Source organism: Loxodonta africana, chromosome 9, assembly GCF_030014295.1.
Source record: "Loxodonta africana isolate mLoxAfr1 chromosome 9, mLoxAfr1.hap2, whole genome shotgun sequence".
In the NCBI taxonomy this organism is placed as follows: domain Eukaryota; kingdom Metazoa; phylum Chordata; class Mammalia; order Proboscidea; family Elephantidae; genus Loxodonta; species Loxodonta africana.
This window is the reverse complement of record NC_087350.1, coordinates 97,694,510-97,961,981: the sequence shown is the minus strand read 5'-3', so window position 1 is coordinate 97,961,981 and position 267,472 is coordinate 97,694,510. Positions and strand designations below refer to the sequence as shown.

At 39.8% G+C, this 267,472-nt stretch overlaps 3 protein-coding genes and 1 pseudogene across 10 annotated transcripts in view; 3 read left to right on the top strand and 1 right to left on the bottom strand.

The window, feature by feature from the left end:
* Positions 1-16,821: 16,821 nt before the first annotated feature.
* On the top strand, positions 16,822-17,866 carry LOC100668055 (S-adenosylmethionine decarboxylase proenzyme-like; annotated as a pseudogene).
* A 66,693-nt stretch (positions 17,867-84,559) lies between these two features.
* DENND4C (DENN domain containing 4C) lies at positions 84,560-213,018 on the top strand. 5 transcript variants are annotated; one of them, XM_010587911.3, is made up of 33 exons: positions 84,560-84,711; positions 123,687-124,008; positions 132,894-133,020; positions 133,976-134,045; positions 135,770-135,939; positions 138,078-138,316; positions 139,896-139,962; positions 141,043-141,101; positions 142,479-142,623; positions 143,896-144,071; positions 146,848-146,948; positions 147,280-147,498; positions 158,021-158,166; positions 159,247-159,282; positions 159,371-159,501; positions 161,436-161,568; positions 165,925-166,131; positions 170,811-170,939; positions 171,119-171,263; positions 171,539-171,685; positions 176,297-176,419; positions 177,462-177,608; positions 180,049-181,217; positions 183,966-184,143; positions 184,810-184,919; positions 185,455-185,630; positions 192,892-193,074; positions 193,868-194,066; positions 196,094-196,339; positions 197,626-197,743; positions 209,223-209,373; positions 211,400-211,464; positions 211,674-213,018. In XM_010587911.3, the coding sequence occupies exons 2-33, from the start codon at positions 123,704-123,706 to the stop codon at positions 211,808-211,810; spliced, it is 5,754 nt and encodes a 1,917-aa protein (XP_010586213.1). In that variant the 5' UTR covers positions 84,560-84,711; positions 123,687-123,703; the 3' UTR covers positions 211,811-213,018. The 5 variants fall into 5 exon arrangements, with proteins under 5 accessions (XP_010586213.1, XP_003407389.1, XP_023401003.1 ...); XM_010587910.3 differs by having other exon boundaries at positions 84,561-84,711; positions 132,768-133,020; XM_003407341.4 differs by lacking the exon at positions 171,539-171,685 and having other exon boundaries at positions 132,768-133,020.
* Positions 213,019-215,429: 2,411 nt separating this feature from the next.
* On the bottom strand, positions 215,430-220,239 carry RPS6 (ribosomal protein S6). The gene is made up of 6 exons (XM_064290453.1): positions 220,021-220,239; positions 219,329-219,460; positions 218,574-218,784; positions 218,222-218,368; positions 216,259-216,416; positions 215,430-215,568 (listed from the first exon to the last, which is right to left on the bottom strand). Exons 1-6 carry the CDS (start codon positions 220,024-220,026, stop codon positions 215,473-215,475), a joined length of 750 nt encoding a protein of 249 aa, XP_064146523.1. The 5' UTR covers positions 220,027-220,239; the 3' UTR covers positions 215,430-215,472.
* A 24,536-nt stretch (positions 220,240-244,775) lies between these two features.
* The window catches only part of ACER2 (alkaline ceramidase 2), a 31,408-nt gene continuing 8,711 nt past the window's right edge, over positions 244,776-267,472 (top strand). Inside the window, exons 1-5 of one of the 4 annotated variants that reach the window (XM_064290452.1) lie at positions 244,844-244,955; positions 248,549-249,267; positions 254,739-254,853; positions 255,564-255,705; positions 262,950-263,087. In XM_064290452.1, the coding sequence (XP_064146522.1) occupies positions 249,166-249,267; positions 254,739-254,853; positions 255,564-255,705; positions 262,950-263,087 (497 nt within the window). In that variant the 5' untranslated portion in view covers positions 244,844-244,955; positions 248,549-249,165. Of the gene's footprint in view, positions 244,956-244,983; positions 249,268-254,397; positions 254,510-254,738; positions 254,854-255,563; positions 255,706-262,949; positions 263,088-267,472 lie in introns of those variants that run through there. The other 3 variants (XM_023545234.2, XM_003407340.4, XM_064290451.1) reach the window with 3 other exon arrangements.

The following is a 267,472-nucleotide window of genomic DNA, read 5'->3' as shown; positions in this document are numbered from 1 at the left end:
CATTCCTAGTCACCTGCTAGGCCTGCCTTCTCCAAGAAACTCCCAATCCCCAACTAGCTAACAATCATCTCTGGAACTTTCTGGTGGGTGGTGCATTCCCAAAGTTGTGTTATTTTCACCTCCATGTGGAGATCCAAGTTTAAATTGCAGTCTCCTGAGCAATCATTTATAGAAGGAATCTTCCTCAAACCACCACTCCAGGAAATCCTTGCTAGGCATTCAAGAGATGGTCCCTCTCTCACATAAAAGCACTTCAGGGATGCTTGGGCAGAAGCACACCTAGGCCACCATGTTCTTGACAGCTCTCCGACAAGTGAGCATATGTGGTTTATAATCAATCTTTTTTTTTTTTTTTTTTATAACTCTTAGTATGGTGCTCTATGTTCATGTTAAATAAATTATCTGGCTTGATGATTCATAACACATTTTCCTATGAAAGAGAGAAATCAAGAACTGAAGAGCATTTCCCAGAAAAGGAGTAGGGGTGATTTTATCATTCCTCACATTTTCTCTTCCTTCTCTGCCTCTCTCGGTCCCAGATACACAAACAAACACACACAAACACACACATGTGCACATACACACACAGAGCTTGGGACATATCTACCCCAAGCTACCAAGGAATCTGAGTTTGTGGTGGAATATTTTTTGGTCAAAGACATTGTACGTTAAGACACAATTTGCTTCAAACCACAAAGCGTGGCATCTGGAGAGGCATACAAAATAACTGACAGTGGTGATTTGGGTGGGAGTGGGAAGGCACCAGGATTACAAGTGCTTCCACTTTTCATATTATGTATTTCTTACAATGTTTGAAAATGTTTAATGAGCCTGTATTTCTACTTTTGTAGGCAGAAAGCGTAATAGAAATCTTAGAAAGAAAGACCAACATGCCAGATCTCTTAGCAATGGACCCTATATTACCATTATGAACTTCATTTGAGATTTCCTGCCGGTCTCTAGGATTTCTAGCCCACAACCAATCCCCTAAATGGGTAGGAAATCCTGCAGACTTAAATCTGAGAAAAAGCAGAAGCCCCTTGGGCATCCTTTTCTTGTGACTCCTTCCCTTGTGTCTGCAGGGACTATCTTCAGCCATCAGCAAGAGCAGTTTCCCTGACGGCCTTTTCCCCCCCACCTCACTCACCCCTGTACCTCGTGTTTACAGTTGATTCCCAGGCCTCTGAGGAAATAGCTAATTGCCATAGGGAGTTAATTTGGTATTAGCTGTTGCAACAACAAACCATGTGCTTAGTCAAAGACCTGTCTTAGAACTGGATTGTTAGGTAAAAACCATAAAAAACCAGTTGCCTTTGAATCAATGTTGACTCACTGTGACCCCATGTGTGTCAGAGTAGAACTATACTCCATAGGGTTTTCAACGGCTCACTTCTCAAAAGTAGATTGCTAGGCCTTTTTTCTGAGGTGCCACTAGGCAGACTGAAACCTCCAGCCTATCAGGTAGCAGCCAAGCTTGTTAATTGTTTGTACCACCCAGAGACTCTGGACTATTAGGTAGAGCCCTCAAAATGTGTGGAGAGGAAGGAAGACTGCTGGAGTTGAAGTAGAGATTGGTGGAGGGAAATTTTGTGCTCTTGGGCATGCAAATCAGTTAGTGAAGTGCACATTGCCAGGGTGCCCAAGAACCCATTTTCCATAACGCTCAAAGGAATAATTCAAGGAGGCTTTGCCATGCATGTAGCTCTGTGGTTGACACCACTGGGGGCACACACAAAGAAAACCGAATTCATATAAAGACCCTACAGAACAGAGTAGAACTGCCCCATAGGGTTTCCGAGGAGCGGCTGGTGGATTTGAACTGCCGACCTTTTGATTAGCAGCTGAGCTCTTAACCACGACACCACCAGGGCTCCAGGAAGTGAAATTCATGGCCCCTGCTCTCGAAGAGCCCACAATATAGTTAGTGTCTGGAGAGTCTGCTGAAAAGGGGCAAGGCAATAATGTGGGTGTGTGTGTAAGGTACTGATTCTTTAATACACACATGCACACTGAATGATCAAGACAAGCTACTCACAAGTCCTTGCATATACAGCTCCTTGAAGACATTCTTCACGAAGTCAAGTGCTGCTGCTCACTTTCCTTCCTGCTTTGGCACTCTTCTACTCTGTCTCCCCTGGAATATGAGCATAATTAAGCATTAGTCCTATAAGGTCGCTATGAGTCACAATCACTCATGACAACCGGTTTTTTTTTTTTAGTTCACTGCCTGTAAGGGTTACTTTCACACAACTTGGCTTATTCAGCGTTTCCAAGTTGCCTCAAAATCCTCCCCACCCTCCTTGGAAACCCTATGAGGCAGTTCTGCTCTGTCCTTTAGGGCTGCTTTGGGTCAGAATCGACTTGAAGGCAACAGGGTTTTTTACCCTTACTCTGCAACTCTTCTTCCGTGCATCACTTTAGGGAAAACCACTCTTAGAATACTGGCCGCCAAGGGATACTTGGTTTCTTTCTGATGAAACAGTCTATTCAGGCAGAGTAAACTCCCAGGATGGAATCCTGGGAACTGTTGCACACAGCCAGCCAAGTTGCTGCCAGGCAATTCCAGGAAGAGCCTAGAAGAATGAGCCTTCTGGTTCCTCCACACCATACATTATATGGTATTCTGATCACAGCTTACAATGTACCCATTCTCCTGGTGACACTATTTCCGTAGACTTAAACAGCCTCTTCCTTTAGACCAGCATATTCCATGCCAAAAAACAAGGCCTACCTGACAATGGTAGTTCTCTGGCCTGCACAAATTCTTAAGGACCCCAGGCTGGCCAGCACAATTACAAACCCCAACAGAAGGACACCAAAAGTGGAAATGAAGAATGGGAGGGGACAAATTATTAAGGAAACAAACAAAAAACCCATAGTCTGCATATATATTAAACAGAAACCTTTGTAAAACTGAACCTTATATGAGTTTATGTAATGTAATACGAAGCATATCTGTATATTTTGACAAGATAAAAGAATTTTCATTTCTATGTCTATGTTATATGCCAGACAGAATCACAGATTTTTTTTTATCATTAAGATGTTAAAAATGACAAGTGGATAGAAAAAAAGACGTGACCATCTAGTGACTCAAGTTGAAATGAACTTCATAAAAAGAAAGACAATACTGTGCATTGATGGAAAGCACAGTCTGGAATCACCCAGATCTATGCCTGATGCCAAAAGGAAATTAAACTTGCAGGAAATTCATTAGAGGAAATGAATGTAAGAGAAAATGAGAGGGAGCCAGGAGAGGCTGGGAGAACTATCATAAGACAAGGAGAAAAGTCCCTGAGATCGGAGGGTGCCTGTTTGAGAATAGCGAAGAGACTCGTGTGGTTAGAGGAGAAGCAAGTAAAAGAGAAACAAACTATATTGTAAGGGAGTTAATAGGGGGTTGAGTGTGGAACCTAGAGACTTAATAAGACAGAGAACAGAGGGACCCCAAAATCTGCAAAGTAACAAGAAACGGGCCAGGGCACAGAAACAAAGCCATTCCCCAGAAAAATGGGGCAGGGAATCTAAAAATAGACCACAAACTTTTTTAAAGTTGCCTTTCAGAAGCAGCTGGAGAAAACCAGGCCTGGGGACATGCACAGAACATCCACCTGTGATCGCTGTGTGACCTTCCACCAGGGGCAGTGGAGAAAACCAGGCCTGGGGACATGCACAGAACATCCACCTGTGATCGCTGTGTGACCTTCCACCAGGGGCAGTGAGGGGCTACAGCCCCAGCTGGGGAATTGAACCTGGAGAGCGGGAGACTCTCCAGACTAATAAGTCCTGCTACGAATCCCAGAGGCATCCGGGGCAAGAGCCATCTTGGAAAGCTGCTGCACGCGCACCTTACTTAATATATCCCCACCTGTGCGTATGAATAAACATGAATCTTTTCCCATCCAAGAACTTTTAAAACTCAGGCCTGACTACATCAGCCTGAGACCAGAAGACCTAGATGGTACCTAGCCACAACTGATGACTGTCCTGACAGGGAACTCAACAGAGAAAGCCCTGAGGGAGCAAGAGAGCAGTGAGATGCAGGCCCCAAAATCTCATAAAAAGACCAGACTTAATGGTCAGACTGGGACTGGAGGAACCCCGGAGGCCATGGACCCCAGACCTTCTGTTACCCCAGGGCAGAAATCATTCCCAAAGTCAACTCCTCAGACAGGGATTGGACTCGAATAGGGGATGGAAAATGAGACTGGTGAAGAACAAGCTTCTTGGATCAAGTAGACACATGAGACTATCTTGCCATCGCCTGTCTGGAGGAGAGATAAAAGGGCAGAGGTGTCCAGAAGCTACCTGAATGTACACGAGGAGAGAGAGGAGGGGGAAGTACTGTGCTATCTCATCAGAGGGTGAGCAATTAGGAGTGTACAGAAAGGTGCATGTTAATTTTTGTATGAGAGACTGACCGGATTTGTAAACTTTCAGTTAAAGCACAATAAAAAAAAAAAAACCCTTGGGCCCGTCTTTTGTCCTGTGAGATGAGAGTAAGCATTGTTCTAGGCCCTCCTCACCTCTGCTTGCAAGCCTCTTCAATAAAGCTTTGCTCGTGTGGAAAACTACGTGCCATACCTGCTCATTCTAGACCAGTGAAAGGCAAGAACCTTATTCTGGTAAAAATCAGACTGCAAAGCAGGCCTGATCCCAAATGTTGGAGAGAGACAAGGAAGGAAGGTTGAGTGGAAGCATCTTAACTTGCAGAGCACTTCCAAGAAAAGCTCAGCAACTCCACTGGGAAGCGTGCAAACCATGAGAGGGGTCCCGTGTCCCCCAGGAATGAGCCTACCTTAATATCCTTGCTGTTCTTGGTCACTGGCTAGGTGCAGCCCATGCAAAGCATGGCCTCAGCTCAGATGCTAGGATGGATTTCAGAAAACAGCAGGGTTTCCTCTTCAGCAAAGCAAGACAGTGTCCTAACCCCACTTACCTCCCAAATGTTTATCAACACTATGTAAACTGTAACGTTTATATATATGGAACACATAAAATATCAGTTACACAGGACTGTGCCTCGTCAAAGGAGCCCTGGGGGCACAGTGGTTAAGAGGTCAGCTGCTAACCAAAGGGTCAGCAGTTTGAAACCACCAACCACTCCCTGGAAACCTTATGGGGCTGTTCTACTTTGTCCTATAGGGTCGCTATGAGCCAGAATCTACTCAGTGGCAATGAGTTTGGTTTTTGGGTTTGGATACCCCATCAAGAAGAGCTCTGGTGGTACAGTGGTTAAGCACTTGGATGCTAACTGGAAGGTTGGTGGTTTGAGCCCACCTGGTGACTCCATCGGAGAAAAGACCTGGTGATCTTCTCCTATAAAGATTACAGCCTAGAAAATCCTATGGGCAGTTCTACTCTGTCATATTAGGTCAGTATGAGTTGGAATCAACTCATTGGCACCTAGCAATAAACAACGTCCCTCATCATGGGGTGTAGCTCTTCATTCCCTATCCCTGCATCTACCTCCTTTAATGCAAACCCAGCAGTGGGGCCTCCTAGACCTCCAGATTGCTTCTGAACATCTCTCCTTCTGAGATACCCAATCTAGTTACTTCCTGAGCCCAGGCTTGTCTGGAAAGCAGGAATGGAAAATGCAGTCCTTGGCCTACATCTAAAAAGCCCTTAGATAGAGCGAGCCAGCTGGATGCTGACCAGTTGGTCCAGCAGCACCATGTCGCACTACCTGAACCTGGACATTGGCTTCTTTGCTAACTAAGGGCCAGGCATGGCGCATTCCGCAACTTAACAAATATACTACCTGGAAAAGAAGGGAGAGACTATTAGATTTTGAGAGAGCTATGTTTGCTCTCATTAGATTTTGTTTATTTTGGAATAGGTAATACATACACATGATCTGATATTCAAAAGTTTCAAAAGTGAATACAGTGAAGAGTTCCCCTTCCATTCTTGTCATCTAGCCACAAAGTTCCTCCTCCCCAGGGGAAACCAATGTTATTTTCTTGGGCATCCTTCCAGAGATATTTTATGTGTATTTATGCTCATAAAATAATGTCTAAAACTGCTAAGAGAAAGTCCCTCAGAGAGTAAACACTGTTCAGACCATGCTCGTGTTATTCAGACACATCTAAACCCAGAAACCCAGTGCCGTCGAGTTGGTTCCGGCTCATAGCGACCCTATAGGACAGAGTAGAATGGCCCCATAGAGTTTCCAAGGAGCACCAGGCAGATTCGAACTGCCGATCCTTTGATTAGCAGCCGTAGCTCTTAACCAGTACAAGGTTTCCCAGACACATCTACTGTGTTCTAATTTATCTCATTTCAGCCTTATGGAAATTGAAAGGTAGGAAGCACTATTATTATTATTATTATTAAACATGTTATTCTGAAGATTTTCAAACATACAGGGACGCTGACAGAATTGTTTAGTGAACACCCACATACCTACCACATGAATTCTACAATTAATCATTTGCTGTATTTGTTTTAGGTATTGTTATTATTATTTGCATTTTATTGCTCAGAAAACTGAGTCAGATGGTTTGGGTAGGTTCACCCCACACAGCTGACACTGTGAGTTGCTGCTTTTTCTAGCTCATCACATTACTTTTGCTAAAGGAAAGAGGAGTTAATGATTTGTTGCAAAGTCCGCCATGATTTCCTGCCTCTTGTTTGATCTTTTTCTCATCTATTCCAGCATTTCAAGCAAGGTCCAAAGAGATTAAAGTTCCTTGAGAGGAACTGAAATCCACTTTCCTGTGTCTAAATATGTTCTGCAGGTAAGTCCCAAAGACCACAAGTTCTCTTTTTCACCTGTAATTTCCCTATCCTTTGACCCTTATCATCCCACTTGGTGCTGCTCTCCCAAATAGACTCTACCCTCCCTTGTTTTTATTGTTAAAGAGGCCTAGTGGCAGTGATTAAGTGCTTGACTGCTAACCAAAGGTCAGTGGTTTGAACCCCACCGGTCACTCCACAGGAGAAAGATGTGGCAGTGTGCTTCTGCAAAGATTTGTAGCTTTGGAAACCTTATGGTGGCAGTTCTACTCTGTCCTATAGGGTCGCTTTGAGTCAGAATTGATGGCAACAGGTTTGGTTTTTTGGGTTCGGTTGTTGTGTGCCATCGAGTCAATTCTGATTCATAGCAACCCTATATACAGAGAACTGCCCCATAGGGTTTCCTAGGCTGTAATCTTTACGGGAGCAGATTGCCAGGTCTTTTCTCCCATGGAGCCACTGGTTGGTTCAAACTGCCAACCTTTTGGTTAGCAGCCAAGCACTTAACCATTGTGGCACCAATTAAAAAATAAACCAGGTGCCACCGAGTCGATTCTGACTCTCACCAGCCCTTAGGACAGAGTAGAACTGCCTGATAGGGTTTCTAAGGAGCAGCTGGTGAATTTGAACTCCCAACCTTTTGGTCAGCAGCTGTAGCTCTTAGCCATTGTGCCACCAGGACTCTTTAATACTCCCCCTTAGTTGACTTCATTCTCCAAATCTCGGTAGTTTTTAGATGCATGAGAAAAACACACCAGGTAGCACAACAGACTCATCCACCTTTCTTTATCTCAACAGCCTGAGTTGACAATTCACAGTTTCTACACACAATTTTGTTCATGGGCCAGATGCATCATCAGCACCATTGAGGTCCAGCAGCGTTATGGCATTATAAATGCACAATCTCAGGCCCCACCCAAATCTACTGAGCCAGAATCTGCATTTTAATAAGAGCCCCAGGTGGTTCCTACAGCACATTAAAACTTAAGAAGGGCCCTACACTCTCCCTTAAGCCCTGGTGCAAGAGGAGGACAGTATGACTTGCTGATCCCAGATGGAGACAGCAATTAATGATATTTACAGTCTTCCCCCAGTATCCAATGAGGATTGGTTCCATGACACCTGCAGATACAGAAATCCGAGGCTACTCAAGTCCCTTATATAAAATGGCATAGTCTTTGCATATAGCCTACCTACATCCTCTGTATACTTTAAATCATCTCTAGGTTAATTATAATACCTAATACAATGTAAATGCTATGTAAATAGTTGTACTATATTGCTTAGGGGATTATGACAAGAAAAAAAATTTGTGTATATTCAGTATGGTTGCAACCATTGTAGGCATAACTACATAGTACATGTCAGATGTGAGGCGAGCAATGCTTAGATGATGATGAGTGCTGGAGACAGGCTGAGAATCTGTGAAGTGATGGGAGGCTACAGCAGGTACGCCTACACATCACTTCACTCACATGGATTCAGCATAGTGCTTGGCATGTGGCAAATTCCAGTTTTGCTTTTTGGAACTTTCTGGAATTTTTTTTTATTAAAAAAAATATTTTCAAACTGCTGTTGGTTGAATCCGGAGATGCAGAAGCCACGAATATGGAGGGCCAAGTATATATTAAGAGCTGGAGCCCTGAATGGTACAAAGGGTCAGTGTTCTCAGCTGCTACCCAAAAGGTTGAAAGTTTAAGTCCACCCAGAGGTGTCTCGTAAGAAAGGCTTGGTGATCTACTTCTGAAAAAATCAGCCATTGAAAACTTTATGGAGCACAGTTCTACTTGGAGTTCGACTCACGGGGTTGCCATGAGTCGGAATCTACTCCACAGCAACGGTTTTACCTAACAGTTATTCTCCAAGATGATGTTATTATCATTGTTATCCTCATGTGCTTACAAGAATAGTTTCTTAATGATATATAAAACTTTATTTTAACGCCATCTGTACCAAGGAAGTCCCTTAGTGGCACAAACAGTTAAGCATTCAACTACTAGCCAAAAGGTTAGCAGTTCAAACTCACCCAGAAGCCTTGCAAGACATGCCTGGCAATTGGCTTCCTAAAAGACACAGCCTTGAAAACCCTATGGAGCAGTTCCACTCTGCACACACGGGGTCACCACGAGTGAGAATAGACTCTACGTCAACTAACAACAACATCATTTATGCCAAAATGTTCCTAGGTTCCTAGGTAGTGCAAATGGTTTGCTCTCAATCACTAACCTAAAGGGTGGTGGTACCTCAGAAGATAGGCCTGGAGGTCTGCTTCCATTAGATTACAGCCAAGAAAACCCTGTAGAAGAGTTCTACTCTCTAATACATGGGGTTGCCGTGAGTCAGAATCTGCTCAACAGCAACTAACAACAACATCTGTACCAATGATCTTTCCAGGTCAGTACCGTCCAATAGAATTTTCTGCAGTGATGGAAATGTTCTATATCTACGCCGTCCAATATAGTAACCACTAGCTGCATGTGACTATTGACCATTTGAAATGTGGATAATGTAACTAAGGAGCTGAACTCTAAAGGTTATTTATTTTTAATTAATTTAAATTTAAATAGCCACATGTATAGCCACACGGCTACCATGTTGAACAGTGCCATCCTAGATTCTTTCAGCCATAACTTTCAGCATGACTGAAGATAGGGCATCTCATAAACAGATGATTTTTACCAAGTGTTGCCTACCACTGCTTTTATTCATAAGACTTAGGCTACCCAGTGCTCTTTTCTATAGCTGAGATGGAAAAGAATGGTTTTAAATGTGCTAATAACACTTATGAAGCATTTAGACATCTCAAATATCAATAGATTAAAAGAATATTAGGCCCGCATGCAGTACTATTAATATCTTAAGGGAATCAGGTATCTAGGGGAAAGTTCAGAGAGGAGTACATGTCATTGCCATATGAACTAGGCCAAAGTTCGGAGCGTGATAGAGTTACTCATCTGTTTTATCATAAGACAGCTTTTCGCACCACAAAGGGGATGTAACATTTTAACAGGAAATGATTGAAATCTAGGACAAAGTTAGTCCCATGTACAAGGGAAGGTTGTGTAAGACACAAGATGAACATGATCAATGTTAACTGTCACACGCAATAGGGTGATATATTGCTCAAGATACTTGTGTGCAATCACTCTTACTGAAATCAGACCATTGTTTCACCTTAGAAAAGGTTTTCCATTTGCCCTAGGTGGAAACTTTTACCCCTAAGCCTATGAGCAAAGAAAACCTGTCTCAGGTGTCCTGAGTCCATCATTTCCAATTCCGGACTCGGCCATCAGGGTCACTGAGGTGTGGACTACATTCTCAGGGAAGATCCTGTGAGGAGACTGAGTGCTTATGAATTTAAGAGGTGCTAGGATTGGCTGGGAGCTGAGGGACACATGGTTAAGGCATAAAGTATTCTCGTAAAGTAAAGAAGAACCATCTTTCTCAAATCAGTCAATATATTGAGAAGCAATGTGTTTTGGAGGTTAAGTGGCTTTAGGATTAGACACATCGGGGTTATAACACCAGTTTTTACCTCTGCAAAGTGAAATCTGTACAAAGCAATTCATTGCAGCACTGTTAATAATAACAAATGACTAGAAATATACTAAGTGTCCACCAATAGGGAACAAATCAAATAAATTATGGTACCATGTGGAAAGTCACCTAAGTGAAAAAGCAAGATTGGAGCAGTGTATAAAGTATGTTACCCTTTGTAGAAAAAAAAAAGGGAAATATTTTTTGTTTCATATTTGCTTGTTTATGGGCGTGTTATGCATGTCATCTTCACTATCGTTATGCTTGAGCCCATATTTTGCAGCCACTGTGTCAATCCATCTTCTTGAGGGTCTTCCTCTTTTTAGCTGATGCTCTATATATGCTTGTTTAGGCAGTAAAATATCTCTGGAAGGATACTCAAGCAACTAACAATTTCTTATTTCTGATTGTGGGAGGAGAACTGGATGGCTGAGAAAAAAGGTTAAAGGAGAAACTTCACGTTTTTTCAATTTTAGACTATGTGACTTTGTCTCCTAATCAAAAAATTAAAACAACTACTTTTTTTAAAGTAAAGAGCTACTTCTTGAGAAAATGTGCAAAAAAAAAAAAACAATCCCAGCTTTCCTCTTTACTGACAATGCAAACTTGAACAAGTTATTTAACCTCTCTAAGGCTTTTTTTTTTTTTTTAAGGCTCAGTTGGAAACCTTGGTGGCATAATGGTTAAGTGCTACAGCTGTTAACCAATAGGTTGGCAGTTCAAATCCGCCAGGTGCTTCTTGGAAACTCTATGGGGCAGTTCTGCTCTGTCCTATAGGGTCACTATGAGTCGGAATTGACTCGATGGCAGTGGGTTTTTTGGTTAGGGCTCAGTTGGAAACCCTGGTAGGGTAGTGGTTAAGTGCTTCAGCTGCTAGCCAAAAGGTCGGCAGTTTGAATCTGCCAGGTGCTCCTTGGGAACTCTATGGGGCAGTTCTGCTCTGTCCTATAGGGTCGCTATGAGTCGGAATGGACTCATCAGCATTGGGTTGGGCTGTATTAGGGCTCAGTTCCCCCTACATAAGTGGAAATAATAGGCTCTATCCTCTAAACGTACATTAAGGAATTAAATACAAAACATTAGTTGTACCATGCCTGGCACGTGAATTCATGAGGGTAAGTCAAACAGCATTGCTACTAGGGTTCCAACACTCAAAAAAAAACCGAACCCAGTGCTCTCGAGTCCATTCCGACTCATAGGACAGGGTAGAACTACCCCATAAAGTTTCCAAGGAGCGCCTGGCGGATTTGAACTGCTGACCCTTTGGTTTTAGCGGCCGTAGCACTTAAGCACTATGCCGCCAGGGTTTCCAGTTCATATATACATGGGTTTATTCCAAACAAAATGTGCTTAAACAGGTCTCTGTGATCAGTGGATGGCTGCAGACAAGTTCTCTCAGTAATACACTTCTCTCAGTCTCCTTAGGGTGCCTTCAAAAAAAAGTATATTTTCATGTCATGGAAAACAATGATTTTGAGGGCCAATATCAAATTTTTAACAAAACTCAAGCGGACATCCTCCCAAATCATTGAAGGTTTGCAACAAGTTTATGGGAATGCTGCCCCACATAAAACAATAGTTTTTATTTTGATGGATCAAGTGTTTTAAGGAAGGTCGGGAAGACCTCAAAGATGAGCCAAGAGAGGGAAGACCGCTCAGAAGGTTAATGCAATGGTTTTCTGGGTTTCCAAAGGGGTAATCTTGATAGATTTTCTGGAAGGTCACAGGACGATCACGGGGACTTATCATGAAGAAGTTTTAAGAGAATTGAAAACTGCATTGGTGAGAAAAAGCCCAGAAAATTTGCACTGAGGGTTTTTTTTTTCCATCACGACAACACACCTGCTCATTCTTCGAGGGCAGCAAGGCTGTTCTATAACAATTTTGTTGGGAAACCTTACCCCGTCCACTCTACAGCACTGATCCTGCCCCTTCAGACCTCTTTTTGTTTCCAAAACTTAAAGAACAATTAAAAGGAACACAATTTGAGTCCCTCGAGGTTGCCAAAACTGCCATTTTGATGTGGTGTTAATCAAAGCACCAAGGATTCTTTAAAAATTAGGGAAGGGTTAAAGAGGTGGAAACACTACCTTCAGAAGTGTATAGACTTAGACGGAGGGTATGTTGAGAAACAATAGCTTCACATTTTGATTTTTTTGTTTAAAAAAGGTTTCTATGATTTTCTAGCAATACTTTACATGTATTATCTGTACGTGTAATATATGTATTATCTTGTACTACGTATGTATTATCTATTACATTATTACATTTATTGGGATCATTTTTTTAAATAATGAAGGTATTATTGAGAAAATGCAAAGAATAGATGAAAAGTCAGGCCACACACTAGAGGAAAAATATAAACAAAGTATATATCAGATAAAGGGCTTGTATCCAGGATACAGAAGGAATTCCTAAACTCAATAATAAAAAGACAAACAATTCATGAAAATGGGAAAAAGATTTGAATAGACCAAAGAAGATTATGAGGGGCCAATGAACACATGAAAAGACGCTCAACACCACTGGTCATCGGGGAAATGCAAAGTACAACTACCAGGAGACACTTCTATACACCCATCAGAGGAGCTAAAATTTTAAGAATAGATGCCAAATATTGGTGAGGATGTGGAGCACTGAAAACTCATCAAAACGTGAGTTTAAATGTATTTTAAGAATTTAAACACATTTTAAGAAACATGTTTTAAGAAAACGTATTTGTGACTTTCCTCTGGATTTTCTTTGCATTGTTCAACACACACAGAACATAAGGAAATAAAAAAGATTTTCTGAGGAGAGAGTGGTGATACAGGGGGAAAAAATGGCAGAAGAGTAAATTAATAGTTCGAGGTGTGAAATCAACTTGCCTAGGGGGGCTGATGCTGACCAAGCCTCAGTATGCATGATATAATCTATCATAGTCATGTGGTGAGGCCAATTAGCACTCTGAGCCCGAAGGTTCATATGAGGCTTCCTGGCTGGTGACCACGCATGGAAGAGGGTAGCATGTCTCTCTTTGGGACACGGAAGCTGTGTGCTGGGGCTTCTCCCAGATCTCACCCTGTCTTAGTCATCTAGTGCTGCTATAACAGAAATACCACAAGCAGATGGCTTTAACAAAGAGAAGTTTATTTCCACACAGTAAAGTAGGCTAAAAGTCCAAATTCAAGGTGTCAGCTCCAGAGGAAGGCTTTCTCTCTCTGTTGGCTCTGGAAGAAGGTTCTTATCCTCAATCTTCTCCTGGTCGAGGAGCTTCTCAGGCGCAGGGACCCCAGGCCCAAAGAACGCGCTCTGCTCCTGGTGCTGCTTTCCTGGTGGTATGAAGCCCCCAACCCTCTGTTTGTTTCCCTTTCCTTTTTATCTCTTGAGAGATAAAAGGTGGTACAGGCTACACCCCAGGGAAACTCCTTTTTACCTTGGATCAAGGAGGTAACTTGAGTGAGAGTGGTGTTACAATCCCACCCTGATCCTCTCAACATAAAATTACAATCACAAAATGGAGGACAACCATATAATACTGGGAATCAAGACCTAACCAAGTTGATACACGCATTTTGGGGGGACATAATTCAATCCATGACACACTCTATGCATCTCTTCGTTTGTATCCTTTTTGGTTTTAATAAACATGTAGTAAGTATGGTATATTTCCATGGATTCTGTGAGTCAGTCCAGTGAATTAATGAACCCACTGGGACAGTGAGAGCTAGCAGGGGCTGGCGTCTGCCTATTTGGCAGCCTGAAAGACCGAGTCCATCTACTTGTGAGCTCTGACCCAGCTCTGGGTGTCTGGGGCTGAGAGAGAGAGTGCCACATCAGTGGCTGGTGACAAGAATGGAGAATGGGGAAGGTGAGGACTGGACCATATCCACATTTTAGGGATTCGATTCATGTAGTTAGCAGTGAAGGTGGGATGTACCCACTGTGCCCCTTGTTTAGTGCAAACAGAAACAAGAGAAAAGGAGTAGGAGTCAGAGGGTGAATGTGAACTACAAAAAGGAAGAAAGACAGTTACGAAGAGGAGGGGAGTAGAAGTGTGAAGCCAGAGGAAGACTTACAATGAGATAATATATGAAGTGCCTAAAATAGTGCCTGGCACACAGCAAATATCTGAATATGCATATTATCTGTATATCAGAAGAAAAATATTAAAATAAGAGTCAACAGACTTAATGGTCTGACTGAGACTGGAAGGACCCCAGAGGTCATGGTCCCCAGACCTTCTGTTAGCCCAAGACAGGAACTATTCCCAAAGCCAACTCTTCAGACAGGGATTGGACTGGACTATGGGATAGAAAATGATACTGGTGAAGAGAGGGCTTCTTGGATCAAGTAGACATATGAGACTATGGGGGCAGCTCCTGTCTGGAGAAGAGATGAGAGGGCAGAAGAGTCAGAAGCTGGCTGAATGGACACGAAAACAGAGAGTGGAGGGAAGGAGTGTGCTGTCTCATTAGAGGGAGAGCAACCAGGAGTAGATAGCAAGGTGTATATAAGTTTTTGTTTGAGAGACTGACTTGGTTTGTAAACTTTCACTTAAAGCACAATAAAAATTAAAAAAAAAAAAAAGAAGGGTCAAGCTTTCGATAAATGTTTATTGAATGAAAGCTGCCCTGGTGATGCACAAAATAAGTTGCTTGTAAGTGTTCTGTACTAAATTAGCATGAAATTTTTTTCATATTTCTATTTTAGCCTGCTATTGGTTTAGGTTTATTGTTGAGGCAGCCAGAATATTCAGGATATAATCAGGTTTCTCATGGCAACAACCATGTGAGATACAAGTGAGAGCCTTTTGCAGAAGGGTGTTTTGTAATCTATAAAAATGATAACAAGTATTAAGCAGCCCTTGGGGTCGTTATGAGTTGGAATTGACTCGACAGCACTGGGTTTGGTTTTGGTTTGGTTTAGGGTCGTTACGAATCGACTCGGTAGCAATGGGTTTTGATTTTTTTGTGTGTGGATAAATAAAGGTTAGCTTCAGTGCAATGCTGTAATCCAGCCCTCATCTGCTAAAACCAAAGTCCATCATGCAACTGTGATTACGCTCAGGATTCTGTATCTAAAGCACGGTGTTGTTAGATTAGAACACTTGCTGCATGAGAAAATCCAGATTGTGCCTCAGTTTCCCTGTGCAGGTTGTAAAATGAACAACTAATTACAAATTATTTTACGTATAGTAGCATTCTAAAGAATGATGGTGGTTGGGAGTGGTGAATGGCAAGACATTTTTTTCTCATGGGGAGAAAGAGATATGACAGAAGATGAGAATTCAATGATCAAAAAGACACCCGGAGTAGGGTGGGCTGGGGAAACAATCCACAGGTCTTTGGTGTTATGGGTGGGTCTTTGATCACACGCTTACCAGCTGTCATACTTAGCACCACCTCTCACCCTCAGGACCACTGAAGTCTGCCAAAAATGCGTTCATGCCACTGTTATTCTTTCTCATCCCAAATTGTATAGTTTACTAGCCTGGGACCTGTAATCGGTGACTTGGCATGAACTTTTCTTCTCCTGGGTTTCATTGTGTGTGTCCCATTTTCGCCCTTGGTAAAGCCTTCATAGGAGTTTTCTGGAAACCCATCTTTAGCTGTTAGATGTCAATAAAACAGAAAACAGAATCGTGACTAATGAACTTCAGTCATTTCTAAAAGTGTTTTATGTGTAAGTTGTTAACTTCTCTTAAAGAGTTATGAAATATTGGCTTTTTTGTAAAAGAGATTACAAAGATGCCTTTATGGGGTGATGATATGACAGAAGAGGGAGGAGTCTAAAAATAAAATATTTTAAAATCATTTTGTTGCCTACCATTTTAGACAAGAAACAGATACAACTAAAAAATCTATATTAAATCAAAGACATGGGTTAAGCCAAAAAAGCTTTTTATATCATTACGAGGAAATAGAATGAGCTCACACCAGGTCATGGGTAATTTGTCAACTGAAATAGATACATTAAGGATTTTTGACAAAAATATAAATGTTTTGTTTTAGCTAAATTAACCAATCCAATATGTCAGGTTCTAAAGAGAACTACTTTTTTTAGTCGGGTCAGTGGAAAAGAAGAAGACACTCAACAAGATGAATTGACACAGTGGCTGCAATAATGGCTTCAAGCGTAACAAGGATTGTGAGGATGGCGCAGGACCGGGCAGCGTTTCCTTCTGTGGTCGCTATGAGGCGGGACCTACTAGACTGCATCTAACAACAACAATAACAATTTTTTAGCACAATAAAGAAGTGTGTGGACCAGGGCTTGCAGAGCATGGCCGGCGACGTTAGCTACTCTTTGTAACGGGAAACAGCCGGCTCTAAGAGGCTGAATTCTATCTGTCTTTATCTCCAACAGACTCTCGTTCAACTTTCGCACACACACACACACACACACACACACACACACACACATACAAAAACAGCTGGAGAAATTTTATTAATCTTTTTTTTTAAAGTTAATATAAAATTATAGAAAGAGGGGGAACCTGAACTTTAGTAACAGCTGGAACAACCTGCGTAGGCGGCGGCAGCGGTGGGAGAAGAGATTTAATTGAGTCGACTTTCTGTGGTGGTTGATTGTTCACTAGTCTCACGGTGATGGAAGCTGCTTGTCTTTCCGAAGGGACCAAGAAGCTTGTGGAGGTTTGGTTCTCCTGGCAGCAGCCGGATGCAAACACAGTCTCTGGGGATTGTCGCACCACCCCAAGAACAGAAAGGGATATACTTTTGAAGGATGTGCAATGTTCAACCATAAGTGTGACAAAAATTGACAAGCAGGAAGCTTATGTGCTCAGTGAGAGTAGCGTGTTTGTCTCCAAGAGACATTTTATTTTGAAGACGTATGATACCACCCTCTTGCTGAAAGCCTTGATTCCCCTGTTGAAGCTTGCTAGGGATTACAGTAGGTTTGACTCAATGCAAATCTTTTATTCTTGGAAGAATTTGACGAAGCCTTCTCAGCAAGGGTACCCACACTGGAATTTCCAGGAAGAAACAGAGTTTCTTAATGCAATTTTCTCAATTGGAGCAGTATATTTTACGGGACATATGAATTCTGACTGTTGGTACTTCTATACTCTCGATTTTCAGAGAGGCGGGTAATCAGTCAGCCAGATGAAACCCTGGAAACTCTAATGGGTGAGCTTGACCCAGCAGTTATGGACCAGTTCCACACGAAAGATGGTGTTACTGCAAAGGATGTCACCCGTGAGAGTGGAATTCATGACCTGATGCCAGGTTCTGTTATTGATGCCACACTATTCAATCCTACGGTATTCAAGGAATGGAACAGAATTGGATGGCACTTATTGGACTATTCACATCACTTCAGAACCGGAATTTTCTTATGTGACCTTTGAAACAAACTTAAGTCAGACCTCCTATGATGACCTGATCAGGAAAGTTGTGGAAGTCTTTGAACCAGGAAAATTTTGACCACCCTGATTGTAAATCGGAGTTCTAAATGCCGCACAGTGCTTTCTCCACCCCAGAAGGCTGAAGGTTTTAAACGTGTCGATTGCCAAAGTGCTATGTTCAGTGATTACAACTTTGTTTTTACCAGCTTTGCTAAGCAGCAGCAACAACAGCAGAGCTGATTAAGAAAAATGAAGAAAAAATACAAAAAGGGGACACACATGAAAAAAGGTGTGGCTGCTCTCTAGACGTTGATACTGGAGGCCATGCTTTCCATAACCAGTCCCTTGTAGAAAACCCTAGATGTAATCATGGCGTAATCATTTTGAATGGTATGCGTTATTTTATCAAGGAGTTAGCTATCTTGCGTGAATGCTCTCTTCTGTGTTTAAGTATTCTCTGCCACTCTTGCTGTGAAATTCAAGTGCATGTAGAAAAAACCTTTCACTATATGAAGCTTTACAATGCTTGTGAAAATAATTCAATTTGGTTTATGCACAGTGTAATATTTCTCCAGGTGTCACCCAAAATTCCCCATGGACAAACTGTTCGTCCTCATTAGATGTTTGCCTCACCTGAACCATCTGGGACTGTTCTATTAAATTGCTGCCAGAATTTTACATCCAGTTACCTCCAGTTTCTAGAACATATTCTCTATGAATGTTATGAAAACCAATTTCTACTTCATACAGATGTTTTTCGCAACAGCAATTAAAGTTTTTCTTCCACACACACACAAAAAAGTGTGTCAATCAGAAAACTATGTTCTTCAGAAATCTGTTATAAGACACATTGTTCTCTTGTGAAATTCTTTTTAAAGTAACACTTGCTTTTTTTTTTTCTTTAAGTCCAAATGGTATGACAGGGTAAATAAAGTGGTTCCCGTAACAATCACCTGGGAAGCTTTGAAAAAAATACCAGTGCCTGGGTTCTACTTCCAGAGGGTCCCATTTAATTAATTTGAAGTAGTGCCCAGGCAACACTATTTTTTAAAGTTCCTTAGGTGATTCTAATATGTGATCAAGTTTGAGAACCACTGGCATAAAACAGAAAGAAATCCTCCCTTTCACTCCTGATCCATCAGTCCACAGTTCTCTTCCCAGACCCAGCCACTGTTACCGGGTTTTTCTGAATCCAGATATATATGCTGCATATACATCCCTGGCTCTCTCTCTATATCTATGTATAGTATACATACATATGTATAAATATACACACACATATATATGTGTGTGTATACATATATGTGTGTGTATATACATATACGTGTGTATATATGTATATATACATATACGTGTGTATATATGTATATATACAGATACGTGTGTATATATGTATATATACAGATACGTGTGTATATATATACACATGTGTGTGTGTATATATACATATACATATATATAGACATATATAGAGACATATATATGGTGCCCCTGCACTACTACACACAAATGTAGTGTAGCGATTAATAGCAACGGTCCTGAAGTTAAGACTACCTGGGTTTAAATATCAACTCCTCCAGTCACTAGCAGTCAAGTTTGAATAAATTAACTTCTCTCTGTCTCAGTTTCCTTGCTTGTAATGTGGTGATACTAAAGTACCTACTTTCAAGGGTTTTTATGAAGATTAAATGAGAAACTCCATATTAAAGTGCTCAATAAATGTTGAGTATTATGACTTCCCTCACTTTTCTGCACCTAGCAATTTTCTTATATTTTTCAGATAATTTTATATCAGTACCTATAAGTCTACCTCCTTCTTTTTACCGCTGTGTAGTAACGCACTGTAAAATGCACAATTTACCCTATTCTCCGTTGATGGACACTCAGGTCACTTCCAGTCATTTGCAATGAATATCTCCTTATACAGATAGGTCTTTGGACATGTGAGCAAGTACTATATATATCTTTAGGATAAATGTCTAGAAGAACTGCTGCATTTAAAATGTTGATGATCTCGCCAAATCAACCTCTGAAAAGCATAAACAAGTGTACCCTCCCACTAACAATGTATGAGAATGCCTGCTACTCTAAATGGAGAATATTATCAAAATTGTGGATATTTGTTTAGAGAAGAGTTAACACCACTACTACTGAAGGTATTTCAGAGCATAGGAAAAGATAGAACACTCCCAAACTCACCCTATGAAGCCAGCATAACCCTGATACCAAAATCAGGTAAAGACACCATGAAAAAAGAAAATTACAGACCAATAGCCCTCATGAACATAGACACAAAAATCCTCAATAAAATTCTAGCCAATAGAATTCAACAACATATCAAAAAAATAATTCACCATGACCAAGTGGGATTCATACCAGGTATGCAGGGATGGTTCAACATTAGAAAAACAATCAGTGTAATCCATCACGTAAATAAAACAAAAGACAAGAACCACATAATCTTATCAGTTGACACAGAAAAGGCATTTGACAAAGTCCAACATCCATTCATGATAAAAACTCTCAGCAAAATAGGAATAGACAGGAAATTCCTCAACATAATATAGGCCATTATACAAAGCTAACAGCCAACATCATCCTAAATGGAGAGACTCTGAAAGCATTCTGCTTGAGAACGAGGACCAGACAAGGATGTCCTTTATCATCACTCTTATTCAACAGTGTGCTGGAGGTCCTAGCCAGAGCAATTAGGCTAGAAAAAAAAATAAACGGCATCCAAACTGGTAATGAAGAAGTAAAAGTATCTCTATTTGTAGATAATATGGATCTTATACACAGAAAACCCCAAAGAATCCACAAGAAAACTACTGGAACTAATAGAAGAGTTAAGCAAAGTATCAGGATACAAGACAAACATATAAAAATCAGTTGGATTCCTCTACACCAACAAAGAGAACTTTGAAGAGGAAATCACCAAATCAACACCATTTACAATAGCCCTCAAGAAATACAAAATACTTAAGTATAAATCTAAACAGAGGTATAAAAGACCTATACAAAGAAAACTACAAGATACTACTGCAAGAAACCAAGAGGCCTACATAAGTGGAAAAACATACCTTGCTGATGAATAGGAAGACTCAACATTGTGAAAATGTCTATTCTACCAAAAGAGATCTACAGATAAAGCGCAATTTCAAATTTCAATGACATTTTTTAATGAGGTGGAGAAACAAATCACCAACTTCATATGCAAAAGAAAGAGACCCTGGATAAGTAAAGCATTACTGAAGAAGAAGAACAAAGTGGGAGGCCTCACACTACCTGATTTTAGAAACTATTATACCCCCATAGTAGTCAAAACAGCCTGGTACTGGTACAACAACAGGTACATAGACCAGTGGAACAGAATTGAGAATTCAGATGTAAATTCTTCTACCTATCAGCATCTGATATTTGACAAAGGCCCAAAGTCCATTAATTGAAAAAGGCAGTCTCTTTAACAAATGGTGTTAACATAATGAATATCCATCTGCAAAAAAAATGAAACCAGACCCATACCTCACACCATGAACAAAAACTAACTCAAAATGGATCAAAGACCTAAATGTAAAATCCAAAATGATAAGATCATGGAAGAAGAAATAGGGACAATGCTAGGAGCCCTATAACATGGCATAAACAGAATACAAAACATTACTAACAATGCACAAACACCAGAAGAGAAACTAGACAACTGGGAGCTCCTAAAAATCAAACACTTACGCTCATCAAAAGGCTTCAACAAAAGAGTAAAAAGACAACCTACAGACTGGGAAAAAAAAAACTTTGGCTACGACATATCTGATTAGGGTCTAATCTCTAAAATCTATAAGATACTGCAAAACCTCAACAACAAAAAGACAAATAACCCGATTAAAAAATGGGCAAAGTATATGATCAGGCACTTCACCAAAGAAGACATGCAGGCTGCTAAAAGATACATGAGGAAATGCTAATGCTCATTAGCCATTAAAACCAAAACCAAACCCAGTGCCATCGAGTCGATTCCGACTCATAGCAACCCTATAATGCAAATCAAAACTACAATGAGATACCATCTCACCCCAACAATGCCAGCATTAATCCAAAAAACACAAAAAAATAAATGTTCTAGAGGTTGTGGAGAGACTGGAACTGTTATACACTGCTGGGGGGAATGTAAAATGGTACAACCACTTTGGAAATTGATTTGGCACTTCCTTAAAAAGCTAGAAATAGAACTACCATACGATCCAGCAATCCCACTCCTTGAAATATATTCTAGAGAAATAAAAGCCTTTACAGGAACAGATATATGCACACTCATGTTCATTGCAGCACTGTTCACAATAGTAAAAAGATGGAAACAACCTAGGTGCCTATCAACAGACAAATGGAAAAACAAATTATGGTATATTCGCACAATGGAATACTATGCAACAGTAAAGAGCAATGATGAATCTGTGAAACATCTCATGACATGGATGAATCTGCAAGGCATTGTGCTGGGTGAAATTAGGCAGTCACAAAAGGACAAGTATTGTATGCGACCACTATCACAAGAACTCAAGAAAAGGTTTAAACACAGAAGAAAACATTCTTTGATGGTTTACGGGGTGGGGAGTGGGGGAGAGGGGTATTCACTAACTAGATAGTAGATAAGAATTATCTTAGGTGAAGGGAAGGACAACATACAATACAACTAAAGCTAAGAAGTTTCCTGAATACAACCAAACACAGAGTCTGGGGACCATGGTTTCTGGTGACATCTAGGCCAACTGGCATAACAAATTTTATTAACAAAATGTTCTGCATCCCACTTTGGTGAGTGGCGTCTGAGGTCTTAAAAACTAACAAGTGGCCATCTAAGAATCATCAGTTGGTCCCAACCCACCTGGAGCAAAGAAGAATGAAGAACAGCAAAGACACAAGAAAAATATGCGCCCATGAGACAGGAAGGGCCACATAAACCAGAGACTCCATTAGCCCAGAAGAACTAGATGGTGCCTGGCTACCACTAATGGTCGCCCCAACAGGGAACACACAGAGAGTCCCTGATAGAGCAGGAGAAAAGTGGTGTGCAGAACTCAAACTCTAGTAACAAGACCAGACTTAATGGTCTGACTGAGACTGGAGGTACCCAGGAAGACATGGTGTCTGGACTCTCTATTAGCCCAGAACTGAAACCATTCCTGAAGGCAATTCTTCAGACAAAGATTAGACTGGACTATATTTTTTTTATAAGACATAATATGATACTCATGAAGCAAGTGCTTCTTGGCTTAAGTAGATACATGAGACTAAATGGGCAGCTCCTGTCCAGAGGTGAGATGAGAAGGCAAAAAGGGACAGGAGCTGGCTGAATGCACATGGGAAATCCGAGGTGGAAAGGAGGAGTACGCTGTCACATTATAAGGAGAGCAACTATAGTCACATAACAGTATGTGTACAAATTTTTGTATGAAAAACTAACTTGAACTGTAAACTTTCACTGAAAGCACAATTAAAAAAAAAAAAGAGAAAGAAAAAAAATTGTGGACACTCGCCAATCTGATAAGTGAAAAATGACCACACCTTACAGTTCTAATGTTTACTATTTTTATTATGAAGGCGATTACAAACTTTTCCAGAATTTGGGGAGACAGACATGTACACAAACATAATCCAAAAAAATATTGTAACAAAGCTTTATCTAAAGGACCCTGGCTTTGAAAGTAAGGTCAGATAAAGGATCTCTGAGAAGGTGGCATTTGAATTCTTCAAGGATGAGTGGGAATTCTACCACGAACTGTATCCATCTTAATCCATAGTAAACCAAGTGCTCAATAACTGTTACGTTGAATTAAATGATAAAATTAATACACTTAGAGAATACGTTTCTGGAAGGCTGAGAGAACTGGTTACCTTCAGGAAGACTCTGACACACAAATACCGGTTACATTGCTAAGCAAACCACAGATTCAGACAGTGGGACAGGGCGGGCTGTGGAGGACCAACCAGAAGCTTGTAAAAACAGGTTGGTTTTCTTACACTTCCTGGCTGGTGAGCGACATCTAACGGCCACGTAGGGTGAAAACGTCTGTATTTTTAGTATAGTATTTCATTTTTTCAAGAATATGTCCATATAGTAACACATGCTCACTGGTGGCAGAGTGGTTAAAAAATGCTTGGCTGCTAACCAAAAGGTCAGTGGTTGGGGCCCACTAGCTACTTTGCATGAGAAAGATGTAGCAGGCAGTTTCTGTAGAGGTTTACAACCTTGGAAACCCTATGGGGCAGTTCTACTCTGTCCTTTAGGGTGGCTGTGAATTAAAATTGACTTGAGGGCAGTGGATTTGGTTTTGTTTTGTTTTTTAACATATGCATAATAAAAAAGAGTTTACATCCAGATTGATGAAAAGACTTAGAGTCATATTTTATCTCTGAAAACAGGGGGAATTGAACAGGATAAATACGATTAATGTGTTTGGTCTGGTGGACTGAATGAAACAGAAAAAGAGATGTTAAAATTGAAAGGGACCTTAGACCAGAATCCAAGCTCTTCATTTTACTAATGAGGAAATGCCCTTCCAGAGAGAACTGACTTGCTCAAAGCCACATGGCTAGCGAGTTATTAATGTCCTGGTATAGTTATGATTTTGGTACAACAAACAGAGGAACAGCGTACTCATCCATTTGCAAAGCTCAGAATGACACCGACATCAACATTTCTGATTACACTACTTGTTGCCCTTGAGTTGATTCCTACTCATGGTGACCCCATGTGTTACAGAGTAGAATTGCTCTGTATTGTTTTCTTGGCTGTCATCTTTGGAAGCAGGTCGCCAGACTTTTCCTCTGATTGCCAGACCTTTCTTCCACGGCACTGCTGGTGGGTTAGAACTACCAACCTTTAGGTTAGTAGTCAAGTGCAAACTGCTTGCACCAACCAGGGACCTTTGCTTATACTGCAGTTGTTAGGTACCATCAAGTCAATTCTGACTCATAATGACCTTATATGTAACAGAATGGAACATTACCCGGTTGTGCACCATCCTTCCGATCATTGCTATGTTTGAGCCCATTGTTGCAGCCACTGTGTCAATCTATTTTATTGAGAATTTTCTTCTTTTTCACTGACCCTCTACTTTGCCATGTGTCTTAGTTATCTAGTGCTGCTATAACACAAATACCACAAGTGGATGGCTTTAACAAAGAGAAATTATTTTCTCACAGTCTAGTAGACTAGAAGTCCAAATTCAGGGTGTCAGCTCCAGAGGAAGGCTTTCTCCCTCTGTTGGGTCTGGAGGAAGGTACTTGTCATCAGTCTTCCCCTGGACTAGGAGCTCCTCTGCACAGGAACCTGGGGTCTGAAGGATGCGCTCTTCTCCCGGTAGGTACTGCTTTCTTGGTGGTATGAGGTTCCTGTCTCTGCTTGCTTCCCTTCCCTTTTATCTCTTATAAGATAAAAGGTGGTCTACAACCAATGACTGCCCTGACAGGGAACACAACAGACAACCCCTGAGGAAGCAGGAGAGCAGTGGGATGCAGACCCCAATTCTCATAAAAAGACCAGACTTAATGGTCTGACTGAGACTAGAAGGACCCCGGTGGCCATGGCCCCCAGATGTTCTGTTAGCCCAGGACAGGAACCATTCCCGAAGCCAACTCTTCAGACATGGATTGGACTGGACAATGGGTTGGAGAAGGATGCTAGTGAGGAGTGAGCTTCTTGGATCAGGCGGACACATGAGACTATGTTGGCATCTCTGCCTGGAGGGTAGATGAGAGGGTAGAGAGGGTAAGAGGCTGGCGAAATGGACACGAAAAGAGAGAGTGGAGGGATAGAGCAGGCTGTCTCATGAGGGGGAGAGTAATTGGGAGTATGTAGCAAGGTGTATATAAGTTTTTATGTGAGAGACTGACCTGATTTGTAAACTTTCACTTAAAGCACAATAAAAATTATAAAAGAAAAAAAAGAAGATAAAAGGTGTTGCAGGCCATACCCCAGGGAAACTCCCTTTACATTGGATCAGGGATGACCAGGGTGTTATAGTCACACTCTAATCCTCTTTAACAAATTACAATCACAAAATGGAGGACAACTGCACGATACTGGAAATCATGGGCCAGCCAAATTGTCAACACACTTTTTTGGGGAACATAATTCAATCCATGACACCCGCTCTTGTCTGTTCGATGATATTCTTTGGACTCAAGCAGACATGGTTCAAGGAGCGTGGTTGTCGATTTTCTACTTTTGCCTTTTTGAATATATGACAAATAAAACTTTCTTTTTGCTTAAAAAAAGAAATTATCCAACAATATCATTAATATATACAAGCAAAATTTTGCAGAAGAGAATTTAAAACTGACTGCAGCAGTACATCAACAGGGAATTGCCAGAAATTCAAGCTAGATTCAAAAGAGTACATGCAACAAGGGATATGGTTGCTGATGTCATACGGATCTTGGCGAAGGCAGAGAACACCAGAAAGATATTTACCTGTGTTTTATTGACTATGCAAAGGCATTTGACTATGTGGATCATAACAAATTATGGATAATACTGTGAAGAATAGCAATTCCAGAACACTTAATAGTGCTCATGCAGAACCTGTGCATAGACCAAGAAGCAGTTGTTCAAACAGAACAAGGAGATACCGCGTGGTTTAAAATCAGGAAAGGTGTGCGTTAGGATTATATCCTTTCACCATACTTATTCAATCTGTACGCCGAGCAAATAATCTGAGAAGCTGGACTATATGAAGAAGAATGCAGCATCAGGACTGGAGGAAGACTCATTAACAACCTGCGTGATATGCAGATGATACGACCTTGCTTGCCGAGAGTGAAGAGGACTTGAAGCACTTACCGATGAAGATCAAAGACTATAGCCTTCAGTACGGATTACACCTCAGCGTAAAGAAGACAAAAATCCTCACAACTGGACCAATAAGCTACATCATGACAAATGGAGAGACTGCTTACACTATAAAAAAAAAAAAAAGAAAGAAAAACCATTGCTGCCAAGTCAATTTCAAGTCATAGCAACCCTACAGGACAGAGTAGAACTGCCCCACAGGGTTTCCAAGGAACAACTGGTGGAGTCAAACTGCTGACCTTTTGGTTAGCAGCCAAACACCTAACCACTGCACCACCAAGGCTCCGCTGCTTACGCTACCATTTTTCCCATTACCCGTTGCTGCTGAGTCATTTCCAACTCAGACTGACCCTATAGAACAGACTAGAACCACCCCATTGGGTTTCCAAGGAATGACTGGTGGATTCAAACCGCTGAACTTTTGGTTAGCAGCCAAGCTCTTAACCGCTGTGATTTCATATATGGGGCATGCGTGGGATTCCTCGCTACCTGCAATACTTGACATAATGTAGTCAGTTACTGACCATTAGGCTCTTGGCCTGGAGTATTTGATTTTTCAGATCACTAGTGGGCAAAAACAGGTTAAGTTCCTGTGGATGTCAGGCTGTATTTTTAAAAAACCCATATAAAGCTTTAACCTCTGTTACCTAAAAAGTTTCTTTCTTTCTTTTTTCTTTTTTGCCTCATACCTGATAACCAGAAAAATTGGGGCAGCAGATAAGAACTCATCCACATCAGCCAGTCAAGCAGCCCCTGGACACTTACTGACCTCTTGCATATATGTACCATCCTAGAAGCGCTGGGGTCACAAAGCTGTAGAAAGCAGAGAACAAGTCATGGGGCATTTGTTTTTCCGGCCTCTTGGAATAAGTTAAATCATGGAATAGAAAGGCTCAATAGGGCTTTGTTCGTTTGTTTGTTTTGTTTTTTGGCTGTAATCTTAACAAAAGCAGATTACCAAGCCTTTTCCTCTGGGTATAACTGTTTTTTTTTTTTTATAACTGGGTTGGAACCACCAGCCTAAAGGTTAGCAGTTGAGTGCAAACTGTTTGTACCACCCAGGGACCCACATATGACTTAGTATTGTAAAATTACTTTAGGTCTCTGTGCTGATAATATTTCTTCCTTTGAAACTGCTTGAGGGGTAGCTGTTAAAAGGTTTATAGCCCCAGACTTTAGTACAATAAACAGGTAATCTTAATGTGCCCTGGATCAACTTGTATCAGAATGACTGCACATGATTTTACAAATGCAGGTTCCCAGGCCCTGCACCATACCTATTGTCTCAGGCACCTAGTGCTTCTGTAACAGAAATACCACAAGTGCATGGCTTTAACAAAGAGAAATTTATTTCCTCACAGTAATGTAGGCTAAAAGTCCAAATTCAGGACGTCAGCTCCAGGGGAAGGCTTTCTCTCTCTGTTGGCTCATGGACTAGGAGCTTCTCTGTGTGGGAACCCCAGGTCCAAAGGACATGCTCTGCTCCTGGTACTGCTTTCTTGGCGGTATGCAGTCCCGCTGTGTCTCTGTTTGCCTTTCTCTTTTATATCCCAAAAGACTCAAGACACAATCTAACCCTGTAGGCTGAGTCCAGCCTCAACACAACTGCTGCCCATCCCCCCTCATTAACATCATAGAGGCAGGATTTACAACACATAAGAAAATCACATCAGAGGACAAAATGGTGGACAATCACACAATACCGGGAATCATGGCCTAGCCAAATTGATATACACATTTCTTGGGGGACACAGCTGAATCCATGACACCTACTTAATTAGAATGGGGAGAAGGGAGATTCATTTTTTAACAAGACTGTTAGTGATTCTTAAGTATGGTGCTCCACTGCTTTCTAAAACCATTTCTGTTTCCCATACCAATATAATAAAGAGAGAACATTGCTGTTTTCTTAGCTCCTACCTACCTTTCTCCCCCATTTCTTTCTAGGATGGCCATGCAACATTACCAGAAATAGGTTTTTATTTTGAGGGATGGAGCGTTGGGGTCAGGAGAGGCATAAACACCGCTCTTCTTCTGCCCCCAGACCCTCCCTATGGATCGCGTTAGTAATGAAAACTTAGCTCAGTCGAACTGTACAGCAGTGATTCTTAAATTTCCCGCGTAAAAACGAGTTGCAGCGCTTAAAGACACAGGTGACTGGGCCCTTTCCCAACTGACAGCTTCTATTTCCCATCTAATGAGAACTACCCCTTCTGGAAGGAATAGATTCATTTTGGAAAGACTGAATTCAGTAATCTCTGGAGCACTGAAACATTTTTTCCATTCTTGGTGTGCAAACAGATTGCTGGCCTTCTTCAGAGAGGCAGGCCCAGACAAAATCTCAGCAGGTCCTTCCAGACAGCATTTCTCCACAAATGAAATTAGGTCAAAGAGAAAATCCAGAGGAGTTTGAGGGGGAAAAAAAATCTGTCTAAAATACAACATAAAGCCAGAGCAAAAGGGGGTGGGAGGGCAAGGGGAAGTGTGCTGTCCCACCTGCTTTGCTTTGGTGAAGGCTGATGGTTTGTCACATGAATCTTAGGCTGTTCTGTTCTCTGCAGCTGCCTCTGAGTCACTGTGGGCCTCAGGGGAGGACCTTCTAACGTCAGGGAACATAACCAACATATGACTCTTCGGTGAGGCTATTGTGCCAGGCCAACTTAAAAACATTGTTGCTGATTCTCGTTGATTTTAAGAAGTTCTTTTTGTTTAAGATTGCAAGTTAGCAGGGGAAGGCACAAAAAACAAGCTGGTAAGTGGAATTCACATCTGGTAAGTGAGAACTGGTGCCAGTCCTATTAGTCACTAAGATCATTTAAGGGTGGAGTGCACTAGCTGAATAAACATTAAACCAAAAGCAGCACTTCCTTGAAACAGTTGGGGTTTCCTTAAAAACCTTTGCAATGAAAACCTAGAATGCCTAGGCAGGCAAATACTACGGATAGAAAAGTCAACCCTTTCTTTTCTTTGTCCTATTGTTGCAGAATGTTGGTTATATTATACTCTGGGAGTTAAAATGTATCTGTTAAACATGTTTCAATTATAAAAAAAATATAATAAAAGTCCCCCAAATTTTTAAAACTTTCAGTCTTATTTTTTACTGAGGCATTCAAGCACCACTCCAAGTAACAGAGACAGCATTGAGGTATAATGCATTTGGTCTTGTAGTTCTGGCTCTGCCCCTCAGCCCCATGCCTGGATGCAAGGATTGTTCAATAAAGACTTAACTGACTGTGTAATAAACTGATTAGTTGTAGAACAGGCTTATAATGATTAACTTCTCCGAGCCTCCATTTTCCTTATGTGAATAGGGAGGAAACCCGTTCTGCATTCTTTACAGGATTTTTTGTGAGGCTCAAATGAAATAATGTATGCGAAAGTTTTGCTTTTTTACATCAGAAAAATGCACTGTATATCTTTGAAAGGATATGTAAGAAGCTGGAACTAGTGGTCATCTTTGGCTAAGGGGAACCCCATTTTCATGGTATACACTTTTCACCATATGTGGAGAAAATAGAGCTGTAAGAATGTGTCATTTTAAACTTAGGTTTCAATAAAATTTTCGTGAAAACACAGAAGCATGTGTTTCATTTATATTCAGATATGTTATATTGACTGCAGTGTCTTGTAACAAACTCTCAACTAAGTGTGTTCTATATGAGGTTAAAATTATGCAATAGAAAGCTACATACTTAAGTTCACACTTCTTATCTGATGAAAGTTAATGCCCTTAAATTTTTTTTGTACAATAAAAACATTAGTTCAGAGACACTTGAAATGGCAAAATGGAAAGAACTAATATGGAATTCGTATACTAGACTCTGTCAAAGTATGCTAGGCATTTTTTATCCTGGGAATGTCTGAAATGCAGAGAAAACAAGATTATTGTACTTACCCAATAGAAAATATATCAATAAGCTTACTTTGTACCAACAAATTTCACTCATTTACTACTTTGACACAATTACAACCTCCTGTTTTATTAGAGCTTTGAAATACGGGTGAGTCTCTAAAAATTAGAAGTATATCAGAGAATTGCCATCTGACTTACAGGCAGTCTCCGAGTTACGACATCTGGACTTACGTACAACTTGTAGTTATGAACCAACCTCTGTAAACCCTGTTATATTAAATATTTGAGGTACATACAATGGTTCATAACAAGAAACAGGTGTATTCCTATTTAATATTGTGCTGGAAGTTCTAGCTAGAGTAATAAGGTACAAAAAAGAAATAAAGGACATCCAAATTGGTAAGGAAGAAGTAAAACTATCCGTATTTGTGGATGATATGATACTACAGGAAACCCTGGTGGCATAGTGGTTAAGTGCTACAGCTGCTAACCAAAGGGTCAGCAGTTCGAGTCCACCAGGCACTCCCTGGAAACTCTATGGGGCAGTTCTACTCTGTCCTATAGGGTTGCTATGAGTCAGAATCAACTCGATGGCACTGGGATTTTGGTATGATACTACACAAAGAACACCTAAAAGACTCCACAGGAAAACTACTGGAACTAATAGAAAGATTCAGCAGAATGGCAGGATACAAGATAAACAAAAAAATGAGTTGGATTCCCACACACCAATTAAGACACTTACAAAAAGGAAATCAGCAATACCATTTGTAATAGCCCCTAAACAATAAAATACTTAGGAATAAATCTAACCAGGGACATAAAAGACTATACAAAGAAAACTACAAAACAGTACTGCAACAAACCAAAAGAGACTGACATAAATGGAAGAACATACCATCCTCATGGATAGGTAGACTCAACATTGTGAAAATGTCAATTCTACCAAAATCAATCTACAAATACAATACAATCCCAATCCAAAACCAGCAGCATTCTTTATCGAGATAGAAAAACTAATCATTAACTTTATATGGAAAAGAAAGAGGGCCCGGATAAGTAAAGCACTATTGAAGAAAAAGAATCAAGTAGGAGGACTCTCACTACCTGACCTCAGAACCTACTATATAGGTACGGTAATCAAAACAGACTGGTACTGGTACAATGACAGATACATTGACCAATGGAACAGAATTGAGAACCAGATGTAAATCCATCTACCTATGGTCACCTGATCTTCAACAAAGGCCCAAAGTCTATTAACTGGGAAAAAGACAGTGTTTTTAACAAATGGTGCTGGCAAAACTGGATGTCCATTCATAAAAAAATGAAGCAGGGCCCATACCTCAGGCCATACACAATAACTAATTCAAAATGGATCAAAGACCTACACACAAAACCAAAAAACTATAAAGATCATAGAAGAAAAAATAGGGTCAATGCTAGAGGCCCTAATACATGGCATTAACAGTATACAAACCATAACTAACAATATACAAACACAAGAAGCTAAGCTAGATAACTGGGATCTTCTAAAAATTAAACACATATGCTCATCAAAAGACTTCACCAAATAAGTAAAAAGAGAACCTACAGACTGGGAAAATAAGTTTGGCTATGACAAATCCCACAAAGGTCTAAATCACTAAAATCTATAGTAAAATACAACAACTTTACAACAAAAAAACAAAAATAATCCAATTAAAAAATGGGCAAAGGGTATGAGCACACACTTCACCAAAGAAGACATTCAGGCAGCTGACAGACACATGAGGAAATGCTCACAATCAATATCAATTAGAGAAATGCAAATTAAAGCTACAGTGAGATCCCATCTCACCCAGACATTACTGAAATGAATTAAAAAAAAAACAAAACAGAAAAGAACAAATGCTTAAGAGGCTGTAGAGCGATTGGAACTCTTATGCACTACTGGTGGGAATGCAAAGTGGTAAAATCATTTGGAAAACAATATGGTGTTTCCTTAAAAAGCTAGAAATAGAAATACCGTAGGATCCAGCAGTCCTACTCCTAGTAATGTGTTGTTGTTGTTAGCTGCCATCGAGTCAGCTCCAACTCATAGCGGCCCTATGCACAACAGAACGAAACACTGCCTAGTCCTGTGCCATCCTTACAATCGTTGTTATGCTTGAGCCCATTGTTGCAGCCACTGAGTCAATCCACCTCGTTCAGGGTCTTCCTCTTTTCCGCTGACCCTGTACTTTGCCAAGCATGACATCCTTTTCCAGAGCATGATCCCTCCTGACAACATGTCCAAAGTATATAAGACACAGTCTCGCCATGCTCGCTTCTGAGGAGAACTCTGGCTGTACTTCTTCCAAGGCAGACTTGTTCCTCCTCTGGCAGTCCATGGCATATTCAATATTCTTCGCCAACACCACAATTCAAAGGCATCAACTCTTCTTCGGTCTTCCTTATTCATTGTCCAGCTTTCACATGCATATGATGCGATTGAAAATACCATGCCCTGGGTCAGGTACACCTTAGTCTTCAAGATGACATCTTTGCTCTTCAACACTTTAAAGAGGTCCTTTGCAGCAGATTTACCAAAAGCAATGCATCTTTTGATTTCTTGACTGCTGCTTCAATGGCTGTTGATTGTGGATACAAGTAAAATGAAACCCTTGACAACTTCAGTCTTTTCTCTGTTTATCATGATGTTGCTCATTGGTCCAGTTGTGAGGATTTTTGTTTTCTTTATGCTGAGGTGAAATCCGTACTGAAGGCTGTGGTCTTTGATTTTCATTAGTAAGGGCTTCAAGTCCTCTTCACCTTCAGCAAGTTAAGTTGTGTCATCTGCATAACGCAGGTTGTTAATGAGTCTTCCTCCAATCCTGATGCCCTGTTCTTCTTCGGATAGTCCAGCTTCTCGGATTTTTTGCTTAGCATACAGATTGAATAGGTAAGGTGAAAGAATACAACCCTGACGCACATCTTTCCTGACTTTAAACCCATCAGTATCCCCTTGTTCTGTCTGAACAACCACCTCTTGATTTATGTAAAGGTTCCTCATGAGCACAATTAAGTGTTCTGAAATTCCCATTCTTCGCAACGTTATCCATAGTTTGTTATGATCCACACAGTCGAATGCCTTTGCCTAGTGAATAAAACACAGATAAACATCCTTCTGGTATTCTCTGCTTTCAGCCAGGATCCATCTGACATCAGCAATGATATCCCTGGTTCCACGTCCTCTTCTGAAACCAGCCTGAATTTCTGGCAGTTCCCTGTCAATATACTGCTGCAGCCATTTTTGAATGACCTTCAGCAAAATTTTGCTTGCATGTGATATTAATGATATTGTTCTATAATTTCCACATTCAGTTGGATCACTTTTCTTGGGAATAGGCATAAATATGGATCTGTCCCAGTCAGTTGGCCAGGAAGCTGTCTTCCATATTTCTTGACATAGACGAGTGAGCACCTCCAGTGCTGCATCTGTTTGTTGAAACATCTCAATTGATATTCCATCAATTCCTGGAGCCTTTTCTTTCGTCAATGCCTTCAGAGCAGCTTGGACTTCTTCCTTCAGTACCATCGGTTCCTGATCATATGCTACTTCTTGAAATGGCTGAACATCGACTAATTCTTTTTGGTATAATGACTCTGTGTATTCCTTCCATCTTCTTTTGATGCTTCCTGCATCGTTTAATATTTTCCCCATAGAATCCTTCACTATTGCAACTCAAGGCTTGAATTTTTTCTTCAGTTCTTTCAGCTTGAGAAACACCGAGTGTGTTCTTCCCTTTTGGTTTTCCATTTCCAGCTCTTTGCACGTGTCATTATAACACTTTACTTTGTCTTCTTGAGCCGCCCTTTGAAATCTTCTGTTCAGTTCTTTTACTTCATCAATTCTTCCTTTTGCTTTAGCTGCTTGACGTTGGAGAGCAAGTTTCAGAGTCTCCTCCGACATCCATCTTGGTCTTTTCTTTCTTTCCTGTCTTTTCAATGACTTCTTGCTTTCTTCATGTATAATGTCTCTGATGTCATTCCACAACTCGTCTGGTCTTCAGTCACCAGTGTTCAGTGCGTCAATTCTATTCTTGAGATGGTCTCTAAATTCAGGTGAGATATACTCAAGGTCATATTTTGGCTCTCGTGGACTTGCTCTGATTTTCTTCATGTTCAGCTTGAACTTGCATATGAGCAATTGACGGTCTGTTCCACAGTCAGCCCCTGGCCTTGTTCTGACTGATGGTATTGAGCTTTTCTATTGTCTCTTTCCACAGATGTAGTCCATTTGATTTCTGTGTGTTCCATCTGGCGAGGTCTATGTGTATAGTTGCCGTTTATGTTGGTACAAGAAGGTATTTGCAATGAAGAAGTTGTTGGTCTTGCAAAATTCTATCATTTGATCTCCGGCATTGTTTCTATCACCAAGGCCATATTTTCCAACTACTGATCCTTCTTCTTTGTTTCCAAGTTTTACATTAAAATCACCAGTAATTATCAATGCATCTTGACTGCATGTCCGATCAATTTCAGACTGCAGCAGCTGATAAAAATCTTCTATTTCTTCATCTTTGGCCCTAGTGGTTGGTGCATGTTTGAATAATAGTCATATTAACTGGTGTTCCTTGTAGGAGTATGGATATTATCCTATCACTGACAGCATAGTACTTCAGGATAGATCTTGAAATGTTCTTTTCGATGATGAATGCAACACCGTTCCTTTCCAAGTTGTCATTCCCACCATAGTAGACTATATGATTGTCCAATTCAAAATGGCCAATACTAGTCCATTTCAGCTCACTAATGCCTAGGATAGCGATGTTTATGCATTCCATTTCATTTTTGATGATTTCTGGTTTTCCTAGATTCATACATTGTACATTCTAGGTTCCGATTGTTAATGGATATTTGCAGCTGTTTCTTCTCATTTTGAGTCACGACACATCAGAAATGAAGGTCCTGAAAGCTTTACTCCATCCACGTCATTAAGGTTGACTCTACTTTTGCTACTTTGAGGAGGCAGCTCTCCCGCAGTCATCTTTTGAGTGCCTTCCAACCTGGGGGGCTCATCTTCCAGCACTATATCAGACAATGTTCTGCTGCAATTCATGAGGTTTTCACTGGCTAATACTTTTCAGAAGTAGACTGCTGGATCCTTCTTCCTAGTCTGTCCTAGTCTGGAAGCTCAGCTGAAACTGTCCTCCATGGGTGACCCTGCTGGTATCTGAATACCGGTGGCATAGCTTCCAGCATCACAGTAACACGCAAGCCCCCACAGTATGACAAACGGACAGACACTTGGGGACCTAATAATATACCCTAGGGAAATAAGAGCCATCACACGAATAGCCATATGCACACCCATGTTCATTGCAGCATTATTCACAATAGTAAAAAGATGGAAACAACCTAAGTGCCCATCAACTGATGAATGGTTAAACAAATTATGGCACTGTCTTAGGCTGGATTCTCTAGAGAACCAAAACCAGTAAAGCATATATATATAGAGAGAGAGAGATTTATATCAAGAAAATTGCTCACACAGTTGTAGAAGCTGGAACATCCCAAGTCTGTGGATCAGGGTAGAGGCTTCTCCTAATTTATGTACCCACAGGGGCTGGTAAACCCACGATTGGCAGTTCAGAGAGCAGGGCTTTTGCTCACAGGCTGTGAAGACCAACGAATCCTGAAATTGGCAGGTAAGACTGCAGGTAAGCTGCTAGCTCAAGTCCCAAGAACCAGAGGTCAGACAAACAGAAGACAGGTATGGGATCCATTGCGAGCAAAAAACCAGTGCGCCTTGCCAAAATGTTCACTTATATTCAATGCAGGCCACTCGCCCAAGGAAACTCCCTTTCATCTGATTGGCTACTTACAGCAGATCCCATCGTGGGTATGATCATGATATCATATGACTGCCAAACCACTGAGAATCACGGCCCAGCCAAGTTGAAACACAACCTTAACCATCACAAGTAAATACACACAATGGGATACTACGCAACAATAATGAACAATGATGGATCTGCAAAACATCTCACAACACAGATGAATCTGGAGGGCATTATACTGAGTGAAATAAGTCAATCACAAATGGGCAAATACTATAATTAGACCACTATTTTAAAAACTCACAGAAAGGTTTACACACAGAAAGAAACACTCTTTGATGGTTACAACAGAGGAGAGCGATGGGGAGGGAAAAACACTAACTAGACAATAAAAACTCTAACCCATTGCTGACAAGTCGATTCCAACTCATAGCAAACCTATAGGATGGAGAAGAACTGCCTGATAGAATTTCCAAGGAGCAGCTGGTGGATTCGAACTGCCAACCTTTTGGTTAGCAGCCAAGCCCTTAACCACTGCACCACCAGGGTTCCATCTAGATAATAGGTAAGTGATAACTTTGGTGAAAGGTAAGACAATACACAATATTGGGGAAGTCAGCACAACTTCACAAAGGGAAGGTCATGGAAGCTTCATAGACATGTCCAATCTCCCTGAGGGACTGAATTTCTGGGCTGAGACCTGGGGACCATGGTCTTGGGGGACATCTAGCTCAACTGGCATAACATAGTTTATAAAGGAAATGTTCTACATTCTACTTTGATGAGTTGCATCTGGGGCCTTAAGAGCTTGTGAGTGGTGGCCTAACATACTCCACAGGCCCCATGCCATCTGGAGCAAGAGAGAATGAAGAAAACAAAAGACACAAGGGAAAGATTAGTCCAAAGGACTAATGGACCACAACTACCACAGCCTCCACCAGACTAAGTCTAGTACAATTAGATGGTGCCCAGCTACCACCACTGACTGCTCTAACAGGGATCACAATAGACAGTCCTGAACAGAGCTGGAGAAAAACATAGGACAAAATTCAAACTAACAAAAAAAGACCAGGCTTACTGATCTGACAGAGACTGGAGAAGCCCCAAGAGTATGGTCCCTGGACACCCTTTTAACTCAGTACTGAAGTCACTCCTGAGGTTCACCCTTCAGCCAAAGATTAGACAGGCCCATAAAACAAAACAAGACTAAATGGGCACACCAGCCCAGGGGCAAGAACCCAGGGGCAAGAACGAGAAGGCAGGAGAGGACAGGAAGCTGGTAACGGAGAACCCAAGGTAGAGAAGGGGAGACTATTGAGATGTCATGGGGTTGGCAACCAATGTCACAAAACAATATGTGCGTTAATTTAATGAGAAACAAATTTGATCTGAAAACCTTCATCTAAAGCACAATTAAAAAAAAAATAACAGGTGCTACTTTGCGATGCCTATCAAAACATTATTATTACTTTTGTATTACTATGTTAAAGATATTTTAGTGTATTCGGAAGTGTTTCTTCAATTTTTGTGTGCATAGAAAAGTACACTATACACAAAGATGAATGTTTGACTTTAACTAACTGATGTCAGATACCAACCTTACCTAACTGTTCCCATTTATGTACAAATTCGACTTAAAGACAGATTTAGGAACAAAACTTGTTTGTAATTCAGGGACTGCCTGTATACAAATAGTTATCTGGATGCTTCAATAGTATGCCAATAACCATCCTACAACCCTTAGAAAATAAAACAGTATAGAAGTGATGGCAAATCTTTCTTTAACATCCTCCTTCTTAATGAACATAATTCAGCAAACTTTTTTTTTAATTTTTATTGTGCTTTAAATGAAAGCTTACAAATCAAGTCAATCTCTCATATGAAAACTTATACACACCTTGCTATGTATTCGTAGTTGCTCTCGCCCTCTATTTTCCTGTGCATTCAGCCAGCTTCTGACCCCCTCTGCCTTCTCATCTCCCCTCTAGACAGGAGCTGCCCAAATAAGTCTCATGTGTCTACTTGATCCAAGAAGCTCACTCCTCACCAGTATCATTTTCTATCCTATAGTCTAGTCCAAGCCCTGTCTGAAAAGTTGGCTTTGGGAATGGTTCCTGTCTTGAGCTAACAGAAGGTGTGGGGACCATGACCTCTGGGGTCCTTCTAGTCTCAGTCAGACCATTAAGTCTGGTCTTTTTATGAGAATTTGAGGTCTGCATCCCACTGCTTTCCTGCTCCCTCAGGGGTTCTCTGCTGTGTTCCCTGTCAGGGCAGTCATCAGTTTTAACTGGGCACCATCTAGTTCATCTGGTCTCAGGCTGATGTGGTCTCTGCCTTATGTGGCCCTTTCTGTCTCTTGGGCTCATAATTACCTTGTGTCTTTGCTGTTCTTCATTCTCATTTGCTCCGGGCGGGTTGAGACCAATTGATGAATCTTAGATGGCTGCTTACTGGCATTTAAGACCCCAGATGCCACTCTCCAAAGTGGGAATGCAGAATGTTTTCTTAACCTATTTTATTATGCCAATTGACCTAGATGTCCCCTGAAACCATGGTTCCCAAACCTCTGCCCCTGCTACGCTGGCCTTCAGAGCATTCAGTTTACCTCAGGAAACTTCTTTGCTTTGTGTTCAGTCCAGTTGTGCCGACCTCTCCTCTATTGTGTGTTGTGTTTCCCTTCACCTAAAATAGTTCTTGTTTACTATCTCATTAGTGAATACTGCTCTCCCTCCCTCTCTCCCCACTCTCGTAACCATCAAAAAATATTTTCTTCCCTGTTTAAACTATTTCTCAAGTTTTTATAATAGTGGTCTCATACAATATTTGTCCTTTTGCAACTGACTAATTTCACTCAGCATAATGCCTTCCAGGTTCCTCCATGTTATGAAATGTTTCACAGATTCATCTTTCTTCTTTGCTGATGTGTAGTATTCCATAGTGTGAATATATTATAATTTATTTATCCATTCATCTGTTGATGAGCACCTTGGTTACTTCCATCTTTTTGCTATTGTAAACAGTTCTGCAATGAACATGGGTGTGCATATATCTGCTTGTGTAAAGGCTCTTATTTCCCTAGGATATATTCCAAGGAGTGGGATTGCTGGACTGTATGGTAGTTCTATTTCTAGCTTTTTTAAGGAAGCTCCAGATCGATTTCCAAAGTGGTTGTACCATTTTACATTCCCACCAGCGGTGTATAAGTGTTCCAGTCTCTCCACAACCTCTCCAACATTTATTATTTTGTCTTTTTTGGATTAATGCCAGCCTCGTTGGCATGAGATGGAATCTCATTGTAGTTTCTTTTTTTTGAGGTTTTTGTTGTTGTTGTAGTTTTTTTTTAAATAATTTTTATTGTGCTTTAAGGGAAAGTTTACAAATCAAGTCAGTCTCTCATACAAAAACCCATATACAGCTTGCTACACACTCCCAATTACTCTCCCCCTAATGAGACAGCCCGCTCTCTCCCTCCACTCTCTCTTTTCATGTCCATTTCGCCAGATTCTAACCCCCTCCACCCTCTCTTCTACCCTCCAGGCAGGAGATGCCAACATAGTCTCAAGTGTCCACCTGATCCAAGAAGCTCACTCCTCACCAGCATCCTTCTCCAACCCATTGTCCAGTCCAATCCATGTCTGAAGAGTTGGCTTCGGGAATGGTTCCTGTCCTGGGCCAACAGAAGGTTTGGGGGCCATGACCACTGGGGTCCTTCCAGTCTCAGTCAGACCTTTAAGCCTGGTCTTGTGAGAGTTTGGGGTCTGCATCCCACTGCTGCCCTGCTCCCTCAGGGGTTCTCTGTTGTTTTCCCTGTCAGGGCAGTCATTGGTTGTAGCTGGGCACCATCTAGTTCTTCTGGTCTCAGGATGATGTAGTCTCTGGTTCATGTGGCCCTTTCTGTCTCTCACTGTAGTTTTGATTTGTATTCCTCTAATGGCTAATGATCGTGAGCATTTCCTCAGGTATCTGTTAGCTATCTGAATGCCTTCTTTAGTGAAGTGCCTGTTCATATCCTTTGCCCATTTTTTAATTGGGTTATTTGTCTTTTTGCCATTGAAGTTTTGCAGTATCATGCAGATTTTAGAGATCAGATGCTGATCGGAAATGTCATAGCTAAAAATTTTTTCCCAGTCTGTAGGTAATCTTTTTACTTTTTTGGTGAAGTCTTTGGATGAGCATAGGTGTTTGATTTTTAGGAGCTCTCAGTTATCTGGTTGCTCTTCTGCATTGTTAGTAATGTTTTGTATAATGTTTATGCCATGCATTAAAGCTCCTAGCGTTGTCCCTATGTTTTCTTCCATGGTCTTTATAGTTTTAGAGTTTATATATAAGTCTTTGATCCATTTTGAGTTAGTTTTTGTTCATGGTGTGAGGTATGGGTCTTGTTTCATTTTTTTTGCAGATGGATAGCCAGTTATACCAGCACCTTTTGTTAAAAAGACTATCTTTTCCCCATTTAGCTGACTTTGGCCTTTGTCAAATATCAGTTGCTCATATGTGGATGGATTTATGTCTGGATTCTCAATTCTGTTCCATTTGTCTACGTATCTGTTGTTGTACCAGTACCAGGCTGTTTTAACTACTGTGGCATTATAATAGGTTCTAGAATCAGGTAGAGTGAGGCCTCCCACTTTGTTCTTCTTTTTCAGTAGTACTTTACTTATCCAGAGCCTCTTTCCCTTCCATATGAAGTTGGTGATTTGTTTCTCCATATCATTAAAAAATGTTGTTGGAAGTAGTCAGAGGCAAAAGGACAAATATTGTATAAGACCACTATTATAAGATCTTGAGAAATAGTATAAACTGAGAAGAACACATACTTTTGTGGCTATGAAGGGGGGAGGGAGGGAGGGTGGGAGAGGGTTTTTTACTGATTAATTAGTAGATAAGAACTGCTTTAGATGAAGGGATGGACAATACTCAATACATGGAAGGTCAGCTCAATTGGACTGGACCAAAAGCAAAGAAGTTTCTGGGATAAACTGAAGGCTTCAAAGGTCAGCGGAGCAAGGGCAGGGGTTTGGGGACCATGGTTTAAGGGGACTTCTAAGTCAATTGGCAAAATAATTATATTATGAAAACATTCTGCATCCCACTGTGAAATGTGGTGTCTGGGGTCTTAAATGCTAACAAGCGGCCATCTAAGATGCATCAATTGGTCTCAACCCACCTGGAGCAAAGGAGAGTGAAGAACACCAAGGTCACACGATAACTAAGAGCCCAAGAGACAGAAAGGGCCACGTGAACCACAGACCTACATCATCCTGAGACCAGAAGAACTAGCTGGTGCCCAGCCACAATCGATGACTGCCCTGACAGGGAGCACAACAGAGAACCCCTGAGGGAGCAGGAGATCAGTGGGATGCAGACCCCAAATTCGCACAAAAAGACCATACTTAATGATCTGACTGAGACTAGAGGAATCCCGGCGGTCATGGTCCCCAAACCTTCTGTTGGCACAGGACAGGAACCATTCCTGAAGACAACTCATCAGACATGAAAGGGACTGGACAGTGGGTAGGAGAGAGATGCTGATGAAGAATGAGCTAATTATATCAGGTGGACACTTGAGACTATGTTGGCATCTCCTGTCTGGAGGGGGGATGGGAGGATAGAGTGAGTTGGAAGCTGGCAAAATTGTCACGAAAGGAGAGACTGGAAGGGCTGACTCATTAGGGGGAGAGCAAGTGGGAGTACGGACTAAGGGGTATATAAACTTATATGTGACAGTCTGACTTGATTTGTAAACGTTCACTTGAAGCTCAATAAAAGTTAATTAAAAAAAAATGTTGTTGGAATTTGAATTGGAATTGCATTGAGTCTATAGATGGGTTTTGGTAGAATAGACATTTTTACAGTGTTAAGTCTTCCTATCCGTGAGCAAAGTATGTTTTTCCACTTATGTAGGTCTCTTTTGGTTTCTTGCAGTACTGTCTTGTAGTTTTCTTTGTATAGGTCTTTTACGTCTCCGGTAAGATTTATTCCTAAATGTTTAATTCAACAAACTTGAATGTTGAGTTACACAGGAAGCAATTGGGTAATTGATGTCATAATCAAAGACTGGATAGTTAGTAACATTATCCAAAAGAATACTCACCTCTTGAGCAATTAAAAAAGAAACTAATAAGCAAAAGTCCAGGATTTGTTTCCCTATAAGCGACACACAAGAATGTGCATAACCATTATTGAACATTAATCTTGAGGATCTCCTTCCTATTAACCTCAAGAGATTATCATGTCCTTATTTACTGTCAGAAGGCCTAGAATTCCACCCTGGCTCTGTTCCTATAGACATGAGTTGATCTTACCCTTAAAACTTAAAAAAACCTTGTCTTTATTTTGAAACCAGAATAACAGACACAGTGTGATCTTTGCAAAATCATAGAATCTTGAGCTGAAGGAACTTTTAAAGTTTATCTCATTAAGTAACTTTGTTTTATTTTTTTTAGCAGAACTCTTTCATTCAAACATATAAAAGGTAGAATGAAAGTTAAAAAGCTCTGGTTGAAGGAAGATGGATGTTTGGAGCACTGCCTGCCAGTCTACCCCTTCCCTGTAGTCCTCCAGGGGAGCCCTAGGGCTATACAGGGCAACTTGAACCGCTGATTTAGTCCAATTTTTCTTTTCACAGACGGTAAAACTGAGACCCAAAGATGTTAAGGGACTTTCTGAGTCAATTACAAATTGATAGCAGATTAAGGACCCCATGTTCATGGTTGTATTCATACTCGTAACAACAGACATTTATTGAATGATTTCTTTGGGCTACACTAAGCACTGCTCTCTCTGAGGGATTAGTGGTTCAGAGGTAGAATTCTAACCTCCCATGTAGGAGACCCAGATTCGATTCCTGGCCAAGGCATCTCATACACAGCTACCACCTGTCTGTCTGTGGAGACTTGGTTGTTGCTAGGATGCTGAACAAGGAGCCCTGGTGGTGCAATGATTAAGCAGTCAGCTTCTAACTGAAAGGTTGGCAATTTGAGCCCACCAGCTGCGCTGTGGGAGAAAAGACTTGCTGATCTACTCTCACAAAGAGTACAACCTAGGAAACCCTATGGGGCAGTTCTACACTGCCCTATAGGGTTGATGTGAATTGGAATCCACTCGAGGGTATACAACAAGAGCAACATGATGCTGAAAAGGTTTCAGTGGAACTTCCAGATTTTGACAGACTAGAACGAAAGGCCTGGTGATCTACTTCTGAGCACCCCATGGATCGCTACCCTTCCGTTGTCCATGAGTTGGGGCAACTCCATGGCAGATAGTTAGTATCTACTTCACTTGCATAGAATCTCATTTATTCCTTACAATAATCCTCTGAGGTGTAGGTACTACTAACATCAATTTTATACATAAAAAAAGGAGGCAAAGAGAAGATAACAAAATTGCCCAAGGTCACAGAGTTAGTGATAATGCTGGAATACAGCACCTTTTTGTCTACCTAAGCTTCAATTGCTTTATCTGTAAGAAGAATCTGGACAAGATCATTTCTGAAGTACACACTTAGTATGCACCTCTAAAATTTTATAATTTTATGATTCCAGGATGTGACACCGGTTCTTCCACTATTAATTGCTCCTTCAGAACCAATTACATGCCACTGAGATTCTTAACTATTTGAGGCCCACAGAGAGCATTTTAAGATGCAATTGTCTCAACTCACCAATTAGGTGAGTATGATAATCTTCCACCTGTGAAAAAGTTGAGTCCTTGGGTGGTACAAATGCCAGCTGCTAACCAAAAGTTGGTGGTTTGGTCTACCCAGAGGTGCCACGGAATTAGGTCCATCAATCTAGTTCTGAAAAATCGGCCATTAATAACCCTGTGGAGCACAGTTATGCTCTGACACACATAGGGTCACCATGAGTCAGCATAAACTCAACAGCAACTGATCTGGTTTGGTTTTGATTTATGAGCATTGACTCAATTTTTGTTGATGCAATAAATGGTATGATAGGGGAACACAGTCTTTGTCTTGGTCTTTGTGATCAGGCAATCATGAGGTGAGTGGTGGGAAGAGGTGGGACAAAAGGCTTCAGTTGAGAGGATTATGTAGCAGTAAAATTAGCCAAAGATGCAGCTTGTGATGGATAAACATGGAACTGTAAGAGAAGTTTAAGAACAGTCGAGTGGTAGCAATAGCAAGTAATGACTGAGGTATGTGTCAGCAGGTAATGGCAATGAAGTAGTGGTAAATTTGGAGCAATTTTTATTATGTAAATGGACATAAATGAATTAAAAATATGCAAAATTTTGTTTTACAATCGACTTGGCTAAAACCTAAACTATTTGCTTGGAAAACAAAACTCACTACCCAAATAATTCCAGAAACTTTGTGATGACTTTGCAAAGAAGAGAGCAATATTTTTATAAAGATAACCAGTTTCTGAACCTTGACCAGTGAATTATACACATAGACTATTTCTCCTGACATCAAAGTAGCATAACTTGTTAATCTTCCTTGTTTTATTGTTTCAAATAACATTTAAACTCAAGGATAATTCACTACTTCCCTTGGTTTGAATTAGCTGCACCCAGGGTTAGATTTCTTATCTCTCTGCACGTAACATGCCAACCTAAAGAATGTATTTTTCACTGAAAGAGTAAATTTATTGTGGTTTTAAAAATAGGCACTGTAATTCTGATCTGCCTCTGACCCTTTTCCTTCCAGCCTCATTCCTTGTTCCATTCACAGTATATCATGTGCTCCAAAAAGTCACAATTTCTTATGCAGTGAAAACTTTGGGAGCTGGAACTCAATGGGACTGCCTTGTTTTTACGGGTCTTGCAAGTTTTGCACCTTTGACAGTGCGATGGCTAAGACTGTGTGTCAATTTGGCTGGGCCATGATTCTCAGTGTCTTGGCAGTCCTGTAATGTTGTGGTCACCTCCCTGTTGAGATGTAATGTGTGATCAGACCCATGATGGGATCTGCTGTGAGTAGCCAATCAGCTGAAAGGGGGTTCCCTTGGGTGTGTGGCCTGCATCTGAATATAAGTGGACACTCTAGTTTTGCTTGCTTTGGATCCTGCAGCTAGATCCTGTTCATCTGACCTCCAGTTCTTAAAACTTGAGCTAGCAGCTTACCTGCTATCTTGCCTGCCAGTCTTGAGATTCATCGATCTTCACAGCCTGTGAGCAAGAGCCCTGCTCTCCGACCTGCTGACCTTGGGTTTGCCAGCCCCTGTGGCTATGTGAATTAGGAGAAGCCTCTATCTTGATCCACAGACTTGGGATGTTCCAGCTTCTACAACTGTGCAAGCCATTTCCTTGATAAAATCTCTCTCTATATATACTTTGGAAAACCCTGATGGCGTAGTGGTTAAGAGCTACAGCTACAACCAAAAGGTCAGCAGTTTGAATCCACCAGGCATTCCTTGGAAACTCTGTGGGGCAGTTCTACTCTGCCCTATAGGGTTGCTATGAGTTGGAATCGACTTGATGGCAACAGGATTGTTTGTTTGTTTTGGTTATATATATATTTATATGCTTTACTGGTTTTGCTCCTCTAGAGAACCTAGCCTAAGACAGAAAAGGTACAGTCTCACCACTTTTCTATCACTTGTTTTACTGGAAAATATTTGAGTTTTCCTTCTCTGACAGGTTTCAGCCTTATACAGGTTGTAGCTTTTGCAGGTTTTACTGTAGTTCCCAAGTACACCAGACTCTGTCACATTTTTGTGCCTTTGCACATACTGTCCTCTAATGGAACACTGTCCCCTCTTCCAATTCCCCACCTTTGTTGCTGTTGTTAGCTGTCATGGAGTCAGCCCCAAGTCATGCACAAGGGGATTGGGCTATTGTGATCCATAGGGTTTCATTGGTTGATTTTCAGAAGTAGATCACCAGGCCTTTCTTCCTAGTCCAAATCCAGAAGCTCTACTGAGATCTATTCAGCATCATAGCAACACACAAGCCTCCACTGACAGACACAGGTGGTGGCTGCACATGAGGTGCATGCATTGGCTGGGAATTGTACCCTGGTATCAAGCATGCAAGGTGAGAATTCTACCATTGAATCACCAATGCTTCATCCCCACCCTATGCTGTTGTTGTTATTAGGTGCCGTTGAGTCACTTTCGACTAATAGCGATCCTATGTACAAGAGAATGAAACACCGCCTGGTCCTGTGCTATCCTCATGATTGTTCTTATGCTTGAGGCCATTGTTGCAGCTACTGTGTCAGTCCATCTCATTGAGGGTCTTCCTCCTTTCTGCTGACCCTGTACTCTACCAAGCATGACGTCCTTCTCCAGGGACTGGTCCCTCCTGATAACATGTCCAAAGTGTGTGAGACGAAGTCTTGCCGTCCTTGCATCTAATGAGCATTCTGGCCATATTTCTTCCAAGACAGATTTGTTTGTTCTTCTAGCAGTCCATGGTGTATTCAATATCCTTCATCAACACCATAATCTGAAGTCATCCAACCTTATATGCTTGGCTAATTCCTAACCACCCTCTATGGCTCAGCTCAAGCATCACTTCCTCTTGAAGGTCTTTACTATTATAAAACTGCAGAGTATCCTTTTATATAACTTTGCACAAATCTGATTATGCCCTTAGTGGAAAATATTAGAAGTGGAATTACTGTGACAAAGATTATTCACATTTATAAGGTTCTTTTAATATACTCAAGAGTACTTTCTTTTAAAATAGTCAGGAAAGATAAAATGTTTATAAAAGTCAAACAGTTCCTGATTGGCACATGACAGCACAAACAAGTGGCCTTTGCTGCTTCACCCCTCCCGCTGCTGGTCACCTCTCCTTTCATAAATGTTCCTGTCCCCGTTCCTGAGAGAGCCTGAAAAGATCTGGCTTAGCTCCTGTTCTTGTGTTAGAAACTTCCCCCCTCTGTTGCCTCTGGAGCTGTCCACCTGCCTTATCCACCTCCCACCACTCATCACAGAGGGGAGCCAGTCTCAGGGCACTGGCCCCGTGAAGGCTCCAGGCTCCAGAATATAAGGCTAAACCAAACAACCTGTTGCCGTCAAGTCGATTCTGACTCAAAGCGACCCTATAGGACAGAGTAGAAGTGCCCCGTAGGGTTTCCAAAGAGTGGCTGGTGGATTGAAACTGCTGACCTTTTGGTTAGCAGCCAAGCTCTTAACCACTGCGCCATCAGGGCTCCAGAAACCAATCAGGCAAGTGCTATAAACCAGGTGCAAGAGGATCAATACCTAACTTAGAAAAAAAAAAAAAAGTGGGAATAAAAGGCAGAGGAGTGTTTGAGAGACATTCTGTGTAAATGACAAGACTGAGTAACCAATGAGAAGAAGGGAATATGAGAGAGGACACCCTCAAAGATAACTCCAATGTCCCCAGTTTGGCTGACTGATTGAAGATTCACCTGGCAAATCCAGGTAATCCTTCAAAGTCAGTTTAACTATCACCTCCTCACTGAAGACAAAAAAAAAAAAAACAAAAAAAAAACAGGTGTTCAAATGCAAAGTAGATACTGAGAGTAGAGGCTTAGATCAAAAGGGGTCAGAGATCCAAATTACTTGTGGAGCTTCTAAAAATACAGAGGCCAAAGCCAAACCCTGCTTAATCAGCATCGTTTAGGATAGCACTTGGGAATCTGTATTTTTATAAGTTCCCCAGGTAGCTCTGTATGGCCAGGGTGATGAACTACTGCTCTGAGAGCTCCTCTTAGTCTGTCCATTGATGGTTGATGTTTCCCTAAAGGTCTACTTCCAATCCTTTTCTCATTCTATGCACTCTACCTGAACTATCTCATTGTTGTTATGTGCTGTTGAGTCAGTTCTGACTCATTATGCCCATAATTTCAACTATCGTCCGGATATTAAGGGTTCCCAAATGAAGCCCAGCTCTCTCTCTATCTTTTAAACTCTATAATTTCCATCCTCAGCCCAAACATCTCTGCTGGGATATGTACTGGCATTATAAAAATAGCTAAAAACTCACAGCTAATCCCATACTTAATAGCGAAAGACCGAATGTTTTTCCCCCAAATCAGGAACAAGACAGTGAGTCCTATTCAACCCTGTACTGGTGGTTCTAGTCAGGGTGATTAGACAAGAAAAGCAATAAAAGGCATCCAAACTGGAAAGGAAGAAGTAGCACAATTTCTATTTGCAGATGACACGATCTTATTACAGAAAGTATGAAGGAATCTACTAAAAAACTATTAGAACTAATAAACAAGTCCAGCAAGGTTGCAAGGAACAAGATTAGAATTAAAAAAAATAGATTGTATGGGACAATCTTAGAATAAAATTAAGAAAACAATTTTGTTTATAATAGCATCAAAAATATTAAATGGTTTCTTAGACATGATATAAAAAACCAAAGGATAAAAATTCATAAATTGGACATCAGCAAAAATACTTTTTGCTTCAAAATATACCAATAAAAAAGTGAAAATACAACCTACAAAATGGGAGAAAATATTTTCAAATCTATATCTGATATGATCTTGTACCTAGAATATATAAATAACTCCTATGACTAAGTAATAAAAAGACAAATAACTGAAATAAATTGGGCAAAGTATCTGAATAGACATTTTCCCAAAGATACATGAATAACAAGCATATGAAAAGATGGTCAACATCATCAGTCACCGTTGTTGTTAGGTGCCATCAAGTTGGTGCTGACTCATAGTGATCCTATGTACGACAGAATGAAACACTGCCTGGTTCTGTGCCATCCTCACAATCGTTGCTATGCTTAAGTCCGTTGTTGCAGCCACTGTGTCAGTCCATCTCATTGATGGTCTTCCTGTTTTTCACCAACCCTCTACTTTAGCAAGCATGATGTCCTTCTCCAGGGACTGGTCCCTCCTGATAACATGACCAAAATATGTGAGACAAAGTCTCACCATCCTTGTTTCCAAGGAGCACTCCGCCTGTATTTCCTCCAAGATAGACTTGTTCGTTCTTCTGGCAGTCCATGGTATATTCAATATTCTTCACCACCACCATAATTCAAAGGCATCAGTTCTTTCGGAGTCTTCCTTATTCATTGTCCAGATTTTGAACGCATATAAGGCAACTGAAAATGGTTTGGGTCAGGTGCACCTTAGTCCTCGAAGTGACATCTTTAGTCATTAGAGAAATGCAAATGAAAAGCACGACGAGATAGCATTTCATGTCTTCCAAAATGGCTATAAATAAAAAGACATACAAGTAATGAGTTTTGGTGACAATGTGAGGAAATTGGAAGGAACCCTTATACACTGTTGGTGGGAATGCGAAATGGTGCAGCCACTTTGGAAAGGAGTCTATCAGTTCTTCTAAAAGTTAAATATAGATGTAAATAATGTGGAAATACTTTTGGAGACATAATATAAATTTTTATGGCGAAACAAAAATTTTAGATACAGTTACCATATGACCCAGGAATTCAACTATTATGTATATACCCATGTGGTGCAATGAATTGCTTAATATGGCCCTTCTAGCCTTGGTCTTTGTGACTCACACACAATGATTGAGTGGGACTATGCAAATAAGGTATATGGAACCTGTGATGGTTAGGGTTATGTGTCATGTTGGCTAGGTCATGAGTCCCAATATGGTTGTCCTCTATTTTATGTGTTGTGGATCCTGATCTCTACATTTTGATGAGGCAGGATTGGTATAGGGTGTGTCTTTGGTCACAGCCTTGCAGGAGGGCATGACTCAGGTCCCACCCTTACTGAAATTACACCCTTCCCTGGGGTGTAACCTGCATCTAAGATATATATGTGGATGACCTGGCAGGGTTCTCTTTCTGTGCATCTGGATCCTGTGTCCAGTTTGTGATCAACTGATCTCCAGTTCTTGGGACTTGAGCCAGAGGTCTGCTGTTCGACCTGCCAATTCTGAGATTTGCCGACCTCCACAGCCCCGTCCGCTGAAGGGAGAGTACTGAGTAGAGATAGGGTAGCTGAGGTTAGAGATGGTGGAGTAGTACAGCAGCTTGGAAAAGGTGGACATTTGGAACATCTTTAACCTCCACCTCGTACGAACCAGCTTTGTGCTGATCCTTATAAAAGAAGTTATTGTTTAACACAAGAAGAATGAAAGTACATCCACAAGAACACCTGTAGACAAATAGTTTTAGCAGCATTATCCACAATAGTTAAAAAAAAAAAGGAAACAATCCAAATGTCCATCAACTGATGAATAAATAAAATATGGTGTATCCATACAATGGAATGTTATTTGGTAATAAAAAGGCATGAAGTACTGATACATGCAAAACATAAATGAATCTTGAAAACATCATGCCAAGTAAAAGAAGCCAGTTACAAAAAACCACATATTATATGACTTCATATATACAAAATGTCTAGAATAGGCAAATCCATAGAGATAGAAAGTAGATTAGTGGTTGGTTAGGGATGAAGCGGATCTGGGAACCGAAGAGTGATGGCTAAAGGGTGTGGGGTTTCTTTTGGGGTAAAGAAAATGTTCTAAAATTGGTTACGGTGATGGATGAACAACTGAATGAATATACTAAAAGCCACTGAATTGTACGCTTTAAGTTCATGAGTTGTATATGAATTATATGTCAATAAAGCTGTTTAAAAAATTTACCAAGGTTCAGGTGAAAATCCATCAATGACAGTTATGGATTGAATTGTGTCCCCCCAAAATGTGTTTCAACTTGGTTAGGCCATGATTTCCAGTATTGTGTGGTTATCCACCATTTTGTGATCTGATATAATTATCCTATTTGTTGTAAATCCTAACCTCTATGATGTTAATGAGGCAGGACTCAATCTACAGGATTAGGTTGTATCTTGAGTCAATCTCTTTTGAGACATAAAAGAGAGAAGTGAGCAGAAAAGAGATGGACTTCCTACCACCAAGAAAGAAGAGCTGAGAGAGTAGCATGTCCTTTGGACTTGGGATTCCCGTGCTGTGAAAGCCCTAGACCCAGGGGAAGACTGATAACAAGGACTTTTCCCCAGAGCTGACAGAGACAGAAAGCCTTCCCCCAGAGCTGGTGCCCTGAATTTGGACTTCTAGCCTGGTAAAATTTTGCTGAAGATAATTCAAAAGCAGCTGCAGCAGTACATTGACAGGGAACTGCCAGAAATTCAAGCTGGATTCAGAAGAGGATGTGGAAGCAGGGATATCATTGCTGGTGTCAGATGGATCTTGGGTGAAAGTAGAGAATACTAGAAAAATGTTTACTTACGTTTTATTGACTACGCAAAGGCATTAGACTGTGTGGATCATAACAAACTACGGGTAACATTGCGAAGAATGAGAACTCCACACACTTAATTGTGCTCATGAGGAACCTCTACACAGACCAAGAGGCAGTCATTCAAAGAAAATAAGGGGATACTGCGTGGTTTAGAGTCAGGAAGGGTGTGTGTCAGGGTTGTATCCTTTCACCATACCTATTCAATGTGTATGCTGAGCAAATAATCTAAGAAGCTGGGCTATATGAAGAAGAATGGGGCATCAGGATTAGAGAAAGACTCATTAACAACCTGCTTTATGCAGATGACACAACCTTCCTTGCTTAAAGTGAAGAGAACTTGAAGCACTTACTGATGAAGATCAAAGAGTGTAGCAGTATGGATTACACCTCAATATAAAGAAAACAAAAATCCTCACAACTGGACCGATAAGCAACATCACGATAATCAGAGAAAAGACTGAAGTTGTCAAGGATTTCATTTTACTTGGATCCACAATCACCACCAATGAAAGCAGCAGTCAAGAAATCAAATGATGCATTGCACTGGGCAAATCTGTTGCAAAAGACCTCTTAAAAGTGTTAAAAAGCGAAGATGTCACTTTAAGTACTAAGGTGTACTTGGCCCAAGCCATGGTGTTTTCAATCACCTCGCATGCATGTTAAAGCTGGGCAATGAATAAGGAAAACTGAAGAAGAATGGATGCCTTTGAATTATGGTATTGGCGAAGAATATTGAATATACTATGAACTGCCAAAAGAACAAACAAATCTGTCTTGGAAGAAGTACAGCCAGAATGCTCCTTAGAGGCAAGTACGTATTTTGGACATGTTACCAGGAGGGACCAGTCCCTGGAGAAGGACATCATGCCTGGCAAAGTAGAAAGTCATCAAAAAAGAGGAAGACCTTCCACGAGATGGACGGATACAGCAGCTGCAACTATGGACTCAAGCACAGCAACGATCACGAGGATGGCGCAGGACTCGGCAGTGTTCCACTCTGTTGTGCATAGGGTTGCCGTGAGTCCGAAGTGACTTGATGGCAGCTAACAAGTGTCGGACTTCCTTTGTGAAATTTTCCACAAATGTAGAATTTTAGCTCTGGCATAAGCTCTGTAATTAAAATTAGGAAAGAAAAGTGTGACTTCATTAAACCATGTGTGAAATATATATTAATTTTCAGGCAGCATAATCAGGTGAAATGGTTTACATTTTTTTTTAAGAGATAAAACTGATTTTTCAAATAAAATTTACCGTAGAAGTCTAGCAAGAGAAAGAAATGAAAGTGTAATAAATGGAGCTGCTTTCATATAGAGCGAGACCTTTGCCTTCAACCTCCAAATGAAACAACTCAGCACAGCCCTTTGTAAGCACGTGTAGCACACATAGCGTTTCCTGGAGCACAGTTTAAACAGGTGTGGGGGACTCAGAGTCCCAGTCTGCCCTTAACTATGTAGGTGTTGGCAAAATACAGAAACTCCATGGGCCTGTTTCCTACCTGTCCAATGAAGGGGTTGAATTAAAACTCCTTGAAGGTTCTTTTCTGTTTTCAAAGTGTACACTTCTATGACCCTAAAACAGCTAAAAACAAATAAAGCTATTTGTTTCTAATATGGTTACTGGTCATCCCAGAGCTTAAGGAATTCTAACAAAGATCAAAACAAGCCCTGAGTAATAACCAAACCTAAAAAATAAACAGCAAACCTAGGATGAAAATAGAGAGTAAGGGAAAGGTTTATATCAAAGTGAATGAAATAGTCTGAACAAAGGGCAGCTGGTTTTCATTGATCTTTTATCATCTCTTAGATAAAGGTAGCTAATGAGCCATAAATATAAACAAACAATCTGGTTACCATGTATCCCAGGAAGACAGATCTCCCTGTACTGAGGGAGGAAAAAAGGGAGGTGGCCCAGCACTGTTGGCACGTCGAGGAGAGGCAGCAAAAGGTCCCTGCTGAGAAGGGAAACTGAGCCGGTGGCCAGGCAGACACAGCTGTGGTACTGGAGAACACCCTCAGTCCTCGTGACAAGAAATCCAGCTGAAGAGCTAGGTGGTGGGTGGAGCACCCCAGGAGCAGAGATCAAGCTTGCCAAGGTGCTGCCAGGGTGGGGAGAGGCTGTACTCAGTGAGGGACGTGGTGACCTCACATAGAAACACCCAAGGAGCTTGGAGATGCGGTTTAACTCCTTGGTCCTTGAAGTGGGGTCCGTGGATCAACATCATGGGAAGCATCTGTGAGCTTATTAGTAATGAGGACTCTCAGGTCTGACCCACACCTACTGAATCAGAATCTGGAGATTGTACATTAAAGCCTGAGAAGTGGGGTTTAGCTGGAACGTTAGCTTTACAAAGCCATCTACTGTGGCTGGCCAGGCCTAGTGATGGGGAAAACCCCTGAGCACTCAACGCTATTGTATCTCTAAGTTCCACCACTTTTAATAAAAAAAGAGGCTAAAAGTTCAAAAACACTTCATGCTAAAAAGATAGAAACTGTTCTTTAATCCTGGGAAAAATCAATAGAACCATAGATCAATCCCTACCAATGCTGTTATGTGATAGGTAAAGATGATGTAGAATAAACCAGTTTTCATGGGTTTAAGGAAGCTGAATTCCAATATTCTTACTTTCTAGTAAATCTTACTTGTTAGGTTCCTGAGGGTTGGGTCTATATCTGCTTCACTTGCCTAATACAGCGCCTTACACACAGCTCACAATAAATAGTTGACTAAATGAATGAAGACTCAATTGGTACTTAAAAAGCTGAATTTTATGGTATGTGGATTATATCTTAAGGGGAAAAACAGATGCAGTTGGTAAGGGTGGTGTGCCAAGTTCATACCAGACTGTAAACTCCGTAAGAGTAGGGACCATGTCTGGTCTGCCCACCAGAATATTCCCTGCGTAAGTTTAGCATTCTACCTAGCACGTTGCTCAAGAAATATTTGAGCGAATGACTGAGCGAGTGAATGGAAGATGCATCCACTCTCCAAGAATATACCTGAAAAATGGAATAGACCAGTAACTACGCATAGAGGAAGATGTCCTACTTTAACCCCTGTATTCTCATGAAATCACAGGTGAACTTATGTGACATTAAAAAGGGCAATGAATTTTATGTGAGTATTCATACAATGGAAACCCTGGTGGCATGGTGGTTAAGTGCTACGGCTGCTAACCAAACAGCTGGCAGTTCGAATCCACCAGGTGCTCCTTGGAAACTCTACGGGGCAGTTATAATCTGTCCTATAGGGTCGCTATGAGTTGGAATCGACTCGACGGCTACGGGTTTGGTTTTTTTTTTTTTCATACGATGCTTCACATCATAACTTGATTATTTTAAGTTGAGTTTCAATAGTTTAAACTTTACCGTAACATGGGGTAAACTCTAGTATCAGGTGGGTCTGTCTTAAATGTTCTAATTTCTGAAATATTTTTAGAAAAGCTACTTACATAGCAACATTAGCTATAAAGAAGTCCCTCTGCATGAATCCTGCCATGGTAGGTCTGGGCAATACAGGGAAATTAAGAAATTAATCTTTGGCTCTTCTTGGGTCCTTGTAAAAAATATTTTTATGTATTAGTTGATATATACAAAAGAAAATGTGTTATAAAGTATAATAAAAAACACAAGAACATTATCAATACCAAATTTTCTTTTGGGGGGATCTTATACCTATTTTTGATGGGTTCTGGCATCTAGTTACTTGGCATTAATGTAATGGGTTTGAAAAATATGTATTTCATAAAGTACTACATGATAATGGCTTTAGATTTTTACCATCCTTGGGTAGATAAATATTTTTATAGCACTTTTTTTCTGATAATAAAAGTGTATGTGGTTGTTGTAGAAAATAGGAAAATGTATGAAGAAAAATAAAAATCACCAATAATAATCCCACTATCTCCTGATAACTACTTTTAACATTCTGAAACTCATAGGAGTCTCACATTCCTTTCAAGATCTAAAGATAAGAGTCTCTAATAGGGGAATGTCAGGCATTGCAGCTGACTAGAATCCCTGGGTGGTAAAAACGGTTATCGTGCTTGGTTGCTAACAGAAAGGTTGGAAGTTTGAGTCCACTCAGAGGCACCTCAGAAGAAAGGCCTGGTGATCTACTTATGAAAAAGCCACCACTGAAAAGTCTGTAGAGCATAGTTCTACTCGGACACATACTGGGTTGTCAGGAGTCAGCATTAACTCAAGGGCAGCTGGTTTTCATCAGCAGTCTGGTGAGAACCTTATACAGGGTAAAGGTCTTCTCAAATTGTTGCAAACAAATCCTTGCATCTCTAAAAAAAAACAGCACTATGGTAATGTTTCCAGGTATCCAGTTTTTAAGTAACCTAAATAGCTCCCTGGGGGCCATGATATGGATGTTAATAATTCAAAAATCACAATTCTGACCAATTGGTATCAAATTCATATATTCATGATAAGATTTTACAAGAGTATTTAGCCAAATTCATGCTAAGTAAGCACATTCCTGAAGCCTCCCTCGTGTATTTGCATGTTCACAGGTATATAGGCACCTGGACTGGTAGGTGGTGACAGAATCAGAAGGGCAAACAGTGTAATCGGACACCAGAGTAGAGCCTTATTTCCTTCCAGTAAACTGGCTGTGAACCAGACAAAACTGTGCGGGCAAACGGGTCTGGCTCTAGAGAGCAAACAAGGAGATGAGCATTCACTGAAAGACAGGCAGGTTTCTAGTGTGTATCCCATGAATGCCTCTTCTTGATTCAGCCATGGCAACTAGTCTAGCAGGTTCTTCTTGTCCCCCCGCGGGGGCGGGGGGCTGTATAAACAGATAGCACTTGCACAATGTCTTTTGGATTAACAGCTTTAGGTTTTTATGTGAGGACCCACCACCTAAAAAGAGATGGAATCTAGAGATTAAGAAAGATGCTTTCCTAGCCGAGCTAATATAACCCCTGTTGTTTTAGTCTCTAGCACTTGGGAAATACCATCTCAATTTAAAAGGTGCATGGGTGGGGTGTGGGGAGAATTTGAATTGAGATATAAACCCATAACGGAACAAAAGTGAAGAAACATGTCAAAGGTAGGATCGAAATATGAGGAGCCAAGAAAACTAAAATCAGAATCCAAAACTAAGCTCACAAATCACATTGTCAAGGCAGAAAAGGCCACCATTAAGATTCAGAACACAAAGAGAGTACAGGAGGGCTGATGTCAAATAGTAAACTTCAGTGTATTCTTCTAAAGAGAGCTAGAAATGTACAGTCGCCTACATGAGTAGATCTAATAATCCTGGAAGTGAGATGAGGTCACTTCATCCTTCATTTGGCCACAGGTTCATATCTAGTAGTCAACCCTGATTCCTGACTACAACAGTATGTTATAGATTAAGTCAGTCACTATAGATGTTTAGCAAACAATGCTAAGCAAATAAATTAGTACACCTTACATTTGTTTAATGTTATACAGGACAGTGAAATCCGGGAGAGGTGGCACTTAATGGGACTGCCTTGTTTTTCTGAATCTTTCAGTGGAGTACAGTCTTACCACTTTCCTATCACTTCCTTTAGTGGAAAATATTTGAGTTTTCTTTCCTTGACAGGTTTCCACCATGCACAGGTTCTGGCTTTTACAGGTTTTACTGTATTGAGAAGTTTCAGAGAAATAATCTTCAGGTGTGAGGTCTACAGGTAATCACTTCTACTGGATTGGAAGAAGTACATTATCACATAGATTTACCACAGAATTAACATTTCCATGCTATAACAAGCTATTGCCAAAAATCTAAAAATAATAGCCTGACCTCGCAAAGGTGATTTACCGATCAATCATATAATTAATATGCTTTGCTGGGGTTGAAGTTTCTATCATAGCTTCAGCATTCTCGTGATCATTTCTGTTTACTGTTATCATTTGTGTTTGGTATTATCTTGACTGAGGCCACATGGTCCAGACAATTAAATTTAAGGAGCATCTTGTTGCTGTTGTTAGGTGCTGTTGAGTCGGTTCCAATTCATACCGACCTTATGTACAACAGAACAAAACCTGCCTGGTCCTGCGCCATCCTCAAAATCATTTTATGCTTCAGCCCGTTGTTGCAGTCAATGTGTGAATCCATCTTGTTGAGGGTCTTCCTCTTTTTCCTTGGCCTTCTACTTTACCAAGCATGATGTCCTTCTCCGGTGACTGATCCCTCCTGATAACATGTGCAAAGTATGTGAGACATAGTCTCGCCATCCCCACTTCTAAGGAGAGTTCTGGTTGTACTTCTTCCAAGACACATTTGTTCATTCTTTTGGCAATCCATGGTATATTCAATATTCTTCACCAACCCCACAATTCAAAGACATCAATTCTTCTTCAATCTTCCTTATTCATCATCCAGCTTTTGTATGCATATGATGCGACTGAAAACGCCATGGCTTGGGTCAGGCGTACCTTAGTTTTCAAGGTGACATCTTTGCTTTTCAACACGTTAAAGAGGTCTTTTACAACAGATTTGTCCATTGAAAAATTTAAGGAGTAGGAATGGTTAACTAAGAGGTAAAATAATACATTTTTACCTTCCTCTTCTCTCTAGGATGAAAATACATATAGGGCTATTATTAAACACTGTTTAGATGATACCCAGATCGTGCAAGATTTTCATGAAAACACATAGGCTAAATGTAATACCTTCACCACATTTAAAAATATGTATCACATCTTGATTTTATTGCCCAGACTGAGTACAAGGCTTCTCTCTAATTGACCCTGAATATAATTCTTATAAAAGCTCTCCTACCAATACAGTCCCCACACTTTGGGCCAATATAGCCTCGAAAACTCCTCTGGTAATGAGGTTTTTCTCCATCTTAATCAAAACCAAAAGCCAAACCAAACCCGTTGCTGTTGAGTTGATTTTGACTCATAGTGACCCTATAAAGACAGAGTAGAATTGCCCCATAGGGTTTCCTAGGCTGTATATATCTTCATGGAAGTCTTCAGACTGCCATATCTTTCTCCTTTGGAGCAGCGGGTGGGTTTGAACTGCTGAACTTTTGGTTAGCAGCCGAGCCCTTAACCACTGTGCCACCAGGGCTTCTTATTTTATAAGTCAATCCGTTATTTGGCTGAATGGTGACCTGCAGAAATAGCTTCAATTTTAAGTTCAAAGAGTATTTTAGGGTGATAATCTTGGGGTTCCTCTAGTCTCTATCAGTCCAGTAGGTTTGGCTTTTTTTTAGGAAATTGACTTTTCTTCTACATATTTTTCCCATTTTATGTGAGCTTCTATTGTGTCCCTGGTAGAACAGTAGGTAGTTGTAGACAGGCAACATCTAGTTCTTCTGGTCTCAGGTTTGAAGATGTTGTGCTTCGTGTGGGCTATTAGTCCCACGGACCAGTTTCTTCTCTGAGCTTTTGATTTCCTTCATTCTCTTTTGCTCCATACAAGAAGAGGCCAATAGCTGTATTTAAATGGCCACTCACAAGCTTTTAAGACCCCAGACACCACTTGCCAAACTCAGACGTAGAACATTGTCAACTTTGTTATGCCGATTGACCAAGCTGTCTCCCGAGTCTATGGTCTCGAGCCTTTTCACCAAGTAAACCAATCCCACAAGCTGTCTGGATGTGTCAAGGAAGCTTCTGTAACTGTGTCCCCTATGTGGTTTGTTACATATGTGGTTATATATGCAGCACACACAAACGTGTGCACGTATACCTACGGATACACCTATACATGCACGTGCATTTACTCGCATATGCCTTCCTATACACATATATGTATCTATATCTACCTATGTAACCACACATATATTTTGGTTATTTTTACTGTTGTTACAAAATTGCATATGTTACAGTATTTACTGAAATTGTAGGGCTCCTTATCTGGTGGTACAGTGGTTAAGCATTTGGCTGCTAACCAAAAGGCTGGCAGTTTGAATCCACCACTGGCTCCTTGGAAACCCTGTGGGGCAGTTCTTCTCTGTCCTATAGGGTCACTATGAGTTGGAATTGACTTGAAGCCAATGTCTTGTTAGTTTTTTTTTTAATCTTCATAAAGGCCAGACTATTCTCTTGCTAGACAAAACTACTCAAGAGCCTAACTTCAGTTTTTCCCCCCCATATCAGCTAAAGGTCCTTATCAGTTTCTTCTGACTGCTTTGTTCTCTTTCTGCTTGGCAGAAGAATAAAGAGATGATAGTCAGGAAGATGTATCCTTACACTGACAGAGTAAACTCCAAATCAGCAGGGAGTTATTTGCTGTTCTTCTCTTTAAAAGAGAGCAAATCTCCCCTATCAATAGAAATAGATCTCTATGTGCTGACAAGGAAAGATGTCTGTGATATACCCTTCAGGGAGAAAGGCTACATGCAAAATATCGATTAGAATACGACCCTAGTTTTTAAAAGGTTATGTATTTAGGTATACACGCTTTATGTGTATTGAGAAAGGTCTGGAAACGTATAACGCAAGGTATTAAAAGCAGTTACCTAGAGCGTGAGGGATTGAAGAAGGAAGGAGCACTAACTATACAAGTCTGTATTATTTGATGTTTTTACAGTGAATATGTATTACTTGCATAATTTAAAATGCTAATAAAGAAAAATGAAAGAGTATTTTAATTTTTGTGCAACCAAATGCTTTCCTGTTGGTTTTTTAGCTTTTACATCAAGCCTAGAAAGACCTTTCTTGTGCCAAGTTTACATAATTATGTTCTTATATTTTAGCATTTTTGTGGTTTTCCTTTTTGGCATTTATACCTTTAACCAATCACAGTTTATTCTGCTATGATATGAATCACAAAACCATAATATTATTCAATAAAAAAATCTTTCACCACCTTTATCTTATTGTAAATTAATTTTTATCCTTAAATCTGTCTCTGAGTTACGTGTTCTATTCCACTGATCTGTCTCTCTAGTTGAACACTGACACCACACTTGTTTTAATTTTTTATAACTTCAAGTATATTTTAATGTCTGATAGGTAAACAAAATTATAGGCAAGCTATGGTCTCAAAGGAAAATATTTACAATGTATATAATGGGAAAGTGGTAAGTATCCGTAATTATCAAGAATTTGGTACATTCCATCCCTAATATATTTTAGAATTTAGCAATGCCTTTAGCAAGACTTATCTCAAATGGTTTTAAAAATTAGGAATTTAACTGGCTCACAAAAATGAAAGTCAAAATGAGAGAAGGGCTTTAGGTTCAGTTTGATCAGGTTCTGGCTCCATTTCCCTGTGATTTTCTCTGCTCTGCCCTTTTGCAGGTTGGCTTCTCTTCAAAGACTGGCTTCCTTCATTGTGGCAAGGTGACTTCCAGTAGCCACTAGAGCACATTTTTCCTCACTTACGCTTACAGGAAAGAGCTTCTCTCCCAAGCCTGCCCCTGCAGTCTAAACCTGCCAGTTCGGATAATTTGCACAAAGGCTGCAAGAGAAAAGACAAGTGTTTTTATATACCAAAACATGGAGTGGTAGATAAATCTATGTGAAAGCAATTAGGATAGTGTTAACAAATGCCCTTTGGGTATAATAATCAAAACCTAACCAGTTGCTGCGGAGTCACCTCCAACTCATGGTGATCCCATGTGTGTCAGAGTAAAACTGTGCTCCACAGGGTTTTCAATGGCTGATTTTCAGAAGTAGATCCCTAGACCTTTCTTCCAGGGTGCCTCTGGGTGAATTAAAACCTCCAACCTGTTGGTTTGCAGCTGAAAACATTAACCTTTCGTGTCACCCAGGGACTCTTTGGATATAATACTCAGGAAATATTGTAAAGGCAAAATCTGTGTTATAATATGGTTTTCATTTTTTTCTGATAGCCGTTTGCATGTGCTGTCTGAATAGTCTTCTAGGGAATGAGCTTCCCTGATCAGAAGGATATATTGATATGCCTGTATATAAAAACAGAGCCCTGGTGGCACACTGGTTAAGAGTTCTGCTGCTAATCAAAAGGTCAGCGGTTCAAATCCACCAGCCACTCCTTGGAAACCATTTGGAAACCTCTGTCCTATAGGGTTGCTAAGAGTCTGACTTGATGGCAACAGGCTTTTGGTTTAGTATGTGAAAACACATGCCAACATTAATAAATATGTGTTATACTATTCCATTTTATATGAATTCCAACTAATATTTCTGATTAAAGGAAGGAGTGGTAGCTCTTGGGGTACAAACTTTAGGGTACATGGGTCATTGGAGGCATCTGCTCCAAAGCTCCCCTAACTCTTCCATGAATAAGGCAGTTTCTTCTGACAGTGTTTAGCCACTTCATTTTCATGTTCTTCCCAGGAGGGCAATATTGATAATGAGCCAGAGCTCCAGAGTCAGACAGACCTGTGGTCAAATTTAGGCTCAAGCTCTCTGTGGACTTGAGCAAGCTTTTCAATCTCTCTAAGTTCCAGATTCCTTATCTATAAAAGGGGGTTCTTATGAGTCTTAACTGAATTAGTGCATATATAATCCATTTATCAACCCTCCTGACTATTAGAACTAATTATTACTTACCAAGATTTTTATTCTTGTATAAAGCAACACAATGCTTTATAATAATTAATTTTAATATAGTTTGGTTTTCTAAAGCCATTCGAGTGCTAGTCAAAATGGATGTTAACTTGCGCAAATTACTTTAATATTTTATACGTTTTAAAATCCACTTTGATGTAAGATATAAATATATGCAAAGAATTTTATACATGTTCCTAATGAAAAGCATTCCTGGAGATGAAGGAGTCATGTAAATAATTCATAAGACCATATTCTGTTTAATTAAATACACAAAACCCAGTTTAATAATGTTAGCCACATGTATTTTTTTCCTGAAAGGAAAAAAATAAAAAGGCACCTTTATTTCTCCTCAGTCTACGTAATGACTTGAATTAATTTAAAAGAATCATAACATTTTAGAGTTTCTCATATGAGAACCTGAGGCCAGAGAGGTTGAATGACTTGTCCAAGTTTCATAGGCAGAGCTGGAGCCCAAAACCAAAGCCCTTGGCTCTTCTTTCCAGGACACTATGTTGTATCTCTTTGGAGCCCTGGTAGCACAGTGGTTGAGGGCTAGGGCTACTAATCAAAAGACAGGCAGTTCAAATCTACCAGATGCTCCTTGGAAACCCTATGGGGCAGTTCTACTCTGTCCTATAGGGTTGCTATGCATCAGAATAGACTCAACAGCAATGTTTTGTTGTTGTTGTTGTTATGCTGTCTCTCTAGTGGAAAGAACAACTCTAAAGTGGATTCAATGGTCAGTTGATTTGTAATAGCAAAAGCTATGGGAGCTTAGCTTTTATAAGATTTCCATTTCTAGAACTCACCGGAATTTTTAGTTTTAAAAGTACATTAAGTTCAAAATACATGTAAAAATGGTTTTAACATTTTTTCTTTTTTTTTTTTTCACTTTTATTTGTTAAATAAAAAGTAACTGGCAACCCCGGAGGCCATGGTCCCCAGACCTTCTGTTAGTCCAAGGCAGGAACCATTCCCAAAACCAACTCTTCAGACAGGGATTGGACTGGAATATGGGATGGAAAATGATACTGGTGAAGAATGATCTTCTTGGATCAAGTAGACACATGAGACTATGCTGGCATCTCCTGTCTGGAGGGGAGATGAGAGGGCAGAGGGGGCCAGAAGCTACCCTAATGGACACGAGGAGAGAGAGTGGAGAGAAGTACTGTGCTGTCTCATTAGAGGGAGCGCAATTTGGAGTGTATAGCAAGGTGTATGTAAATTTTTGTATGAGATACTGACCTGATTTGTAAACTTTCACTTAAAGCACAATAAAAATCAATTAAAAAAAAAAAAAAGTAAGTGGCAGGGGAGAAGTAGTTGTGGAGGTGGGGAAGACAGGGAAGCCTGGGGGTAAAATAATGCTGTGGCTATGCGTAAGGTCTTAAGTGATTAGACAACTGGGCAAGCTACCTCCTGTCCCAATTCCTGTCTCTTAGAACCCTCTTCAAGCTTTTAGCTGAGTGTCTTGTAGGGCCCAAAGTGTTCTCAAGAAATCAGAATGCTCAAGGCTGACTGGAGTCCCTATCCAGAATTGCAAACATCCCATCCCCAGGTCCTCCCTCTATCCCCTCCCCTGCATAATTTTTCTCCTTAGCATTTAGCACTTTTTTTATCATACTATATTTTTGCCTTGCTTATCTTGTTTATTGTCTATCTTCCCCACTAGAATGTAAGCTCCTCGAAGGCAAGAATTGTTGTTGGTTTTGTTCTTGCTATATCCCTACTGCCTAGTACAATCTAGGCATATAGTAAGTAGATGCTCAATAAGTACTTCTTGAATGAGTGAAAAATTAGTGGCCCTTTGGGGCCCTGGTGGTACAGTGGTTAAGAGTTAGGTTGCTAACCAAAAGGTTACCAGCTCAAATCCACCAATTGCTTCTTGGAGACTCGCTAGGACTGTTCTACTCTGTCCCATAGGGTCACTATGAGTCAGAATCGACTTGACGGCAATGTTTTTGTTTTTTTTTTTGCCTTTCCTTACTTAATATGAATGGTAACCCAGGCAGATTTTCTGACTGAATTATATAAGTATTTGCAGGCCTTTCCTAAAGGTAAAACCCTTTTTTAATATCTCAGCTCAAAAAACTTTTACTTTTATCACGCCAGGACATTACTAACAGTGCTTTGATTTTAGATGCCTCCTGAGCAAACCAGTCTATAAGTCCAGTTTTAAAATGACTTTCACATGCTTAAAAAATGAAAGAGTGGAGGAATATGAAGATCAAAGTTAAAGAGAAATATAAGCTGTCACTGAACTGAATCTAAACAGATAATATTCAAAATGCTTCTGAGTTTTGTCCAAAAACAGGATGGAGACTTTAGGAAAGTTACCCTAAGATCTCGACTCCATGAATATTAAACAAGTTAGCAGACTGCTAAAAAAAAAAAAATTCTGAAGAAGCCATGACATACCAAGTAAACAGCAAAAAAGGCTTACAAACACTGAATGACAAAAAAATCTAGCAAAGATGCAAGAAGAATATGTATTAATGAGAATATGTATAACTCCCCTGAAACAACACTGGAGATAGTTTTATTTATTTACTTATTTACACTTTCAGAAATCGCAGTCGTTTTACATAAATTTTGTACAATTAAGAAAGTATTTTAAAAGATGGGGCTACCTTAAAAGAAAGAAAGAAAAAACATATCAAATTACAGGATTAAGAACTGCCAGTATGGTTTCTTTTTCTTTTAACCACTGAAAGATTTCAAGTCCTCTTTCTGCAGTTTGGCATATTGATCACCATAATTCCAACAGGTTAAGATAAAAAATGAAAACAACTTGGTTAGTAAACATAGCTGGATGCCTACAGTCAAAAGCAGTCTTGTCAGGCCACTCAAATTCTGGCCTACAAAGCTTAGAGAGACCTCCAAACTTCGCCAGGCCACATATGCTGCGAGAACCTGAGCTTTTGCCCAAGCCAAAGCAACTATATGAGAATCCTTTCAAAACTGTGAAGCAAGATTATTCTACCATGTTTATCATTCCCGTTGTCTTTGATTACTGTTCAAAATATGTCCTTTCTGTTATGATTTTGTGCTGTTTTGCTTTTTGTTTCCTTTTCCCGTTCCCACTGTCCCATTAGTGGAGAGTGCCAATGGGACATTAAGGAAAGGATTCAGACCTCCCAGGGTTGGCTTCAGTCTCACCCATTCTTCGGGATAGGTAACTGACATTTCCTCAACCAGTGAGTGAGCCCTTCTATTACAGACATTCCAGAGTCACCACTGCTGTCACTCTTCCTTTACAAATCTTTCCATGCTTCCCGAGATTTTCAGTGATAAACAGGCTCCTTTGCATCCTTAACCTACTCCTGTACACTTTCCACCTGGCTCAGCCCTGAGGGCTCAGTAACTGAATTTTAATTCTTCTGCAGAGATATTGCTTATCACCCTCTGAAGTGGAGGCTACTCCCTCTGCATTATGCAACTGTGTCTGGAAGTCACAAGGTAGAGTCTCTCTTTACTGACACTTCTATTCTTCCTCCTTTTTTTTTTTTCTTTTGTTAAACTTTTTGCTCCCTTGGAACCCTATTCATTTGTGATCCACTCTCCACCCCTCCTTGTCTGCTTTACCTTTGGCCTCCTGTTTGGACAGAAAAGCAAATTAAACTAATTTATGTTGATCTCCTAGTACAGGAGTCAGCAAATTTTTTTTTTGTAACGGATCAGACAGTAAATATTTTGCCTTTGCGGTCATATGGTCTCTGTCACAACTCTTCAACTCTGCCATTACGGTGGAAAAGCAGCCATAGACAATAGCAGACAAAAGGCATGACTGTGTTCCAGTAAAACTTAATTCACAAAAACAGGCATCAGTCTGGATTCGGCTGAAGGGTTGTGGTATGCCAACACCTGTCCAAGTACATGCCAGTTACTATGAGAGAGGCTTTACATACGTTATCTCATGGGAAACCACATTTACAATTACATTATGGGGTTAGAGCAGTAGACAGTAAATGTTAAGCACTTAGTATAGTGATTGACCATATTAGGTGCTTGATAAATGGTTGCTGGAAAAGACGATAATAAATCTTAAATGATACTGCAAGATAGATATTTCATGGATGAGGAAATAGAAGCTCAAGGACATTAAAAAAACATGCCCAGCTAGTAAGTAAAATTACTGAGATTCAAAAGCCATAACTATCTGTTCTATTCTTTCCAATGAAGGCAGTTTTGACCGAGTTTAACAGTGGAAATCCAGGGGAAATGAGTAATAAGTCCCAGGAAATATCAATCTAGAGTTTAGCGGGTAGTGGAAATAGGTTTAGAATTTCTGCATAGACTAGCTTTTTCTTTTGTTTCTTAATTAATGACTTTCACTAGGAGTTATTAGCATATCAAAAGAGTATTAAAAATAGCAATTAGCCTTGGCGACTGAAGTAAACACAAATACAACTTTCCCTTTGACCAGCTCAAGAAACGCTCTAAGGATCTTTAATGAAGGCAGCAAGCATCAGTAAATAAACCAGTCAGCTGAGAATTAATACGTCATAAGTTAGTTAAAACAGAATTTGCTAACTTGCTGTTCTCTTCTAGGCATTAGTCAATTAATGGTTATTGCTCTTATAGAAGTGTTTGCAACTACATTTAATGCTCTGAACCCGACACAAAGAACTTGTTACAGAGATTGCACAGGGAAGAATATACGTAATAAGAGTACCAGAGATTTCAGACATGCTCAGGCATATCTGCAGGACTGGAGAGGTGGGGCCGTCCGCTGGGGTCTACTTGCTCTAGGGCTTCCGTAATGCCAGGGAAGGAACAATGACCAGAAGCATGGAGGCCATAGGTTGGTGGGGGAACAGATTCATAAGAATGCACCTTAATTATTTGACTGATTCACCAATAAATATTTATGGAGTATTACTACTGTACTAGGTACTGGGAACAGAGTAGTGGATAAAATAAAATTTCTGCCCTTATGAAGCTTACATGCTAGTAGGGGAGATAGAAATAAACACATAAATAAATAGGTAATAAATGTCAGTGATCATAGTATGGGGAAAATTTAAAACAGGGCCAGATGATACAGAGTGAAGTGAGTGCTCTTTTAGATAGGGTGGGCAGGGTAAGCCTCTTTGAGAAGTGACATTGAAGAAACTCAAGTAAAGTGAAAGTAGTGATGGAAACTCCCCAGAGAAAAGCATTCTGAGTGGAGGAATGAGAACAGAAAGGCAGCTGTGTAGGTGGCATGGACTGAGCAATTAAGAAGGGTAGAAAATTATGTCCTAAGCAGTGCACTAAACGGGGGAAGCACTCACCTGGAGGGGAGAGGGTTCATTATACTTTTGGCATAGCATTCATATCAGTGCATACCTTAATCCAGAGAAACTATCCCAGGTACCCTTCGAGAAAGGGACTATAAGAAAGAAACTGTAATAAACGGTCAGTAGAGGAATCACTGGAAATGGAGAGAATAAAGCAGCGGGGCACTCTAACCTAGTTTTACACAGCTCAATATAAATGGGGAAGAGGGTGTTTCCCCCTTGTCTTAGTTATCTAGTGCTGCTATAACAGAAATTTATTTTCTCAGAGTCTAGGAGGCTAGAAGTCCAAATTCAGGGCGCCAGCTCCAGAAGAAGGCTTTCTCTCTCTGTTGGTTCTGGAGGAAGGTCCTTGTCTTTGATCTTCCCCTCATCTAGAAGCTTCTTAGCACAGGGACTCCGAGTCCAAAAGACACGCTCCACTTCCGGTGCTTCTTTTTTGGCAGTATAAGGTCCTTGTCCTTCTGCTTGCTTCTGCCTCCTTTTATCTCCTGTAGATAAAAGGTGATGAAGGCCACACCCCAGAGAAACTACCCTTACATAGGATCAGGGCTGTGACCTGAGTAAAGGTGTTGCATCCCACCTGAATCCTTTCTGTTCTTGTTGTTGTTAGGTGTCATAGAGTCAGTTCCAACTCACAGCGACCCTATGTAGTACAGAACGAAACACTGCCAAGTCCTGTGCCGTGCTCACAATCGTAATGCTTGAGGCCATTATTGCAGGCATTGTGTCAATTGTCAATCCATCTTGTTGAGGGTCTTCCTCTTTTCCACTGACCCTGTACTTTGCCAAGTGTGATGTCCTTCTCCAGGGACTGATCCCTCCTGACAACATGTCCAAAGTATGTAAGATGCAGTCTTGCCATCTTTCCTTCTAAGGAGCATTCTGGTTGTACTTCTTCCAAGACAGATTTGTTCGTTCTTTTGGCAGTCCACAGTATATTCTATATTCTTCACCAACACCACCATTCAAAAGTGTCAGTTCTTCTGTCTTCATTATCCATTATCCAGCTTTTGCATGCATATGATGTGACTGAAAATACCATGGCTTGGGTCAGGCGCACTTTAGTTTTCAAGGTGACATCTTTGCTCTTCAACACTTTAAAAAGGTCCTTTGCAGCAGATTTGCCCAATGCGATGTGTCTTTTGATTTCTTGACTGTTGCTTCCATGGGTGTTGATTGTGGATCCAAGTAAAATGAAATCCTTGACAACTTCAATCTTTTCTCCATTTATGATGATGTCACTTATTAGTCCAGTTGTCAGGGTTTTTGTTTTCATTACGTTGATGTGTAATCCATACTGAAGGCTGTGGTCTTTAATCTTCATCAGTAAGTGCTTCAAGTCCTGAATCCTTTTTAACATAACCTAATCTTGCCCTGGTGGTGCAGTGGATAAAAGCCTGGCTGCTAACCAAAAGATCAGCAGTTCGAATCCAACAGCCACTCCTGGGAAACCCTATGGGGCATGCGGCAGTTCTACTCTGTCAGAATCGTTGGCAATTTTTTTTTTTTTAATCTTGCCTCATTCACCACAGGCAAAGATTAGGATTTATAACACGTATGAAAATTACATTAGATCACAGAATGGAGGACAACCATACAATACTGGGAATCATGGCCTAGCCAAACTGACACATATTTTAAGGGAACACAGATCAATCCATGACACCCCTTTTTAGCATGACAGCAGCTACAGTGAGACAGAAGAGCAATGATCACCATATAGTGACAATGGACAGCAGCAGTTTAGAGCTGAGGCAGGTGAAAACTACAGCAGAAGAAATAAAATGTTCCAAGCTAGAAGAAAAGATGGTCATTTTTATTTGAAAATACATGCGATACAACTTTGTAGGCTACATTAAATTGGAGGAAACTATCTATGGCTGAGATGACAGAGATCCTGCTGGTGGGTTGGGATGGAGAGTTCATATAGTCACTCATTCAGTAACTATCTATTGACTGCCTGTTGGCCATACGCTATGCTAGGTGCCAGAATAAAAATAACTAACATTGGGTTAGGCCCTATGCAGAGATTATGTCATTTAATCCTTACAGTAGCTCTATAAGGTAGGTACTACTATTGTTCTCATTTCACTGATGCAGAAACCGAGGCTTGAAGAGGTTACACAACAAATGGTGGGGCTATCTTGTTCTTGTTGTTGTGGCCCTGTTGTACTCCAAGATTGTTGTTGTTGTGTGCCATCGAGTCAATTCTGACTCATAGTGACCCTGTTTGACAGAGTAGAACTCCCCCTTAGGGTTTTCTTGGCTGAAACCTTTACAGAATCAGTTCACCAGGTCTTTCTCCCACACAGCAGCTAGGTGTTTTTGAACCACCAACCTTTCGGTTAGTAGCCCAGTGCTTAACTGTTGCACCACCAGGGCTCCTTACTCCAAGTTAGTGTTGTCTAATGAGTATGGGCTAAACATGGTTTGTTCCATTGACCTTGCATTTATTGTCATTAGACAAAAGACCCCACTCATCAGTGTCTTCTCTGCTTCTGCTTTTAGAGCAGTGATAGAAATAATCACTATAACATTCATTTGTTTGATATTTGTTATGTACTTTTTATGTATGTCATGAGGCCCTGGTGGAGTAGTGGTTAAAGAGCTTAGCTGCTAACCAAAAGCCGGCAGTTTGAATCCACCAACTGCTCCCTGGAAACCCTATGGGGCAGTTCTACTATGTCCTGTAGGGTCACTATGAGTTGGAACGAACTCAATGGCAATGGTTTTTTTTTTTTTTAATATATGTCATATTCTTGCCCCTCCCCTTTCACTCCAAGACCCCAATTGCAGGTAAGTCTGTACAGGAAGAGAAATGGCTTCTGGAGGAATCTGAATTGTAAGATAAAATATTTTATTGAAGATAGCAGCAACACGGGCAGGGAGGAATGGAAGGCAATGTTAGAATGGGAAGGAGGGGCAACGAGTTCACAATAAAAATGCCTAGTAAACGCCTATTCTGTTCCAGCCATTTTGTTTTTCATTTAATCTTTCAACAATACTGCAAGGTAAGTATTATAACAAGAGAGATTAAGTAAACTTGCCCAAGTCTACAGCTGTTGACAGAGCCAGGATACAGACACATGTCTGTTAGTCACATCATATGGTCTGATGTGACACAGAGGTTAAACTGTTGTAACTGGCACTATTTGGAAAGATAAAGTTATTTATGAATGATGTATATTGCCATTTTGCTAAATGCTACGTTGCAAGGCAGGAAAATTAGTTTTACAAAATGCACAGTAGCTTAATTCTAGTGGATGTCTAAAGCTTAATGCTTTAGCACAAAGGAAAAGTGACTAAATAAGCTTTAAGGCATTTGCCAAGAAAAATTTCATCTTAAATCCAAATTAGTCTCTATTATAGTTAAAACCATATTAGCAAGAAAAGTGTTTGAACAGGGCTGCTGCCAGCAGGACAAATACAGACTTCTTGAGAAACTGGTAATTGTTTTATTATTGAGTGATACTTGTTCTCATCCAAACCTTGTAATGCTTTTAGGACACAGTGTTACGTGGCAATAATTTCAAATTAAAGAACTTATTCTAGGAAGGATCCCCTCCCTAACAAAGAAGGGTAATAGTTTAGTTCTAGGAAATGTAACAATTTGATATATATCTGTGACATGGTAACAAGAACACATTTTTTAAAGCTCTTTGTTCAACCTCATTATAAGTACTGTGAAGGTTGATACGTGAAATGAAGAACACAAAATAAAGGAAAGGCTAGTCTTAGCATCACTGAAGTAAAAGCTGGAGCCCCTGACAGGTCTGTGATCTTGTGGGAGATATGTACTTTTCTCAGCAGAACAGCAGTTAAGACACTGAACTGTTAACCTAAACGTCAGCAGTTCAAAAACACCAGCTGCTTCTACTTTGGTGAGTAGCATCTGGGGTCTTAAAAGCCTGTGAGCAGCCATCTAGGTCACTGGCCTCACCCCTTCGGGATCGTGGAAGCATGAAGAAAACTAAAGATATAAAAGAAAGCTTAGTCCAAAGGACTAATGGACCACATCTACCATGGCCTCCTCCAGACTGAATCCAGTACAACTAGATGGTGCCCGGCTACCACCACTGACTGCGATCACAATAGAGGGTCCTGGACAGAGCTAGAGAAAAATGTAGAACAAAATTCTAACTCAAAGAGAAAGACCAGACTTGCTGGCCTAACAGAGACTGGGGAAATCCTGAGAGTATGGCTTCCGGACACCCTTTCAGCTCACACTAATGAAGTCACTCCTGAGGATCACCCTTCAGCCAAAGATTGGGCAGGCCCAGAAAACAAAAGGAAACTAAATGGTCACACCAGCCCAGGGGCAAGGACTAGAAGGCAGGAGGGAACAAGAAACCTTGTCATAGGGAACCCAAGGTTGAGAAGGGAGAGTGTTGACATGTTCTGTGGTTGTTAACCAATGTCATAAAACAATACGTGTACTGTTTAATGAGAAACTATTTTGTTCTGTAAACCTTCCTCTAAAGTACAAAGAAAGACAAAATACTAGCAGCTTCGCAGGAGAAATATGTGTCGGTCTGCCTTTATAAAGATTACAGCCTTGGAAACCCTATGGGGCAGTTCTGCTCTGTCCTATAAGGTCACTATGAGGCGGAATCAACTCAATGGCAATGGGTTGGTTTATAGGTCATAAAACTGCTAACTAATGTACAATTTCTGTATGTACAATTGGGGAGAGAATGTGGGTGTCACCTGCTGGCAAACATATATATGGTCAGTTGCTACATTCATTCACTTGCAAATATTTAGTGTCTTCTACCTGCCAGATCATTGTGGGAACCGGTGAATAAAACAGGCCAGGTTCTAGCCCTCAGGGAGATTATGTAAGGGGTGGTTATGGTGGTTTCACCTCTGCCCAGTCCCTCTCAAATGTTATTGCTAAGGCTTTCCCTTCTATACCATCGTTGCCCCTCTGGGTGTCAAGGTCAGCCCTGGCCTGTATCCTAGAAAACTAGAAAAAGGCAGTTATTCATATGGACAGTGCAGTTAGAAGTTCAGGTCTCAGGACACAGGCTGACGTTCTTCTGGCCAAGAGCCACAGCTCTGCTCTCAATGGAAGGACTATAGACCACACTGCTTGTATTAGTTTCCCAGGACAAACTGGGTGGCTTATAAGTACAGAAATGTATTATCTCACAGTTCTGAAAGTTAGAAGTACAAATCAACGTGTTGGCTGGACCGTGCTACCTCTGAAGTCTCTAGGGGTATTCTTTCTTGCCTCTCCCAGCTTCTGGTAGCCCCAGGCATTCCCTGGCTTGTACCTCCATCTTCACATGGCCACTCTTCGTCTATCTGTCTCTCTGTCTCTTCTCCTCTGTTCTAAGAACAGCACTGAGATTGGATGAGGACCCACCCACTTCAAGATGACCTCATGTTAATTTAAATGAAAAGGTCTTCAAAGACCTTACTTCTAAACAAGGTCACATTCACAGGTACCAGGGATTTAGATTTGAACGTTTGTTTTGGGGGGACACAATTCAATCCATAACACCCCTCAATGACCTAACACCCAGCTACAGTGACTCCTTTATTCAGCTGCATATTGTGTACCGCTAAATGTGATCGATGGTCTGCAGGCATTGGCCCCTATATGCTCACTGGTGCTGGCCTCTGAAAGTGCTGGACAGCTCTCCCAGTGCTGACCCCTGCTCCATTTCTCCTCTGTCTTACCAAATGATGTCCTCCCCAATCCCCGGTTCTGGTGATCCACCTTCAGTGCTAGCCGGTAGAAAGGTGGAGTGGGCTCTTTCTCTCTCTTTTGGTAACAGCTTAGTTGAGATATAACTCCACACACCAGTTCAACAGTTTTTGTATATTCATAGAGTTGTGCAATCATGAGGGGAAGCTAGTTTTCAATTCTATTGCTGTAGTATAAATTCCGGAGCCCTGGTGACACAGTGGTTAACAGCTCAGCTGCCAACCAAAAGGTCATCAGTTCGAATCTACCAGCCACCAAAGATGTGGCAGTCGGCTTCCACAAAGATTTACAGCCTTGGAAACTCTTTGGGGGCAGTTCTACTTTATTCTATAGGGTCGCCATGAGTCAGGATTGACTCAGCGTAGTGGGTTTGGTTCTGGTTTACCCCTTCCTTAGAGGAGCCCTGGTGGTGCAGTAGTTAAGTGCTCGGCTGCTAACTGAAAGCTCTGCGGTTCGAATACACCAGCCACTCCGCAGGAGAAAAGATCTGGTGATCTGCTTCTGTAAAGATTCCAAAAAGCCAAACCCAGTGCTGTGGAGTCTTTTCTGACTCATCACAGCAACACTACAGGACAGAGCAGAACTGCCCCACAGGCTTTCTTTCTTCCCTGAGGCAGGCAGTGTGTTGGAACTATCTTTCAGTTAGCAGCCAAGCACTTAACCGCTGTGCTGCTAGGGCTTCTTCTGGAAAAATTACTGCCTTGGAAACCTTAGGGGGCAGTTCTACTCTGTTCTAGAGGGTGGCTATGAGTTGGAATCGACTCGAAGGCACACAACAGCAACAACAACTCTATCCTTAAGGCCGTTTCTGATAATAACCCTGCTTCTCTCTAGGCAATGTGGAAGTTTCTTGACTGACTAGGGGAAAAATATCACTTGTCAGTGATACCCAGGAGGTGGAAAAAAGAAAAGTACAAAAATGAATATTGTCTAACATCCTGCTATGCTTACACAATAAATAAATAGCTTCAGATTGTACTAAGTGCTAGAAAGGAAATAGAGTGAAACGACAGTGAGAAAGCAGGGGGAGCACGGTGCTTAGGCCAAGGCCTCTCTGAGCTGGTGATATCTGAACTGAGATCTGAGGAGAAGGAAGGAAAGAATCTAAGAAAAAGCCCTGGGGCAGGAACGAACCTGGGTGTTTAATGATGGAGGAAATGTCTGAACATACAGTGAACAGGGGGAAGAGCTGAATGGGATGGTGTAAAAAATCTGACCTCTAACTTCACAAGAAGGAACAAGAATCAAGATCAACAGCCCAAGGTTGATTCCTGAGGCAGAACTCAGGCAAGCCTCCACCCTCCAACCTTTTCACCAGTTCTGACACCCACCCTCCCTCCCACCCCACTCTACTTGTTGCAGTGGCCACACAGAACTCACAGACAATAAGCAAAATTATGGGGTTTATTAGGGCAGTAAAAGGTCACAATTCAGGTTCAGGAATGCTCAGGATACAGTTTTTCCATCTGGACAGGCTCTTCTCAGTGGTGCCCATAGGCAGGTCTCTCTCTGGCCCTTGGTCCCTGGGCCTGGCCACTGCCCTGCTCTGGTAAGTGTTCCAAAAGTCTTTTAGCTCTGGCAGTGAGTGTCCAGAGGCACCCCACTCTGCCAGCAAGCCTTCTGCCAGAAGACACTCAGCTTTCTCACTCTGTGAGTCAGGATACCCACTACTCTGTCTCCTGCTGGTGTCCTTCCTGGTTCTACTGCCTCTGTTGCTACCTTTTCTTTGCTGCTGCTTCTTGCCATCTCTCAGTCATCTCTGGTGTTATAGCTGTCTGTCTCCTAGGCTGAAGAAGTTCTCAGTGCAGGAATCCCAAGTCCAAAGGGTGTGCTCTGCTCCCGTCTCTTTTTCCTTGTGGTCATGAGGTCCCCCCTTCCCACCTCTGGGATGGCTCGTTAAGCCTAACAGGATGGCAAAACTGACCAATCCCCTTGTTAGAGTTACATACACCTTATTTGCATGGTCCCACCCTCACAAGGGTGTGATGCACCTTATTTACATTATTAGCAAGTTATCAAATCTCCTTAGTGGGCCACAAGTACCTCATTTGCATAGTCCCACCCAGTCATTTGATGGGAGCTACAAAGACTACGGCTGGAAGGGCCATATTAAGTAATTCACTGGACTGCAGATGGAGAATGGACGGGGCCAGGACTTATAGGGCCTTGAAAACCATAGTAAAGCGTTTGGATTGTATGCTGAGTGATATAGGAAAACTTGAAGGGTTTTAAGTAGGGGAGTAACATACTCTGATATATGACTTAAAAATATCAATCTAGCTGCTGTATTGAAAATGGATTAGGATAGGGCAAGACTGGAAATAGATTGACCAGTTAGGAGGCTATGTAGTGGTCCACTCAAGAGACGTTAAAGAATGTTCTTGTTCTTAGAATATCCAATTAGAAGAAAGTTAAAATTTTGCCAATAACGAATATTTTGAAAGGTCAATATTATAAAACCTACTTAAAAAATAACAGATTTTTTGAGATATAATTCATGTAACATGAAATTCATCCTTTTAAAGTCTATAATTCGGGGGTTTTTAGTATATTCAGAGAGTTGTGGATCCACTACCATAATCATTTTAGAACATTTTCATCACCCCAAAAAGAAACTTCATGCCCATTAGCAGTCACTACCCATTTCCTCCCAGTCCCCTCTCCCCCTAGCTTCTGGCATCTACCAATCTTATGGATTTGTCTGTCCTCAAAAAAGATACTTTGTAAAAGACACCGGTCACAAAGTCCTGTGAGTGGACTTTGTGACTGGTTCCTTTAACTTAGCATGACGGTTTGAAGGTTCTCATGGGTAGCAGGTATCTGTATTTCATCCCTTTTTTATTGTCAGATAATATCTCGTTGTATGGATATGCCATATTTAGTTTATCCATTTATCAGCTGATGGGCATATGAGTTGCTTCCATTTTTTGGCTATGATGAATGCTGCTGTTATAACCATTCATGGACAATTTGTGAGAACATAAGTTTTCAATTATCTTGGAGTGGAAATGCTGGGTCATCTAGGCTGCTCCACTCTGTCATATAGGGTTGGAAGTTGCAATTGACTTGATGGTATACAACAACAATGGTAACTCTAAGGAGCCCCAGTGATGCAGTGGTTAAGCACCCGGTTGCTAATCAAAAGGTCGATGATTCAAACCCACCAGTGGCTCCGGGGGAGAAAAGACCTGATGATCTGCTCTCCTAAAGATCACAGCCTAGGAAACCCTATGGGACAGTTCTCTGTTACACAGGGTTACTGTGAGTCTGAATCTACTCCATGGCGCACAGCAACTTGGTAATTCTATGTTTACCATGCATCTACTGTTTTCCAAAGTAGATGCATCATTTTTCACTCCCACCAGCAGTGTATGAGGTTTTCAATTTCTCCACATCCTTGCCAACACTTATTTTTAGCTGTCTTTTTTTTTTTTTAAAAAACCATCCTAGTGAGTGTACAGAGCCCTGTTGGTGCAGTGGTTAAGAGCTATGGCTGTTAACCAAAAAGTCAGCGGTTCCAGTCCACCAGCTGCTCCTTGGAAACTTTATGGGCAGTTCTACTCTGTCCTATAGTTGAGTCTGAATCAACTAGAGGGCAATGGGTTTGGTTTTGGTTTAGTTGAGTGTAAAGTAGTATTTCATTGTGGTTTTGATTTGCATTTCCCTAATGACCAATGATGTTGAGCTTCTTTTCATGTGCTAATTAACCATTTGTATACCTTCTTTGGAGAAATGTCTATTCAAAACCTTTGCCCATTTCTAAACTGAGTTTTTTTTTTTTTTTAATTATTATTGACTTATAAGACTTCTTCATATAGTCTGAATACAAGTCTTATAAGGCCTACTTCATCAATCAAATATGAGAGACTGAATAGTATTATACCAGAAATGCTACTCCCCTCAAAAATGTTGGTGGCTGTAATTAGGGTGGCAGCAGCAGAAATAAAGAAAAGTCAATGGATTTAGGAGGTAGAACACAAAGGATTCCTGATAGAGTAAATGGGGCGGGGGGGATGGAAGAATAAAACCCTTAGATTTGTTTTGCTTGAGCAGAACACCCCATTCTGAAATGGGGTGGCTTAGAAAGGAATAGCTTTTTTTGAGGAAAATGAGTAGCAGGTGAAAGTGGGAATTAAGAGTTGTGTTTTGAACCTATGAAGGGCAAGATGCCATTTAGACATTGGAGGTTGTCTTAGTCACCTAGTGCTGCTATAACAGAAATACCACAAGCTGATGGCTTTAAAAAAAAAGAGAGAAACTTATTTTCTCACAGTCTAGTAGGCTACAAGTCCAAATTCAGGTCGTCAGCTCCAGGGGAAGGCTTTTTCTCTCTGTCAGCTCTAGAGGAAGATTCCTGGTCATCCATCTTCCCCTGGTAGAGGAGCTTCTCAGGCACAGGAACCCTAGGACCAAAGGACTCACTCTACTCCCAGTGCTGCTTTCTTGGTGGTATAAGGTCCCCAACTCTCTGCTTGCTTCTCTTTCCTTTTTAACTCTTGGAAGATAAACAGTGGTACAGGCCGCACCCCAGGGAAACTCCCTTTATACTGGATCAGGGAGGTGTCCTGAGTAAGGGTGGTGTTACAGTCCCATCCTAATCCTCTCAACATAAAATTACAATCACAAAATGGAGGACATGGAGGCATGGGTGGCACAATACTGGAAATCATGGTTTAACCAAGTTGACACACATTTTTGGGGGGACACAATTCAATCCATGACGTTGGTAGTTGGATGATCGAATCTATAACTCAGGGAAATTTGGGGCTAGAGACATAAGTTTGAGAGTGAACAACATATGGATGGTATTAAAGCCAAGGGGGTGAATGAGATCACTTAAGAGTAAAGAAGAGGTTGAACCTAAAAAAAAAAAAAAAATTTTTTTTTTTTCTTTGAACCTAGCAAAACAAAAACAAAAAAACCAAACTTGTTACCATCAAGTTGATTCCAACTTATACCTACCCTATATGAGGACAGAGTAGAACTGTCCCATGGGGTTTCCAAGGCTGTAATCTAAAGAAGGAGACTGCCACATCTTTCTCCTGTGGAACAGCTGGTGGGTTCAAACCACTGGCCTTTGGGTTGCAGCCCAGCACTTTAACCACTGTGCCACCAGGGCTCCTTTGAACAACAAAAAAGGGTTGAAATAGTTTTCATTGGTGTTATTTTAGAGACAGCTTCTAATATTAGTATCAGTTCATTTCTCCTTTTTCTGTGTGAAAGGAATCATAAAATGGGAAAATTTGAATAGGTGTTAAAAAGTATAATCAGCACCAGATCTCAAACCTTTTTTTTTTTGTCAGGGCACGTAAAATAATAGTTAGCCTGGGAAACTCAGGTCTAATATAAACTGAAAATTGAGAATTACTTTGATATTGTTTAGGCAGTCTCTGATTCATATGTATTATGGAATCTTTGATCCATGTAATGAATCATTTTTAGAGGGGAAGACCTCAGAGGAAAAAAGTCTCTACCTTACATTCTCTGAAGTTGCTTCATGGAGCAACATTCTAGTTCACATGCATTATCACCAGTATCCAGGCAGGAGGTGTATCCAAAGGAATCGATCCATAGGAATGGGTGAGAGAGAATGCAGTATCAATATTTCTAGGTCCTTTGTCTTAAGAGGAGCCCTGGTGGTGCAGTGGTTAAGAGCTCAGGCTGCTAACCAAAAGGTCGGCAGTTTGGATCCACCAGCCACTCCTTGGAAACCCTATGAGGCAGTTCTACTCTGTCCTATAGAGTTGCTATGAGTTGGAATTGACCTGACAGCTATGGGCTTGGTTTAGTCATTAAGAAATTAATATTAATTTAATGGTGAAAATGGCCTTTTGATTTTGATTTTTAAAAGTCCTTTTTTAGAGATGCATACTAAAATATTTACAGATGAAATAATATGTTGAATGCTTCAAAATATTTGGGGGTGGGAGGTGGGGAGCGGATGGTGTATAGGTGAAACGAAATTGATCATGAGGTAACTGGTGAAACTGGGTAACAGAGAGTTCATTAGAGCACTGTTTTTATGTTTATATTTTGTTTACTATGGTATATATGTATTCTTTATTTCAAAGATTAGCTCTTTATTGTTTTAAAGAGCTAATCTTTGAAATAAAGAATACATATATTTCCAGGTCTTTGGCCAGGAAGATTTGAGATGATGCGAGAAATACTACAAAAAGGAGTTTGGAGGAAGCAGGTCAGAATCGAGCTCTAGTCAGGACAGGAAACAGTCTTCTAAGGTGGGAAACTGGGAACATATCTGGCTATCGTGGAAGCGTGTGGACAAGTACCAGTTAGGAAGACTGGGCTTACTAGAGTTGTTAGGTGAAGAGGTGGTGTTCAAGTTAGCACAGGAACAAATCCTGAAGAGTGGGGAAAGACTGAGGGCGGAGGATTGCTTTATCCACAGAAAATGCTGCAAGGAGTCCATAAAAGCCACTCACGGGCAGCAGGCCTTGTGTCTCAGATAGTCACACATACTTCCTGCTCAACCTCTCTACTCATTTCTTTTTGTTTTCCTCCCTCTGCTAATGCCTACTCTTCCATATGAACTGTTAGGACAATGTTCTTAGGATCACTCATCCTCCAACTCGGGACCAAAAGCTTCGTGCCAGTCCTTCCCACTCCTAGCCCAGCCACGTTGGCCTGCAGGCCTAGAAAAGCAGACTGGCTAAAGAATGTGCTGAGTAACTCCAAAAGACTCCCGATGAGCCCACTCTGATAATGCTGGGACAGAGCCCTGAGCCAGATAAGATCCTGGAGTTGAGCACAAAGAGAAGAGTGTACTAATATTCCCTGTGGAGTCTGGGACACACTGGGCCATTTACATACCATATGAATAAAGCAGATCTAGTGTTTGCTGATGCTATTCTTAACTCTTCCTAAAACAGTGGCTAAGGGAACCTGTAGGTAAGGAGCAACAATGTTTTGCAAAACTGGCAAGAGAGGGGCTAGAACCAAAAAATCTGCCAATCTAAAACACATGGGTTACACACAGGAATGTGATTAGGCTTATATTTTCAGGCTGGGGAGGCTATCTTAGGAAACTCAGAGCAAGTTATTCTGTTTGGCAAAATAAAGAGCTATGAGTTTGGTAGTTTCTCTTCAATATTCAAATATGAAATCACCAAAAATGAGATTGGGAGACTCTGGGTAAGTCAAGAAACCCTTCTGGGCCTTATTTTCCTTATCTATCAAATGAGTTAATTTTGACTAGATGGTCTCTTAAAGACCCACCTCATTCCCAAATTTCTGATTTCGTAAGTAAAAGAGAACAAAACAAAGTAATCTTACCATGGCAATTTTTTAAAAAGACTCAACAGCAGAGAATGACATAAAGAACACTCAAGCATCCACCATCCCACTTCAACATATGTCTAATCTTGTTTTTCCTAAACATCTATCTACTCCCCCTCCCCCATCCCCACTGTACTATTTTAAAGCAAATACTAGACCCCATATGAAAGACATTTTTAACAAATTCTCATGGAGCAAAGAATTGGATAAAGTCGGTCTTTCCACTTCTACATCCCTTCTCTTACTGCAATTGTAAATGCTATAAAAAACCCCAAAGCAAACCTGTTGCCATTGAACTGATATTAAATAAACTTGGATCAGCATTATAGGATGCTAAGTATCATATGCTGAGCCCAGTTATAATTACTAAAGGAAGAGCTACGCCATTAATGACCACTTACTATCTTCTAGGTACTACTGTGCTGTAAAAAAAACCAAAAACCAAGCCCAATACCATGGAGTTGATTCCAACTCATAGCAACCCTACAGAACAGAGAGCAGAACTGCCCCATAGGGTTTCCAAGGAGTGGCTGGTGGATTCGAAATGCTGACCTTTTGGTTAGCAGCTGTAGCTCTTAATCACTGTGCCAGAGGGCTATTGCTGTGTAACAAATTACTACTGTGCTGTGTTATCTATTGACGTGTAACAAATTATCCCAAAATTTTAATGACTGGAAAAAACAAACAGTAATTGCCTCAAAGTTTCTGTAAGTAAAGAATCTAGGAGTAGCTTAGTTGGATGATTCTGGATCAGTCTCTCAGGAGGCTACAATCGAGGTGTTGGCTGGGGCTGCAGTCATCTGAAGGCTCAACTTGGGGAAGATCCAATTTTTAAACTCACTCATTTGGGCCTCTCCACAGGGCTGCCTGATAACGTGGCACCTGGTTTCCCCCAGAGCAAGTGACCCAAGAGAATGAGAGAAAGAACCCAACACTGAAGCAACAGTCTTTTTTATAAACTAATCTCGAAATCGACTCGATAGCAATGGGTTTGGGTTTTTTTGGTTTTAATCTTGGAAGAGACATCCCCTTACTTCTTAAGTATTCTATATATGAGAAGCCAGTCAGTAACTCACCCCACATTCAAGGGGAGGGATTACACAAAAGCATAAACACCAGGAGGCAGGGGCATCTGACGGGCTGCCTATCACATGTGCTAAGTATTAATTACTGAACTGGTCTGTTTGACAGTTACAGCTTATCAGAAATTAATACATAATCTTACTTTTCAATGAATATCATTCTACCTATTTTACAGGTGAGGAAGAATTAAGTAATTTGCCCAAGGACAAAGTGGACGAAATTGAGGGAAGCACAGACTGACTCCTTTCAATTATTCATTCATTTTTTGACTACCTACCTTTTTTTTTTTACCACGTTAGTTTGTCTGCTAAGTACTGTGGATCCGGAAGGGCACATGACAATTGTGAACCTTACCTTCACAAGGCTTACGTTCTAGCGTGGAAGTCAGACATTAATAACAAAAAAAAAAAAAAACCAAACCCAGTGCTGTCGAGTCAATTCCGACTCATAGCGACCCTATAGGACAGAGTAGAACTGCTCCGTATTGTTTCCAAGGAGCGCCTGGTGGATTTCAACTGCTGACCCAAGGGTCAGCAGCTGTAGCACTTAACCACTATGCCACCAGGGTTTCCCAGACATTAATAAGTTACAAAAACAATTAATTATAATAATCAGATTAAACAACCAGACACAGGGTTGAAAATAGAAAAATAAGTATGGGAGTATAAGGGCTTTTAAATACTGTGAAAAGCAATGTTTAGAAGTCTTCAAAAAGGACAAGTAGGAAGATGAAAATGCTGTGGCGTGTTGCACCATTGAAACTGGCTGTCAAAAACATCATTTTAAGAAAAATTTAAACTTTTCCATTCAACTCCTTTGCATTGCAGATCCACTTGTATCTTTCTGCAACAAATGCAGGAAGAAAGCAGCAAGAACTAGCTTTCTGCCAGAATGTCTATATTCTCCTTGGTGAGCTGAGTGATTCTTTTCATGCATTCTTACATCTCTATAAGTTCAATTGAAACTGTGATACTGTTAACAATTTCAGTAATGACATTGTTATTGGGCTACCTTCCTGTTTTCTAAGTCAAAAAAGCCAAACTGTTTGCCATTGGAGTTGATTCTGACTCAGTGACTCTGTAGGACAGAGTAGAACTACCCCACAGGGTTTCCAAGGTTGTAATCTTTACCACAGGGAGCCTGGTGGTTTGAACTGCTGACCTTATAGTTAGCTGCCCAGCCCTTAATCATTGCACCACTAGGGCTTCCTTTCCTGTTTTCTAGACAAGTATTTATACCCAAACCAACCCAAATCCATTGCTGTCGACTTGATTCCGACTCATAGCGACCCTAAAGAACAGAGTAGAACCGCCCCATAGAGTTTCCAAGGAGCGTCTGGTGGATTTGAACTTCGGACCTTTTGGTTAGCAGCCATAGCTCTTAACCACTAGCCACCAGTGCTTCCAGTATTTATACATTAAAAATTAAAATGTACTTATTTCAGTTCTGGGCACATAGGAGTGCAGTTAAGAAGGCTGCTGAATAAAGGGCTTCCCAGCCAAAAACAGCTTTTTCTGAGAAAAATTAGGCCCAAAACATACAAGTTCATTCCATTAAAATTTAAGTAGAAAATGGCAATGAAAATCTACAGAACAATGAAAACGATAAAAAAAAAATCTCAGATCCTATATCTGAAATCTGTCAATCAAACAAGAGATATATACTGACTTGTTTTTTCATTTGTGTGGATGCAAAAAACTGGAAAAAGAGTAAAAAACTCAATCTCTGAATATTAATAAAGTTCATCCATTAAGAAATTTTGTCTGTATTTTTTTAAACTATTAATTTACACGGAGGGAAGGAAGAACAAAAAGTACACAATTTCAAAGTGTTAGTTCCTTTTTAAACTTCTGCTAGACCAAGATTGCCAATGTCAAAGACTGGTTTTCATTAGGCACTTTATTATTTCTATTGCTGCGCCTTTCTTCTGAAACAACTCTGCTAATGTGATTAGGAAAAGGTTTCTGCTATTAGCTACATAACTCAAATTATCTATGTTGTTGTGTGCCTTCAAGTCGATTGTGACTCATAGCGACCCTGAAGGACAGAGAACGGTCTCCTAGGGTTTCCTACGCTGAAATCTTTATGGAAGCAGATCTCCAGGTCTCTTCTCCCGCACAGCAGCTGGGTGGGTTCAAACAGCCGACCTTTTGTTAGGAGCCCAGGGCTTAGCCATTGGGCACCAAAAAAAAAAAAAAACAAACAAAAAATTTTTAAAATTACCTATATGTGCAAAATTGACAACGGTGAATTTAGGATGGAGTTCTAATCTCTCAGGAAAAACAGAGATTGAATAAGGAAGATGTATTTTTTTTTTAATGTGAATAACCGCGAGGTATGTGCAAACTCTTATCAACTCTAATTGGGACCTGCCAGGGAGTCTGTGAAGCTACTCTTTTTTTTTTTTTCACTAGGCAAAAAAGTTGTCCTGATTTTTTTCAAACCATTTGCTTCTTCCTGAAACACTAGTTGTTACTCTTTGTCACTATAACAACTTCAAAACTTTGTCAAAAAGAGCTGGCAGAACCTGCATTTCTACTAACAACGAAATGATTCGTGCGCGTCTGTGCAGATAAGGAGGCTACACGTACTCGGCGAGCAGGAGAGAAGTGATTTAAACCGGCTGTTTCCACATTCTTAGTTCCCGTTCGGAAATCTCGGCCGAGGAGCGACGCGGCGCCGTCGCGGGCTCACCTGGGCGCTGCCGCGAGGAGGGCGCCCAGTGCGCGCCGACCGGCGGGCCTCTTCCCGCCCCGCAGCTCTCGCCCCGGGAAGGAAACTCCACGTTCGGAGACCTGCCTGCCTCCCGGCACTCCCCTTGGTGACCTTGGGCCACTCGCCGGCACTTTCCCCGTGTTTGAAAAGCCTGCGAGGCGCAGCCTTCACCTGCCCAAGGCCCAGGCAAAGTCACTGCACACGGCCACCCAGCCGCGTGGGAGCGGGTGCACAGCAGCACGCCGGGACCCTTCTCCTCAGCCCCGTTTGGGACCGGCCGCGCGGACGCCGACGAACGGCTCGCGGCGCTCGGAGCCGGCACCCGCGGGGGTCGCGTGGGAGGAGGGGAGCGGGGCCGCGCGCCTCTGCCCTCCCCGGGGGCGGGGCTCGAGCGTCGCCCCGCCCCGGCCCTCGCTTCCTCACCCCTCCCCCAAGCCCTGCTCTACCGCCCCCGCAGTAGGAAAGGGAGAGGGAGGGGGAAAGGAAAGTGCTGTTCTGTGGAAAGGGGCGGAAGGAGGGGGAGAAAACAAAAAAAAAGAGGGAACAGAAACATGGCCGTCAGCTGTCGGGGCGGCCGCGCCGCGGGCAGCTCCTAGGCGTCCGGCGGCCGCACGGCGCCGGGCCTCCGGGTGAGAGAGGCGGGCGCGGGCTCGCGCTCCCAGCCGTTACCCCGCGCTGCATGCGGCGCCCCTCGAGATCGAGCCCGTGAGGCGGCGCAGGCGCAGATCGGGCCGTGGCGGAGGCGGCCGGAGCAAGTCCCCCGCCCAGCCCTACCGAGGGCGCCCAGGCCTCCCAGCCGGCGCTTTCATGCTCCAGGAAGGTGCCGTGTCGGGTGGCGCTGAAGGAGGAACAGGCGGCAGGTGAGTCTGCGGCAGAGGAGCTGTGCGCGGTGCCTCCGCCGGGCCCGCGCTCCCGTGCAGGCAGGGCGTTGGGCAGGTAGCAATTCGGGGGGCTCAGGGTGGCGCCCGCGGGGGGTCGCGGAGGAGGCGGAGAGTGGTCGGGGCTGGCATTCCCGGCCTGGTTTCTCCCTGCTTTCCGGGGGCGGGGAATCCCCGGAGCCCACGGGTGTGCGGGAGGTAGAGGCTGCGCCAGGAAGGGCCTCCCCGCGCCGCCGCCCGGGCTGCTGCTGCGAACCTCCTTGGAAGCGCGAGGGGTCTGGGCCGGCGGGGCCGCCGGGGTCCGCGGCCACCGCCGCCCGGGTGGGGGGTCGGGTGGGGAGGGCCTGGGGGCCTGAGGTCCCCAGGAGGTCGCGAACCGAGCAGGCGGATGGCAGGGGCCCGGGGGTGACCCCAGTAGGGCCCTGGGGACTCGGGGGGCCCGGGGACAGAGCCGGCAGAAGCTCGGGCAGGTGCCGCAGGTGAATTAAGGGCATTTCCTCCTCTGCCTGTCGGTGGCCGATCCTCAGGGTTTCTTTGTTGGGGTTGACTTTTTAGGAAGGCAGGTTTCATTCAGCTCCGGAGTGACTAAACACAAACCAACCAATGAGCCCCTAGTGCTGACTTCTGTAAAGAGCTTAACTTTCCTGCGTTGGGGATGCTGTCAGATTTTTTTTTCCTTCCTTTTTTCTTTTCCATAGACTTTTTATTACCGAAGCTGAGCCTCATCAGAACAAATGAGGAATGACCCAGTTTTTAAATGTCCATCCCCCCCCCCCAATTTTGTGTGTGTTTCACACGGGAAAGTATAGGGCTGTTACCGTAGTTACTTATGCAGACGTGGGGGGAAGTGTCATCTCCAGTAGTGAACCCTCAGCTCTTGGTGTGCTTTTGCTTCAGAGAGATGGTCAATTATTGTAGCAAGAGAAATTTACCCACTGAGCCTGCTTAACTGTACAAACCCGTGTTAAGGCGTTCTCCCCAGACCCCAATTTACGGCTTCCGTTTTGCACTCCCTGTTCAGAGGGTGAAGAGCATCGGGAGATAGGGGAGGATGTTAGTGCCAACGCGCTAAGTTCTCAAATAAATATTTGATTTCTATGATAATGTGTACTAAACTATCTGAAATACCTAGCATTGTATGATTTTCTGTGTACATAAGAGGAAAATTAGTTGCAAAAGGAAAATTTCGTCTCTGAGCGTTAAAGATCTGTTCTTGATCAGTATAACAATTAAAAAAAAACCCTATATATTATATTCTGCCCTGTTCTTTGTTTTACTGTTAAAGAGTTGGTAAAAGTGCCTTCTTGGGGGAACAGGAAACTCAGTAATGAACCAATGTTTGTATTCATGAAGATGACCTGCCTCTCATAGTCTTGCTTTGGCTTGTTTTTCTAGTAATGACAAAGGATTTTCAGCCACTGAAGCCACATTTGTACCCCGTTAATATCTTTTGGGGCCACTTTTGGGGCCACTTCGCAAAATAGTTTATTGGGATTAGTGATCTAGTATTTTGTATTACTGATTTTAGTGACCTGATCGTATGTCCACTGACTTTGGCCATGGTACCTTGTTTGGTGTGCTGCTGTTTAAGCTTGTTAATTTGGATAATAGAAAAACTATGATGTTAAAAATGTGGAAGTTGTGCATTGGAGTAATTTTAATGAGTACATTCTGTTGTTGAGAGTAAATACAGTGTTTTGTAGTATAAACTTGAGCTTAGCTGGAGAAATTGGCAGTAGAGTTGGTGTGTGGAGACTGTTCTTAAAATGCAAATGTTTTAAGTTAAAAGGAACTGCAGTAGTGTGTAGGTTGTAACAATTCATGGTGCCAGACTTGGAAGGGTATTTGGTTGAGGTGCTCTCTATAAGAAACATGTTAAGTATAGGCAATAAAAGCTAATTTGTAGCCCTACACAAGGGATTTTACATGATAAATAGAGCACAAGGCACCTTTGCTCTTTATGTATCTGCCAGTTAATACCAAAATATCATATTTTTATTGGAGTTTTTTGCCAAGACAAGTACTGGTGTTGCATTGGCTTTGCTGTTCAGTTTGAAAGTCAGGCTTCAGTCTTATTCTTGCACCTTTAAGTACAGGTTGTAAAGTAAAAAAGAAAGCTGCTGAGTCAGAGGCAGGTTGTCTCATTTGGTCTTTCTGATTTGCAAAATGAAACTTTAGTTGTAATTTGAATTTCCAACATAATATACTTGCTAAACCTTAGATAGTAAGGGCAAATAAGCTTTCATAACACATGAACTAAAGGTTTTATTTTCTTTGTGCTGGTGCCTCCTTCAGATTGTCAGTTTGACAGATTGACTTGTAGTAATGGGATTCCTTATTGGAACGGGAGATTCTGTTATAAGAGTTGTAACTTCGGGAAAGAGTTTTTCATGCTAAGCTGGTGTAACAGGATAGGTTTTTAGCATCAGATTATAAGATATTCCAAAAATCAGATAATTTTATTATTTGAAATTTAAAATTTTAGTATTTTGTGAGAAATCAGGTAATTTTTTTTTTTTTTCTAACTTGTGTAAGAAGTTCCTGAGTGGTACAAATGGTTAAACAGAGTAGAACTGCCCCATGGGGTTTCCAAATCTGTAATAGTCTTTATGGACTGTTATCGACCATATAGGGCAGAGTAGAATTGCCCCATAGGATTTCCAAGACCTTAAGTCTTTACAGGAAACCCTGGTGGCGTAGTGGTGCTATGGCTGCTAACCAAAGGTTCAGCAGTTCGAATCTGCTAGGTGCTCCTTGGAAACTCAGTGGGGCAGTTCTTCTCTGCCCTATAGGGTCGCTATGAGTTGGAATCAACTTGACGGCATTGGGTTTGTTTTTGTTTGAAGACTTTACAGAAGCAGACTGCCATGTCTTTCTCCCGTGGAGTAGATGGTGGGTTTGAACTACCGTACCACCCTTTTGGTTAGCAGCCTAGTGCTTAACCATTGCCCTACCAGAGTTCCTAACAGAGACTCTGTGCCCCCTAAACTATGACTCCCTTTTTCCTCCTCCCTCCCATTCCTGGTAACCACTAATAACTTTTAGTCTCTGTATTTTTGCTTAAGGAGCCCTGGTGGTGCAGTGGTTAAGTGCTTGGCTGCTAACCAAAAGGTTGGCAGTTCAAACCCACCAGCCACTTCGTGGGAGAAAGATGTGACAGTTAGCTTTGGTAAAGATTTACAGCCTTGGAGACCCTATGGGGCAGTTCTACTTGTCCTGTAAGGTCGCTGGAAGTCAGTTATCTACTTGAGGGCAGCGGGTATAAAGAAAACAAAACAAAAAAACTAGCATACCCATAGCCCTAGAGTGGATGCCAACTTATAGCGACCCTACAGGATAGGATGGAGCCCTGGTGGTGCAGGGGTTAAGAGCTTGGCTGCTAACCAGAAGGCTGAAGTTCAAATCTACCAGCTGCTCCTTGGAAACCCTATGGGAAGTTCTGCTGTGTCCTGTCCAGTTGCCATTAAGTCAGTTCTGAACTCACAGCGACCCTTTAGTACAGAGTAGAACTGCCAACCTTTTTGGCCAGCAGCTGAGCCTTTAACCACTGTGCCATCAGGGCTCTGGCAATGGGTATGCTTTTGCTTATTTTGTATAAGTGGGATCATGTAATATTTAACCTTTTGTGATTGACTTATTTCTTTTAGCATAAAGTTTTCAAGATTCATCCACGTTGTAGCATGTATCAGGATTTTGTTTCTCTTTATGGCAGAGTGATGTCCCATTGTATGTATGTATCATTTGAGAGTTTTATGGTTTTAGTTTTTATATTTACATCATTGATCCATTTTGAGGTAATTTTTATATATGGTATGAGGTATGGGCCTGTGGACATCCAGTTGTCCCAGCACCATTTGTTGGAAGGTTATTCTTTCCCATTGAATGGTCTTGACACCCTTTTTGAAAATCAGTTGGCCATAGTTGTATGAGTTTATTTCTGGACTCTAAGTTCTATTGTGCTGGTTTGTATGTCTATCTTTATGCAGTCACTACACTGTTTTGAATACTATAGCTTTGTAGTACATTTTGAAATTGAAAAGTGTGAATCCTACTTTGTTCTTTTTTTGAGATTATTTTGGCTATTTGGGGCCCCTTGCTGTTCATACAAATTTGAGGATCAGTTTTTCCATTTCTGCCAAAAAGATTACTGGTATTTTATAGATACTGTGTTGAATCTGTAGATTGCTTTGGGTAATATTGACGTCTTAGCAATATTAAGCCTTCCAATCTATGAACATGGGGTGCCTTCCCATATTTTAGGTCATGTTTCTTAATGCTGTCTGTTGCCAATGATATTTTTTCCTTTTTCCAGTTGTTTGTTGATAGTATACAGAAATGGAATTTTGTGTGCTGACTTTATATTTTTTGCCTTAGTAAGTTTACTTATTAGTTCTTGGGGCTTTTATGTAGATTCTTTAGGATTTATAACACAATCATAAAGTCTGCAGAGAAAGCCAGTTTTGTTTATTTCCAATCTGTATGCCTTTTATTTTTTTCTGCTCTATTACCACTGACTAGATTAGCACTATCTACTAGAAATATGTGAACCACGTATGTAATTTTAAATTTCCTTGTAGCACCACATTAAAAAAGGAACAGTAAACGAAATAAAATTTGATATGTTTTATCCCACTTTGTCTGAAATATTGTTCAGTGTGTGTAGTAGTTTCCCAGGGTTGCTGTAACAAATTACCACAAACTGTCTGGTGTAAAACAACGCACATTAGTTCTCTCTTAATTCTAGGGGCTAGACGTCTGATATCAAGGTGTTGGCAGAGCCATGCTCTCTCTGAAGGTCCTAGGGAAGAATCTTCTCTCTCCTAGCTGCTGGTGGTTGCCAGCAATCCTTGGTATTCCTTGGTTTATGGCAGAATAACTCCCATCTCTGCCTCATTCTTCAGGTGGCTTTCTTCCCTTTGTCTCTTCTCTGTCTTCACGCCTTATAAGGACACCAGTCATTGGATTTAGGATGCACCCTAATCCAGTATGACCTCATTTTAATTACTTTTGCAAAAACCCTATTTCCAAACAAGGCCACATTCACAGGTATGGAATTTAGGAGTTAACGTATCTTTTGGGGGGGACACAATTCAATCCATGTTATTAGGTGCCATTGAGTCGGTTCCAACTCATAGTGACTCTGTACAACAGAACGAAATACTGCTGGTCCTGCGCTATCCTCACAATCCTTGTTATGTTTAAGCCCATTGTTGCAGCCACTGTGTCAGCCCATCTTGTTGAGGCTCTTCCTCATTTTTTGCCAACCCTCTACTTTACTAACCATGATGTCCTTCTCCAGGAACTAGTCCCTCCTGATAACATTTCCAAAGTATGTGAGATGAAGTCTCGCTGTTCTCACTTCTAAGGAGCATTCTGGCTGTACTTCTTACTAGACAGATTTGTTTTTCTTCTGGCAGTCCATGTATTCAATATTCTTTGCCAGCATCATGATTCAGATACATCAGTTCTTCGTTCTTCCTTGTTCAACCCATAACAACATAAAATTAATACGAAGAGTTACTAATGAGATAATTCACATTTTTTAACTAAATTTGCAAAATCTGGTTTGTATTTTACACTTACCAGCCCATCTTGGTTTTCAGTTCCTCAGTTTTATTAGTCTTATTTCAAGTATTCAATAGCCATGTGCGACTAATGGCCACCATGTTGGACTGTGCAGGGCTAGATTCTCCACTATATTGTTGATAGGAGTGGTAAGACTGGACATTTTCTTGCCTTGTCCCTGATTTTCAAGAAAGGCATTCAGTTTTTTATCAAGTATGATGTTGGGTGTAGTTTTTTGTCGCTACTTTTTAACAAATTGATAAAGTTCCCTTATGTTATGAATTGAATAATGTCCCCCCCACAAAAAAAATGTTAAAGTGGTGTGAAGTGGTGATCTTGCTTGGAAATGAGTCTTTGAAGATGTTACCAGTTAAGCTGAGGCCAAACTGCAGAAGTAGGGTGGGTCCTAATCCAATCTGAGCACTGTTCTTATAAAAGAGAATGGATGTAGACAATAGAGGGAAGACAGCCCTGAGAAGATGCATCTGTAAACCAAGAATTGCCTCAGGCTACCCGGAACTGGAGGAGATTAAGAAAGATCTTCCCCTAGAATTGACAGAGACCATGGCTTTACAAGGCACTGAATTTGGATTCCTTGCTTCCAGAGCTGTGAGATAATTTGTCTTCTTTAAAGCTGTGCACTTTGTGGTACTTTGTTACAACAGCGTTAGGAAACATATACTTTCTGTTCCTGATTTGCTGGGTTTTGATCATTAATGAGTCTTCTGTTTTGTCAAATGATTTCACTGTGTCTGTTGAAATGATTGCATGGTTTTCTCCCTTGCTCTCTGTTCATGTGGTGAATTACATTGATTGATTTTCAAACGTTAAAGCAACCGTCCATTTCTGGGATAAACCCTATTTGGTCATGGTGTATTATCTTTCAAGTCTTGCTGGGTTAGATTTGCTAATATTTTGTTACGAATTTTTGCATTTTTTAGTGTAGTTTTCTTATAATACTGCTTTTTTCCCCTTGGTTTTAGTAGCAAGATAATACTAGCCTCATAAAATGAGTCAGGGAGGCATCTGCCTCTTATTTTCTGAACTAGTTTTTTCAAGGATTTTTGTTATTTCTTCCTTAAAAGTTTGATAGAATTCATCATGTGAGCCTGGAGGATTCTTTGTGGGAAGATTTTTGATTACAAATTCAATTTCTTTAATAGATACAGGGATATTCAGATTATCTGTCCTCTGTCAATTTTTTGGTAACTTGCGTCTTTTAAAGAAAATGTACATTTCATCTAAGTTGTTGAGTTTATTGGCATAAAATTGCTTCTCATATTCCCTTGCTTTTTTTTTTTTTTGTCTAAAGGACATGTAGTGATATACCTCTTTCATTGCTGGTATTGGTGATTTCTGCCTCATTTTTTTTTGATGTAATATTGTTTGTCCATTTTAACTTTTGTTGATTTCTGCTCTTCATTATTTTTTCCCCTGTGCTTATTCTGGGTTTAACTTGTTTTTCTTTTTCTAGGATATCTTAAGATGGATACTTAGATGCTTGATTTTAGACCTTTCTTTCTTTCTGATGTAAGTGCTTAAGGCTGTAAATTTCCTCTAAGCACTGTTTTAGCTGCATCACAAATTGATTCGTGTTTCATTCAGTTCAAAATATCTCCTTTTTCCCCTTGTGATTTCTTCTTTGGTCCATGGATTATTTAGAAGAGTGTTGTTTTATTTCTAAGTATTTGTGGCAATTTTAAAAGATCTCTTTTTATTATTGATTTTAAATTTAATTCCACTGTGGTCAGAGAACATGTTCTGTACAATTTATATTCTTTTAAATTAAATCTGCCCAAGCTTGTTTCATGGGCCAGTATATTGTTTATTTTAGTGGATGTTCCATGTGCACTTGAAAAGAAATCTGTATTTGACTGTTTGGTGAGGTGTTTTATAAATGTTGGCTGATGGTATTCCTCAATTCTTATGTATCCTTACTAATTTTCTGTGTACCCATTCTATTAAATTCTGAGCACGGAATGTTGCAATCTCTATGTATATATTTCTTCTTTCACTCTGTCAGTTTTTGCTCCATGTACTTTGAAGGTCTCTTATTAGATACATACGTGTTTAGCATTGTTATGTCTTGAAGAATTGACTCTTTTATTGTCTTTATGAACTTCCCTGTTCTGAAGTCTTCCTTTGCCTGTTATTAATATGGCCACCCCAGCTTATTTATATAGTGCTTGTTTGCAGTTCCTTTTGCCTTTGGTCTTCCTGACTTCACTCATTTTCAAAGTTACTTAGGTTAACACCTTTTCCCCTCACTCCCTTCAGTGATGTTGTTTCATACATTTGTGATATAGTTATATTTTCTTGTCCCGGTCCATATTCCTTCCTGGATGTCCTGATCCCTAGATGATTTCTTATAATTTGCATACTCTTTGTGTTGTAAAGTTAATTGAGCTTTGACAAATGCATAGTGTCATGTAGCCACCATTCTAGTATCAATATTGTGTAGTTTCACTGCCTAAAAATCTCCTGTACTTTGCCTATTCAACCCTTCTCCCCCTCCCTCCCAATCCCTGAAAACCATTGATCTTTTTACTATCACTATAGTTTTGCCGGAAATCCTGGTGGCGTAGTGGTTAAGTGCTACGGCTGCTAACCAAAGGGTTGGCAGTTTGAATCTGCCAGGTGCTCCTTGGAAACTATGGGGCAGTTCTGCTCTGTCCTATAGGGTCACTATGAGTCGGAATCGACTCTACGGCACCGGGTTTGGTTTGGTTTTGGTTTATAGTTTTGCCTTTTCTAGAATGTCATATAGTTGGAATCACATTGGCTTCTTTCACTTAGCACTATGCAATTAAGTTTCCTACATGTCTTTTTGTGGCCTGAGAGCCCATTTATTGGTTTTTTTAGAGGAGTTTTAGGTTTGCAGAGAAGTTGTGCAGAAAGTACAGAGAGTTTGTATTTATTCCCTTCCCCCCACACATTGTTTTTCTGTTAATGTTTTGCATTCTTGTTTGTTAGAATTGATAAACCGGTGTTGATGTATTATTAACCAAAGTCCATAGTTCGCATTAGGGTTCACTCTTTGTATTGTACAGTCCATTTTTTTTTTTATCAGTTTTGACAAATGTATAATGTTATGCATTCCCTGTTATAGTATCATATAGAATCATTTCACTGCCCTAAAAGTTCTCTGTGCTCTACTTATTTATCCCTTCTGACTCCCCCTGAACCTTTGGTAACCACTGATCTTTTCACTGTCCCTATAAGGTTTGCCTTTTCCAGAATGTCATGTACTTGGATTCATACAGTATGTAGTCTTTTCATACTTATCTTTCACTTAGCATTATGCATTTAAGGTTCATTCATGTCTTTTAATGGCTTGATAGCTAATTTCTTTTTATTGCTGAATAATATTCCATTTTATGGATGTACCACAGTTTTATCCATTCACCTATTGGAGAACACCTTGGTTGCTTCAGATTTTTGGCAGTTAAGAATAAAGCTGCTATAAACATTCATATGTAGAGTTTTATGTGGATATAAGTTTTCATCTCACTTGGGTGAATACCTAGGAGCATGATTGCTGGGTTATATGGTAAGACTATATTTAGCTTTGTAAGAAACTGCCAAATTGTTTCCCAAAATGGTTGTACCATTTTGCATTTCCACGAGCTCCGCATCCTTGCTAGCATTTGGTGTTGTCTGGGTTTTTTATTTTAACCATTCTAATTGGCGAGTTGCTGTGAGTTGCAACCAGCTTGAGCGTAGGTAACAGCAACAACAACAGTAGGTGAATAATGGTCTCTCATTAAGCCCCCTGAGTGATGCAGATGTTTTGCTGTCTACTGCTAACTGAAAGGTTGGTGGTTTGAACCCGCTCAGTGGTGCCACAGAAGAAAGGCCTCATGATCCGCTGCTGTAAAAATCACAGTCAAGAAAAGCTTTCACATGTGTCTGTCTTCTTTGGTGACATATCTGCTCAGATCTTTTGCCTATTTCTTCTTTTTTTTATTTTTTTTGTGTTTTTGGGGAAAATTTACAAAGCGAATTAGGTTCTCATTTAACAGTTTCTATGGAAGCAGCAGTCAAGAAATCAAAAGACTCACTGCATTGGCAAACCTGCTGCAAAAGACCTCTTTAAAGTGTTGAAAAGCAAAGATGTCACCTTGAAGACTGGGGTGTGCCTGACCCAAGCCATGGTGTTTTCAGTCATCTCATATGCATGTGAAAGTTGAACAGTGAATAAGGAAGATGGAAGAAGAATTGACACCTTTGAATTGTGGTGTTGGCGAAGAATACTGAAAATACCATGGACTGCTAAAAGAACGAACAAATCTGTTTTGGAAGAAGTACAACCAGAATGTTCCTTAGAAGCAAGGATGGTGAGACTACGGCTCATATACTTTGGACATGTTGTCAGGAGGCATCAGCCCCTGGAGAAGGAAATCATGCTCGGTAAAGTAGAGGGTCATTGTAAAAGAGGAAGACCCTCAACAAGATGAATTGACGTAGTGGCTGCAAGAATGGGCTCAAGCATGATGATTGTGAGCACGGCGCAGGACCCGGCAGCTTTCGTTCTGTTGTACATAGGGTACCTATGTGTCAGAAGCAACTTGATGGCACCTGACAACAAGAAACAACAACATACATGTTATTCAGCAACACTGGTTAACACTTTTCACAATGTGTCAGCATTCTCATTATTTCCGTTCTGGTTGTTCTGTTTCCATTAATCTAGGTTTCTTGTCCCCTTTACCTTCTCATCTTCAGTCTAGGGTAATTTTTTTTTTTTCTTTAATACAAGTAAGTTTATTTAAAGGAAAAAGGAGAACAAGTTTATTACTTATTATCAGATGTGGGTGGAAGGGGGGGAAGGACTCAGTGCCTAGGAGACACTGAGCTGCTAATGCTGATGGTATAATTTAGGAACGGGTAAGGATGATGGTCAAAAACATGATCAACACAATGTCACTGAGCTGTACATGTAAAGATTGTTGAAATGTCAAATGTTTTGTTATATATACATTTACCACAATTTAAAAAAAAAAAGGCATGATAACAAGGAGAGCAATAAGTCTGGTCTTCTTTCTCCTATCAGATAGGGCCCTCCCATATTATTGTTGGAAACCCTGGTGGTATAGTGGTAGTGGTTAAGTGCTATGGCTGTTAACCAAAAGGTCGGCAGTTCGAATCCACCAGGCAGTCATTGGAAGCTCTATGGCGCAGTTCCACTCTGTCCTATAGGGTCATTATAAGTCGGAATCGACTTGACGGCAGTGGATTTGGTTTTCTTTAAGAGTATGTTTTGAGAGTGGGGAGTGTGAGGCCTCCTACTTTGTTGTCCTTTGTTGCTTTGGCCCTTTGGAGTCTTTTCTTTCCATGTAAGGTTGGTGATATGTTTTTGCATTTAGGGAAAGAATGTTTTTGGAATTTGGATTGGAATTGCATTGTATCTATAGATGCCCATTTCTTAAATGAGTTGTTTTCTTACTGTTGAGTTCTAAGAGTTCTTTGTATATGTTTGGTGCAAGTCCTTTATCAGATATGTATCTTGCAAATGTTTTCTCCCACTCTGTGACTTCTCTTTTCATTCTTTTAACTGTGACTTTCCCAGAAGAGCAACTTCTAGTTTTAATTAAATTTAACTTATCAATTTTTCTTTCATGGGTTATATTTTTGGTGTTATATCTAAAAACTCATCTTCAAACCCAAGATCACATATGTTTTCTTCTAAAAGTTTTATAGTATTGCATTTTACATGTATTTCTGTGATCCATTTTGAATTAATTTTTGTGAAAGGTGTAAGGTTTCAGCCTAGATTCATTTTTTGTATATGGACGTCCATTTGGTCCAGCACTGTTCATTGAGAAGACTTTCCTTTCTCCATTGAGTTGCCTTTGCTCCTTAGTCAAAGATCAGTCATCCTTTTAATTTTAACCCATCTGAGTCTATATATTTAAACCCTGTTTCCTGTAGATAGCTTAGATTCTTGGTTTTTTTTGGTTTTGAAATCCAGTCTAATAATTTCTGTCTTTTAATAAGAATGTTTAGACACTTAAAGTTTTTTTAAACAGCTTTATTGAGATATAATGTACATACCATAAAACCCGCCCATTTGATGTGTACAGTGTTTTTTAGTACATTATAATAGAGTTTTGCAACCATCACCATAATCTAATTTTAGACCACTTTAATCACCTCAGAAGGAACTTTGCACTCATTAGCGGTCACTCTCCACTCTGGAGATGTGACTGTTTTAGACATTTCACGGAAATGGAATCATACAACACGTGGTCTTTTGTGACTGGATTCTTTCATTTAAGATAATGTTTTCATGTTTTTGAAGTTCATGTTGTAGCATGATTGGTACTTTATTCCTTTTTTTTTAAATTGTGGTAAAATTCACATAAAATTCATCGTCTTAACGTGTACAACTTAGTGGCATTTAGCATATTCACAATATTGTGTAATCATTACCACCATCTGATTTCAGAATATTTTCCTTATCTCAAAAGGAAACCCCAGGCCTTTCAAGCAGTCACTCCCCATTTCCTCCTGCCCCCAGCCCCTGGCAAACATTAATCTGCTTTTTGTCTCTGTGGACCTGCCTTTTCTGAATATTTCATATAGATGGAATCATACAGTGTGCGGCCTTATTGTATCTGACTTTTTTCATTCAGCATAATGTTTTCTAGCTTCATTCATGTAGTAGCATTAGTAATATTCCATTATATAGATAAACTGCATTTTGTTTTCCATTCATCAGCTCATGGACATTTGGGTTTTTTCCACTTTTTAGCTATTGTGAATAGTGCTGCTATGAACATTTGTATCCAAGTTTTTGTGTGGACATATTTTTCATTTGTCTTGTTACATCACTTATATTTAGTGAAATTATTGATATGGTTGCGTTTGAATCTATCATCTTGGTATTTGTTTTCAATTTGTCTTACCTGTTCTTTGTTTCTTTTTGGATTGAGTATATTTTAGTGTTATGTTTTATTTCCATATTGGTTCATTAGCTGTAAGTGTGCAATATTTTAAAAGTAGTTGCTTTAGGGTTTATAATATGCATCTTTAACTTATCAAAATCTACCTTCAGATAATATACAGGTTCACATATAATCCAGGACATCAGTATGCTTCCATTCCTCCATCTGTGTGTAATTTTCCTCATCATTAAAAAAGGAATTTCTACATAAATTGTAGATAATTATTTATAGATAATATACAACAACCTTTTTGGTTTGTTATGAGTATAAAATGAGTTACTGAATGTAAAATACTGTGACCATATCATGCTTTTATTTATATCAGGAATAAAAGAAGAAAACTTCATGATAAGTTCTTGAATCTGTAGATAGCAAGTTTATTTTCCAACCTACCTCAGCTACCCACTTCCATAGTAACACCCTAGACCAGTGATTCTCAGTTCTGCCTGTACAATAGAATTTACTGGGCAGTTTAAAAAATATCAGTGGAAGGGTGTCACCCTCAGAAGTTCTTATTTTATTGGTCTGACATTAAAAAAATAAAATAATGTTCCAGCAGACTCCACTGTGAAGTCAGGGTTAGAAGAACCATTACCCTAGACTTTATCACCATAATCTATAACTTAAAATACTTCAAGCATCTAATTATGACCTCCACCACCTCTCTTGCCAGTTCATACACTCTAGTACCCTATTTTGACATTTCTTGGATTTTATCAAGACCTCCAGGCCATTGGAAACCCTGGTGGCATAGTGGTTAAGAGCTACGGCTGCTAACCAAGAGGTTGGCAGTTCAGATCCCCCAGGCGTTCCTTGAAAACAGTATGGGGCAGCTCTGCTCTGTCCTGTGGAGTTGCTATGAGTCGGAATCCACTCGACGGCAGTGGGTTTGTTTTTTTTTTTTTGTTTCCAAGCCGTTAGCCACACCACTTTTTCACCGTCTGTCATCCCCCTTTCTTTACCCAATTGGATTGATTTATTCAATAAAAATTTTATGCCTACTAGTTTTTTAGTGCTAAGTACTGTTCTGTGGTCTCAAGTTGTAAACTCTTACTCCTCTCTTCCGGTATGCAGTAACAAGGCAAAATTCCACCTCGATTAAATCAATTCTTTGCCAACTCTCTGCTTCCTTGAATTTGAGCATGGGTAGAGAAAACAAACAACACTGCTGACTGGTCTCATGTTAAATTTATGGCTCCATATTTCCATTGTGCCCTCAGCATTGCCTAGGCAGTTTTCTCTTCACTTTCTTTACTAAGACTATTTAATCTCTCTTCCTTCCTTTCTTTTAGCTGTGTGTGTATAAATGGTCTGTACCTTATCTGTCCTGTGGCTTCAATGCTCTCTTGCCTGTTTAAGGATTTTGCTTCTGGAAGTATCCTTTCTCTCTTCTTCATCATCAGTTTTTCCTGCTGAATCATTTTTGTAATCATCCAATCATGCTGTAATAAGATTGATTTTAAATAACTCAGTACACACATACATACTTATAATACACACTCATTCTTCCCACTTATAGCAAAATTTGTGAAAAATAATTTCTCAATTTGTGTATTAACTGTCTAATGAGAAACTAATTTGCTGTGTAAACTTTCACCTAAAACATAGTAAAAACTTTTTTTTCCCTCATATTCTCAATCTCAACTTTCTCTTGAACCCACTCCAGGCGGTCTTCCACTCCCAACCCCAACCTAAAACCACTCTTGTCAGTGTTTTCAATTCTTACGTTACTCAACCCCTTATCAGCATTTGGCATAGTTGTTGATCAGTCCCTCCTTTTTAAAAAAACTCCACTTGGTTTTCTGGATTCCATGCCATCCTGATTGTTTTCTGGTTTATGGCATTCCCTCTCAGTCATTTTCTAGCTTCTCTTCCCTTCATCTCTAAAGGTTGTCGTGCCCTAGACTTAAGCCTAACCTGAGGTTTTTGTTTTTTTTTTTCAATCAGTGCTTATTACTTCTTAGGGTCGTTGTTGTTAGATGCCGCCGAGTTGGTTCTGACTCATAGCGACCCTGTGCAGAACGAAACACTGCCTGGTCCTGCGTCATCCTTACAATCGTTGTTATGCTTGAGCTCATTGTTGCAGTCACTGTGTCAATCCACCTCCTTGAGGATCTCCCTCTTTTCCACTGACCCTGTACTCTGCCAAGCATGATGTCCTTCTCCAGGGACCGATCCCTCCTGACAACACGTCCAAAGTATATAAGATGCAGTCTCGCCATCATTGCCTCTAAGGAGCATTTTGGTCGCACTTCTTCCAAGACAGATTTGTTCGTTCTTTTGACAGTCCAAGGTGTATTCAATATTCTTCGCCAACACCACAATTCAAAAGCGTCAAGTCTTCTTCGGTCTTCCTCATTCATTGTCCAGCTTTCACATGCATATGATGTGATTGAAAATACCATGGCTTGGGTCAGGCGCACCTTAGTCTTCAAGGTGACATCTTTGCTCTTCAACACTTTGAAGAGGTCCTTTGCAGCAGATTTGCCCAATGCAATGCGTCTTTTGATTTCTTGACTGCTGCTTCCATGGGTGTGGATTGTGGATCCAAGTAAAATGAAATCCTTGACAACTTCAATCTTTTCTCCGTTTATCATGATGTTGCTCATTGGTCCAGGTGTGAGGATTTTTATTTTCTTTATGTTGAGGTGCAGTCCATACTGAAGGCTGTGGTCTTTGATCTTAATTAGTAAGTGCTTTTTTTTTTTTTTTTTCAGGTCCTCTTCACTTTCAGCAAGCAAGGTTGTGTCATCTGCATAACACAGGTTGTTAATGAGTCTCCCTCCAATCCTGATGCCCCTTTCTTCTTCATATAGTCCAGCTTCTTGTATTATTTGTTCAGCATACAGATTAAATAGGTATGGTGAAAGATACAACCCTGATGCACATCTTTCCTGACTTTAAACCAATCAGTATCCCCTTGTTCTGTCTGAACAACCACCTCTTAATCTATGTAAAGGTTCCTCATGAGCACAATTAAGTGTTCTGGAATTCCCATTCTTCGCAACGTTATCCATAGTTCGTTATGATCCACACAGTCAAATGCCTTTGCATAGTCAATAAAACACAGGTAAACATCCTTCTGGTATTCTCTGCTTTCAGACAGGATCCATCTGATGTCAGCAATGATATCCCTGGTTTCATGTCCTCTTCTGAAACCAGCCTGAATTTCTGGCAGTTGCCTGTTGCTATACTGCTGCAGCCGTTTTTGAATGATCTTCAGCAAAATTTTGCTTGCATGTGATATTAATGATACTGTTCTATAATTTCCACATTCGGTTGGATCACCTTTCTTGGGAATAGGCATAAATATGGATCTGTCCCAGTCAGTTGTCCAGGAAGCTGTCGTCCATATTTCTTGGCATAGACGAGTGAGCACCTCCAGTGCTGCATCTGTTTGTTGAAACATCTCAATTGATATTCCATCAGTTTCTGGAGCCTTGTTTTTCACCAGTGCCTTCAGAGCAGCTTGGACTTCTTCCTTCAGTACCACCAGATACCAGCAGGGTCACCCATGGAGGACAGGCCTCATCTGAGCTTCCAGACTAAGACAGACTAGGAAGAAGGACCCGGCAGTCTACTTCTGAAAAGCATTAGCCAGTGAAAATCCTTCTTAGGGTAGTGTATCTAATTCCATCTGCCGACGCCAGCCTGGACACCTTCATCAGATTCCACACTGAACTGAGGTGTCTTCTCTGCATTTCCATTTGAATGCTTTATAGGTGACTCAAGCCTCACCAGTCCAAAACAGGATTCTTGGTTTATTTCTTCAAACCTACTTTTTTCCTCAGATTTTACCATCTTAGTGTATGGCACCACCACACACCTCAAGTATACCTCATGGGTAACACTGCTTTATATAGTGCTCTACAGAATTTCCTGAAAAGCAAGACTAAATAGACTGTGAATGAGAGCAGATGAATAAAGTATGTCTTACTACTTTGTGATATCTATTCTAGCTTTTCCATGGCTGTATATGAATTGGTGAGGTTATTGGACAGCCAAGATTCAGAAACTCCTGAGGTGTTATTTAACCTTGATCATTACTTTGTACTCAGTGGATAAAGTTTAGAAATGATAATTCAGCTTTTAAGAAAAACAAGGAAAAAAGTCCCCAGGCAAAACTTTTAAAATTAATCACTTCTATATATGTATAAAAGCTGGGAAAGCTCAGTGTTTCTGAGCTTTTTTTTCTAACTTTGTAGAGAGTGTAGCCAGAATTGGAAATACAAGATTAGCACTTAGGCATTTCTGCCTGTTCTTTAGTTGAAACCAGTGTTGCTCTATTATAATTTTCTTACCTCCCCTCCCTGTACCCCATTTTCCTCTGTGCATTTGTTAAAATCTCAAAGGACAGGATCTACTTTTTAAAAAGAAAATTAACTTTGAAAAAATTTCAAACCTTCAGAAAAGTTGCGAGAATAATACAGTAAGCTCCCGTTATACCCTTCACGTAGCTTTACCAGTTTTTAATATTATGCCGCATTTTGCATTCTCTTTCTGAGTGTGTGTATATATATGTGTGTGTGTACACATTATTTTTTTTATTGAACCATTGGAGACTAAGCTTGGCTTGTATTTCCTCAGAACAAGGACATTCTCCTATATAGCAAACAGTACAATGATCAAATTTAGGAAAATCAGTTTTCTTATAAAATTATTATCTAGTATATAGTCCACATTCAAATATTGCCAGTGTTGTACCTTACATCAGTTGTCTTTAGATGTCGTTCGTTGGGTAGAGTCCTTGAATTTTCTTCATAGATAGTTACGTGTCTGCAAATGGGGACAGTTTTATTCCTTTCCTTTATTTCTTTCTCTTCCCTTTATTATTTCCTTCGTTCTGCTTTCTTTGGGTTCGCTTTTGTCCTGTTTCTAGTTTCTTAATGTTGAGGCTTAGATTATTGATTTGAGACCTTGCTTCTTTTCTAATACAAGCATTTTATTGCTTTAAATTTCCCTCTAACTACTGCTTTAACTGCAGCCCACACACTTTGATATGTTTAATTTTGTTCCTTTTGCTCAGTTTAAAATACTTTGTAATTTCTTTAGACTTCCCCTTGAAGCATGAATTGTTTAGACGTGTGTTTAATTTCCAAGTATTTAGAGATTTTCCTGTTACCTTCCTATTGTCAACTCATTTCCATGTTCAGATTTTAATGTCCTTTAATCTAGAATAGTACCTCAGACTTTTTTTCTATAATGGCATTGACATTTTTGAAGAGTTCTGTCTTTCAATTTGAGTTTGTCTGCTTAATCTCACAGATCAAGGCCACAAGTTTTTGGCAGAAACATGACATGACTAATATGGTGTCCTTAACAGAGCCCTGGTTGCACAGTGGTTAAGAACTGCGGCTGCTAACCGAAAGATTGGCAGTTCGAATCCAGCAGCTGCTCCTTGGAAACCCTATAGGACAGTTCTATTCTGTACTGTAGGGTCGCTATGAGTCGGAATCAACTCGACAGCCATGGGTTTTGGGTATCCTGAATGCATCACATCGGAAGGCACATGATGTCAGTTTTACCCGTTATTGGTGATGGTAACTTTGATCACTCAAAGTGGTGGCCACCAGATTTCTCTGGTGATACTTTTTATCCCTATGTAATTATTAGTATCTCAAGGGAAATACTTTCAGGCTGTATAAATAGCCCATTTTCAAACAGACTTCCACCCAGTGGTCTTAGCATCCAGTGATAATTCTGCCGAAATGGCTGTTACAATGGTTGTAAAATGGTTATATTCTATCATTTCTTCTTCTGTTTATTAGTTGGTATTCTGTTGTGAAGAAGAGGCTTCCCTTTCATTTCTCCCTATCATTCATTTATTTTATATTATCAGAATGGACTCATGATTAAAAAAAACAAAAACTCAATATATCATAATCTAATAAGGTAATTCATTTTGATACTCAAATTGTCTCCAGTTTGGCCAATGGGAGACCCTTCAAGTTAGTTTTTGTGTCCTTTTCATAGGACCCCATTAGACTTTTAGCAGAGCTTTTTTCCTTACATAAGATCTTCCTTGCCTAGCCCTGGAATTGGCTACTTCTCCAAGGAGCTCTGGTACCTTTTAGCAGGGAATGGTTTAAAGAAATGAAGATTTAGGTGCTAGGTATGTTCGTTGTTGATGGAGTGACACTGCCTCTGTAGCTTTTTTTAGCCAGCAGAATGAGGAGACACACACACAATATATATGTATTTATACGTACATGCATGCTTGGATGCACGCGTGTTTAACAGCTTTATTGAGATGTAATCCATACACCACATACTTCACCCATTTAAAGTATAAAATTCAGTTGCTTTTAGTACATTTACAGAGTTGTGTGATTATTACCACAATTGATTTTAGGACATTTTTATGACCCCACGAAGAAACTCTTGTACTTACTAGAAGCTACTCCCCACTGCCCCTCCTCTCCCCAGCCCTGGGCAAGCACCAGTGTACTTTCTGTTTTTACAGAGTTGCCGGTTCTGGACATTTCATAGAAATGGAATCAGAGCACATGTGGTCTTCAGTGACTGCCTTTTCCCACTTAGCGTAAGGTTTTCAAGGTTCATCTCTGTTGTAGCATGTATCACTACTTCATTCCTTCTTATTGCTGAATGATTTTCATTGTATGGATATACAATATTTTATTTATCTGTTCACCAGCGATGTTGATGTTTGGATTGTTTAAATGTTCTGGCTGTTATTAATAATGTTGACACATATTTAATAATTTTTTATTTTGAAATAATTTTCAGTTTACAGAAAAGTTGAAAAGATAGTAGTACAGAGAATGCCCATATACCTCTGCGATTAAATTTTACATAACCATGGTACATGTGTCAAAACTAAGAAATCAACATAGTACATTGCAGTTAACTGAAGTCCAGACTTTATATTATGTGCTTTTCTGTTACAGGATCCAGTTCAGGATGTTTAACACATACGTGTTTTAAAATCATGAGTTCGTATAGATACTTCTGATTTGATTCCATTATACAGATTCATACTTGCTTCTTGCATTCCATTTTTGTAATTTTCTGTTTTCCCACAGCAAGAACTGTGGTTTCCAACAATTGTTCAGTCATGAAAAGTACTTACAGAATAATTTCAGAATTGCTATACCCATACCACTACCAAAAACAAGCCTTCTAAGTAAAAGTCAAGAGTTCTTTTTTATCGAGGGTATATAGTCAAAATAAGGAGCCCTGGTAGCACAACAACAAAATGTTGGTGTTTCAAACCCACCCAGTGGGTCCATAGGAGAAAGACCTGGTGATCTGCTTTCATAAAGGTTATGGTCAAGAAAACCGTATGGGGCAGTTCAGCTCTGTCACATGAGATTGCTATGATCTGGAATCGACTCGATGGTACCCCCACCAAGAACATGGTCAAAGTTCTGTTTGAAAGTTACTTGGATTAGTTCTTTTTTTCACCCTCTTCTATGTGGTTACGTTATCCATTTTGATATACAGCTAGGTTCATTGGCTCACAGATCTTTAATGGTGGTGATGTCAGGCATTTAATTAGGTCAGAATTTTTTTCTGTGGAATTCAGAAGCTGTTTCATTCTAGTCTTTTAAAGTTTGAAGTGAGAATACCCTGCTTATTTGTTTTGTTTGGACTTCCTACTGTTTAAGAATTTTTATTTAGTTGCTAATATTTTAAAACTTTGAGATTTACATAAAGATCTTGATTTCTGGCTTCTCTAAAAAAAAGTAAGCCCTGGTGATGTCTAGTCCATTCGGCAACAGTTGGCTGAAGCTGAGGAGGAGTAGTGGCTGTGTGTGTTCTCTAGTTCCCACGACTCTTATATCCTGCCTGACCCCTTAAGACATTTGTGTTTGCCACCCTTCTTTACAGAGCTTTCAGTGGCAGGTGCAACAGTAGACAATTACACTTCATTGTGTTCTGAAAGAGAAACTGATTTTATCTGAAATTACTTACTTTTTCAATTTTGTGGTTTCACGACCCACCCGGCTTAACTGATGTTGATAAAGCTTTGTAAATAGAGTCACTGAGCTTCAATCTTAAATTGCTTATATGTAGCAAATAACTTTGGTAAAACTATACTTGCTTTGTAGTTTAAACAAAGTAGTCTTTCATTTTGTGTGGTTTGGAACACCGTGGAATACAGATAGTTTTGAAGGTTTTAAAAATCTTTTTTACAGTGAGAGGGATTGTGTAAACTTCATTAAAATTGAGATTAATAGTGTTTTGTTGATGCTCATAGTACTTATTTATTAAAGTATGTGCTATTCTAAACACTAAGGTGACTTGGAATTAATTCTGAAATATCTTGGCTATAGTAAGAAAGTGAGATTTATTTAAACTTAGTTTTTGCAGGTATTTCTGTTTTTTCTTTTGTTAGTACAGCCTTATTATTACTATTTTTAAAATTTTTATTGTGCTTTAAGTGAAAGTTTACTAATCAAGTCAGTCTCTCATACAAAAACTTATATACACCTTGCTATCTACTCCTGGTTGCTCTCCCTCTAATGAAACAGCACACTCCTTCCCTCCACTCTCTGTTTTCGTGTCCATTCGGCCAGCTTCTGACCCCCTCTGCCCTCTCATCTCCTCTCCAGACAGAAGCTGCCCACATAGTCTCATATGTCTGCTTGATCCAAGAAGCTCACTCTTCACCAGTATCGTTTTCTATCCCATAGTCCAGTCCAATCCCTGTCTGAAGAGTTGGCTTTGGGAATAGTTCCTGTCTTGGGCTAACAGAAGGTCTGGGGACCATGACCTCTGGGGTCCTTCTAGTCTCAGTCAGACTGTTAAGTCTGTCTTTTTATGAGAATTTGAGGTCTGCATCCCACTGCTCTCCTGCTCCCTCAGGGGTTCTCTGTTGTGTTCCCTGTCAGGGCAGTCATCGGTTGTAGCCTGGCGCCACCTAGTTCTTCTGGTCTCAGTTTCTGTCCCTTGGGACCATAGTTACCTTGTAACTTTGGTGTTCTTCATTCTCCTTTGCTCCAGGTAGGTTGAGACCAATTGATGCATCTTACATGGCTGCTTGCTAGCGTTTAAGACCCCAGATGCCACTCTCCAAAGTGGGATGCAAAATGTTTTTTTAATAGATTTTATTATGCCAGTTGACTTAGATGTCCCCTGAAACCATAGTCCCCAAACTCCCGCCCTTCCTACGCTGGCCTTCGAAGTGTTCAATTTATTCAGGAAACTTCTTACTTTTGGTTTAGTCCAGTTGTGCTGACCTCGCCTGTATTGTGTATCGTGTTTCCCTTCACCTCAAATAGTTCTTACCTACTACCTAATTAGTAAAAATGCGTCTCCCTCCCTCCCTCCCTGCTCTCATAAGCATCAAAGAATAATTTCTTCTCTATTTAAACTGTTTCTCAAGTTCTTATAATAGTGGTCTTATACAATATCTGTCTTTTGGCAACTGACTAATTTCACTCAGCATAATGCCTTCCAGATTCCTCCATGTTATGAAATGTTTCTCAGATTCCTCACTGTTCTTTATCGATGCGTATTATTACATTGTGTGAATATACCATAATTTATTTATCCATTCATCCATTGATGGGGACCTTGGTTCCTTCCATCTTTTTGCTATTTTAAACAATGCTGCAGTGAACATGGATGTGCCTGTATCTGTTCATGTAAAGGCTCTTATTTCTCTGGGACATATTCCAAGGAGTGGAATTGCCGGATCGTATGATACTTCTATTTCTAGCTTTTTAGGGAAGAGCCAAATCGATTTCCAAAGTGATTGTACCATTTTACATCCCACCAGCAGTGTATAAGTGTTCCAGTCTCTCCACAACCTTCCCAGCATTTATTATTTTGTGTTTTTTGGGTTAATGCCAGCCTTGTTGGAGATGGAATCTCATTGTAGTTTTGATTTGCATTTTTCTAACGGGTAATGATGGTGAGCAGTTCCTCATGTATCTGTTAGCCACCTGAATGTCTTCTTCAGTTAAGTGTGTTCATATCCTTTGCCCATTTTTTAATTGGGTTATTTGTCTTTTTGCAGTATCATGTAGATTTTAGAGATCAGGTGCTGATCAGAAATGTCATAGCTAAAAACTTTTTCCCAGTCTATAGGTAGTCTTTTTACTCTTTTGGTGAAGACTTTGGATGAGCATTAAGTGTTTGATTTTTAGGAGCTCCCAGTTATCTAGTTTTTCTTCTATATTCTTTATAATGTTTTGTATACTGTTTATGCCATGTATTAGCAGTCCTAACGTTGTCCCTATTTTTTCTTCCATGATCTTTATCATTTTAGATTTTATATTTAGGTCTTTGATCCATTTTGAGTTTGTTTTTGTTCATGGTGTGAGGTATGGGTCTTGTTTCCTTTTTTTGCAGATCGATAGCCAGTTATGCCAGCACCATTTGTTAAAAAGACTATCTTTTCCCTGTTTAACTGACTTTGGGCCTTTGTCAGATATCAGCTGCTCGTATGTGTATGGATTAATGTCTGGATTCTCAATTCTGTTCCATTATTCCATGTATCTATTGTTGTACCACTACCAGGCTGTTTTGAGTACTGTGGCAGTATAATGGGTTCTAAAATCAAGTAGAGTGAGGCCTCCCACTTTGTTCTTCTTTTTCAGTAATGCCTTACTTATCTGGGCCCTCTTTCCCTTCCATAGGAAGGTGGTGATTTCTTTCTCCATCTCATTAAAAAATGTCATTGGAATTTGAATCGGAATTGCATTGCATCTATAGATCGCTTTTGGTAGAATAGACATTTTTACAATGTTAAATCTTCCTGTCCATGAGCAAGGTATGTTTTTCTATTTATATAGGTCTCTTGGTTTTTTGTGGTAGCATCTTGTAGTTTTCTATGTATAGGTCTTCTACATGTCTGGTAAGATTTATTCTTAAGTGCTTTATCTTTTTGGAGGCTACTGTAAATGGTATTGATTTGGTGATTTCCTCTTCGATGTTCTTTTTCTTGGTGTAGAGGAATACAACTGACTTTTGTACGTTTATCTTGTATACTGCTGCTTTGCTGAACTCTTCTATTAGTTTCAGTAGTTTTCTTGAGGATTCTTTAGGGTTTTCTGCATATAAGATCATGTCATCTAAAGTAGAAATATTTTTACTTCTTCCTTACCAATGTAGATGCCCTTTACTTATCTAGCCTAATTGCTCTGGCTAGGACCTCCAGCACAGTGTTGAATAAGAATGGTGATAAACTCTGGGGGGCGATTCTACTCTGTCCTGTAGGGTCCCTATGAGTCTGAATGAGGCTCCACTGCAAAGGTTTTAATTGCTCTGGCTAGGACCTCCAGCACAATGTTGAATAAGAATGGTGGTAAAGGACATCCTTGTCTGGTTCCGGATCTCAGGGGGAATGCTTTCAGACTCTCCATTTAGGATGATGTTGGCTGTTGGCATTGTATAAATGCCCTTTATTATGTTGAGGAATTTTCCTTCCATTCCCTATTTTGCGGAGAGTTTTATCATGAATGGGTGTTGGACTTTGTCAAATGCCTTTTCTGCATCAATTGATAAGATCATGTGGTTCTTATCTTTTGTTTTATTTATATGATGGATTACATTAATTGTTTTTCTAATGTTCAACCATCTCTGCTTACCTGGTATGAATCCTACTTGGTCATGGTGAATTATTTTTTTGATATGTTGTTGAATTCTATTGGCTAGAATTTTGTTGAGGATTTTTGCATCTCAGTTCATGAGGGATATAGGTCTGTAATTTTTTTTGTGGTGTCTTTATCTGGTTTTGTTATGAGGGATATGCTGGCTTCATAGGAGTTTGGGAGTATTCTGTCCTTTTCTGTGCTCTGAAGTACTTTTAGTAGTAGTGGTGTTAACTCTTCTCTGAAAGTTTTGTGGAAGTCTGCAGTGAAGCCGTCCTGGGCCAGGGCTTTTTTTGTTGGGAGTTTTTAAATTACCTTTTCAATCTCTTCTTTTGTTATGGGTTTATTTAGTTGTTCTACCTCTGTTTGTGTTAGTTTAGGTCAGTAGTGTATTTCCAGAAATTCATCCATTTTTTTCTAGGTTTTCAAATTTGTTAGAGTACAATTTTTTGTAGTAATCTGATGTGATTCTTTTAATTTCAGTTGGGTCTGTTGTAATATTGCCCATTTCATTTCTTAGTTGGGTTATTTGCTTCCTCTCTGGTTTTTCTTTAGTCAGTTTGGCCAATGGTTTATCAATTTGGTTAATTTTTTCAAAGAACCAGCTTTTGGTCTTGTTAACTCTTTCAGTTGTTTTTCTGTTCTCCATTTCATTTAATTTTGCTCTAGTTTTTATTATATGCTTTCTTCTAGTGCCTGAGGGTTTCATTTGTTGCTCTCTTTCTATTTCTTCAAGTTGTAGGGATAATTCTTTGATTTTGGCCCTTTCTTCTTTTTGGATGTGTGCATTTACTGATATAAATTGACCTCTGAGCACTGCTTTCTCTGTGTCCCAAAGGCTCTTATAGGACGTGTTTTCATTCTCATTGGATTCTATGAATTTCTTTATTCCATCCTTGATGTCTTCTATAAGTCAGTCGTTTTTGAGCAGGGTATTCAGTTTCCAAATGTTTGATTTCTTTTCCCTGCTTTTTCTGTCATTGATTTCTACTTTTATGGCCTTATGGTCAGAGAAGATGCTTTGTAGTATTTCGATGTTTTGGATTCTGCTGAGGCTTGCTTTATGACCTAATATATGGTCTATTGTAGAGAGTGTTCCATGTGCACTAGAAAAGAAAGTATACTTGGCTGCTGTTGAGTGGAATGTTCTGTTATGCCTATGAGGTCAAGTTGGTTGATTGTGTCGTTTACATCTCCCATGTCTTTATTGAGCTTCTTCCTGGATGTCCTGTCCTTCACCGAGAGTGGCGTGTTGAAGTCTGCTACTATAATTGCGGAGCTGTCTATCTCATTTTTCATTGTTGTTAGAGTTTATGTATCTTGCAGCCCTGTCATTGGGTGCATAAATATTTAATATGGTTATATCCTCCTCATATATTGTCCCTTTAATTATTATATAGTGTCCTTCCTCATCCTTTGTGGTGGATTTAACTTTAAAGTCTGTTTTGTCAGAAATTAATATTGCTACTCCTGCTCTTTTTTGTTTGTTGTTTCCTTAATATATTTTTTCCTCATTTGAGTTTTAGTTTATGTCTGTAAGTCTAATGTATGTCTCTTGTAGGCTGCATATAGACGGATTGTGTTTTTTATCCATTCTGTCACTCTCTTTATTGTTTGATTTAGTCCATTTACATTCAGCGTAATTATTGATAGGTGGGTTTTTTGATGAGTTTAGTGCTGTCATTTTGATGTCTTTTTTTGTGTGTTGACAGTTTCTTATTCCCACTTAATTTTTTGTGCTCAGTAGTTTATATATTGTCTTTTGCTCTTATTCATTGTTGTTGATTTTGTTTCTGCTGAGTCTCTGTTTTTTTCTTATATTTTATTTTGATGAGTAGGATTGTTAGTCTCCTTTGTGGTTACCTTAATATTTACCCCTATTTTTCTAAGTTTAAACCTAACTTTATTTCTTTATATCACCTCGTCTTCCTCTCCGTATGAAAGATTTATGACTACATTTTTAAAAAATAATTTTTATTGTGCTTTAAGTGAAAGTTTACAAATCAAGTCAGTCTCTCACATAAAAACCTATATACACCTTACTATATACTCCCAATTACTCTCCCCCAAGTAAGAAAGCCCGCTTTACTTCCATCTCTCTTTTCGTGACCATTTTGCCAGCTTCTAACCCCCTCTACCCTCTCATCTCCCCTCCAGACAGGAGATGCCAGCATAGTCTCAAGTGTCCACCTGATGCAAGTAGCTCACTCCTCATCAGCATCTCTCTCCCACCCATTGTCCAGTATGACTACATTTATTAGTACCTCTTTATTGTTTTAATGTTGTCTTCTTTTACATAATAACATTGCTGTTACCCTGTTTCGAGTGTCTTTTTTCTTGTTTCTTTTTTATTTACCTGTCTTGGTTAACTTCTCTCTCATTGCTCTGCCCAGTGTTCTAGTCTTGGGTTGATAACCTGGTATTATGGATTTTCTAACCAAATAACTCCCTTTAGTATTTCTTGTAGTTTTGGTTTGGTTTTTACAAATTTCCTAAACTTCTGTTTATCTGGAAATGTCCTAATTTTGCCTTCATATTTGAGAGACAGGTTTGCTGGGTATGATTCTTGGCTGGCAATTTTTTCCCTTCAGTGCTTTATATAATTCATCCCATTGCCTTCTTGCCTGCATGGTTTCTGCTGAGTAGTCCGAGATTATTCTTATTGACTCTCCTTTGTAGATGACTTTTTGTTTATCCCTATCTGCTCTTAAAATTCTCTCTTTATCTTTGGTTTTGGCAATTTTGATTATAATATGTCTTGCTGACTTTCTTTTAAGACCTTATGTGGAATTCGATGAGCATCTTAGATAAGTATCGTCTCGTCTTTCAGAATATCAGGGAAGTTTTCTGCTAACAAACCTTCAGCAATTCTCTTTGTATTTTCTGTTATCCCTCCCTGTTATGGTACTCCAGTCACTCGTAGGTTATTTCTCTTGATAGAGTTGTACATGATTCTTAGGGTTTCTTCATTTTTTATAATGCTTTTATCTGATTTTTCTTCAAATATATTGGTGCCAAGTACTTTATCTTCAATCTTACCAGTACTGTCTACCACTTGCTCAGTTCTGCTCCTCTGACTTTTTATTGAGTTGTCTAATTCTGTAATTTTATTGTTAATCTTCTGAATTTCTGATTGCTGTCTCTCTATGGATTCTTGCAGCTTATTAAATTTTTCATTATGTTCTTGAATAACCTTTTTAATTTCTTCAGCTGCTTTATCTGTGTGTTCCTTGGCTTGTTCTGCATATTGCCTGATCTCCTTCCTGATGTCTTGAAGAGTTCTGTATATTAATCTGTTGTATTCTGCTTCTGGTAATTGCGGGAAGGTACCTTCATCCAGAAGATTCCTTGATTCTTTGTTTTGAGAGTTTGTTGAAACAAGCATGGTCTGCTTCTTTATGTGATTTGATATTGACTGTTGTCTCAGAGCCATGTATAATTTATTGTGTTAGTTTATTTTGTGTTTGCTTACTGTATCCTAGCTTCTTTGTTTTGTTTTGATATGTCCAAATAGGTTGCTTAAGTGAGCTGGCTTGATTATTTTCGCCTTTGAAGCTTTAACATCCTGTCACCAGATGGCTAGAGCTGTTATCAAGTACATGAGCTTAGGAGTCCATTCACTTTTCTTGCATGGATTCAGCTCAGGTGTCCAGGTAGTTGGTCATCAAGTGTGTTGTATAGGCTCTGTCCCACAGTGTTAGAGGGGCAGGGGTGATGGGTGTAGGCACTGGTATCTAGTTCCAGCAGAGGGTCACACTCTGAAGAAGGCAGGGAGCTGACAACCATCTCCTGAGTGTCTGTGAGGAGAGTTCATCCCTGTTCCCCAGAGTGCACAGTGGGTTGGATTTTGCATAGGGACCCTGGCCAGTTAGTGCTTTTGGTTTATAAGGACTGGGAGGTACCAGTTATCCTTGGACCCCTGTTGCAGGTGGCTGGATGACCTGAGTGGAGCCACCAGTCCTTATGCCCATGATGTGGGTAGGTGAGGACCCTGTTTATTAGGCAAAGCGGTGTCAAACATCAAACACCCATGTCTCCACCACACAACTGAAACAGTTGCTGTCTGCCAACAAGAGCCGATTCTCAGGAAATAGGCCCGCACAAGTCAGTGCAGGGGGTAAAGTTATTCAAAGTCCACAGACTGTTTCTGCATGAATAGGAGCCGTGTCAGTTCTGACCTCCCCAGGTTAGTGGAGCCTGGCAGATTATCTTTTCCCCAATTGTGAATTTATTCCTTCTCTGAGGCCAGGAAGTGGCTCAGCGCGCACAGCAGGACCTGTCTCAGGCCCGGGGAAACCGACAGCCACTTGAAGCTGGCTTGGGGGCTGGAGTGCGGTAAAATATATGCAAATACTCAGCTTTTGCCTAGAGTGCCGTTCTTCTCTGCTTCCAGAGGAGTGAATAGCTGTGTGGCTGGCTGTTTCTCCTTGAGGAAACTGCGGCTCAACGCTACCACCAGCCCACCGCAGCCTGAGGGCTCCCGGAGATTCAGGACCAGCAACTCCTCTCTGCTTCTGAGCCATCTCTACCTCCCCATGCTGCTCAGTCCTTTTTCTTACTTTGCCTTTGATGTTCAGGGCTCCTAGCTTGTCATAAATATAATCATTTTACTTGTTTTTTTTTTGGATCTTTGTTGTAAGAGAGTTCACCAGAAGCATCTGACTACTCTGCCATCTTGGCCCCGCCTCGTACAGCCTTATTTTTATCAGGAATAAAGAAGATAATCATTTCTTAATGACAAATGGGTCAGTTAATCAAGAGGACATGTTGATGTGTGCCGTTGATCCTGACTCATAGCAACTCCGTTGAACGGAGAACTGCCCCATAGAGTTTACAAGGGTGTAATCTTTAGTCAGTCTCTATGCTGAGCAACTGCTCTGGGAAGCTGCACTGTATAAAGAAGAACGCAGCATCAGAATTGGAGGAAGACTCATTAACAACCTGCGATATGCAAATGACACAACCTTGCTTGCTGAAAGTGAAAAGGACTTAAAGCACTTAGTGATGAAGATCAAAGACCACAGCCTTCAGTATGGATTACACCTCAACATAAAGAAACAGAAATCCTTGCAACTGGACCAATAAGCAACATCATGATAAATAGAGAAAAGATTGACGTTATGAGGGATTTCATTTTACTTGGATCCACAATCAGCGCCCATGGAAACAACAGTCAAGAAATAAAACAATGCACTGCATTGGGCAAATCTGCTGCAAAAGACCCCTTTAAATAAATTGTTAAAAAGCAAAGATGTCACTTTAAGGAGTAAGTTGTACCTAATCCCAAGCCACGGTATTTTCAGCTGCCTCATATGCATGTGAAAGCTGGAAAATGAATAAGTAAGACTGAAGAAGAATTGATGCCTTCGAACTAAGGTGTTGACAGAGAATATTGAATATATCGTGACTGCCAGAAAAACGAACCAGTCTGTCTTGGAGGAAGTGCAGCCAGAATGCTCCTTAGAAGTGAGGATGGTGAGGCTTCATCTCAGATACTTTGTTTGGTTTTTTTTAAAATTGTACTTTAGATGAAGGTTTACAGAACAAGCTAGTTTCTCATCAAACAGGACACACATTGTTCTATGACACTGGTTAACAACCCCACGACATGTCAACACTCTCCCTCCTCAACCCTGGGTTCCCTATTACCAGCCTTCCTATTTTCTACTACCTTCTAGTCTCTGCCCCAGGGCTGGTGTGCCCTTTTAGTCTTGTGTTGTTCCATGGGCCTATTCAGTCTTTGGCTGAAGGATGAACCTCAGGAGTGACCTCATTACTGAAATGAAGGGGTGTCCGGGAGTCACGTACTTTGGACATGTTATCAGGAGGGACCAGTCCCCGGAGAAGGAGATCATTTTGGTAAAGTAGAAGGTCAGTGAAAAAGAGAAAGACCCTTAACGAGATGGATTGACACAGCGGCTGCAACAGTGGGCTGAAGTATACCAATGATCACCAGGATAGTGCAGGACTGTGCAGTGTTTCAGTTTGTTGTACATAGGGCCACTATGAGTCAGAATTGACTTGATGGCACCTAACAACAACAGCAGTCTTTATGGAAGCAGACCGACACATCTTTCTCCCATGGAGTAACTGGTGAGTTTGAACCACTAACCTATTGGCTAGCAGTCAAGTCCTTACCATATTTTTATGCAGATAATACATGCCTTCTGTGTTTGTTTGCCAACCATGCCCTCCCCCGTGAGGTATTTTGGTAACTGCACTATGCTAAAATTTTTTTAATGCAGCATATAACAAAAAATTGGCATAGTGTGTGTCATGGATTGAATTGTGTTCCGCAAAAATATCTGTGAACTTGGCTAGGTCATGATCCCCAGTATTGTATGATTGTCTGCCATTTTGTTGTCTTATGTGATTTCCCTATGCGTTTTAAAACCCATCACTACGATGTAATGAGATGGATTAGTGGCAATTATATTGATGAGAAGTATAAGATTAGATACTGTCTTAAGCCAGCCTCCTTTGAAATATAAAAGAGAGAAGCAAGCAGGGAAACACGGGAACCTCATACCACCAGAAAGCAGCACTAGTAGAAGAGTGCATCCTTTGGACCAGAGGTTCTTGCGCAGAGAAGCTCCTAGACCACGGGAAGATTGATGACAAGGACCTTGCTCCAGAGCTGACAGATGAAGCCTTCCCCTGGGGCTGGCACCCTGCGTTTGGACTACTAGCCTACTGGACTGTGAGAGAATAAACATCTGTTTGTTAAAGCCATGCATTTGTGGTATTTGTGATAGCAGCACTAGATGACTAAGGCACCGTGGTTATGAAAATACCTGTCGGGGAGGGTGCGGTTGGCAGAGAAACAGACTGTGCGCGTTAATTTGCGTAAAAATATAGTAACCACTGCTCCACTGTGGCTCCTTCAAGAGGACATAACAATGCTCCTAGTAACAGAGCTTCAAAATTCTTGAAGCAAAAAACTAATAGAAGTGAAAGGAGAAATAGAGAAATCCACAATTATAGTTGGAGATTTCAGTGTCACTCTCTTAATAATTGGTAGAACAAGTGGGCAGAAAATCAGCAATGATGTCATTGACTTAAACACTACTCTCAACCTGTTTGACCTGATTGTTATTTATAGAACCCTCCACCCAACACATGGAACACAAATCCTTCTTAAGTTGTTGTTGTTGTGTGCTGTCAAGTTGATTCTTACTTATAGCAACCCTATAGGAAAGAGTAGAACTGCCCCATGGAGTTTTCCTATGCTGTGATCTTGACGGGAGTAGATGTCTAAGTCTTTTCTCCTATGGAGCCGCCACTGTTGAGTTTGAATAGACAACCTCTAGGTTGGTAACTGAGCGTTTACCATTTTGCCACCAGGGCTTGTTTTTTCTTAAGTACATGTGGAATATTTACCGAGACACCACATTCTTAGCCATGAAACAAGTCTCAATAAATGTAAAATGATTCAAGTCATACAAAGTATCTTCTCTGACTACATTGTAATTAAGTTAGAAATTGATAACAGCAACATCCTCGGAAAATCCCTAAGTACATACTTCTGAATAATTGATTGGTCAAAGAAGATGTTTTATGAGAGAGAAAACTATCTTGAGTTAATAAAAAGAAAACACAACATGTCAGAATTTATGGGACTTAAGTGAGAAAGTTTCTTGAAAAGCACAGAGTACCAAAGTTTATTCAGGAAGCATTGGATAACCTGAACAGCCTTACATGTGTTAAAGAAATTGAATTTGTAGTTAAAAACCCACCCACAAAGAAAACTCCAGACCCAGATGACTTCACAGATGAATTCTGCCAAACATTTAAGAAAGAAATAATACTAAGTCTATACAAACGCCTCTGGAAAACTGAAGAAGGACTTTTTCTTAACTCATTGTAGGAGGCTAGCATTATCTTGATAACAAAATCTGACAAAGACATTACTAAGAAAGAAAACTACAGACCAGCTTCCCTCATTAACATACATACAAAAATTCGAAACACATTTTTTGAAATAGAATTTGTGTAAAAGATAATGTATCATGACCAAATGGAATTTATCTCAGGATAGTTTATAATTTGAAAATTAATCAGTGTAATTCACTATAGTAACAAACTAAAACAAAAAAATACATACGACTTCAGTAGACTTGACGGCACTGGGCTGGGTCAGTAGATGCAGAAAAAGTGATAAAATTCAACATCCACTCCTGATAAAAATTCTCAGCAAGCTAGGAATAGAAAGAAACTTCCTCTACTTGATTTAAAAGGCATGTATGAGAAACCTACAGGTAACATGATACTTTCTGGTGAAGGACTGAATGCTTTCCTCATAAATTAGGAACAAAATAGAGATGTCCATTCTCAGTATTTCTCTTAAACATGGTATTGGAGGTTCTAATCAGTGCAGTAAGGCGAGAAGAAGAAATAAAAGTCATCTACCCTGGAAAGAAAGAAGTAAACTTGTCTTTATTGGCAGATGACATTATTGCCTATGTAGAAAATCAAATGGAAGGTGCGAACAAGCTACTAGGAATAATAAGCAACATAGATGAATCTCAACATAATTGTGATGAGTGAAAGAAGCCAGACAAAAGAGTACATACAGTATGAGTTATAGAAATTCTAGAAACCAGTACGTAGTGATAGAAAGCACATCATTCTTGAATGCATGGAGAGGGAGAGATGATGAAAGGGGTGCAAGGAAATTTTCAGTGATGATGGATATGTTCATTGTCTTGATTGTGGCAATTGTTTAACAGGTATATCCATTTGTCAAAACTTAACAGATTGTAGTCTTCAAATACATTCTATTGTATGTAAATTGTACCTTAATTTTTTGTCTTTATGCCCACTGCTGTATTCCCAGGAACAGCACATAATAGATGCTCAAATTTTTTTTCTTTATGTACAGTTTAGTGACATTGACTACATTCTTTGAATTGTGCAACCATTCTCAACCTCCTCTTCTGAGTTGTTCTTCCCTCATAAACTTACTGCCTCCTAAGTTCCTGTCTAATCTTTCAAGTTACTGTTGTCAGTTTAACCCCGTATAGATAGTTCTTAAAAGAGCATAATGCTCAAAGCAGGCTTTTTTTTTTTTTTTACTAGTTAAATTAAACAGTTGTCTGGTTTTAAGGTGACATCAGGATGTATTTTTGGTTTAAGGTTAAAGATCATCACAGGGCAACAGTTTCTAAGGGTTCATCCACCCTCCATGGCTTCAGAAAGTCTAGAGTCCATGAGAATTGAAATTCTGTTCTGCATTTTCCCCTTTTGATCAGGATTCTTCTGTGGAATCTTTAGTGAAAATGTTTCAATGATTGGTAGCTGGGCACTATCCAGTTCTTCTGGTTTCATGGCAAAGGAGGCGGTTGTTCATGGAGGCAGTTGGCCACACATTCCATATCCCCCTCCTGTTCCTGACTCTCCTGCTTGCTCTGTTGCTTCAGGTGTATAGAGACCATTTGTGCCTTAGGTGGCTGCTTGTAAGCTTTTAAGACCCCAGGCACTATGTAGCAAACAAGAAGGTAGAACAGAAGCACTGAACACGTTATTGGGACAGTTAACTGGCGTCTTTCCTAAAACTGTGACCCTAAACCTCCAAACCAAGTACCCAGATCCCCTAAAGTGTTTGGTTGTACATAAGCACCCTCAGCAACTACTCTTTTTTTTTTTTTTTGTAGTTGTAAATACATCTGTTACACAACTTTTGCCAATTCAGCTTTTTCTAAGTATACAACTTATTGACAGCACTTACAGTAATTGGCTGTATAAACTACCCTTAGTGTGATTTTTTTCATCACTGTTAACTCCTCCCATCCCACTCTGGTAAAAAAAAACCAAACCAAACCCAGTGCCATTGAGTCGATTCCGACTCATAGCAACCCTATAGGACAGAGTAGAACTGCCCCGTAGAGTTTCCAAGGAGTGCCTGGTGGATTTGAACTGGCGACCCTTTGGTTAGCAGCCGTAGCACTTAACCACTACGCCACCAGGGTTTCCCCACCCCTGGTAACCACCCATAAACTTTGGTCAATATATATTTGTCTTTTTTTTTTTATATAAGTGAGGTCATACAGCATTTGCCCTTTTGTGATCGGCTTATTTCACTCAGCGTAATGTCTTCAAGCTCCATCCATATTGTAGCATATATCAAAACTTCATTTCTTCTCCTGGCTGAGTAGTATTCCATTGTATGTATGTATCACATTTAATGGTTTATCCATTCATTTGTTGGTAGACGTTTAGGCTGTTTCCACCTTTTGGCTATTGTAAATAGTGCTGCAGGCAACACTGGTGTGCAAGTCTCTTTTTGAGATTCTGCTTTCAAGCCTTTTGGGTACGTGCCTAGCAATGGAATTGCTGGTCATATGGTAGTTCTATTTTTAATTTTTTGAGGAACCACCACACTCTTCTCCACAACAGCTATTCTATTTTGCATTCCCACCAGCAATAGGTAAGGGTTCCAGTTTCCCCATATCATCGCCAGTCAATAATTTTTTTGTCGTTGGAATGAATGAATGGACTGTCAACATTTATTGAACAAATAATTTGTCAATTTCTCACATAATGGTGTTTGTAGAGATTGTTTGGTCAGATCACACTGCTATGGAATTTTTGGTTCCATTTATAACTGTAATTGACCATCTTAAAAAAGGATAACCAATGTAATTTTCCAATCAGTTAATCTTCTGTATTTTTTATTTTATTTTGTGTTTTAGGTGAAAGTTTACCATTCAAATTAGTTTCTCGTTCAAAAATTTATACACAAATTTTTTGGTGACAGTGGTTGCAATCCCTGCATGTGTCAACACTCTCCCCCTTTACCTTTATACTCTGGGTTCCCTGTGTCCATTTGTCCAGCTTTACTGTCTATTCCTGCTTTCTTGTCTTTGCTTTTTGGCAGATGTTGCCTGTTTTGTCTCGTATACTTGATTGAACTATGAAGGGTATTCCTCATGTGTGTTATTGTTTTATAAACCTAAAAAACAAACCCATTGCTGTTGAGTCGATTCCAACTTTCAGCAACCCTATAGGACAGCAGCTGCCCTGTAGGGTTTCCAAAGCTGTAAGTCTTTACAGAAGCAGACTGCCAGATCTTTCTCCTGCAGAGTGGCTGGTGGGTTCAAACAGGTTTGTTTTATAGGCCTTTCTAATCTTTGGCTGAAAGGCAGACTTTGGAAGTGGCTTCAGTTCTGAGTTAGCAGGGTGTCCAGGGCCATAGTATCAGAGTTTCTCCAGTCTTTGTCAGGTCAGTAAGTCTTGTCTTTTTTTGTGAATTTGAATTTTGTTCTACATTTTTCTCTCACTCTGTCCGGAACCTTCCCTATAAGAGTGGTCGGTGGTGATAGCCAGGCACCGTCTAGTTTTTCTGGGCTCAGGCTGGTAGGGCTAATGGTACATGTGGTCCATTAGTCCTGTGGACTGATACTTTCCTTGTGTCTTTGGCTTTCTTCATTCTCCTTTGTTCCAAACATGATAGGACCAATAGATGGACCTTAGATGGCCGCTTGCAAACTTTCAAGACCCCAGACACTACTCACCAAAGTTGAACGTACAATATTTTCTTTATGAACTACATTATACCAGTTGACCTAGATAGCCACCGATACCATGGTCTCCTAGCCCTCAGCGCCAGTAACTCGGTGTTTGGATGTGTTTAGGAAGCTTCTATGGCTTTGCCTTGGTAAAATTGTGCTGACTCCCCCTATATTGTGTGTTCTCTTTTCTTTCAGCAAAGTTAACAAAATTATCTAGTTAGTGAATCGTCTGTATTTTATAATACCATTATTTATGTGCAGTGAACCAACTTCAGATTCAGCTGATACCCAGATACTCTCCTTTTAAAAAACAAAATTAGACGGTGGATCTTGGAGATGAAGAATGGCATTCCTTCATCGAGATGGAATCTGAATTGGCCCCTTATATCTACATGACCTGGGCAATTTAGTGAATATGCTCTGCCTCAAGGTAGATCATAAAGTAAGAATAAAACAGTGTCCGTGTCATAGAATTACTGGGAGGATTAAATGAGATAAAGCCCTGAGCACACTGGCACACACTAAATGCACAATCCCCTTTAGCCAGTGTCGCTCCAACTACTTTTGCCGGCCTCTGGGTTAGGAAATGAGCTCAGAGTTGTTAGGTAATTTGTTCAGTTACACAGCAATAGGAAGAGCCCAGACCTTGTGATTCTGAGTCTGTAGCTTTAACATACCCCTCTGTGGATATATAAGGCGAAGCCCTCGTTTCTCTTCACAAATGGAGAGAGAGTACGTTTGATGTAGCACCTTAAGTCCCGCTAGTGTGAGTTTGTTATTTTTTTGCTGTGAAATATCCTTGAACCGTGTGTGTGTGTGTGTGTTTAATTTTATTGTAATAAAGTATATAAGATTTGCCATTTTAACCAATTTTAAGTGTACAATTCAGTGGTATTATTTACATTCACAGTCTTATGCCATCATCACCATTATCTATTTCTAAAAGCTTTTTATTACCCCAAATAAAAAACTTAGTACCCCTTAAGCAGTAACTCCCCATTCCTTATTCCCCCCAGTCCCTGGTAACTTCTAATCTGCTTTCTACCTCTGTACACTTACCTCTTCTAGATATTTCATATAAGTGGAATCATGCAGTATTTGTGCTTTTGTGTTTGGCTTCTTTCACTTAGCATAAGTTTTCAAGATTAATCTGTTGTTGGACATTTGGGTTGTTTCTACCCTTTAGCTTTTGTAAATAATGCTGCTGTGAACATTAGTGTACAATTATCGGCTTAAGCCCCTTCTTTCAGTTGTTTGGGGTATATACCTAGGAGTGAAATTGCTGCATCATATGGTAATTCTATGTTTAATTTTTTGAGGAGTTGCTAAGCTGTTTTCCACAGAAGCTGTACCATCTTACATTCCCACCAGCAATGCATAAAACTACCAATTTCTTCATCTTCTTGTCAACGCTTATTTTCTGTTTTTGTGGTAATAGCTATCCTAGTAGGTATGGACTGCTGCCTCATTTTAGTCGTGACTTACATTTCCCCAGTGACTAATGATGATGAGCATCTTTTCGTGTGCTTACTGGCCATTTGTATATCTTTTTTGAACAAATGTCTATTCAGGTCCTCTGCCCATTTTAAAATTAGGTTGTTTACCTTTTGTTGTTGGGTTGTATGTATTCTTGATTTTTAACCCTTACCAGATAATGATTTGCAAGTATTTTCTCCCACTTGGTAGGTTGCCTTTTTACTTGTTTGATAATTTCCACCGATGTACAAATTTTTAATTTTGTTTTTTCTTTTGTTGCTTGTGCTTTCGGTATCTAAGAATCCATTCCCAAATCCAAGGTCCCGAAGTTTTACCCCTGTGTTTTTTTCTAAGAGTTTATGATTTTAGCTGTTACATTTAGGTTGTTGATTCATTTTAAATGAGTTAATTTTTGTATATGGTGTGAGGTATGGATCCATCTTCATTCTTTTGCATGTGGAAATCCAGTTGTCCCAGCATTGCTTATTGAAGAGACTATTCTTTCCCCAGTGAATGTACTTGACACCCTTGTTGAAAATCAGTTGGCCGCAGACATATGAGTTTGTTTCTGGATTCTCAATTGTATTCCAGTGCTCTGTATGCCTATCCTTATCTAATACCACACTGTTTTGATTACTGTAGCTTTATAGTAAGTTTTGAAATCTGGCAGTATGAGTCTTCCTAATTTGTTTCTCTTTTTCAAGATTATTTTGACTGTTCAGGGCCCCTTGCAAATACATATAAATTTAAGGGTCTGGTTTTCATTTCTGCAAAAAAGGCTGTTGGAGTTTTGATAGGTATTGCATTGAATCTGTAGATTGCTTTGGGTAGTGCTGACACTATTTTGTCTTCCAGTTAGTGACACAGGATGTCTTTCCATTTATTAAGATTGTCTTTAATATTAAGATTGTCTTTAATTTCTTTCAGCAATGTTTTATAGCTGTCAGTGTACAAGTCTTTTACCGCCTTGGTTAAATTTATTCCTATGTGTTTTATTGTTTTAGTTGCAATTATTAATGTGATTGTTTTCTTAAATTCCTTTTTGGATTGTTCATCACTGTTGTATAGACATACATTGATTTTTGTTAGATGAAATTTTAAAAAAGCATGCACAATCCATGAAAATGTTTAATGCTTCAGAAGCTTTATTTTGTTTTTAGAGATATTACAATGGGACTTAACCCAAACTGAGATTAACGATAATAGAAATCTTGACTGAACATTCGTGTTCTCTAGGTTTCTATAGTGTAGCCTGTAAGTCTTTTAATGTGTATTTTATATGCATTTTATTACTTTTCGTTATAGTTTTCTTATGCCCTATCCAGTATTTATATATGAACTATTTAATGGTTCCGAAACTCACTTATTTTACACTGTGTAAAATGTTTTATCTATAAGAGAAAGATTCCTAACTAGCTTGTTGACTTAGTTATGTTTATTGCGGTTTCCTTTGTTTTTCTGTTAGACCTTTGCTGATTTCTGATGCACTCAATTTGTTTGCTTTATTGTGAAGTTTAACTCCAGGAATTCTTTTGTAACTTGAAAGAATGTTTTTTTTTTTTTTTAAATAATTTGAATGCCATTCCTGCATTTTATTTACAGGAAAGCAACATAGCTCACCTCTGATAGTTTGATCATTCTTAACAGAGCCTTAGGCACGTGAAAGGGGCACTGTTGCCTTACAGATGAATTGATGCTGTAAACTTGTACTTTCTAGGAGATAAAAGCAACAAGATGATGCTCAAGCAGACTGCTACAGAATGAAGGCAATTTGATTATAAATCCATCTGGAAAATGTGGATCACTAGTTGCTCACTGTTAACTCAGGGGTATTTTAATTTTAGTGAGCCAGGATAAAAGTGTTTCACTTAATTGATGTCTTCTTTTTCTTCTTCTAGGAAATATAATAGCAGCCATGATAGAGGACAAAGGGCCAAGAGTGACAGACTACTTTGTTGTGGCAGGTCTCACTGACACATCCACTCTTTTGGATCAAGAAATTAATCGTTTAGATACTAAGTCAACCGGACCTAAAGCTCCCATTACAGACATTGCTGTTATCGTCAAATCAGCTGGGGAGACAGTTCCTGAAGGTTACACTTGCGTTGAAGCCACTCCATCAGCTCTCCAAGCAAACTTGAATTATGGAAGTCTGAAAAGCCCGGAACTTTTCCTCTGTTACAAGAGAGGAAGAGATAAACCACCTCTTACAGACATTGGGTATGGCAACTTTTCTTTTGCGTAGTGAAGGGAATGAAATTTATTTGGGAGGAGAAATTTTAAATTGTTGAGGTTTTATAATTTGTTATTTCAGGATCAAGTATATAGTAAGACATTACATATCTCTAGCCAACCTTACTTAATTTCTCTGCACTGTGCTTGAATCATTAGATTATTTCCCTTTGAAAGAATATTGAGATAAAGACTTTAGAACCTGAAGTGTGATTCCATTTTTGGTTGTCCTGATGAGATAAGGTTATTAGTTAAACATAAAAAGTAGAAGCCATAATAGAAGACACTGTGTTTTTAAGGAGCAAAGTAGCTCTTTAAGTACCTTATATAATGAGCGTGAAGTCCCAAACTCATTTAACAAAGCACTCCTGTTTTAAAAAATAAAATTGTGCTGTGTGGTTTTAATTGCTGGGGAGGGTATTTATAACTTGGAAGAGGTTTAGTTGTCATGAACACACAGTCAATAAAGAACATTTTTCTTGGTAAAAACTCCTTAAAAAAAATCTGTCTCCATCGACTCTTATATAAATAAGATATGCTTTGAGAATACCTATTTAGTGCTTTGTACCATATAGTTAATCATGTCATGTATTAAGGTGTTCTTTGTATTGTAATTACCATCGGGCTCGACGGCACTGGGTTAATAAAAATAGATTATAGGTATTTGAGAACATCTCAGGAAGTTACTATTATAAAACAGCCTTTGCATTTAAGGGGTTTTTAGGTTTAAAACAGAGGTAACTGTAAGCCATGTGTTGTATGATATTGACTTATACCCTAGATGTGCAGAAGAAAGGAGTTCACTGAATATTAAAGGGGTCATAGATTGTTTCATGGAATAGGTAGGAATTGTTGCAGCTATGTGTATAGTTGGAAGTGAAAAGGAAAATTATTTCAAGCATAGGGAATACAGACAGCCCCTGGGTTACGAATGAAACCCATTCCTAATTGTGTCTTTAAGACCAATTTGTAGGTAAGTCAGGGCAGGTGCATAGTTATTATAATGCAAAAGAAGGCTCGAAGCCTTTTTTTGTTGTGCTTTAAGTGAAAGTTTACAGCTCAAGTTAGTTCTCATACAAAAATTTATACACACATTGTTATGTGACCCTAGTTGCTCTCCCTGTAATGTTACTAGCACACTGCTCCTTTCCACTCTGGATTTCCTGTGTCCATTCAACCGGTTCCTGTTCCTTTTTGCCGTCTCGTCTTGCCTCTAGATAGGAGCTGCCCACATAGTCTCATGTATCTACTTGAGCTAAGAAACACTCTCTTCACGAATATCATTTTATATCTTATAGTCCAGTCTAATCTTTGTCTGAAGAGTGGGCTTTGGAGATGGTTTCAGTTCTGGGCTAACAAAGAGCCTGGGGGCCATGTCTTCTGGGGTCCTTCCAGTCTCAGTCAGACCATTAAGTCTGGCCTTGTTACTGTAATTTGAGTTCTGCACCCTACTTTTCTCCTGCTCTTTCAGGGACTCTCTGTCATGTTCCCTGTCAGGGTGGTCATGGTGGTAGCCGCGTATCATCTCGTTCTTCTGGTCTCAGGTTGATGGAGCCTCTGGTTTATGTGGCCCTTTCTGTTTCATGAGCTCATATTTGGTGTGCTTCATTCTCCTTTGCTCCAGGTGGGTTTGGACCAATTGATGCATCTTAGATGGCTGCTGGCTAGCTTTTAAGACCCTAGACACCATTCACTAAAGTGGGATGCAGAACATTTTCTTAATAACCTTTGTTATGCCAATTGACTTAGAAGCCCCCTGAAACCATGGTCCCCAGACCCCTCCGCCCCCTGCTACTCTGTCCCTCGAAGTGTTTGGTTGTATTCAGGAAACTTCTTAGCTTTTGGTTTAGTACAGTTGTGCTGACTTGCCCAGTATTGTGTGTTGTCCTTCCCTTCACCTAAGATAATTCTTATCTACTATCTAGTTAATGAATACCCCTTTCCCTCCCTCCGTCATAACCATCAAAGAATGTTTACTTCTGTGTTTAAACCATTTCTTGAGTTCTTACAGTAGTGGCCTCATACGATATTTGTCCTTTTGTGACTGATTTCACTCAGCACAGTGCCTTCCAGATTCATCCATGTTATAAGATGTTTCACTGATTCATCATTGTTCTTTATCGTTGCATAGTATTCCATTGTGTGAATATACCATAATTTGTTTATCCATTCATTTGTTGATGGGCACCTAGGTTGTTTCCATCTTTTTGCTATTGTAAACACTGATGCAGTGAATGTGGGTGTGCATGTATCTATTCGTACGAGGGCTCTTATTTCTCTAGGATATATGCCAAGGAGTGGGATTGCTGCGTGGAATGGTAGTTCTTTTTCTAGCTTTTTAAGGGAGCACCAAATCGATTTCCAGAGTGGTTATACCATTTTATATTCCCACCAGCAGTGTATAAGTATTCCAGTCTCTCTAGAACCTCTCCAACATTTATAATTTTGTGTTTTTTGGATTAATGCTAGCCTTGTTGGGGTGAGATGGTATCTCATTGTAGTTTTGATTTACGTTTCTCTAATGGCTAATGATCGTGAGCATTTCCTCGTATATCTGTTAGCCACCTGAATGTCTTTGGTGAAATGCCTGTTCATATCCTTTGCCCTTTTTTTAATTGGGTTATTTGTCTTGTTGTTGTTGAGGTTTTGAAGTATCTTGCAGATTTTAGAGATAAGATGCTGATCGGATTTGTCGTAGCCAAAATTTTTTTCCAAGTCTGTAAGTTGTCTGTTTACTCTTTTGATGAGCATAAGTGTTTGATTTTTAGGAGCTCCCAGTTGTCCAGTTTCTCTTCTGGTGTTTGTGCATTGTTAGTAATGTTTCGTATTCTGTTAATGCCACGTATTAGGGTCCTAGCATTGACCCTGTTTTTTCTTCCATCAGCTTTATTGTTTTAGATTTTATATTTAGGTGTTTGATCTATTTTGAGTTAGTTTTTGTGCATGATGTGAGGTATGGGTTTTGTTTCATTTTTTTGCAGATGGATATCCAATTATGCCAGCACGGTTTATTGAAGAGGCTGTCTTTTCCCCATTTAATGGATTTTGGGCCTTTGTCAAATATCAGCTGCTCAATGGTGGTTGAAATTACATCTGGATTCTCAGTTCTGTTCCATTGGTCTGTGTATCCGTTGTACCAGTACCAGGCTGTTTGGACTACTGTGGGGGTATAATAGGTTCTAAAATCAGGTAGTGTGACGCTTCCCACTTTGTTCTTCTTCTTCAGTAATGCTTTACTTATTTGGGGCCTCTTCCCTTTCCATATGAAGTTGGTGATTGGTTTCTTCATCTCCTTAAAAAAGTGCTGTTGGAATTTGGATTGCATTGTATCTGTAGATCTCTTTGGGTATAATAGACATTTTCACAATGTTGAGTCTTCCTATCCATGAGCAAGGTATGTTTTTCTTATGTAGGTCTCTCTTGGTTTCTTGCAGTGGTGTCGTGTAGTTTTCTTTGTATAGGTCTTTTACGTTTCTGGTTAGATTTATTCCTAAGTATTTATCTTCTTGGGTGCTGTCGTAAACGGTATTGATTTGGTGATTTCCTCTTAGAAGTTCTTTTTGTTGCTGTAGAGGAATCCAACTGATTTTTGTATTGTTTATCTTGTATCCTGAAACTTTGCTGAAATTTTCTATTAGTTCCAGTAGTTTTCTTGTGGATTCTTTGGGGTTTTCTGTGTATAAGATCATATCATCTGCAAAGAGATACTTTTACTTCTTCATTATCAGTTTGGATGCCCTTTATTTCTTTATCTATCCTAATTGCTCTGGCTAGGACCTCCAGCACAGTGTTGAATAAGAGTGGTGATAAAGGGCATCCTTGTTTGGTTTCACTTCTCAAAGGGAATGCTCTCAGACTCGCTCCATTTAAGATGAGGTTGGCTTTTGGCTTTGTATAAATGCCCATTATATGTTGAGAAATTTCCCTTCTATTCCTATTGCTGAGAGTTTTTATCATGAATGCCTGTTGAACTTTGTCAAATGCCATTTCTGTGTCGATTAGTAAGATCATGTGGCTCTTGTCTTTTGTCTTATTTATGTGATAGATTACACTGATTATTTTTCTAACGTTGGCCTTTTGCTGTATACCTGGTATGAACCTCACTTGGTCATGGTGAATTCTTTTTTGGGCATATTGTTGAATTCTATTGGCTAGTATTTTGTTGAGGATTTTTGCGTCTATGTTCATGAGGGCTGTTGGTCTATAATTTTTTTGTGATGTCTTTACCTGGTTTTGGTATCAGGGTTATGGTGGCTTCATAGAATGAGTTTGGGAGTATTCCGTCCTTTTCTGTGCTCTGAAATACCTTTAGTAGTAGTGGTGGTAACTCTTCTCTTAAAATTTGGTAGAATTATCCAGTGAAACTGTCAGGGCCTGGGCTTTTTTTTGTTGGGAGTTTTTCAATTACCCTTTCAATCTCTGAAAGCCTTTTTCAGTGATTTAAAAGCTGCACATGCAGGAAGTGAAGGTGATTGTGATGAAGAATATGTTGTGAGTAGGGGTTGGTTCAGTTGTTTCAAAGTGAGGGCAAATTTATATAATACTAAAGGGCAAGTATGAGTTGTCTGTAAGTCAGATGTTTGTAACCTGGAGACCTACTATAATATTAACTAGGTTGAGAGGCTGGAGTGAACAGTATACTGAGGCATTTGGTTCTGTTTTAGAAAATACATGTTTAGGAGGGATGAAAAATAAGTTTGGATACATAGAATGGTGCCATTTTATGGAGGACCTTGGAAATCAGACATAAAACATAAGCTTAAAACAATAGAGAGTAAGGACATAGAGAAGGTTTTTAAGCAAGGCAGTAATATGGTAAAAATATCGAGTCTGACAAGTGATTTATGAGAATTGGGGATTGGTAAGGGTGAAATCTTGTTTTTAAGCTGTTCCTGTCCTTCTCCCAACTTAGTGTTTTTATTGTTCATTTTAGTTTAATTTTAATGTATCAGATAATATTTTAAGTAACTCACTCTTCATTGACTGTCTTCATTATCTGACATTTTGCATTTACAGCAATAGTATAAATCTAATATCCGACTATTTTGCTCATTAATGGCGTACGTTTGGCAGTAATGGACGCTGAAGTGTGCGGCAAGAGTAACGCTGGCTGTGGTGGTTAAGATTATGCGTCAGCTTGGCTGGGCCATGATTCTCAGTGGTTTGATAGTTATGTAGCGATGTAATTTGGAAGTTATGTAATGATGTAGATATCCTCCATTTTGTGATCTGATATGATCATCCTTCATTTTTGCATAATGCTGATTTTTACGTAACGACCTGGTCTTTGGAACCTAACCATGTTGATAAGTAAGGAGTGAGTACAGTTTAATAAGTCAATTCAGTCTTTGTGGCTTATAATGAAATACAATTGTTGTTGTATGTCATCGAGTCCGTTCTGACTCCTAGCACCCCTGTGGAAAGCCTGGTGGCATAGTGATTAAATGCTATAGCTGCTAACCAAAAGATCAGCAGTTCAAATCCACCAGGCGCTCCTTGGAAACTGTGTAGGTCAGTTTTACTCTGTCCTCTAGGGCCGCTATGAGTCCAAAACACCTAGATGACAATGGGTAGCACCCCTATATAGGACAGAGTAGAACTGTCCCATAGGGTTTCCTAGGCTGTATTCTTTAAGGGAGCAATCACCATGTGTTTTCTCCTGTGGACCTGCTGGTGAGCTCTAATTGCCAGCCTTTGGGTTAGTAGCTCAGCACTGGAACCATTATGCCACAAGGACTTCTCACAGCGATAACCAAAACCCAAACCCATTGTTGTCCAGTTGATTCTAACTCATAGCGACTCTATAGGACAGAGTAGAGTTGACCCATAGGGTTTTGAAGGCTGTAATTTTTACAGAAGCAGACAGCCACATCTTTCTTATGCGGAGCAGCTGGTGAGTTTGAACTGCTGACCTCTGGTTAGCAGTGGAGCACTTAATCAGTGAGCGCCAGGGCTCCTTAACCCTTTAGTAGAGGTCCCTTATCCCTAGCCCCGAATCTTACTTAATTCCTAAAGGCAGTCACTTTCAACTTCTTTAGCTGTTTTTTTCTGGTACTGGCAGTATGATGTTAGGTAATATGGTTAATTTCTCTGTGCTGTTTCATTTGTAAAATAGGGATAATTGTAGTACCTACTTACTTAATAGCATTCTTGTCAGTTATAAATGAATTAATACATGTAAATGGCTTAGAATAGAGCCTGGCACATAGTAAGTTAAGTACTAGGTACTATCTTATTTACTTCTGTATTTTTAAATACTGTGCTTGTATTGGCTGCCAACTTAGAACAGTGAGGACGTAGTTTTCTTTTCACCCTCTGCCGCAACACACACATCTGCCCATACGTATTCACAGCCTTCCGCACATTGGTCCTATATAGTTCTATCAAAAATTTTGGTTAAATTCATATTACTATTTAAATTATTATGACTAAATAATAATCATAGCTGAATTATATAATATTCTATGGTTTTATTGCCTTAATTTTTTGGTGTGTTTCTTAGAGTTAGCTATAGGGTCGCTATGAGTCGGAATCGACTCGATGGCAGTAGGTTTTAGTAGGTTTTCTTAGAGTTAATACATGCTTTGTGATATTTAATTTTCTGTGTATTTTATTCTTAATAAACCCCTAAATTTGCTTAGTTGAATACATTCCAGTGTATCAAATGATCATTTTTTTTTTTCCTTTTTGAAGACTTTCTCCTATTCTCTCTCCTGTTCTGCTATAGCATTCTTTTCTTTACTCTTGCTCCAGTCTGGACGACTGCATGCTCTCCATCTTGGGACACAGCTATTATTCTGGGATCACATTTGTTTTTTCGTTGAACTGGTTACCCTATTGTCTGAATTTCATATCTTCTTATCTTTGTTTTTTCCCTTGTTTTGTTGGAGCACCTCCTTCAATAACATCATGAAATAGGGTAACCCAGCTGATGTTTTTCATGTTTGTTGATAGTTTTGTCGGTATCAAATTCTAGGTTGGAGATGAAAATTCCTGAGGGAAAATGAAGGTATTACTCTAAGGATTGCTCACTACTGGGCCTACAATGATAATAATCACAGTATTGGTAATAGTAATAGTTGATCATACTCATGTAGCACTCATTATACCAGGCTTTATTCTAAGCACTTTACATATAAGCTCAAAATATCTGAAAAACTATCTTATATGGTAGATACTATCATTTTTCCATTTTATAGATGAGGAGAATGAGGCAAATAGAGTAACTTGCGCAAGGTTACACAGCTAGTAATGGCAGAGCTATTCAGTCTGTATTCTTAACTTCTTTGCTACACTGAATGTCATTCCTGAGGTATGTTAGAAATAGGTTAAGGATAGAATAAAGATGTGTAATTTATATATAATCAGTGTTTTAATTTAAATAAGTGTTTGATTCTCAAGAACTAGCCATATAGTACTACTGGCCAATTCCTGTGGATTTCTGAGCTGAGGCATTTGTCATTATCTTTGTAAGTTCTAAGAAAGAAGTCAGCAAGCCCTGTTAACTCAAACATTTTATTTTATTAAACTGTCCAGTCTCTTCTCTGATCTTTCACATCTCTCCATTAACGTCTTGTTAAAGTTCTCTTAATTTCTTTATAGTATGCAGAGCCGTTTTGCCCATTTTCCCCCAATTTTCTTTCATTGCATCATCATCATCTGTTTTTGGTCATGGTTTAGGGTATTGTAATGTCTTTACATTAGTCTCAGGCTCAATTTTTTTGCTAAAATAGGAATGGTTATCTCTAGGGCTGCTTTTAGGTATCAAGTAGTTTTGTAGGGGCTTCCCTTTTTTCTTGAAAATTTTAAAATTTTTGCAATGAAAGACATTTAAAAATATATGCAAAGGTATATAAAATGGTGTGATGAACCTCATGTACCCATCGCCAAGCTTCAACAATTATTAACTAGTGAGCAATGTTGTTTTGTCCATACTCTGCATTGAATTATTTCAGAGCAAATCCCAGACATATTTTCATTGACAGATTTTTCAGGATATCTTTCTAAAAGATAAGGACTCTCTCTCTTTTAATATAACTGTAATAACACACTTGAAAATAAAAACTAATAATTTCTTAATGTCATCATATATCCATATTTTCCTGATTGCCTCATGACGTTTGTTCTTTAAACCACTCGCTTGCTGGTTTTTCTGTTGATACTGTTCAGTTAATAAGAAAGGTAGTGAACTGTCAATTTCTGCAAAAAAAAAAAGGCAGCTGGGGCTTTGATAGAAATTGCTTGAATCTGTAGATCTATTGTGAGAATATTGCCACCTTAACAGTATTAAGTCTTCCAGTCTGTGAACTGGAAGTTTTTTCATTTATTTACATATATTTAAATGTCTTTCACCAGGGTTTTGTAGTTTTCAGTCAAGGGATTTTTAAAGGTAATATTTTGACAGGAATCGTGAAGGAAATTTTTGTGAAAACACCTGAATACGTGATGAAATTCTGAGGATGTTTGTGGTGTTGCCCCTTTCTTTTCTCATCTCCTTATAATGAGCAATAAAAAAATTCAATTATTGGGTTGTATTTATACTCCTTAAAGTTATATTCTAGTTGTTGAAAAATAGTTGTTAAAAAATTTATAATTCACAAGGTAGTAATTTTAGTTTTGGTGTATAGTGAACATTTGGGAGCCAATAGGAGAGACCAAAAGATTTTTTTCAAGGAGAAACCCAGCAGTAACCTTAAATGTATTTGCACATCTGTGTGTTATATATTTCCTTCCTCCCTACCATGCAGAGTGTTATATGAAGGGAAAGAGCGGCTTATTCCAGGATGTGAAGTGATCCAAGCCACACCCTACGGTCGCTGTGCCAATGTCAACAATAGTTCCACTACTTCACAGAGAATCTTTATCACTTACAGAAGGGCTCCCCTGATTCGACCCCAGAACTCCTTGGCTGTGACTGATATATGCGTTATCATAACCAGTAAAGGAGAAACCCCTCCTCATACCTTCTGCAAAGTTGACAAAAACTTAAATTCTGGAATGGTAAGAATGAAGTCGTTTCATCTTCAGTTTTATGTGAAAACCGAAAATTTATCAACGGGTAATTTTTGGACTCCTGTTTACTATTGGGCATACAGTATATTCTGTTTATAGTTTCGTGGTTCTTGTTTTTATTACTTACAGCGCTCTGATTTTTATGATTCATAGTAAATTTTTAAATCCTCAGCTATCTGATGAACAGAATAATTTCATCCCCAAAATGGATACTTTACGTCAGGAATTTTGTTGTTGTTGTATTTCCTAATATTGCCTATGTTACCCTAACATAGAGATTTTATTAGCCTTTGGGTTTCACTGGCATCTTCAAGAACAACTGAAGGGTGAGTGGGTGGGGGTTCCCTGTTCATGTATTTAAATATTGTAGTTCTGCATTCTTATTTTTTAAAAGGGCTCTAATGAGAAGAAAATTTAACACGTACAGTTGATTTATAGGTTTATACTACAGTTTAATATTGGGTCAGATTTATTGTGAAGGATATCTTCAGGTCAAATTAATATCAGCTTAAATGTGGTGCGTGGGCAGGAATGACGAACACACCCATACTGATGGTGAGGACCGATTTGTCGGTGGTGGTGATAACTTTGTAGCGCCCCCTTGGCCCCAGGCTCCCCTAGTTTGGGCTCCAGTGTTCACTTTACTGTGTACTGCGTCTTTCAAATAGAAGTATTCATTCTCTAGGTGATTTGAGAATTGTAAACATTTTTGAAACTGCTTTTGCATTAGTTTAATTTTTGTAGCAGCACCTTTTTATTCCCTTCTTTTCTCTTAGGTTAGTGTTCTCCTTTATGCTTTGCAGTAGTTCATACTGTATAGTCTGTTAGGTGCGCATAGGTTTTAAATAGGTTCCCCTGAATAAATAATCAGGGTCTTTAGAAGATTTCAACAAACAATTTCTTTTTGCTCTTTTGTTTTTTTAACCTACTTTATATTTTACAGTGGGGTTCCAGTGTGTTTCTGTGTTATAAGAAGTCTGTGCCTGCTTCTAATGCACTAGCATATAAAGCTGGTGAGTAAATTTTTTTAAAACGTAGTTATTGGTACATGTTAATATTTGGCTAGAGGAGGCAGGAGATGCTCCCTTATATGGTTGGTGGAGTTGATCTGTTTATAAAATTGAGTCATCTGTGATTTTAGGATATGAAGGCATAAGTTTTCTTAAATATATTAAATACTGCAAGATAGATTATTATGCCCCCCCCCGACACACACACACAGACATGCTGTTAATTGAACTTTTATTCAGAGCAAACATATGTGGAGAGACATTCAAACTTCTGGTCTGCACTAATAGATTTAACAAGTCAGTGGAAAACTGCTTACTCTGACCTTTTTGTATTTTGGCAATCAGAAAGGTGTCAAACTACATCTTTACTTCTTATATTTCCTTCTCTTATCTCTGTGTGTCTGATTTGAAACCACATGTTACTTGCCATGAAAGGTGGACTTGCTTCCTTTCTCCCTTGCTGCAAAGAATCAGCTATGTGGAGGAGAGGAGGGCCTGAGAAACTTTTCTGCCACGAAGTGTTTGAGAAATCTGTCGCCACATTCTTACTGCACACTAGAGTGTCAAGGGCTGTAAAGATTTAAGTGTGACTTCTTTATCCCACTGGTATGGTGGGATAGAAACTGAAAATACAGGTATGCCCCAGTTGTAAATAGAAGAGATACTGGAATAGTACAGTGTGAAAGCAAGCAGTGTCAATTACTTTTTGATTGTGCACAGTTCTTTGAAATAAAGTTTGAATTCAGGAAAGTGAGACAAATTCTTATCCGAGAAATCTTGATTGTTGTCATAAAGACATTTGTAATAATGAGTCAAACTGTCTAATTGGTAATGTAAAAATAAAGGTGGCAACCAGCAATTTTAATTCTTAGTGTAATTTTTAAAGAGATACATTAATATTGCTGTAATGTGTTGATTCATGTGATTTCTTAACTTATTTTTGGGTGGGAAAAAATGTCATTTAAAAAAAACTTTAAGAGAAACAAGTTTGTCAAAATAGTTATTTGTTATGAGACATATTTTAGAATAAGAGTTTTAGAGACTGAATTTGGACTCAAAATTCTGCTGATTTTCAAGTTTTTGACTTAGAGATGGTCTGTATATTGGAAATATCAGAAGCTAATTAACTGATGCCATGTAGCTGCTTTATTCTGAAAGGGCTTTACTATGAGCTTTGCTCAGAGTGCACCCTGCTTCTACGTTCTGGGTCTTACATACTCTGCATTCAGTCACAAGGGTTTCTGTCTTAGTTACTTTTCACGTTGGATACCTTTTACACTGCTTCTCTCTCAAGATGAGTTTTGGGGCTGTGATAATTTCTCTTGCCTTGGTGTCATTTCATAACACTTCTCCATTTCCTGAATTTTTTACTAAAGACTAGCTGAATCAGATTACTGAAATAGTTCATATTTTCCCTGTATGTTTCTTACCATTCTCCCAAAATATTTGCAGTATATAGAAGAGAATACATTAAGATGGGCTATCCTCTTGAATAGGGTCTTGACCAGTATATTTATTAGATTTCTATGTTTAATTAAAAGTTCATGGGTAAAAAAGTAAGGATAAATGGATTAATTCATTAATTTCTGGTATGACAAGAGAAAAATTGAGTTTAAAATGCTGCACATAAATATTTTCATGAAATTTGGTATTAAAATACCCTGTTAATCTGTATCATATAGACGTAGAAGTAACTTTTTTAAAATTTATCATCTTTTCTCCAAAAGGTTTAATTTTTAGATATCCAGAAGATGACTATGAGTCATTTCCACTCTCAGAATCTGTACCTCTCTTCTGCCTTCCTATGGGAGCTACTATTGAATGCTGGGATCCCCAAACCAAATACCCACTTCCAGTTTTTTCAACTTTTGTACTGACAGGTTCTTCTGCCGAAAAGGTATGTTTTTACCTCTTTGATAAGCCTGTTTTTTCCATGTTTTCATTCCATGAAATGATGAACATGATGTATTTCATTTGAATGTAGGATTATTTGGACACAATAAATTTTGGTTTAAATTTATACTATAATGCCCATGGTGAGAAGATAACACAAAAATCGTGTCATGAAAATTGATGCTCATACCTCTGGAGCATCTACAGAAGCAAATATAAAGTCTTAATCTTAGAGAGGTACCCCTAAACCCAGGCAACTAGGTGAGATTATGGTAAAAGTTACAAGACATAGGTACCATAGAAAGAATCAGCAGTCACAATAAAAGGGTAGATTAGACCCTCAAAGACATTGAAGTGATAGAATGACAATATGAAAGATGTAATAAATTGAATATATAATTAAAAATTCAAGACCTAATAGAAGGACACAAAACAAGGAAATAATAGGATATTTTGAAAAATGAATAGACAGATTGGAAAAAAAAATCAAGTGTCTAGAAATGAAGAGTATGATCCCTTAAATTAAAAATTCAGTGACTGGTTTAAACAGCAGAGGAGACATAGCTGAAGGGAGAATTAGTGAAGTGAATGATAAGAAAAAAAATAGGTTACCTCAAATGTGGCACAGAAAAATGTAAAACATATAAAAGGAGTTAAAAAATGTGGAATATAGAAGGTCTGATTTTTTTAGTACTGTAGGTGGCTCTGTATAGTTGGGAAATGAGAACATCACGTAAGGGGTGGCATTTTACCCGTAAAGGGGAGCTTTAAAGTACATTCTCTAGAGTAGGAGCTGAGCGTGTCTAATGGGTATGTCTAACACTGAAATAACATAGCAAGTGAAATAGGTCATTAATCCAAAAACAAAACCTGTTTGCGCCGAGTCGATTCCAACTCATAGTAACCCTATGGGACAGAATAGAACTGCCCATAGGGTTTCCAAGGCTGTAAATCTTTGTGGAAGCAGACTGCTACATCTTTCTTTTGCGTAGTGGCTGTTCGATTTGAACTATGGACCTCTCAGTTAGCAACAGAGGGCTTTAACCACTGTACCAACAGGGCTCCTTATAAAGATCTTTAGGGTTGAGGACATCACAGAAGTGTGAGGCTAGTATATTGTAGGAATTTCTAACACAAGGTCTAAATTTTCCAAGATTGTGTCAGGCGTGGAGACAAATGGGAAGTCCTGCAAATATCCAATCCCAAAGCTAACGTTATCTTTATGGAGGCACTGTTAGCAAACACCGTCAGCACAAAAACCATTTTCTAATCCCTGATCCTTGTTGGAAATTTGCCAGTTGAGTTTGGAAAGCAGTTCTGTAGTACAAGAAGAGCACATGTCATTCTTTACTTTTATTCATGCATTGCCTGTGCCTATTGAAGGACACAACTGCTTTGAAACATCACTCACTAATCATAAGTAGCAGGGAAGGGGCACCTGAGTTCTAATGATAGAAAAAGTACAAAAAGAAGTTTTTTTTTTTTTTAACCAAAATACAACATCACCTTATTCCTGTTGAGAATTGATTTGTCAGTTATCTTTCTGAAATATGTTTGAAATTAAAAGATTGCATTCTTTATTATGAGTTTCTTGGTAAGAGGGAGATCAGTAGGAAAATGGGGTCTCTTTAGAGATTCACTTAACCAGACTCACGACAGTATATTTATCTAATTTGCCAAGGCCAATGACTTTTTGTATGTGCCTGATGCGGATTTTTAATTAGCATATCTAAACAGTATTACTTGAAAGAGCAGGGACTAAGGCCATTAAAAGCTAAATTCCATTTGACTTTGGAAAAAATCTTAGAATTCCGTTTTATGAACTGTTTATCTCAAAACTTAAAAATTGTGTTATAGAATTATATTAATGATATAAAATATTTCACAGTGTGGTTAAAAATGAAAACAAGTTATAAGAGGGTGCCATACATTTTTGTTTAAGATATATGGTGGAATGTGAAATTACAATGGAAAAAAATCTAGAAGGAATTTATATCAAAATCCGGTTATCTCCGGGGTAAAATATCGGATTTTTTTTTTATTTTGTCTATGTCATATGCACTCTGAGCGTATATTTCTTGTGTAAGAGAAATTAGTTTTTAAAAGCAATTTGAAATTTGTAACAATTCTTTTGCCCTGTAGGTATATGGAGCTGCCATCCAGTTTTATGAACCTTACTCTCGGGAACTTCTAACAGAGAAACAGCTTATGCAACTGGGCCTGTTGACGCCTGTGGAGAGAAAAGTGGTCTCCAAATCCATCAATTCAAACAAATGCATTTGTTTACTCTCACACTGGCCTTTTTTTGAAGCTTTTAGAAAGTTTCTTATGTTTATCTACAAACTTTCTGTGTCTGGACCACATCCTCTTCCTATTGAAAAGTATGTATTGATGAAAGAGATGTCTGGTGGAGAAACTGATGTATAAATACACATTTCCTTGGCACTGGCAGCAGAGTTGAAAGGGAAAAAGAGTCATTGCTCCCTTTTTACTCACTCCATTCTTCACCTGAGTCATTGACTGGGAACTTAAAATTGAGGAGTGGTGGGGAAGACCGTCAAATAATAATCTTTTGAGAATTCAGCTAACGAAGGAACTCCTCACGTATTGTGTGTGTCCTTCTCCATGTTGATTTTCTGATAACCAAGAGAAAAGTATCTACTGGTGTGTACACACACACGCGCGCGCGCGACCGTTCCAAGTTCTAACTATAGAAAAGTATCTACTGGTGTACACAAACACACATGCATGCACATGCACACAACCATTCCAGGTTCTAACTATAAAACATTTCTAAGCTGATGTAGAAATTAGGAAGAGTGAGTTAATTCACATCAAGAAATGAGATGTTGACAGAATCTACATGTTTTCCATTTGATTTGTAATTCCCTTTGTCATGGAAATCTTTTGTTGTTAAGAAAAATATATGTGGAGCCACCCTTGTCTTTTTTAAGCCATATTTTTTTGATTTCTAGTAGCACATTGGTTCTTGTTTATCATATATAATTTATGTACCCTGCTAGCAAACCAAGAGATGTCAAGAGCTCTGTGGGAATGTATTATAATACCTGTAATCATAGATTTTTCTAGAATATAGATGTTTTTACGTCATAGTATATCAAAAACATACTAGCTTAGTGGATAAGATAGGGATAATTATTTGAAAGATTTAAAATAATGCTTCTCAAAAATTAACTTTAAAAATAGTTAAGTGCTGTATGTAAACATCACAATTTGGTATAGAAATATGGTTTCAACTTTCATGTTTTACTCCGGAAATGCCAGTTCAGTGGCTCATATTTCTAAATTTAACTTTAAATTATGAGATTAATTTAAAATTTTTTGAAGTAAAATTAAACATTTTGAAAATTAAGGTTCTACAAATATTTTGTGAAAATAAAATCAATATTATGATTGACTTTTTTCTTAGTTGAGGCAATGCTTTGCATTTAAGTGGCTCCCAAGAGCTCAAAAACTTTGGAGACGCCTAAGAAACATTATTTATAAGTGGAGAAATAGGGTAAATGGTTTGACCAAAAATGATAGTAGTAAATCTACTGCTATAGGGGTTAAATTCTATGTTAGTGTTAATTCATTATATTACAGTTAGTTGCTCCCCCATACTGGAATTCACAACCAGTGTTATAAAAGTTAGTTTCTTTCATGAAAACTGTATTCATGTTGTTCTTATTTTTCCAGCGATAATAGAGAATATTAATACAGGTTTTGACTAAGGAAATACATTGTCTACTTAAGAAATTTTGTGGTCATGAGTGCACTTGTTTGCATTAAGTAAATTCATATTTTTAAGATAAGTTTTAGGTAAATGGCCTTATCAAATTTGGGACGATATAGTAATTTTTAAGATTTGTTAAAATCTATGAAAGATCTTAAAAAAGTAATTGAAAGAATGTATTTGCTGTGTTAAAAACCAAGTTACTAACTTGATTTTTTTTCCAGGCACATTTCACATTTTATGCAAAATATCCCTTTTCCTTCACCACAAAGACCAAGAATTCTTGTACAGGTAACCAGAAAAGAGTCTGTCCGGGGAGAACTCTGTGTATGTTTATTTAAATCATGGCAGAGTGGGTTCCGTGGCCCTTTGGGTTTGAGGTGGAGCATTATGCATTCATAAAGTACTTGAATGTCCTGTATTTTATTTCTTTACTAAACATCCTTTTGTACTGCTTTTTGAATATTAGGTGCACAAAATTGAAATAAGTATTACCCTTGGTTCTTGACATTATTATCAGTAGTCCATGCTTGGTCTTTTTTTGTAGCTGCTTGTAATAGTGTAAACCCAGAGTTATGGGCATGCTCTTAATATTGGAGCAACTAGTAAATATGAAATGAGCTGTGGTTGCAGGGGAAAAAAAAAATCTTTTTTCACTTTTTGGGGAAAAAAAATAGGACATTTTTTTTCCCCAATCACCGGCAGACCTGTACAGGTGCACAGCTCGTGCCAGCTCACTACATGAGTTCAGTATAGACATGAACAGCCTATACCCTGTCCAAAAACGTGATTCTACTTATGGCATGCTTGGATGTGGCAGCAGTATCAGACTGCTATACAAATGTCTAAATGGCTGTTCTCTATTTATGTATGATCCCTTCCTGGACCAGTAACAGTTTGCAAACTGGCAGTGGACCATGGACTGGTACTTTGAGTAGCCTTGAGCTATAGAGACAAGCTGTTCTCAATTTTTTTCTCAAACGTAATAAGGTTTATATGTAATATGGAAGGATTAAGTCAAATATTAATATTGACTGTACTTCACTTTAGCAAGTATCAGTACATATCAAGCAACTGCTTACCAGTCTGTTGAGTAAATAAGTTTGAGGCTTTTAAAAAGGAGTAATTCCATTATTTTTAAATAACTGTATTTTAAACACTTAACTGAATCAATATTCAGTTGAGTTAACCATTTAAATAAAAAGAACTAATAAATATCTTTGAGTAAATACAACTAAAGTTTTACTTCTTAGTATGTTTTGAAAAAGTACATCTGTGTGCATATTAAATTGTTTTCCGTTTTACCCTTGATCCAAATATTAGATTTCAAAATTGGCTTGATTTAATTTATCTTTTTTTTTTCTTTTGAAGTTATCAGTCCATGATGCGTTAATATTATCACAGCCAGTTTCTACACCTTTACCACTAAGGTAATTAATGGCATTTAAAATGATTTATTTATTCACTTGGAGCAGATTGCTTTAAAATATTTTAGGAGTTTGGATAATAAAGTGAAGTGTTATTTTACAAACTTGGTAAAGATAGCCTTAATGTTTCTAACTTTGATAACTGGATAGGTGGTGAGGCCCTTTTAAAAATGGAAACACTTAAGACAGTTGAAAGATTGGAAGTAGTGAATACTCCCCCTTCCTCTCGCCCCCTCCCCCCATATTTAGTTCATAATTCCATGTTCAAGCCATATTGAATCCATTAGTTTCTCTCCATCTGAATCTCTAGTCCAGGCTATCATGATCTCTCACCCAGACTGCATCCATAATCTCTTAATTGGTTTCCTTTTACTCCTGTCTTCTTTTAGTTCTTTATCCACACTGCAGGCAGTGTGTCCTTTGCAGAATATACGTATAGTTGGATCATTTCTATTTCAGCCTAATCTCTTACTACTTTTACCTTCCCGTACTAGGCTTTAGTCACAGTAGGCTTATTTCAGTTTCTTAAACATGACAATAGTGTTTTCTTGCCTCAGAGCTGTTGCATATGTTTTCTCTGTTCTCTCTCTGCCCTCTCACCCCTTTTAACCCCTACCTTTATTCTTTTGAGCTCAGCTCAATTGGTTTTTCTTTAGGAAAATCTTTACTGATAAAACACTCCTTTGTTACAAGAAGATGAGTTTAAATCATCCTGTTATATGCTTTCTTAGCATCTTGTATACTCTTTATCATTACACTTAATCAGTTGTAAGTGATATCTTTGTGATCATTTGATTATTTATATTAGATCCATGAAGGCAGTGACTATTTCTGTTCTGTTCACTGTTACACTTCCAGCCCCTGACATATAATAATAGATACTCAGATATTTGTTGAATGAATGAACATTTCAGGTCTGGAGGTGTGAAAGTCCTTGGCTTGTTGGATGGATCAAAGGATATCCAGTGTAGCTGGAATATGGAGTGTTTTGGGGATGGTGCATATGACTGCCAGAAAGTAATGCGAGCTGTCATACAAATATTTCATTTGAAGGTGTTTTTTCTAATTCCTGTTTATCTGGAAAGTACTAAAATTTAAGAATCAGCAGTTCGAATCTACCAGCCACTCCTTGGAAACCCTATGGGGCAGTTCTACTCTGTCCTATAGGGTCACTATGAGTCAGAATCAACTCGACTGCAAAGGGTTTGGTTTTTTTGGTTTTATCTCTAAATTTGCTAATTTTCAGTGGTAATTAAGTCAAAACTGGGGAAATTAATACTAGATTCTCAATCCATTAATACTTAGGGAAAATAATAAGCAAATCTTAAAATGTCTTAGAAAAATAGTTGACAGTCATCTCTTTTTCTCTTCTTTTTCTAGTGGAGCCAACTTCAGCACCTTGCTAATGAATTTGGGTCCTGAAAATTGTGCAACACTGCTACTCTTTGTTTTACTGGAGAGTAAGATTCTGCTTCATTCTCTTAGACCAGCTGTGTTGACTGGGGTAGCTGAAGCTGTTGTAGCTGTAAGTATAGAATTTTCTTTTTAGTTTAGAATTACTGAGAGAATTTTTACTCAAGGAAATTTCCTTCAAAGAAAGCATCTTTGAAAATAATCAGACCAATAAAAGTTAGACATAAATATAAGGGGGTGGCAAAGATAAATAAAAGTATAAAGAAAACAAAGATGATTTCTATTTGAGGGAAAATGTCAGTTTCTGACTTTTCATATTTTAGTTCTTCAGACAGTGAACTCTGTGTGATTACATAATAAAACTTGTGAATGAAGCTGATTGTATTCAGTGAGGGGCTCTGGCCAATTTCAGTTGCCCTAAAATTATGCAGATATATCACTTGGTTAATTTCTCAAATTATTTTGAGCCAGGTAATATATTTAATATATTTTAAGTGATTTTGAAATAGAATGATGTATAAATGCTTAGCACTGGCCTCCTTGCTATCCCTGGAACATATTAGGTAGGCCTTTTAAAGGAAGGAGCCCTGGTGGTGCAGTGGTTAAGCTAACCTAATGGTTGGCAGCTCGAACTCAACAGCTGCCCTGTGGGAGAAAGAAGTGGCCATCTGCTTCTGTAAAGATGTCTCGGGAACCTTGTAGGGTCCATCTAAGTTAGAATCTACTCGACCCCAGTGTGTTTGGTTTTCTTACCTAAAGGCCTCTGCTCTAGCTGTTCCCTCTTTGAAACACTCTACTCCCAGATATCCCCTTGGCCAAGTCCCTGACCTCCTTTAGGCTGCAGCTCAGTTGTCAATTTCCTAATGATGCTTACCCTGGTTGCCTTATTTAATAATTCAACCTGCTTTTCCTCTTTCCTGCTCTGAACTTCAGTCCCATTCACTTGGTTTTACCTTTTTTTTTTTTAATAGCACCTACCAATTACTGACATAGTGTGTATTTTATTCTGTTGTTTATTTTCTGTTTTTTTTTTCCTGCTAGACTAGTGCCTAAAGGCCAAATCCTGCTCTGCTACCTGTTTTTGTGACTAGAGTTTGACTGGAACACTGCCTGTTTGTTTACACATGGCCTATGATTGCTTTCGAGCTACAGTGGCACAGTTGACTAGTTGTGAAAGAGAAACGTGGCCCACAAAGCCTAAATACTACCTTTTATGGGAAAAAAAATTTGCAGACCATCATACCTCATGCCCATCACGTGAGGGCAGGGATCGTTTTTTTGTTCACTGTTATGTTCCCATCATCTAGAACAGCACTTGGCACATAGTAAGTAAGTGTTCATTGCAAATTTAAGATTTGGCTAATTTTTTGAACTTTTTCCCCAGATGATCTTTCCATTTCAGTGGGAGTGCCCGTATATCCCGCTTTGTCCCCTCTCACTGGCCGGAGTGCTCAGTGCCCCATTACCGTTCATAGTTGGAGTCGACTCAAGGTACTTTGACCTTCACGACCCACCACAAGATGTTGTTTGCATTGACTTGGACACAAACATGGTATACATGTAAGTTGACTGTCTTTGTATTATCTCCTATTTATATTTTTTCCCATGTATAGTTACAGCTGTTCTTTGAAACCATCCAGAAAGATGATATTTTTGGAAGCTGTTAATAACATTTCACCTTTAATACAGCAGTTGTCAATCAGAGGACTTATCAAAATCCAGGAAAGCTGTGTGGTTTGGGGGAAAAACAATGTTCAATAGTGTAGTAGTTAATGTTTGGATAATAATGTTAACAGAAGACAGGAGGTATTTATATTTGTCAAAAAGGGATATGGATTTGGGAAAAAAGGTTAAACATACCTTTCAGAGCTTAAGAGATGATGTGCTTTCTGGGTTTAATTCAAAACCCATATATAAGCTTTTTAAAAATGAGTTTACCTGTTTGAGAAAGTTTAGTCACAATATAGGGCTTATTACATCCTTTTTTAGTTGGCAGATATCTTAGTTATCTAGTGCTGCTGTTAACAGAAACACCACAAGTGGATGGCTTTAACAAACTTATTTTCACACAGTTTAGGAAGCTAGACAGCAGAATTCAGGGCTGTGGCTCTAGGGGAAGGGTTTCTGTCTCTGTCACCTCTAAGGGAAGATCCTTGTCTCTTCAGCTTGTTTTCTGCTTCCTTAGAGATCTCCATGTGGCTTGGCATCAATCTTCCCCCATGTCTGCTTCTCTCATTTGCTCCTTTAATCCCTTTGTATCTCGAAAGAGATTGATTTAAGACAGGGTCTATACTAATACTGCCTCATTAACGTAACAAAGACAACTCATTCCCAATTGGGATTATAATCACAGACATAGAGGTTAGGATTTATAACACATATTTTGGGGGCACACAATTCAATCTGTAACAGCAGGATTTGAATTTTATACAGATTTATTCTTTACTGTGTAGAAATTGATACTGAAAACTAAGTCATAGTTTGTGCATACTGGAGATAGTAAATATGTAAAATGGTGGTATAACTGAGGGCCCAGAGAACATGCCATATTAGTTAAAGGAACAGTTCTGGCTTTAAAGCACCCCACCCCACATCTAAAAAAAAAAAAGGGCAATAAGTACTGAGAATTCCCTAGTGTTGGTGCCAACTTCCATGATCCTGGGGCATTTTTATTCCATACTGTTTGAGAGTGGCAGAAAATGAATAGAAAGAGAATTTGGCGTGAGGCCTAAATGGTCATAGCAGTAGAATTGATTGGGGAAATATGCATAAATAAACCAAAAAAATAACTTAAGGAAGGAGGAAATGTTTGCTGTAACTTAAAAACCAATCCTGAAATGAATCTGCTATTGTATTTTGAAGCTGTAAAGCTGTGGTAGTTTTCTTACTATATAGATTTAGATTTATTTATAGCCAGGAAGCAGTGATCCACTTGCATGGATTTAATATTTCTTTTAACGCGCAAGTTATTTTTAAGCCACCCTCCCTGAAAAACAATTGTGGTTACTACCACGGCTGCTAACCAAAAAGGTCGGCCATTGGAATCCACCATCCTCTCCTTCGAAACCTTTGGGGCAGTTCTGCTCTGTCCTGTAGGGTTGCTATGAGTTAGAATTGATTGGATGGTACTGGGTTTACAGGTATACATCGAGGTGCTTTTGGAAATGATTACTTAGTGAGATTATATAACTCAGATGTTTACCCTATGGAGATACTTAAGCTTTCCCAATTTTAAATAATTTATATGAAACTTGTATGATCAAAACATTTTTTAAAATAACTTTGAACTGTTTGTCCGCAGACAATGCTTTTTAACTCCAGAGAAGATGATACGGGACTCGTTTCATTTGACTTTTATAACCTAAAGTCTGTACTCACACGAACTCTTTTCCTATCAATTAGTTGATATTACACAGTTTTTTGTTAAGAGTTAAAGATATTCCAGTAATTTTTTCCCGAAACATCACCATATTTAACATGATAAAGTGTAACAAAAATTCAGTTGTTTATATTATGAATTGACACCAGTGTCTAAACTTGCCCTTATGGGGTCATTGGAGATACAAAGTATAAAAGAATATTTTGCAATTTGTCATTTATTACAGTAACACAACCCTGTACAACTTCAGAGTAAAAGTAAATGGTTTAACGGCAAAGAGTGTTGCAGTTTCTGAAAATTTGCGTAAGTGTGGGTCTGGCTTACCCTATCAAAAACAAGGTGCTTTTGAGTTGACTCTGACTCCTGGCAACCCCATGTGTATTGCCGTAGGGCTCTCAATGGCTGCCTTTTGGAAGTAGATCCTCAGGCCTTTTTTTCGAGGTGCCTCTGGGTGGATTCTAACCTCCAACCTAATCTTTGAAGTTGCATTTAACTGGCTTTCATACTTAAGCCTGGAATAATGGCTGTTGTGATTGGTTTCTTTTTTAACCAGTATGAGGGCTGAGGTAGCTAAATGTAGTTTTAATCCTTACTTAAATTGCATTCTTTCTATTTGGACACAATATTTTTAGAAGCCTACTAATAGGTATTTTGAAGTCTCAATTCAGTTCAGTTTGGCACTTAAAATATTATAATTCTTAAATAGAACTTTTAAGCAAGACTTAAGTATCATGTTCACAGCTCCAGCATTGAAAATCTGTGTTGGAATATTAGAATGAGGTGACTAAATTTGTTTGGAACGAAAAGAGAACTTCTTGAAAACCAGTGATTCAGGCTATGCATATTAATTACTTATAACCTGGTAAAAATAACCATTCCGTTATTTTCTGACATAAGAATTTTGTTTAGTAAAAACAAATTAGAAATAACAGATTTTATTATGTTCTTATTTAATAGATCAGATGAAAAGAAGAGCATGAACTGGAAGCAGCTTCCCAAAAAGCCGTGCAAAAATCTACTTAGCACCTTAAAGAAATTATATCCCCAGCTATCTTCAGGTAAACATGTGGGGAAAAGAATATTTCTAATGAAAGAATGTATATGAGTAAAGCCCTCTTAAAAAACTAAACATAAATTTTCTTTACTTAAGAGGAGTCTCATTCCGTAACAAAATTCTAATAAGAAGTTAACATTGTGGTTTATGATTTTTTGGAGCATATCCCCCCTTTATCCCGCATGCGTGCACTTCCCTCTGCTGATGGTCCAAGTTAGTGGGGGAGGAATTTCAAGAAGTCACAGGCTTTATTTTGACTGTTAATCAACCTATGTATATATATCTCTATATTTTTTTATATTAATTCCATTTTCTGTTCCTACTTCATTTATTAGTTCACCGAAAAACTCAAGAAGGTTCAGCAGTTGAGATGACTCCGATTGAAGCAGATTTCTCCTGGCAAAAGAAGATGACACAACTTGAGATGGAAATTCAGGAGGCATTTTTACGCTTTATGGCATCTGTTTTAAAAGGATATAGAACATTTCTCAGACCAATCACAGAGGCTCCTTCAAATAAAGCCACAGCTGCTGATTCACTGTTTGACCGACAAGGTGAGTGCATGGAAAATGCAATTGATTTTATTAAAGCGGAAAATATTTTCTACTTGATTTTGCTACCAAGAACTATTTACTATATAAATTCTTAGAAATTTTATTAAGTTATAATGACCTAGTATGTACTTAAGGAGCCCTGGTAGCACAGTGGCTAAGCACTCAGCTGCTAACTGAAAGGTCAGCAGTTTGAACCCACCAGCTGCTTGGGAAAAAGATGTGGCAGTCTGCTTCTGTAAAGATCATAGCCTTGGAAACCTTAGGGAGCAGTTCTACTCTGTCCTACAGGGCTGCTGTGAATTGAAACAAACTTGACAGCAGTGGGTTGGTGTTTGGTTTTTAATACGTAGTTGTAACCTTGCTCTGTGAATGTAGTTTCTTTTAATTTTTATACTCTATTTTTTCCTGAGAAATCTGAATGTAGAGGTCTTTAATTATGAAAAGTCAAAGGTGTTACTAAGTAGAACGCAGCTGATGATTTGCTTTTAGGTATTTCTTGCAATTTTGTGTAATTCTTGGATTTGTATGCTTTTCGCTTTAAAATGTTCTCTAATAATTCATTTGTGGAATGAGGCCACTTCTTTTTTAAAAAAATTTTAATATAGCTTTGTTCCAGGGAAAAGCACTATACTCATCCTTTTTTGTAGTTGTTGTTTTACAGAATTATAAAGATTTTGTTGTTAGTCAGCTGCTCTTATAACTTGTATGACATTCTTTCTCTCAGGTTTGTCTTTCCCTCTCTAAGTCAGAGAGTGACATTATTAAAGGAGTTTAGAAGAATAGGTATTTACTCAGTGTCTAGAGCCTAAGGTTTTTGTGGTAAACGGGACAGTGTTCTAATGAGAGATACAGACAGACAATAACACAAATACTGATGACATTTTAGTAAGTGTTATTAAGGGAACCACTGGGAGCAGTGCAAGTGCTAGGTCAGAGGAATGTTCTCTAAAGAAGTAACAACTTGGCTTGGACCTGAAAAAGGCATAGGAATTAGCTGGTGGTTTTGGGTTAACTTTTTATTAGGGAGATTTTCACAAACATATACAAAAGTATACAAAAGTAGAGAGAATATAACATACATTCATATAGCCGTCTTACAACTTCAGCAGTAGTTATCAACAGTCTTACCATTTTTGTTTCATCTGTTTTGTTTCATCTGGCTTACCCATCTTTCTTTTAGTATTTTAAAGCAAATCCCGGATAGGGTGTCATTTCAACCTTAAGCTGGGTTATTTAGTCTTTAGAATTTCTTGGGTTTATCTGTGGTTTTTACTGATTGTCTTCCCATGGTATTATTTCTTCTGTCACCTCTATTTCCTGTAAACTGTGGTTGGGTCTAAAGCAACGCTGTCAAATAGAAATATAACGTCAGCCACATCTGTAATTTAAAATTTTCTAGTAGCCACCATAAAAAAAGTAAAAAAGAAATAGATAAAATCGATTTTAGCAATACATTTTTCTAACCTGCTATATCCAGGTTAGAAAAAGTTTATTAAGAAAATATATCCAGTTCAACATGTAATCAGAGTAAAATTTATTAATGAAAAATCATATCCTTTTTGCATACCAAGTCTTTCAAATCCAGTATGTATTTTACACTTAACAGTATATCTCAATTTGGATTAAATACATTTCCAGTGCTCAATCACCACATGTGGTTAGTGGTACAGAGTTGACAGTGCATATCTAGAGACTTGATTGGATTCAGGTTCAGTTTTCTTGGCAAGTAGATCCAAAACACATTATGCTCACTACTTCCTAGTGCATCATATTGGGAAGCACATGCATGTCTGGCTGTCCCACTTTTATCGCACCTAAGAGCAATCATTTCTGTGGGAGAATTCTCGCCTTCCATGCAGGGAACTTGGTTTCTATTCTGGCTAATGTGCCGCATTCACAGCCACTGTCTGTCTGTCCCTGGAGGCTTGAGTGTTGCTCTGATGCGGAACAGGTTTCAGCAGAGCTTCAAGGCTTAGACTAGAAGGAAGGTCTGGTGATCTGTGGATCCCAGCTCACAGTGGTCCCATCCGCAACTGAGCAGCGTTTGGTTCCTCGTACATGTGTTTGCCATGACTCCAGGTCTATTCAAGTACAGCTAACGACAACACATTGATCAGTGGATTCAGGCCTCATGCATTATAGCTCCCTCATCAGCGTTCACTTAATTATGCCAGCCTTCGCTGGCCATTGACTCCTAGAAGAAGCAAATAAGATATTTTTTTTCTATTTTATTTAAGCAGTTTTTTACTGATTAGTATCAGTATTTGATGCCTTGAGACATCAGAGAAAGGGCTGGAGGGGAAAGTGGCTCAAAAGCTAAGCTCGAAATGCTGGGTGTGAGCCAGAAAAACAAATTCACAATGGATTAAGGACCTGTATGTACAAACTAAGACAAGGTTCTTAGAAGAAAAAGCAGGTGCAGCGTTGTTGGGCCTGGCTTTTCACAACAGATTATCTCACATAATAACAAAAGCACAAACTGCAGAAGACAAAATAAGTAAATGAAACCTCATAAAAATTAAAAACTTTTTTTTTTTATTGTGCTCTAGGTGAAACTTTACATCTCAGGTTAATTTCTCATACAAAAATTTATATACATATTGTTACACTATATTAGCTGCAATCCCTATAATGTGACAACATACTCCCCCTTTTCACTCTGGGTTTCCCGTGTCCATCCAGCCAGCTCCTGTCCCTTCCTGCCTTCTCATCCTGCCTATGAACAGGAGCCGCCCACTTGGTCTCATGTATGTGCCTGAACTAAGAAGCACACTCTTCATGAGTCTTATTTTATGTTTTATAATACAGTCCAATCTTTGTCTGAAGAGTGGGCTTCGGGAATGACTTTAGTTCTGGGTTAACAGAAAGTCTGGGGAACATAGCTTTGGGGGTTCCTCCAGTCTCAGATCATTAAGCCTGGTCTTTTTATGTAAATTTGTGTTCTGTTCCACACTTTCCTCCCATCTGGGACTCTGTTGTATTACCCGTCAGGGCAGTCATTTGTGGTAGCCAGGCACTATCTAGTTCTTCTGGTCTCAGGCTGATGGAGTCTCTGGTTTATGTGGCCCTTTTGTCTCTTGGGCTAATATTTTCCTTGTGTCTCTGGTGTTCTTCATTCTCCTTTGCTGCAAGTGGGTTAGGACCAATTCATGCATCTTAGATGGCCACTTGCAAGCTTTTAAAGACCCCAGATGCCACTCACCAAAGTGGGATGCAGAACATTTTCTTAATAAACTTTGTTATACCAGTTGACCTAGATGTCCCCAGGCACAGCTGCTGTGTATGTCAAAGTGTTTGGCTGTATTCAGAAAACTTCTTAGCTTTTGGTTTAGTCCAGTTGTGGTGACTTCCCCTGTATTGTGTATTGCCCTTCCCTTCACCTAAGATGATTCTTGTCTACTATTTAGTGAGTTCCTCCCTCCCTCCCTCCTCACCCTCATAACCATCAAAGAATGTTTTCTTCTGTATTTAAGCCTTTTCTTGAGTTCTTATAATAAAAACTCCTGTTCATCAAAAGACTTTACCAAAAAAGTGAAAAGACACGCTAACAACTGGGAGAATATCTTCGGAAACCATATATCCAACAAGAATCTAATAACCAAAATATATGTAAAAAACAACAAACAGACAAATAACCAAATTAAAAAATGGGCAAAGGACTTTAGTAGACATTTCACCAGAGGACTGTCTTAGGCTGGGTTCTCTAGAGAAGCAAAACCAGTAAAGGGTATAAATACATATGGAGAGAGATTTATATCAAGGAAATAGCTCATGCGATTGTAGAGGTTGGAATGTCCCAAGTCCGTGTAATCAGGATAGAGACCTTTCCCAATTCACAGAGCTGCAGAAGCTGGTAAACCCAAGATTCATCAGGTCAGAGAGCAGGGCTCCTGTTCACAGGCTGTGAAGGTCAAGAAATCCCAAGGTCATCATCAGGCAAGACTGCAAGGTTTCTCCTGATTCACATGGCTGCAGGAGCTGGTAAACCCAAGATTAGTAGGTTGGGGAGCAGGACTCTTGCTCTCAGGCTGTGAAGATCCACAAATCCCAAGATGGACAGGTAAGCTGCTATCTCAAGTCCCAAGAACTGGAGGTCAGACAAGAGACAGCTGCTGGGTCCAGAAGAAGCCAACAGCCTTGGCACGGGGAGCAGGAAGGAAGTAGGCGGCAGAAGGCTGAGGGGGCAGTGAACCGCCGCAGGCCCCACCCCCACTGGTACCACTTAGTAGATTCCATCATGGGGGTGTCACCTATCAAATTTCAAAAGGGAAGTGATACATTATACAACTGCTAAAACACTGAGAATTATGGTCCAGCCAAGTTGACACACAGTCTTAACCATCTCAAGGACATACAAATGGTCACCAAATACATGAAAAGATACTCAGCGTCAGCCATCAGAGAGATGCAAATCAAAACCACAGTGAGATACCATTTAACTCCCACTAGAATGGTGTTATGGATTGAATTGTGTCTGCCAAAAATGTGTGTCTATTTGCCTAGGCCGTGATTCCCAGTATTGTGTGATTGTCCTCCATTTTGTCATCCGATGTGATTTTCCTATGTGTTGTAAATCCTCCTTCTATGGTGTTAATGAGGCATGATTAGAAGCAGTTATGTTAATGAGGCAGGACTCAATCCACAAGATTAGATTGTATTTTGAGTCAATCTCTTTCGAGATTCAAAAGAGAGAAGCCAGCAGAGAGACAGAGGGACCTCCCACCACCAAGAAAGCAGTGCTTAGAGTAGAACATGTCCTTTGGACCTGGGGATTCTGGGCTGGGAAAGCTCCTAGACCAGGGGAAGATTGATGACAAGGACCTTGCTGCAGATCTGACAGAGAGAGAAAACCTTCCCCTGGAGGTGGCACCTGAATTTGGACTTCTGGCCTCTTAAACTATGAGAATACTGAACAACCATGGTACTGAAGGAAGAAGTCCAAGCTGCATTGAAGGCACTGGTGAAAAACAAGGTTCCAGGAATTGACGGAATACCAATTGAGATGTTTTCAAGAAACAGATGCAGCACTGGAAGTGCTCACTCATCTATGCCAAAAAATTTGGAAGGCAGCCACCTGGCCAACTGGTGACAGGAAAAGATCCATATTTATGCCTATTTCAAAGGAAGGTGATCCAACTGAATGTGGAAATTGTTGAACAGTATCATTAATATCACACACAAGTAAACTTTTGCTGAAGATCATTAAAAAGCGGTAGCAACAGTACATCGATGGGGAACTGCCAGAAATTCAAGCCAGATTCAGGAGAGGATGTTCAACCCGGGATTTCATTGCTGATGTCAGATGTATCATAGCTGAATGAAGAGAATAGCAAAAGGATGTTTACCTGTACTTTATTGACTATGCAGAGGCATTCAACTGTGTGGATCATAACAAATTATGGATAACATTGCAAAAAATGGGAATTCCAGAACACTTAATTGTGCTCATGAGGAACCTGTACATAGATCAAGAGGCAGTCACCTGCACAGAACAAGGGGATACTATGTGGTTTAAAGTCAAGAAAGGTGTGTGTCTGGGCTGTATCCTTTCACCATACTTATTCAGTCTGTATGCTGAGCAAATAATCCAAGAAGCTGGACTACATGAGGAAGAACAGGGCATCAGGATTGGAGGAAGACTCATTAACTAACAGCCTGGGATATGCAGGTGACACAACCTTGTTTGCTGAAAGTGAAGAGGACTTGAAGCACTTACTGATGAAAATCAAAGATTACAGCCTACAGTATGGATTGCATCTCAACATAAAACAAAAGTCCTCACAACTGGACCAATAAGCAACATTATGATAAATGGAGAAAAGATTGAAGTTATCAAGAATTTCATTTTACTTGGATCCACAATCAACACCCATGGAAGCAGCAGTCAAGATTTGCACTGGGCAAATCTGCTGCAAAAGACCCCTTTAAAGTGTTAAAAAGCAAAGGTGTCACCTTAAAGACTAAGGTGTGCCTGACCCAAGCCATGGTGTTTTCAGTTGCCTCATATGCATACGAAAGCTGAGCAATGAGTAAGGAAGACTATGAAGAATTGACACCTTTGAGTTAAGGTGTTTGGGAAGAACATTGAATATACCATGGCTGCCAAAAGAAAGAGCAAATCTGTCTCGGAAGCAGTACATCCAGAATGCTTCTTAGAAGTGAGAATGGTGAGACTTCACCACACATACTTTGGACATGTTATCAGCAGGGATCAGTCCCTGGAGAAGGACATCATACTTGGTAAACTAGAGGATCAGGGAAAAAGAAGAAGACCCTTGTTGTAGCTGAGAAAAATCACAGAGTTTAGTAAAGCAAAAAGAAAGTTTTATTCGGCATATATTTAAAAAGACAAAAAGTGGGAAATGGATAAGCATGCTGCCAGAACTAATGTCATCAGTATGTATTATCACAAAAATGGGTAGAATCATTGAAAGCTTCACCTTTTCACAGATTGGCTAGAAACTGTGGTCTTATATTTTGAATTGCCTTTCTTAACAATCATTTGTATAGGTTTCAGTAACCAGTCAGGAGGGTCTTCATTGGTCCAACAAATTTCTGTTCACTGAATGTTAATAGAAAAAGATAAGTGTGGAAAGTCTTTTGTGTTCTGTTTGAATGGCTTTATGTGAAAAGTTCCCTGAAAGATAATTTCTAAGATTGTCCCATCCGTTGTCTTTATCTCAGGGCCCAGGTGATGTGTCCTTGTGAGTCCTTGTGGGCCCAGTGTCAGCTGGGTCACATTCTCTATGCTCAAGGACAGGGAATAATAATTCCAATATTATTTTCTAAATCACCATCAATGAGATGGATTGACACAGTGGCTGCAACAATGCGTTAAAGCATAACAATTTTGAGGATGGCACAGGGCTGGGCAGTGTTTCCTTCTTTTGTATATAGAGTTGCTATGAGTTGGAACCAACTCAGTGGCACCTAACAACAAAAACATGAGAGAATAAATTTCTCTTTGTTAAAGACGTCCGCTTGTGGTATTTCTGTTATAGTAGCACCAGATGATTGAGATAAATGGCTAAGATTTAAAAAAAAACTTAAAATAACAATTTTTGACGAGGACGTGGGGAAATATGAACCCTTACCCATTACTCGTGGGAATTCAAAATGGTACAGTGGTTGTGAAAAACAGTGTGACAGTTCCTCAGAAAAAAAAAAAAAAAAATAGAACTACCATATGACCCAGCAATTCCACTCCTAGGTATATACCTAAAAGATTTGGAAGTGGAAACTCAACAGAGACCTGTACACCAGTACTCATTATAGCACTATTCATAATAACCAAAAGGTAAAAACAACCTAAATGCCCATCAGCAGATGAATGGATAAACAAAATGTGGTACATAATGGAATATTCTTCAGCTAGTAGAAGAAATCAAGCCTTGATACATGCTACAGTATGGATGGAACTGGAAGATGATGCTGAGTGAAATAAACCAATCACAAAAGGACAAATACTGCATGATCTCACTTATATAAAAAGACAAGAAAAGGCACATGTATGGAGACCCAAAGTTTATTAGTGGTTACCAAGGACGAAAGGGAGGGGAAAAAGTGGAGGTTAACAGTGATAGAATAATTGCATTGATTAAGGGTAGGTTTGCACAGCCAGTTATAATTGCTGTCAAGTTGTACACCTATAAAAAGGTGGATTGGCGAAAGTTGTGTGATAGATGTGTTTACAGCAACAACCAAAAAAAAAAAAGTTGCCAGTGCTGCTTATGTACTACCAAAATCCTCATGGGATTTTGGTTCTTGGTTTGGAGGTTTAGGGCCATGGTTTCATGGGACATCCCAGTTAATTGGCCTAATAATGTGTTTAGTACTTCTGCTCTACCTCCTAGTTTATTGTGTAATGCCTGGGATCTTAAAAGCTTGCAAGCAGCCACCCAAGGTACAACAAATGATCCCTGTTCACCTGGAGCAACAGAACAAGAAGGAGAATAAGGAATAGGTGGAGGATATGGAATGTGTGGCTAATTGCCTCCATGAACAGCTGCCCCCTTTGCCCTGTGTCTTAGTCATGTAGTGCTGCTGTAACAGAAATTCCACAAGTGGATGACTTTAACAAAGGGAAATTTATTATCTCACAGTTTAGGAGGCTAGAAGTCCAAATTCAGGGTGCCAGCTCTAGGGGAAGTCTCTCTCTCTGTTGGTTCTAGGGGAAGGTCCTTGTCATCAGTCATCCCCTGGTCTAGGAGCTTCTCTGCACAGGAACCCCAGGTATGAAGGACGCGCTGTGCTCCCAGTGCTGCTTCGTTGGTGGTATGGGGTCTCCAAGTCTCTCTTTGAGCTTCTCTCTTTTATATCTAAAAAGAGATTGGTTTAACCCAAAACCTAATCTTGTAGACTGAGTCCTGCCTCATTAACATAAATGCTGCTAATTCTACCTTATTAACATCATAGAGGTAGGATTTACAACACACAGGAAAATCACATCAGATGACCAAATGGTGGACAGTCGTCACAATACTGGGAATCATGGCCTAGCCAAATTGATACACACTTTTGGGAGACACAATTTAGTCTGAAACACCATGAAACCAAAGAACTGGATGGTGTCTGGCTACCATAACTAAATATTTTGATCAAAGATTCTATACAAGAATCCTGATCAAAGGGGGTAAAATGGAGAACTGAATTTTAAATTGTCATGGACTCCAGACTTCCTGGAGCCATGAAGGTTGGATGAACCCCGGAAACTATTGCGCTGAGAATAATCTTTAAACCTTAAAGCAAAAGTATTCCTGAAGTCTTCTTAAAATCAAACAATAGTTTAGCTTAACTAGTCAAAAATGTCTGCCTTGAGCCTTATGCTCCTTTAAGAACTATCTATATGGGATCAAATTGATAACAGCAACTTGAAAGATTAGATAAGAATCCTTCGAGGGCAGTAAATTTATGTTAATGGGGGAGGGCGAGAATGGTTGCACAACTCAAAGAATGTAATCAGTGTCACCAAATGGTACATGTAGAAACTGTTGAATTGGCTTATGTTTTGTTGAATGTATTCTCAAGAACAATGCAATACATAAAATGAAATTAAAAACGGAATAATTGGAAGCCAGTAGGGATATTTAAATAGGTAACAGATCAGATTTGTATTTTTAAAAGGTCACTTGAATATTTGAGGAAAAAATCTCCTTGGCTTTTATTTGGAGATTGGATTGGAGGGATCTGACGTGTGAATCTACTAATTAGGGGGTTAACAGAGTAGCCTAAGTGATCAGTGGAGGTGACTGGGAGTAGTTGATGGTAGTGTGAACAGAGAATGATTTTTAGCGTGTAGATTGAATAGGACTTGGTGATTGAGTGTGAGAAGCAAGGTAGAGGGAGATGTCAAGAGCAGCTTGGAGGTTTTTGTCTTTAATAATCAGTGGATGTTGTGCTCTCCACTGAGAAGGGAAACAGCAGAAGAAGGAAGAGTCTGGTCACTTGTTAAAGAAGAGTTTTTTAAGATGAGAGAGACTTGAGTGTGCTGAAGAGAAAGAGCTAATAGAGAAGGAGAATTGGCACGAGAACACTGGAGGAACTGCTGGAATCCCAAGTTCACGCTTTCACGCTGTGGGCTTGGCCTTAGATAGGGAGGAGGGACACAGACACCTCCGTTATAAAAAGAGGGAAGGAATGAATGATAAATGCAGACAGATTCATCATTTTTAGTGAGCTAGTGAAGGTCATTTCCATCTACTGACTCCCATTTTCTCTGTCATATAAGAGATGATTGTTGGGGTGGGGAGCATTGAAAAGTTGGAAATAGTTGTCAAAACATTGCTAAGGGGATGTGAAGTTGATCCCAGAAATGTAGTAAGGTTGCTGCTTAGGAATGAAAGGTGTAAGTGGCTCTGATATGCCTACTTGTGGGACCTTTCACCCCCCTAATTTGTGTTCAGCCACTCTGGTGTAGATTCAGAGAAAGCAGGGAGGAGCCCAGTTGGAGCACTGGTTAAAGCACTTGGCAACTAACCAAAAGGTCGGCAGTTTGAACTCACCAGCTGCTCCCTGGCAGAAAGATATGACAGTCTGCTTCCCTAAAGATTTACAGCCTTGGAAACTGTGGGGCAGTTCTACTCTGTCCTCCAGGGTCATTATGATTTGAAATTGACTCAAGGGCCGTGAGTTTTTTTTGATTTTAGATTCCTTCAGGCCTGATTGAATCAAGCAGGAACTCTGTTTACTAGAAGCTCCCATAAACGTGGATCTATCTATCTATTTATAAAGAGTATATAAGAGGTGGAAACCCTGGTGACGTAGTGGTTAAGTGCCACGGCTGTTAACCAAAAGGTAGGCAGTTCAGATCCACCAGGCACTCCTTGGAAACTCTATGTGGGCAGTTCTACTCTGTCCTGTAGGGTCACTATGAGTCGGAATCGACTTGACGGCAAAGGGTTTGGTTTTTTTTACGGGTATATGATAGGTATACATATATATGTATAGGTTTAAAATAATGTTTAATATAACATTTTAGTTCCTCTCTAAAATTTGAATTTAATTGTAATTTTGTTTTTTCCAGGATTTTTAAAAAGTCGAGATCGTGCCTATACAAAATTCTACACCCTTTTATCCAAAACACAAATTTTTATTCGTTTCATTGAAGAGTGCAGTTTTGTAAGTGATAAAGATACTGGATTGGCATTTTTTGATGACTGTATAGAAAAGGTAAAGTTTCTTCTGTGTACCAATGTTAAGGAAAAACTTTAACAGTTTGGTTTTTCTGTGTAATCATTGTCACTGTTAGTAGCCCAAAGAATATCGAAATGATGTGAGAGAGAATATATAGAGGGGGCTATGAGTCCTTTTCCTTTGTTGTATCTAGTTTCTGCCATACACAGCTAATTTTTCTCTAAGAATCTCACTTTAGTTTTGTAACCATTGATTATTAAGAGCATTTCAATGAGCTTTCAACGTCTTGTCATCATTTTATTTAAATGAGTAAGATAAAATCTTGTAGTTTCCATGGGTAATGAAAATGGAAGTCTTATGTTCTTTTGTTTAAATGTTTTTCCAAGTACTTCTGCCAGTGTTTCTTTTGTTCTGATGGAAAATAATTGGAAATACGTTAAATTTTAAAGCTTTACTCTCCCATTCTGAGGAGGTTTAGAAGTTGATTCTTGACAGTGATGACTCATGTTTTTTCTCCTTTTTAATAAGGTTCTTATTTTTTCTAAGTGGATGTTTGGTGTGATTGTTTATGCAAACAATATATAAAACTTGAGATTGTATCCAAAACAGCTAGACTATTATAGCATTTTAGTTTCTATGGGCCTGTAATGATTTGCATGATAGACTTGAATCGTTCTTCTCCCATCTGTCAGCGTGATCTAGAACTCCAGGGCTATCTTTAAAACCAGTCAGTATTTTTATTTATAAAATTGATATTGCAGCTGTCTTCCAGTTAGATGGAAAGCTTAGAAAATGTCAGTCACTAACACGGGCTAAAATATTTAAAAAGTGTTTCAAAAACCAGATTCCCCTTGTGATTCATCATCTTTTGTTTGTGAAGATGGATTTGCAGAAGAATTAATCAAAATAAATTGTTTTCTGTCCTGTAGTCATTAAAGAAATATTATGCTTTAGCCTAAGGGTTTAGGGCCCAAAAATATATTGTGAAATGTTTCATATATTTACCCAGTGTTAAAAAAGGATAATATTTTTGTTTTCAGTCAGAATTTTAAGACTAAAATCTGTTTAACTCACAGTGGACATTTTTCATTAAGAATCTCTTTTCTCCTTATCTAGTTGTTTCCTGATAAAGGCACAGAGAAAACAGAGAAGGTATTTTTTTCTTAGACTTAAGTGTTAAAAATTCAAAATTGGAAATCACTTAATATACAAATTAAATGGAGAAAATAATTATTTTTAGGTTGATTTTGATTCAGCAGAAGATACCAAATTGATAGAGCTAGATGACTCACAGAAAAGTGAGCACACTGTATTCATAATGCCACCAGAGCCACCTCCTGATGATGGAAAGGACCTTTCACCAAAGTACAGGTAGTGGGAAATTATTTTTAAGGGATGCTTAGTCACACCTTTGATAGTTTCTTTTGTGATTATTAGTAAATACGTGTGTTAATAATTTGGAAGGTTATTTTCAACATTTATTCAGTGAACTAATGGAGATGACTATTTCGTGGTGATGCCACCAGGTATAATTAGAATTGGATCACCTTATTGGAAGGGAAGCTAGATGTTGTTCATTATTCACCTACACACTTATTTAACCATATTTTAATGTTTAAAAATTTCAAGTCTGAAGAAGAAAAAAATTATATCCGCCTTGATGATTTTGTTGCCAATAATGTTGTTGTTAGCTAATATTAAAGATCTGTGAAATTCTTACAAATTGGTAAAATATTGAGAAAACTTAGAGGGCCAGAAATTGTTCTTTATTAAAAGAAACTAAAATAAAAAGAATAGGATCTAAATGAGAATCTTTTGCGAAAGTAAAATGGATTTGATTTTTTTTATTATTGTGATAATAATACAGTTTAGTAAATTTAGGAAGTAAAAAAAAAACTAAAATCTATCATTTTAGCACTAATGTAATGTCTGTAAACAACTGAATATAAATCTTTTCCTGTCTTTTTATACATTAATATGTTTTCCGAAAAGAAATCTTGAGTTCATCTTGTTCATTCTTTGTAACTTGTGTTTTCCATTAAACCATCTGAATATTTTTCCATGACATTAAGTATTTTCGTGCCATGTCATTTTCAGTGACCACATTGCATGCATTTATTGGGATTTATTTAATACTGTGGATTTGTTTGTAGTTCATTGCTATTCATATCTTTGTGTATATACACAGTTATTTTATTAGGCTATATTCCTAAAAGTACAACTTATGGGTCAAAGGGAATGCAAAATAATGCCTTCCAAAAGTATAGAACTAATATACAATCTCACCAGGACAGGGATTGAGTGGCTTAATTACTATTGGCTTAATTAAGTGGCTTAAGTACTGTTTTGATTTCATGTAGACTACAGAATTCATTTTTGCCTTGCCTTACCTACTGTAAATTCGAATCCATATATTGACCCATGAGGTGAAATCAAATAGGGAAAGGTAACATCTCCCAGAATAAAACTGGCCAAAAGAAATAAGTAGGGCATTTCCAAGAAGAAGTTGAAATTGTCAATATGAAAAACATATTCAGCTTTTCTAGTATTCAGAGAATGCAAACCAAAATGAGTATAAACATTTTTAACCTTGGCTGTTAGGTTGAGAATAGGTTATGCTACTAGTTGGCGTGTATACCTGTAACCTTCCAGGAAATAATTTCACGTTGATAATAATAATTTTAATACTCTTGATGAACATTAGCCACAGCGAACTCTGTTACTGGGTACTCATCTTAAGAAATTAAGCAAAGATATTCACAAACACACCTGCACAAAGATATTTTACTGCAAAAAATTTAGAAATAAAAAATGCCCAACACTAAGTAATTGGTTAAATTGTGGTATATCCCTGAAATAAAATTATCATATTTTCTTTTCTTTTAAATGCCAAATGCCAATGCAAGGTAACTTTATGAAGAGAAGCTTAAAATTATGATTTGTATTGGCTATTATTTTTAAAATATAAATTGCCGTTTAATCCATGGGTGCTATTGAAAGGCTTAATTCCTCTGTCAAGATATCAGGGTTTTCTGTTTTCAGGGAATGGTTGAAAGTAACAAGTGGGGAAAAAAAGTAATACATGAGATAGAGAGAAGCCAAAGTTTCCTACATGGTAGCCTGTGTATCTTAGAACCATATCAACTTATATATTTGAAATTTTTTTTTCTACGTATGAATTTTGGGGGATAATATTAGGTACCATTGGAGGCATAGAAGTACTTCATTTCTTAACCAAGTAGTGAAACAATATGAAGAGTTAATGTATTTTAAATCAACAGTTCTATTTTTGCTTTTTATTTTAGTTACAAATACTTTCCACGACTGGACCTTAAGCTTTTTGACAGACCGCAGGAGTTGAAACTTTGTTTTAGTAGACATCCTACTGGGAATAGCATTACAAACAGTCCAGCTCTCATGGCCAAGAGAACTAAACAGGTCAAGTATTATTTGTTTTAATATATGTTAATGTAAAATGGGTAATGTAAATATGTAATATACAGCCCCAAATTTAGAATCATTACCCACAGCCACCATTTGAAGACCCATTATGGTTATTGTTGAATTAAAATAGATTTCTTACAACCCTACCTAAAATATTGAGGCTGAAGTTTTTTAATGCTTAACTTATGCTTTAAAAGAACCCTTGGGAACCAGATATACTTTATAAACAAAAAAAAAGCTTTGTTGAGCTATAATTCACACACTGTACAATTCACCAATTTAAAGCATGCAATTCAGTGAGTTTTAGTATGTGCACAGAGTTGTACAACCTCCCCACAATCAGTATTAGAACAATTTTTCATCACTCCATAAAAAAAGAAGCCCCACACTCCTTAGATGTTAAACACTTCCCAGTCCTAGGCATTCACTAATCTACTTTGTCTTTATAGATTTGCCTATTCTTGACATTTCACGTAAATGAACTCGTGCAATATATGGTCCTTCGTGCCTGACTTCTTTCATTTAGCATAATGTTTTCAAGATTCATCCATGTTGCAGCACAGATCAGTACTACCTTTCTTTTTCTTGCTGAATAATATTTCATTGTGTGAATATACTATATATATATATCATTTATCCATTCATCAGTAGATGGACATTTGGTTGGTTCCCACTTTTGGCTATTACGAATAATGTTGCAATGAACTTCTATATACAGGTATTTGTGTGCGTATATGTTTTCATTTTTCTTGGGTATAAACCTAGGAGTGTGTCATGGTAACTCTATGTTTACCATTTTGAAGAACTTTGAAACTGTTTTCCAAAGTGGCTGCACCATTTTTCGTTCCCACCATCAGTGTATGAGGGCTCCAATATCTCCACATTCTCATCAGCACTTGTTATTATCTTTCTTTTTTATTATAGCCTTTCTAGTGGTTGTGACGTGGTGTCTCATTATGGTTTTGATTTGCATTCTCTGATGGTTAATGTAAATACACTTTTCTACTAAATACTGACTTCTCAAGAGAGTTAACTTGGGACAGCCGAAACATCTTCCTTCATACTGTATCTGATTTAAGTATAAAGAGTGAAGCTATAGTTAGGTGTGGGTTAAAATTAAACACCCTTTATACATATACTGATATTTTGGGGGTCTTCGAAACATGGAAAATTCCAGAATGAATTTCTCAGTTCAGGTTTTACCAATTCATGGATAATCCCCAGAATCCTTGAGGTATTCCCCTAATTTTGTACATTACATATTTCTTTCAATGTTTAGAAGGGGAAACCAAAGAGTATTTTCTTACTGTGTCCATCTTGATAAAGGCAAGTTTCTGAAACGGGAGAATTTTGTTACTCAGTTTCTAAATCTCATTTTCACCAGAATTTTTTTTCCAGGCTCTCTGGAAAAGAAAAGGACCTTAAGATCTTAGAAAAACAAGGGGATATATTTTCAAATATATCTCTAAGTCTTATGGAGATGAAGCTCAAAAGTAAAATTAATACATCAGAGTGTTTTTATTTGGAGCACATCCTAGCAAAGGAGTCTTTGGTGCAGAGCACACCAGTGGCAGTCTGACAGATCCGAAAGGCTCTGTAGTTTCTGGGAGTATGTATAGTTTAATAAACTCAGTAGATGATTTTGATACCTGTTCTTTCTCCCACCTAAATCAGAATAAAAATCGGAAGTAGGGGGTATAACTATCTATTAGGTAGCAAGCTCCACAGTCTTTTCCAGACCATGTTGCCTGTGAAGGAATAGGTCTTTTTAAGGAATCAGTCAATGAAGGAGTTAACACAGACTAAGGAAGAAGTCCAAGCTGCTCTGAAGGCATTGGAGAAAAACAGGGCTCCAGGAATTGACGGAATATCAATTGAGATGTTTCAACAAACAGATTTAGCGCTGGAGGTGCTCACTCATCTATGCCAAGAAATATGGAAGAGAGCTTCCTGGCCAACTGACTGGAAGAGATCCATATTTATGCCTATTCCCAAGAAAGGTGATCCAACCAAATGTGGAAATTATAGAACAATATCATTAATATCACACGCAATGACTGAGACTAGAGGAATCCCGGCGGTCATGGTCCCCAAACCTTTTGTTGGCCCAGGACAGGAACTATTCCCGAAGACAACTCGTCAGACATGGAAGGGACTGGACAGTGGGTTGGAGAGAGATGCTGACGAAGAGTGAGCTACTTGTATCAGGTGGACACTTGAGACTGTGTTGGCATCTCCTGTCTGGAGGGGAGATAGGAGGGTAGAGAGGGTTAGAAACTGGTAAAATTGTCATGAAAGGAAAGACTGGAAGGAGGGAGCGGGCTGACTCATTAGGGGGAGAGTAAGTGGGAGTATGGAGTAAGGTGTATATAAGCTTATATGTGACAGACTGACTTGATTTGTAAACGTTCACTTGAAGCTCAATAAAAATTATTAAAAAAAAATCACGCGCAAGCAAAATTTTGCTGAAGATCATTCAAAAATGGCTGCAGCAGTATATCGACAGGGAACTGCCAGAAATTCAGGCCAGTTTCAGAAGAGGACGTGGAACCAGGGATGTCATTGCTGACATCAGATGGATCTTGGCTGAAAGCAGATGATACCAGAAGGATGTTTACCTGTGTTTTATTGACTATGCAAAGGCATTCGACTGTGTAGATCATAACAAATTGTGGATAACATTGTGAAGAATGGGAATTCCAGAACACTTAATTGTGCTCATGAGGAACCTTTACATAGATCAAGAGGCAGCTGTTCAGACAGAACAAGGGGATACTGATTGGCTTAAAGTCAGGAAGGGTGTGTGTTAGGGTTGTATTCTTTCTCCATACCTATTCAATCTGTATGCTGAGCAAATAATCCGAGAAGCTGGACTATATGAAGAAGAACGGGGAATCAGCATTGGAGGAAGACTCATTAACAACCTGTGTTATGCAGATGACACAACTTTGCTTGCTGAAGGTGAAGAGGACTTGAAGCACTTACTCAAAGACCAACCCACTGCTGTCGAGTTGATTCCGACTCATAGCGACCCTATAGGACAGAGTAGAACTGCCCCATAGAGTTTGCAAGGAGCACTTGGCGGATTTGAACTGCCAACCTCTTGGTTAGCAGCCGTAGCACTTAGCTACTACGTCGCGAGGGTTTCCAAGCACTTACTAATGAAGATCAAAGACCACAGCCTTCAGTATGGATTGCATCTCAACATAAAGAAAACAAAAATTCTCACAACTGGACCAGTGAGCAACATCATGATAAACAGAGAAAGGATTGAAGTTGTCAAGGATTTCATTTTACTTGGATCCACAATCAACAGCCATAGAAGCACCAGTCAAGAAATCAAAAGATGCATTGCATTGGGTAAATCTGCTGCAAAGGACCTCTTTAAAGTGTTGAAGAGCAAAGATACCACCTTGAAGTCTCAGGTGCACCTGACCCAAGCCATGGTATTTTCAGTCACATCATATGCATATGAAAGCTGGATGATGAATAAGGAAGACCGAAGAAGAGTTGACGCTTTTGAATTGTGGTGTTAGCGAAGAATATTGAATATACCGTGGACTGCCAAAAGAACGAACAAATCTGTCTTAGAAGTGCAGCCAGAATGCTCCTTAGAGGCAAGGATGGCGAGACTGTGTCTTACATACTTTGGACATGTTGTGAGGAGGGGTCAGTCCCTGGAGAAGGACATCATGCTTGGCAGAGTACAGGGTCAGCAGAAAAGAGGAAGACCCTCAACGAGGTGGATTGACACAGTGGCAGCAACAATGAGTGCAAGCATAACAACGACTGTAAGGATGGCTCAGGACCAGGCAGTGTTTTGTTCTGTTGTGTATAGGGTCACTATGAGTTGGAGCCGACTCAACATCACCTAACAACAACAAAATGGCTAAGGAGGGTAGAGTGGAAATCTTGGCAGGAACTAGCCTAGGGCATCTTAAATTTTAGCAGGGAGAAGAGGGGGAAGAATATCACTTTTTAGGAATGAGATTGAGAATGATATTGAGATTGAGGAACTCGTAAGTTATCAGTGGTTAAATCTGGGGTATATGGTTTCAGTCATCCTTTCATCCATCAAATATGAGCGCCTTCTGTGTTTGATGAGTATGAATGATCTTCTCCCTAGAAATTTCTAGTCTCTTACGGGAAACATTCTTGCCAGAAAATACAACAGCAAAGTGCTTCTATAGAAATATGTTCAAAGAACCACGTAGAAAGCCACCCACAAAAGTAAAATTACAAAATGCTTGATTTTGGGGTCAAATTTTACGTGTTAAAATTGTCTTTTTCTTTTACTGCTCACTCCTCCCACCCCTTATTTTAACAAATATCTTAATATTTTATTTTTAGGAGATAAAAACAGCTCATAAGTTGGCCAAGAGATGTTATACAAATCCACCCCAGTGGGCCAAGTGCCTGTTCAGTCATTGTTACAGCCTGTGGTTCATCTGTCTCCCAGCCTATGTCAGAGTCTCTCATCCCAAGGTGAAAGCACTTCAGCAGGCTTGCGATGTGCTTATTAAGATGAGGAAAACAGATGTGGACCCGCTCGATGAGGCGAGTATAATGAATAGTCCTTATTTCTAAGATAAATTTTATTTTTAAGAGAAATGAATTCTCAGTTGCTTCAAAGAGTTCCCTAAACATTTTTCATTAAGTGGGAAAGGTAAAACTGTTCATCGGTTTCGTAGAACTTAGTATATGTTGTTTATTTTAACTTCTTTGAGATGAAGCAGAGACCTCCTTACTAACCAGGTTGTTTTCCTTGATAAACAGAAAATAATACTGACTTCTTTTTATTCTTACTATAACTTTATTAGGGAGCAGATAGAGAATAGGCTTTTAGCAGGTGGCTCTCCGCTTATAATCTGTGTCCTAAGGTGAGTTATGTAACCTACCTTTTTTTTCAGATTATTCATCTGAAAATGTAGATCAGATTTTTCTCAATCTGGCATTACTGACACTTTGACCCATATAAACTCTTTATCTTTGGGGGGGTGGTCTGTCCAGTTGTACATCATAGAATGTTTAGCAGTATCCCTGGCCTCTACTCACTAGATGTCAGTAGCATATCCCTCCAGCCCCCCACTCCAGTCTTGATAATCAAAAATGTCTCCGGACATTGCCAGATGTCCCCTACGGGCCAAAATTACCCTCAGTTGCGAACCACTAATGTAGATTATAAAGGTAATACCTTCCTAATTAGGTTGAGTTGAGTGTAAAGTTGGTTAATATATGTGAAGTGACTGGAGTAGTGCCTGGCTCACAGTAGGCACCCAGTGAATGTTGTTCAGAGCATTTCACGTGCATAATCTCTCTAAAGCCTCAGAACCACCCTAAAGGTAGGTGGTAGCTTCATCCACTCACAGCTGAGGAAACTGAAACAGAAGCATTTATTTAGCCTTTGTCTTTGTTATTTTTCCCTTTAGAAATACTTTACATGTTAATATAAATATAAATACGAATAATATTTAGAATCAGAATAGAATTTAAAATAAAAATTCAGAGGACGAGAGCACAGGGATGGACGGGAAATGGGATTTAAGAGGAAAGAGCACACAGGAGGCTTGTACAATAACTGATTTTTTATTTTTTAAAAGAAAAAAGATTGGAAACTCATTTGGCATATACAATATTAAGGTTTGATAATGCTTTTGGACACACTGAAACTCACTTTTTTGTAAGTATTTATGTTATAAAAAATATGAAGTTAGAAGACAAGAACTAAACTACCATTTTCATATTTGATTACATTTTCTTTCATCTAGTGTTTACAAAATAACCTGGAAATTCAAAGCACTTGATCAGAAGATGTGTTTTGCACATCATACATTTTCGTGTTTTTAAAAATTTGTTTCTTATTTCTGGTACTGATAGAGTTAGTTTTTATATCTAAAATGTGTTTTAACTTTGTGCAAAGCATCCCAGTTCCCCAGTTGTTGTCAAGTCGGTTCTAACTCGCGGTGACCCGTGTGCATCAGCGTAGACCTGTGCTCCAGAGGGTTTCCAGTGGCTGGTATTTCAGAAGTAGGTCGCCAGGCCTTTCTTCTGAGGCAGCTCTGAATTCTAGCCTTTCATATAGCAGCCAAACATGTTAGCTGTTTGTACCACCCAGGGACTTTGTGAAAAGCATAGTGAAGTATAAAGTATTTTTAAAATGTTTGAAAGTATGCCATTAAAGAGAACAAATCATGATTGTATTACTGTACTCTAAATTCAGAGGAAATACTTGGTCAAGTGGCCTTGATAAATAATAAATTCATAAGACACATCACAAATGGCCCTAAAAGTAGTTTTTCCTTGGTAGGTGATAAAGTTTTATGGTAATCTCTGGTGCTCACAATTAAATTCTCTTGTTTTCAAACATGCAGCAATTACGTCTACTAAGCTAAAAATGTTTCTAGAATATTTTCCTAATAAATGCCATGATATAAGGTTTGGAATTTCGAGGTTAAATTATTATGTTTCTACTTGTAACAAATTATGTTGACAAATTTGTAGCCTCCTAAAGTAATTGCATCTCTGCAATTGGGAGAAATTAATGTTTATTTTAAAACTTAAGAATTAATATTTGCTGGATATATTTGATGTTCTTTGTTTATAGATTACACATAGAATAGCACATTAAACTTTTCACATACATTATTTCCTTTGGTATTCCCAGCAACTCTGTGAGACAATTTATGTATTAGCCACACTTTACAAAGAAAGAAATTGAAACTTAGATGAAATGATATAAACATAATGTCACCTGCCAGTAAATGGTTTCTGAATTTTAGGTCCATATTTCATGAGAACTCAATGTCTCATTCATATGCCTAATGTTTTATTTCAGCAGTTTTTCTGTTCTTCCTGTTACATCATTAAATATTTAAAAATTAAAACTCCTCAGAAGCCCCAGAAATAGTATATGTGCCGAATATGCTACATTAAAGCTAAAAGACATAGTGCATTTTGCTTTTAATATTATTTATTATACTTTTAATAAAAAATGAAATACTTGTGTCAAGCTTATTCCTACGCTGTTTCCTCTATTTATACAGCCATTGTTGTATATTGCTGTGTAACAAACCACCTCAGAACTTAGTGGCTTAGAACAGCCATTTTATTAAATCTCATGATTTTATGTGCTGAGAATCTAGGAAGGATTCTGAGTAATTTTTCTGTCCCGCGTCACATCTACTGGGGTCACTTGGTTGTAATCAGTTGCTAGCTCGTCTGGTCCTGAGGGTCCCAGATCGCTTAACTGAAGTGCTAGCCAGGTACCTTGGCAGGGTTGGCTGGAAGGCTGGGCTCACATAGACCCCTGTCCTTCCATGTAGTCTCAGAACTCTCTGTGTGGAACTTGGACTTTTTCCATAATAGCTTAGAACTCTAGGATTGAGTGTTTCAAGAGACAGAAAGTGGAAGCTACCAGTTTCTTAACTCCTGAGCGAAGAAACTGGCACAGTGTCACTTGTGCAGAATTCTTTTGGTCATGTAGCCTCAGGAGCCCTTTCCCCTCAGTTCAGGAGGAGAGACAGAGACCTCTCAATGGGAGGAGCACCAAAGAATTCGTGGCCATCTTTCCTCTACCACAGATATCCAGGAGATACTGTGTCATAGGCAACAAAATACTACAACGGACAATTCTACCCCTGGCATTATTACTATTTCTTCAGTTAGTCCCTGGCTCTTATGCAAATAAACATGGGAACATTGGGAGAACACGGTGCAGACTTCTGAATGAATTCACTGGTTAAAATAGTGTTGATAATTCAGATTAATTCCAATTTGACAGAAAATTATTTACTTCTTCATGACTCACACAGTTGTACAGTTGAATGAAGCTTTTAAGATATCTTAGTTCAACTTCAGCCTAAAGCTGAGATATGCTATAAAAAGTATGTAACATGGTATCTTGCCTATGTTTGAGTTAGCTCTAATTGCTAGGAAGTATGTGTGTTCTATGTTGAGCTCAGTTCCGCGTATTTGACTTCTTTGGAATGGCACAAATTGTGCACTCCATCTTCTATGTGACAGCTCGTTCTTTAGATGTTTGAAGAGCCCTGTGTTGCACTCTTCTGTAACCCTAAATACAGCCACCTAGCTCTTTAACTTGTTCCCCTTTCATGTCGTTCCCTAACACTTACTTACCCTACTCATTTACACAGTGACTGGCAGCTTCTGACCTCCTCCTGTTCAGTTATGCTGTGCCATTTCTAGCTTCATAGTACTGACCTTGATGATTCTCTGGCTCTTCAAAAGCTCTTTTCCTGTTTCATTTCTTCTATTCTCTTCAATAAGATACCATTTCTCAAGTCTTTTTGGTTTTTCATTTTGTAGAGAGAGCCCTTTGGCTTTATGGTACTCACAATTGTTAACCAACTTTGTCCTGAGGTTAATGAAACATAATTTACAAGTCCTAAGAAGAGGATCTTCTGTATGAGTGTTTCCTTATTCACAAATCAAGTTGCAGCAGCAGTCTGTGGCTGCCCTGTCAGTGTTTATGCAAACTGGCTCACTCCTTGCCAGGGATGCTTCAGATTCATTTTTTTTTTAATTGTGCTTTAAGTGAAAGTTTACAGTTCAGGTTAGTTTCTCATACAAAAGTTTATACACATGTTCTTATGTGACCCTAGCTGTTCTCCCTGCAATGTGACTGCACACTCATCCTTTCCACCCTGGGTTTCCCGTGTCTCATGTTTCATTCTTTATGATTTCTACCTTCTTCCAATTTATGAGATTCTCACTTTTAGGAGTTCCTAACTAACTTGTCCTGTTATTGAATCTGGCCCTCTTAGGTAAGCACAAGTCTTCCAAAAAGCCTTTGCTAATAATATCACAGCATACCAGGTTTACAGAATCCTTTTTGTTATACAGGCATTCTGGAAATGCTGTCTTTATGATGAGTTTGGTTTAGAATATAAAACAGTGCCTGGGTAGAGAGCTATTTTAATCATACTCAGTTTTAAAATGAATTCCATTTCAATTTATGGCGAGTAATAGTCCTTCTCTTGTGTGGACTGAGTTACTCAAACATAGGTCTTATGTGAAATAGTTAATAAATGGTGCTGGTATTTCCATTAATGAATAAGTTTTAAAATAATTTACTGAGACTCTAAAACCAGAACATAGGAGAAAATAGTGCTTTTAATGATTTTATGAGAAGAAGAATTGAATAAACTTGTTTTAAAATCTCTACAAGTTACAGAGTAATATGCTAATGACTGATTTTTTTGTTAATTTTTTGTTAGGTGTGTTATCGAGTAGTAATGCAACTTTGTGGACTTTGGGACCATCCGGTTTTAGCAGTGAGAGTCTTATTTGAAATGAAAGCTGCTAAGATAAAGCCAAATGCCATTACTTATGGTTATTATAATAAGGTGAGTAGGGTTGAAATTAGGCAATATATGCTGCTTATTAGGAACAATTTTTTAAATACTTATTCATGACATCTCTCTTAGAGGAGATTTTGGAGCTGTAATTTTTTATGAGTGTGTGCATATGTATACATATATTTTTTAAATCACAAATTCCTAATAAACATTATTTTTACCTTTAGGTTGTTTTGGAGAGCTCATGGCCTAGCAGTACCCGCAGTGGTATTTTCTTATGGACGAAGGTACGGAATGTGGTGCGTGGCTTGGCACAATTTAGGCAGCCACTTAAAAGGACTGTGCCAAAGTCACAGTTCTCCTCAATAGCAGGTAATACGTGTGACTGGAAAGATGCTTTGTTGTTGACCCGTGAGCTTTTATAGGCATGTGAACTCTTAATTATTTGAAGTAAAAAACTTGGATGAAATTTTGCTTGATAATGGCATGTACAACTAGAGACAGGAATTACCTTCGTCCGAAATACTTTTTGTCATTTTCAGAAATTTAGAAAGTGTTCTGCAACTTTAAATGCACTGTGGGCCATTCATGCTTAGTTTCAGAGGTCGTCAGTGCATGGGTAATTGAACTATTGTCCTTATCTTTAGCTCCTCAGAGTGCCACAGGTGGAAGTGATGGGGACACGGTGAGCCACGGGAGCGTGGATAGTTCTAATGATGCTAACAGTGGGGAGCACACAGTCTTCGTCAGAGATTTAATCAGGCTTGATTCCACTGATAATCACTCTAGCACAGGTACTAAAATCTGGATTTTACTAACCCTCCACTTACTCTCATGTTGTCTTTTCGTTTTTTTAAAAAAAACTTTTCCTTTCTTGAGTTTGTGCAATATAAACATTTTAAAAATACTCTCTATTAGTAAGGGAAGAAATTACGCCTCTTACCTCAGATCACTTCTCTTTATTTCCTGTAGTGTAAAATGAACGTTGGAGTGCTGTTCACAAGGCTGTAGTGTGATGCTTCCGAAACAGTCTCTTTGTATTTGTTCGTCATTAATTTGTGGAAGTGCACAGCGTTATTGTTAAGGATTGTGAGCTAATGAACTTGAACATTAGTAACACAACTTGTAAATCTTTTTTTTACCAAATGGAAAATTCTTAAAGCTTTGAGATTACGAATATTAAGGAGGGAAGAAAATAAGTCAAATGCCATGAGAAAAGATATTTGATTGCGTATTTATTAATTTAAATAACACTGTAAAAAACCTGAGCAACCACAGAAGCTATTTTTTACATACGTAACTATGGGCATAACCTGTTTTCTGAAGGCAGAAGTAAGTGTAATTAAAGCAGCACATTGGACAGGTACCTGTGTGTCGTACATCCTTCTTGTGTTTTTGTTGTTGTTGCTGTTGTTAATATCTCAAGCTTTTCTTGAAAAAGATTCAGAGTCTAATTCCTGTGCTTCTTCTGATGAACTTGTCTCAATGACTGAAGTACCCTTTTCTCTGCTCTTTGTCGCTCTGCTTTTTGCTCTGTGCTGTTTCTTGGTGCTGCATTTGTCCTTGGCTGTCACGGTGTGGGGTGCAGACAGACATATATGACGTGAAGCCGTGGATACACGTGTGCATTAATTCTACCCTTGAATGTTAACTACTTCAGGTAATTTCCCATTTATTAGGTTAAATTTTGCTGACATGCAAGGGTGGGGGAGAGACCTTGTGCTGTACTTTAAGTATTATTACAAGTAGAAAACAAGTTTAGTTTTCCTGGTTTTTCTTCTTCAAATAAGTGTAATCATACAGACTCCACTAAAAATATCCAACTAACAGTTTGTGGTCAGTTTGCACAACATACTCGTTATCACATTTGAAAATACACTGTACCTTGCTTTAATTCTTATTTCAGGTTAGTTTGTAGCATCAGTGTGTCAAGCAGTGTTATGGGCATTATTGAATTTATTGTTGTGTAAGAAGCTGTTAGGTGGTTTTTGCGTTTTCAAACTGGTCCATGGAATTCTGTGTTAAAAATTACCTTCCCAGCCCCTGGACACGCTTTTAGCTCGATAATGAAGTCACTTTTGAGGTTTACCCTTCAGCCAAAGATTAGATAGGCCCATTAAGAAAATGAGACTAAAGGAGCATATCAGCCCAAGAGCAAGGACTAGAAGGCAGGAGGAGACAGGAAAGCTGATAATAGGGAACCCAAGATCAAGAATGGAGAGTGTTGACATGTTGTGGGGTTGGTAATCAATGTCACAAAACAATATGTGTACTAATTGTTTAATGAGAAGCTAGTTCTGTAAACCTTCATCTAAAGTACAATAATTAAAAAGGAAATCTTGTAAGCATGTCTAAATTGTTGAAAGTCAACATAAGACTATAAGTTTTGATCATGTTTGCAAATTAACTTTATTTCAACAAGCAGCAATTTTTGTGACTTTCATTTTAAAGCTCCCTTATTGTGCAGATGAATTACCTTCTATATGTTTGCCCGAATATTTATAGGAGAAATGGATTTCATTTGTGAAAAACCAGTGAAATAATTTTTTGTTCCGAAGCCAGTTTACCAGGAATAATAATAAACAACACTCTAGATTTTTAAGTTTGTCTCATTATAGTGGCAGCATAGTCCTCCTTTAATGGAAAAAATGACCTCTAAGTCATTCTGAGAATTGGTATAAAGACTCCAATAATTGGGGAAGAACCTTCAGATCCCTCTTTCATTTATGTCTTTTCAGCTGCACTTTCAAACGACTGAAGCCCAGATACTGAATTTACAGTGATGTTTCTCTATTGGGTTTCTGGTGATGTCATTGGATACTTTGAGAGGCTTCGAGCTCAGATACTCAAGTTGCTCTTTTCATTAAGGATTGTTTGTTAGAGTCTTCCCACTTGGTACCTGATATTGAGTCGGTTAGCTTGTTAGGGACATACTTAGGTTTAACGAGTTTACCCAGATCCCAGTCCAGTGTGGGTTTCATGGCACCATATTGCTTTACTAGATTTGCCGAGTGGCTGATAAAAATGTGGTTGAAGTTATTCTAAAGAGCAGTATTTGAAGAAGTTTAGTTCTTTTGTTATATGGCACACCCAAAGTTTGAGTGGCAATGAAGTAAGTGATAGAAGTTGGAAGATGTACTACATATTTTATGGGTCTTTCAGTGACATCCTGTATACTGATTCTCTAGTAACTGGTCCTACTTTCAACTTTAAATTATAGAACTTTAAAGCCAAAATAGATGTTTTAAAATCTTTAGCTTGAAGTAATTTAAAACTTACAGCGTTGCAAGAATAGTACAGAGAATTCACAGATATCCTTTATCCAGATTCACTCATTTTTAGTTTGTCTTATTTGCTTTATTGTTTTCTTTCTGTATACTTGTATTTTTGTTTCTCAGTCATTTGAGAGCAGGTTGCATACTTCATGCCCTTTTTCTACCTCTTGATACTTCAGTAGTATTTTCTCTTACATACCCACAGTATAGTCATTAAGCTCAGGAAAACGTTCCATATTTCCATTTTGTCAGTTTTCCTAATGTCCAGTTGTAGTACTTTGCACCCCTGTCTTCAGTCTTCTTTAACCTGCCACAGTTATCCAGCCTTTCTTTGTCTTTTATGACCTAGACCTTTTTTGAAGAATTTAGTTCAGTTATTTTGTAGTCTGTTCCTCAGTTTGAGGTTGTCAGATGTTTTCTTGTGATTAGGTTATGCATCCATGCCTATACTGCATAGTGAGGCTGTATCCTTGTCAGATGATCACATCCCAGAGGCACATCATGTCTGTCTGCCCCTCCTTTGTGTTATTAATTTTGAGCACCAGGTCATAGTGTTTTCTCGTTTCTCTATGCATAGTTACTATTCCCCTCTTTGCAGATAATAAGCAGTCTGTGAGGAGACTGTCTCAGACCATGTAAGATTCTCCTCGTTCTAATCACAGTTTTCTCTTTTAAACATGCCAGGGTGGGGGAGAGACCTTACGCCGTATTTTAAGTATTGACCCGATTTTTACTAAGAAGGTTGCAAAAGCAGTGATTTTGCCAACTCTGTGACTCCCTCTAGTTTATAAGATGACATTTTATTGTATGTGAAAGATTCCCTTTTTTTCTTTTGTATTTATTTTCAATATGGACTGATGGGTTTCTGTTTTATTTACTGGATTATTATCCATTACTGCTCTTTATATTCGATCCTCAAATTATCACAGTGTTGACCAGTGAGAGCACCTTTAAGCTGGTTCCTATGTCCTTTATATGTGCCCCCGTTACGTTTTGAGCACTCCTTTTTGGCATGACAAAATGACCCTGATTTATTTTGTACCTTCCCTGCCTACACTCTGGAATCAGTCATTTCTTCAAGGGTTGCAGCTTCCTTTAAGTGGAGCGTAGATTTTAGAAACCAAAATCTGGGTTCTACATATGGTTACTGCTACCAGGGTGTTTGCCTTTAGACTCTTTCAGCAGATAGAGCTAGAAAATATGTCTGCGTATTTGAGAAATACTTACAATTCCACTCCAGCCTTACAAGACAAATTATTCTTTGCTTCTCCTCATTCCTTTTTTTATAAAATCTCTCATTCCACAGTAAGAATCTTGACTCTCAGCTACATCATCACATTTACTCATTTGTACAATCCTACAGTACACATAAAATAGTTTCAGAATTGCTATACCTACTTCTCTCTGAGAAGAAGCTTACTAAAGAGTTCAGGATTTTATTATATACCCTTAACGCTTAAGGTGTATTTCCAAAGTTATTTGAGTTCATCCTCTCACCAGTCCTTTCAGTGTGGTTATGTTATTCATATAAAATATACTAGGCTTCATCTGTTTCTGTTTCCATTCAGTTTTAGCCCCTGCCCCTGTATTTGTTGATTTATTTTAATATGTAGAAATTAATACATTTCCCAAAATAAAAGTAATACAAATAGCCATACTTACAGAAGTTTCCTCCTCCTCTTAACCTTTTCACCCTATTCTTCCCCACCTCTTATAGGTAACCAGTTGTATTGTTTTCCGGTTTAGAATTCTTACATTTCTTTTTGCTAAAGTAAGCAGATACGTATGCTTTATTTTCATTCCTTCTCACAAAAGGCACCATGTTATAGATGCTCTTCCAAAGAGACTTTTCAAAACATCTTGTCCAAATATATTCATTGACAGATAAGAAAATTGAGATTTAGTGCTTCCAAATGAGTAATGGTGTTTAGTCTTCGATGTTCTTATTTCTATTGTTCTTTGCTTCTTATCATTGCTTAAAAATGCTCTGTGTGCTTTGTGGGCTTTCTTGTCTTGCTTTTCTCCAAGTTTAATTGTGGTGTAGATCAGTGGAATTTCCTCTTGATATTTTTTAGGTGGATAGTAAGTGTATGAAAACACTTATATGTAAGCCTGCATTCTTTTTAACAGGTGGTCAGTCTGACCAAGGCTATGGGTCTAAGGATGAACTTATAAAAGATGGTGCAGAAATTCATGTGCCTGAAGAACAAGTAGCAAGAGAATTGACCACTAGAGCAAAAATGCAAACAGAAGGTTAAGTACTGATGTTTACCAGCTTTACTTAGAAAAATACCTGTGTTAATTAAAAAGCTTATTTGATCATTTTGGTGATAACTTTCAGAAATACAAGGTGTGGCTTATAAGACACTATGTACTACTATATAAGGTAGTCTTTATTAGTCTGAATTTTTGAAGAGACTCTTAGAGACTGCATTTTGCAGGAAACTGCAACCCAGTTGAGGTATTCATTTGATAAAGTGACATAGCTACTTTGTGACAGAACCAGGACTAAACTTTGAGCCATCAAACTGGTATTCCAAACAAAAACAAAAAAAAAACAACCATATTGCCGTCAAATCGATTCCAACTCATAGTGACCCTATAGGACAGGGTAGAGCTGCCCCATAGGATTTTCAAGGCTGTAATCTTTACGGAAGCAGACCGCTACATCTTTCTTCCCTGGAGCAGCTGGTGGGTTCTAACCACAGACCTTTTGATTAGCTGCTGAGCACTTAACCATTGTGCCACCAGGGCTCCTTATTTGTACTCCAGTGCCCTTTTTATTTTAAAATGCTCTTTCACTAGAAGTAATTCAGATATCTAAGTGGATCTTTTTCATTGGTAGGTTAAACATAGCCTCTGTCGTTTTCCTGGTTTTCCTAGGACCCATTGAAGTTGCTTTGTAGTAATCATCTTAGGGAAGTACAGAGGAATATTTGGCCTCCTGATAATAAGCTCTCCTCCTTATCCTCATACACAAAAGTGCACGCTTTTGATGATGTCACTTACTTTATGCTCCAGAGTTACGTAGACACGAGCCCCTCTCCTCGTTACCAAGTAATGAGGAGTGTAACTGAAGGCTGAAGCTTAAGTTAGGATGATTGGATACTAAAATAAAGCATTTATTTCAGTCAGTATTGATAGCGTTTATGGCATACAGTAAATCAATAATAAAACAGTCGTGTATTCACCCATCTCCCCCCAACTTGGAGAGAAAAAATATATAAAAATCTGTATGGTTTCTGTTCAATATTGACGAAAGCAGAAATGGTAACATCTAAATATTTTATTCCAGAGGTCTGTGATATCTCTGCTCTTGTGACGAGTCAGTCACAACCTAGTCCAGAGCCACAGAGCCCCAGTGAATCTCCTGCATGGGGCAGCAGTATTGTGAAAGTTCCATCTAGTGTATTTGATATCAACAGCAGGATAAGTAGCACTGGTGAGTCTCTGCATGTTGGTTATTAAATATTCTTTACAGGTATGTATGTGTCTTTATTTACTTAATGGTAATGGGCATGCAAAAGAACCAGAATTAAGTTTAAATCCTAGAAATGGGCTAAAGAAGTTAAAGTTGTTATCTATAAGTATTTAACTTTTTAAAAAGTGAGGATATGTAGAGTGTTTAGTGATTTGTTTTTATGCCTGTTTTCAGTTTGATCCCTCTTTTTCATTGTAGATAATGAGGGAGGATTGTAGGGCCTCTACTCATCCAGAACAGACAGGTAGTGATGTGATCGATTGTCCGAAAGGCTGTGGGTGGCTGGGTAGTTCCTGTCGCTAAAGGGGAGTATTCATATCACTTCTACTGTACACAGATGTACCAGTCAGTCTTTAATTTTGGCCCAGTTTTTATAGGTACCCTGAGCCACTTCTCATCTGCAGTTAAGTATTTGTAACTGAACTCTGTTGTGTGTGACTCCCTTGAAGATTGGGTTTTTTGAGTTTCAATTATGTTGTATGTCTCTTGCATCCCCTTAAGACATACATCCATGTATATGATTTTAAAGGACAATGAAGTTGGCCGTTTCTTCTTTGCCCCACCTTAGCAGTAGCTACAGTTCACTTCTCCAAAGTCAGCCGTCTTATCTGTAAATGTAGCTATTGTGTGATTTCACAGAAAAGAATTTGTTCAGCTTTTTAAATCAGTGTAGAAATCCTCCTTATTCTAATGTCTTTTCTTTTTGTATTTACTTGATATGGAGTTTGGTTTATTATGTTTTTTGGGTGGTGCTCAAGAGGTGGGAGTAAAGATTTTTTGGGAGGAGAATTGATACATATGTTCTAGACCCCATTGTCCCAAGCTATTGGGAAAAAGAGGAGGACAGAGTTTTCTACATCAAAGTTTTAAAATCGTCTAAGAATATTAAACTAGAGATGGCCTGAGTACTGGTGGGTTTCCTTCCCTTCTTATCTGATTTCCATAGTTCATCTAGACAGATTTGTTCTATTAAGAAAGGATGATGTAGTAATGGAGCTTTAGCCAGTATACGAAGCAATCAGATTCATTATAAGACTGAACAGAATATGCCACCAATTTCCTGCAAATACTATGAGATCCAGTAATATTTGCAAAGATCTGTTTCTCAAATTTTGATAGAAGTGTTCAAAACCAAAAACCAAACTCATTGCTCTCAACTTGATTCTGACAGAGTAGAACTGCCCCATATGATTTCTAAGGAGCGGCTAGTGGATTTGAAATGCCAGCCTTTTGGTTAACAGCCTGAGCTCTTAATTACCATGCCACCAGGGTGTTCAAAGCAGGTACAAATTTTGGAGTTGTAAAATGGGCTAGCTTAATCCCCCCAGAAAACTTTAAAATCTCTCTAAATACATATTATTAGTTCTATTTGATTGGTATAATTGTTGGTTGTCACTAGGTTAGAAGATTAAAAAGAACCTTTAAATCAATTTGGACAATTAAAAAAGACTGTATCAAGTGCAGCTCTTCCTCCGAAGCTCCAAGGTTATTGTGCTTTAAAAAAAAAAAGATAATTCTAAATAGGTATGGATAGACTTAAGTTCCAGTAATGATTCAAATAGGAAGTAGCTTTTGGCCTTGGAGTGAAAAATTGCATAATAGCAAAGAGTAAAAAGACTGCTTGCTTCCCCCAAAGCTGAGGGAGGTTCCTGCAGTCACCGGCATATTTTGTGCCACTTGATCCAGTAAGGCTACGACTTCTGTGAGGGTGGGGATCCTGTCTGTGTTCTTTGCCATTGTATTCCTAGCACTCCATGCAGTGGGTGCTAGTGGGCATTCACATATTCGTTGAAGGAATGAATATATCTGAAAATTTTTTCAACTAGTCAGGTTTTGTCCATCATCTTGGAATTTGGCAGTTCTAATTGCTCTATTCTGGATTCTTATTTGGGGGCAGTTCTTTTACTTTGGAACAGTAAGGTTTAGCTATAGCAAATATGTAATTCCTTCCTGATTATAAATACCTGGTATATATTTATTTGTTGAATACTTGAAAGCTAAAAATAAAAGAGATTATAATTTTTCAGGTCTGCTGTTTAACTGAGAATACATTTTTTAAATTGAATGTAAGACTCTTAAAATGTAAGAAATATTTAAAGACCTATATTTATTGATAAATGTATATTTTTGTGAACACTACACATGTCTACAACATATATTGAATGATCCTTTTTTTTTTCCCACGTGTGTATGATTTTAAAGAGGCTGCGCAGAGGCGGAAAGGCTGTCTCTGAGAGGCAGGATTGAAGTCTTTTTTGTCCTTTTTCCTTTATACCTCTTGTTATTTTCTGATTCTTAACTCTGAGCATGCATCACATTTGTAGTCAGAAAAACATTTTTGTAAACATTACATTAGAAATTAGGGACTAATTTTTAATAATCGTACTTTATTCTTTTTTAGGTAGTACAGCAAATGCGCCATTTTCTCCTCCAGATCCAGTGGCAGACGCCGAGTCCAGTGCAGTTACTGATCTTAAGAAGAGTAGTGACAGAGGAGAAAAAAGACAGAAGCTTTTTCCAGCGAGGAGTTGCAGTTTCAGTTCTGAAAGTCGAGCAGGGATGTTGCTGAAGAAGAGCAGCTTGGATCTGAATTCAAGTGAAATGGCCATCATGATGGGAGCAGATGCCAAGATTCTGACAGCGGCATTGACGGGTCCTAAGGCTCCTCCACTTCGTGTCTCAGAACCACAGAGCTTGGAGAGTGTTAGCTGCCGTCCAGCTGATACTAGGACGCGTGTGTCTGAAAGCACTTGGGAGTCGGAGCACAGGTCGTCTCCGGTGTTAGAGATGCTTGAGGAGAGCCAAGAGCTCCTAGAACCCGTAGTTGATGATAATGGAACTAAAGCTACCATGACACAGGATGCATGTGACAGTGTACAAAAGGATGATAATAGTAATCAGTGCAGAGACTTGAGAGCAGAACCCAAAGATCCAGTAAATAAGAGAAATAGCTTCTACGGTGTTGCTAAAGCTGTCGAAAGAGAAGATGTGGAAGCTGGGCTGGATCCTTTGTCTCTTTTAGCCACTGAATGTACAGGAGAAAAAACCCCTGATTCTGAAGATAAAATGTTTTTGCCAATGATTGCACGTAATCTAGCTGATGAAATCGAGAGCTATATGAACCTAAAAAGTCCCCTGGGTAACAAGTCTTCTAGTATGGAATTACATGGAGAGGGAAACAAGGAGTCTGCCACTACCACTGCATTTCTTCACCCCTTGGAGAGAAGACCAAGCCTACCTGTAGATCATGGCTCCTCAGCACAGAAAAATCCTGAAGGTGAAAAGAGCGCTTCTGTGGTGTCCAGGTCTAATACTTTTACTGGGCATTTCAAGCAGCAAACTCCTTTTCGATCGTACAAGGAACGTCCAACTTCTTTATCAACACTGGTGCGTTCCTCACCACATGGCTCGTTGAGCTCTGTAGTAAATTCCTTATCAGGGCTAAAGCTGGATAATATACTGTCAGGGCCCAAGATCGATGTCCTGAAATCTGGTATGAAACAAGCTGCAACAGTAGCCAATAAGATGTGGGTAGCCGTAGCATCTGCTTATAACTACTCAGATGATGAGGTAAGAAAGTTTTATGTATATAGTCTGTCTGATACTGAAATGTTTGCGGTTTCTATTTTTTTCATACATTATTATTTAGAGATGTCTTGTAAGTTTGGTTTTCATATTTTAAAATTTTACACATATTCTCTTTCTTTTGAAATGACTTGAATACACATGTGAGAAAATTAGTAATGTAAAAATAGAATATCAGGACCATTGCCGTCAAGTCGATTCTGACTCATAGCTACCCTATAGGACAGAGTAGAACTGCCTCATAGGATTTCCAATGCTGTAATGTTTGTGGAAGCAGACTGCCACATCTTTATCCCGTGGAGCAGCCGGTAGGTTCAAACTGCTGACCTGTCGGTTAGCATGGCAGCTGAGCCAACAGGGCCCCTTTATATAATTCCATATTAGTCTAAATTAAAACGTTAAGTTTATTTATTTGAAAACACTAACAGTTAGTGTTTGGATCAAATATTAATGCCATATTAATGATGGAGTGAACCCATCACTTTATGGGTACCTTTAGAGTCTTCAGAGATGTGTGTGTGGTTTACAAGAAGTCCTGGTCCTTAAAACCAAACAGTAATTTAGCTTAACCAGTAAGGAATGTCTGCCTTGAGCATTGTGCTTTTTTAAGGTCTGTCTGTATGCGATCTAATTGACAACAACAACTCCAAAGATAGAAAACTTAGAGGGCAGTGAGTTTATGTTGGTAATAGGGAGGAACAACTCAGAAGAGGGTGAGAACTGTTGTACAACTCTAAGAATGTAATCGGTATCACTGAATTACACATGTGGAAACTGTTGACTTAGTGTATGTTCTGCTGTGTATATTCCCCCCAATAACTACTAAAATGAATTATTTTAAAAATCATTGTAAAGAGAGTTAATCATTGGATCTCTCTATGACAATAGAGGAAATCATTTTTTTTTTTTTTTTGCCGAAAAAGATTTAATTGAAATTTCACCATGTTGAGAAAATTATACACTACTTGTGTACTTCGGTAGAAAAGACATATCTATAAATGTTTACTAGTATTGTAACTAGTATGTTCTAGGTACTGTCATAAATTATATCTCTGTTTTGAAATATGAATATGTATATACATATATATTTAATTTTCATATCAACCCCCTGAGGTGGGCACTGTTGTCATCCCTGTTTTATAGATGAGGTATCTGAGATGTTTTATAAATGAGGTTAGCTTTCCAAGGTTGCACAACCAGTGAGTGGTAGAACTAGGATTTGAAGTTAGGAAGATTGATTTCAGAGTCTATACTCTTAACCACTCTCATAGCAAAGAATGGAGCGATATCTAGAAGAGGTTTCAGTATAGGGCTGTCCAGAAAAAACAAATCGGATGATATCTAAGCTTCGTTTTGAAGGACAAATTTGAAATTTTACGTTCGTCAAGGTGATGAGGTGGCAGAAGGGTAGGGGTGTATCCGAGAGAGAATAATATGAAAAACATGGAGGCTTAAAACAGCATGAATTTGCAAGATAAGATAATCAGTTTCAGATTGCTAAAGCTCTAAATACAAGTATAAGACATGGAAACAGAAATTGCAGAAACAAAACTTATATACCATTTGAAGGAAAACTATATTCTATGGACAAAATATTAATTGAATTAGAAGTATAATATTGAATATCAATATGACGACAAACTGCATTTTGTATTGAAAAAGCTAACAAAGTCAGGGAACAACAAAACAAGCTAGGTTCCAAAGTGTTTTCACCTGGCATTACAATAAAAAACAACAGAATGAGCCATTTAATTTTTGAAATTTAAATAATGTAAAAGATTTAATTACACTAAAATAAATTACATGAGAGGATTAGGTTATGAAAACTATGCCTAGTATGGTCCTGTTTTGAAAAAAATGTATTATGTAATAATGTGTGGATATTTTAAAAACACTGGAAAGATATACTTAAAGATTTTGATCATACTCTCTGGATGTTGGTATTACAAGTGTTTTTAATTTCTTGTTTTGCCTCTTTGTGTTTAAAGTGTGTTTTATTATTTAACATGGTTTTGTAACAAGGAAGATACAAGTCTTTCTTTAAAGTGAACACCAACTAAGAAGGGAACTCTGGTTATGGAGATGTTTGCTATCTAGACCAAAGTTCCAACAATCACTATATAATAGTCAAGAACTGCAGTGTTGAGAACTTTATTCATGTTTTAGTCCTGTAATAGTGTCGGTTGTTATTCTGAACAGTCATATTCCCAGCTGAAATTATCACAACAGCCTTTTTTGAAAAGACTCATATTATCCATACTTTTCAGGTGAAATGATTAAAAGTTAGAGAATCTGAGTAATTTCTCCAAGGTCACATACCTAGTAAAGTGATGGAGAGCTGAGATCAAGATCTGGCTGCCTGACTCTAAAGCCCCTATTCAGCTTGTACTGGAATCCCTGATTCCTTTGACAACAGTGAGCTCCGAGAATTCCTTTATCAAAAAAAAATTTTTTTTTTTTTATGAGAGTAGTATTGAGAGACACCCCACACCCCAAACATACACCAAGGGCACAGCAAAATCTTTTGGCATTAAGTTGTTGCTTGAATGCATGCTTGAGTATAGAAGGGAAATTCCCAGTAATAGTGAGAAGAATTCATGATTTTAAGAAATTTGGAGACAATGATTTATTAAGGCTTATAGAGGAGTTCAGTTCTGAGAAGGGTGGGGTAAATATATTCCCGTAGAGAAGGTATCACTTACGTATGTGGAGTTTTATTCTTTTCAATTAAAGGAGGAAACCAATAGAGATTACAGCTTCCCAGCTGGCCTAGAAGACCATATTTTGGGAGAGAATATGTCGGCTAACATGAGTATATCAGGGTTGGTCTCGAGTGAACTTACCCAGAGCAACACCAGCCTTGGCAGTAGCAGCAGCAGTGGAGATACAGGAAAATTGCATTACCCAGCAGGTATGGGAAATGAGGTTTTTCTTCTTCCTTTAATCCTTGTTTATTTGTTCTCATTTAGTTACCCATCCCCCCTCCCCAGTACAATAAATCCCACTTGTTGAGGTGATCTGATAGATTTTTAATCATTTTATATGATATGCAAGTACTCACCAATTTTGTCTTTAGTTGTGTATATTTGGGATTATAACATTAGTTCTCAAACTTTTGTATGCATTAGAATCACCTGGGGAGTTGGTTTAAAAATATATACAGGTGTCCAAGGCCTTGGCTAGGAATTGTGAGACTGTATTGTGTATTTTTAACAAGCTGTCTTGGTGAACCAGACGTATATACCAGTGTTTAAGAACCCTGGATTTTTCATTGAACTTTTTTAGCTCTCAGTTCCTATATGGTGTTTTTAAAAAATTTTAATTTCAAACATGTTGAAAAGTTGAAAGACTCATATAATGAACAATCTTAAATTCTCTAGTTATATTTAGTTAACTATTGTTAACTTTCTCTCTCTATATATACATGTATATATACACATATATTTTTATACTGAGCCATTTGAAAATAAATTGCAGATGTCATGACATTTTCCTCATAAATACTATGGTATGCATTTTCTAAGAATAAGAACATTCTCCCACATAATATATTATGACTTCTAATGCTTCTCTCTAGGTGAAGTTCAATATCCAAGAGGCATAAAAGGGCAGGACTTTGAAAAATCAGAACATGGTTCTTCTCAAAATACTAGCATGTCTAGCATCTATCAGAATTGTGCAATGGAGGTAAAAATTTTGTATTCTTCCCATAGTAAAATGGATGTGAGCATATTATGTTTCTATTTCAGAATGGCATTTAATAGAATTCCATGACACCCTTGTGGCCAGAACAATAAAATAAATAATTTTTTTGAATTTGCTTGGTGTCTTAGGTAAGCAAGGTAGTGAACTGGTGATTTTTGCCTATAAAGTAATAGAACTGCTGATTCCATATTTGATCAGTAGAATAAATAAAACTCTGTGCTTTTCTCAGGAAAATGGCCCGTTAAGATAAATTTTCACCATTGTTGTTAGTTATCGTTGAGTCATGTTTGACTCATGTGGACTCCCATTGTATGCAGAGTAGGGCTACTGCATAGGGTTGTTAAGGCTGTGACCATTCAGAAGCAGATCACCAGGCCAGTCTTCCGAGGCACCACAGGGTGGGTTTAAACCGCCAGCACCTTTTGGCTAGTAGTTAAGGGCTTAAACCATTTGCATCACCCAGGGATCCTAGTTTTCACCACAGATGTTTTCAGTGTCTGCGTTTTTCTCTTCTTAGGTCTTGATGTCAAGTTGTTCACAGTGTAGAGCTTGTGGAGCCTTAGTTTATGATGAAGAAATTATGGCTGGGTGGACTGCCGATGATTCAAATTTGAATACGACCTGTCCATTCTGTAAAAGCAACTTCTTGCCTCTTCTCAACGTAGAATTTAAAGACTTGAGGAGTTCTGCGAGGTTAGTATTGCAAAAGTTTGCTTAACTATTTACGAGGTAAGTCCCCCACCCCTACCCCACCCCAGAAGGTGTGACTCCTGGGAGAGCGAAATATTCGTCATATGTTCCAGGTGCACTTTTCCTTCCTCTTCTTCACCCTCAGTATTTGAGTAGAAAATACTAGCAATTTAGAATTAGATTTTGATTAAATATTGTCAGAAGTAGTTAATTTTTGGAACTAAACTTTATAGATAATTCAAAACTTTAATATTAGGCATTATTTTAAACCTTCCTTCTGCCTCAATGACTTATTTTGTCTACTAGAGACAAAAAAGGGCGAGGGGGCTTCAACTCTTCCCATAACTTTTTGCCACTTTCTTATAATGCTCTGTACAATTTGTGAAATGATAAAATTCTGGGTGATCAAAAGGAGATTAGCTGACCTATGAGGTAAATAATCACTCATTAAATAATTGTGTGTTTGGCAGCTATATGCCGACCTCAGTAAGTATTCTTGATATTTTATTTTATGGAGCAAATGAACTTTTTATTATTGTCTGCTTTTAGTTGCTTTTTTAAACGTCGAGTCGTAGAGGCGTTTCCTCTCTCTTTTTCCTTTTAGCCTCAGGTGTGGAACTGAGTCAAATCCATTTCTAATTCCCGACCCACTATCATCACTGGAAAAGCCCTGTTTTACTCCTCTACCCGCCATTCCCACTCTTGTTCTGTCATCCAGCAAAGACGCCGACTCTGGTGTGTGTGATACATCCTTGATTATATGTCCTTATGAAGTATGTAGGGTTGTTTTGCGTGATTATATATTTTTGATTTACATAATTGAAATTATGCTGAAATTTTTCAATTTCTTATTTTTTGTTACCAAGTTTAAAATCTGTCTGAGCTACTGCATGTACATCTAGTTTATTCCTTTCCTCCTGCAGGAAGTTCATACCTTATTTTACTTTTCTGTTATCTTAATGTTGATACTTTGGTTGCTTCCAGTTATCTGTTACTACAGACATCACTGCAGTGAAGGTCCTTACGCATGTGCCCTTCAGGATTTGTGCTGTACTTTCTCTCAGGAAAATATTCTTAGTAGTGAGATTATTGGGTTGTTTCCATACGTGCTTGTACTAAATTCTAGAAGTTTGCTTTCCAGATGGCCACCCCCACCAGTAGTGACCAAGAATTCTCATTTGTGTACGTCCTTATTAACATTTCCAATATCACTTTTCTAATTTTTTCATTCTAGTAAGTATAAAGTGGTATCGCAGTTTTTTAGTTCGAATTTTTCTGAGTGCTGTTGAGTTTGAGTATCTGTCTTACCTAGTGCTGCTGTAACAGAAATACCACAAGTGGATGGCTTTAACAAAGAGAGATTTATTCTCTCACAGTCTGGGAGGCTAGAAGTCTGATTCAGGGTGCCAGCCCAAAGCGGGGAAGGCTTTCTCTCTATGTCAGCTCTGGGGAAAGTCCCTTTCATCAGTCTTCCCTGGTCGAGGAGCTTCTCAGTGCAGGAATCCAGAGTCAAAAGGATGTGCTGTTCTCCTGGCTCTTATTTCTTGGTGGTATGAGGTCTCCATGTCTCTCTGCTCGCTTCCCTATTTTATATCTCAAAAGAAATTGACTGAAGACACAACCTAATCTTGTAAGTTGAGTCCTGTCTTATTAAGATAACTGCCTCTAATCTTGCCTCATTAGCATCATGGAGGTAGGACTTACAACACATAGGAAAATCACACCAGATGACAAAATGGTGTACTTTCATACAATACTGGGAATCATGGCCTAACCAAGTTGGCACAAATTTTGGGGGGACACAATTCACAATTCAATTCATGATAGTATCTCTTCTGCTTGGTCTCTGACTTGAGTATGTTTGATATTAATTCCCTATCAATATAAGATGTTGCATATATCTTCTCTGTCTGTAATCTCTTAATTTGCTGTATTGACAGATGTCCTTGGTTGAAGAAAAATCATTAATTTTGATGTCATCATCCATTAATTTTCCATCTTTTGATTTATGCTTTTGGAGTCTCATTTAAAAAGTTGTTTTCCATCCCCAGGACATAAAAGGACATGAATGTTCTCATATCGACTTTATACTTTACCGTTCATGTTTAGGTCTTTAATCCATCTGGAGTCCACCTTTATATATGGTGGTAGGGATACAGCTTTATTTTTGTCCACATAATGAGCCAGTTTTCCCAATGTAATTTACTAAAGAACCTATCCTGTTTCCTCATTGATATGTGGTGTCACATACCAGATATCAAGATCCCAAATACACCTCAGTCTGATTCTGAATTTACCTGTTCTTTTTTGTTAATACAACATTATTTATTTTATTGTCTTTATTTAATATCTGGCAGGGCAAGTTTCCCATCTCGGATTCTTTTTCCTTAAAATTACCCACCCTTAGTCTTCCATGTAACATTTTAGAATAAGTTTGAGATCCTCAAAAAAAAAAAAAAAAAAAAACCCAGCTGAAATTTTCACTGAGATTACATTAAATTTATAGATTAATTTTGGAAAAACTGACTTCTTCAGTATTATCATTTTATCTGTGAGCATGGTACACTTGTCCACTTTTTAAGCTCTTCTTTATGTCCTCTAATAGAGTATTAAGTTGCTCCCTGTAAGTCTTTTACTTTTTTGTTAAATTAGGTATGCTTTTTAAGCTATTGTGAAGAATACCTTGTCTTCTATTATATTTTTTAATTGGTTATAAAGGAGTATTATTGATGCATCCCCTTATGTCATTATGGAAATTTTCAAACTTAAAAAAGTGAACACCCAAATAGCCACCTCTGCATTCTACAATTAACATTTTACTATACTTGCTTTATCACCTACCTATCCCTCCATCAATCCATCTTTCTTTTTTATTCTTTTAAAAGTAAGTTGTAGACATTAATACACTTTTCCCATCCACTTCAGCATGCATATCACTATGGTATTTGCTTAGTTTTTTTTTTTTTCTTTTGGGGTAAAATTTATACAGTGAAATGCACAAATCGTAAATGTACCGTTTAAAGAGTTAATGTACTCAAAACCAAAAAAACAGACCCACTGCCATCGAGTCGATTCCGACTCATAGTGACCCTATAGGACAGAGTAGAACTGCACCATAGAGTTTCCAAGGAGCGCCTGGCGGTTTTGAACTGCCAACCTCTTAGCAGCCATAGCACCTAACCACTATGACACCAGGGTTTCCAGTTAATATACATGTTTGTGCAAATCAAACCTTTATCAAGATACAAAACATTACCATTACCTCAAAGTTCTCTCATGTTTCTTGGACAGCCCTACCCTCAGCTTCTCTCCACTCACAGGGAGGGGGAGAGAGAAGATGAAAATAACATAAGGGAGAGAAGAAATGACTAGAGATGAAGTGAAGATTTATAAGGGAAAAGGGGCATCATGAACAATTACAGGTTAACACATCTGAAAATGCTTCTACTACTCTTTTTCTTTTGGGCATTTTATTGTGTTTTAGGTGAAAATTTATGGAGCAAATTAGTTTCTCATTCAATAACTTATACAAAAATTCTTTCGTGACATTGATTGCAATTTCGGCAATATGTCAGCACTCTCCCCCTTTCCACCCCAGGTTTCCTGTTTCCGTTCTTCTAGTTTTCCTGCCTTCTCATCTTTACTTTTGGAAAGGCATTTTGGTCTCAAATACTTGATTGTTCTAAGGGGCGTGTTCTTCAAAGGTGTTATTGTTTGTTTTATAGACTTATCTAATATTTGGCTGAAAGGTAAACTTCAGGAGTGGCTTTAGTTCTCAGTTAGAATGGTGTCTAAGGGCCATAGTCTAGGGGGTTCCTCCAGCCTCTGTTAGACCAGTAAATCTGGTCATTTTTGTGAATTTGAATTTTTTTCTACATTTTTCTCCCACTCCATCTGGGACCTTCTATTGCAGTCCTTGTCAGAGCGGTCTGTGGTTGTAGCCAGGCACCATCTAGTTCTCGTCTCAAGCTATGGTTTATGTGGGCTATTAGTACTTTGGAGTAATTACTTCCTTGTGTCTTTGGTTTTCTTCATTCTCCTTTGCTCCGAACAGGAGGAGACCAATAGTTGTATTTTAGATGATCGCTCCTAAGCTTTTAAGACCCCAGACAGTACTCACCAAAGTAGGATGTAGAATATTTTCTTTTTTTAATTTTTATTATGCTTTAAGTGAAAATTCACAAATCTAGTCAGCCTCTCATACAAACAATTCATATACACTTTGTTATATACTCCTAGTTGCTCTCTCCCTAATGAGACAGCACAGTCCTTCTCTCTACCGTCTGTTTCCGTGTCCATTCAGCCAGCTTCTATCCCCCTTTGCCTTCTCATCTCCCCTCCAGACAGGAGCTGCCCACATAGTCTCATGTGTCTACTTGATCCAAGAAGCCCACTCCTCACCAGTATCATCTTCTGTCTTATAGTCCAATCCAATCCCTGTCAGAAGGGTTGGCTTTGGGAGTGGTTCCTGTCTTGGGCTAAGAGGAGGTCTGGGGACCATGACCTCCGGGGTCCTTCTAGTCTCAATCAGACGGTTAAGTCTGGTCTTTTTGTAAGAATTTGAGGTCTGCATCCCACTGCTCTCCTGCTCCCTCGGGGGTTCTCTGTTGTGTTCCCTGTCAGGGCAGTCATTGGTTGTAGCTGGGCACCATCTAGTTCTTCTGGTCTCAGTCTGATGTAGTCTCTGATTTATGTGGCCCTTTTTGTCTCTTGGGCTCATAATTACCTTGTGTTCTTGGCGTTTTTCATTTTCCTTTGCTCCTGGTGGGTTGAGACCAATTGATGCATCTTAGATGGCTGCTTGCTAATGTTTTAAGACCCCAGACGCCACTCTCCAAACTGGGATGCAGAATGTTTTCTTAATAGATTTTATCATGCCAGGTGACCTAGTTGTCCCCTGAAACTATGGTCCCCAAAGCCCCGCTCCTGCTACGCTGGCCTTCTAAGCATTTGGTTTATTCACGAAACTTTTTTGCTTTTGGCTTAGTCCAGTTGTGCTGACCTCTCCTGTATTGTGTGTTGTCTTTCCCTTTACCTAAAATTGTTCTTGTCTGCTATCTAATTAGTGAATACCCCTCTCCCTGCCTCCTTCCCCACTCTTGTAACCATCAAAGAATATTTTCTTCTCTGTTTATTTCTTGAGTTCTTTTAATAGTGGTCTCATACAGTATTTGTCCTTTTGCAGCTGACTAATTTCACTCAGCATAATGCCTTCCAGATTCCTCCATGTTATGAAATGTTTCACAGCTTCAGCATTCTTCTTTATCGATGCGTAGTATTCTATTATGTGAATATACCATAATTTATTTATCCATTCATCCATTGATGGGCACCTTGGTTGTTTCCATCTTTTTGCTACTGTAAACAGTGCTGCAATGAACATGGATGTGCCTGCATCAGAACCTTTGCTTTTATGAACTTGTTATGCCAGTTGTCCTAGATGTTCTCTGAGACCATAGTCCCTAGCCCTCAGCTCCAGCTACTCAGTCCTGCAAGATGTTTGGTTGTGCCCAGGAGATATCTGTGTCGGTGCGCCCATGTGCTGTTATATATATATATGAATATACATGCTGCACATACAAATATGTATGTAAAAATACCCACAGCCAAACCTATATATGTACGTGGGTGTGCTCCTATACTCTATCCTACCCCTGTTCAGCATATGTATCTGTCTTTTTATCTGCCTATAAAATTATTGTTTGTTTTTACTGTTATTGTAGGGTTGTGTATGTATAGTACTTACTGTGGTTGGTTTTTATTATTATTATTTTTTTGCATTCCTCTCAGTGTCTTCCTTTGCCTTGGCCAAGTTGTGCTGACTTCCCCTATATTGTGTATTGCCTTTCCCTTCACCAAAGTTGACACATCTACTATTTAGTTAGTGATTTTCTCTGCACCTCCCTACCCCCTGGTGACCATCAAAGATGGTTTCTTTCTGTATATAAACCTTTTCTTGACTTTTTTATAATAGTGGTCTCATACAATATTTGTCCTTTTGTGATTGACTTATTTCACTCAGCATAATGTCCTCCATCTTCATCCATGTTGTGAGATGTTTCATAGCTTCATCATTGTTTTTTATTATTGCATAGTATTCCATTGCGTGTATGTACTGTAGTTTGTTACCCATTTGTCCATTGATGGGCACTTAAATTGTTGCCGTCTTTTTGCTGTTGTGAATAATGTTGCAGTGAACATAGGCGTGCATATGTCCGTTCATATGACGGCTCTTTTTTCTCTAGGATATGTACCTAGGAGTGGAATTACTGGCTCATATGGTATTTCTGTTTCTGGTTTTTTTAAGGAAGTGCCATATCATTTTCCATAGCGATTGTACCATTTTATATTCCCACCAGCAGTGTATGAGAGTTCCAGTCTCCCCACAACCTTGCCAGCATTTATTGTTTTTTGGGTTTTTTTTGATCAGTGTCATTCTTGCAGGTTTGAGATGGTATCTCATCGTAGTTTTGATTTGCATCTCTCTAATGGTTTTGGGGGAACCCCTGGTGGCACAGTGGTTAAGTGCTCAGGCTGCTAACCAAAAGGTAAGCAGTTCAAATCCACCAGGCGCTCCTTGGAAACTGTACAGGGCAGTTCTACTCTGTGCAATAGGGTCGCTATGAGTCGGAATCGACTCGATGGCAGCAGGTTTGGTTTTTTGGAATGGCTATTGGAAACCCTGGTGGTGTAGTGGTTAAGAACTATGGCTGCTAACCAAAAGGTCGGCAGTTCAAATCCACCAGGCACTCCTTGGAAACTCTATGGGGCAGTTCTACTCTGTCCTTTAGGGTTGCTAAGAGTCAGAATTGACTGGACAGCAACAGGTACGGTAACGTCTAACGATCGAGAGCATCTTTTCATGTATTTGTTGGCCATCTGATTGCCCTCTTTGGTGAAGTGTCTGTTCATGTCCTCTGCCCATTTTATGATTCTTTGTTCTTTTTTGTTTTAAACTTGAGAGATTAATAAATATTTTGCCTTCCTTCTTTCTTCATAATTTTCTTTATTGACTCTCAAAAACCAAAGGGATGTTATATTGGATTATGATGACTTCCTCTAGACATTTTCTTTTGAAAAGTTTAGGACAGGAGAGGAAGAGAGCATGAGTAGGAGTGTATGTGTTTGAAATAGGCAGTACTCCCTATGGATTTTATAACTCATTCATCACTGCTTTACCATAAAGGGACTCTTAGTATGATGAAATTTAGAAGACTCTCAGATCATTAAAGACTCTTTTTTCCCCCGATTGTCCCGTATTTAGTTTTTTCCTGAAACCAAGTACCTCTGGTGACAGTTTACAAAGTGGCAGTATTCCATTGGCAACTGAACCTCTGGAGCATAAACCTGTATCCAGTTCAGCAGAACCAGACTTGATCAACTTTATGGATTTACCAAAACATACCCAGACCATAACTGAAGAAGCAAGCTCTCCAGTTGAATCAAGGTACCATAGGGTACAAAGAACTCTTTATAATAAACTGGGTACCCTTGTAAAAATTCTGTCTCTAAAGACAACCAATCTCATGTAGGCATAAGTTCTGACATTTTAAAAAATATAATCTTAACTTTTTAGTACCATATATTGTTTAAATATCTAATGAATGAATCTGATGATAAACCATTTTTGAAACTAGGTTTAATGTTTTACATTGATCTTTTACAAAAGGAGCCTCTCAGTGGAATAAAATATCCTTCAGTGTAGTGGTTGCCAGTTTCCAGAAGAGACACATTCTCTTTACTCTGTAGCCTTTACTCATTAATATTGATTGAGCCATGCATTTATTAAAGAGCCCATTGTATGCTAAGATTTAGACTAAGCACCAAAATGAAAAAGTAAATGAGATCTGGTTTGTATCTTATCACATCATGGTCTGGTGGAGATTAAATAATTGTCCGTGAATTTATAATACTTATTTCCATGCAGCATACTTCTAGGTGATTTTGTTTAATAAAGATGAAATAATGTTTGAATAAGAAAAACTGTGAATGGATACTTTGGTCTTTTTACAATAAATACCTGTTCTCTACCCTCTGTCCTCTTCCCATCTCTCACCAGTGAATGACTGTTCACTGCATCCTGTTCCTCTGACCACTTTTACAAAAATGCTTGAAAAAAATTTAATTCTCATAAGGTGGTAGATTATATTTAGTAGATTCAAGGTTCATTAAAGAAGATACTCTAGATATACAGGTTTAGATTTTTCGGCATAAATATAAGCATTTTTTCTTTTTTTAAGTGATGAACTAAAGAAAGCCAGTGGAGATGATGTCCAAACTATGAAAATTTCTCCTGTGCCTAATAGTTTATCAAAGCGAAGTGTATCTTTGACTCGAAGTCACAGTGTTGGAGGCCCCTTACAAAACATTGATTTTTCCCAGCGACCGTTTCATGGCATTTCAACAGTTAGCCTTCCAAATAGTCTGCAGGAAGTTGTGGTATGTAGCAGCATTATGATTATACTGTGTGTTCATGTATTTATTAGACCAGCACTCTAGTAGACTAATTTTAATCATATGAAAAGCGCAAAGAATGCTTTGTATACAGATTAATAATTTTTTAAAAAACTTTTTATTGTGGAGAATTTCAAATATGTACAGAAATAAACAGAAGAGTCTAATGAGTCACCTTGACCCATCATCTGACTTCAAAAATTTTCAACTTAGGGCCAGTCTTCTTTCATGTATAACCTTCTTCACTTTCCCCTTTATTATTTTGAAGCAAATTCCAGGCATTATACATTTCATTTGCAAATATTTTGTTATGTATCTCTGAAAGATAAGGACTCTTTTTTTTTTAAAGAAAGTGTAATCACTAATGCCATCATCATACCAAAGAAATAACATATCAGGTTAATCAGTCTTTGTTCAGATTTCTGATTATTTTAAAAATGTCAAATGTGTGTGTTTGTTTTTCAGTTTGTTTGAATCAGAATCAAATAAAATTCATGCACTGCATTGGTTGATATGCTTTTTAAGTTTTTTTTTTTTTTTTTTTTTTATAGATCCCCTCTCTTTTTTTTTCTTTGCAATTTGTTTGTTGGTAAAATGGGGCCATTTGCTATTCAGATGTTGGGGTTGCCCCACAGTCCAGATTTTGCTGATTGCAATCCTATAAATCAGTATTTGTATCTAGAAGTATGACCTTACTGAAGGGTTTAGTTTTGTTTTCTTCATTTGTTTATTTTTGCAAGACACCTCCAGTGGTGGTGTGTTTCTGCACTGGGAGACACATAGTGTCTGGTTGTCTATTTTTGTGATGTTAGGAGCTGTTAATGCCTCAGTGCTTAGATCAGTTAATTTATCGGGGGCTGTAACAGGGTGATCATCTAATTTCATTTCTTTATTATATGGAATATGTCTATAAAGAGAACCTTTTGTTTGGATTTCTAAAGATGCATTTTATATCAGTAAGGCAGAGTAAATGTTTGATTCTTTTTGTTTACCAGTTTTAAACATCATGAGTTTAGTCTCTAGCATTCTCCAAAGAGATCAGTTAATTTGGTGGAGAAAGTGAAGTCATTTTGAACTCATGGATTTAAACATTTATTTACCTATTGTTCCTCTCCTTATCAATGCTTATATTGTCCCATCTTTGACCAGCTGGAAGCCTCCATGAGTTGGCTCCTTAGTCCTTTCCTTTTGATACAACTCTAGTAGTTTTGTTTTTTGTTTTTTTTTTTTTGGTGGTTGGGCAGGGCAGGGGTTAAAGCTTCCTTGCTTTCTTATATGACAAGGTGTTTCGTGCTCATCTTCCATATTTCCTTCCCCAGACCTGAAATTAGCCATTTCTTTAAGAAGCTCCCCCGGTTCTCTTTAGAGGGGAGTGATATTTGGAGACCATAGTCTGGGCACTAGCGGTACTCGCTGATACTCAGTTGGTCATAAACTTTTTATTGTGATTATAATACGTGTAACTTACCATGTCTAGGATGTTTTGTAGTTTTTTTCTTTTCATTTGAATTGTAAAAATGTGTCCTTTAATTATTTCAGCTTTTATTGCAATCAAATGTAAATAGGAGTTAGATGTACTTTTAAAAGGAGTCCACAAAGAATATTAACACAAAAGATTTGCCCCATCTGTTTGTAGGAGGAACATAAGACTGTACATATTTTGGTATCATCCTTATAAAACATCTGATACAAATACTTGTCTTAAAAAATTAAAAAGGAAAAATCAATCATGTATGCACAATTGCTCTTAGCATGATAGAGAAACTCTAAGGGTCTGTTGCAATATAGATTATTAATTTTTTTGTTGTAACAATTTAACTTAAGGGCATTAAGGGCTGCTTTGTTTTTGTTTTTAGGTTTTTATTAGAGTGTTCTTCTGCATGTAGCAATGGCCCTGAAATAACTGATTTTAACAGGGAAGATAGGGAAGTATAATCTAATTGACAAGTACTTAAACATACAAAATTAAACAGATAATATTCATTTCTTTTTTTATTTCTATTTTCTTTAAGGATCCTTTAGGGAAAAGGCCCAATCCTCTCCCTGTTTCTGTGCCATACTTGAGTCCTCTAGTGCTTCGTAAAGAACTTGAATCTCTGCTGGAAAATGAAGGCGATCAGGTGATTCACACATCCTCTTTCATCAATCAACATCCAATCATTTTCTGGAACCTCGTTTGGTATTTCAGACGTTTGGACCTTCCTAGTAACTTGCCAGGACTTATCATCACATCTGAACATTGTAATGAAGGCGTACAGGTAGGGTGCCAGCTTCTACTCTTACCACATTTGTATTGGTTAGGATGAGGTTTAACTTCAGGTAACAAAGTATACAATAACAGTCGTTTAACAAGACGTGGGTTTATTTCTCTCTCACTTAACAGTTTGAACGGGTGGTCTAGGGACCTGAGATCCTTCTTTGTTTTTGCTCAGCTGTTGGTAGAACTCTATTTTCAAGTTATACTCATGGTACAGTATGGCTAAATCTAGCTCCAAGCCATCATACCCTCATTCCACCCAGCAGTAAGGAGAAAAATGGAGAAGGGTTATGTCTTCTTTCCTTAAGGACAGCTCCTAGAAGTTGCACATTTCCACATATGTCTGTTGGGCCAGAACTCAGTTTATATGGTCATATCTAGCTCTAAGGGTAGCTAGAAAAGGTAGTTTTTATTCTGAATAATCATATTCCCAGCTGAAATGATGACAATAGCCTTTCTTGAAAACCAACCAAAACGAAATCCATTGCCATGGAGTCGATTCTGATTCATAGCAACCCCATAGGACAGAGTAGAACTGCCTCACAGGTTTTCCAAGGCTGCCACATCTTATTCCCACAGAGCAACTGGTGGGTTTGAACTGTCAACCTTTCAGTTAGCCAAGCTCCTTTAACCACTGCACTACCAGCGTTCCTTATTATCCATATTTTTCAGGTGATGTGATTAAAAGAGAAGTTGAGTAATTTGTCTAAGATCACATATCTAATAAGTGATGGAGAACCAAGATCATAATCTGACCATCTGACTCTAAAGCCTATTTTACTCATACTGGGATCCCTGATTCCTTTGAAGACAGTGAGCTCTGAGAGTTCCTTTATTTTGTGATATTAATATTGAGAGACACCCCAAACATACACCAGGGGCACAGCAAAATCCTTTCTTTAAGGTGTTATAAACTCTAGTTTGACTCATTTTTTTATTGACTCGGTTTCTTTAAGTAGTAGTCAGCACGACAGAATTGTTTTGCCCAACAGTAGAAACTATCGCACTTTGTCTTACCTTGAAGTTTATTGTAATGGAGGTTGATCTTTCATGGGGCCATTGTGCCAATTAGCCGGCTGTCATTTTAGTTCTTAGAAGTCAGAATTAGAAACCTGCACCTCAAAAAATAATAAGAACATTTATCCTAAGACATAAATAGAAATTTAAAATTTTATTGAGAAGTTGAGTTTTGAAAGAACTCACCTGTTTTATATAATGTCATGTTTTGCTAGACCCACTGATAATTATTTTGCTTGAGTTTTAGTATTTTTTATTGATCTTTTTTAGCTTCCTTTGTCATCTCTGGCCCAGGATAGCAAACTTGTGTATATCCAGCTATTATGGGATAATATCAACCTTCATCAGGAACCAGGAGAACCTCTGTATGTTTCATGGAGGAATCTTAGTAAGTAAAATGGAATTAAAGACATAATAGCCCAAAATTGGAAACAACTTAAATACCGTTTATAGGTGAATAGGAGCGGCTGGTGGATTTGAACTGCTGACCTTTTGGTTAGCAGCCAAACACTTAACCACTGTGTCACCAGGGCCATATAGTAGAATACTATTCAGCAATAAAGAACTACTGAAAAATAAAAGAATTAGAGAGACGAGAGAAGGAAATTACTTGGCTTTATTTTTTTTAATTTTTACTAAGTTTTAGTATCTTCTGAAGATTCTTGCCATTTTAGTTCAAATTGATTTGTTGTCATACTGACCTGTCTAACTGTGTCAGGTCTGAACTGAGTTGAAGAGCAGCTTTGCGTATGTGTCCGTGTGTTTGTGTATGTGTCAAATACTAGTTGCGCTTGGTATGGTGAACTTAAATTCTATATGCTAGAAGCCTATTTTGGATGTGTCGGCATAGGATCATAGTTACAGTTACACGGATGGGTACTGACTAGCCTCCAAGAGTCTGACTTCATAGTTAGACCTTTCTGTTTAACACGGATGGGTACTGACTGGTCTCCAAGAGTCTGACTTCGTAGTTAGTCCTTTCTATTTAGAACATATTTTTTCAAGGGGTTTCAAGGATTATCATCCATTTATTCAGAAGCCCTATGAGTCAGTAACAAAAATGGAAACAACCCAATAGAATCAGTGAGTTAAATTATATTAGTAGGCAGTCTCTGGAGGAAATGCTAAATGGCTTATAAACATATTTTTAAAAAATCCTCAATCACATTAGTATTTAGCGAAAATGCAACTTTCTAAAGAACAAAAATATAAACTTGTACCTATCAGGTTGGCAGAATTTTTTTTTTTAATTAATAATATCTAGTATTGTGGATGTAGGGAAAAATAGCACTTTCATATACTGTTAGAAGTGTAAAATGATACATTTTTGGAGAACAGTATGGAAAATATTTTCCAGATTTAATACATGCATACTCTTTAACCTAGCCATTGCACTAAGAAGACATTGTCCTACAGAAATACAAGTGTATATATAAATCTGTGTGTACAAGGATGTTTACTGCAGGGTTATTCATAATAATGAAAAACTTTAATATAAATAACCAACAGGAGAATTGTGTTAAATCCACACTATGAAATATTGGCAGCCAAGAAGGGAAAGAGAGAGATGTACAAAAGGATGCGTATTTAGTGAAAAAGACAGGTGGCAGAACAGTATATAATCTTTTTTGTAGACAAAGAAAACAAAAAATATACATATATATATGCTTTTACGTATGTATAGAAAAAGCTCTAAAAGGATATGCCTCAAACTATTAACAGTGGCAACTTAGAAGAGAGGGAAAAGTTTACTCTTTATTTTTTATCATATTGTACTTTTTCAGCTGTCTGTCACAGCTATGCAATTTCTGTACTTAAAACTGCAAGAAAAAAAATCTGATGCTTGCCCTTGAAATATCCCAGTCACAAAATTATGGTTAAATATATTGCAAGATGCTTTTGCCTTTATTTTTGCTCCAGTCGTGATACATGAATGCTTTTTAGGCAGAAGTAGGATAACCTTGAAATTTCCACTAGATTAGAACTAGAGTTGCCATTTCTTTATAGCTGTTTCCCTCTGTCACCTGAAATAGACAAGTGTTTCAAAGTATTCTCATGATTTGTGGTGGAAATAAAATTTTGAACCCTCAAGAATGACCTTGTTTGTTTACTTACTTGGCTGCTTTAAGTGAATAATTGGCATGTAAATAACATTAAAAGACCTACGAATTAAATAAATGAGAGATGACCTTTGGAATGGCAACATGAGGAGCTTCACAGACCCTTTCCCCGGTGCAACAACCAAAAGTTGTGAGATTTTTTTTTTTTTTTTTTTTAAGTTTTTTGAAATCGTCCAAAGGCTGTATGTAGCAAATGAAGAAACGTTTTATTTGAGAAAGGACTGGCAATTTGCTTCCGTAAAGATAACAGCCAAGAAAACACTATGGAGCAGTTGTACTCTGTAACACATGGGGTGCTCTGAGTCGAAATCGACTGGACTGCAAGGAATTTGATTTGTTTTTTAAGGACTGTAGGATGTGTAGGATGGGGAAATGGGGACTGACTGCTAATGGGTATGGGGTTTCTTTTTTGGGTGATGAAAATATTCTAAAATGGATTGTGATGATCACGGAACTTTGTAAATATACTAAAAACCAGTGGAATTGTATACTTTAAATGGGTGAACTGTATGGTTTGTGAATTCTGTTTCAAAAAAATTGTTATTAAAAAATGAATTAAAGAAAGTGGGGCCAAGCTGGCGGACTAGGTAGACCCTACCTGGATCCCTCTTGCAACAAAGACTCGGAAAAACAAGTGAATCGATCACATACCTAACAATCTACGAACCCTGAACAACAAACACAGATTTAGAGACAGAAAACGAACAAATACGGGGAAGCAGCGACTGTTTTCGGAGCCTGGAGCCAGCGTCCCAGTCAGAGGATTTTCTGGAAAAACAAGTTTCCCAGTGATGGCTCGGAGACAGCAGTCGATATCAAACCACATAAAGAAGCAGACCGTGACAGCTTCTACAACCCCCCAAACAAAAGAATCAAAATCTTTCCCAAATGAAGATACAATTCTGGAATTATCAGATACAGAATATAAAAAAACTAATTTACAGAATGCTTAAAGACATCAGAAACGAAATAAGGCAAACTGCAGAAAAAGCCAAGGAACACACTGATAAAACCGTTGAAGAACTCAAAAAGATTATTCAAAAACATAGTGGAAAAATTAATAAATTGCAAGAATCCGTGAAGAGACAGCATGTAGAAATCCAAAAGATTAACAATAAAATTACAGAATTAGACAACGCAATAGGAAGTCAGAGGAGCGGACTCGAGCAATTAGAATGCAGACTGGGAAATCTGGAGGACCAGGGAATTAACACCAACATAGCTGAAAAAAAATCAGATAAAAGAATTAAAAAAAAAATGAAGAAACCCTGAGAATCATGTGGGACTCTATCAAGAAGGATAACTTGCGTGTGATTGGAGTCCCAGAACAGGGAGGGAGGACAGAAAACACAGAGAAAATAGTTGAAGATCTGCTGACAGAAAACTTCCCTGACATCATGAAAGACGAAAGGATATCTATCCAAGATGCTCATCGAACCCCATTTAAGATTGATCCCAAAAGAAAAACACCAAGACATACTACCATCAAACTTCCCAAAACCAAAGATAAAGAGAAAATTTTAAAAGCAGCCAGGGAGAAAAGAAAGGTCTCCTTCAAGGGAGAATCAATAAGAATAAGTTCAGACTACTCAGCAGAAACCATGCAGGCAAGAAGGGAATGGGATGACATATACAGAGCACTGAAGGACAAAAACTGCCTGCCAAGGATCATATATCCAGCAAAACTCTCTCTCAAATATGAAGGCGAAATTAAGATATTTACAAATAAACACAAGTTTAGAGAATTTGCAAAAACCAAACCAAAGCTACAAGAAATACTAAAGGATATTGTTTGGTCAGAAAACCAATAATATCAGATACCAGCACAACACAAGGTCACAAAACAGAACATCCTGATATCAACTCAAATAGGGAAATCACAAAAACAAATTAAGATTAATTAAAAAAAAAAAATACACATAACAGGGAATCATGGAAGTCAATAGGTAAAAGATCACAATAATCAAAAAGAGGGACTAAATACAGGTGGCATAGAACTGCCATATGGAGAGTGATACAAGGCGATATAGAACAATACAAGTTAGGTTTTTACTTAGAAAAATAGGGGTAAATAATAAGGTAACCACAAAGAGGTATAACAACTCCAGAACTCAAGATAAAAGCCAAGAAAAACGTAACGACTCAACAAACATAAAGTCAAATACTACGAAAATGAGGATCTCACAATTTACAAAGAAAAACATCTCAGCACAAAAAAGTAAGTGGAAAAATGAAATTGTCAACAACACACATAAAGAGGCATCAAAATGACAACACTGAACACTTATTTATCTATAATTATGCTGAATGTAAATGGACTAAATGCACCAATAAAGAGACAGAGAGTCTCCGACTGGATAAAGAAACACGATCCATCTATATGCTGCCTACAAGAGACACACCTTAGACTTAGAGACACAAACTAACTAAAACTCAAAGGATGGAAAAAAATATATGAAGCAAACAATAAGCAAAAAAGAAGAGTAGCAATATTAATTTCTGACAAAATAGACTTTAGACTTAAATCCACCACAAAGGATAAAGAAGGACACTACATAATGATAAAAGGGACAATTGATCAGGAAGACATAACCATATTAAATATTTATGCACCCAATGACAGGGCTGCAAGATACATAAATCAAATTTTAACAGAACTGAAAAGTGAGATAGACACCTCCACAATTATAGTAGGAGACTTCAACACACCACTTTCGGAGAAGGACAGGACATCCAGTAAGAAGCTCAATAGAGACACGGAAGACCTAATTACAGCAGTCAACCAACTTGACCTCATTGACTTATACAGAACTCTCCACCCAACTGCTGCAAAGTATACTTTTTTTTCTAGCGCACATGGAACATTTTCTAGAATAGACGACATATTAGGTCATAAAACAAACCTTTCCAGAATCCAAAACATCGAAATATTACAAAGCATCTTCTCAGACCACAAGGCAATAAAACTAGAAATGAATAACAGAAAAACTAGGGAAAAGAAATCAAATACTTGGAAACTGAACAATACCCTCCTGAAAAAAGACTGGGTTATAGAAGACATCAAGGAGGGAATAAGGAAATTCATAGAATGCAATGAGAATGAAAATACTTGCTATCAAATCCGCTGGGACACAGCAAAAGCAGTGCTCAGAGGCCAATTTATATCGATAAATGCACACATACAAAAAGAAGACTGTCACTACAACTTGAACAAATAGAAAGTGAGCAACAAAAGAATCCATCAGGCACCAGAAGAAAACAAATAATAAAAATTAGAGCTGAACTAAATGAATTAGAGAACAGAAAAACAATTGAAAGAATTAACAAAGCCAAAAGCTAGTTCTCTGAAAAAATTAACAAAATTGATAAACCATTGGCTAGACTGACTAAAGAAATACAGGAAAGGAAACAAATAACCCGAATAAGAAACGAGAAGGGCCACATCACAACACACCCAACTGAAATTAAAAGAATCATATCAGATTATTACGAAAAATTGTACTCTAACAAATTTGCAAACCTAGAAGAAATGGATGAATTCCTAGAAAAACAGTACGTACCTAAACTAACACAATCAGAAGTAGAACAACTAAATAGACCCATAACAAAAAAAGAGATTGAAAAGTAAATTTAAAAACTCCCAACAAAAAAAACCCTTGGCCAGACGGCTTCACTGCAGAGTTCTACCAAACTTTCAGAGAAGAGTTAACACCACTACTACTGAAGGTATTTCAAAGCATAGAAAATGACAGAATACTATCCAACTCATTCTATGCAGCCACCATCTCCCTGATACCAAAACCAGGTAAAGACATTACAAAAAAAGAAAATTAAAGACCTATATCCCTCATGAACATAGATGCAAAAATCCTTAACAAAATTCTAGCCAATAGAATTCAACAACATATCAAAAAAATAATTCACCACAATCAAGTGGGATTTATACCAGGTATGCAAGGCTGGTTTAATATCAGAAAAACCATTAATGTAATCCACCACATAAATAAAACAAAAGACAAAAACCACATGATCTTATCAATTGATGCAGAAAAGGCATTTGACAAAGTCCAACACCCTTTTATGATAAAAACTCTCACCAAAATAGGCATTGAAGGGAAATTCCTCAACATAATAAAGGGCATCTATGCAAAGCCAACAGCCAACATCACTCTAAATGGAGAGAACCTGAAAGCATTTCCCTTGAGAACAGGAACCAGACAAGGATGCCCTTTATCACCGCTCTTATTCAACGTCGTGCTAGAAGTCCTAGCCAGGGCAATTAGGCTAGACAAAGAAATAAAGGGCATCTGGATTGGCAAGGAGGAAGTAAAATTATCTCTGTTTGCAGATGACGTGATCTTATACACAGAAAACCCTAAGGAATCCTCCAGAAAACTACTGAAACTAATAGAAGAGTTTGGCAGAGTCTCAGGTTATAAGATAAACATACAAAAATCACTTGGATTCCTCTACATCAAGAAAAAGAATATCGAAGAGGAAATAACCAAATCAATACCATTCACAGTAGCCCCCAAGAAGATAAAATACTTAGGAATAAATCTTACCAAGGATGTAAAAGACCTATGCAAAGAAAACTACAAAGCTCTACTACAAGATATTAAAAAGGACATACTTAAGTGGAAAAACACCTTGCTCAGGGATAGGAAGACTTAACATAGTAAAAATGTCTATTCTACCAAAAGCCATCTATACATACAATGCACTTCCGATCCAAATTCCAATGTCATTTTTTAAGGTGATAGAGAAACAAATCACCAACTTCATATGGAAGGGAGAGAAGCCTCAGATAAGCAAAGCATTACTGACAAAGAAGAAGAAAGTGGGAGGCCTCACTCTACCTGATTTCAGAACCTATTATACAGCCACAGTAGTCAAAACAGCCTGGTAATGGTACAACAACAGGCACACAGACCAATGGAACAGAATTGAGAACCCAGATATAAATCCATCCACATATGAGCAGCTGATATTTGACAAAGGCCCGGTGTCAGTTAATTGGGGGAAGGATAGTCTTTTTAACAAATGGTGCTGGCATAACTGGATATCCATTTGCAAAAAAAAAGAAACAGGACCCATACCTCACACCAAGCACAAAAACTAACTCCAAGTGGATCAAAGACCTAAACATAAAGACTAAAACGATAAAGATCATGGAAGAAAAAATAGGGACAACCCTAGGAGCCTTAATACAAGGCATAAACAAAATACAAAACATTACCAAAAATGACGAAGAGAAACCAGATAACTGGGAGCTCCTAAAAATCAAACACCTATGCTCATCTAAAGACTTCACCAAAAGAGTAAAAAGACTGGGAAAGAATTTTCAGCTATGACATCTCCGACCAGCGCCTGATCTCTGAAATCTACATGATTCTGCCAAAACTCAACCACAAAAAGACAAACAACCCAATCAAGAAGTGGGCAAAGGATATGAACACACACTTCACTGAAGAAGATATTCAGGCAGCTAACAGATACATGAGAAAATGCTCTCGATCATTAGCCATTAGAGAAATGCAAATTAAAACCACGATGAGATTCCATCTCACTCCAACAAGGCTGGCATTAATCCAAAAAACACAAAATAATAAATGTTGGAGAGGCTGCGGAGAGATTGGAACTCTTATACACTGCTGGTGGGAATGTCAAATGGTACAACCACTTTGGAAATCTATCTGGCGTTATCTTAAACAGTTAGAAATAGAACTACCATACAACCCAGAAATCCCACTCCTCGGAATATACCCTAGAGAAACAAGAGCCTTCACACAAACAGATATATGTACACGCATGTTTATTGCAGCTCTGTTTACAATAGCAAAAAGCTGGAAGCAACCAAGGTGTCCATCAACGGATGAATGGGTAAATAAATTGTGGTATATTCACACAATGGAATACTACGCATCGATAAAGAACAGTGACGAATCTGTGAAACATTTCATAACATGGAGGAACCTGGAAGGCATTATGCTGAGCGAAATCAGTCAGAGGCAAAAGGACAAATATTGTATAAGACCACTATTATAAGACGTTGAGAAATAGTATAAACTGAGAAGAACACATACTTTTGTGGTTACGAGGCGGGGAGAGAGGGAGGGAGGGAGAGGGTTTTTTACTGATTAATTATTAGATAAGAACTGCTTTAGGTGAAGGGAAGGACAACACTCAATACATGGAAGGTCAGCTCAATTGGACTGGACCAAAAGCAAAGAAGTTTCCGGGATAAAATGAATGCTTCAAAGGTCAGCGGAGCAAGGGCGGGGGTTTGGGAACCATGGCTTAAGGGGACTTCTAAGCCAATTGGCAAAATAATTCTATTATGAAAACACTCTGCATCACTCTTTGAAATGTGGCGTCTTGGGTCTTAAATGCTAACAAGCGGCCATCTAAGATGCATCAATTGGTCTCAACCCACCTGGAGCAAAGGAGAATGAAGAACACCAAGGTCACACGATAACTAAGAGCCCAAGAGACAGAAAGGGCCACATGAACCAGAGACCTACATCATCCTGAGACCAGAAGAACTAGCTGGTGCCCAGCCACAATCGATGACTGCCCTGACAGGGAGCACAATAGAGAACCCCTGAGGGAGCAGGAGATCAGTGGGATGCAGACCCCAAATTCTCATAAAAAGACCATACTTAATGGTCTGACTGTGACTAGAGGAATCCTGGCGGTCATGGTCCCCAAACCTTCTGTTGGCCCAGGACAGGAACCATTCCTGAAGACAACTCATCAGACATGAAAGGGACTGGACAGTGGGTAGGAGAGAGATGCTGATGAAGAATGAGCTAATTATATCAGGTGGACACTTGAGACTGTGTTGGCATCTCCTGTCTGGAGGGGGGATGGGAGGATAGAGTGAGTTGGAAGCTGGCAAAATTGTCACGAAAGGAGAGACTGGAAGGGCTGACTCATTAGGGGGAGAGCAAGTGGGAGTATGGAGTAAGATGTATATAAACTTATATGTGACAGACTGACTTAATTTGTGAACGTTCACTTGAAGCTCAATAAAAGTTAATAATAATAAAAAAAAAAAGTACAATGAGATTCCATCTCACTACAACAAGGTTGGCATGAATCCAAAACACAAAATAATAAATATTGGAGAGGTTGTGGAGAGCCTGGAACACTTATACACTGCTGGTGGGAATGTAAAATGGTATAACCACTTTGAAAATCCATATGGCCCTTCCTTAAAAAGCTAGAAATAGAACTACCATATGATCCAGCAATCTCATTCCTTGGAATATATCCTAGAGAAATAAGAGCCTTTACACGAACAGATATATGCACACCCATGTTCACTGCAGCGTTGTTTACAATAGCAAAAAGATGGAAGCAACCAAGGTGCCCATCAACAGATGAACGGATAAATAAATTATGGTATATTCACAGAATGGAATACTACACATCGATGAAGAACAATGGTGAATCCGTGAAACATTTTATAACATGGAGGAATCTGGAAGGCATTATGCTGCGTGAAATTAGTCACTTGCAGAAGGACAAATATCATATGAGACCACTGTTTTAAGAAATCGGAAAATAGTTTAAACAGAGAAGAAAATATGCTTTATGGCTACAAGAGTGGTAGGGAGAGAGGTTTTCACTAATTAGATAGTAGACAAGAACTATTTTAGGTGAAGGGAAAGACAACACACAACACCGGAGTGGTCACCACAACTGGACTAGACCAAAAGCAAAGAAGTTTCCCGAATAAACCAAATGCTTCGTAGGCCAGCGTAGCAGGGGCGGGGGTTTGGGGACCATGGTTTTGGGGGACATCTAAGTCAACTGGCATAATAAAATCTATTAAAACATTCTGCATCCCACTTTGGAGAGTGGCGTCTGAGGGTCTTAAACTCTAGCCATCTAAGATGCATCAATTGGTCTCAGCGTACCTGGAGCAAAGGGGAATGAAGAACACCAAAGACAGAAGGTAGTTATGAGCCCAAGAGACAGAAAGGGCCACATAAACCAGAGACTATATCAGACTGAAAGCAGAACTAGATGATGCCTGGGTACAACCGATGATCGCCCTGACAGGGAACACAGCAGAGAACCCCTGAGCAAGCAGGAGAGCAGTAGGATGCAGACCTCAAATTCTCATAAAAAGACCAGACTTAATGGTCTGACTGAGACTAGAAGGACCCCAGAGGTTATGGTCCACAGACCTTCTCTTAGCCCAAGGCAGGAACCATTCCCAAAGCCAGACAGGGATTGGACTGGACTATGGTATAGAAAATGATACTGGTGAAGAGTGACTTTCTTGGATCAAGTAGACACATGAGACTACGTGGGCAGCTCCTGTCTACAGAGGAGATGAGAGGGCAGAGGGGGCCAGAAGCTGGCTGAGTGGACACGAAAATAGAGAGTGGAGGGAAGCAATGTGCTGTTGCTTTAGAGGGAGAATACAGGAGTATACAGCAAGGTGTATATAAGTTTTTGTATGAGAGACTGACTTGGTTTGTAAACTTTCACTTAAAGCACAACAAAAATTTAAAAAAAAATGAATTAAAGGAGATATAATGAAATTTTATCTTATATCTGGGTTAGGTTGTAAAATCACAGCATAGCATGAAAATCAAGTCGTATTTAAAGGTCATCATTTAGTAGGTGGAATTGCTAGGACTAAAACCCATAAAAAAAAAAAAAAAAAAAAACCCATAGCAGCCAATATCTCCTTTTACATCGTAACAGAGGAGTTTCCTTTTTTTTTTGGTGAGCACAGATGAAGTATTAATAGTTGCCTTTATTTAGGGGTTATGCTGTATAAAAAACTTGCCTTATGACGGACATTCAAAATCAAGCTGATTGAGGAACCAAACCAAACCTATTGCCGTCGAGTCGATTCCGACTCGTAGCAACCCTATAGGACTGAGTAGAACTGCCCCACAGAGTTTCCAAAGAGCAGCTGGTGAATTCAAACTGCTACCTTTTGGTTTGGTAGCTCTTAACCACTGTGCTGTCAGGGCTCTGAATGAGGCACTCGTAGGTACATATTTCCGTCTCATGCTAATGTGGGTGTAAGCAAAGTCTTACAGTGGCTGGAATTACCTGCATTATTTAAAGTTTTCTCTTTCCCAGGCCACAAATACATTGGTGAATTTGTACATGTTTAATGTCAGTATGATTCGTCTCCGCTATATACCTCTGAACCACTTTTAATAAGCTACAAAATTTTTTATAAATGTTCTCAAAAGCTGTAGAATTACCCTTGTATCAGGATTAAACTTCTATATTTAATAGAAAATACAGAGGCTTAAGGTAGAGATTATTCTCTCACATAAAAAGTTACGAATTAGCACAACTGGTAGGCAGTTCCTCTGTTATCAGGAACCCAGGCTCCTTCTGATACATCTCATTTACTGTTGACAAAGGTACTTCATGGTCACAACACAGCAGCTGGAGTACAAGCTGTCACATACCAGCCTCGGGCAGGAAACCATCAACTGGGGGGAAGGGCATGGGAACAGACCTCCCCTATCAGAAGGGAGCAGGAAAAATATTTTTTTTAACTGGGCAACACTGCCACTACCATTTTATTAGTAAAGGGGAGGCAATGTTGAGTAGAACTTAGAAGATGCCACAGTCTTGTGGGGAAAAAACTTCTGTAACTCTTAGGGGGAAAAACGGAAAAAAAAAAAAAAACCACCAAACCCTTTATCATCTAGTGGATTCTGACTCATAGCTTATTCCTAACCACTGTGTTCTTGTTACTAGATTCTGAAAAGAAGTTGTCACTCCTGTCAGAGGAACAACAAGCAGCAAGCACGTTAGTAGAAAGCATCCGGCAGAGTATTCAGCATAATGACGTTCTTACACCCATCAACCTCCTTTCACAACAAATGAAACCAGACATGAAAAGACAAAGGTAATAATGCAGTGTTTTCTGTTTGATGGCACTCAATAATTTCATGGTTCATTTTTAAAACTTAACCGAAACAAAAAAACCAAACCCAGTGCAATCGAGTTGATTCTCACTCATAGCGACCCTATAGGACAGAGTAGAAATGCCCCATAGGGTTTCCAAGGAGCGCCTGGCGGATTCGAACTGCTGACCCTTTGGTTAGCAGCCATAGCACTTAACCACTATGCCACCAGGGTCCTTTAAAACTCTATGTTTTTAAGTATCCCTGGTTGTAAAAGGACATACAAGGACTCATCATTAAAAGGACTTGTTACAGAACATCGATTTGAATTGAAAAGTGCCTATCCAAATATTGGCATTCATACTTGAGCACACACATAATAAATGTGTGTGTGTAAATAGATAAAATTGAAGATAATTTATTGATATCTAGAATGTACAAATAATGCTTTGGAAGAAGTACAGCCAGAATGCTCCTTGGAAGCAAGGATGGCAAGACTTGTCTCATGCACTTTGGACATATTATCAGGAGGGACCAGTCCGTGGAGAAGGACATCATGCTTGATAAAGTAGAGGGTCATTGAAAAAGAGGAAGACCCTCAATGAGAAGGACTGACACTGTGGCTGCAACAATGCGCTCAGTCATATCAATGATTATGAGGGTGGCGCAGGACTGGGCGGTATTTCGTTCCGTTGTATGTAGGATTGCTGTACGTTGGAACCGACTGCACGGGGCCTACCAACAGCAGGATGCACTGAGTCTTTCGGAAACGTCACTGCTATTGATGGAAACCCTGTATGAATTTAACATTGATATCATACATATGTACTACTTGTTAAAGCCATGTGGTACCCACACATCTTTTCTTTCTTGTGGGATGTAAAGGGATAGGGGATTAGGAGTAGAAACAATTTAGGAAAGCAGTGAATTACAAAGGATGTGGAGCTGTCCTGACCTTGTTGCTGTTTCTGCTAACATGCTCGAACCAGCACTCATCCCAGCCTCAGCGTAAGCGAACAGTTTGGTAGAAGCTTCAGAAAAGGGGACATAATCAGTTCTGTGCAGCATTGCTGATGTTTATATGACCCCCTTCAAGTGCCACGGCATCGGTGAAGGTGATCTCAGAAGTGATAGGGCAGGAATTCATCGTGAAAATGATGGATTCAGTTGTGATTCAGCAGTGCAGGCAGAGGTGACCTTACGTACAAACTGAAAAAGCAGCTCGCTTCAGGCTAGTTTAAGGGCAGGGAAATAATATTGCAAGTGACATTTTATGGCTTCTGAAGCTTAAAGGAAAGCAACTTGAACCATCATCAGAAATCAGCTTTACCATCTTTTTTTTTTTCTACTTAGTACTCAGAAATCAGCTGATTGTATGAGTTTTCCCCTCATGTTTAACAACTGAGCCATGAAGCTCATTTCTAACGTTTGTGACATTTTTATATTCACAAACTAAATAAAGGTGATCTATCCTTTTTGTGGAATAAATAGCAAAGAGAACATACCACTTTTCACACTGTGTCCAAGAGTGTTAGACCCCAACTTGCTATAGAAATTAATGTTATTTTGTCAAGTGGCAAAAAAACGAGAGAAGATTCTGGTTTTTGTGAAGTTTAATTTTTAGAGGTAAAATATTACTTATATTGTTAAAAAAATATATATACTAGTTAAAACAAACCATTTTTATTATTAGATTGGAGAAAGAGGTTAAACAGCAAGATTTTTGTCGTTGGTGTGAAGCTTTATGCCCAGTAGTTGGTTTTTTTAGCTTTTTAATTTAAAATAATTAAAGACTCAAGAGAATTTGCCAAAAGAGTAGAATCCAGGGTGCCCTTCACCCATCTCCCTTCAAAGGTGACATCTCTCATAGCTCTAGTACAATATCAAAACCAGGACATTGATGTGGGTACATGGTGTTAATGACAGTTTAGTTTTCACCATTTTTTAAACCTGCATTTGTGTGTGTGTGTTGAGGGGAGGTAGTTTTATACTGTTTAGCTATTAACTTTTAAAATGTTTATTTTACAGGAGTTTATACAGAGAAATCCTTTTCTTATCATTAGTGTCCCTTGGAAGAGAGAATATTGATATTGGTAAGTTGGTTAATGACAATTTATTAAGGGAGGTTTTTAGTTTTATTTCCTAAAGTAATTAAAAAAATTCTAACTGGTGTCTGTAAATACTTGCCTTTAAAAAAGATTTTTACCTTTAAATGTGTAGATTAAATATATACATGTAAATATAATTGATTCAGTGCCATTTTTAAACAAGTTACAACTAACTTTTTGAAAATGTCTTTCAGAGGCTTTCGACAACGAATATGGACTTGCATATAAAAGCCTACCTTCAGAAATTCTAGAAAAGTTGCAGAAAATTGACGCTCCACCAAGTAACAGTGTAGAGTGGTGCAGGAAGTGCTTTGGGGCGCCTCTCATTTAAGTTAAGAGATGAACTAACTCTTGGGGACAATATATAATGAATAGTAATTCATACTGAATCATCTCAAAATGTAAAATGACATTAAGATGCCCCAGGGTTTATTGACATTGAAGACTTTCAACTCCTAAACTGTTTCTCGGACCCTGCTGAAAATGAGTTTTGGATTTCTCAATATTTGTCTTAGTTTGATGTTAATAATGAGAAACCATACTCCTCATCCTAGGCATTTTGTTAATTATATATTTGAAGCTGTTTGGTTTGGGGAAAGGCAGATTAATGTAAACTTGCCTGGCCCAAAGACAAATGAAATCTCTCAATTTATAAGAGCAACTATTTGTGTATGTGTGTATATATGTGTGGCTGTGTAGATATGTCTGTATGCAGCCATATTATAAGTGTATATTTATTGAAATTCTTGGATTGTGTGTTGCAATACAATTTTCCGAAAGGGGTCTCATTGACTGTTAAATAAATGACTACTAGTAAACTGGTCTTGTAGTCATTAATCTCAAAATCACCTGAAAGTCTGATGACAATTGCCCTGCCTCTGACTTTAAATTTAAAATATATCTTTCATATTGTTTTAGCTTGCTTAATGGATTCTATTTTGAATATCATTACCTACTTCAGTCCTTTCCCTAGTACAATGTTAATTTGCAACACCTGTAAAAATTGGAATGAATGGGCCAATCCAATAGTTTAAGTAAAATTAGGGTAGCTTCATAATAATTTACAAGGTTCATTGGAACATGCTTACACTGCTGAAGTGTATATATAGTCTTTTGACTTGAAATCTTTGTCCAGACACATAAATCTTTGCTATTGCTCACTTTTTAAAACCTGTGGGATAAACTTGCACTGCAGTTTTATTCTTGTGTAATACTTAGATTTGTACGCTTGTGAGTAAAAATGCAAGTTTGTAAATAATATTTTTTAGGTTGAATCAATTAAGTCCTAAAACTTCAAAGCTTATTGAGCTTGTTGTCAATAGGTTTAAGGAAGTGACCTTATATGCATCACTTTTTTATGTCTTTTGTTAAAAAAAAATCCCTTAGAAGCAAAGTTTGCCTTAACTCACTCTCTGCACAATAGAAAAAATCAGTGGTTGTGTGTGGGACGGTGCGGTTAAGGTCAGTCAGATTTTACAGTAATCATGCAGGTGGCTGAATCAGCTTATTAAAAAAAAAAAAAAAATCACTGCTGGGCACTACAGCTTAACAGCACAAATCCCCCTTCCAGCTGGTGTAACCTATTTAGTTATTGTACTAGTCTTTCAACATTTCAGGATTAATCTGACCTATGCAGATTTAGTCTGTTTATTGTGAAAGTGCTAAGTGAAAGAACTTGTCAGAAATTATGTACAATTTTTCATTACCTTCAAAATGGACCCTTTGCACTGTTTAAGAATATATACTTTTGCAACTTAGTCTTGGCACTGAAGTTTTAGTACTTACTGACCCAACATAAAGTTAGGCATTAACATGCCAATATTAGATTTAAAGCATATAAAAGTTGAGGATGAATAAAATGAAAAATTCTGAGTTTACTGTGCTTGTCTGTGTGTGAATTTTTAAGGCTCCTGAAGCATGTAGGATTAATTCAAACCTGTGTGTTTTTATGAAGTCAAGTCTGTCCGTTGTTTTCTTTAGTCTTCCTAACAAATTGTTACTTACCATAGTACTTTTGGTTTTAAAAGAATCTTTAATGAAGATCTGAAACATTTAATGTATATATCAGTTTTAACTACCGGTGATCGAACTGTAACATATGTTTATAACTTCAGTAGTGTTACCAACGTCAGATATCAAATTATAATTTTCCTAGTAATTTTATAACATTTTAAGTAACTTTAAAATTTTAAGGTGTCAACTGCCTTCTAAACCTTGGAGAAAATCTAAATTGAAACAAGCAAATTATTTCATTGCTTCCCTGCTAATCTGGATCTAAAACGTTGCTTTTTTAAAGGCTTACTTGCTGAATCCTGCTTAAATAAGAAGTGTTTCATCTTGGAAACCATAACCTGCTGTGCTGGCATCAATTTAGGTATAGGGGGTAATTTCTTATATTTAATCGTTTAAAAGCTTTTTCTAACACCAACCACAGAAAGAGTACCACTAAAACTTACCAAAAAAAAAATTGTCCTTGAGTTGATTCTGGCTCATAGTGACCCTATAGGACAGAATATAATTGCCACATAGCATTTCTAAGGAGCGGCTGGTGGATTCAAACTGCTGACCTTTTGGTTAGCAGCCGAGCTCTTAACCACTGTGCCACGACGGCTCCAAAACATAATATACTTACTATACATACCAAATCATATCTGTGGAGAGATTTAGAAAATGTTTTCTACTGCTACTGACTTTATCAGTTTTGGAACTTAAAACCTGAGAAACTACTGACGACGTCTTTGAAATTGATTTTGTTTAACAGGGCTCTGTTGTTGGTGTGATCATCTGATTTAAATTTAGGTGTATTTTGTAGATTGATTACAGGCACTTGAGTGGTTAATGTTGACTTGTGCAGCCTTCGTGGCTCCACTCATTTAAATCACAAAGCAGGGTGGTTTTCATGTTTTGTGCATAAAAATCTAGCAGGTACTGGTTTTCTGGACCATACACCAGATTTGGCTTTTGGTTTTAAGTTACCCACTATGGCTGTAACCATCAGTCTTTTTTCATGTACTCACTCGTATCAGCTAACACCATGCATTAGGATATGGACCTGGTCCAGGGACTGGCATTACCCTCACCTGGGGGCTTATCAGAAACGTGGAATCTAGGGCCTCACACGTGGACTACTGAACCAATCTGCATTTCAGTGAGATCTCCAGGTGATTCAGTCACAAAGCCCTGCTGTAGTCTGTTCATGCTTCAGCTATTTGAAAATTTCACTCACGTGTGGTTCAATACATATTTGATCAAATGAGCTTCTTCAGCCTTAAAGCCTAATGCCTAATGTGCCTTCTTTTTAAAACCCCACTAGTCTGTCAGTGTTAAGCTGAATAGGTTTCAATTACTGCAGAAAATATATATGGTACTTTAAAAAAGTATACTACTTTTTCTCTGCATCCTTTGTTGGTGCAGGTGTGTTTATATAAGCGTAGTCAACTTTTCAGTGTGAAAAAGCATGGAAAATTAACATTTCACTAGTTGAAAAGCTTTCTGTTAATGCAGTAAATTTGCACTGGTTTAAAAGCTTTGTAAACTGTAAAAATGGTATCCATTAACTATGCTTTAACAAATTTATCTTTTTTACATATGACAAATGTCCACCTTCACAAGGGCACTTTTCATGTATTAAATTTTGTATAGGTGTTTAAGAAAAGCTGTATTCCTCAAAATAAACTGTACAAAAGATTTATATAGTCCTAGTCATTTTATCTCCCCTGAAGTGGTTCATGCCTTGCTGCGAAGTAGATGCACTATGCGAAGAATCCTCTCCAGAGCCACCCACTGCCCCCGCCGCCCTCGCCCTGTCTCTCACCACAGAAGGGTAGCAGCCTGTATTTGAAGGACATCATGCAGACTTACTTCATGTATATCGCTCCTGCTTTTCTACTCATTTGTGATTCTAAGTTTCCTCATCTCATTTCTTCACCAATGAAAAGGCTTCAGTAAAGAACATTTAATATGACCATATTTATTTGTTGTCCTTAGAAAATTTTATTTTTGACTGGATTCAGACTTAGAGGTAGAAGCTCTCAGAGAGGACAGCCTCCGTCTCTTAGCGATCTGCTCCTGTCGTTTTTCTTTGGCCTCCTAAACAGAACAAAGCAGCACACAATTAACTTTTTCCTGAACCAGTTATTTTTTACTTTCAATGTTTTTGATGCCATGTGTTTTCATTAATGGAAGGATGCCGAATCAGTGTGTCTGAACTTTTGGTGTGTAGTACAGTTTTGTTGCCCCTTCCCACAAGCCTACCCTAAGTGTTTAATGGTACATGTGATCCGTTCCCCTTGAGCTGATCCTGATTCAAAAGGACCCTACAGAACACAATAGAACTGCGCCCCCCCCATAGGGTTTCCAAGGAGTGGCTGGTAGATTGGAACTGCCAACCATTTGGTTAGTGGCTGAGCTCTTAACCAGTGTGCAACCAGAGCTCTGGTACATAGAAGTACCACTAATTATACCCCAGAGTCCCCACCAGGGGCTCTTAGTATGTATGTGTAACAAACAAAAAATTTCAAAATTTCTTTTTCCTACCAAAAATTCAGGCATCTCATACAACACCCTGGGAACAACAGTAATTAGGGGCTCATGCCCGTTTCTTCAGTCATAAAGGTCCCTGCCTTATGGCAGCACACACTCTCAGTGGTGTAGCCGCTTCCCAATAAACCCTCAGAGGCAGAAAAAGACTTGGCCCCTAGACATACCTGTGAGCAGGAAAGGGTTAAGATTCTAATTTAAAGCTGGGCCTGACTTTTTTTTTCAAATCTTAAGACTTACCTTCATTCTCTTGGCCAGAAGCTTGGCATATTCCGCGGCCTCCTCCTTATTTTTCTTAGTGCGCTGCTTCTTCAGAGCGATACGTCGTCGCTTGTGTTGCAGGACACGTGGAGTAACAAGACGCTGAATCTTGGGTGCTTTGGTCCTGGGTTTCTTGCCTAAAAATTGAGATGACTCGTTATCTTTGAAGAATGCCATTTTTTTTTTTAAGAACATTACATAAAACAGATATAACCTTATCAATTTAGTAGTGCCTGTGAAAAGTTATAGGACGCCTTCTAATTGAGATCTTACCTATTCTACAACTTAAAAATTGTTAACAGCAGGTCAGAAAGACTGAATTCCACAATCATAACGTTTTAGCTTTGATGCCTACACCAGACTTATCCTGTTAGATGGGCCAACATCCTCACTTTGTGCCAGTGGTTTTATCTAATGAACACTTTTTCGATCCTCACAAACAATTCATTAAGCCGTTAAGTTTGTCAGATTCAAGCTCATTTTAGAATTTAGGTTACCTCTGCTTATTAGCAATGCAAAGTCGTGCCCATCTGTTCCTAGAAAGTCAAGGTAAGTGAACTATTCTCACTTTGATTTCTCATCACAATTAGATGTGGTCTTGACAAGGTACTACACATACCTTTTTATCTTAAACATAATGGCATTATTGGAAACCCTGGTTGCATAGTGGTTAAGTGCCACAGCTGCTAACCAAAAGGTCGGCAGTTCGAATCCACCAGGCGCTCCTTGGAAACTCTACGGGGCAGTTCTACTGTCCTATAGGGTCTCTATGAGTCAGAATGGACTAGACAGCAGTTTTTTTAAAAACCACGCTTTGTAATCCCACTTACGCTGAAATCTGTTTTCCATGATAGATTCTGCCAGTTTGGGGAGCAGTACTATTAACATCAGAATGTGTGACATGGGTTTAGAGAATCATTTAGCCTTTCTGATTTGTATTTCAGAGCTTGTATGGGTGTCTGCTTTGGGGCAGAGGCTTCTTCAGATGTAATTTTAGTTCATGGACAATTAGGGAAGTGATAAAACGCCTCAAGTAAACACTATTCTAAGACTAAATGCTAAATTGTTGAGAGAATGTTAAAAAATTATGTAAACTGCTTCCAGTTTTAAGAATCTGCTTAAAAATACCTGTCAAGACCACTTTTGCCTCATCGATAGTACTTCTAAGGAAGGGATTTAGCGGGGACTGCCACGTATTTGCCACTTGGATTTCTTGCAACATAAGCTTCCTGAGTGTAGGGATTTGTCCATTTATATTTTATCTTCAGCACCTCCAACAGTACTTGGCATATAGTAGATGCTCAAAATGCATGACAAATGAACACTTACAACTTGTCAGTGCAAGTCCCCAATTCTGAAAACCAAAACCCAACCTGTGTGAATTCATTATTTATTCCCATTTGTATATATATGTTTCACTATAGAATTATTAACATTTACAGGGCTCTGCTGCAATAGGCCTCATTACTGCCCAGTAAGTAATATATACACATTATTGAAACACAAAATCCCAAACACCTGCTCCCTAGTATTTAAAGCTATTTTTGCTAACTTGAAAGAATATATTTCTTTGGCAAGCAAGAAAAATAACCTCTAGTAATGTATGCATGAATGACTAAAGGAGCATGGGGTCCCTCATGTAAATTTTCAAGAAAATTTTAACACTCCACAAGAATTTTGGTATAACAAGGAAGGACTAATACCATGTGTGTACCTGGAACCCCCCACCGACCCGAAAAAAATTTTCGTACAAACTTGGACTCCAGGTAGGCAGTTCGGGTTGCTGTTAAAGTTGTGTTTGAGTGGATTCCAACTCATGGCAACCCCATGTGCTAAGGCCCCCAAATCAGGCAGAGATTTTTATCTTCTAATATGCACACAAACTGCTAGAATAAAAAGTCACTAAAATGAAGCAAGTACTAAAGCGCATCATCTTTCCTACCTTCTTTGTTCAAGGGCTTTCTCACGACATACTGGCGGACATCATCTTCTTTGGAGAGATTGAAAAGTCTGCGGATTCTGCTAGCTCTTTTGGGCCCCAGGCGACGGGGCACAGTAGTATCAGTCAACTCCGGAATATCCTTCTCCCCTTGAAGAGAAATTAGTTGAATAAAGACTTTTGTAATAACTTTATAAATTTTTACAACTTCCACGTTCATGATGAATTGGTAACTTTCAACTACAATGGTACAGTGACAATTCCCTTGGAAACTGGATACTGCGAATGAAAAAGCTTTTGGATAATCAGATTTAAATCAACGTCAACCAAAATCAGCTCCAGCAGTAACCCTTACCTTTTTTTACAATAACCAAGTTGAGAACACTCAGATTGGCATCCACAATGCAACCCCGGACAGATTTGCGCTTTCTTTCTCCAGTTCTCCTTGGTCTGTAACAGGAATGCCCCTTACTCAGCAGCAGGCGGACGCGGCCGTGGGTCAAGACACCCTGCTTCATGGGAAAACCTTGCTTGTCGTTCCCACCACTGATTCGGACAACATATCCCTGCATGAAAACACAACACACTTACTGTTTCTTTTCCAAATTTATTCAGTGTTGGAGTGTGGCCTCTAGAAACTATGCCATCAGTTCTTCAGAAAACAGGTTGCTAAGACTCATCTGAAACGTTCTTTTAATAAGAGAATCGCTATTGATCAAGTCACATGTCTAGCCTATGTTTTACTAGGAACAAAAGCACCAAAAAGGGCAAGGATATTTAAAAAGGCCAAATTATTAAAGAGCAACAAACCAACCAACCAACCAACCAACCCCCCTCTGGCACTTTTTTAAATACTCTGTGGAGATTATTAGAACAGCTGGCTGAATAATGCAAGGCAAGAACCCATGTTCAGGTAAACTTTATTTTCCCATTTAATCTGAATAATAACTCTGACAGGTTATCGCTCCACTTGATAAACTGACATTAGAAGTAACTTATCCAAAGTGAGACAAAACCCAGAATTCGAACCCCACTCCGAAGGCCATGGTCCTACCACTAGCATTTGCCATCTCTTTCATTTACATAGCTCCAACAAAGCGTAACTTTTACCTTCCATTCATCACCCAGAGAGTCAGCAGCAACTTCTGTGGCCATTCTCTTCTCATAAAACGTACGAAGTTTGCGTTCATCGTCCACTTCAATGAGTTTCTGGCAGCCAGTGGCTGGGAAGGAGATGTTCAGCTAAGAATTACATGCAAAAATAAAAAGAGGCTTATGAAACGCACAGAATCAGCTACAAGAATAATTCTGTTGCAAAAAGCCTTCCATACCACTCCCATCAACAGGAAATTTCAGATGCTGATTCTATGACCCAAAGCACGCGCGAGCATAACGCCAACAGGCACAGCATTAAATACGACACCCTTGACGTCAAACTCCGAGTAAAGACTCAGGGCGCGAAGGGCGCTCCGCAATCCATTACCACCTGAAGCGGAGAGTCTAATCTAGGTCGGGGCCTGCACGACAGGCCTCTTGCAAAACCGGCAGCAGGCACGCCTCTGCCCAGGCTGGGCTCGAGGACGCCACCATGGCGCTCCCAGCCCGGCACCTCTCCCGCCGCAATCGCTCGTCATCCGCTCTCCTAAAAAGCTCTGGTCGTCCGAGAGCCGATCTTTCTCCTGCCGCAGAACCTCCTCCATCAAGGGTCGGGATCTTGGGGTGCCGGGACTGCGTCAACGCCGCGCTCTGGAGCGCAAATCAAGGAACCCCAGCCTAGCCGGACACCCACCACCACTTCCTACCTTCATGGTGAAGCAGCCGATCGCTTCCGCGGCGCCACGAAAAAGACCCAACTTCCGCTCAGCCGGGTCACATAGGGGAGCACAGTTCTCGCGAGATGCGATGTCTTGAATAGCGGAAGTGAACACAATAGTTTCCTCTTCCGAGGTGGGGCAAATCCACGAAGAGGCAGGACGTTCCGGGAGCCGTGAGCAGACGGTTGCGTGAGCCGCGGTGCATTGCTAAGGACCGGCCGGAGCTAGCCGGAGTTTACCCGCGCTCGCGTGGGCCCTACAGCTGTGCCCGGGCGGAGCCCCACGTCGGTCCCGGACACTTCTCTCGGCGGTACCAAAGGACGAGGGGAGGACTGGCATGGGCTCCTCCGGCTGTCCTGACCCTCAAGTTCCGCCCTAAGATTTTCAGTTTTGGATGGTCTTCCGCCCTGGTGCCAGCGATTCACAGAGAGAGCTCATCCTGAAAGTGGTGATTTGTTTTTCTCGTAAATATTCGATCATGAATTGTCCTCTGTAACCACCCTGCTGTCTTCGCTGGCGATAAGTGAATAACACCTTCAAACACCTTGTCGTGCAAATTAATGTCCAGGCCACCATCAGAAGCCTCCTAGATTTCCTACTTTCTCTCTCGCCTCCTCGCACGCAGTTCATTCTCCGCACAGCAGCCGACGTCACCTTTTTAAAACGCAAATGCATATCACTGCCTTGCTAGAAACGGCACCCACTGCAGTCGAATACTGTTCAAACTGCTTGCATGGCCTCATAATTTTCCACAGTTCTAAACTCACCTATTGCCACTCGTTAATGACACGCATGCCTTTCAGATTAAATGTCATCTAAGAGAAGCCTTTTCTGACCACACTACTTAAAGTGTTGTTCTATGTCATAGTCCTGTCAGCTTTATTCTACCTGATCATGCTACGTGTATGGCTCGTTCATCATCTGGGTCTTCCACTTAATGATAAATTACGGAAGGCCTCCTGTTTTTGCTAAATTCACTGTGGTATACTATACTAAGGACTCAGAATAGTGCATGGAATATAGTTAAGTGTTCAGTAAATATTTGTTAAGTGGTTATATCCCAGCTCTGGTTTTTCATTAGTCTATCTGAATGTGGCAGTATGGAGCTAAGGAGTCCCTAGATGGCGCAGATGGTTAAGTACTCGGACTAGTAGCTGAATGGTTGGCAGTTTGAACCCACCCAGAGGCACCTTGGAGGATACCCAGTGAAACCCAGGGCCCTCGAGTCGATTCCGACTCATAGCAACCCTACACCTTTCAGAAGCAGATTGCCAGGGCTATTCTCCAAGGTCTTGGAAGCAGATTGCCAAGACTTTGGAGGATAGCCCTGGCAGTCAGCTTCTGAAAGATGACAGCCTTAAAAACCCTATGGAGCAGTTCTACTCTGCACACAATGGGGTCACCATTGAAAACAGCCGGGGAGAATAAGTAAATGTAGTAAATGTTGAATCTGCAATGATATAACTCAATAGTACAAAAAGATGTGGAAAAGATACCTTGTGATAGAGTAGTCCTCCAGAGCATTCCTGGGGAGACCAGGATGGGAACCAAGGCAAAGTAACTCTGAAGCCCATACTCTTAATCAGTACCATGAAGAAAGTAAACATATTGTCTACTAAATACCTGTTGCCATCGACGTCTGGGGTCTTAAACGCTAACAAGTGGCCATCTAAGATGCATCAATGAGTCTCAAGCCATCTGGATCAAAAGAGAATGAACACCAAGGACACAAGGTAATTACAAGCCCAAGAGACAGAAAGGGCCACATAAACCAGAGACTACATCATCCTGAGACCAGAAAAACTAGATAGTGCCTTGCTACAACTGATGACTGCCCTGACAGGGAACACAATAGAGAACACCTGATGGAGCAGGAGAACTGTGGGATGCAGACCCCAAATTTTCATAAAAAGACCAGACTTAATGGTTTGAGACTAGAAGGACCGTGGTGGTCTTGGCCCCCAGATCTTCTCTTGGCCCAGGACAGGAACCATTCCCAAAGCCAACTCTTCAGACAGGGATTGGACTGGACAATGGGTTGGAGAGGGATGCTGGTGAGGAGTGAGTTTCTTGGATTAGGTGGACACTTGAGACTATGTTGGCATCTCCTGCCTGGAGGGGAGATGAGAGGGTAGAGGGGGTTAGAAGCTGGCACAGTGGACACGAAAAGAGAGAGTGGAGGGAGGGAGCGGGCGGTCTCATTAGGGGGAGAGTAATTGGGAGTGTGTAGCAAGGTATATACAAGTTTTTGTGTGAGAGACTGACTTGATTTGTAAACTTTTCACTTAAACCACAGTAAAAACTATTTAAAAAAAAAAACGCCTATTGCCATCAAGTCGATTCCAACTCATAGCGACCCTATGATTAAGAGAGGAGCCCTGGTGGTACAATGTTTAAGCTAACCAATAAGCAAGGTACACAGGGGCTTAATTGTGTTTACTTACTATTGTGAAATTGTGCACTGCAGATTAGTAAGCAAGCGCACCCCCTGTGTACCTTAACACCAAAACCAAATCTGTTGCCATGGAGTCAGCTTTGACTCATAGCAACCCTATAGGACAGAGTAGAATTGCCCCATAGGGTTTCCAAGGAGCAGCTGGTGGATTCTAACTGCCAACCTTTTTGGTTAGCAGCGGAACTCAACCACTGCACCACCAGGGTTTCCTTGCATACCTTGTTTACTGGTTAATCCACCCTGCATATGCAAAGTTGAAAGATTCTTCTGAATCTTGATTGACCATCTGACATTAACATATGTAATATTAGCAAAATGATGCTTTGTAAAAACCTTTGTAATTTTTTTAGATAAAATTCACATAACAAAACCATTTTAAAATGAACAATTCAGTGGCAGTTAGTACATTCACAGCATTGTGCATCCACCAACCTCTATCTGATTCCAAAACAGTTTTTTCACCCCAAAGTAAAACTGAAATCAGTTGCCTATTCAGGATATTTAATATAAATGGAATCACAGTATATGACCTTTTGTGTTTGGCATCTTTTACTTTTGAGTTAAGTTGGGTGTAACTTCATTCTTTTGCATGTAAAGAATCAGTTGTCCCAGCCCTGTTTGTTGAAGAGACTACGCTTTCCCCATTGAATGCACTTGGCACCTTTGTCAAAAATCAATTCTCCATGTATATGAGGGTTTATTTTTGGACTCTTTATTCTGCTGGTGTTTCCTTGTATGTCTATCCTTATGCAAATACCACACTGTTTAGAAAACTGTAGCTTTGTAGTAACTTTCGAAATTGGGAAGTGCGAGTCCCCCAACTTTGTTCTTCTTTTTCAACATTTTTTTTAGCTAGTTGAGGCTCCTTTCACTTCCATATGAATTTGAGGATTGGATTTTCCATTTCTGCGTAAAAAGGCTATTGGGTATTGGTATGGGTTGCATTGAATCTGTGGACCCATACCTTATACCATCTATGATAATTAGCTCACAGTGGATCAATGACCTGAAAACAAGAGCTAAAACCATAAAACTCTTAGAAGAAAACATAGTGGTAAATCATCAGGACCTTGAATTTGGCCATGGGTTCATGGATAACACCAAAAGCACAAGCAACAAAAGAAAAAAATAGATAAACTGGACTTATCTCACTTAAAAGCTTTATGCATCAATGGACATTACCAAGAAAGTAAAAAGACAGCCTACAATATGTGAGAAAATACTTGGAAATCAGTTAAGGGTTTAATATCCAGAATATATAGATAACTCCTACAAGTCAACAACAAAAAGACAACCCAATTAAAAGATGGGAAAAGACTTGTATAGACATTTCTCCAAATGGCCAACAAGCACATTAGTCATTAGGGAAATGTAAATCAAACCCACAATGAGGCACTACTTCAGACGCGCTAGGGTGGCTGTTATGGATTGAATTCTTTCCCCCCTCCAAGGTGTGTATCAGCTTGGCTAGGCCATGATTCCCAGTATTGTATAGTTGTCCTCCATTTTGTGATCTGATATGATTATCCCATTTGTTGTAAATTCTAACCTCTATGATGTTGAGGCAGGTTTAGGGGCAGTTATGTTAATGAGGTAGGACTCAATCTACAGGATTAGGCTGTATCTTGAGATATGAAAGAAGAGAACAGAGAGGAGAAGGACTTCATGACACTGAGAAAGAAGTGCCAGGAGTGGAGCATGTCATTTGGGAGCCCTGCACTGAGAAGCTGCTAGACCAGGAGAAGATTGATGTCAAGGACCTTCACCCAGAACCGACAGCGTGAGAAAATCCCTGGACCTGGCACCCTGAATTCAGACTTCTAGCCTTCCAGACTGTGAGAGAATGAATTTCTCTTTGTTAAAGTCATCCACTTGTGACATTTCTGTTATAGTAGTGCTACATAACTAAGACAGTGGCTGTTACTTTAAAAACGGAAAATAATAAGTGTCGACAAGGATATGGAGAAATTGGAAATGTGCATTCTTGGGTAATCTAAAATTGTGCAACTGCTTTGGAAAACAGTGGCAATATTACCTCAAAGGGTTAAAAATAGAATTAACATATGATGCAACAATTCCATTCCTAGGTATATACCCAAAAGAATTGGAAGCAGGACTCAAACAGATACTTACATATCAATGCTTGTGGCAGCATTATTCACAATAGCCAAAAGGTGGGAACAACTCAAGTGTCCAGCAAGATGAATGGATGAACAAAATGTGGCATATCTGTTCAGTGGTATATTGTTCGGCCATAAAAAGAAAAGGCTTTCTGGTACATACTTTGACATGAATGAACTTTGAAAACATTACACTAGTGAATAAGCCGGACATGAACAAATACTGTATGATACCACTTACATGAAATTATCTAGAATAGGCAAATGCTTAGAGACAAAAGTAGATTAGTGGTTACCAAGGGAGGGTGAGTTACAGCAAAAAAAAAAAAAAGCCTAACCCAGTGACCCAGTAATCCCATCTATCTCTATATAATAAAAAATAAACACAACCAGGTAAGGCTGCGAGAAGAAGTCATTGTTGGGAGAGCTCTTTATATAATTTCACCGTATTAAAGGGGAACAGAAATAACACCAGAAAGGTATTTTCTATAATTCAACATCCAGTATATTATCCAGTGCCATTGAGTCGATTGCGAATCATAGCGACCCTACAGGACAGAGTAGAAAAATGTAAATTGGCATCTTTGTAAAAAAAATGAAAAAAGTCCCAGCATCCGATAAGCATTCAATAAATTAAGAATTTAAGAAAATAATGAGAGAAATAAAGAGATTGAAGGGGTGGGATGGGTAGAACTTCATAACTGATGGGAAGGGAGGGAGAGGGCAGAGTCAGGATGACACCTAGGTTTCTGGCTTGTCGTGGGGGTTCCATCATTGATTAGGGGAACCCTAGAGGAGGAGCAGGCTCACAGTGAGTGATGGGAATTTTGCTTTGGACACACTGAGTGTGAAGCGCCTATGGGATACACCAATAGTGACGTCCAGTAGGTACACAGGTTGGAAGCTGAGTGTTTAACATAGTGAAAGAGGTGGGCTCTGAATGAGACCCTGAGGGTCCTGAGTAAACAGGACAATTTTCTGGAATCAAACCAATTTTCACTCGTGGCAACCCCATGTGTTACAGAGTAGAACTGCTCCATAGGATTTTCTTGGCTGTAATCTTCATGGATGCAAATCACCAGGCCTTTCTTCTGCAATGCTGCTGGATAGATTTGAACTACCAACCTTTAGGTTACATAGTAGTAGGACACAAACCATTTGCGCTGCCTAGGGGCATTTTGCGTATTGAATTGAATAACAGAGTAATCCTAAAAACAATCAGTAAAGGTAATTTACTAATTATGTGAAAATGAGACTTCCTCAAGTGTTAGTGAGGTAGAGAATATTTTGCAAAGGGAGGTAGAAATACAGAAGGGAAGAGAAATAGTAGGGGAGGAAATGAGTTCAGTAAGGTGTCTCCCTTCTGGCCCAAGTCAAGGAAACAGGAAGAAAAAAAAAAAGATCATTTTCGGTACAAAAAACTAATTTTCAAGGCCAGTTTCTACTCATAAGGGAGAAGCTTATTTTAAAACATGCCAGACCGTGTTTGGAAAAGGAAGTTAAGTCAAAGAAGTGAAGCTCGAAAAACTCTTTGGCAGTATCTCTATATCCAGGAGCAAGAATTACAGTGGAGTTTTCACCCCTTGAGTCCAGGACTGAGGGATGTTTTCGCAGGTTTGTGGAAATCAGATCCAGCATACATTTATGAAAGAGCGACTGGTGGGCAGGAAGGAGGGAGATGAGAGGAAAACTGCAAGAACAATTTTTTTTTTTTTTTAAATCAGACTAAGTCACTATATCAGGGCAATCTTCTATCTCTTGTCTTATTTCTTAATAGCTGTGTGAACTTCGACAACTTACCTGCCCTCTCTGTGCCTCAGTTTCCTTCTCTGCAAAATGGGAGATGATAATATTGCTTCCCTCAAAGAGTTGTTGTCAGGAATAAATGAGTTAATACATGGAAAAAGCTAAATGGCTCTTGGTACATAGATGCTCACAGAATGCCAGCTATTCTCATCACTACAACCACCATCATCACCATCGTCATCACCCATGTCCCTCTGCTTTGCTCACGGTCTCTGTGCCACCAGTGCCTTCCTCTCTCCTCTCCATATGTCTTGTTTAAGTACTTCTGGGAGTATTTCCCTGACTATTCCAATCTAACCTGACTTCGTGGCAAGGAGGAGATGGAAGCCTGAACTTGGTGCTCAAGTGTTCTGGACTGATTCAGGTGGTGGACCGCCCTGGGGAGAACGCTCAACAATATTCGACAAACGTGTCTTGAGCACCTATTCAGCATTAGCACCAGGCTAGGGGCAGGGGATACAGAGGTGAAAAGACACAGTCCTTGCTTTCAGGAACCTTGTTATTTAATGAAGAAAGAAACATACAAGTGGACAAATAGGTATATATATAATGAAGGTATTTAAAACGTACCAGAGTAGAGCAAAAGGGAGGAAACAACCTAAACGTTGGGATCATTCCCCAAAACAGGCTGTAATATCTCCCATCTTAAACAATTCCATCTTAACCTCACAACCTTCTCTGGCTACCATTTCTGTGCCTTTCCTTTAACACAAAGGTGGAAAAAAAATGCTATCCTTAAAAATATTTCCACAGTCTCACCTCACATCCGCTCTTTTTAAAAAAAATATTATGCTACAAACTTAGAAAATAATGAAGGTTATGCAGTGAGAGTTCTCTCTCTTGTTTTTCCACCCCTCAACCCTACACAGTTCACCAGTGTTATTAGTTCCTTGTTATTACGTTCAGAGATTTTTGTTGTTGTTGTCATTAGTACGTTTACTTGTCATACAAATATATATTCGTTACCTTTCCTTTTCTGTGTAAATGGTAACATACCACAGCTATGTCCTGGTGCTCCTTGTTTTTTTCACTTCTCAATACATCATGGGGAGCTTTCTTTTAATACATAGATTCTTCATTGCCTTTTTTTATTTTTATTATTTTATTGTGCTTTAGGTGAAAGTTTATAGCTCAAGTTAGTTTCTCATTCAAAAATTTATACACATATTGTTTTGTGACATTGGTGTCTTACTTATCTAGAGCTGTTATAATAGAAATACCACAAGTGGATGGCTTTAACAAAGAGAAGTTTATTTTCCCACAGTAAAGTAGGCCAAAAGTCCAAATTCAGGGTGTCAGCCCCAGGGGAAGGCTTTCTTTCTCTGTCAGCCTTCTCATCAATCTTCCCCCAAAGTAGCCTTTCTGTGCAGGGACCCCGGATCCTAAGAACGTGCTCTGCTCCCTGCACTGCCTTCTTGGTGGTATGAGGTCCCCACTCTGCTAGCTTCCCTTTCCTTCTATCTGTTGAGAGATAAAAGGTGGTGCAGGCCACACCCCAGGGAAACTCTTTTACATTGGATCAGGGAAGTGACCTGAGTGAGGGTGGTGTTACAGTCCCACACTAATGTTCTTAACATAAAAATTACAATCACAAAATGGAGGACAACCACACAATACTGGGAATGGCCTAACCAAGTTGATACACACATTTTTGGGGGGTTCAATCCATGACAATTGGTTGCAATCCCCACAATGTGACAGCACTCTCCCCCTTTCCACCCCAGGTTCGCTGTGTCCATTCGTCCAGTTCCTGCCGATTCCTGCCTCCTTGTCTTGCTTTGGGCTGGAGTTGCCCATTTTGTCTCATATATTTGATTGAACTAAGAAGCACATTCCTCACGCATGTTATTGTTTGTTTTATAGACGTGTCTAATCTTTGAAATTCAACACTGGTGGCGTAGTGGTCAAGTGCTACAGCTGCTAACCAAAGGGTCAGCAGTTCGAATCTGCCAGCCACTCCTTGGAAACTCTATGGGGCAGTTCTACTCTGTCCTATAGGGTAGCTATGAGTCGGAATCGACTTGATGGCACAGGGTTTGGGTTTAATCTTTGAAAAGTGGGCTTCGGGAGCAGCTTCAGTTCTGAGTTAGCAGGGTCCAGAGGTATAGTTTCATGGGTTCCTCCAGTCTCTGTCAGACCAGTAAGTCCAGTCTCTTTTTGTGAATTTGAATTTTGTTCTACATTTTTCTCCTGCTCTATCTGCGATTCTCTGTTGTGATCCCTGTCAGAGTGGTTGATGGTGGTAGCCGGGCACCACCTAGTTCTTCTGGGCTCAGGCTGGTGGAGGCTCTGGTTCATGTGGTCCTTTAGTCCTTTGGGCTAATATTTTCCTTGTGTCTTTGGCTTTCTTCATTATCCTTCACTCCAGATGGGATGGAACTAATCGATGTACCTTAGATGGCCACTGGCAAGCTTTTAAGACCCCAGATGCTACTCACCAAAGAAAGATGTCGAATATTTTCTTTATGAGCTATGTTATGCCGATCAATCTAGATGTCCCCCAAGACTATGGTTCCTATCCCCCAGCCCCAGCAACTCAGTCCCTCGAGGTGTTTGGATGTGTCTAGGAAATTTCTATGGCTTTGCTTTGGTCAAGTTGTGCTGACTTCCCCTATATTGTGTGTTGTCTTTCCCTTCACCAAAGTTGACACTTGTCTACCATCTCATTAGAGATTTCACCTCCCTTTCCTACCCTCATAATCGTCAAAGAATGTTTTTTTCTCTGTGTAAACCTTTTCTTGAGTTCTTATAATAGTGGTCTCATACAATATTTGTCCTTTTGTGACTGACTTATTTCACTCAGCATAATGCCCTCCATATTCATCCATGTTGTGAGATGTTTGCAAATTCATCATTGTTCTTTATCATCACGTGGTATTCCATTGTGTGTTTGTACTATAATTTCTTATCCATTCATCTGTTGGTGGGCATTTTGGTTGTTTCCATTTTTTGCTATTGTGAATAGTGCTGCAATGAACAGGTCTATTTGTGTGATGCATCTTATTTCTCTAGGGTGTATTCTAGGTCCTCATTGCCTTTTATTGGCCTTCTTCTGGTGGACATTTAGGTTGTTTGCTATATAACCATTTACGTATAAAGCTGCAATTGCACGAGTGACCTTTCATGTAAGTCATTTCCTATGTCTGGCATTATAAATGTATGATGATTACTAGAAGTGGAATTGCCTGGTCAAACTGTATATGCATTTGTAATTTTGGTAGATACTGCCGAATTGGTTTACAACCACACTAGCAATATATGAGAGTACTGTTTCCTTGGAGTCTTGTCAAGTGTTCTCGAACATTGGATTTTGTCAATCTGATAGAGGAAATAAATGGTATTTCAATGTGATTTTAATTTATTGTTCTCTTTCTATGAGGAAAGCATCTTTTCATATACTTTTCTGTTCCATTTTTTTCTATTGTATTGTGGACACTCTTTATATTAGAGAAATTAGCCCTTCAAAAAAAGTTTTATATATTTTTTCCTAGTACGTCATTTGTTTTTCTTCTTTCTTCCTCTCTCTCACTCCCTTTCTTCCTTCCTTTCAACATCTTTATTGACATATAGTTCAGATAGCATGTAATTCCATTTAAAGTGTAATTCATCCTGAGTTTCACCCTTCAGCCAAAGATTAGACAGGCCCATTAAACAAAAGACTAAATGGGCACACCAACCTAGGGGCAAGGATGAGAAGGCAAGGGGGGACAGGAAAGCTGTTAATGGAACCCAAGATTGAGAAGGGGAGAGTGTTGACAAGTTGTTGCATTGGCAACCAAGTCACAAAACAATATGTGTATTGTTTAATGGGAAACTAATTTTCTTTGCAAACCTTCATCTAAAGCACAATTTAAAAAAATACAAAAAAAAAGTGTACAATTCAACGCTTTTTAGTATATTCTCAGAGTTGTGCTATCATCACTACAATCTAATTTTAAAATATTTTCATTACTCTGAAAAGAAAACCCATACTCATTAGCAGTCCCCTCATCCCCATTTCCCCCATACTGCCCCATTACCCCAGCCCTAGGTAGAAAAAAATCTTGAAAGTAGCCTTAGAAAAACACACCTTATCTCTAGAGGAAAGACAATTTGAATGACAGCAGATTTCTCATCATAAACCATACAGGTCAGAAGGAAAAAGGCACAATACTTTTCAAGTGTGCTAAAAGAAAAGAACTGTCAACCCAGAATCCAATACTCAGTAAAAATACCCTTCAGGAATGAAAAGGAAATCAAGAAATTCTCAGATAAAGGAAAACTAAGCCTATCCTGGAGCCCTGTGGCACAGTGATTAAGAACTCAGCCTGCTAACCAAAAGGTCGGCAGTTCAAATCCAGCAGCCGCTCCTTGGAAAGCCTATGAGGCAGTTCCACTCTGTCCTATAGGGTCGTTGTGAGTCGGAATCGACTCGACAGCAATGGGTAGTAATAGTAGTAGGCTTATCCTAAAAGAATGACTAAAGAACGTTCTCTAAACAGAAAGGAAATAAAAAAAAGAAGGGACCTTAGAACATCAGGGAGAACACAGAAAGCAAAAATGTGGGTAAATATAATAGGCTTTCCTTCTCCTCTTGAGTTTCTAAATTATGTTTGATGGTTGAAGCAAAAATTCTAACACTGTCTGATGTGGTTATAAATGTAGGGAAAAAATTAATACAAATATAGCTTGTGAGTGACCATCTAAGATACTTTACTGGTCCCACCCTGTCTCGAGCAAGGGAGAATGAAAAAAACCAAAGACACAAGGCAAAGATGAGTTCAGAGGACTAATGGACTACAACTACCACAGCCTCCACCAGACTGAGTTCAGCACCAACTAGATGATGCCAGCTATCGTCACTGACTGCTCTGATAGGGATCACAACAGAGTGTCCTGGACAGAGGGGGAGGAAAATATAGAACAAAATTCAAACTCACGAAAATAGATGAGACTTACTGGTCTGACAGATACTGGAGAAACCCTGAGAGTATGGCCCCTGGACACCCTTTTAACTCAGTACTGAAGTCACCCCTGAGGTTCACCCTTCAGCCAAAGATTAGACAGGTCTATAAAACAAACAATAATACGTGTAGCTCAACTATGTATAGAATACTAAATGGGCACACGAGCCAGGGGCAAAGATGAGAAGGAAGGAGGGGAAAGGAAGGCTGGACGAATGGAAATGAGGAACCCAAGGTCAAGAAGGGAAGACTGTTGACATGTTGCAGGTTGGCAACCCATATCACAAAACAATATGTGCATTAATTGTTCAACGAGAAACTAATTTGCTCTGTAAATCTTCACCTAAAGCACACACACACAAAAAATATATAAATGGGTGTGGGTAAAGCGACTTGAAGGGAGATAAGGTTTCTACACTACACTTGAACTAGTAAAATGACAAAATGAGTAGAGTGTAGTAAGTTGTGTATATATAATGCAATACCCAAAGCAACCACTTAAAAAGTCTATGCAAAGAGTTCATTCAAAAACACTATAGATAAATCTAAATAAAAATCTAAAAAATGTTCAAGTAACCCACAAGAAGACTGGAAAAAGAAAACAGAGAACCAAAAGGCAGACAGGACAAACAGAAAACAAAAAATAAAATGGCAGAATTAAGTCCTAACATACCAACAATTGTATCAAATGTAAATAGTCTAAATTCAACAGTTTAAAAGAGATTGGCAGAGTGGATTAAAACATGACCCAGCTATATGATGCTGTCTACAAGACATCGGCATAAGGATCAGCTTACAAGGTATGATGGGGTAAGAAAGGTACAAGGAAATACGGCAGGGTTAGTCTTGCCTTCCGAGCCCTGGTGGTGCAGTGGTTTGCTTACTGGCTGTTAACCAAAAGGTCAGCAGTTTGGGAATCCACCAGTGGCTCCTTGGAAACCCCATGGGGCAGTTCTGCTCTGTCCTGTATGGTTTCTATGAGTCAGAATCGACTTGATGACAGCAGGTTTGGTTTTTGTTTTTTTTTTTGGTAGCCTTGCCTTGAAGGCTCGGAGTGGGAGGTGTTGAAGATTGAGGAAGGAGGAACTTCTCTGTAGCAGGTTCCAGCACTGTCTGTCCCTCCTCCAATTTTGAAACCTCCCTGGGACTCTGGAAGGAAGGGAGGGGAAACAATGCTTGCTCTGAGTCCCCAACCCAGTCCCACCCCACCTTTGTTTCCAACTGACTGGACAGAAAGGTGGGCACTTAATGAAAATCCATGAAATGTTTGTAATTAGTTGGTGTATGCAAGGAGATGACCGAATCATTCTCTAAAACGTCACTATAAATCCTGTCAAGGATTCCTTCAAAATACTCATCCTTGAAACACATTAGTAATGTTTTCATGTGAAGAGAAATCTAAGTCCCTTGTGGTGTATCTACTAATTTTGGGAACCATCAAATATTTCCAAGATTAAATTTCTTAAAATTTTCACACTTTGGAGGAAGGGTCAAGGGCCCCCTAGTTGTAATCTCACTTGTTCCTCAGGCTGCATTGCTAATGAGAAAGGTTAAAGATCTGTGGCTCTTCTTGGTGTCTAGCCTGGAGTTGTCCCAGCTATGACTCCTCGCCTACAGAATGTACTGTATTTCAGATCCCTGCCTCTGGTTGTTGTCATGATCAGAGAATTTATTACAAAAGGATGATCTTTTCTCTGGTCCCAATCTTTTTCACTTTCTTCGAGGCCCCTGACCTCATACCTGGACCTGTTGTTTTTAGTAGATAATATTTTCTCCCACTTCTCTTAGAAGTATGAACTGCTTCATCTTCTCTTATCATCAAAATATATCCAGGTGTTCATACATACTCTCCACATCCCCCGCTTTCTTATCAAAGAGTTCTGTTAGAACACTTATTTTTAACTTACAGAAACCCACCTCGGACCAGCTTCAGCAAAATGCAACTTTAATGATCCTGAAGTATCTTGGAAACCTTTTATGTGACTAGATTTCTGGGCATTGTTGGAGCCAGAGGCTTCTCCACCTGGACTATTTTTTGTATATACAGCTCTCTGGACTGTTACATTATTTTCTTTCACTACTGACTAGTTCTGCCTGTTCCTACATGCACCTGGTAATAGTGGCCAATAGTGCTCATGTAACACCAATAGTGTGTAGGTTTGCACTTCCTCTATTCCAGAAGGCAGTCAGATGGAGCTTTACATAGCTCAATTCTGATTCCAAATTCTCACTGATGCATTCTAATTAGCCAGTTTGGAGCAAGACCTACTTCTGCACCAATGAACTCTAGCCACAGGGTCAGATCACAGTATATTACCATGACTGTCCCATCTGAATGGAGGAGGGGAAAGGCAGGAGGCGGGCAGTCTCATGAGAAGCAGCAGGAGGTCCCAGAAAAGGAACGTATACTAGGACAGACCAAATGCACATCTATTCCATGTTATCCCTTCTCTCCAGGCAAATTGAGAGATCTTGGGCCTCAGTTCCACCCCTTCCCATCTCTTTCCAATCTGTATTCATAATTACCCTCTTTTTCTTTTACTTTTTAAATCTGTTTCTCTACTCAGGCTCTTTCATCTTAGGCTCAGATTTGCTCAAGGCTGACCTGTAACTAAGGAACAACCCATAACCCTTTTTCAGGCTCCTGTCTAATCTGTATACCTTTCTTCTTTGCAAAATAAATGTCATCAGCCCTTATTTGGACTCCCTGGGTGGCACTCTGCTGCTAATCAAAAGGTCGGAGATTTGAGCCCAGCTAGATGCACTTCAGAAGAAAGACTTAGTGATCTACTTCCAAAAAAATCAGCCACTGAAAATGCTATGGAGCACAGTTCTACTCTGACCTACTTGGGGCCGTCATGAGTTGGAGTAGACTCAACAACAATTGGTTTGCCCCTTATTCACAGTTTACCCCAACCTGGTCCCCTCCCTCTTCAGTCTTTGACCTTCATTTCTTTCTTTCCCTTTTTTTTTTTTTTTTAATTTGATTTTATTTTTGGTGAAAATATACATAGCAAAACCTGCTCCCATTCCAGTTTCTGGATATAATGATCAGAGACATTGGTTACATTCTTCATATGGTGTTAAAGTTCTCGTTATTTCTGTTCTAGTTGTTTCGTTTTTCATTTACTTAATCTCCCTGAATCCAACCTTCTCATCTATGCTTTAACCCAAGGTATTTCTTGGTCTTTGAAAGGCTGAAGACAAGGCAGAGTGAAGGAAGCCCACAGTGTATAGCCCACTTGATCCGAAGCCCGCCCAGTAGGTATGACATCTCTGACTGCCAGTGCCAACTCTGTCTCAGGAGCCACAGAGCCCAGCTCCAAAGGGCCCCCTGGATTGTGAAGTGTTGTACTGTTGCAAAACAATTTATTTAAAAAAATTTTTTTCCCTCTGTAACTTATTACTTAGCATGAGCAAATCACCTATACGACCTTCCTTCTTTTCTTGCTCCCTGGTTCCAGAGGGTCTGTGGCCATAGCACCACCTGGACGCCACCTGGGCTGCTGATAGCCAGCTTATTTACCAAAGCCTCCCTGGGTGAAAAGGACCTTATCACACAGAGGCCTGCGAAGGTCTCTCTCAGACAAGCCGTTTGCTTCCTTAGATGAGGGGTAACATCCCGCACCAATCCTGTGCCCTCTGGAACGAAGGGGAAATGTAACAACCACAGGTTCGACCAGAATTGCTTCTTTAAGGGTACCCACATTACAGGCCCAGCCCTCGGCACTCCCTGACCAACCTGCCTTTCTGCCGCTCTCAGCTACCTGGGAGTTTGTGGGGTCACCTAACTTGATGAAGCTCTCTGCTTCTTTGTTTTTTAAAAAACTTTTTATAATGGAAAATTTTAAACATATACAGAGAATAGTTTAATCTTTCTACCACCCAGTTTCAACCGTTAGCCATTCAAGGCCAATGTTATTCCACTTATACCCCGAAAACAATACCCTCCCCACTATTTCAAAGCAAACCTCAGATATTTTATTTTATCTGTAAATATTTCAATATATGTCTGTAAACAACAACACTTTTTTTCTGTTTTTTTTTCTTTGTTTTTTTTTGTTTTGGTCAGGTTTATTGAGGTATAATTGACGTACAGTAAAACTGACTCCTCTTAGGCACAGTTCTGAGTGTTTAGAAACTCATTCAGTCATGTAACCATCGTGATACAGAATCAAGATATAAAACAGTTCTATCACCCCCCAAATTATCCTGTGCCCCTTTGCAGTCAGCCCTTTCCACTACCCAATGGAAACCACTGATCTGTTTTCTGTACCTATAGTTGTACCTTGTCCAGATGTCATAAAAACGGGACTATAGAGTATTTAGTTTTTTGTGTGTGTATGTGATGAAATATATATAACAAAACACTTGCTATTTTGACCGCTGTCACATGTACAATTCACTGACATTCGTTATTCTCTCCCGATGCTATGCAACCATCACCACTATCCATTTCTAAATTTTTTCATCGCCCTTAATAGAAACACAGTGCCCCTTAAGCAATAACTCCCCAACCCGTCCTTGGTAACCACTAGCAAACTTTGGTCTTTATGCAGTTGCCTACTCTAGATATTTCCTGTAAGTGGGTTCATATAGTATTTGTCCTTTTGTCTGGCTTATTTCACTGAGCATAATGTTTTCAAGGTTCACGTTTTAGCACGGATCAGAACTTCATTTCGCTTTATGACTGAATAATATTCCATTATGTATATGGCATATTTTATTTATCCATTCACCTGTTAATGGGGATTTGGATTGTTTCCACCTTTTCGCTATTCTGAATAGTGCTGCAATTAACATTAGTGTACAAGTATCTGTTTGAGTCCCTGCTTTCAAGTCTTTTGGGTGTATGCCAAGGAATAGAATTGCTAGATCATATGGTAATTCTACATTTAACTTTTCCAGGGACAGCCAAGCTGTTTTCCTTAGTGGCTGCACCATTATACAATCCCACCAGCAATGGATGAGGGTTCTAATTTCCCCACATCTTCACCAAAAACTTGTTTTCCATACTTCCAGTGATAGTCATCCTAGTGGGGGATGAAGTAGTATCTCATTGTGATTTTGATTTGTATTTCCCTAATGACTAATTTGGAAACCCTGGTGGCATAGAGGTTAAGTGCTACGGCTGCTAACCAACGGGTCGGCAGTTGGAATCTGCCAGGCACTCCTTGGAAACTGGGGCAGTTCTTCTTTGTTGTGTAGGGTCGCTGTGAATCAGAATTGACTCGATGGCACTGGGTTGGTTTTTGATTTTTAATGACTAATTTTTGGGGTCCTGGTGGTGCAGTGGTTAAGAGCTCATCTGCTCACCAAAAGGTTGGCAGTTCAAATCCATCAGCTGCTCCCTGGAAACCCTATGGGGCAGTTGTACTTTGTCCTGTAGGGTCACTATGACTTGACAGCAATGGGTTTGGTTTTTGGAATGACTCATTACATTGATGTAACATGGATCTTGGCTAAAAGCAGAGAATATCAGAAAGATGTTTACCTGTGTTTTATTGACTATTCAAAGGCATTTGATTGTGGGGATCATAACAAATTACGGATAACATTACGAAGAACGGGCATTCCAGAGCACTTAATTGTGCTCATGCAGAACCTGTACATAGACCAGAAGGCAGTCATTTAAACAGAACAAGGGGATACTACTACGTGATTTAAAATGAGGAAAGGTGTGTGTCAGGGTTGTATCCCTTCACCATACTTATTCAATCTGTATGCTGAGCAAATAATCCGAGAAGCTGGACTATATGAAGAAGAATGGGGCATCAAGATTGGAGGAAGACTCATTAAAGACCTGGGATATGCATATGACATAACCTTGCTTGCTGAAAGTGAAGAGGACTTGAAACACTTGCTAATGAAGAGCAAAGACTACAGCCTTCAGTATGGATTATACCTCAACATAAAGAAAACAAAAATCCTCACAACTGGACCAATAAGCAACATCATGATAAACAGAGATTGAAGTTGTCAAGGATTTCATTTTACTTGGATCCACAGTCAACACCCATGGAAGAAGCAGTCAAGAAATATAATGGCATATTGCACGGGGCAAATCTGCTGCAAAAGACCTCTTCAAAGTGTTGAAAAGCAAAGATATCACTTGGAGGACTAAGGTGCGCCTGACCCAAGCCATGATGTTTTCAGTTGCATGCAAAAGCTGAACAATGAATAAGGAAGGCCAAAGAAGAATTGATGCCTTTGAATTATGGTGTTGGTGAAGAATATTGGATATACCATGGACTGCCAGAAAAATAATAAGTCAGTCTATCTTGGAAGTAGCACAGCCAGAGTGCTCCTTGGAAATGAGGATGGTGAGACTTCGTCTCATATACTTTAGACCTGTCATCAGGAGGGATCAGCTCCTGGAGAAGGTCACAATGCTTAGTAAGGTAGAGAGTCAGCCAAAAAGAAGACCCTGTAGGAGATGGATTGATACAGGAGCTGCAACAATGGGCTCAAACATAACAAAGATTGTAAGGATGGCGCAACACCATGGAGTGTTTCATTCTGTTGTACACAGGGCTGCTATGAGTTGGAACTGACTAGACTGCACTGAACAACAACAAAATAAAATCCTGTACCCATTAAGCAGTTACTGCATTCTTCCCTGGCCCTAGCCCTTGGCAATCTCCAATGTTCTTTCTGTCTCTGTACTTATTATGAATCTTTCATATAAATGGACTCATACAATAAGTGACCTTTTGTGTCTAGCTTCTTTCACTTAGCATATTTTGAGGGTCATCCAATCATAGCCTCCACAGTACCTAACAACAAAAACAAAATGTCTAACGATATTAAGCATCTTTTCATGTACTTCTCGGCCATTTGTCTATCTTCTCTGGTGAAATACCCGTTGCCGTCAAGTTGATTCCAACTCATAGGGACCCTATAGGACAGAGCAGAACTGCCCATAGGGTTTCCAAGGAATGGCTTGTCTTAGTAATCTAATACTGCTATAACAGGAACACCCCAGGTGGATGGCTTTAACAAAGAGAAATTTATTCTCTCATGGTCTAGTAGGTTACAAGACCAAATTCAGGGAGTCAGCTCCAGGGAAAGGTTTTCTCTCTGTCAGCTCTGGAGGAAGGTTCTTGTCCTCAATCCTCCCCTAGTCGAGTAGCTTCTCAGGCACAGGGATCCTGGGTCCAAAGGATGCGCTCTGCTCCTGGTGCTGCCTTCTTGGTGATATGAGGTCCTCAACTCTCTGCTTGCTTCCCTTTCCTTTTATCACTTGAGAGATAAAAGGTGGTGCAGGCCACACCCCAGGGAAACTCCCTTTATATTGGATCAGGCATGTGACCTCAGTAAGGGTGTTACAATCCCACCCTAATCCTTTTAAAATAAAATAATGACAAAATGGAGGACAACCACAGAATACTGGGAATCATGGCACAACCAAGTTAATACACATATTTGGGGGGGGGACTTAATTCAATCCATGACATGGCTGGTTTCTGTAGTGTAATGGTTGTCATGTTCAACTCACACGTCAAAGGCCCCGGTCAAAACCTGGTGGGAACAGCCTTCTTCTGGAGTCCTGGTGGCGCAGTGGTTAAGAGCCTGGGTGCTAATCAAAAGGTCAACAGTTTGAATCCACCAGCTGATCTGTGGAAACCCTATGGGGCATCTCTGTTCTGTCCTATAGGGTTGCTGTGAGTGGGAATAGATTTGATGGCAATGTTTTTCTTTTCTTTTTTTTTGGTGAAATGTCTATTTAAATCCTTTTTTTATTTGGTTGCTTTTTGTATGTAACCTTTTGAAGACTTGCCTTTTAAAGCATAACCATAATACTATCATCACATTCGGCCCCCCCAAAAAAAAAATTGACAATAATTAATTCCCTAATATTACCAGGTATCCGGTGTTCACGTTTCCATAATTGTCCTAAAAATATATTTTTATACTCTGATTTGGGTTCTAAACAAGATCTACACATTGCAATTAGTTGTTTTGTCTCTCCAATTTCCTGTAATCTATAGGTTTTCTCTCCACCTTTTGTTTTGTTTAAGAAATTGAACTGTTTGTCATGGAGAATTTCCCATAATCTGGATTTTACTGACGGCTTAGGTATGCTGTCATTTCTTCCGTTCTCATGCTACTAAAATATGGGTTATGGACCGGCAGCATCAGCATCACCTGGGAGTTTGTTAGAAATGCAGAATCTTGGACCTACTGATCAGAATCTGCATTTTTAGCATTTTTACACAAGACCTCCAGGTGGTTCAGCTCCTGTAAAACAGTCATCAGAGCTTGAGTCTTGATCTGCCTATGGTCACCATTTTGCGAAGACTGCTTCATAGGTGGTGTTGAGTCCCTCATCTTTGACCCTGCACACCTCTCCCCTCTGTCCTTCTCTGACCACTTCTCATTGGCCAGGACTTGTGTCTTCTTCTACCAAGTCCTCTGATCCTTCTGTCAAGTTCTCTCACCTCCCTACTCCTCCAGATAAGGTCCTCTTTTATTTTGTAAATCTCAGCTGAGGCCACCTCCTCTGTTGAGCTGCCCACTCCTCTTTCAAGGCAGACTTGGGCTCCCTACCCCTGTGCTTCCACAGTCTATGCATATGCCTCCATTTAACAATTACCATGTTGAATTCTAATAGTCTTAGAAGAAACACAATGAGAATACTCCTTAAAAGAAAGGATGGCAAGGCTTCAGCTCGTTTACTTTGGATATGTCCTAAGACCAATTGCTAGAAAAGGACATCATGTTTGGTAAAGTAGAGGGTCAGCAAAAACAAGGGAAACACTTTGGGAGATGGATTGACACAATAGTGACAATAATGGACTCAAACGTACCAACGATCATGAAGACGACGCAGGACTGGGCAATGTTTTGTTCTATTATACGTAAGATCCTTCCATGAGTTGGAGCCAACTTGATAGCAACTAAGAACAACAACTTTCTGATGGTTGATTTGCGTGTCTCTACTAGACTAACCTCCACGAGGCCAAGAACAATATTTTATTGTCTTTTTACTCTCCAGCACTTAATAAGGAGCCTTGCACAAAGCAGGTGCTCAAAAATTGCTTGTTAAATCTTTGCAAGCTACGGTTAGTTAAGGAAGTAGCACCTTATCTATACACAAGCAGGAGTCAGAACACATGTTAACAAATTCCATGGCCTTGAAGCATAGGCCAAGCCTCAGGGTTCCAATAAGAACCTATTTACTTTTATTATACACCCAGTCCTAACACTGCTTGTGGTTTTCCAGTGGCCTCCAATCGTTTGTCAGTAAACAACTGGAGAGCACCCTGCTTCACAGACTTGGACAGCACTTTCTTATAGGGGCTGCAGTAGTGTTTCCCTGGGCCTCCTTCAGGCAGGTCTCTCCCACAACTCTGGGCGTGGAGACTTCGTCTTTGATAAGAAATACAAACACAGCCTTGCCAGTTTCTCATGCTTCCTCCTAGCTGAGAGGACAGACAGCCACACTCTGAGCCCCTGGTCTCCTGGTGATAAGCCCGAAGGAAGCATGACTTCCTCTTCTGTCTTTCCTTGCCAACCGGAGCAGCTTTGGATTTGGTTTTTCAGGGAAGCAAAGTGGACAGTCCATAATGAATTTTTACCCCCGCCACACAGGGGCTAAAACAGTGATTCTCAAACGTTGAGAATCTTCAGATTTCCTGGAATGCCTATTCAAGCACAGACTGCTGGGCTTCACCCCCAGTCTCTGTTTCAACAGGTTTAAGGTAGACCCAGGAGTACTGGTGGCGAAGTGGTTAAGAGCTACTGTTGCTAACCAAAAGGTTGGCAGTTTGAATCCACCAGCCAGCCGTTCTTTGGAAGCCCTCAAGGGCAGTCCAACTATGAGACAGAATCTAGATTCGGTTTTTTTGGTTTGGAGGTGGACCCAACAATTTGCATTTCAAAAAAGGTCCCAGAGGAAGCTCTGCTGCTGGCTGGAGACCACGCCTTGAGAATCACCGAATTAACTTAACTATGGGCCTCAAGCTCCATTACAGTGAAAAACTCCTAACGGGAGAACAGGGCACTGGTAGTTGAATGGTAGAATTCCTGCCTTCCCATGTGGGAGGCCCAGGCTCGATTCCCAGCCCCTGACCTGGTTTCTGTGGAGCTTCTAGACTACCTTGGGCTAGGAAGAAAGGCCTGGTGACCTACTTCCAAAAATGGCACAGCGTTTATGGGGTCAGCACGGTCGGCTCCACGACAGCCAACAACAGCAGGAAAATATAGAAAACTTCATCCTTGGTCACACACTTCTTGCTTCATTTACGCAAGCGTCTGCATTTTTTTCCTGGGGAAGACTTTGTGATTTGATTTGCATTTGTGGAACCAGTTGAACTGGATATTTCCTACCAGATACTTACTTAGATCAAATAAATATTGTTATCGACTGTGTCAAAATAGAAGATGCTGGCATCCTAACTTCCCTGTAAGGGCGGTCCCCAAAACTTGCTCACTCCTGGATCTGTATTGCTGACTGATGTTCAGACCAAAAGTACCAAAAGCAAAATGAGTGTCAGAACTCAGCAGTGCCGCATTCCTTGCCCTTGCCATGCCCCCTCCCAGTTCTCTGTTTACGCCAGGTATCAGAATTTGGTATTAAACTATTAACGGTATGTTGCTAAGGCATCATATTATTAATATAAATCAATTTCAGAATTAACTGCTAACGAGAGGACTTAAATTGAAGGTCTCTGGTAGTGCAAATGGTTAGTGCTTGACTATTAACCTAAAGGTTAGCAGTTCAAGCCCACCCAGCGGTACCATGGTGATGTGCTTCCATAAAGATTAAAACCAAAAAAATTGAACCCGTTGCATCGATTTTGACTCATAGTGACCCTATAAGACAGCTGACTTTTGGATTAACATTCAAACAGCTGACTTTTGGATTAACATTCAAGTGCTTAACCACTCCACCACCAGGGATCCTATAAAACTTATAGCCAAGATAACCCTATGGATCAGTTCTGTTTTAACACATGGGGTCACCATGTGTCAATGGCAATGGGCCTTTTTTTTTAAAAATGTTGGATTACTAAGATTATATTCATTGAAAAAAGGTTAATAATTTGGACAGTGGATGAAAACATCAGAAAAATATTAACAGAGTCACAAAAGACCAAAACTGGCAACTTTGGAAGAATGTAACTTTAGCCTTCTATGCGGCTCACTGTGGCCTGTGGCTCTACTAGCGCTGTTTCTCCGTGCAGTTGTAATTAGACAGAACCAAGGCGGTCAGACTTTGACTTTGAACCAGAACTGTCACTGACAGTCAGAGTTTCTATTGAGGAGGAAAACTCTCCATTATTCCCTCAGCAAGACTTGGAGAGAAAGATGAATTACATTCAGTGAAGTCCATACTCCATCGGCGCAAAAACTCACATTGTTTTGCATCGTAACGTCTCTGAAATCGTGATGCAACTTATGACTGATGGTGTTTTACAGTCGCGGCGGTTGGGATGTGTTATCACTGCTCGCACATGCGCAAACTTGGTGGTTATTGTGGGGAGATAACTCGGCAACCATCATCTCCACGCTTCTGTCAGCAGATCATATATGGACCATTTGGAAAAGAAACATATTGCTTGTTGTCTGAAACCTTCCATGAACACCTTCAGATGAAATCAAGAAAGAAGCAGCATCAAAACTTGTAGGACAGGTGAATCAGATAGGTAGAATACCGATCCCCGAGCGATCGACCACGGGGACGGTGCAGGACAGGGCAGCGTTTCATTCCGTTGCGCGTCGGGTCACCATGAATCGGGGCTGAATGGACAGGAGGTAACAACAACAAACCAGAGGGGTTGTGGCTTGCAATTCCTACCTTTGTGCCTCATTGATGGAGATCTGCGGAGACATGAAAATAGCTGTGTGGGCAACTTTGGACGTGGGTGCACAGGGCTTTGGCGCACCAGCCAGGGTCTCGTTAGGCAGTCAGGCCCGGAGAGGGGGCAGCCTTTGGGGGAGCTACTGGCCTTCGGGGTGCCATGCAGACCTAAGCAAGGAGATCCTAGTGATAGTCACCGCGGATTGCTGACCAGGGCTTCTTTTGCTGCTGTTTTGACCTGGAGTCCTGAACTGCCCAAGGGAGGGGTATGGAGACACAATCAAAGAAAAATAAGATGAGGTTAGTCTTCTCTAGGTACCTTGGGATCTGGGCTGGGACCATATTGGATTAGCTTTGGAAACTAAAGAATATTTACATCAGCAAAGCACAGTAGCTATGAGCAGATCTAAAGTTATCCTACCTGAATTTGAATTCTGGCTCTGACACTTACTAGCTGGGATGGGGTTGCTGACGGGACTCACCTCACAGGGTCCTCGCTGGGAGGATTAAATGAGCCTGGCACATGTTGTTAGGTGCCATCAAGTTGGTTCCAACACATAGCAACCCTATGTACAACAGAATGAAACACTGCCTGGTCCTTTGCCACCCTCACAATCTTTGCTGTGTTTGAGCCCATTGCTGCAGCCACTTGAGGGTGTTCCGCTTTTTCACTGACCCTCTACCAAGTATGATGTCCTTTTTCAGGTGCTATTCCCTCCTGATAACACGTCCAAAGTAAGTAACGCCAGGTCTCACAATTCTCCCTTCTATGGAGCATTAATGTTCTTCTTCCAAGACAGATTTGCTCCTTCTTCTGGCAGTCCATGGTACACATGTATTATCATCCCTTGTACCTTGGATGTCCTGGAGGATGTCCTGCATCCTCTGTGGGTTGGGATGCCTGAGGTTGACCCAGTCTAAGCCCCCACACGGAAGGCAGGGGAGTGGGCGGCAGAAGCTGCGTGGGAGGTCTGGTCTGGGAGGTTTTCCTGCCCCAGGCAGCAGCGGCGAGTCTATCAAGCAAGCCCCTCCCGGCTTCGTAGGGGCCGAGGATCTTCCCTGGGTGTAAGCGCCGGCGCCCGACGCGCGGTGCGAGCAAATCAGTGCAAACTCGCCTGGAGTCTTAGGCGGCCAGGGTCTTCCTCGGTTTGTCCTTAGTTACACAATGAGGGGGACGCCTGAGAATCGGAACCGGGAAGGTGAGCGCGGCAGGCGTGGGCACGACCATCAACGCCTTTGCCATCTGCAGGGGAGTGAGGGGCGGCGATGGGGGCCCGTAGGCCTCGGGGCGAGTCTCCGTCTCCCGCCCCCTCCCTTCGCGGATACTGGCCCCCCGGTAGGCGTGGCCGGGACGGGTCTGGGGGCGGGGCCGGGGCCGGTCTGCGGGCGGTGTCCTGGCGGGGGTCGGGGGCGGGTCTGAGGGCGGGGTCGGGGCGGGTCTATGGGCGGGGTCGGGGCGGGTCTGCGGGTGGGTCTACGGGCGGGTCCGTGGGCGGGTCCGTGGGCGGGTCTGCGGGCGGGGCCGGCCCACAGGCGGAGCCGAGCGCCGGAGGCCGGCTGGGGAGGTGCACATCCGGCGGCCGGCCCCGCGCTGCATAAAGCCACCTCCCCGCGGTTGGCTTCCAGCCGCGGCCCGGGGCTCCTTCTCGGCTTCGGGAGCCCGGCCCCGATGCCCGAGGGCGGCCATGGGCGCGCCGCACTGGTGGGACCAACTGCGGGCGGGCAGCTCGGAGGTGGACTGGTGCGAGGACAACTACACCATCGTGCCTGCCATCGCCGAGTTCTACAACACGGTGCGGGGCCGGGCGCCGGGTACGGGAGGGCTGGCGGGAGGGCTGTCCCCGCGCTGCGCCTGGAAGAGGGACGTGGGGAGCTGCGTGTATCTGGGGCGTTCTCTCTCCAGGGCCAGCGCGGATCCACGCGCCCTCCCGCGTGCTGCTTCCAGTTCTCCATCCTTCCTCCTCTCCCGCCCCTGTCCCCGATGTTTGGGCTCATCTTCCCCGTCCCGTCGTTTCCTTCGTATGGCCCTATTGTCTTGTTTGGTCCTCACGACTCCCTGAGCCGGGGACCCGGCCAGCTCATTCCCCCAGTTTGGGTTAGTTGGGAGCGGTGAACCCGCCGGGACACCTCCCTTTCTCCCCTAGGATCTGTGTGGCGTGACGCACTTGGGTCCCATTGTGCGCTTGTGCTCCGAACACCTGCTCATGGGGTCACAGGGAAGGGGAGGACCCCCCCCTCGCCGGTCTCAGAGGCCGCGCCCATTCCCACCATGCTGACTTGCCCCATCCCCTGAATACACCAATAATGTTGTTGTTGTGTGCTGTCTAGTCGATTCCGACACATAGCGACGCTATATAGATGGAGTTATTTTTGGCCTGAATCAAGTTAATTGCTACTAGTTCTTATTTTAAGAGCCTTTAACCCCCAGCCTCGCTCCAGCCCCAAATCCACCTCCCCCAGGCCGGTATTCTCCCTAGTTCTTAAGTCTGGATAATGGAAAAGAAGTTTGGGAGTGATCATATGAGTGTTTTCTGGACGTGTTTGGGTCCTTGGATATGGACAACAGAAATGCCCCACTGCAGAATCCTGCGTGTTTTTAGACTTTGTGGGAGGGAAACCGTGTAGTTGGAAGAGGAAATGCCTCTTCTTTTCTCTAATCCCATGGGTCAACATTCTGGTATGAATGTCAAACTCTGCATGGTCACTTCTGCAGCTTATCTTTTCACTACCCCATCATGGAAAACAGGAACTCCTGGTTCAAGTCATTGTGAAATTGAGGTTGTTATTTAGGGTTTTCCCAATGGATTTACTGGGAGAGAAGCACATAGCATGAAGTCAGGTGCTTCTTGCCTGAAGAAATCTCAGATGATCTAGTTCTGCCCTTTCACCCACATGATGAAGAGACTGTGTGTGCTTAAAGGGGGCAGCTGACATGTCAGAGGTCCAGAAGTCTTGACACTCCCTCTCTTCAGTGCTGAAGTCCATGCTGCCCACCACACACACGTGCGCGTGTACACACACACACTTTCCTGCTTCATGACTAGGTTAGTTCCTCACAAACCCTGGCCCTCTGCCCAGTGAATACTGTGGAAGATGCAGATAGTGGAGGTGACCATGCCTCACCTATTATACAGTGTCTTGAGGAGGATGCTATCAGGTGTAGACAGGTGCATACAAAGGATGGGCTGGAGCAGGGCTGGGTACTTTCAATAAGAAGAAACACCACCCATAACTCAGTTTCTCCTTTTGTATGTGGAGAATACAATGAAATACTAAGAGTTGCACTGGAGTTGATCCCTGGGTGGCACAGATGGTTTGCACTTGACTAGTTCTATTCGGCGACACACGCAATCGCCATGAGTCAGAATTGAGAGCCACAGGTTTGGTGTTTTGGTTTTTACCGACCTAAAGAATAGCTATTTGAACCCATCCAGCAGCACCAAGGAAGAAAAAGGCCAGGCAATCTGCTTCCATAAAGATTACAGCCAAGAAAACTCTATGGGGCAGTTCTACAGTGAAACATGCCGAGTTGCCCCATGAGTTGGAATCAACTAGAAGGGAATGGGTTTGGTTTGGTTTTGATTTCACCAGAGTTAAGGAAGGGATGACAGGTTGATGACAGGCTGTCACGCTCCCTACAAGGATTAATTACCTGTGGAATCTGAGGCCTGAGGCCTGCAGGGAGAGTCCAAAAAAACCAAACCAAACCCAGTGCTGTCAAGTTGATTCCAACTCATAGTGACCGTATAGGACATAGTAGAACTGCCCCATAGAGTTTCCAGGGAGCACCTGGTGGATTCTAACCGCCAACCCTTTGGTTAGCAGCTGTAGCACTTAACCACTACGCCACCAGGGTTTCCAGGGTCAGAGAGAGTCAGGCCTGATTATTTGGGTCAAAAAGTTAGTGTATCAGTGTCTGCTCTGAGTCTGCCTTGAAAAGACCCAGAGTGCTGGATGAGAGGGAGAGTTTATTTTGTCCTTCCTTTTAATCTAGTTCCACTGGAGCTGTTTGTTATGTAGTGTGCGCCAAAGTCCTTTTTAGAAATGAACTGTTAGCTTCTTGGATCAAGTAGACACTTGAGACTATGAAGGCATCTCCTATCTGGAGCAGAGATGAGGGGGCAGAGTGGGGTCAGAAGCTGGCGGAATGGACCCAGAAAGAGAGAGTGGAGGGAAGGAGTGTGCTGTCTCATTAGGGGGAGAGCAATTAGAAGTAGATAGCAAGGCATATATAAATTTTTGTAGGAGAGACTGACTTGATTTGTAAACTTTCACTTAAAGCACAGTAAAAATTTTAAAAAAAGAAAAGAAAAAAGAAATGAACTGTTAATCTTCAATTGCAGTGGCTGTGACTGATTAGCCCAACTGGTCAGTCTGACAAGCCTTATTCCTAGTAATGTGCGTAAACCACAAACTTCGCTCAGGCAAAGCGGAGAGATTAAGGTCTCAGAGAAGTAGTTGATCACCTAACTTTGTGGAATGTAGGCCCAGAGAGTTTAGCAAAAAAGCATTTCCTCCCCTCTGTTCCCATGGCCCTAGTTAAATTCTGATGCTTATCACAGAACATACATGCTTATCTTACTGCTGTAGGGAGGAAGGCGGTAAACTATTACTCAGTTTTTTTTTTATAGCCTCCTAGCAAGGCAGCACCTCCAAGGCAGCACCTCCAAGTATCCATTTTATAGGAAACCGATAATCATTAGTCATTTTGAGAAAAAGTTAAAGGAATTGAAGATGTTAAATCTGGAAAAGACTGGGCAAGGGTACCTAGAACCTTCTTAATGGGCCTTAGGAGTGTCACATCACTACTACAAATTCAGTTACTACTACTTACTGCTGTAGGGTCTATTCCAACTCACAGCAGCCCTGCAGGACAGAGTAGAAGTGCCCCAAGGCTTTCCAAGGGCGTAAATCTTTACAGAACCAGACTGCCACATCTTTCTCCTGTGGAGTGGCTGGTGGGTTCTAACTGCTCACCTTTTGGTTAGTAGCCAAGTGCTTAACCACTGTGCCACCAGGGCTCCTTTCAATTACTGCTGGCTATATGAGTCGGAATCCACTGGACGGCACTGGGCATAGCTACTTATGGAAACCCCGATGGCGTAGTGGTTAAGTGCTATGGCTGCTATATCAAAGGGTCAGCAGTTTGAATCCACCAGGCGCTCCTTGGAAACTCTATGGGGCAGTTCTACTCTGTTCTATAGGGCCGCTATGAGTCAGAATTGACTCGATGGCACTGGTACTGGGGTAGTTACCCATAGCTATATGGGATGTTTACCTGCATTTTATTGACTATGCAAAGGTATTCGACTGTGTGGATCATAACAAATGATGGGTAACATTGTGAAGAATGGGCATTCTAGAACACTTCTTTGTGCTCATGCAGAACCTGTTCAGAGACCAAGAGGCAGTCATTCGGACAGAACAAGAGGATGCTGCTTGGTTTAAAATCAGGTGTCAGGATTGTATCCTTTCACTGTACTTATTCAATCTGTATACTGAGCAAATTATCCGAGAAGCTGGACTGTCTGAAGAAGAACAGGGCATCAGAATTGGAGGAAAACTCATCAACAACCTGTGTTATGCAGATGACACAACCTTGCTTGCTGAAGGGGAAGAGGAGTTGAAGCACTTACTGACGAAGATCAAAGACTACAGCTTTCGGTATGGATTACACCTCAACATAAAGAAAGTAAAAATCCTCACAACTGGACCAATGAGCAACATCATGATAAACGGAGAAAAGATTGAAGTTGTCAAGGATTTCATTTTACTTGGATCCACAACCAATGCCCATGGAAGCAGCAGTCAAGAAATCAAATGACACATTGCATTGGGCAAATCTGTTGCAAAAGATCTCTTTAAAGTGTTAAAAAACAAAGATGTCACTTTGGGGACTAAGGTGTGCCTGACCCAAGCCATAGTGTTTTCAGTCACTTCATATGCATGCCAGAACTGGACAATGAATAAGGAAGCCTGAAGAAGAATTGATGCTTTTGAATTATGGTGTTGGCTAAGAATATTGAATATACCATGGACTGCCAGAGGAGGAACAAGCCTGCTTTGGGAGAAGTACAGCCAGAGTTCTCCTTGGAAGCGAGCATGGTGAGACTTTGTCTAACATATTTGGGACACGTTAGAAGAGGGACCAGCCCTTGGAGAAGGATATCATGCTTTGGTAAGGTAGAGGGTCAGTGACAAAGAGGAGGACCCTCAATGAGATGGATCAACAAGTGGCTGCAGCAATGGGCTCAAACATAGCAACAATTATGAGGATGGCGCAGGACTGGGCAGTGTTTTGTTCTGTCGTACGTAGGGTCGTTATAAGTCGGAACTGACTCAGCACTTGTCTATATCTATATAGATGTCCACACACACATATACACTTTTACGTATATACATACACATATATACGTGTACATATATGATACACATGTATGTGTGTGTATATTTTTTCATGTATATCCCAAGCCAGTTGCTGTCAAGGTGTCTCGTACTCATGGCATCCCCATATGTGTCAGGGTAGATTTTCAGTGGCTGATTTTTCAGCCTTTCTTCCAAGGAGCCTCTGGGTGGACTTTAACCTCCAACCTTTTAGTAAGCAGCTGAATATATTAACCCTTTACACCACCGAGAGTCTCCATTCATATGTATATATTTTATTTCTTGTGTGCCTATCACAGAGACCAGACTTGTCAGCCATCAATCTGGGTGGTGAGGGTCATAATAGAGGTGTGCACAAGACGCTGAGGGCATTACTAATACTCTGCATGGGGTTGGTGTAATGTGTGGGCTGGTGGATTTTGCAAGAAGGCTTCTGAGTAGGGTCACCAACTTGTTCTGATTTGCATGGGGCTTTCTTGGTGTTAAATTTGAAAGTCCCGCTTCCCAGGAACTGTCTCAGTCCCAAGCGAATGGGACAGTTGGTCATCCCCCTTCAGGGAGGTGATCAGAGTGGGGCTGAACTTTGAAGGAGGCAGAAGGGAGCAATAGAGTGGGTTGTTACGAATCTGCATACGGTTAGAAAGCCCTAAGGAGCCAGGATGAAGCTCCTTAGCTGTTTGGCAAACCACTGTTGAGAAGATTTACAGCCCGTTGCTTTGTCCAAATTTATCCTCTGTCTGGGAGAGTGCACGGTCAGATGCATCAGGATGAGACTGTGGTACTTCAGGCGGTTATGTTGGGGCAAATGTTAAGTAGGAATTCATAGAATGAGGAAATAGCTAAGGAAATCATTTTAATGCATTTTAAAATTGTGGTTTCCTTTCTTTTTCTTTTTTAAACTGTGGTTTCCTTTTAATGGAAAAGAAAAAAAAATCTGTTCTGCAGGCATTAAGCAAACCAATTCTCCAAAGGATAACCCAACAATAGGCTTTAAAAAATACAGGTGGGCTGAACTATTCTTCAACTTTAGTGACCCACAGACTCTGAGGGGAAGTTTCGTTTCTCAGCAGAGACTAAGTCAGAGTCTGTCTCTTAATCATGACTTGGTTGCTTCTCTGTATTTCTTTCGGAGTTCCTTCCTTTTTCTGTCTGGAGGATTAGCTCTCTCTAACTTGGTCTTTTCCTTTTCACATATTGGTGGATGGGCTATGCGGAAGCAAGGACGTGATTTCTCTGGTATTTGGGAGCACATGCTGGAATGGTGCTTCTAAATTGAGGTCCCTAACGTGCATTTAAAAATAATGCTAAAAGTGTCATAATTTTATTGCAGGTGTAATAAACTACTTTATGCTTCTGTGAATGGTGTATAAATACATTTAAAAGTGATTAATGTACATATTGTTGGCGGTGATATAAATTAATAGAAGCATTTGTGGGGCAGCTTGGCAGTAGATAATTGCACTTGGCTGAAGGCAGGGAGGTTGAGAGGACTTGAGGCAATAAAGATGTATTTGGAGTAAAAAGTGGAAATGCACTCTATTCTTCAGCATGGTAGGTGGGGCTGTAAATTGGTGCTCCTTCCACAGGGGGATTGCTAAACTGCCAGCTGCAGCAGTGACACACGAGGTAAATTTGCATGAACTGGGAGGAAAAAGTTTGCAAGGCATATTGTTGAATGAAAAAAGGAAGTTGCAGAATGATGTTACAATATGTGTGTTTTCTATGGAGATATATATATATAACCCCCCCAATAAATAAATAACCCCCCAAAATCCGGTGCCATCGAGTCAGTTCTGACTTCATATGTGCAGAGTAGAGCTGAGGGCCACAGGATTTTCAAGGCTGTGGCCTTTTGGAAGCAGATTTCTAGACCTTTCTTCAGAGGCACCCCTGGGTGGGTTGGAAACACCAACCTTTTGGCTAGTAGTTGAGCACTTAAGCATTTGCACTGCCCAGGGACTCCCGGATATACATATGTGTGTGTGTGTGTGTGTGTGTGTGTGTGTGTGTGTGTGTGTGTATGTGTGTATGGAACCGTGGTGGCACAGTGGTTAAGAGCTTGGCTGCTAACCAAAAAGTCGGCAGTTCAAATCCACTAGCCGCTCCTTGGGAACCATATGGGGCACTTCAGCTGTGTCCTACAGGGTCACTATGAATCGGAATTGACTCGATGGCAACCGGTTTTATAGCCAAAAAAAAAAGCCAAACCCACTGCCATTGAGTTGATTCTGACTCATAGTGACCGTATAGGCCTTCCAAGGCTGTAAATCTTTCCGGAAACAGACTGCCACTTCTTTCTCCCGTGGAGCTGGTAAATTCAAGACACTGACCTTTTGGTTAGCAGTTGAGAGTTTTAACCACTGTGCCACCAGGACTCCTCTGTATACATACATACATACATATACACACACACATATACGTATATGCAAAGAGGAAACCCTGGTGGTGTTGTGGTTAAGTGCTATGGCTGCTAACCAAAAGGTCAGCAGTTCAAATCCACCAGGCACTCCTTGGAAACTCTATGAGGCAGTTCTACTCTGTCCTATAGGGTTGCTATGAGTCGGAATAGATTGGAAGGCAGCGGGTTTTTTTTTTTTTTTTTTTTATATGCAAAGACTTGAAGACTTTGAATCTGAGAACAGTGGTCATCTCTGAGAGGAGGATAGAAAGGAGACTTTAGCTTTGTGACAGTTTCCCTTTTCTACGTGAAGGACACGTTCATGTATAGGAGGGAGGAAAGATCAGGTTTTAAGCTAACCATGATATGACAAATCCAGTTTTTTTTCTTCCTCCTTCTTTTCCCTCCCCTTCTTTTCTGCCTTTTACTTTTGTGTATAACAAAAGGTAAACCACAGTTAAATTCTGTAACGGGTTGTATGTGCGTAGTGTGTGTGACGCAGTTCGGAACTTCTGTTTGGCCATCGAGGAGGTAAGCCAAGGTGGCCCGAATGTGCTCCGGTGGGTTGGAGGTGGAAATCAGCTTGGAGCCATAAGAGCATAAGGTCAGGAGTCAGCTGGCTCCATGCTGGCCCCGTCTATGTGGCAGGTTGATTGCCTCTCTGATCTTACCTAGCCTTGGAGACTTTCTGCGTCCTCAACTATGTCTCCTTGTAAAACAAGGGAAGATCGTTAGGATTCTTCCGTTTCATTGTTAAAGATTTCCGGTTTTAAGGCTGTAATAATGACAATGAACAACAGCCTGCTGCTTATACTCGTGCTGATTCCTCCTTACTCATTTCTTAGTAAATGAGAATTGGCCATGTTTTCAAGACTTGAGACCTGCATACCACCTGGGACATATGAGAAAACTTATTCATCTTCCCACGCAGGGTCACCGTAGCTCATAGGGTTCCTGTGTGGGAAAGAGAAAAAAATCCACTTCTAAAAAATCTGTTCTGCAATGTAATGGACAGTTAAAGGTCTGCATACAATTAAGAAGCAGAATTATTATAGTTATATTAATTTTGAAGTTGTAATAATTATAGTAATTCTGAAGTTATTCTTGCTACCAGTGAGTCCACACTAGGAATTTAAGCTCTGGGCTTCAACCTAAGGCAGTGACCCTGCCCCCATTCCACCCTGACAAAGGATCATGTTACCCTCCCGGGTTTTATTTCTCTCCCACCCTATCTCTCTTTCCTTTCTAAAAACTGTCACTCCCAGACCGCTGTTGGTCTAGATGGCAACAGAGGGATGTGTTGGCCACTGAGGCTGCCATTTTCTATGCTTTGCCTCAAGTACCTTGGTTAGCTGATGCATTTTGTTGGCTTAGTTGTGTACCTGATTGCTTTCTTGGGTGTGGTAAAGCCCTCCTGCCCTGCCCCAACTTTCAGTCCACTTCACGCACCCACCCTCATGGTTCGTTGGAGACCTCGTCTAGGGTAAACTTTCTGTATTGTCCAACATGGGTGACCACCTCTTTTCTTTTGAAAGTCCTTGGTTCCCTTGGCTTTCTGGACTTCAACTGCTTCCTCCATCTGTCTCTGAATGTTTTCTTTTTGGTATTTTTTATGTGCACCCTCTCTTCCCCTGCTGCGTTGCATTCCCATGGTGTTGCTCATTTAGACTTGGCTCTTTTCATTCTGCATACTTCCTTGGCGCTACCCAGAGTCCTTTACAAGGAGCTCCTCTTTCCGCAATCAGAACAGAGATGCTGAAACCCACACTGAAGGAAAAAATTATGTTGTTTTAAAGCCAGAAGGGAACTTAAGAAATTTGGTCTTTACCAAAAAATAGGATTTGATGAGGGTGACAAAGCTGACCATAGGCAACTAAGGGGGAAATTAGGAAAAGTCTTCTCCATGTGGGTCGAGGAGAAAGGCTGGCCTTGCTGGTGAAAAATTACTGGAGACTGGAACATGGCTAGTCCTTCTCACCCCTTCATTCAACTTTATTTTACTCTTATTAAGTACAAACTTTATGAAGAAAAATTGTGTACAAATAAATTAGGACAGTTCATAGTCTGTGCAGAGTAAGAGTAGTTGATTCGTTTAATTAAGAGAGGCGCCTGGGCAGCCTCCATAGATTGTAGCATTTTTATAGTTGCTCCTGTGATCAAAGAAGGAGCCCTGGTAGCACAGTGGTTAAGCGCTCTGCCGCTAACCTAAAGGTCAGTGGTTTGAACCCTTTTCTCCAGTCTCTCTGAGGGAGAAAAAACCTGGCAATCTACTCCCATAAAGATAACAGCCTAGGAAACCCTACGGGGCAGTTCTACTCTGTTAAATAGGGTCACTATGAGTCGGAATTGATGGCACAACAACAACAATGATAAAGAAAGGAGTCTTTGGGTGGTGCAAATGGCTAAGAGCTTGGCTATCAATTGAAATATTGGTGGTTTGAATGCCCCCACAGGTGCCTCAGAAGAAGGGCCTGGTGATCTCTTTCTGAAAGGTCACAGCCTTGACACACCCAATGGAGCACAGTTCTTCTCTGAAACAGATGAGGTCACCATGATTGGCAACTGGTATGATCAAAGAGGAAGCAAGGAGCTCCCTAAGTTGTCATTTAACAAGCTCTAAGTGTTCCTGGTTATGTACCTGCAATCAAAAAGAGTGTTTAAGAGCTTAAACGAGATGTGTGGCCACATCCATTCCCAATTGCAGAGGACTTACCTGAGACAACCTGCTTTATTTTTTGCCTGGCCTTTTACTTAATATGCACCTTTTCATTTTATGTTTCTCCCCCGCCCCCAGATCAGCAACGTCTTGTTTTTTGTTTTGCCGCCCATCTGTATGTGCTTGTTTCGGCAGTATGCAACCTGCTTCAACAGTGGCATCTACTTAATATGGACTCTTTTGGTTGTTGTGGGTAAGTGAATTAGTTTGTGAGCCTGGACTGAAAGGGAGGAAATGGAATTCCACATGCTTCCTGTCCCCTTTGAACGTTAGGTTTCATAAACCAAAGTTACTCTGACGTCTTAGCCACCTTTTTGTTTTCAGCTTGCTTGACGCCAAAAGAAGGACACTGTTGAATGCGGGCTTGATAACAAGTTTGACTATACGTGTCACTTAATTGCATTTGAGAATTCATTGCTGTAATAGCTCTTGATGTTGTACCAGCGCAATTTTCTGAGAAAACTGTGTGAAACAATTGAACTCTGGTAAAACTAGTTTCTCATGGACTTAAAAAGCTCTAGATGTTTGATCCTTCATTGTTCTCTGAAATTCTTGTGTAATTTCCATTTCCTCCTGGTTGGGAATTCATAACATTGAGAGAATTTTGTTATTTATTTATTGCCTGTTTCCATGAAGGCTCAATGGATGGGGACAGAGTGTGTTTAACTGTGGACTTATTAGCGTTCTGATGTGCTGATATTTGGGCCCTACTTGAAAGCCTCTTTCTAGACTTGGAGTCTACATGCCTGGGTGGGGTGAGTTTCTTCCTTCAGTTTCTATTTTCAGAGAGAGAGCCATCTGAGGATGCAACAGCCGTAGGTGAAAGGCTACCCTTAAGCGGTGTATTCAGCTTGTTAGTCTCTTCTACGGTGACCTTCTTTTTTGGTTTGTAATTGGTTCTAGGAATTGGATCTGTCTACTTCCATGCAACCCTCAGTTTCCTGGGTCAGATGCTTGATGAACTTGCAATTCTTTGGGTTCTGATGTGCGCCCTGGCCATGTGGTTCCCCAGAAGGTATCTACCAAAGATCTTTCGGAATGATAGGTAAGCTTATGCTAAATATTTTTGTGTTTATCAGCAGGTGCAGTACCTGGTATAATGATGTATAGATAAAGAACAATAGAACGTGATTAGCTCCAGCCTAGTGATGAGCTTATTATGTATTTGTTTATTATCCACTGGTTGGCTGTGATCTGACAGTTTAAATAAATGGACAGATTAAAAAAAAGGGACTTTTAATATGCTTGGGGAATAATTTATATGACATTAAGGACAAAAACCCAAAATATCTCCTTTATTCAACACGAAGAAGAGTAGAAAGATTTTCAGCAGGGGAGAAATTGTTGGATGGTAGTTCAAAGACCTTTTTTGATTTCCTGTTAGAACATTTCCTTGAGCCTAATCCAACTCCACTGGTTTACATGTCTGAAGGAGAATGGGTTCTTGGAGCTATAGATACTTTAGTTTTCAAATTGCATTTTGTTGCTTCTGATGAGAGCTACACACACACACACGTACACATATACAAAACTTCAAGCTGGGAACCCGTAATTTCAGGAAGGGACACATTTTAATGTCCGTTGTGTTATGGTTATATGGTTATTAATTCATCCAATAAAAGTATTTTGAACACGTACCATTTACAATGCACTTCTCTGTTGCTAGTTGCCTTCCAGTTGGCTCCGACTCACGGTGACCCTATGTATAACAGACCAAAACGTGGCTCGATTCTGTACCGTTTTCATGGTCGTTCGTATGTTTGGTATGCATTTATCTAAGCACTGGGATAAACAAAAGCACAGAGTCCCTGCATCCATTGAGCTTACACTGAAGTCAGAGAGATTACAATTCAACAAACAAACAAATAAAATAAAATGTTAGGGGGTGATAAGCACTATGATAAAAAAAATGAAGCAGGTAAGGGGATGGGGTGATTTGAGGTGTTGAGTTCAAGAGTTTGGCCAGGGAAAACCTTTCTGAGGAGCTAACATTTGAACAGAGACCTGAATGAAGTGAGGGGATGAGTCCTAGTAATATTTTGAGGAAGAGCAGTCCAGGCAGAGGGAAGAGCAAGGGCAAAGACCCTGAGGTAGAAATGTGTTGCGCATGTTTGAGGCATAGCAAGGAAACCTGTGGGGCTAAAACAAGTGAGCACTGGGAGAGTTGTGAGAGAAGAGGAAGGAGAGGCAGACGGGGGCCACCACATAGGGCTCTGTAGGCCAAGGTAAGGATGTCGGAGTTGATTCTCCTTGTTATGGGAGCCTTTGCTGGATTTTGGCACTCGGTGACATGATCTGATTGGTACTGAGATCACCATAGTTAATGGACTGTAATTGACAAGAGTGGAGACAGGAAGACCAGCTATTAAATCATTGTAGCAATTGTCCCCCAAAGAGGTGAAGATGCTTGGATAGCAGTGAAGAGGGTTGATTTTGGGATAATTTTGAAGGTGTTATCAATAGGATTTATCGATGGACTAGACGAGGAGTGTGAGAAAAAGAGAAGCATACAGGGTGACGTCACAGTCTTTGGCCTGAGCAATTGGGTAAATTGTGGTGTCTTAATGAGAAGAAAAATTAGGGAGCATTAGGCAGGAGTGTATATGTGTGTGTGTGTGTGTGTTAAGTAGTGGTGGTGTGCAAGTGTTCAGTTTGGCATGTTCTAAGTATAGGGTGGCCATTATCTTTTTATTGCTGTGGCCTGGCAGTCTAGGTACTTCCAAAAGATCACAGCTATTGAAGATACAATTCTACTCAGAAACATAGAGATACCATGAGTCAGAATCAACTCAACAACTGGTTTTTTGTTTCATTTTTTTTTTCTTGCTTGGAATTTTCTTGCCCAAAAAAGAAATATAGTGAAGTTTGCAGTAGTATCTAAAGGAACAGAGAAGAGTTGGCCTAATCAAGATAAGAAACATTCCCAGAACATATTGCCCACGTATATCTCTTTAGGACGCTGTGTTCTGTGAAGAAGTATATTTGAATAAATAAGAAAATGGATTCAATTAAGCAAGCTGTGTGCACCCAGGGAGAAGTTACTCCAAGAAAGTGAAAGAAGTCGTTGGAGTTTCCCTGGTACTCTGAGAAGGAGTAGAAGCTATGCAGCTATTAACGAGCAAGGCTGATCTCTCTGTACAGAGGAAGAGGAGTGTCCCTAAAAAATGCTGCCTGCAAAAAGCACATTGTAGAGCTGGATGTGTAATTTTCTATTTCTAGAATGAATGAACTAACCTCCTTTTACATATATGCTTTTGTATATGTACAAAAATGCCTGGGAGTATGAGGACACCAAACTCTTGCTGTTGGCCACTCTTGGGAATTGGAGTGGAGAGAGAACTTCCACTCTTACCTTTAGCCTGTTTGGAATTTTTCACAATTATCCCATGTTAATTTTTAATAATAATTATTTTTAAATGAGTAGGGAAAAAACTCTTTAAATTGATTAGCTGTACAATCTTCATTCTGGGAAGTAGGATTTGAATGAAGCAGTATTATCTTTGAGTATAATCTAGCAGATAAGACCTCAAGAACGTTACCTATCAAAAAATGAGAGAGAAAAGAAGAGAGAGGTCTCTTGCAAATGTGTACACACAGCTAAGAACAAATAGAGGTGGAAAAGAGGGCATTCTTGAACTTAGGTGAGATACTTGGTTCTCCATCTTACGGAGGCCTTGTACTCAGTGGAGGAGGTGGGCTGTAAAATGTGGCCAGGCTGGTTTAGGCTGTCCCCAGCTGCCAGTCTTGTCTTGTTGCTTTGTTTTCATGTTCAGCTTCAAGAGAATGCCTGGGATGTTCAGAGAGCCTTGTGAGTTGGGGAAAGGGTTGGGGTAGAGGTGGAGGCCATGAGCAGGGTCAGGGGTAGTTTTACTGGCAGGCACTTTTTGACTGCTTGACAAACAAGCCACTTGCCTTTTGGCTTTCCTCTTGTCTCACGAGATGCCCACCAGTCACCCCATCCTGTCCCTGAGCCTGGTGTGTGCTGGGTTGAGAGCTGAGATCTGATCTTTCAAATCCTGGGATCTGAGTCAGAATTAAAGAAATGGGAATAAAAGTTTCATTTATTGTTTGTGGCACTTTGGAGACCTGAGTTGGAATTCCAAGTGACGGTTTTTCATCTGTTCATTATAAAGATTTTCTTGTTTCTTGGAGGTAGGAGTTGGGGAATGTTGTTAGGAGTAGGGGAGAAGAAAATAGGGCAAGGGTTCTGGTGATTAATGCTTACCAGCTTTAATAATGAAAACGTGTTGTGAGGCCAAGATGTCTGGGACTGTTTGGGACTATTCCACCTCTAGCACCCTTGCAGCACTTCTGGGGGGTGGTGAAAATGTGAACGTTCTGCCCTCAGTGATAAGCAACACCATGTGTTTAATTCAGGTTAACTTTCATTACTACCAGTGAGGCACAGGGGAGATTCTTGCCTGACACTTCTGAGAAATGCATATGAATTGAGGGAGAGAATGGGCATTGAACATTTTAATGGGCAAAGGAAAAAAAAGGAACATGTTATGGGAAAAGTAAACCAAAAAAAAAAAAAAAAACCTGTTGCCATCAAGTTGATTCTGACTCATAGTAACCCTAAAAGAAAAATTTTTTTTTTTTCTTATAGGCCACTGTAAATAAGGGGTTTTCTTAAAACAGAACAAAACAAAAACCAAACCCATTGCCACTGAGTTGATTCTGACTCATAGTGACCCTACAGAACAGAGTAGAATGGCCTTATAGGGTTTCTAAGGAGCGGCTGGTAGATTCGAACTGCTGATCTTTTGGTTAGCAGCCGTAGCTCTTAACCACTGTACCACCAGGGCTCCATAACCACTACACAGGTTAGGATTTACAACACATATCTTTTGGGACACAATTCAGTCCATAACAGGTGTTGAGTGGAGCCTGAACCCTGACTACAAGGGAGCAGGCTGAGGTCTGCCAGTCTCACACTCACATGAACTTGTTGGGTCACTTGGGGCCAGAATCTTAGATTCTCTGGGCCTTAGTTCTATACTTATAAAATGATGGGGTTGGACTAGCTCTCTGAGGTGCTTTTTATGACCAAATGCTGGAGTATTATGATTTCAGGGGTTGGTTGTTCTAGATGGGTTATGTTTTAGTCCCAAAGGGCCATTTAAAGTAGTGGATTTTAACCAGGGACATTTCCATCCCTTGAGGGACATCTGGGAAATTGGTGGACATGTTTTTAGGGGTCACGATGATTGAAGGTTTTATCATCCATAAATTCCATTTCATTTCAGGAGTGTAAAGGGGGCGTTACCAAATAATTACTGTAAAAAGGGGAATAGGGTCTGAGGTGGTCAAGAACCATTGCTTTAAAGGGTAGTTAATCATAGTGATGGAAATCCTGGTGGCACAGTGGTTAAGAGCTACGGCTGCTAACCAGAAGATTGGCAGTTTGAATCCACCAGGCACTCCTTGGAGACCCTATAGGGCAGTTCTACTCTGTCCTCGAGGGTCTCTATGAGTCAAAATTGACTCTACAGCAGAGGGTTTGGTTTTTGGTAATGATAGCGACAGTATCAGCTGTATTAGAATAATATTATGACGATGGTATTGGGTTGCTAGATTTTGGTTTGGAGAACACAGGAAGAAGGGGTGCTAAGGGTCCCCTGACCTTGTGTCCCAGTATGAAACCATAATGTGCTGGAAAGTTGAAAACAAGACCAGTAGGGTTGCCTGTTGTCATCACTGTTTAGAAAACACCCTGTCGGCCCCCTTGCTCCTGGATATTTCTTGCTTTCCTTTGTACCAAGGGCCTCTGGTGACTCTTGGCTGGTCAGCTTTCTGCTGGCCGCGTGACCTCTGTTTACTTCTGCTGGTTGCAGAGTTGTGTGTTCCCAGGACGTCCTTGCTGGTTAAGCTGCCTGCCCCAAGCACATTCCTCCATGCCCTCTGGACCTGATCTGGGGGAGGTGGCTGCAGATGGACTCCTTAAAGAAAGCATATTTCGTCAGGCTTGCTGTCTTTGAACTATTTGGCAGTGCTATGACAGAGCTTTGATGGTTGCAACAATCTCGGGCAGATGCTCCCTGAGAGAATGATATTATTACCAATTAATAATGTTGTTGTTAGTTGCCAGAGTTGGTTCCAGCTCTCCATAGGGTTTTCACGGCTGTAACCTTTTAGATGCACATCACCAGGCCTGTCTTCCTGGGAGCCTCTAGCTGGGTTTGAGCCGCCAGCCTTTCAGCTAGTAGTTGAGCACTTAACCGTTTGCGCCATCCAGCGACTTCACCAATAATAATGATGTTATTTAAAGTAACGTTTATTCTCAAAATGACAGTAATGATAGCAGTGATAATGAATTTTATTAGCAAATGACCTGTGCCAGAGGAGTCCATGGGTGGCGCAAATGGTTAAGCGCTTGGCTGTTACCCAAAAGGTTGATGTTATCAAATCCACTTAGAGGCACCTCGGAAGAAAGGTCTGGTGATCTCCTTCTGAAACATCACGGCCACTGAACACCCTATGGAACACAGTTCTCCTCTGATACACAGGGGAACACCATGAGTTGGAACTGACTCAACAGCACCTGGCTTGGTTTTTTGGTCAGCCTGTGCCAGGCGCTGTGTTAAGTGCTTTAAGGCTTAGAAGAACACCGGGAGGCAGGGTGCCTTAATTTTCAGATGGGAAACTCGAGCCTTGGCGTGTTAAATTACTTGCTAGAAGTCCCACAGGTACTAAGTGGTGGAGGCAGGATTTGAACACATTATCAGTCTAAACTCAAGCACCTGTGCTTTTTAATCACTTTCCTGCCCTCTCTAATCTGTGCCTGAATCTGAAACCATTGGCTACAAGGAGGTGATCCAACCTGGAAGTTCCCAATGATGTTTTTATCCAGTCTAAAAAGGCCAGACGGCCTTGGCATGAGTCACATAACCTCAAACCCACTGCCAGAGTGACAGAAAGTCCCCCAGCGGCGGTCCCCGTGACAAGGGTGGTGGAGTTGTGGGCTGTCAGCCTTTTATCCAGGAGCCAAAGGACGTCAGCCAGGGCTGGGAGAAAAACACAGTTCTCCTGAGGATTTGCTGCCTGGATCCTTTCCCATATGCATAGTTTTTCCTCTGGTTGAGGTTCAGGGCTACAGTTCCTGTTCACGCCAGTCAGAAAGCTGGCAGCTTGATCAATGACTTCCTGTGCCTTGATGATAAATGGTTTTCTTATTCAAGAGATAAATTTTGTATTTTAAAGGTTCAATCCTCTTTGATTTCTTATAATGGAATTTCATTGAAATTAGTTTCCTGTGACTTGTTCCAGGGCTCTCGGCCAAAGTAAATTGTGCTAGGGTGGAATAACAGAAACTTCAGGAAAATCGTGTGCTCTTAAGTGTTAAGTCATGGATGAGGCTTCAAAGATCATCTTGTCCAGCCTTTTTGTTTTATAGATAAGGAAATAGAGTTCCAGGAGAAGGAGTGTGTCCAGGATCACGTCTCCACTTCTGCCTCTTTTTACCAAACCACCTTCCCTGAAGGCTGTGAGGATAGTATCAACTATTTTTCTACAATTTGTCAGGTCAAAAGCTTGTCAACACAAATTCTAGTACATACTAAACTTGGGGCTTGTCAGTAAGCATAGACACTAGTAGAATTTTTTCTTAGGACTTTCAGTTTCGTATGCTAGACACATGGGTTTTTTTTTTTTTTTTGGTTTTTGTGAAACTAGGAAGGTTTGTGTTTTTTTAATGACCTTTGTTTCCGTTATAAAAGTCATATCCGTTCACCCAGTAGCACAGGGGTTGCCAAACAACATTGTGTGGTCCTAATGGGGCATATCAGCTGTTTTTGTAAATATTTATTGGCATACAGCCACATCTGTTCATCTCCTCATTGTCTATGGTTACAAGGTGAGTTAAGTAGCTGCGGCAGGTATGGTATGATCTTCAAAACCAAAAATACTTACAGAAATAACTTGCCAACACTTGTGGTAGTACACCTGAAAAATAAAGAATAGGAACCCTAAGAATAAATTTATCCGTATCTCACCCTCGAGGACTTAGGTTGATTCTAATTTTACACTTACAGAGAGTGCTCAGATGACCATTGGTGGCTAGATATTTTTACAAATGTCTAATTACTGCCTAAGGATAAATTCCTAGAAGTGGAATTACAGAGCTGGTGAGTATGAATGTTTTTTAGACTCTTGGTACTTAGTACAGAGTTTCTTTTCAGCTTGTCTGTCTACCAGAAGTGCCTGCACCTTCTAATATTAAACAAACGAACAGACAAACAAACAAACACTTCTTTGCTAATTGATTTGGTTTTGCTTCCACTGATTCAGGGGCAGGTTCAAAGCAGTGGTCTGTGTCCTGTCTGCGGTTACGACATGCCTGGCGTTTGTCAAACCGGCCATCAACAACATCTCTCTGATGACACTGGGAGTTCCTTGTACTGCGCTGCTCATCGCAGAGCTAAAGAGGTGGGTGCCGTTCTTCCTGCCTGGCCCTGATGCCGTCCCTGGGATAGGAACACCCCAGCTCCCGGTTCCTCTGAGTATGGGAGAGAAATTTTACACTTCATGAAGAGTTAGTTCCTGACTGTTGGATTGGAAGCAGGTTGGAGGGTTTGGTTCTCATTTTGAGAAAGGGGGAGCAGCTAACGTTCAGTGGGTGCAATGCATCCTAGTGGTCTAGAGCTAGCTCAGCAGGAACATCTCAAGAACCTGCTGAGCACCTAAGCTAAGCTGCCCAGACTTAATTCTGTAGAAAGGAGAATAGATTCATTCATATGATGAGAATAAGGAGAAAAGTCTTAAGGAGGTTATGGAGTCCCTGGATACAGCAAACAGTTAACACACTCGGCTGTTAACTGAGGAGGTTTGAGTTTACCCAGAGGTGCCTCAGACAAAAGCTCTGGCAATCTCTTTCCAAAAAGTCACAGCCGTTGAAAACCCTGTGGAGCACAGTTCTACTCAGACGTACGCAGGGTTGCCATGAGTTGGCATGGACTTGAAAGCAAGTGGCGTTAAAGAGCTTGTGGCATTCAGACACACAGAAGGAAAAAGAGGAAGGAGGCAGGGGAAGGAACTTCTGTGTACGAGGAAACCTGAACTTCAAGTGCAGTGCTTTTGACTATTATAGATACATTCTCTGAGGCTTAATTTCTCATTTACAATCTATCAACTAAGGCCTCTGCTATTTGCATAAGCTTTTAGTTTATTTTATCATGCTTTAGGTGAAGTTTACAAAGCAAATTAGTTTCTCAATCAAAAATTTATACACAAATTGTTTCATGACATTGGTTGCAATCCCTGTAATGTGTCAGCACTCTCCCCTTTTCCACCCTGGGTTCCCCATTTCCATTTGTCCAGTTTTCCTGTGTCTTCCTGCCTTCTTGTCATTGCTTTTGGACAGGTGTTGCCCATTTGGTCTCATATACTTGAGTGATCTAAGAAGCATGTTCCTCAGGTGTGTTAATGTTTGTTTTATAGGCCTACCTACTGTTTGGTTAAAAGGTGAATTGCATGAGCATTTTCTTTTTGAAAGTTGTATACTTAGAGTTCAAGTTGAAATCCAGAAACATTTGATTTTAGTACTCTTGGATACGCTACTGTCTTCCTCTAGCAAACCAAGAAACACTAAACTGCTGCCCTTATTTGAATTCTCTTTGAAAACACATCTCTTTCTTTGCACTCACTTTTCGAAGTGCATCTTAAATCCATGACTTTCTCATTGTTATTGACAAGGAGCGTCTTAACTGAGGCCTGGCATCTATCTCCCTTTGTGTGATTCTTGCTCTTGTAATGTGTTTACTCATATTTCACTCTGCTTTGTTTTGAGAGGAGACAAACATTTCTTTCTAACTCTTTGCCTCTGGGAGTTGCTTTGCTTGTCAACAGTAACAGGCAGGACTAAAGACCTGCACTGGGTGGAGGAAAAGGTGTGTGCACTTGCTGGTTGAAAGCAGGCTACTGTCAGTTCTTTTTTAGTTGGCTTCTTTGAGCAGCCTTCAAGGACCAGAGAAGAAAGAGACGGTTTCAGACACAGGCTGATGTCAGCATTAGAAGATTAACTATGGCATGAAGTCCTTTCCAGAAGAAAAACAGATAATCGAATACGTAATAAAGGGTACAGTCTCTACTCTTTTATGCCCTGAATTAAAAATCTCAACTTTCTACTTCATCACTTGTTGTATTGCTTGTTAGAACCAGAAACGTTCTTAGCAACTCTAAGTCTATTCACTCCCTTGCTCACTCACTTACTCAACAAGTCTTTGCTGAGTTCTTATCACTGTCTGTGCCGTAATCTTAATGGGGATATGTCAGAGTCACATAGGAAGCTATTTGCAAGTACAGAGGTTTAGCTCTGCATCTGCAGAAAATTTTATTCTGGAGGTCTAGGATGGGGGCCTGCGCATTTGTAGTTTTAGAAACTTTTAGAACCTCGTTCCCTGGGGCTGGAGTACAGCAAATGAGAGTGGGGTTGTGGGGAGACAGTGGGAAAGGGGAATGACCGCTAGCGGGTATGGGGTTTTGTTCTGGAATGTTGAAAACGAAATCAGGTTGTAGCGCCGGTTGAACAGCTCTGAGTATACTGAAAAACCACTGAACGTACGTTTTGCATGGGTGCATGTTAGGGCACGTGACATACCTCAATAAAGTTATAAGACAAAACAAAAACTCTCAAGAAGCTGCCCAGGTGATTCTGTCTGATGCTAACCTATTTGGGAACCATGGTATTGTTAGCTGCCACTGAGTCGGCCCCCAACTAATGGCAGCCTCAAGAGGATCAGACCGTTGAGATCCATAGGGTTTCCACTGGCAGATTTTTGAAAGTAGATTGCCAGGCCTTCCTTCCTAGTCCATCTTAGTCTGGAAGCTCTGCTGAAACCTTTACGCCTCCACCGATAGACAGGTGGTAACTGCATATGAGATGCATTCGGCAAGAATCTCCTGTATGGTAGGCGAGAATTCTACCACTGAACCACCAAAAAAACAATCAAACCAGTTGCCATTAAGTCGATTGTGACTTATGGCCACCTGTGTGTTGCAGAGTAGAGCCGTGTTCCATAGGATTTTCAACTGCTGTGATTTTTTGGAAGTAGATCGCTAGATCTTTCTTCCAAGGTGCCTCTGGGTGTATTGCAACCGCCAACCTTTCCGTAGCTGAGTGTTTTAACCGTGTCACCACTGAACCACCGCTGCCGCCATATTGGAGGCAGCCATAAAAAGAAATGTTCTACCACATGCTATAATAGCTAGGAGTGGAATTGCTCAGTCATGTGGTAATTCTATGTTTAACTTTTTGAGGAACCATCAAACTGTTCTCTGCAGTGGCTGTACCACTTTGCATTCCCACCAACAATGAATGAAGGTCCATCTATATTGATGCTTTTGCTGAGGTCTCTACCAGGCAGCTGAAAAAGGCACCAGAAAGTCAGGCTCTGGATATTTGTTTATCTGTTGTACAAATCTGTATTAAGCTCCTCCTTGGTTGCAGATCTTGTGTTAGATTCTGGGTCCCATGAGAGATATTGACTGACTGAGGAGCCATCCAAGGAAGGGAAGGAACCATGAAGGAAGGGTTGAGAAGGACCCTTCCAACCCTCTCCCTCCACCCCAGCCTAAAAATCATCTACTTTTATGAGCAACTCAGTGACAAGGAAGGAAAACTGCCATTGAAATTTCCTTTGAGCTGTTAGGATTTATTTTAGAAAAATGTTGTGTCCCAGTGTGTAAGGACTCATTCCTTCATTCAGTGAACATTGAGAGCCTTGTATGTGTCTGGCACTGTTCCTAGGTGCTGGGGATACAGTAGTGAACAGTGTACATGTTAGTGGGGGAGACAGACTGTAAGCAAATAAATAAGTAAAACATAGAGTACATCAGAGGGGTTATAACTGCCTCAGTGAAAATTAAAGGAGGGAAGGAGGAGATAAGGAGGGCCGCTTGGGGGGTGCTGGAATGTGTTGCAGTTGTTAAAATTGGCCTTCCTGGGTGACATTTGAGCAAAGACTTGAAGAAGAGGAGCCATGAGGATATCTGGGGAAAGAACATTCTAGCCAGAGGGAACAGCAAGTGCTAAGGCCCTGTAGGAACATGCGTGGAATGTTTGAGGAACAGCAAGGGTCCCACAGTGGCCTGAGCAGAGGGAGAATATGAAAGAGAAAAGGTGGGGTGGAGGGGGGAACCTTGTGGCCTCTGTAAGTACTATGGCTCTCGCTCTGGTTAAGGGGGAAACGATAGGGAGCCTTTGAGCAGTGTTGAGAATTGACTGTATGGACAAAGAGGAAGACCAGTTAGGAGGCTATTGCCATAATCCAGGAAGAGCTAATGGTGGCTTGGACCAAGGTAGTTGGTGGTGGAGGCGGTGAGAAGAGATCAGATTCTGGATATATTTTGAAGGATGAGCTAATGGATGAGACTGGCGCATGAGAGGAAGAGAAGAACGACTTTATGGGTTTTAGCCTGAGCATCTGAAAGAATAGAATTGCCTTTTTCTGCGATGGGGAAGACTGGGAGAAGAATGGGCTTTGGGCAAGGGGACAGATTAGGAGCTCATTACACCCATTGCTGTCAAGTTGTTTTCGACTCAGTGACCCTGTAGGACAGAGTAGAATTGCCCCATAGAGTTCCCAAGGCTGTAATCTTTACAAAAGCAGACTGCCACATCTTTCTTCTGAGGAGCGGCTGGTGGGTTCGAACTGCTGACCTCTCTGGAGCTGAGTGCTTACCCACTGTGTCACCATGTTAGATTTCAATCCATGTCAGACATCTGGGGGACATGTCAAGAAGGTAGCGGGGTATATGAGTCTGGAGTTAGGGGAGAGGCCTGGGTGGGAAGTATGGCTTGGTGAGTCATCTGT

What these genes read in the sequence shown, in the direction of transcription:
- DENND4C (XM_010587910.3), top strand. Translation starts at nt 123,704, where the DNA reads ATGATAGAGGACAAAGGGCCAAGAGTGACAGACTACTTTGTTGTGGCA. An exon ending in TTGATGACTGTATAGAAAAG is followed by an intron (nt 158,167 to 159,246) that starts GTAAAGTTTCTT and finishes CTCCTTATCTAG; the next exon opens with TTGTTTCCTGATAAAGGCAC. An exon ending in AAGAGAGAATATTGATATTG is followed by an intron (nt 211,465 to 211,673) that starts GTAAGTTGGTTA and finishes AATGTCTTTCAG; the next exon opens with AGGCTTTCGACAACGAATAT.
- RPS6 (XM_064290453.1), bottom strand. An exon ending in CTTGGTTATTGTAAAAAAAG is followed by an intron (nt 218,369 to 218,573) that starts GTAAGGGTTACT and finishes TTTCTCTTCAAG; the next exon opens with GGGAGAAGGATATTCCGGAG. An exon ending in TTCTGGCCAAGAGAATGAAG is followed by an intron (nt 215,569 to 216,258) that starts GTAAGTCTTAAG and finishes TGTTCTGTTTAG; the next exon opens with GAGGCCAAAGAAAAACGACA.